Source organism: Urocampus carinirostris, chromosome 17 (assembly GCF_059441175.1).
Source record: "Urocampus carinirostris isolate Australia breed hairy pipefish chromosome 17, RoL_Ucar_1.0, whole genome shotgun sequence".
NCBI classification, from domain to species: domain Eukaryota; kingdom Metazoa; phylum Chordata; class Actinopteri; order Syngnathiformes; family Syngnathidae; genus Urocampus; species Urocampus carinirostris.
Genome location: NC_142365.1, coordinates 21,699,294 through 21,935,325, shown reverse-complemented (window position 1 = coordinate 21,935,325; position 236,032 = coordinate 21,699,294). Strand labels below are relative to the sequence as shown.

General features: G+C 39.9%; 8 protein-coding genes and 1 non-coding gene across 15 annotated transcripts; 3 read left to right on the top strand and 6 right to left on the bottom strand.

Annotated features, from left to right (window-relative positions):
* Positions 1-18,578: 18,578 nt before the first annotated feature.
* On the bottom strand, positions 18,579-44,139 carry cnih2 (cornichon family AMPA receptor auxiliary protein 2). Its single transcript, XM_088321470.1, has 7 exons — positions 43,838-44,139; positions 41,781-42,027; positions 28,647-28,715; positions 26,641-26,688; positions 24,008-24,120; positions 23,770-23,913; positions 18,579-21,494 (listed from the first exon to the last, which is right to left on the bottom strand). The coding sequence occupies exons 2-7, from the start codon at positions 41,859-41,861 to the stop codon at positions 21,467-21,469; spliced, it is 483 nt and encodes a 160-aa protein (XP_088177596.1). The 5' UTR covers positions 41,862-42,027; positions 43,838-44,139; the 3' UTR covers positions 18,579-21,466.
* Positions 35,745-219,893, bottom strand: esrra (estrogen-related receptor alpha). 4 transcript variants are annotated; one of them, XR_015847382.1, is made up of 8 exons: positions 212,209-212,363; positions 207,334-207,717; positions 203,973-204,089; positions 203,755-203,868; positions 202,512-202,679; positions 200,086-200,355; positions 192,039-197,554; positions 35,745-36,531 (listed from the first exon to the last, which is right to left on the bottom strand). XR_015847382.1 is itself a non-coding variant. In XM_088321469.1 (8 exons), the coding sequence occupies exons 3-8, from the start codon at positions 207,710-207,712 to the stop codon at positions 197,301-197,303; spliced, it is 1,302 nt and encodes a 433-aa protein (XP_088177595.1). In that variant the 5' UTR covers positions 207,713-207,717; positions 216,431-216,501; positions 219,681-219,893; the 3' UTR covers positions 189,658-197,300. The 4 variants fall into 4 exon arrangements, 3 of the variants coding, with proteins under 3 accessions (XP_088177595.1, XP_088177594.1, XP_088177593.1); XM_088321469.1 differs by lacking the exons at positions 35,745-36,531; positions 212,209-212,363 and adding exons at positions 216,431-216,501; positions 219,681-219,893 and having other exon boundaries at positions 189,658-197,554; XM_088321468.1 differs by lacking the exons at positions 35,745-36,531; positions 212,209-212,363 and adding an exon at positions 212,673-213,410 and having other exon boundaries at positions 189,658-197,554.
* On the top strand, positions 61,640-110,910 carry slc8a4a (solute carrier family 8 member 4a). 2 transcript variants are annotated; one of them, XM_088320965.1, is made up of 9 exons: positions 61,640-61,819; positions 62,591-62,648; positions 69,525-70,908; positions 73,179-73,696; positions 93,563-93,669; positions 95,179-95,297; positions 100,817-100,916; positions 106,000-106,272; positions 109,886-110,910. In XM_088320965.1, the coding sequence occupies exons 3-9, from the start codon at positions 69,589-69,591 to the stop codon at positions 110,263-110,265; spliced, it is 2,817 nt and encodes a 938-aa protein (XP_088177091.1). In that variant the 5' UTR covers positions 61,640-61,819; positions 62,591-62,648; positions 69,525-69,588; the 3' UTR covers positions 110,266-110,910. The 2 variants fall into 2 exon arrangements, with proteins under 2 accessions (XP_088177091.1, XP_088177092.1); XM_088320966.1 differs by having other exon boundaries at positions 61,642-61,819; positions 69,675-70,908.
* Positions 121,896-154,521, top strand: LOC148349509 (uncharacterized). 3 transcript variants are annotated; one of them, XM_088320967.1, is made up of 5 exons: positions 121,896-122,146; positions 134,708-134,784; positions 138,449-140,439; positions 141,487-141,789; positions 144,400-154,521. In XM_088320967.1, the coding sequence occupies exons 3-5, from the start codon at positions 138,465-138,467 to the stop codon at positions 144,663-144,665; spliced, it is 2,544 nt and encodes an 847-aa protein (XP_088177093.1). In that variant the 5' UTR covers positions 121,896-122,146; positions 134,708-134,784; positions 138,449-138,464; the 3' UTR covers positions 144,666-154,521. The 3 variants fall into 3 exon arrangements, with proteins under 3 accessions (XP_088177093.1, XP_088177094.1, XP_088177095.1); XM_088320968.1 differs by lacking the exon at positions 134,708-134,784; XM_088320969.1 differs by lacking the exon at positions 144,400-154,521 and having other exon boundaries at positions 141,487-142,825.
* Positions 124,163-124,245, bottom strand: trnal-cag (transfer RNA leucine (anticodon CAG)). The gene has a single exon. It is a non-coding gene; the product is annotated as a tRNA-Leu (tRNA).
* On the top strand, positions 163,682-169,975 carry gng3 (guanine nucleotide binding protein (G protein), gamma 3). The gene is made up of 3 exons (XM_088320971.1): positions 163,682-163,826; positions 165,178-165,277; positions 167,911-169,975. The coding sequence occupies exons 2-3, from the start codon at positions 165,179-165,181 to the stop codon at positions 168,037-168,039; spliced, it is 228 nt and encodes a 75-aa protein (XP_088177097.1). The 5' UTR covers positions 163,682-163,826; position 165,178; the 3' UTR covers positions 168,040-169,975.
* banf1 (barrier to autointegration nuclear assembly factor 1) lies at positions 171,469-182,744 on the bottom strand. Its single transcript, XM_088320970.1, has 3 exons — positions 182,590-182,744; positions 173,847-174,006; positions 171,469-171,853 (listed from the first exon to the last, which is right to left on the bottom strand). The coding sequence occupies exons 2-3, from the start codon at positions 173,970-173,972 to the stop codon at positions 171,707-171,709; spliced, it is 273 nt and encodes a 90-aa protein (XP_088177096.1). The 5' UTR covers positions 173,973-174,006; positions 182,590-182,744; the 3' UTR covers positions 171,469-171,706.
* Positions 174,653-178,672, bottom strand: LOC148349507 (uncharacterized). The gene is made up of 2 exons (XM_088321305.1): positions 177,979-178,672; positions 174,653-177,179 (listed from the first exon to the last, which is right to left on the bottom strand). The coding sequence occupies exons 1-2, from the start codon at positions 178,417-178,419 to the stop codon at positions 175,182-175,184; spliced, it is 2,439 nt and encodes an 812-aa protein (XP_088177431.1). The 5' UTR covers positions 178,420-178,672; the 3' UTR covers positions 174,653-175,181.
* On the bottom strand, positions 183,690-188,684 carry prdx5 (peroxiredoxin 5). Its single transcript, XM_088320846.1, has 6 exons — positions 188,425-188,684; positions 185,694-185,828; positions 185,475-185,606; positions 184,228-184,266; positions 184,086-184,150; positions 183,690-184,006 (listed from the first exon to the last, which is right to left on the bottom strand). The coding sequence occupies exons 1-6, from the start codon at positions 188,518-188,520 to the stop codon at positions 183,901-183,903; spliced, it is 573 nt and encodes a 190-aa protein (XP_088176972.1). The 5' UTR covers positions 188,521-188,684; the 3' UTR covers positions 183,690-183,900.
* Positions 219,894-236,032: the final 16,139 nt, after the last annotated feature.

Sequence of the window (236,032 nt, the reverse complement as noted above, 5' to 3'; positions counted from 1 at the left end):
TTTGTTCATCAAGGGTGTAGTTTTGTCATGAACGGAGCGGATGTTTCCAATATACCCACCGATGCCAAGACCAAACTTACAACCTTTGAGGTATAATACAAAATAATAAACCTTTTAAGTACAAAATGGTACCTAATACCAGTAGTACTTCCCAACAGGGATAGCTTAAAACCACATTTTTGAGTATGATATGGTTAGCAATACCGTGAATGTGTGAACATTCCATACCAATCGACTATTTTTGTCAGCTAAGAATAATAATATGTCTGTTATAGTTTTAGTATTGCCAAGTTAAACTGACAACTTGATTTGTAAGCCGTGCGGAGCTGCAGCATGCATATGAGCGTGGGCCCATATCTTCTTCCTGTCGCAGCAAGTGCGAGAAATGTCTCTAATCGCTACGTTGTAAATATGTCTTTCTGCCTTTTTTCCTGATGTCTCTTTCATGTCTTTATTACTTGTTTACCCTGGAGTGCCATGTCTGATCTCGTTGCATACAATGTTCACAACGTCGATATCAATGACAATAAAGACAATCGAATTCAATTCAATTTGAAACAAGACTGCAAAGTCTGGATAAGAATGAGTGAATGAATGTGAGTTTAAAGATTCAGTACTTGTCATGGTTAGGGTTAATGGATTGGATACGATTTTCTAAGTCTAATCCAGGTATTTTGGCTAGGATCTAATATAAACTAATCCCATGGATCAGATTGAGTGATCTCTACATTCTATTGAATTCCGTAAAAATATTTAAAAAATATATATATCAGAATTCCACAAAAAAATCAGTAATTCATAAAAAATATATACTTTGTATAGATCAAAAACATACAATAAAATGTGTTATAAAAGGATTGGCAGCTGTCCATCAGTCGTTGAATATATGATCAGAAATTTAGCAGTCGATATTAGTATTGGTACCCACCCCGTGTCAGGACCAGAACGGAAACAGGACCCAATTGCGTTACGTTTCTAACAAGTTTTATTGGAGGAAAGAGAAAGGGCTGCGCCCCCGATCCGTTGGACGCGGGAAGCAAGTCGCCCTTGTACTCGGATGGTGCTCCGAGAGCGGAAGTGGATCTTCCGTAGCGAGCGATGGTGGTGTCAGGGACGGAAAAAATGGGTCGGTAGCCGGGACTGGGAGAGCAAGGCGTGGTCGGGGTCGTAAGCGAGTCGTAAGCCAGATTGGGAGAGTAGACGTAGTCGGGGACAAATAGAGGTTCTAAGCCGGGACGGATGGAGCAAAAAACGGGACTGGTGGGAGTCAGCGTTGAAAAAGGCTTGCCTAGTGTTCAATGAGGTTCGCAGACAGACTGACAAAAGGGGACAGACAGGACTGGGTAAAAATACTGACAGAACCCGCGGTAGTTGGCGCCAAATAAGCGAGCACAGCTGAGTCACATCAGTAATAATGAAACCCTAAATACTTTATAGGGACTATGTGCATTATGTTGCGTCTCCTAGTAGTAGAACAACTCCATTCATTGTAAAAAAAAATATTGATTTAAATAAGAGAAAATACATGAATTATCAAACAAACGTCCATTTTTAAAAACACTCACAGGTCGAGATATTTGTATTCACATTACATAATATGAGCCTCACCTTAGGTAAGCTGACATAATTGTCCAGCATCTTGCTGCTAGGGCTACCCAAAAACTTAGGCCAAAAAAATGGTTCGGAATGCTCTCTTTGAATCTCTTAATGATTCGGGAGAAAGAAAAAACAGAACTTAAAAGGAGCCAAATTTGATATTCAGTTTTGCAGCATGGGTCTTTAAAGTAGTAATTTTGCAGGTTAAAGGTACAGTAATCCCTCGTTTTTTGCTAGTGTTTTGTTCCAAAAAAGGTCCTGCGATGGAAACAAGAAAACAACAGGTAGAACACAACGATGGATGAAAAGCGGTGTAGTATCAAAATTGCGAAAACTAAACCTCAATAGTGCAAGGGATTACAGTACCTTTTATCAAAGTCTGTTCTATAACCCGTTTGTTAAATGTCTCATTCCTGTTAGTAAGTGCCATTTGAGTGACATGAAATGGTATATTTTGTTTAAAAACAAAAGAACTGATACTGGACTTTAGAAGGAATGGCAGGAATCCAGCACCACTCATCATAAAAGGAGACTGTGTAGAGAGAGTCCACTCCTTCAAATTTCTGGGTGTGCACATCTCCGACGACCTCTCCTGGTCTGCAAACACCAGAGCGGTGGTAGGGAAGGCCCAGCAGCGACTGCATTTCCTGAGAGTGCTCAGGAAAAAACAGCTAAAACAGCAGCTGCAGGTGTCCTTTCACAAAACCACAGTGGAGAGCATTCTGACGTACTGCATTACGGTGTGGTATGCTGGGTGCACAGCAGCAGTCAGGAAAACGCTCCAGAGGGTCATCAAAACAGCCCAGAAAATCGTCGGTTCTTCTCTGCCCAGTCTGGAGGACATTGCCTGCTCTCGCTACCTCAGCAGAGCAGAAAACATCATCAAGGACTTTTCTCACCCCGGCCACCACCTCTTCGACCTGCTGCCTTCCGGCACAAACCCTACGATACCAAACTGTATGTAACATCCTATATGCCGACATTTCTTGGGTAAATTTTGTGTAAATTAGAACTATAACCTTATCCTCCTTGTTTAATAACCTTATCTTCTCTGTTCCTTTATCTTCTTGGGTTTTTTACCTCACTGTGAATATGTGAAACTGGAGTATCATGCCCAATTTCATTGTCACAATATGTTAACCCATTTTGTAACAATGACAATAAAGGTATATTCTATTCTATTCTAAAATTGGGCTTATACTTATTTTTAAAAGATTTTCTTGTATACTTAACTGCCCTCTATCATAGGATGCTAATATGTATGCAGGATGAATTATTTTTTGAATAAATTACTCTGATTGTTGTACAAGTACACTAAAATGCATTTTTCCCAGTCATGTTTGTTTGACTTCTGATAAAAATATAAGTAAGAAAAATCTTATAAATCAATGGTTTTTCAGTATTTCTGTATTGGCTCAATGATACAATTCTTCACTGAATACCGATTTCAGTTAATACTGAGTTTTTCATGTATAAAACCTATAAAATATGTTGTGTCCCAGTGTGAACTCACCCCGTCCCCCACGCCTGTTACTCTGATAAGTGTTCTATGGAAAACACTTGCATAACTGTAGTCACATGACTCTCTTGTAGCAATAGTTTTGGAGGAAAACCTTCAATGAGAAGTAGAGTAAGTACCACTCTTTAATTAACCTTTTAATATTTCATAATGGTTGACAGATGAGGAAAAGCATAACATGTCCACCCCGTTATATTTATCTATATTTGGAACCTGTCACGGTTGCCCATTGCCCTCACTTAGCCCTGCCTGTTTGGCGCCAGCTGCTGCTTGTTGCATGATTGGTTTCCCTCCTATTTAAGCTCAGTGCTCTCACTCACCCCTTGTCAGTCTGTCAGCGAACCTCTGCACCCGCAAGATGTGTGTTTTGACTCATTCCAGTATCCTGCTTATGTATCCTGTCCGGTATCGATCCCGTCTACCCCGTCCTGTTTGATATCGGACTCTAGTCTCCAGTGTCTGGTATTGATCCTGTCTGTCTCGTCCTGTCTGATATCGGACTCCAGTCTCCAGTATTGGGTATCGTTCCCGTCTATCTCGTCCTGTTTGATATTGGACTCCAGTCTCCAGTGTCTGGTATCGATCCTGTCTGTCTCGTCCTGTCTGATACCTTGCTACAATCTCTGGTGTCCGGTATCAATCCCGCCTGTCTCATCCTGTCCAATATTTTGCCCCAGTGTCCAGTTTCCGGTATCTATGCTGTCTGTCCCGTCCTATCGACCCCGCCCGTCCGATTTCTGCTCGTGTATATGGTATCGATCTGTCTGTCCTGTCCTGTCCGGTATCGATCCCGTCAGTCCAGTATCGGCTCGTGTATCTGTTATCGATCCTGTCTGTCCCGTCCTGTCCAGTACCGACCCCGTCTGTCGGGTATCTGCTTGTGTATCAGGTATCAATTTTGTCGGCCTCTGGCTTCCTGTTGTTCCACGCCCGGACTTCTGCCTTACTTCTTCCACCCAGCGGTCACCAAATCTCTAGCGTTTGTGTTAACATGAATGACTGCCCCATTCCCGTAAAATAAAGCTTGTGTGAAAAACGTTACGCATCTGGGTCCCCCTGTTCTGGTTCTGACAGGAACCAATATTTTTTTGTGTTTTTGATACTATAGTTGATAAACATGTTAAAAATATTTCACAGTAATTGTATACTAACTTCTTTTTCATAACATAGTAATGGATAACTTAAGCATAAAATCTCCAACTTATTACTGTCTGTCAGGAAACGGACCGGGAAGCAGGAAGTCGGAACTCATTTGCGTAGCCGATCTTTCACTTTAATTGAGAAATAAAAGTTGTCCAACACACAAACGGACCAAAGACAAAACAAGACAGGTTCAAAGGTAATCAAAATTACAAACTAGGCATTACATGGTTCAAACAGGCATGAACAGGTCTTCAACATCGTAAAGCAATGGTCTGGCCACGGGCAGTCCCAAAAGGAGCATTTAAGTACTCCACAAGCAATCAGTTTAATGCGTCTCAGCCGGTGTCAAGGGGCGGGGTTAGCTGGATGCTATGACAACCGTGCAGGACATGACACTGTCCCCCCCTGTCACTGCTTTGCACTGTAACAGGGAACACATTTGTCCTATGTCATGTGTGATGTAACTTGTTAAAAATGTTAAAAAATTAAAACCTGAGCTGGACAAACACATTTCTTTTATAGTTTGAAAGTCTCTCTTTTAGATGAAATGTTGAAAACATTAAATATTTTACCCTATGAGTGAAGGTTGCCATGCTGAAATGGCGCCGAATAGTAAGAATGACCCATACAGGTATAAGAGTTGAAGCCGAATCCTTCACACTGAAAACATTGATTTGACAGTTGCATGTGGATCTATTGTACTTGTCTATTTCATTGAAACACATTTGCATTTTAATGATCCATTTCAATTGCCGTTTGCTGATTGCAAACAGGATGAAAAGAGAAAATGTCATTCGTGTCAGACACGGAAAGTGTTGCGAAATGGAGGTGAGGGTGCATTCTGTTGATGGACGTCTTCATTTGCCACCTCCACGCAGTCACTTAAGCGCACTTTGCTCCTGGCTTCGCCCACAACATCACTCAAGGTATTTTTTCTACCTGTAGAGTGCTAATCACAAACATAGCCAGACATAATCACAGCCAATGAACAGTTGGATTGTATGTCAGATTTTTCGTTATTGTGAAAAGTGTGACGAAGGAATGCGTTCGTGTAACGCAATTGACGTTTTCGGTAATGAGTACAGTATGGTGTTATCAAAGAAAATTAGTAACTCAACTGTCGTTGTGCATTTTGTGATGTACTTTGTCCGTACAGTACTTTTTGCTCACTTGAGACATATTTTTTTTACATTTTGTCGTGCATTTAGTTTGTTGAGTATTTTTTCGTGTTTTTTTATTTCATTTTGTTGTGTGTTTTGTCATTTATTTTGTCCACTTCCTCCAGAACACAATGACCAACCCAGTGAGGGAAGAAGAGCTAGGTCCCAACAAAGCTCTTATCAGCCATGCCCCACTAATGGTTCAGTTCAAACTTTCAAAGCCGAAAAAGTTTGAGGAAGTCATCAAGGCAGCCTCTTCACAGGACCCCCTGCATTTTCTATATACTGTGACTCTTTGTCTCGTTTCATGTTTAGGTTTTTTTCCCCTCTTCAAACAAACTTGAATCCATCAGAGATCTCATCTCATCTCATTAGCTGCACCGCTTATCCTCAGTAGGGTCGCGGGGGTGCTGGAGCCCATCCCAGCAATCATTGGGCAGTGGGCAGGGGACACCCTGAACTGGTTGCCAGCCAATCTCAGGGCACACAGGGACAGACAACGCGCTCGCTCATTCACAACTAGGGACAATTTGGACCGGCCAATCCACCTGAAATGCATGTCTTTGGAATGTGGGAGGAGGTTCCCAAGACCTTAGAACTGTGCCGCACACGCGCTAACCATTGCGCCGCCGTGCTGCCCTCCATCAGAGATAATAACAAATAATTAATAATATTTTGAAATTAATTTGGCAGATTTGTTGTTTTTATGCTGCTCCGGACACAACTGACTGCCAATCATCTGCTTCGGTTACGTCTAATGCGGGTCAGTGCGTGTTGTGGCTCTTTGACTGTCACGGTTCAAAATTTTGGCTGTTTGTGTCAAACTTGTTTGCCACCCCTGCCCTATATCGTCTACAAGTGCTAGCCAGAGTTTCTCCGTGACCTGTGGAAGACAGTGAAGGTAATCTGGCGAAGAGGGGGAGTGGCCAATCTGTGGAGATGTTAGGAGAGATTCACAAGAAGAAGGACTCAAAAAGCATCAAGCAGTTCCGAACAATTTCACTATTGAGCATGGAAGGGAAGGTGTTCTTCAGCATCGTCTCCCGAGGACAGACTGAGTTTCTCCTAAAAAATAAATACATCAAAACTTTCGTCCAGAAGGGTAGGATTCCTGGCGCTCCTGGCTCCCTAGAGCACACTGATGTAATCAAACAGCTCATTAGAGAGGCCAATGAGAACAGAGGTGACATTGCTGGTTTGTTGTTGGACCTGACCAACACCTAAAGGTCCATCCCGCATAGGATAGTTGAGCTTGCACTACATTTTCACCACGTCCCCATCAAGATCAAGCACCTGAATCCAGATCAGGTGTTTGGCAGTGTCCCGTAAGAGCCTTCATCACCACAACATCTGTCCTGAGGAGCAGGTAGATCCTGCCGGGTTTAGAAAGTCTCACATGGGCTAGGATGTGCTTCAAGCCCTCCAAGTCAAGATCAATAGTTCTAAAGAGGGGGAAAGTGACGGACAGGTTCCAGTTTTTGATATTTGGAACTGAGATCCCACCAATCTTGCAACAACGAGTTAAAAGCTTGACTCTGCTTCCATCTATGAGTGTGGTGAACGACTCGGGGCATGGCTCATCAAAGAAGAGAAACTGGGCCTGTCTGGTAGATTTAAAGCCTGGATCTACCGGCCCTCATTTATTGTGGCCCCTCCTTGTCTATGCAGTCCCGCTAACAACCGTGGAGTCTCTCAGAAGTGGCTGAGACTTCCCCGCGGCCTCACTAGCAGAAAAAAGCTGTCCACACGTCTGCCTTTAAAGAGTGGTGAGAGTCTGGTCCCTGTGAATTGATTGTTTCGTGGGTAATGTCGGGTAGGGGCATCGTCCCTACACACACAAGCAAATCTCTACATATAAATTTACCCACCTGATTTCAGTATTTGTTGAGTTCTAGATTTGGCTTAGACGTGAGTATATACTGTAGGAAGTATATCTACATGGAGATGAATTCCGTACTTTGTCTTTAAGACGTTGCCAGCCAACAAAAAAGTATTTATTTGTATTTTGTAGGAAGACATAAACACCACCTTGTATGTGAGACCACAAGTGAAGTAAGATTACTCAACACTCAGAGGATACTCAACATTTATTTTCGGTCAAACGGTATTTCTTTGTTCCTGAATGACTCCGGTACAACATGTTCCTCCCATATTTGACATCTGCATGTAACACGTAGGGTCTTGTGTAATGATGAATTAGCGATTCAGTGCGTGCCTTGTTACCGTTTCGGACTGTGCAGTTGTAGCTAGTTTCTATGGCAACGTGTCTGTGAGAGCGTAGACGTAGGAAGAGAGAGGAAAGGCATTGAGACGCTTATGGAGGCGATGAAAAAGAAAAAAGGGCGGATGAATGTGAAAGACGACGAGTCGTGAAAGAAATAGACATACGCGCAAGCATCTTGTAATAATCGGTTATGTACTCCTCTTTAGGGATTGGTGAAATGTCGTTCACGAACGAAATGGATCAATTGAGTGAATGCTGAGATTTAGTACCCATATATATATATATATATATATATATATATATATATATATATATATATATATATATATATATATATGTATATATATTTCTGTGTGTGCGTGTGTCTTTGCACCAGAAAAAAACATTTTTGGTTTTAGTAATACAGCATTTTTTCCCAGAAAAACATTCCACTCTCCCAGCAATAATTACATTGAATAGCATACCATAAAAATTACAGACAGTCGATAAGGTTACCACAGATGTAAAAAAATGCCCCAAAAAGCTGACTAGGCACTTTTAGTTTTGCTGTCTCTGCCATGATTACTGATGCGAGGCACCTGTGCCCGTTCCTTGGCCCCAACAGGCCTGGGCGGTGATTGGCTCCCTGCCTTTTTTTAAACCTCCACCTTCCTGTCATCATTTGTTGGATCATCTGTGAACCTACGCTACACGCTAGGCAAGCTTTTGTGACTCCTGACTCTATCCTGCCCTGTTTTCCGTCTGATTCCTGTTACTGACCTTTATTTGCTCCTCCGTCCCAGCCATCGACCTGTTTTTTCCTTGCTCTCGACTTTGCCTTCGCTCGACACGGACGTGCCACTTCCGCGTTCCCAGCGATCTGCTACCTGTGACCGACGATCACCGGCTCGTGGATGCAAGCCCTTGTTTCATTCTAAATAAAGCTGAGTAAAACAAGCGCAATTGGCTGTGACGGTGTCTGCATTTTTCCCAGAAAACCTTCCATTATCCCAGGCCAGAACGACGTTGAAAATCAACACCGAGTTTACCAGGCAGTCAGGGAGGTTACTATAAATCTGAAAAGAGCTCAAAGAAATTCTGACTTTTTTGGGGTTTGCTGACTCAGCAGCTTTCCCAGAAAGATTGTTTTACTCTTACAGGTTATACCTAGTTTGGCCAGGCTTACAATCTTTTACAAGCAATCAGGTAGGTCACCCTAGAGGTGAAAATGCCCCACCAAAAACAGACTGAGCATTTTTTACCAAAAGATATTCCCCTTTTCTAGACTACAACAAAATTCATTTTTAACACAATGTCTTGCAAACAGTTAAAAGTGTTAACCTTTATGTAAAAACTGTTAAAAATAGTCAACACAGAACTTTTCTTTTCAACATAGACATTCCACTCTTCCAGACCAGAACAACATTGAATATCAACACCATCTTTTACAGGTTGTCAGGTAGGTTACCCCAGATTTGAAAACTGTCCAAAAGAGCTGACTTGGGATTTTTGGTTTTGCTGACTCAGCAGCTTTCTCAGAAAGACATTCTACTCTCTAAGATCAGAACAAGTTTGGCCAGGATCCCAATCTTTTAAAAGCAATCGGGTAGGTCATCCTAGAAGGGAATTAACCCGCCAAAATGGAAAACTACCCAAAAATGGGTACGGGTCTCAACGCAGCTTTAATGACGATATTTTGGTTTCTTTTGTGATTGGTCAATAAACATTTTTTTACAGGGATTCTGTGTTGTTGACTTTAAATTTGTTAGAATAAAAAAAGGTTACAATTCTTATGTATTTTGTCTTTTTATTTGTAGATCTGTAAATATTTTAAGTTATGTTTCCTGTGTTTTTTCAGGTAAAATGAGTTTCATGATTATTTTCTTTTTACATTAAAAAAATGTAAAGTTCATTCTTGTGTTTAGTAGTTTTATTGCTGTTGCACTAATAAGTCAACATTTTGTACTAACATTTTGTTGTGATGTGTGTTTTTCAGAGATTCTGAGTTGCTGCAGTTGCGGAATATAAAAGGTTCAAATAGAATTTACTATAATTGTAGATTTAAAAAAAATATAATAATTCATTTAAATAATTCATTTTATGCATAATGTTATGATTGGTGCTATACGAATCAAAGGGAACCCCTCAGAACTTTTGTTTTGTTTTTTGTTTTTGTTTTTTTATTTACTATATTTTTCCTTCATGTGTACGTATTTTTCATCTTCTTTCTTTTTTTGATTTATTATCACTTTTTTTTGTTTTGTTTTGTTTCCTTTTCCCCTCGCTGTCACGAGGCGTGGTGGAGGGAAGGGGTGACCGGACCAGAACGGAGGCAGGAGGCAGGAAGGGAGAACTCAATTGCGTGACGATCCATAAGTTTTATTTCACAAAATAAAAGTCGCCCATTACTCCGGGACAAAACAGAACAGTACAGAGTTCCTCCGGCACGAACTCAACAGGACAGGGCATAACAGACGGAAAATGTTTAAAACTAAAACAGGACAAGGCATAACAGACCGGGGAATGTGTAATGAGCCAGCCCCCGGCAAACCCAAAATCCAGCCTTAAATAGCAGACCAACAATCAGCTGATCTGCTGCAGCTGAGTTCGGGGGCGCGGCAGACTGGTAGCCATGGCGACCGTGACAGAGCCCCCCCTTTAAGGGACAGCTCCTGAGGTCCCCAAAAAAGGAAAAAAATAAAATAAAATACTACCTCACGCCCCGAGTTAATTCCAATGGTTCGACGCTCGGCAGGGTTGGGGGGGGCCGGCAGGCAAACTGGACCGGCAAACACGAGGACAGACAAAGAATCAGAACCGGCGAACACGAGGACAGACAGGGAATCAGAACCGGCAAACACGAGGACGGACAGGGAATCAGAACCGGCAAACACAGAAGACAGACAGGGAATCAGAACCGGCAAACACAGAGGACAGACAGGGAATCAGAACCGGCAAACACAGAGGACAGACAGGGAATCAGAACCGGCAAACACAGAGGACAGACAGGGAATCAGAACCGGCAAACACAGAGGACAGACAGGGAATCAGAACCGGCAAACACAGAGGAAAGACAGGGAATCAGAATCGGCAAACACAGAGGACAGACAGGGAATCAGAACCGGCAAACACAGAGGACAGACAGAGATTCAGAACCGGCAAACACAGAGGACAGTCAAAATTGGCAAAAACAGGCGAGAGTCAAAATCAGGACCGGCAAAACAGGAGAGAGTCAAAATCAGAACCGGCAAAACAGGAGAGAGTCAAAATCAGAACCGGCAAAACAGGAGCAGCGGAGTCGGACTGGCAGGCAGCGGAGTCGGACTGGCAGGCAGCGGAGTCGGACTGGCAGGCAGCGGAGTCAGAGTCGGCCCGGCAGGCAGCGGAGTCGGAGTCGGCCCGGCAGGCAGCGAAGTTGGAGTCGGCCCGGCAGGCAGCGGAGTCGGAGTCGGCCCGACAGGCAGCGGAGTCGGAGTCGGACTGGCACGCAGGGGAGACTGAATAGCAGGCAATCGGCACGGGAGTCGGGCAGGCAGGCATGAGAGTCGAACAGGCAGGCGTCAATTCCTCCCGGGACCCCATTCGAGGCACAGCAATGGCCACGACGGGCGGGGCCGTGGTTCGAACGGGCAGGGAGTCGAAGTCGGACTCAGTGGGCGCTTGCCAAGCTGCGTTCTCCAGGTCTCCCCAAATAGCGCTGGGATCGTTCGCTGAGTTCTTGTCGTGGCTGGCTCATTCTGTCACGAGGCGTGGTGGAGGGAAGGGGTGACCGGACCAGAACGGAGGCAGGAGGCAGGAAGGGAGAACTCAATTGCGTGACGATCCATAAGTTTTATTTCACAAAATAAAAGTCGCCCAATACTCCGGGACAAAACAGAACAGTACAGAGTTCCTCCGGCACGAACTCAACAGGACAGGGCATAACAGACAGAAAATGTTTAAAACTAAAACAGGACAAGGCATAACAGACCGGGGAATGTGTAATGAGCCAGCCCCCGGCAAACCCAAAATCCAGCCTTAAATAGCAGACCAGCAATCAGCTGATCTGCTGCAGCTGAGTTCGGGGGCGCGGCAGACTGGTAGCCATGGCGACCGTGACACTCGCTTTTTATTTTTCGTTTTTTCCTTTGTTTGATTTTTTCCCCTTTGGTTCTTTCCCTGGGTTTTTACTTATTTTTTTTTTCGCTTTTTTTTAACCTTTGTTTTATCTTTTTATCTTTTCCCTTCTATTTTCTCTCTTTTTTAATGTTTTTTATTCTTTATTTTATTTTTTTGCAGGGTTTTACTTTTTGAATTTTCCATTTTTCACCCACTTTTTTCCATTTTTTTTCTTTTATTCATTTCTTTTAGCTTTTTTTCTTGATTTTATCTTTGTTTTATCTTTATTTTCTTTCATTTATCTTCTGTTTTCCTTTCTCTATAGCGTTCGACTAATTTTTTTCTTGCATTTTTATTCATTTTCCAAATTTTTCCCCTTTATTTCATTTCTTTTTTTTTTTATTCATTTTTGTAATTTTTTTGTGCTTAATAATCCCCCCATCCCCTCCTATGTAAAGAGCCGTTTGGGAGCCAGCTCTTTTTCGTGAGCTGAGCTCAAATAGCCGCCTCTCTAAAAATTAGCCGAAATTCCCATCAGTATTTGCAATGCTTTCTCGACAGATTTCCGTTCCTAAACACAAAGCAATATGCAAAAGACACATCATCATGCAACAATAGCACAGGTGAACTTGCATTGTGTGTTTCTATTCGAAAGAAAGCCCCAGAGGGGGTTAACAGGAATGTCTAATACAATTTTGTTTCCATGGTGACAGCGCAGAATGGTTTGTCCTTTTCATTACAGGAGGGAAAAAAATCAGTTCAGCGCCTAGTTTCTGTTTTGATTTCTCTCTGCTGTTTGGGGTTGGGACTAATGTGTTACAGAGGGACGGGATTCTGGTACGCAATTACTTTTCTCAGTAACGAGTACTGTAACGCGTTATAAATACCATCTTGTAACCTTACTGTTGTTACTACTACACTACCCCCTTAATTTATGAATTAAAATCATTAGTTATACTGTCTTCTGATTCTTGACTACTCTTGCTTACATAGTCACATACATCCCTTAATGCAGAAAAGCCACCCTGTTGGTATTAATGCAACAAAATACAACTAAATACAGTTATGGTGGCCCCGTCTCAAGCGGAGCGAGTGCGAGGTCACTGAATTTATCCTTATGGAGATATTTTCCCTACCATATATACTCGCATCTAAGGCGAATTGACAACTTTTAAATAAAATACTAATATTGGGTAATTGGCGTGTATGCGCATATTTGGTGTCACAAGCCAGAAACGGAGACAGGACCCAATAGCGTTCGTTTTACTTAGTTTTTAGTGAGAAAGAGAGCAGTGCTTGCTTCCACGATCCGATGATCGTCGGTCACAGGTAGCTGATGGCAGGAAGGCGGAAGTGGCACTTCCGTGTCGAGCGAGGGTAGTCGTAGACAGCGAGAAAACAGGTCGATGGCCGGGACGGAGGAGCAAAGGCAGTAACGAGTCCAGAAAAGAGGTCGGCAACAGGTATCGGGCAGGAAACAGGGCAAAACAAGTCGATGGCCGGGAAGGAGGAGAAAAAGCAGAAACGGGTCCCGAAACAGGTCCACAACAGGTATCAGGCAGGAAAAAACAGGGCAGGATAATGTCGGATAGTACAAAGCTTGCCTAGCTGAGAGCATAGGTTCGCAGACGGTCTGACGGTTTCCTCTTGGAAGACGGGGGTTTAAAAAGAGTCAGAAAGCCAGTTTGTGACCAGGGCTGTTGGCGCCAATAGGGCAGTCGCAGGTGCCCCGAATCAGCAATCATGTCAATTTTTTTATGTGTCACACGTAGCAGCGTAGGGGGAGGGAGGCGTGGCCTATACAGGTACTGCAAACTAACTGGAAATCAATAGGGCAAACTTGAACATTCGAGTATTTACTGAAAAAATGTGCCAAATGTTGATCTTTTTATTTGTGAAATTATTTTTGCCATACACCGTGCTTGGAGAAGAAAATAAAACCTTGGACAGTACCCAGAATGGGAGAAGAAGATCTCGGGGTGATTGGAAGTCCGGAGACAACATGGATATGGAGTGTCTCGGCTAAGTGTTTGTGTCACAGTCTGGCTTTCCCTTTTCTTTTTTTGGTCATTTCCTCCTTGGCTCTAATTTCCACTCAGACCTGGTGTCACTTGCCCTGATCGAACCTAATCGCCTCTCCTGCTCACTGTTTAAACACTCCTGTTTTTAGGCGAGCCCTTCTTGTCTCGTTCCAGCGTTTTTTCAGCCTTGTCTTATTGTCAGTGTACCGAATCCTTGCCTCTTTTATCGACTCAACCTGTCGACCATTTGGACTTTCGCCAACGTGAGCTTTCCGGATCACCGACACCTTGCCTACCCCTTGACCTCGACAACTGCCTTTGGAGATCAAGCTACGGTTCCCTTGATTTTTCTGTTCCATTTGTGTACCCAACCTGGACCGAATAAACAACCCATTGTTGCTATTATCCTTGCTTCTGCATTTTGCTTCCACGCCACTCCGAAGGTGAGGTCCTTGACAGTTTGTTGGCAAGCTCCCAGGATTGCACATGTATAGAAATATGAAGGCTACTCGTTTTCCTCTGTTTCTTTTTTTGTGGATATTTAAAGCAGTTTTAAGAGGGTCGGCTTCTATGCGTGAATATGAGGTATTAGTTTTTTTTTGTTTGTTTTTGTTTTTTTGGTCACCAAGGACACAAAAAATACAAGATTTCAGTTCCTTTACAGTGATATGACATTACTAAGGGGACATCATATAATAAATAAAAAAAACCTTACCCAAAAAGGGTAAATACCTTAAATGGACACACTGTTGTGGATTGCTCCCCACATGAGAGACACCAGAACACCTTATTATAAGAATAGTTAAATAACATTGTTCAGGACATTATATATGGAACAATATGTATGCAGTATATGTTAATCTGGAAACTAAATAGTTACTTTCAGAGTAACGCGCAACATTTGGGTGTCAGTAATCTGGAGGGTAACTTAACATAACTAGTGACTGTAAAAAGTTCATTTTTTTCACTGTTGCTTTCTATTATTTATTATGATTAGGATAACAAAGCTGTTTGTCCCTGTTTTTGAGTTTTGAGTTATCTGCATTCGTTATTGTCTGTCTCCCTTCTGTATCACCTCTGCAAGATGAAAGCAAAGAATAAAAATGCACAGTTTTTCCAAGATGTTTTTCTTTTATTTGAATACATATTTGTTTATGAACTGTACATCAAATGATTCGTAGAATACATCAGAAATATATAAAAGACTGTTACAAACAGATAGATCTAGTAACCAAATGATGTTTCTATAATTGTCCTGGTGTGCTTAATGTACTCCTGGTAACTTTATACCTCCTTCATTGCCAACTTACATAAAAGGAAAGCGTGTTATATGTGTTTGTGTATTTTTGCTTATTATTCAAATCGATATTGTTTCTTTAATGATTTTTTTTTACAGCTAGGAGGTCCTAAATAATACAGGATGTCCCTTTGTTTTTATCAGTCTTTTTACTCTCAAATCAATTTCACAAATAAAAATTCAGTCACATTCTACCCGGACAGTCCGTGTGAAAGGCAAAAATTCAACCTGAAAATAAAATAACTACCATAAATTCCAGACTACAGAGGTCATCTGATTAAAATCTGCATGCACAAATTTAGGGAGAAACTCAACTTTGTTTTTATACAAACCCCACCGGATTCTAAGCCACAGGCTTAAAAAGCCATAACTCATTCACGTCAATTTCTTACATTTAAAAAGTAAAAAACAGAGGGGTAATGCCTAGTACAGAAAAGTAACAAAACTATGCTGTGTTAAGCCACTGGTTTCAGGACCCTGCCCACAGCTATCAATCATTATCAACTTGCGTAGGAGTCAATATTAATTCAATTGGCGATAATACATACAGTACATAGGAGTGTGACAAAAACATTCTCCAAGGAAAACTCAATGTACTGTACTGACTAAAATTTTAAAGCCCGTACAATCACAAAAGCCTGTACACAAGCATAGCCATGCGACTTAAGCTCTCCCATCCCTTGCGCACATTACTGTATAAAGTGATAGACAGCTGACCCAGTATTGCCACTACTTTATAAAAAAGAATATTATACATGCCAACACTAGTTACTAACATAGGAGGGGTACACAATATTTATCGGGCTTACAGTTATCGGAATGATAGCGACCTTAAATTACGTCAACGTTTTCGGCCTAATGGGAAAAATATACCCGATAATTCGGCACCTGCTGCCACACTAAATTATCCACTCAGTCTGCACTAATTGTAGACAGATTTGAAACTTGGAGGTATGACAATTTATTTTATGTAGTAATAGCAATACGTTGTCTTTTTCTTTCATTTTGACATGTGCAGAAGGAATGGGAGAGCTTAAGATCAGTTGTATGGCTCAACATGTTAAATACAGGCTGTTGTGATTGTACGGGCTTCTGAATTTCAGTTTGCACAGTCAATTGAGTTTTGTTTTGAGAATGTTTTTGCCGAACTCTTGCATATACGTTAATACCAATTTAATTAATATGACCGCTGCGGACACAGTCCACAAACGAGTGTCTTAATCGCAGAACAATGTGTTACTTTCCTGTACTAGACATTTCCCCGTTGATTTTTTAAAAAATGTAAGAATTGGACGTGAATGAGTTTATTTTATAGCTGTTTAACCCTGTGGCTGAAAACTGTATGCAGCTTGTTCATATGTTTCTTTCTTAAATTTGTGAGCAGGTGTTGTCCGGAATTCATGGTACGCATTGTACTAATATAAATACTTAGTAATATTCTATGATTGTAAACAGCTTGATTGCACAGGGATCTGCCAAAATGTTTGTAAGCAATTAATCACATGTACGACAGTGGCTTGGCATAATGTACTATTTTCCTCTACTTACTGTTTAACACTTTTAATATGAGATTGGTAAACCACCAAAACATTGAGATTTGTATTGCAGGACAAAATTGATTCGTTTTGTCAGTAATGTGTAAAGTAAGTCAACGCCATAATGTAAACAGTTAAGAAAAATACAGTGGTACCTCTACACACAAGCTTAACTTGTTTCAGGATCGTTTTCATAGCTGGAATTGCTTGTATAATGAGCAAATTTTCCCGAAAATCTTAAAAACTAATCGGTTCACTCTCAAGCAAGTTAACCCTAAATAGCTATAAAAAACATCCCAAAAAAATAAATAAAATAGCAATTGAACATAAAAAAAAGTCCAGTAATCGCCCGATATCCCCGGCGCCGCGTTCCAAAAACATCATGCGATACTCAAAACCCGTACTTGTACTGGCAAATTATATTCATAAAAATAAAATTATCCTGCCATTTTATTGCACAGTTGAATGGATTCCACTTCACTTTACATGATACTTTGCAGCCATCATGTGGATGCTATGGAAATGTGCATTTACTTTCCGGTTTGCTTTTACAGAAACCATCTATTTTTCCATTATCTAACTTCTAGAAAAAGCATCAGGGAGGCTCTAGGGAGCAACAAACACCCGCATGTGGCACCAGAGGAGGTTTAGCGGGTCGAGAAGTCCAAGTTTGTTGGCGATATAAAGCATCTTGATCTGTTTAGCCAATCAATGCGTGCTGAAAATCCCTGAAGTAGCAAAAATCACGATAAGTAAACGGCGATAAAGCAAAGAATTACTGTGATAAGATAAATAACAAGATATCAACAAGACAAAATGCGAGTTTATTATGAGCGCATGGAACTAATTGCAAGGATGTGTCACGGAGATCGCATACCTGTCAACTTAAATGTTTACGCCTTATTTTATGTTTTTTGTTCATTTCACATTGTGTACACCATATAACCTATTTCATATTAAATTAAATTAAATTTTGCTTTAAAACCGATCCTTGTCTTGGCCATTTTCAGCTCGAACCCGGATTCTTCTCTCACTGGTTGCAGACATCAACATCATCATAGATTGCTAATATTTTACATGATCTGCCTTGCTGTGAATAAATAGGCGCCATGATATGTTTGTAAGGTTTATAATCACTTAATAAGGAGGATTTGCAATCATTAAGTATAAGAAAAATTGGCAGAACTTAGTATTAGATCGGGAAACTGTTGATGACACGTAAATGAAAGTTACCGTAACTTTAAATGAACCGACACACCCCAAAACAATTACAGTACAATTTCTAATTTTTTTGCCTTTAATTTACCTGCGCAAGCTAGACGAGCTGAAGCTGACAAGGAGCAGTCTCTAGTGGTAGCTTTTGGGACTGCTCTTGCACTGGATTTTCCTAGGTATAACGAGCAACAAAAACAAACTCTCATACCAAAATGCAGAGGTGCTCGTTTAAAGAGGTACCACTGTATCATCACATTTTTTTGTTGTCCATGGTAACATACCCGAAGTTCATTTGCAAACAATGTAAATGATTCAAGCGATAGGCTTTAATCCTAGTATTGCTGTCTATTCAAAAATGTGTGTTCCATACACTCTAACGTACACAGAAAAGTACAAAAGTTTACTATGATTCTGAGAAATCTGCACTCTTCGTGACACTTTTCCCTAAGTAACAACAACAGAATGTCTCTACTACTGCCATTTGGGTCACAACGGAATCATCACTTCTCTACGACAGTGTTTGTCAACTGGTGGATCGAGACCCAAAAGTCGGTCTGGGACTCGTTTTCAGTGGGTCGCGGGCCTTTGTTTTGGCAAAATAGTGGTAGGAGGAAAAACTAGGGAGGGTCAATTACACTCCTTAACAGTAGACGGCAATAATCCTCAGCTAGATCTTCCTGTTCAGCCGATCAGCGCATTTGAGTGGGACCACATCTCATTTTATTGTGTTTTTGTTGGTTTTATTTCCTCTTTCTGCCCAGAATAATTGTTCCCAAGAAAGTCAATGATAATTCTACCAGTATAATAATCTTTATTATACACAATTAAATAATTATCAATGTTTAGGTACACACTTTATTATTATTTTGAATTTGTTTTAATATAATACTCTTTTAAAGCAGTTCCATGGTGTGCAAAGTAGGTTTATACGCAAGAATACACAGGACTTTGGGTTGTTTTGGTTTTGCTGGTCATTTTGTTTTAAGGTTAATATATTATACTATTCCTGCTTTAAACTGCACAAGACTTTCATTGTCTACATTTGAGATGTGGACATTTCTATTGTTTGGGTCACAGCATGGAATGGTGGATCTTCAAGTCAGACCAGTTGAGAACCACTGCTCTACAAAAACGCTCCAACTATTTGGCACATGAGAGCAAGAGCAGATGAGCAACGGCTCGATAATCTTCACGTGTCTGATTTCATTATCGCGATGAGTGAAAAAATTCTTTACACGTCTGAAACAATCGTTATCACAGAGTCATCGCGCACACACACACAACACTGTCATCAGATCTATCACTTTGCTTGTTTGGCGTAATTAATTGCTTGACTACACGAGATGCCACTGTTCTAAACTAGCTAGCATTGGCGCTAATGAGTAAATCCAAATGGAAATAAGGCGGTTTCTTCACACAAAATATATAAATGTATCTACTGTAGCTATTCTTCAGAACACCCTTGCTCCAAGATTAGGCTTTAACCCCAACACACAGCGTTTCAGTACGTAGCATTGACAGTAGGTGACGATGTATTTTGTCAGGCCTCATCAATGATTTTCACTTCACAAATTGCTCTTTGGCTCAATATCTTTCATATACAATCTGTTGGTGTTGGATGTGTGAGCAAAAATCTCTGTGGCTGGGGGATGATAAGGATGTGGGGTTATCTCATAGTAGAGGTGTCCTGATACAACTTTTTCAGTCCCGACACAATAATTATATTTGCCAACCAAACATCATCAGAAGTTTTCCACAATCCTGCACTCTGAGTTCTGTTCTCTGTATGTTTTCTCCCTCCCTCTCTTTCCTAATCTATGTCATTTGACCTACCTCATTTTGTCACTAACTTCTGGGTACAAATTTCCCTTCCTCACAGCTGCGATCACTCGTCTGTAATTCCCCATGTTTTTTTAATCCGATCACGAATTGTCCTCTTGTCTTTATTAATACTACATTCTCTGTGGTTCCTCGCTACTTTTCCTGTCATGTTTCAAGAACCATTAACGGCACTCAGGCAATGGCTCAGTGTCCTGAACCACTGCCTGACTACGAATACCACCTGATGAACTTTAGACCGTTGACTTGGCTGCTAGAACTCAATGGATCTCCAAACTTCTTGCCCGTCTATTTGGTCATGCCTCTGGTGTTCTGTACACTTCTGCCTCACTGCCAGCGTTTTCTGTCTCTATATAGGACTACAGTACTGTTAAACTACAGTTCATTGTACTAATTTGTGCTTCTGCATTGTGCCCCTGACAAAATTAAACATGATGAATTTATATGAATTTGGATGTTTCAGGTTCATTAAGTCAATTAAGGTTAGCATTTTAACCCTAATTCTAGACATGCTACTTTCAACTTCAAATTCCATGGCCAACACAAAAAGCAAAAGTCTTATGAATAATGTTTTAATCACGCTGTCTCTGCATGCTACATACAGATGCTGTCACAATCCTTAACTCAGGTTCCTGTTACTCCATAGGATTTCTCTCTTTCTCCTATCTATCTCGACCTTACATTTTTTGGCCACTCACTTCTGGTTTAAATTTTCCTCCTCACAGCTGTCGTCCCCTTTTTTCCCCTCCTATCACAACTCGTCCTCTTCCCTTTATTAGGACCCCGTCCCCTATGTTCATGGCTAGTTTGTTTGACTTCCTCTTCATGTCCCAAGTACCATTGTCTCAGATCCTTCTTCTTCCAGTGTACGTAATCCATGCCTGCCCTACTGGATCACGAGTGCTGTCTGATGAACATTAGTACTGTCGCCTTTGCTGATTGGGTTTATTGGCACACCGACTGCTTTCCTTTTTCTTGGATTACGATTGTTGCCTTGCTGCCTGACTTTTTGTGAACCGAACCCTGTCCGGATAAAAGACCATCATTTTCTGCACTAATCTGTGCTCTGCACTGTATTTCCGCACACATTTGACAAATGTTGCCGGATAGAAGAGCAGTAATGAATACTGGAATGGACTGTTTCTACATGACCACTAATATCTGAGATTTTGTATAAAATCTGCTATAATCCAATACTCAGTCCTGTTTTTAAAGAAGATTTTGGACCTGTAACCAATCATCAATATCTGATCAGGACACCTCTACTTTACAGCTTATGCAATTTAAGTTGATTTGCTGTTAAAAAAAGGATCCATAACCCTGGTAACCAAAGTTTTCACTCCCTTGTCCACGCACACGCCAATCTGCAATTTCCAGTAAACAGTAAACGTTGACTGATAGAAAACAGCTTGGTATGTGTACACTTCCCCTTTTGTTGATCACAGACAAATAATTTTGTGTTCCAGCCCACAGGAGTCACAGTGAGTTAAGAGACTGGATCAGTAAGAGCAACATGGGATAGCTCCAGCCCTTCAATGTCCTAATTCAAAATCGCAATGAAGCGTAAAAGGCAACAATAAACACTTTTTCATCAGTTTCACTTCTAACTTCCACCTATTCATTCCTTTGTCCATTTTACTCGCAGAGGTCCGTGTAATAAAATAATAAAAATGGATCGGAGGAAACACCGTTACATTCACAATGGCGCTCGGATCATGGTTGTTCGGTTTCGGAATCCGAGGTTGGGAGCTCGGGCGAGGACGTTACATGGACGGGAAGAGCCGACGGTGCCGTTGGTTCCTTTCCAATGCTTCTCTGTGGGTCTCAGGATGGGCATTTCTTAGAAGCTCACCAGGGCATAGACCATGCTTGATTGATAATTGGCAAAGAGGAACAAACACCAGGAGGTAAGTTAGTTTTGCGAGCCCAACATTATTGTAAGTGAACCTAAGGCTGCGTCGTATTGTTCAAGTGGCATAGTCTCTGTTTTGATTTTTTCCCATATTTTTCGCAGAATAATACACCGTCAATAGGCATGACAGCCTCCTCAGGATTCGTACACCTTTTTCTTGGCCAAATTCAAGCACTTTTTAAGGACTTTCAAAGCCAAATTTCAAATTTCTCCAGTACCATTAAAAGAAGAAATCCAGTGTGAATCATATATTTTGCAAAAACACAAATATATCTGCGATCTACGTACGTTATTTTCAATCATGCATTTGCATTTATCAAGACATGTGATATTTAGATATTGAGTAAATCACAAATATATTTTGAGACCAATCTCTCCCCATAAAGGTGTTGGGTAAAAAATACAGTAATATGTAGCTTTCATTTTCAGTTGCAGGAAGTTCTTTCCATTCCAATTTACCACTGGGAAACGCTACTTTATTTTTTGCATGGCCCGTAATAAATGTCCCTAATTGATACGTAATACTTGCACTAAAAATCATTTCATAGCGCCCTTTTGAGCTATAGCATGCACCCGTCCTCCTGAGTGCGACCTGTAAGGGGCGATGACGCTTAATAGGACAATGCCACACAAAACTAATCCAGATGCAATTAATCACGAGGGAAGAATAAATGCAATGGCAAAGTGAAGCCACTGGGGAGCAGTGTCAATGTCATTTTCAAGCAGACATGATGAAACACATGGCAACAATTTCAAACATTTACAAGCACTTCAACCAAAATGCAAGCACTTTTCAATCCTTGAAAACACAGCATCAATATTCAAGCATTTTCGAGGATTTCAAGAACCCGTACGAATGTTGTTAACACTTTTTTCTTTTTTTTGTACCTTAACACGTATTTTTCTTAAACAATAAAAATGTGGGGTACGTTTCATTATGGTTACAATAAGTGCATTTTTGTACAGCAGAGTGCTGTGAAATTAAGAATTTAAAGTTTTAAATTTGTTTTATTTTAAATTCATTCTTAAAAGCTGCTTTAACTGGGGTTAAAACGACTTAAACCTTTGCTGTGTCAAGGTTAACGCTTTATTGATTCTTTAACTCTAGAATCTAACATTTAAAGGTATCTTAGTGTGTGCTGTCACAGTTTTAACCATAGAGTTAATTGTAGATGCTAGATTAACCCCTGAGTTAATGCTTTCAAGCTGCTTTAACTGTTGTAAAAAATATTTCAATGTTGAAACTTTAACCTTAAATCATCATAGCTTTCAACCCAACTTTAAACTTTGACTTAAAGCTGCTAAAGCTGAATTGAAGCTGCCTCAACTCTTGAGTTAAAGCATGGTTTAAGCTTATACCTCAAGAGTTAAAGCTTTAACTTTATTCAACATTGATGTTTTTAACACATCTATTAACAGATCCAAGTCCAAGTTCAATCAATAGGTCTCAGGTTTGCACAAGTCACTAAGGCCACCTTCAAATTAGGTCTCAAACCATTGACCCAAATAAGAAAGTTAAGTCGAGTCTTTAAGTTTGAGTCTTTTTCTACAAAAAATGAAAATAAAAGCAAAACTTATTATAAACAGGACTGAATCCTATTCCTCTAAATTAGCAATTCTGGTGATTTTTTCCAATGCTATGGTTTGGATCATAAATGTTCAATGTTTTATTCTTTCATGAATTATTAGTTAGGTTTGACAAAAGTACAAAAAGAAAGCCCATTTACCTTAGTACTAAAAGATTGATCAGACATAAGGTATTATCCAGGTCTTTTAGGCATGTAAACAAATTACTGGGGGAAAGATTAGTACAACCAGGACTTAAATTGCTTTGCTTTTCATTGTCCATTCTAAATTCAGAGATAGCTAATATGTGAGCCGCTACTTAAGTAAGTGAACCAGTATTCGACTCTATGTTAATACCACTCATGCCTGGGAGCAGCATCTAAGAATAACCCAAGTTTGATCTTTAACCAGGACACTGCAAACCCAGAGAAGTGTTCTCCAGTCTCCAAATTGCGAGTATTAGTTGGGGATTGCAAAGTCAAGGTCAGTGCATCTCTGATAACTTGAATTGACTTAGAAAACACATAGAAGAACATACAAACTCCACACAGTAAAATCTGAATAGAGACCCAAACTCTAAACTCTCACCCTATGATAGAGTCTTCAAAAAATGAGTGATGTTTAAACGATGAATCAGAAATTTGCTTTAGAAGTGTTTCACACACCTGTACAGATAATAGAAGAAAGACACCAAATAAAAGCCCAGCTTGCACCAGGACTCCTTCTGACAGTAATTGAGGATGTCGGCATTCATCACACTCACAGGATCGTACATGACCTCTGAACCGTCAGCCGGCCTGTGGAAAAACCTGAAAGGATGTCATATCATGAGAAGTCATATCCGGTATACCAGTCATCAGAAGCACTTTCAAGACCAGCGTTAGGTAACCATGCAAGTCCTACCTCCACAGGTGGTAGAAAAGAAGTGGGATGTTAAGACCAAGTGTGACCCATTCTCCAGCACACATGAACATGAGGCAAAAGAGTCCATGGATGGAGTACTCTGGTACCACCAACTAAACACAAAACATGCTAAGAGTGAGTCCTAGGTATCTAGTAAGATTAGTCGACGTTGTTGACAAAAATAGTTCATAGAAATAGTTGACAATTTATTCCATCGCCAGACCAAGTACCGTATTTTCCGCACTATAGGGCGCACCGGGTTATAGGGCGCACCCCCAAAAAATGATTTTTGGTCCTATATCTTCCATAGATAAGGCGCACCGGATTATAAGCCGCTACAATGGGAAATTGATTACCCCCTTAACATTCCCAAAGCTTGCAAAGAAGCAAATACGTGTCGTAGACACGTGCGGATGCGGTGTCCGTACGATGTCACTCAAATGCATCGTTCCAAATATCATTCGGAAGGTTGAAGTCTTGGGATTCAAGAAATGCCAAACATTTCTATGTTTCTATTTTCTTTTTCGCTCACAACTTTACTGTGCATATGACAATAAACACTTGGAATTGAGTTGAATTCACTCAACTCATCACAGCAACATCAAGATCGTTCTAAAACAAGATACCGGGAAAATATAAAGCCGCATAACTCACCTAAGTTCTCACGTTCAATAATGATACGCAATCATGGTCTTCTTACAACCGTGAGTGAAGTAAATCCAGGAGAGTAGAATATTTACAAATACAGACTAATGAAACATGTTTCTTTATGGGGTACTTTAGCAAGCTTGCTACGCCATTGCTAAACTCGGCCGATTGCAGGTTTTGTTTTGGCCATCTAGCCAATCCGAGGCTCCGAATAACTTCAGCCAATAGTGATCGATTCAAATGATGATTGACACATTGGTTAGCCAATGAAACGCCGGTATATAAATCCCAGCATACACCGCGGACTACTCCACGTTCGGGGTAAAATCGAGTCGGCGGCTGTTGAGTAAGTTGCGAGACCTTGCGAATTTAATATTGAGCCATATACAAGGCGCACTGTGTTATAAGGCGCATGGTCAGCTTTTGAAAAAAATTAAGACTTTTAGGTGCGCCTTATAGTGCGAAAAATGCGGTAACTATTTTTTCATTATTGTAATCTCTGCTTAGAGTCACTAATGCGCAATCGCGTCTCTGTTTCAAGCAGTTACATACTGAAATGAGAGCATTTACATCAATTATGCACACCAAAACTTGTAAAGTTTGGGAGCATTTTAGCCTGGTTATGGTTAGTAAAAAGACTACTTGTAAAGTTTGCAAAGCAGACCTTGCGGATCATGGCAGTAGCTCTGTGACGCATTAACATTTGAAAAGCAATTCAGACAGTTGTCTGAATCGCACTCGCCTCGGTAAGATTCAAGTAGCATTCAAGCCTATACACTTTTGGAGACATTTAGAGTACATCTTATATACTACATGTCACAATATAAGAGCATCATGTGCCTGACAAACGGATTTGAGATCAAATGCACGTAGTCCGAAGAACAAGTGTCTGTTGTGAGAACGTTAAAAACGACAAACGTCAGTTCTTAAAATTTTTTGTTTTTTAATTGTTGAAAAGTGGAAAGTTCTTTCGTTTCAGACTTTTCAGTTGACCACATGATGTTCTATATATTTTAAACTGCAAGTCACTACTTTTTTTTCATTATAAACAGAGAGGCTTACAATACGATATATGATGTGGCTCATACTTTTTTTTTTTCGTTGCAAACCAGGTGCTAACAAGGTGTTGGTGTTTAATGGTATGCACCTTATAATCCAGTGCGCCTTATATATGATATATATATATATATTTCAAAATATTTTTGGGAGGGTGACCCTCATAATCCCGGTGCGCCTTATGGTGCGCAAAATGCAGTACTCCGTCATCAATATCTCTATACCCAAACAACAAAAGTGAGAACACTTCTACCCAAATTCTGTCTCATGTTCAGGGCATCACCTTTCAGTCTCTTTAAAGGACAGTGTGTATTTTTAGCGCCTCCAATTGGGAAAATGTTTTTAAATTAAAAAACGATATTGATTTAAATAATAAGCAAAAATACATAAACTATCCTATTAACATGCATTATTTGATAATCATAGGTGGAAAAATGTGTACCAATTTGACAGAATATTGAATATTGGTCACTTTGAGTCTCCATAGTATGTATTCTTTCTTTTGTTTCTTTCGATCGGGGTTGAACTACACAGTCCAGTGATACCTTGTGGTCAAATATTACACACTGTCCCTTTGGGAGATTTCTTCTGGAAATTGACTGACTGCTCAATTTGGACCTTTTCACATGGGGGTGAACTCGCTTTTGTCGTGAGGGGCTTCGCTTTTAGTATCTATGGTTTAGGTTATTTTCTCGAGAAATTTATGCTGCGTCAGATGTGAACAAAGGATGTAGAAAACTCCCCTTGTGAGCAATGAAGCGTTATGAATCTGTGCGTGGGTGTAGAGCGAAAGAGCGAAGGTTGCGCCACGTGAAACCAAGAGTGCGTCAAGGCACTCGCAATGGAGGAGGGAAGGGGCTGGGGGGCAAATGAAGCCCCCCTTTTAGGTGTCGCTATTGAACTATAAGTGAAAAGCTGAAATCACTCACTCTGCGGAGAAGGTTGCAGATTCGCTCAATATTGAGGATCCTTTCCCTCTACGGATGAAACACAAAGCAAAACACAGTGGTATTTTATACAAAATGTGCAAAAAAATATCACTTATGCCACTTGTGCACTTTTGAACTATTCATGCTTGCTTGGTAGATATAAATAAGTGGATTCATTTTCCTGTCTCGATCCTGCACTCTGAGTGCTCTCTCTCTTGCCCTTACCTTTCCTTTTTCAGTGCTCTAGCCCCTTGGTTCTTTGCTAGTTTGTTTCCCTCTCTAGTCACATTCCATGTACCTCTGTCACAAAGGTTGGGACTAATGAATTACAAAATAACATGCTACAAAGGACTCGTTTCTTTGTGAAGTATTCCGGGAACGCAAATCATTTTTCCTGGTAACGAGTACTGCAACGCAATATTAATACAATCTTGAAACTCTGATGTTGTATCTACTTGATGTTACTACATTAAACCGCTGTGAATGCAGTTCTTTAATTATAGTAACGTCTGATTGTTGAGTTTTCCTGTTTCATTTCACTGTCGTTACTACATGAAGTGCTACTGCATTACTCATTTAATGCAGACAATGAACTACGTTGTTCTCCGATTCCTGAACAAACCTGCATGACTCACAATTGTCCCTGACAACCATCGATCCATCAGCAACACAATAACAATATATTTATATTTACCTACAAAATACAATTTAGTGTAGTTACAGTGGTGTCTCGGTTACTAAAAGTACCTAAATCACAACACAATGAGAGGTGAGGCGATCATTACACTGGGTGGGAAAAACCCTTATAGTCTTAGCCTTTTTAATGTGTGTGAGAGACTATAGTAGTGTGCATGTGGGAATATAGTAGTATGTGTGTGAAAGTATAGTAGTATATGTGTGAGAGTATTGTAGGAGAGTATAATAGCATGTGTGAGAAAGTATAGTTGTGTGGATGATAGAGTACAGTCATGTTTGTGCATGGGTCTGGTTGGTTTAATGGTTGTTTGGATCCCTTAACCACTTGGGTTGTAGGGCGCACCATTTCCTGTGGTGTGTCTTAGGCAAGTACAGCCTGGTTGCACCCACCCCTCTCCAGGTCAACTAATGTTCCCACTCGGTCTCGAACCGGGGACCTTTCGCATGAAAGGCGACCACATCTGTGTATATATGAAGGTATAGTTGTCCATGTGTGAGAGTATGATGTTATATGTGAGAGCTAGTAAGATTTACTTCTTAAACAGCCTCTCATTTATTTGCGTGTGTATGTGTGTGCGACTGGCGTGCCTCCACACTCCCAAAGCCCGGTTTCACAGTTTTCTTCGCCCAGTCCTCATCGCTCTCACTTAGCCTCACTTTGCTGCCAGAACATTTGCTAAGAAATTAACGACCGACGCAAACATGCAAAAGTGTGTTGTTACAGTCTCGTTGTTTCACATTGTCAAATAACGCACGCCAGTTCGGTGTTTTAATTTTTCGCAGTGATAGGTTCCACCTCTGCCCCATTGTAGGCCAAATTCTACAAAGTTTGAAAATAAAAAGGCCACTAAGAAGGTTAAGCTTATTTGTGTTTTACTGATAATTTGTTCTGCTATATGTATACAATGTCAATTTTTTTTTTTTAATGTTCATCAAAATATTGCATGCATGATACAATAGCATGGTTACTGACAGATGTTGTTAGGAAAAAAATAAAAAATATATACCCTACAACTCACTGTTTGTTTACAGTATATGTCATTATCGGCTAATCATGTTGCTGTTCTTTGATTTCAGACCCTTTTGGGCAGATATGTTTGTAACCTGGAAGGTTTATTAAAAAGAACGGGGAAGGTCTTTAGAACCGGTTGGAAACTATTATCTGAGGTTTGGGCTCTCCCTTGTTTCCTTCTAAATCCATTGAAGTCTGCTCTCCTTTTTTTGAGGGTCTATTAAACTTCAAACATATAAACTAGGATACCTACAACAAATATTTGAAGAACCCTTACCCCGTAAGGAAATGTTCTTACCGCTCTGGTGGGATTGCTCTGGTCGATGGGATTTTTAAAGTCCGTGCGCAATTCATCAAACGCAATAATCTGGAAGAAAACATACATGTAAACTTGTGTCACAAGAGGACAGTTTAAGACAATATCAAAGGAACAAGCAAAAACAAAGTCTTATTATTTGTTGCAGGGATGTCCAACTTAAATGGTGCCGAAGGTCCGGATAAAAATAAGTAGGCGACAGAGGGCCGACTGGTCAAATGTACAAAAAATTTCAAATGACGCCCATAGCCTAGCGAATGTTATTCAACATAGAATTTAACAAATATATTCCAATATGATCTGATCATCAAATATCGAGCAATATTTTCTTATGGCTCTGTGAGTTATCTTCAATTTTCACAAAAGACAAATTTCCTTGATATAAAAATTCCTTTTATATGAACATTAAATTTAAAAAGCCAATCTTATTCAGGAGTGGGCAATCCAATCCAAGCAAATACATGGTAGTATCGATGAATACCGATCCAATACGGATACTTTTTGCTTGAATGTGTCTTTATCATTAAATAATTAAACCTTCCCCCTTGAGTTAGTTCATCCATCCATCCATTTTCTGCACCGCTTATCCTCAGTAGGGTCGCGGGGGTGCTGCAGCCTATCCCAGCTATCCTCTGGCAGTGGGCAGGGGACACCCTGAACAGGTTGCCAGCCAGTCGCAGGGCACACAGAGACAGACAACTTACTCGCTCATTCATACCTAGGGACAATTTGGACCGGCGAATTAACCTGACATGCATATTTTTAGAACGTGTGAGGAAAGTCTAGTGCCCAGGGGAAACCCGCGCAAGAACTTGCAAACTCCGCATAGGAGGATTCGATCCGATAACCTCAGAACTATGCCGCGGACACGCTAATGAGTTAGTTCATATTTACGATATAGCACAATCATTTAAGGCTTTAGAAATGTTTTATTTTTCAAATAAATAACTGCAATTCAAACAGTAATAATGTAAAAATATATATTGAAGCTGTGGGCAGCACGTGTGTGGCACAGTTCTGAGGTCATGAGATCGAACCTTCCAGTGTGGAGTTTGCATGTTCTCCCAATGCTTGCATGGGTTTCCTACGAGCATTCCGGTTTCCTCCCACATTCCAAAAGCATGTATGTTAGGTTAATTGGCCGGTCCAAATTGTCCCTAGGTGTGAATGAGTGAGTGAGTTGTCTGTCTCTGTGTGCCCTGCCACTGGCTGACAACCAGTTGAGGGTGTCCTCTGCCCACTGCTCCAGTGCCCCCGCGACCCTGCTGGTGATAAGCGGTGCAGATAATGGATGGATGGATGGATATCACAACTGTTTCGTAACAAAGACCAAAAGAGTTAAATGAAAAAGCAGCAATGTAACAAAAATACAAATATAACAATGTCAATATGTCAACTCTACCTTCCTTGCACAATATTTTTAAAATAAAGTTTGAAAGTACAATCAAGGTAAATAATACAATCTAGAAACCTTTAACTGTATAAAAAATATTTTTTGTACAACAACTGTTAAAGAGCAAAAGTCACGAGAGCCAAACCAAAAACATCAGCCCTTCATTAATGAACAAATGACAACGAATTTACATGTTTTTCTTCAGGAAGATTATTGCAGCGCGTTGGTCTCTGATTATGAACTTTTTCACTGGTTTACTTAAAATTGCCACAGTAGCGTCCCACTTCTGTTGTTCACACTGCATTGTGCTTCCTCTTTGCCTATGTCATATTTAGCTAGTGAAATGGGTGACAGCAAATATTTGTCTCTCTCTTCTGCTTGGCAGGCAAGATGCAGCAGCAGGCCAGGTAGAGAGACATGCAAAAAAGTCACTTAACAGGCCAAAACTTGCGGCTGCGGGTGCATGGTGAGAAGGACTGCGCTATTTACTTAAAGAAGCATAGCTTTGAGGAAATTGGTAGAGGGGTGAAGTATCAATCCCACGACAATAGAACTTGCTTATTATTGATAATATCAATATTTGCATTGATCCACCCCCCACCCCCACAAACGATTCGTCACTCTCAGTCTGCTATTTGCGAAGACAGTTTTGAAATTGATATGACGAGAAATGTTGCGACTTGTATGGAGTCTCCAGTGACGTTTGTGCAAATTTGACTGAAAATTGCTGCCCGAGTTATGAAACATGTGCTTTGCTGCCTGCCTGAATCTGTTGTGTGCACTGTGCAGAATTTTTGTTTGAGGAGCAGGTTTTTTGTCAACATGCAAGAATGGGGCCAAAGAAAATATCAAGCAGCCATCCAAAAGAGAGTTTTGTAGAATTCCAGCCTGCAAAAATATATATATTTCTACCTGATTAGATTGATTCATATCAAAGGTACAATGTGTAACATTTAGTGAACTGTGAGAGTTTTGATTTTAATGGTATTCAGAAAGTTTTTTCAATCAGGCACATAATGACAGACAGACAGACAGACAGACAGACAGACAGACAGACAGACAGACAGACAGATAGATAGATAGATAGATAGATAGATAGATAGATAGATAGATAGATAGATAGATAGATAGATAGATAGATAGATAGATAGATAGATAGATAGATAGATAGATAGATAGATAGATAGATAGATAGATAGATAGATAGATAGATAGATAGATAGATAGATAGATAGATAGATAGATAGATACTTTATTCATGCCTGTAAGGAAATTCACACTTCCAGCAGTATCCTTGTGTTAATAGATAAAATCAAAGATATACCTGTACAATACAAAATTACCCAATATAACGTGTTAATAAAGAGCATTTAAATAGTGTTACGAAAAATACAGAATGTAATAAAAATAGGGTAATATGCAAAAAAGACTGTGACAGCAGTCTGTCGCTGAAGCTGCTCTTCTGTCTGAAATGATGCTGTGTAGTATTCCTCCCCTGAATTATACAATTTTTTTGCAAAATATTCCACGCACCGGGGATTCGAGGACTTAGTCTCAAAGATGACTGATCTGGCTTTTTGATATGTAAAGATGTGACATAATTAAAGGAACACAACACTTTCAAAATGGCAAATACCACGAATACAACGTCTGAGGCAGCTCCAAAACAGCGATCTTAGTAAATAGCAATTGCATACAGCTAATTTCTGCTTGGAGGAAGCGATTGTGGCTTTTTGTTTCGCGCATGTGTCACTTATGTTATAATTTTGTCTGTCTAGCTCCTCGTTAGAGTCGGTGCGTTAGAGGGCTTTCCTGTTTTGTTTGCTCCTGGTTGGCGCTCGTAGGCTACCCAAAGTGTGTTGCGTGACCTGGCTAACATGGTGTTAGCGCTAATTTGGCCTTGTCCCTTGGTTAATTCCCGTCCAGCTTTACATTTATCGCTGTAGCTGTTGCCGCAGTTGTTATGGATTCCCACTTAGCCTAGCTGCTCCCCGTGTGTTTTTAGATTCACTAGCCTTATGTTAGTGCTGGTTTTGCCATGTTACTTGGTCTGTTTACTCCCTGCTGATTTTGTGTTTACTGCTTTTTGTTGTTTGTTCGCAGTTAGCCTGGCTGTGCAATGCGTGCTTTTGGTCGGCCAGCCTTGCATTTTTCCACCAAGGCTTTCTTTTGTTGATCGGACCTTGTTAGCCCCCCGGTGGCGGCTCTCCCTTTCTTTCTTTTTTTTGCCAGTTAGCCCCTTATTGACTGCTCGCCTTTTGTTGTACCATTACTTCCTGCACCTGTGATACAACACATAGCATATCTCAACAAAAAATACTTAAACTTTGCTTAAAACACTCGTAAACTCTTGATGAATTGACACGTAAAGCCTTATGGTAACTGTCTTACGAGGGTGCTTGTATTCCTCCAATGGCACTGCTCAGGATGACAAAATCAAAAGGAACTGTTTTTAAAATGCATTCCCTTGGAAAATAATTGGAATTTACCAATTTGGTGTATGGTGATATAATGGAAAAAAAACGTACTGTTTCCTCACATTTTGCATGTTAAGAAATTTGGGAATACCTTTAAGTTAGAAGGCTGACAATAATTACTGGTAGGAAAAGCTACTAAAACAAAAAATTATTATTTAAGCGCCAGTGTGTGTTATTTAACCACTATGTGCAAAAACCAGAGCAGTACGACAGGGCAGTGGTTAGCGCGTGTGCGGCACAGTTCGGAGGTCATGAGTTTGGACCTTCCTGTGTGGAGTTTGCATGATCTCCCCGTGCTTGCATGGGTTTCCCCAGAGCACTCCAGTTTCCTCCCACTTTCCAAAAATATAAGCGGTGCAGATAATGGATAATGGATGAATGGATTGATGTGCAAAAACCTGCGTCCATCTCATAAAATTGGCATGGAAATTTTGTAACGATACAGATAATTATCTTGGTATAATTTTTGCCACGATAAATAATGAAAACCTTCGTAAAGTTGCTAATCCAAACCATAATTACACCACCCGAAGACCGGAGAAAATACAGGTGCTAATACAATGACAACTCAAGTTCTAGACCAACATTCAGGAAACAAAGGAGGTGACTGTGACCAGACAATAATTTTGCAGGAATAGCTGAAGCGTGGATCAAAGAGTGAAAGCGAATGGATTTCAAACACCCCGCAGACCCACTTAAAACATGCTGAAAGAGTTGTAGACAGGAGAAGCCCCTCATCTTCAATTTTTTGGATGTATTTTTGTCATGATTACCCAAGTGGAGCCACCTGGGGTAATCATCTGACGCGCGGGAATGCGCTTCGTGATTGGTTTATGTTCCCTTTTTAAGCATGCTATGCCGAGACCTGGTTGTCTGAGGATTACTTCTGTACCCCGTAAGACTCTCCCGATTACATGTGCCTTCTTGTTTACCTGATTCTGCCTGCCTGCCTCCGATCCGACCTGCTTCCGTCCCACGCTACGATCTTCTCTTCAGTCCCGGTAAACTCGACCTGCTTCCGTCCCACGCTACGATCTTCTCTTCAGTCCCGGTGAACTCGACCTGCTTCCGTCCCACGCTACGATCTTCTCTCCAGTCCTGGTAAACTCGACCTGCCTCCGTCCCACGCTACGATTGGTTACGTCTTCCGAAGTTGTCTTCACGTCGTTGCTGCTGCTGACGTTCGACGGTCATCACGTCTCCCGCTAACCCTTACGCTTCCCCAAATAAAGAATTGTACGAACGCTCTGGGGTCTCCTGCTCTGTTCTGGTCTTCCCTGACAATTTTGGCTACTTGGAGCCTGATTAAAAAAAACATAGCGGTGATATGAATTGCAAACTTTGCCAACAAGTTCCAACCAAGACGGGCAACACCACATTCTTATACCACCATTTAAAAACGATATCACCAGCTAGAATACCATAAAACAAAAAAAAAATTCAGCCCCAAACGAGTGCTAACGAACGTTCAACAAGCACCAGGCCCCATGAAAATGACCCCTCACGAGTGAGCCAGCTGCTGTCCCTGCAACCAGCTATCCCTCTGAGAAGGTATTGACTGGTTTGATATTCCTCATTTCTGAAATGCTTTGTAATACTTTTTAACCATGCATGCGTCTTTGTTCTGACTTAAAGATTGGTTAAAGCAGCGTACAGTATGTATGATGGTTGAAAATAGAATGCTGCAGAGTTAGGTGGAATTGAAAAATACATTAGGGTTACAAGTGAATATTTTGTTACCTTCAATTAAAAGATAACAATCACAAATAAATAAAACTGGGGACTCATCAAGGTCATAAACATTTTTGAAAGAGCCTATAACGGTAAACCTTTTAAAGCAATTTCCAACATGTAGGAATGTTTGATGGTATGTAGTGGGCATTCATCATTCTATATTAAAAGAAAATTGGAGGACAAAAACAGAAGATGAGCGATGCAATATTTGTAAAACACAGTGCACATCCACTAGTTCCCGGAATCTGAGGGAATTCAAATGGAAGAATTTTGTGTGATTTTTTTATCACCCCCCCCAAAATTAGGAGAGGTTTTTCTGAGGTTCCACAACCTGGAGAGGTAGACGTTGACCACATGTATATATTTTGGCTTTGCCCAAGAATACAAGGTTACAAGTGAATATTTTGTTACCTTCAATTAAAAGATAACAATCACAAATAAATAAAACTGGGGACTCATCAAGGTCATAAACATTTTTGAAAGAGCATAGATGTGGGGCGAGTCAACCAGTTGAACAACTTTTTCAACAGGTTTGACCACTCCGCCTTATCCTCACCCCTGAGTTGTGCAGCTGTCCTTCCCCCTCCCCCTCTGGACACTAGCATGGAAGACATCCCCCCACTAAAAATAACTTCAGCCCAGGTGTGTGGGGAGCTGAGAAGGCTACGAACCAGCAAGGCAGCTGGTCCGGATGGAATATCCCCCCGACTGCTGAAAGCCTGTGCGTCTGAGCTGGGAGACCCTCTACAGCGCATCTTCAACCTGAGCCTTGAACAGGGGAGGGTCCCTCAGCTGTGGAAAACATCCTGCATCATCCCAGTCCCAAAGAAATCAAGACCAGAGGAACTCAACGACTTCAGGCCAGTCGCCCTGACATCACATGTGATGAAGACCATGGAGCGGCTGCTGCTGCACCACCTGAGGCTACAGGTCCGTCACGCCATCGACCCACTGCAATTTGCTTACCAGGAGAAGGTGGGAGTGGAGGATGCTATATTATACATGTTACACCGATCCCTCTCTCACCTGGATAGGGCGAAGGGGGCTGTGAGGATTACATTTTTGGACTTCTCTAGTGCCTTCAATACCATACAGCCTCTGCTACTGAGTAGGAAATTGACAGAGATGGGAGTTAGCTCACACCTTGTAGAATGGATTACTGACTACCTGACAGGCAGACCGCAGTATGTGAAACAGGGGGGCTGTACATCGGACACCGTGGTTAGCAGCACAGGATCTCCGCAGGGGACCGTTCTCTCTCCGTTCCTATTCATTCTATATACATCGGACTTTAAGTACAACTCTGAGTCCTGCCATGTGCAAAAGTTTGCCGATGACACTGCGATCGTGGGATGTATCAGAAACGGGCAGGATGAGGAGTACAGGAAATTGATTCAGGACTTTGTCCGATGGAGCGACGCAAACCACCTGCACCTAAACACCACCAAGACCAGAGAGATGGTGGTGGACTTCAGGAGAACCAGAACTCACCCGGTTCCTGTAACCATCAAGGGAGAATGTGTAGAATTTGTCCAGACTTACAAATACCTGGGTGTGCAGCTGGACAACAAACTGGACTGGACTGCCAACACAGAAGCTCTATGTAGGAAAGGGCAAAGCCGACTTTACTTCCTCAGAAGGCTGGCCTCCTTCAACATCTGCAAAAAGCTCCTGAAAATATTCTATGAGACAGTAGTGGCAAGCGCCCTCTTCTATGCGGCAGCGTGTTGGGGAGGCAGCGTCAAGAAGAAGGATGCCTCTCGTCTCAATAAACTGGCTAGGAAAGCGAGCTCTGTTGTGGGCAAAGAGCTGGACAGCCTAACAACAGTAGCTGAGAGACAGGCACTGAAAAAGCTGAGGTCAATCATGGACAATCCATCGCATCCGCTTCACAGCATTATCTCCGGACAGAAGAGCAGTTTCAGTGACAGACTGCTGTCACTGTCTTGTACTACGGACAGACTGAAGAGATCTTTTCTTCCTCATGCCATGAGGCTCTTTAACTCCACCCGGCAGAGTAAAGGCCCACATTAAACCACACCACCTACATTGGATATTACCGAATCTTACTGCATTATGTATTCTGTGTAGCACTATTTAGTTACTCTATATAACATGCTAAAGTGGGCATTTGCACGTCACACTGGGTATTTGTATATTGTATTCTTTTGGCTTTATTATTGTATTGTTCTCAGCTCAGGGATGCTGCTGGAAATGTGAATTTCCCTTAGGGGATGAATAAAGTATCTATCTATCTATCCATCTATCTATCTAAAACAGGCCATATAAAAACATGGTCGAGATCAGAAAATGGGTCGAAGCCGGGAAATGTAACAGAGAAAGGATAAATACTGTTAAATTGTTAAAAAGGGTCACTGAGTATATTGTCACCATGACATGAGTTTTCCAGCTATGGTAAGTATATTGTTTGATCATCACATCCTTGCTTTGATTATCACATTGCTAATTTGGTTGGTATAAATGCACTTATGTTCATCCACATATTTGAGTGTAGTATTTACTCATTATATCCTTTCTTATCAGTGCTTTTCTTATCATACAACCTTTGACGTCTTAGGGATGTGCAGTACTAAATCTTGTAGAGGGAGTTCTCCTTTCTTTTGCATTTTAATGCAAGATCCCAGATGTGCCTGTCAGGGTTTCATGTTCCATTCTGCAAATCCGCACCCCTTTCCTACTTAAACTGTGGTTAACAAATTTTGATGCCTTTTTGGTGGGAGACGCGCTTCCCATCGACTGCTCCAGAGTGCACTCTGATTTTAAATTTATTTTAAAAGTTTGTTATAAATGTCCTCAACTGCATTGCTTAACTCCGGCCTTATTATGATTCAAAGTCCGGTCTGGTCCCGGAAAAGAAAACGCGGCAAGACATCGGAAATATCCATTCGCCTTTAGTACCTGGTTAAAAATGTACTGGCAGCTAGGAAAAAAGTAATAAAAAGATGATGGCGCAAACAAAATCTCCCCACCGTGGCACAGTTTGTGTGCACTGTGGAGGAAATATTTGTCAGGAAGAGGAATACATTCTAAAAAAGAATACAGGAGACCCAACTCATGGATAAATGGGAATAATGGATAGACTATAGGGCAAATAAGGACAAGACTTACACACAATGAAAACTGGACTTTGAAGAATGATTTGAACATGGAAGATATTCCCCAACACTGCAATGTTGATTTGGATGTTTTTTTTTGTTTTCTGTTTTTGTTTTCTGTATCCGGGCCCCGGTGCTGTAGAATGCTTTGCCCACTGAAATTCGATCTTCAACCTCAGTGGGACTGTTTAAATCTAGCCTTAAAACGCACTTCTATTCTATAGCTTGAATGACCTATATTTCCTGTTGATGATATCTGTTATTTGTTGTTGCAACATCCATTGCAGCCTGGTCATTCTGGAAGGGGGATTACCTCATGTGCGGTCGCTTCTCAAGGTTTTTTCATTTTCTCCACGTTTTAATTTTTCCTTGCCCTCATGTAGATTTTAGATCAGCAGATGGTGTAATAATAGTCTGTAGTTTGCAATCGTCTGTGGTCTGTGCAGCCCTTTGAGACTCCTTGTGATAAATGGCTATACAAATAAACATGACTTGACTTGTTTTTTAACCCCTTTCCCCTATCTTTGTTCTCCCGTTGTTGTTTGTTCAAAAAAGAGAAAAAGCACAACCAAACTTAAGCAATACAAAAAGCAGCTTCGGATTTTGTCAACATTCACTCAGGTGTAAAAATTATACTTAAAAATGTGAAAGGAAAAAAAGACGTGATAATTTAGCGCGATAATTAACAACATCAACCGATATATAGCTTGGTCGTACCAAGCTATATATGATATTAAGGCGGGTGACAACCTAAGTGAAGCAAGAAAACTCAACAATCGAAGGTTACTATAATAATAATTATAATTAAAGATCATCATTCATAAAATAGCGGCCACAAACTATCACTGTGCAGGCCTCAAATGGCCTGCGGGCTGCAAGTTTGAAACCCCCGCTGTAAAGACAGATCCTGTGGGGTTCTTCTCGTGCACAACTGATTGCTTGAGCGTCTAGCAATTGAGTCAGTATGTCTTCCCACTCCACAGACAAGAACAACGTACCACGTGATGCTTCTTCCCACACGGGATTTCAAAGCATCTGACGGTGACATACGTGTGCAATTACTTTCAAAGAGCTTCGGCTCCAAAGTGACATCGTTACTTACATTTATCTGTGCTGTGACTTATAGACAGTGTTGGGCGCTTTACTGAAAGATAGTAGTTAGCTACAGTTACTAGTTACTTCATTTAAAAGTAACTCAGTTACCCACTAAATTTCTGACACCGAAAAGTATATATTTATATACTGTATATATAAATATATATATATATATATATATATTTATATACTGTATATATAAATATATATATATATATATATATATATATATATATATATATGTCCCTGTGTGCCCTGCAATTGGCTGGCAACCAGTTCAGGGTATCCCCTGCCCACTGCCCGGAGATGGCTGGGATGGGCTCCAGCCCCCCCGCGACCCTAATGAGGATAAGCGGTATGGCTAATGAGATGAGATGAGATATATATATATATTTCCAAAAAGGGCAATAATTAGGTCTGGGTCTATTGGGAATCTGAGGACTTAATGTACGAAAAATTGAAAACCAAAAGCCAAGTCAAGTCATGTTTATTGTATAGCCCTTAATCACAATGAGTCTCAAAGGGCTGCACAGACCACAGATGATAGCAAACTACAGACTATCATTACATCATCCCCAGATCTAAGACCTAAATGAGGGCAAGGAAAAATTTAAAACGCTCAGCATGAGGAAAAGGAAGAAACCTTGAGAATCGAGCGCATAGAATTTTCCTAGCACATAGTTTAAGGCATGGTCACACAGCCTTTCACGGGCGTATCGCAGCTGAATCACGGCCAGAAGTTTCTGCCCGTGAAGCAGACGCGGTGGAAAATGTGCAAAATTGGCTAAACCCGCTGTTTACCCGTGGTATGCCCGCGAAACAGACGCCGGCGACTGTTCCGCGTCCTTATCGCGGGTAACCGCGGCTGCATCGCGTTTGACCGTGCTTACACGCGTTACACACGCTAATGCACGTGATAGCACCGCGATACAGGCGCAGAACAAACGTGCTATGACCGTGCTCCACCCGCGATTACCCGCTAAAATTTCGCGTCCTACCAGCGTGTAACCACGTCCTGGCCGCGGCTGTAGCACGTCCTAGCATGTTCGTACCGCGTCTTTACCTCGTGTGTACCACGTGTGCCGCCCGCGGTTACCCGTGGTCTAAAGTTTTGAGCAGCGCAAAACTTTTTCGCGCGGCCAACCGCGTGTGAATTTCTTACCGCGTGTAAAGCACGGCTGTATCTCGTCTGTATCGCGATCTCAAAGCGTCCAACAGCGTCTGCTTCACGGGCAGAAATTTCTAGCCGTGATTCAGCCTCGATACGCCCGTGAAAGGCTATGTGACCATGCCTTTAGGGCCAGCCAATCCACTTGGGGTACAGATGGATTAAGTGTTACAAGCAAGTGTTTACAACTTAAAACTATTCAACTGTAGTAAGCTAGCTTGGTTTTGTTAGCATGTGAATATTAGCCAACATGCGGCTAGTAGCTAACGTCGTTTTGGTTAAAGCTTGGCAATGCCCGTTTTGCCCGCCCTCGGCCCGAATGAAAGCCAGCTTCGATTTTTTTCACCTCTCCTTAGAATTTATGTCATTATAACATAGTTATTTAAGAAGCCCTTTTTAAGAGTCATTAATTTTGGGACACTACCAAAACATATGTGTGTGATCGGCAGGTGATTGTTTATATCGGGCCTGTCCGGGAAATTTTGTACTATATAGATAAACCACTTAAAATTTGTTCTACCTCCCTCAGTTACTTAAGAGTATCAAGGCTGATTTTGACAGCATAAATAATGGTTTTAAAGCGCAAGCAAAATTTTGGGGAAAAATGTCTCAAAATTCTGCAAACGGGTACACCAATGTATATCCTTTCGGTGCAGAGTGTCCTGGGTGAGAGACAGAAGGGGAGTGCTTGTGCTCTGTGCATAGCTCCGCCCATCCCTATCGTTCACCCAATCAAATTGCTCTTGGTCAGGGGTGTCAAGATTTGGTAAGAGGAAAATGTTTGATCACACCCAATAACTGGCCCTGGGCTCAAGGGTGCTTTGCTGCCATTTTGGGGTGTTTACAGTTTCTCCATTGGGTTTTCATCGTAAAATTTCTCAACAGTGAATATCGGTTATTTCATGAGCTTCTATAAAAGGAATTCCTTAGCAATGTATGGCCAAAATGGGCATCGACTTGACTGTAAACTGCGGTTTAAAATGTGCCCTATTTATACTGGACTGTATATTCAGATATTTCAGTGTTGTTTTGTTTTCATGTCCACTACATTAGGCTCTGCTCTTGGCAAAAATGAAATGATATAGAGAAAATTTCCAAGTCTTCAGATATGTCTATGAGCCAGATGTACTGATCAGAAGAGCGATACAGTATGTCACAAAAGTGAGTACGCTCTTCACATTTCTGCAGAGATTTCCTCATAATGTTAAATCGAACAACACTGAAGAAACATCGCTTTGATGCAAAAAAGACAGTCTGTGTAAAGCTTATATAGAGGTGTAAATGTATTTTCTCCCTCCAGAAAAACTCAAAATACAGCCATGAGTAACTAAACCCCTGGTAACAAAAGTGAGTACACCCTAAAGTAAAACTTCCTGAAGTTCAATATTTTGTGTGGCCCCCATGATTTTGCATAACCACCTTAATCTTACTGGCCATAGATTTCACCAGAGCCTCCCAAATTGCCACTGGAATGCTCGGCCACTCCTCCATGACAACATGACTGAGCTTGGGGATATCCAAGATCTTGTGCTACTCCACCTTAAGGATCCCCCAAAGATGTTCCATTGGATTTTGATCTGGAGACATGCTTGGCCAGCCCATTCCTTTAGAAAAGCCTTGGTCGTCTTAGAAGTGTATCTGGGGTCATTGTCAGGCTGGAACATTGCCCTGCGGCCCAGTTTCTGGAGGGAGGGGATCATTCTTTGCTCCGGTTTTTCACAGTACCACCTTAAGTTTGTGTTTCCCTTAATGAAACTGAACTCCCCAATTCCAGTTGCATTCATGCAGCCCCAAACCATGACATTTGCAACACCATGCTTGAATTTGTGCACGACACAAACGTGTTCTGACTCCTTACCTGGTAGTCTCCACACATGCTTCACACCATCTGAGCCAGACAAATGTATCTTTGTCTCATCAGACCAGATGGTAACTCTCCAGTAAGTCATGGCCTTTTTTTTTACATATTTCTTTTTATTGGGTCAAAGTGATGTTTCTTCGTGATGTTCTATTTAACATTATCATGAAATCGCTGCAGAAATATAAGGGTGCTACTCACTTTTGAACTCTGATAGGTATGCGTAGGTGGGTATGTGGGCGCTCGCTGGGTATAACGGCCGACACCGATCTCACCTGCCAGATGACAAAGAAGATGAGGGCAGCGCACAGCACCAAGGTGAGCATGTAGCAGAAGGCCGCAAAGGTGAAGGCCATGGCGGAGTCAGCCAGCCTGACGGTCAGACGGGCCGAGAGAAAGGAAGGGAAACCCCCCTTTTTCTCTTACGGGTTTGTCTATCCCTGTGCCCGCCTCTTGGATGGAGGTTCCCTCTCTCAGTTGCGGCCTCTCAGGTGCAACTTTGGACCGGGCACTTGCTTTGAGCTGTCACCAAGAACAAGATCTTGTTTTAATGACGATGATGAAACTCGTTTAGTTGGGCTCAGGAGAAATTTAGAAATAGATATATAGATATACCGGTTTACACAAACACACATCTGTAGGTAAATAAAAATTGATTGAGCGGTTAGGCAGAACACTTTTGCTTCTTTTATTCATTATTTCAATTTGTTTCTTCATTATAATTAACGCAGCACGGCGGCGCAGTGGTTAGCGCGTATAAAGGCACAGTTCTAAAGTCTTGGGAACCTCCTGTGTGGGTTCAAATCCAGCTAGCGGACTTCCTGTGCGGAGTTTGTATGTTCTCCCAGTGCTTGCGTGGGTTTCCTCCGGGCACTCCGGTTTCCTCCCACATTCCAAAGACATGCATTTCAGGTGGATTGGCCGGTCCAAATTGTCCCTAGGTGTGAATGAGCGAGCGAGTTATTTGTCCCTGTGTGCCCTGCGATTGGCTGGCAACCAGGCAACCAGTTCAGGGTGTCCCCTGCCCACTGCCCGATGATTGCTGGGATGGGCTCCAGCACCCCCGCGACCCTACTGAGGATAAGCGGTGCAGCTAATGAGATGAGATGAGATTATAATTAACTGGTAAAATATAAAAAAATACTTCTAAACTCAGCAAAATGATCTAATATTGAAGATGCCTAATAGTTTTCCTCGTTTCTTTGGGATATTTTGGGGCAGAAATTGATAGGAAAAAATACTAAAATGATAATTTTCATTACATACATACACATGTGTATATTGCTTGTAAATATTGCTTGACCCAATTGTTTTTCATCATAGGGAAAAAAGTAATTAACCGAATTATCTAATATCAAAGATGCTTAAGAAATGTCCTTGTACTAAAAATATTATTTTGGTAATTGTCGAGGGGGAGGAAAAATCCCCAAATTGAAATTTTCATTACGTTGGCAGAACTCTTTTTGATTAAAAACACAGTGCCTCGCTCAATTTCCTGTCGTGTGTCTTGGGCAAGTACAGCCTGGTGGCGCCCATCCCTCTCCAGGCCAACATAACTTTTCACCCAGTCTTGAACCTTGGACATTTTGTGTGTTAGGTTAATGAGCTAACCACTGCGCTTTGGAAACATACAAGTAGATAAAAAAATACTCAAAATATATTCAAATAATCTACAACATGTGAGATGCAATCGTGAAAAGAAACCAAATGTATTCAATATTTTATATTCTCCTACCAAACAAAATACTTTGTGAGGCAATGGTAAAATAGGAAGAAATACAGTTGATATACTTAGCAAAAATGACTAATAATAAAGACGATAAATCATTTTCTTTATTTCAATTGTAATTCATTTTGATATTTTTTATTCCAGAAGTGAGAAAACAAATCAAAAAATGATCATTTCCTTTACCTACTGTACTTACATAAAAGAATGTGTGTAAATATTGCTTGATCACATTGGCAGAACACATTTTTTTCACAATATATACATACTGTATGTTAAAATAGGAATACGTAGTTAGAATACTCACTGAAATCATCTAATATTGAAGATGTTGGCCTGATAATATATTTTTTAGTGGGAAAATGAGAAACATACTTGTATTTAATGGAAATATAGGAATATAACTAAATCAAGTTCATGTATTTGAATCCTATTCTTGATAACATGCATCACTTTAGCTCAACTGTTACCCTTGTTAACAGAAGAACTTGCTAGATTTCTACCTAAAGTTTAAAAGCTCTATTGCGAAAGGAAACACATTTCAGAAGGACATAACAGAGTAGATCACATAAGTGACATTTTGGACTACCGCCGAGAGGCGAGTACCTGTTTCTTGCTGCTGACGTCTTTGCCACAGAACAAAACATTCCGCTCGGTCGGCGTTTGGATCAATCTGGGTCGACGACATGTCACAACTCTCTTCCCTCAACCGTCTCCATCCATCAACCTTAAAAAGAACCTCGGCCGCCTGCTTCAATTGTCAGGGAAACAAAGACTTGAAAAGATACCATTTTCCACATCAGGCGTTTCTGTTCATTTAGCTTTCCCTGCCTCCTTTGTTCTTTTTCTCATAAAAGATCTATAATCGAAAAGGGAAGCGCGGCATGTTTCTGTATAGTCTGACTCGACTGTCAGTCTGCTTCTTTTGCCATGGGGAGATGTATTTCTATCATGCTCAATATTGGAACAAGCAGCCAATCACATCATCTCATTTTATTCCTCTCTCTCTTCCTCCCCTTCTCTCTTTTTCAACCATTTCTACATCTCCATAGTCCCCAGAGACGGATGAGGGGGCAGGGCAGGCAAAAAAATGTTTACCTCTTTTGTCTGCATCTCTATTCTACCCATTGAGCCATTAATTGCTAGAATCCGCTTTGATCCCACTCAAGTTATCCCCCTCCTCTCCTGTCACCTCCAGCATCGCATACCGAAAGTGCTGGAGTTGTTTGTCATGAGCACCATCGAGACTAACACGTTACAAAGGAACGTGTTCCTGCAACTCAATTACTCAGTAACAAGTACTGTGACACGTAATCAATAACATTTCGGAACTCTACTGTGGTTACTACTTGATGCGTTTCTACGTTACGCCGCTATTTTATGAATGAAGATCTTTAATTATAGTAACCTCCGATTGTTGAGTTTTCTTGCTTCACTTAAGTTGTCACATACATCCCTCAATTATGGAAAGGCGACCACTTAGGGTGGCCAAGTTTACCTAAAAATGCAACTAACTACAGATATGGTGGCCCCGTCTCAAGCGCAGGGCACGAGAGAACTTAATTTCTCCTTATCAAGATATTCTCACTACCGAATTTAATGGCATTTGAGACGAATTACCAACTATAAAATCACCTCAAGCATCGCATTCCGGAAGTGCTGGAGTTGTCATAAGCACTCTCGAGACTAACACGTAACAAAGGAAGACAATTACTCGGTAACGAGTACTGTGACACTTAATTAATAACATTCGGAACTCTACTCTCAATACTACTTGCGTTGCTACGTTACTCCGCTCCTTTATGAATGAAGATCTTTAATTATAGTAACCTCCGATTGTTGAGTTTTCACACTTCACTTAGGTTGTCACATATGTCCCTCAAATCAGGAAAAGAGACCCCTTAAGATGGGCAAATTTATCTAAATAAATGAAACTAAATACAGATATGCTGGCCTCGTCTCAAGACAGGGTACGAGAGAACTTAATTTCTCCTTATGGAGATATTCTCTCTACCGTATTTAATGGCATTCAAGCCGAATTTACAACTATAAAATCACCTCCAGCATCGCATTCCGGAAGTGCTGGAGTTGTTGTCATAACACTCTCGAGACTAACACGTAACAAAGGAAGACAATTACTCTGTAACGAGTACTGTGTAATTATAGTAACCTCCGATTGTTGTGTTTTCTTGCTTCACTTAGGTTGTCACATACGTCCCTCAATTCTGGAAAACAGACCCCTTAAGGTGGGCAAATTTACCTAAAAAATGCAACTAAATACAGATATGGTGGCCCCGTCTCAAGCGCAGGGCACAAGAGAACTTAATTTCTCCTTATCTAGATATTCTCACTACAAAATTACATGGCATTTAAGACGAATTACCAACTATAAAATCACCTCCAGCATCTTATTCTAAACGTGCTGGAGTTGTTGTAATGAGCACTCTCGAGACTAACATGTAACAAAGGAAGGAAATTACTCAGTAACGAGTACTGTGACATGTAATTAATAACATTTCGGAACTCTACTGTCATTTCTACTTGCGTTGCTACGTTACTCTGCTCCTTTATGAATGAAGATCTTTAATTATAGTAACCTCCGATTGTTGAGCTTTCTTGGTTCACTTACGTTGTCATATACGTCCCTCAATTCTGGAAAGGCGATCCCATAAGGTGGGCAAATTTCCCTACAAAATGCAACTAAACACAGATATGGTGGGCTCGTCTCAAGCACAGGGTACGAGGAAACTTAATTTCTCCTGATGGAGATATTCTCACTACCGAATTTAATGGCATTTAAGACAAATTTACAACTATAAAATTACCTCCAGCATCGCATTCCGGAAGTGCTGGAGTTGTTGTCATAAGCACTCTCGAGACTAATACGTAACAAAGGAAGACAATTACTCGGTAACGAATACTGTGACACGTAATTAAAAACATTCGGAACTCTACTGTCGATAATACTTGATGCCTTGCTACGTTACACCGCCACTTTATGAATGAAGATCTTTAATTATAGTAACCTCCGACTGTTGAGTTTTTTTGCTTCACTTAGGTTGTCACATACGTCCCTCAATTCTGGAAAAGATACCCCTGAAAAGTGGGCAAATTAACCTACAAAATGCAACTAAATACATATATCGTGACCCCGTCTCAAGCACAAGGTACGACTTAATTTCTCCTCATCAAGATATTCTCGCTACCGAATTTAATGGCATTTAATCCAAATTTACAATTATGAAATCACCTCCAGCATCGCATTCCGAAAGTGCAGGAGTTGTTGTCTTGAGCACTATGAAGACTAGCACGTTACAAAGGAACGCATTCCTGGAATGCAATTACTCGGTAACAAGTACTTTGACAAGTAATTGATAAGATTTAGGAACTCAACTGTGGTAACTACTTGATGCATTACAAAGTTACACCACTACTTTTATAAATGAAGATCACACACATCCCTTAATTCTGGAAAAGCGACCCTTTATTTAGGCAAATTTACCTACAAAATGCAACTAAATACAAAAATGGTTGCCCGGTCTCAAGCACATGGTACAAGAGCACTGAATTTTTCCTTAATGAGATATTCTCCCTACCATATAAAATGGCATTTAAGCCGAAATTACACTGAATTTTTAGGAGTCAGCTGATATCTGAACATTTGGTTGTGTCTCTACAGTAGCAAACGGTAAACCGTGTGCGGGGTGGGGCGTGTGGCTGTTAGTGTCAAGACCAGAACTGAGACAGGACCCACTTGCACACGTTTTTCTCAGTTTTATTGTAAAGAAGGGAAAGGATTGTACACGCAATCCAGTGATCGCTGGTCGCGGGGAGCAGGTTGCTCTGAACGTGGAAGTGGTACTTAAGTGGCGAGCGATGGCGGTGTCGGGAGAGGAAAAAACAGGTCAGTAGCTGGGACAGGAGAGCAAAAAACATGGTCGAGCTCAGAAAATGGGTCGAAGCCAGGAAACAGACGGGGGCTAAAACAAGAGTGAGTCAGGGCCGAAAAGCTTGCCTAGCGGAAACTGAGGTTCACAGACGGACTGACAACAGGTGACAGAAAGACGGGGGTTTAAATAATCAGTTGGCGCCAAAGGAGCGGGCACACGTGCCTCGCATCAGTAATCATGACAGTTAGGTCTATTACCTTACATCTCCGAATAAAACACAAAATAAGCAAGACAAGCGACACCAATTCTCATGAGGAGATGCTTCACAGTCAAAGCCTGATTCACAACTGACCAGAACTGCAATAGCTTCCGTATTTTATTGCAAAGAGTTGAGTCACAGGGTCGATGTGGGAGTTTAACATATGACACCATAAAACAGCAAACAATATAGAGAAAAATAAAGATTACAATGCAACAGCCTCTCTTTTCAGGGAAATGGTTGAGTGATTCACTTGGTGATAAAACTCTTTGAAGCAAGGAAAACATTTTACTCAACTGTCGGAACCCCGTATAATTAGGAGAATTCTAATTTCAATTCTAATTCTAATATTGTAGTAAATGAATAATACATGTATTTACAATTATCCCATTAGTGGCTTATACAGGAGCCACACACTATTAATGGGGCAAACATGAGCTCAAAATAACAAAAAAAGTGTGCCGAATTTAGTTTTTTTTATCCGTAGAATTATTTTTGTAATACACAATGCCTGGAGAAAAAAAGTAAAAACCCTGAGCAGTAGAAATGGAGAACGGTATCTTGGATTGATTTTAAGCTCAGAGACAAAATGGATATGGAGTGTCTCAGCTAAGTGTTTGTTTGCAAGCTGTAATGATCGCACACTTTTAAAGCAGTTTAAGGGGTCAGTTAATATGCAGGCACACGTGGTAATTTGTAACCAGATAGTTACTTTAAGGGTACTGAATTACATTTTTAAATGATCTAACCGTTAACTAGTTACTTTTTTCCAATAACGCACCCAACACTGGTCACGAGATGTCCCTGCCAGCCTCGCCGTGACTGTTTCTTGGTGTTATCCGGTGAGGTACAAGATAAACCCGATTGAAAGCTGGGATTGCGCAGTTCAGCTTTCTGAGGACCAACATAACACAGTCATCAACCAGCTGCAGGCACTTCAAGTCTTCCAAAAGAGTGGCGTCTCATTCCATCTCACTTTTCTTAAGGCAAGACGTGTGTTTTGACTCTGTCCGGTTTCCTGCTTGTGTTCCCTGTCTGGTATCGTTCCCGTCTATTTTGTCCTGTTTAATATCGATCTACAGTTTCGTTCCCGGCTATTTTGTTCTGTTTGATATCGATATCCAGTGTTTGGTAACATTTCAGTCTAGTTTGTCCTGTTTAATTTCGTCTGGTATCCTTTCCGTCTATCTCGTCCTGCTTGTTATCGGACTCCAGTCCCCAGTGCCTGATATCAATCCTGTCTGTCCCGTCCTGTCCGGTATCGACCCCATCTGTCCGATATCTGCTCGTGCAATTGGTATTGATCTCTTCGGCCTACGGCTTCCTGTCATTCCACGCCAGACTGCCGCCTTACGTCTTCCGCCCAACAATCGCCGAATCACTGGCGTTTGGGTTAACGTGCATGACGGCCCCATTTCCCGTAAAATAAAGCTTGTGTGAAAAACGTCACGCATATGGGTCCTCCTCCTGTTCCGGTTCTTGACAAAACACATGTCAATGTCTTTAACTTTGAGTATTTAAAAATTCATATGAGAAGCAAAAATGCATGAACTATTATTTAAATACAAATTGATTTTTTTTTGTACATAAATGATATTTTTTACTCTAGGAGGCACTAAACAATATACACTGTCCCTTTAAGAGAGGTGTCAAAAATTAGGCCTTTATCTTTGGAGAGGTGGGGCGTTGGAATAGGGGGATAATAACCCCATAGGTATGTTGGGTGGTGGTTCGGTGCCTGGTCAGGTCATGGTCAACATCTCCCTACCCTTTTGATACGGTTTCTGCTACTCTACTCTTCCACCACACATGCACCTACCAAAATTTTAGAGCGTAATGAAGACCTTATATATGCCTGTCCCACCAATCAGCCCCACAAATGTTATTTTTGTGTGTTTTCCTACTCATTCCTAATTTCAGATGCTTAGTTTGATGGGGATGGAGTCTTGGAGTCCAAACTGCTACTTCTATCTTTCTCCATTGAGATTCCTGAAAGCGACAAGTGATGGTGGAGGTGAAAGTATGTGAGAATGGTCTAAGTCTGGTGCTTCTGTGGAGCTGTGGTTAGCACATTCGCCTATTATGGGAAATGATATTGGTTCGAGAGCAGGTAGAACTTTGTCACAGGGATGGGCGCCACCAGGCTGTGAGAACACAAGTGCACATGCTCACAAACAAACGATTCTATGAGAAATATTATTGATCAAAAACACTGAGCACCTGAAAACACATAAAAATACACTTTGATGTGTGTTAAAAAAAGAAAAAAACAGGTTTTCCACATTAAATGAAACTTATTCAGTGATGTCGAGGAGGTTAAACCTCAAAAAACTTGCTGGGTAGGTTTGATTTTTTTCTTTTTTTTTTTCTGTGATATTTTCAAATGCATTTTCCCCCAAACATTTATTCACAGGCAAATTATTCCTATTTTACGTTTGGCTGCTGAGAATAATCACAATCATATTTATTTTTAAAACACAATTCTATCAGATAATCCAATTTACGACTATAGCCTGCTCTCTAGTGGTAATAACTTGATATTGTTCTCTACTGTCAAGGGGGAAACTTTTCAATCATTGTTTCTTTTAAATTTTGAAAACTAAATTTAATGCTTGTTTTTATAATAAATAATCATATGGACTTAATTCATTCATCAATCAAATGTAAATTGTTGGAACCTGGACTGGAAAACGTAATTACTTTCAAGCATTGGAGTTATGTCACAACATATGGTTGTTTAAAACCGGAAGTAGCAAATACTCACTAAAACAAAAATCGAATGCGATCGTTGGAGCGGCTTATTCACGCAAAAATACTTAAATACTAGTCTTGAGTCAAGATTTTGTTCTTGTGAAAATCGGATATTGTGGGAGAATTATTTTATTAAAATCGGTAGGGTTTTTTTCGAGCGTAAAAAGGCGGGAGTGTAACGCATAAAATGGTCGTGTTGGTGAGCAGTGTTGGGTGTAATACTAAAAATGTAATCAGTTACAGTAACTAGTTACCTTCTTTAAAAGTAATTCAGTTACCAACTTAGAATACTGACACCAAAAAGTATTCAGTTACAAGGTACTGTAAATAATTGCTGACTACCTAAAATGCCTTTAAATTAGCCACAAAATAAGAGAAACCAGAAGAAATGACGGACATAAACGTGCGTAAGCCAACATGATGTTATTGTGTTATAACTCACATTAAAGCCGACCCTCTAAACGGCTTAATAATAATAATATAAGAAAATAAATTTTTTAAAAAGTACAGCAACCTGTACAATCTTGAGTTCTTGCAAGCAAACACAGCCAAGACACCCCATATCCATTTTGTCGCTGGGCTTCAAACTGTCATGGCCAGCATGGTCGCCGTGGCGACCGGTCTGCCCCGCCCCCTGGGCATCAGCTGAAGCAGATCAGCTAATTGCGTGTGTGCTACTTAAGGTTGGGTTGTGGGTATTGCAGGGGTTGGCTCATTCTGTCACGGGGCGGAGTGGAGTGGAGGGAGTGATCGGACCAGAACGGAGGCAGGAGGCAGGAAGGGAGAACTCAATTGCGTGACGATCCATAAGTTTTATTTAACAAAATAAAAGTTGTCCAAAAGTCAGGGACAAGACAAACAAAAACATTCTTACAATCAGAACAGAACAGTACAGAGTTCCTCCGGCACAAACTCAACAGGACAGGGCATAACAGACGGAAAATGTTTTTAAAAAAACTAAAACAGGACAAGGCATAGCAGACCGGGGAATGTGTATATAATGAGCCAGCACCCGCAAACCCCACGATCCAGCCTTAAATAGCAGACCAGCAATCAGCTGATCTGCTTCAGCTTGAGTTCGGGGGCGCGGCAGACTGGTCGCCATGGCGACCGTGACACAAACCACTCCAAGATATCTTTTCTTTAATGTCCAAGACATTTTCTTTTTCTCCTAGGGTATTACAAAAATTGTTTTACAATTATAAAGACCAAAATGCTGCACTTTTAGCTGTGAATTCTGTTATCAACGTTTGCCCCAGTTTGTTCAAGCCGCGCCCTCTCCCCATGCATTGCCTAATCAGCTACTGGTGACACAAGACCAAATATGTGCATATAAACTGACCCCTGATTTTAGTATTTGGCTGAAATGCAAGTATATACGGTAGGGAGTATATCAGAAAATAAGCATGGAGAAATTAAGCGTTCTCCCACTTTGTATTCAGTTATATTTTGTAGGTAGAACATGTCCACCCCTATTACCCAACAAGTTCAGTGTTGTGTTGCTGGCGGATTAATAGAATAGAATAGAATAGAATAGAATAGAATAGAATAGAATAGAATAGAATAGAATAGAATAGAATAGAATAGATGTTTATTGTCATTGTTACAAAATGGGCTAACATGTTGTGACAACGAAATTGGGCATGACACTCCAGGTTCACACATTCACAGTGAGGTAAAAAAAAACAAGAAAATAAAGGAACAGAGAAGATAAGGTTATAAAACAAGGAGTTATAATTTACACAAAATTTACACAAGAAATGTCGGCATGTAGGATGTTACATACAGTTTGGTATCATAAGGGTTTGTGCAATATGCATTTGGTGCAAAAATAGTCATCATAGTGCAACAAAAGATAGTCAACATTGTGCAAGGTGAGCAGTAAACATAGTGCAGTCAACATTGTGCAAGAAACATAGACATGAGTACCATTTACGTTCTTATGAGGTAGTGCAGGCAATGTCCTCCAGACTGGGCAGAGAGCAACCGACGATTTTCTGGGCTGTTTTGATGACCCTCTGGAGCGTTTTCCTGTCTGCTGCTGTGGACCCAGCATACCACACCATAATGCAGTACGTCAGAATGCTCTCCACTGTGGCTTTGTAAAAGGACACCTGCAGCTGCTGTTTTAGATGGTTTTTCCTGAGCACTCTCAGGAAATCCAGTCGCTGCTGGGCCTTCGAATGAAGTTTTAGTAATTTCAACCAAAATGTAACAACAGGTGACGCTCCACGGTACTTGTTCCTGAGTAAGAAGTTCGGTGTTCCTCTCCTCCTGCCCCCTCGGACTGTGATGTGGCAGTCCTGATGATCTTGCGACGTCAGTGGCGGTTTTAGGCTTTCGGGATACATGGGGGGCGGTTGCGTGGGCAGCACGGCAGCTGAGTGGTTAGCGTGTCCGTGGCACAGCTCTGATCATGGTTTCAAATCCAGCTACCAGCCTTCCTGTACAGAGTTTGCATGTTCTCCCCTTGCTTGCTTGGGTTTCCTCAGGGCATGCCAGTTTCCTCCCACATTCCAAAAAATATGCATGTTAGGTTAATTGGCCGGTCCAAATTGTCCCTAGGTGTGAATGAGCGAGCGCATTGTCTGTCTCTGTGTGCCCTGTGATTGTCTGGCAACCAGTTCAAGGTGTCCCCTGTCCGCTGCCCGAAGACAGCTGGGATAGGCTCCAGCACCCCCGTGACCCTACTGAGGATAAGCGGTGCAGAAAATGGATGGATAGATGGATGACTTTGTGTTTTGTCAAATGGGCTCCAGCTTTGAAATACAGGATACACATTTTTTGAACTGTGTGAAATAGAGGTGACTGGCCTTGCTGTAATCAGCATTAATCACGAAATGCAGGTGCGGATTGCTTATGATATTGTAATTTTATCCATGAATTTGCATTAAGGAAAGCCAGAAAAGTAAGGTTTTATTTTTTTCTCTTTTCATTATAACAACTATATTTTTAGTGTGCTTTCAAATGTGTGTGATTGTGTAATTTGCTGTAGAAGGATATAAGTCAATTTTATTATTTTATATTATTGTTCTCTTCACAATTTTCAAGAAACATTTGCCACATATATGTATATAGTTTATTTATATATTTTTATTTGAGTATTTGTGCAATTTACAAATATATCTACCTCTTTTATTCATGTTAAATATGTGTCTTGGAATTTTTTGGGTGGGGAAGGGGGTGGGTGGGTGCTTGGAAGTGGTCCTGCCCAGGGAGTAATTTAGTGTAGAACCGCCACTGTGTGACGTGATCATACCACTGAAGTTTCAGTCTGAGCACAGTTGACAACAGTTCATCGTTGAGTCCAATATGCCCTCTGGTGGACGGATTTTTAGAATAAAATAGAATAGAATAGAATATACCTTATTGTCATTGTTACAAAATGGGTTAACATATTGTGACAACGAAATTGGGCATGACACTCCAGTTTCATACATTCACAGTGAGGTAAAAACCCAAGAAGATAAAGGAACAGAGAAGATAAGATTATGAATCAAGGAGGATAAGGTTATAGTTATAATTTACACAAAAATTTACACAAGAAATGTCGGCATGTAAGATGTTACATACAGTTTGGTATCGTAAGGGTTTATGCAATATGCATTTGGTGCAAAAATAGTCATCATAGTGCAAAAAAAGATAGTCAACATTGTGCAAGGTGAGCAGTAAACATAGTGCAGCCAACATTGTGCAAGAAACATAGACATGAGTACCATTTACGTTCGTATGAGGTAGTGTTTTTTGCAAGAGTTTTTCAGTTTTTTGTGCGGTGTCTGTTTAGGGTGGTAATGGCTCTGGGGAAGAAACTGTCTCTGAGTCTGTTTGTTTTTGTTTTGTGTGACCTTTAGCGCTTGTCGGAAGGCAGCAGGTCAAAGAGGTGGTGGCCGGGTTGAGAAAAGTCCTTGATGATGTTTTCTGCTCTGCTGAGGTAGCTAGAGCTGGCACTTCATTTGTCACATGGGCTAAGTAGCTGGTGCCAAGAAGTTTATGGTAGCATCGCATCTCGAAGGCCTGAATTTTCCTTTCCAGTTTTGCTGAAAGAGTCCATGTCTCGCAAGCGTAGAGGAAGATGAAAGTAACCGGCGCTTGGATGAGTCTGATCTTTGTTTTCCCCACTGTGTTCTTGTCCCTCCAGATGGGTTAAAGTCTTGCAAGTGTGGTCGTGGTTTGAGCTATCCTGGCCATGATTTCTGGTTCTGACCCTTCTTCTAATATGACAGCTGCAAAATATTTACAATTGGTGACAGTATGTGAAGTAAATGATCCATTCTAGGTCAGCTTCACATCCTCCAAATATATCCATAGGTAACGAAAAACAATGCCCAATAATGTAAAACACAAAAAGAAACATTCACTCACACAGATCTCGTATTGCATTAAATTAACTTGTGCAATTCAAATTTTTGGGTAGTGCGATCCACACCCCAAAAGCCTACTATGGCCACAAAATGGGGGGAAAGTGTCCATCTGTGTTGACATCACATCATGTTAACAAACTCCCTGCTCTTTTTTCGTTTCACTGGCAGCATACGCTTGAAGCAACACAATAGACAATGAGAAGAATAGCGACTAGCATGTGCCAAGCAAACAATTGGACCACAGCAATAAAATTGTCCCGCATCAATGAATGTACTGCGGTGCTAGTATTACCATAGCAACGGTAACAAAGTGGGTAATATTCCTCGGAAGTCATTGGTGCAGAAAAGACATCATTTTTATTTCCAAACAAATAAACCTTCACAGGTCAAGTCAAGTGCAAATGTCTGACATATAATATCCTAGTTCAAAAGTGTACAATTTTATTACATGAATTGCTCTTTGGGCCTGTGATGTACAAAATGTCACAAGACCATACATGTTAGCCTTTTGAGATTAAAAAGCATTTTTACGTGCATAACACAATCCGACCCCAGAATATTTAAAGGGACAGCATGTTATATTTAGTGCCTTCTAGTGGTACAAAAATTTTCATTCAGTAAAAAAAAGAAAAAAAAACATTGAATTGGATGCTAAGAAAAAATACATGAACTCTCATACCAATGTTAATTTTCATACAAAATCCGAGGTCGAGAAATTTGTATTTCTTCCCTGTCTAGAAGTGGCCTCCATTTTTGTCTGCGGTCTCACTGCTTCGGGTACCTTTTGACTATGACAAGAACATTTGACCAATCCACCCCTATATTAGCAAACTTGCACTGGCTTCCAGTCCGCTTAAGATGTGACTTTAGTGTTCTCTTACTAGCATACAAATGTTTGCATGGACTTGGCCCCTCTTATCTCTCTGATTTGATTTCCCTTATGTTCCTGCATGGAGCCTCCGCTTGGACAATGTCGGTCTACATGTGACTCCAAGAGCCAAGAAGTCTGAAGGTTTGACAGCGTTCTCCATTTGGGCCCCCGCGCTGTGGAATGCTCTGCCTCCGGAGATAAGATCTGCAACCTCACTGGACGTTTCAAAATCTAGACTTAAGACACACTTCTATTCAATAGCTTATGATTAATGCCCACCTAATACTTTTCTTTTCCTGCCCTCATCCGACTGCCTGGCTGGTGGTGATACGAGGGAGAAGGACTATTCTTATTTCCATAACCATTTGTGAACAATTTATGTATTTATTTTTCCATATGAATCCAAATTACATCACCAACCTGAGCCTTGAAATCTACCATCGTATTGACAATTACCCATAATGCTTTACAAATAGATAGGGACACTGGATGACAATAAACAATGTAGTCAGTGCTAATAGGTAGCTAGCTAGCCTGAAGTCGGAGCATGACACTACTTTTGATTCTCTATTCTTGATGATAAATACTACTTGTCATTCACAGGATAAGCTAAACAGGCGTCTAAAATCATGGAGTCATCACCATCCTTTCCAAGACAAGCACGATAATAATCGCGGGTGGAGAGTGACATAACCATGCCATTCCGAACCGTAATGCATTCATAAAAACTGCTAAAAACTTGATGAGACAATGGAGTGGCTACATTTGTCTTGTCACGGAACTTCCGAAAAAAATTTTCTTGTTTTGCCTCCAAAATATTGAAGGGTGGGTGAACTGTGGAGTTGTGGGTCCCATATACAGAGTCCTTTAGCACAATGTACCATACAACTCCCACTGTGAATATACCCATGTTGTATATATATCATTAATATATTGCATTTTTAATGTTTTTTTTTATCCTTTTGCACATTTTTACTCTTTTAATTTGTTTGAATGGCAAGCCCACAAATTTTGTTTGATGACAATAAAGAGTATTCATTGATTCATTGATTCATATTGTTTGTTGAGGCAGTCTGTTGATATTGATATGTTGCTCTATTATATCTGTCAAGACCAGAACGGAGACAGGACCCACTTGCGTTGTGTTTCTCACAAGTTTTATTGGAAGAAAGAGAAAAGGTTGCGCCCGCGATCCGGTGATTACTGGACGCGGGAAGCAGGTCACTCTGATTCTCGGATTGCGCTCCGAACGCGGAAGTGGATCTTTCGTGGCGAGCGATGGCGGAGTCGGGGACGGAAAAAACGAGTCAGTAGCTTGGACAGGGGAGGATAAACTTGGTCAGGGTCGTAAGCGAGTCGTAGGCCAGAATAGGAGAGAAAACGTGGTCGGGGATAAAAAGAGGTCATAAGCCGGGACGGGAGAGTAGACGTGGACAGGATCAAAAACGGGTCGAAGCCGGGGAACAGACGGGAGCAACAAACGGGACAGGTAGGAGTCAGGGTCGAAAAAGCCTTGCCTAGTGTTAACTGAGGTTCGCCGATGGACTGACCAAAGGGGACAGACAGGACTGGGTACAAATACTGATCGGGAGCCAATCAGAGCCCGCGGCAGTTGGCGCCAAGGGAGTGGGCACAGCTGAGACACATTAGTAATCATGACGATATTTCTGGTCAAGTAAATTAGAGTTAGGGCATTGAATGACTCACTTGCATTTTGACTCAAACATAGCGTTAATTCTGAATACATAAAAATATGACTACGATACGTATTTACTTGTTCCTTTGGAATTAGATCCCAGTTAAACTCGAAACCGGGTGAGTGTTTATTTCTCCAATGCAGCAGCTTGGAATAAATCATAGGATCCCTGATCAGCCGGTCTTGTGTTCAATCGATGTAATTTCCACAGTGAGTCTGCCAGAAGGTAATTGTACAAAGATTTAGCTAACAAACCAAAGGCTATAACGAGGGGAAAAACAAAATATTCAAAAGCCATAGCTCAACACTATAAAATAAATCACGAATGAAGTTTTAGTAATTTCAACCAAAATGTAAGTTTGCCTCCAAATTTGATAACATTGTAAACTTGGTGTTATAATTTGGAGATCATTGAAAACCAAATTGTTCAATATGATGTCAAATAAAAATCTGCATCAGAATAAAGGCTTTAAAATGTGTTGATAGCCAAAAAACGATCATTTTGAGTGGTCTCTAACAACAATACCGTTTTTCTTTTAAAAAAATCAAACTGGTCTAAAAGTACATGACTCACTTTTTCTAGGATAAACCAGTACTGAATGTGTAACAAATATAACTTACTTCAATACATAAGGGAATACTGCAAATCGTGTGCAATGACATCTGGACATCCCGACAAGGCTAGGCTAACATGGCTAGCCTGGTAAATTAAAGGAAAAGGCTACTGTTTGGTCACCAGACTCTCCGTAGTGAGTTCTTCTTCTTTCTGCCATGTAGGACTCGTTTCCGGTCGCACTATATGATAGAGTGACATCTAGTTGTCAAATATTACACAGTGTACCTTTAACTTATAAATAAAGTCTATGTGCTGTTCCTTTTGAATAAAAGCCTCACTATACATAGGTAATCCTCCATTATGAAAAGCGACTTTTAAAAAATTACCGGATGGCATGACTTTGGTATGGTTTATTGTTCTATATTCTTTATCAATTATCCATTATTGGTCAAATCATAATACGCTACAAAGTCAAGGGGCCGAGACACTTGCTCTCAGCCAAGAGGCTGAGTCAAGGTCCTAGCCACAGAGCCAAGCAGCATTCATTGCAAACGCACCGTTCCCAGAGGCACCGCAATATCAGGCCGATGCGTGGAGTGGACAGAGCAAGCTCTTATTCCATCTCCCGATTGCAAAAATCAAACTTACTTCATAGATAGTACACAATTCCAGAACTACAGTTTTATAGATAGTGCACAAATTAAGCACACAGTTTAAAGATCACTGCCGCTGAACTATACATATACCCTAGATTACCAGGGTTTGAGGATGTACACCAAAGTGCGTTTGGTCTTATCTCATCATCACACTATTATTAGTCACGAGGCCAGACAAGGAAATGAGAAAAGTGATTAAAAATTCTTACAAAATTGTGTTTCACTTTTTCTCAGCTTAAACTAATCATTGTAGGTGACAAACGTTCGGAATATGTGTTGCCATGCTTTTATTTATATTATCAGGAGGACATAATTACTTCCCACAATGCCTTTCTCGGCATTCAGTTCAGAATGATGTTTGTTTCTTAAAGACTGTGTGTCCGCGACACAGTACACGACTGTATTTAAATGAGAACAGGGACCAATTCAATGTCTATCAATATTCCCGTAGCCTGGCCCAACAATATCATCAACAATTTGGTACATTGATTAAGAATAGTGTGATGAAGAGATGAAACTTAACACCTTTTGATAAACTGTCTGTATCACTAATGGTCTAGGACAGTGGTTTTCAACTGGTCTGACCTAAGGACCCACCATTCCACCCTAATGACAAATCAAGAAAACAATGTTCACAATTCTATCCAATAAAAGGAGTGTGCAGTTTGAAGCACAGACAGTATCATATGTTCAACTTTTTTCTCAAAAAAAAAAAAAAAAAATGAGGCTGTGCCTCACCTGCCTCTCCTAACTGCATGTCACTGGCCTGGACTGTTTTTTTTTCTAAGGTTTTTTCTCAGAGCCGCGACAGGCGTAATGCTAAGAGCGAAATCCTGTTAATACTTCAAAGTGTTGAGACAACATGCAATGGCATGCCGCTGCAACCATCAGCTTCGTTAGAATTTGCAGAAAATATTTTTGAGACATTACTGCACTTCAAGTGTGTATCTTTTCAGTGTTGGGAATAACGCCGTTATGAATGAGGTCACTGCATAATGACGCTATTATTCCAGTCACGGGGTAACCCAAAAAATTATTATATCCACTGTGGCAAAGGCGGCGTTCCCCCGCAAACATTGCTGCCGGTTTCAGCCTTCATCCAAGTTGTTTACTTCACATCTTTTCAGTTCATGTCACCATTCAAAATAGCAACTACCCTTATAGTTTAATAGTGATTTGAAAGAAAAGGCAAATGAGAGCTGAGTTACAAAAAAATGTGAGCCCTAGCAGGCTCTTGGAAGTGAACGAAGGGATCTGGCTTCTCACAAATCCACAGCTCGTTTCTTCCAAGACGCTATTTTCCCCCTGTGATTGGTCAATATGCATTTTGAGGGGATTATGTATAGTTGTCTTTGTTGAGCATAAAAAAGGTTGAAATCATTTAGAATTTCAGTTTTTTAAATATATTTAGAATTATTGTATTCATATTTCCTGTGTTTTTCAGTGTTAATATGTTTATGTTAAAATGTAAAGTTTGTTCTTTTTTCTTCTTTTATTTCTCCTTCTCCTTTTGTAATCATATTTTTTTTCTTTGGTTCCCTTTTACATTTTGGGCTTTTTTTCTTTATTTTTAAGTAATTCCGTGAATAATGTTACATAATAGAATAGAATAGAATAGAATAGAATAGAATAGAATAGAATATACCTTTATTGTCATTTTCACAGAATGGGTTAACATATTGTGACAACGAAATTGGGCATGTCACTCCTGTGTCTCACATTCACAGTGAAGTACAGAAACCAAGAAGATAAGGAACAGAGAAGATAAGGTTATAAAACAAGGAGGATAAGGTTATAGTTATAATTTACACAATATTTACACAAAGAATGAAATGAAATAAAATGATCTGCATTTATGTAGCGCTTTTCAAGTCAGTGAAGACTTCCCAAAGCGCTTTACAATGTGCTTCACATTTCCCAATAGCGGCCGTGTAGCCATGCAAGGCGCTAACCTGCTTATTGGGGGTATTTGGGGTTCAGTGTCTTACCCAAGGACACTTCGACATGTAACATGGAGGAGTCGGGATTCGAGCTGCGATCTCTTGATCCCAAGACGAGTGCACTACCTCCTGAGTTCCTGCCCGTGAGAGTCGGCTCTTCGTAGTGAGACGGTCTGAAAAAGCTAAAAAAATCGGAATTCTCATTTTTACAAGTAAACTCCGCTCAAAAATGTTACAATGGTGTTTTGTATTTGTTCAGAAAATTTCAAATCCTTTGACATACAATTTCTTTTTAAAAAAAGGGAAATTTTTACTTTCCCTGGTAACGAGTTACTTTTACGATAGAGCAGAGGTGGGTAGTAACGGAGTACATTTACTCCGTTACATTTACTTGAGTATATTTTGTGAGATTTTGTACTTCTAGGGGTATTTTTAAATCCCTATGATTTTACTTTTACTTGAGTAAGTTTGTGAAGACAAAAAACGGTACTTTTACTCTGCTACGCTAGGTAACATTAAAGTCGTTACTCCGTTACTTAATAAATGCCTTCCACGTAAGTATGCGTCTGTCTGTCTCCGCTAAGGCAAATTTATTTTGACGCAGAACTCCGCCTTTTCCATGCTTAACCAGTCAAACGTATCAGCCTCGTCACCTGACCATAATTAACTTCAGCCGGGGAAAATTTGTTTACGGATGAAACAGATGGAAAATGTCGCTTAGCAATACCGACTATCAAAACAGAGAAGAGGAGGAGAACCCCTGGCCTCACATCAAAAGCATGTTCCCCTTAAAAAGGGTGCAAAACACCAGCTACAAAGTGCATTGAGTCCTTTGTTCAAGGTCATGGGTTAGCTTGTTGTTCTGCTTGCAGAGCCTAAAATTAAAAAAGTACCGGGGCTTCAAATATGCTGCTTCGTGGTACATGTGCTTAATTTATTCACTTGAGTTATACTATTTATATTTTCTTGTTTAGCAAAGCACCTGAATTTACATTGATTATTATAATACACTGTTAAAATAAATGTATTTTTTTGTTGATTGGATGGACTTTGATCATTTGATGATGCAAATAGTTGTTTTTTAAAAAAATCAAGAACTACGACATTGCTAAAGTTAGTCAGTACTCGAGTATTTTTTTTCGCCAAGTACTTTTTTACTTTTACTCAAGTAAGTATTTGGATGACTACTTTTACTTCTACTTGATTGATATTGTTCTGAAGTAACAGTACTTTTACTTGACTAACAGTTTTGGCTACTTGCCCACCTCTGCTGTAAAGTAATCCGGTTACTAACTAGAATATAAGAACAAGAACAAGAAATATTGAGTTACTATACCTTGTATCGAATAAACTGGTCTTTTTCCGGTTTGCCTGGCAGGCGACAACAGGTGGCGGGGAGGTGCTGAGTGATGAGTCAAACAAACCGGAGTAAAAAAATAACAGAAAGAGAGGAAGGGAAAGAGAGAGAGAGGGGGAGAGAATCATCTTGTCGGCTGTGAGCTCCGGATGCGCAGTCTGAAGGTCCAAATCCAGTGTGCGGCGGTGGTGTCTCCTCCCTCGCCTCCACTGCAGTGTGTTGGCTCCTTTTCTCCTTCCTTCCCTGAAAGAGTAAGACTCCACGCTTGCGTGTATTTTTTTCTTTGTTTATATATTCACTGCACAGCAGCAGCAGCTCCATCTATCTCGAGATCCATCTCGCTTGCGGTCCACGCGATGTGCAGCATCCGCTCCATCAACGTGCTTCCATTCACGCCTTCATATGTGCGGCGCAGCCCGGCTCTTTTGCGTCTATCCTCCTTCCATAGTGGGCACTTTCCGGTTACATTGAAAACAATCCAGCAAGCCTTGGCAAAACAGCGCCTGAACGGGTTTTGTGACTCATTCCTCAGAGACCGAAGAGGGGAGAGCGGGTCCCATTTTACGCACCGGCAATCGAAGTGCGGATAAAAAAATGAAGCATTGGTGGTGCTTTTTTCCCGAGTAACATTTTGCACTGCAACGAGAAGTCATTCAGAGGTATAAAGTCTAGAAGAAATCCCGAAAGCGTTTTAGCTGCCACTCCTTCTGATCTCCTGCGCTCGTCTGCAGACGTGGTTCCGTTGTAATTCGGGGTTCTCTGTAAGCACATGTGGCACTGCTGTTTTGCACACATCAAGAAAATCTGTCAACTAGTCTTTCGCCTACAGCCTGCAGCTAAAAAATCAACTTTTTGGCTTCATGCATCTGTAATTTTTTTAGTTGAATTTTTTATTTTTTACCTAGGGTGTTCCAATTAAGATAAATCTGTTGACATTTTTCTCTTGATGTCTAACTCCTGTTATTTTTTGACTGAAGCTCGAGACATTTGATCTTAACGCTTTTTTTCTTTTCATTGGGCAGAAAAAAATGCAAAGGCAGTTCCAGTTGTGAAGCATTCAACTTCAAACAGCAAGCGCCGGTGAGTCGAAATGTCTCTTGGAATTTGAATAAACGTAGTCTATTACCGTATTTTCCGCACAAAAATGTGCTCCGGTTTATATGATGCACCCCTAAAAATAGTCTTTTGTCATATATTTTTTATACATAAGCACGCTGACTATTAGGTGAATGGAAATGAAACTACAATAAGAGCTTAGGTTGCATAATAAATAAATATATATATATATATATATATATATATATATATATATATATATATATATATATATATATATATATATATATATATATATATACTAAAATAAATTATTTCATGGAACATAAGTTAACATTGTGACCTCTGGTTTCACCACCGAAATTAATTTATTGATAAATGGTTACTTTTGTTTCCTCGCTCTGAAGTGGTCCCCTTTTCTACTATGTTTTCATGTAGAGAACGACGTCCTTAATAAGCATACTTTTTTTCTTTCGTTGCGTTTTTTTCGGACAATGGCATCAACCATTACCATAAAAAGGTCACTGTAAAACTAAAAACAGATAGCTAAGTATACAGTTCCATTTAATCTAAGAAAAAACAGTACCTAATTCTGTATAAAACTCTACAATGAACAAAAATCTTCATTCAAGTAATCACATTATGTTTCAGACTTATGGACAATTACTGTCCAAACCAACAACAAAAGATTTGCAATAAGCGCTCAGAATTTTGAGTCTGACCTGCCATTCTGGGCTTCTCTTTTGTTTTCTTTTAGCAACAAGCAATTAACATGTCAACCACAAGGGGGCACTTGAAGACCACACAAGATGTTTCGTAAAGGCAGAACAGATACCTCACGCAATATCATTTTATTAAAACTATGCATTGCCAATTTTACCCACCGGATTATAATGCACACTTTTAAATTTCTGGCCAATTAGAGGTTTATAGGTGCACCTTATAGTCCTGATAATATGGTACATAATTCTTCGGGGGGAGTCAAATAATTGGTATTGTTTGTAATGCACAACAACAATTCCTAAATATTGATTTTGTTCGCTTATGACTTTTTCGATTAGTTAGAGAAACAGATCATTAAAACTGGAAACTGTTACAAATTGAAGACTACCTACATGGACAATATACATTTAAAAAATGTACTTTTCGTGGACATTTTGGATAACTTCTGCCTGAACATTTTTCACATTTTCTAAGGCGAGCACTGAAGCTGTATTCTGATATAAAACTGCATTTTTATGGACCAATTCAGGACATTTTCACTACTCTCAGGAGTCAATATTAATGGATAGTCCATGAAATCTTGTTAGGTGACCGTGTGTAAAAGCCGACCGCCTAAATTCAGATTAGCAGATAATATTCCAGTTCAAATATAATTAAATAATGAAAGCTGGGAGACAGACATAAATTCATCAGCAAGTGATCTGGCGTTTTACTCACCAGGACGTGAATGAAACTGCAAATTACTCAAAGTATGAAATTAACCTAGCAGAAAGCAACATATAGACGGTAGCATAGAACCAAATGTTTTATTGTTTACATTAACATATAAATGAAATCTAGGTGCTGCTCCTTTTGAATAAAGCATGAATCGATAAGTCGTAGTCCATTATGAAAAAAAAGTCTATCTGACGGATGACTTCTGGATGACTTAACTTGCTGTTTGCTTGCTAGCACTATCATTAACTCTATTGTTTGGGGATGAGGTGTGCGCCAAAGCAGAATTCTAGGTCTCACTATGACCCTCTGCCATGAGGTTAGAGAATTTTGCACCTCACTCAACACCTGCAGACGCTTAGCACAGTAATGTTACCTACCTATTGCATGAATAATATTCATATTATAATGAGAAAATTCTGTTTCTTTAAAAAAAGAAAATCCCTCAATGGTGATGACAGAATGTAGGATGAGCTCCAACAACACCAGGACACTTTCACATTATGTCTAGAAGTCATCTTTCTCGCTCTGTACCTAACGTGACCATGCAGACCTTAACTGTACAGGAAATAATCTCAACTACATATACTGTTTTGGGAGTTAGGGTTTTGAACTGATAATAAAACGATGATGCACATTAAAAAAAAAAAAAAAAAAGAACTTGGCTGAATAAATGATACCATTTAGTATATATTATTAAGACACTGCCTCACATGCCTCCCTGACTGCACGTCAGTGCAATGTAACATGAAACAAACGTGGCGATGATCTTTTTATATTTGTGCACGAAATTATTTGGACAAATATCTGGTAAGACGCAAAAAAGAGAACACAAATGGTTTTATAATCCACCATTCTCAGCAAGTCCCATAAAATGTTGCTTCGAAGGCACTACTTATTTGAAGAATCGAAAACATAAATGTATGGTGAATTTTTTATCGGTTTGGTCTGTAAACAGAAAATAACCCAAAATGTTGAATGTTGGGTTAAAAGAAATAAAATGTATTGCAGAGACCCCAAAAAGTCTCTTCAATCGGTAACATTGCATTATGAGAGGGACATGGTGTATTATTCGGCACCTACCAGAGGTTAAAAAAACATTAACACTATTCATTTGAATAATACATGAACTACCATATAAATGTGATTCTTTTTAAATACTCAAAAGTCAAAAAATGTGTATGTATTTTACATAACATTTGGCTCACCAATAGAGAGCTGACATAATCGTCAGCTATCTTCTGCAAAGGGTATCCCCAAAAATCAAAAATCATGTGAAAGGCCTGCCAAAATAACAAGAAGGAAAATGGAATCTCCGTGGTTTGTCATATTTCTTGTGCTTTGTTGCACTCATTTTCTGTTGCACTGTACAATACAGCAACGTTTGGTGGACAAATATTACGCAGTGTCCCCATAACAAAAACATTTAATCAAAAGGACAAAGCTTTCAAAGCATTAAACATAATTAATTCAAGGCTTAAATTGGCGTTAATAATAGAAAAAAACCTGCTCTAACATTTAAAGCAGGTATATCAATCATAAAACCCGCGGGTCGCCATTAATTTCTAAATATGTCAAAAAAAGGAAGCGATTCTCTGGGTCATTTCTATCCAAAGATATCCATCCATCCATTATCTGCACCGCTTATCCTCAGTAGGATCGCGGGGGTGCTGGAGCCCATCCCAGCTATTTTCACAACACAGAGACAGACAACTTACTCACTCATTCACATCTAAGGACAATTTGAACCGGCCAATTGATATGACATACATGTTTTTGGGATATGGGAGGGAACTGGAGTGCCCGGAGAAAACCCACGCAGGCACGGGGAGAACATGCAAACTCCACACAAGAGGTTCATTCTCATGACCTCAGAACTGTGCCGCACACACGCCAACCACTGCGTCGCCGTGCTGCCCTATCCAAAGATATGATTTCTTTAAAATAAATAAAATCAAAATGCTCTCTCTGGATGCTAGAGAGCAGTAAAGGATATTCTCTCAGCTTCAACAGGCCCATTTTAGTAGTTCAAACTGATGTAGTTTCATCTTATTGCCCATGCACTCCTAACAATTTTGTATTTATTTTTTATTCTTTTCAAACCACTACAACAATAAATATTTTTGTTTCTTCACACCTGAGAAAAGAAAGTCTGAATCCAGCCACAGAGCAAAAATGAGTTTAGACCTTTGGTGTTAAATTCGGCTGCTTTAGTGTCTAAGTTAAACTCAGTTATAGCAGTCTTGAAATCTTAACTCCAGGGTTAACTCCCAGAGTTTTATTGCTAACGTTAAAAACATATTTACATAATTTTGGACATAACTCTTCTGTGTGGTCATTTGTCTTGCCGGACAAATAAATGAGAAATCCCGCGAATAACTACAGGATAAATTGCTGTGTTTTGGCGGTCTTCCAGTGCACTCTTAAGATTAATTGTAGCGTTCCAGAATTGCGTGCACAATTTATGGAAACGAGATAACAACTCAATTACCAAACCCCCCCTTAATCTGCTGGCTTGCGGCTACCTGTTTAGGGTGCTGAGGTTGTGCCACAGAGCACACGGCTAAAGAAAAACCACACACACCACTGCCTCCTTCATTCAATCCCCTTGCTTAGCGAACGTTTCTATTTCCATAGAAACGCCGCCCCCTCAACATTTGCGCACGAGAAATTGCATTACATTTTACAAGATTATATTTTGGGTAACCTGAGGAATCCATCATTGAAATTGGCAAGGTCCGCTAGTTCCTTCCGTAAAGGAGCATCCGCTCTTGTTTCTTCTTCAGGGCAGCAATTCATCTGAAAAGCCTTTGAAGCATTAAATCTTCTGCTCAGGATTTTTCTTAAAGTGGATATGAAACGCCGGGAGATGTCCTCGGGCGAGAGGGTCGAGCGTTTGTCAGAGCCGCTGTCCGTGGTGCTGATGTTGCCTTCCGAGTGACAGTGTGCCGTCTGTTTGGCGCCACAGGTCATAAAATAAAATAAAGAGTGTTTTTCTTGGATTTCTACAAGCCTTTTACCTTGAGATACGGCCATGAGCTCACAGGTCTGAGCAGCAGAGAAGACAAGCTTTGCTCCCCCCACTCCTCACACACACTGCATGCCAATGACAGCATTGTCACATCCCGGCTCCTGCTGTAAGAAGGCAGCCTATTTTCGAGGCAGTCTTAAAATTTTCATCAGGTGCTTTTTTAGATGACACCTTCCCTACCCCCAACTGTGCTGTTTTCTCTCTGCGTTCATCACGAAGCTTCTGGGCACGAACCGCGCCACAGTCTGAATTATTCACTCAAGAGGTTCAAATGGCCGTTCAGCCGAGAAAGACGGTGTGAAAAAGTTGTACCCCCGACTACGTTAAGGGGCTTGCGTGGAGACAAAAAGGGAAATGGTTTTCCAAACTTGTCATTTATTACAGGTGTGGGCAAACTACAGGCTGCAAGCCAGATGTGGCCCGTCAAGCATTTTAATCTGGCCCGCCTGACGAAAATATAATGATAATATATATCCGGGGTGTCAAATTCATTCAGGCTAGGAGACATTATAGTATGAAAAACATTCTTATAGGGGCCAGACTTGTAAATTAATAGCATAAAGAGTGTGCCTTAGCTGGAGACTCACAATTAAATTTTGATTCAGAGATGTAAGATTTTATGATAAAACAATTATTAAAAGGTTTTTCTTTTAAATATTTTCTTTAATTTAATGTTATTTTGATGTTTATTTTTTGTAGTGTTTATCAACTGAGCATTTGTAAAAAAATAAATAGAAAAAAAAGAGAGGAGCAACTATTGAATTCATTTCTACCACTTTATTTAACTTGGGAAAATTCACGCAGACTGTAAAGTGGCAAAAATAGCCTACAATCCTTCACACGATTGATGAAACAATTTCAAAGTGTGTTTGCTTTTTATTTATTTATCTTTTCATGATAATGTTCAGCTGAAAATTGGAACTTTGCTTATGGATTTCATGTCTATTGTAGAAAGGATATAAAGCTTCTTTAAACTTCTGCAAAGAAACCCAGGTCCAGGTTTTGAAAATGTTTAATATTTCATATTGCCTTAAGAGTTTTATTTTAAGTAAATTGACATCACGTCTATTATTTTAATGATTGTTTTGCTTCTTCTTTTCTCAAAAGCACGGTTGACAAGCACTACTAGAGAATAATACTTGTCAAAGGAAAAAAAAGACGAAAACAACCCCTTCAATAATCATTTTGTTTTAAAGTCTTACATCCCTAAATCATAATTCAATTTTGAGCTTCTGAAAAGGCCCCAAGCTAAAAGACACTTTTTTGCCATTAGTTTACTAGTCCGACCTCCCTGAGAATTTTTATTTTTACCAGGTGAGTTTGACACCCCACATGAAAGTTGTCGATCATTTTAAAATGGCACTACGTTTACAGACTTTTGTTCATGACCAATCACAGCTAAACAAGCGAATATTATAAGAGGAAACAAAAAAGCCATGATTGGTCATTGCCTGGGTCCTGAGATACTGTGATGTTGATGGAAGGTGGCAAAATGGGCATCATCTCAGTTTGATGTAAAGGAGAGTTTGTGTGTCTGTGACTTGTCAGCTTTGTTTTAATCGCCATAAATTCCTATCTCTAAGTACATTTTCCCAAATGATTGTGTGTCTTAAATATGCTTTTCCAAACTGTCAATGTGGCCCCATGCTACTCCGTTGTGGATAATAAAATCCGCAGTATTTCAATCCTTGTAAAAAAAAAACAGCCAAGACATGTTCAGCCTCACAGTTGCAGACAGTCTTTTTCCAAGTATTTTTACCGGGGTTTATATTTACGTCCCATTTAGCTCAACAATACTTTATAGCCTGAATGAATCACTTTTCCTCTTCGTACTGCAAGTGCAAAGGTTACCATTTCCACCGCTGCTTTTGCACAAAATGACCACATTACACAGCGTGTGTGGGAGTGGGGCAGGCCAACTCCAGTGACTCAACAATTAGTGGGAGCCAATATTTCTGGTTTGCAAACCTGCCAAGCAAACGGATCCCACATCATTTGCATACAAAAGAGCATGAGTGTCTGTTATAAGAAGCTCTTATTTCAGAGAAAGCGCTCAATGCTCCTATCCCAATTCACTTCTGATGAGTGTGCTGGGCCAAAAACCCAAAGACAGACATTAACAAGAAACTCAAATCTTTGCATATGTCACCCAATATCAGTTAAAGTGATACCGTGTAATATTTGGCCATTAGATGTTGCTTTATTGTGTATTACAGCTGAAGACACAGTCTGAAAACAAGTGTTTTTATCGAGGCACAATGTGTTACGCTTCTTTACTATTTCAGCGGTTTAAAATCCGGTGCCGCCTTGACGAAACAATGTTGAGTGTCTTAATTGAATTTGTGAATACGGCTCTTAAATTAGAAATGCTCTGTAGTCCGTAATTTATGGTAATCACCAACACTGCGCTTTCCCTCCTTTCTATCTTGCAGAGATTCATCTGATTCGAAACGAAGTGAATTACCTATCAAAGAACGTCAAAATTTTCCAAGCGCCATGTTTCTGCAAAAGCCGCTTCCATCACTTGGCCATTGCGCATTAGTCTCCGTCTTGTTGCTCCTTCTCTCTGTGTCCCAAGGCAGCGCGGGCCACCAAGATCCTGGCACCTCACCACGCAACTGCAGCAGTGAAGATAACTGCTCCGACGGGGTTGTGCTGCCCATGTGGAACCCGCAAAATCCGGTGGTGGGAGATAAGGTAGCTCGAGCCATTGTTTATTTTGCGGCGCTTATTTACATGTTCCTGGGCATGTCCATCATCGCCGACCGCTTCATGTCCTCCATCGAGGTCATCACCTCTCAGGAAAAGGAGATCACCATCAAGAAACCCAATGGTGAGACCACCACCACCACAGTACGTATTTGGAATGAGACTGTGTCCAACTTGACCTTAATGGCTTTAGGGTCATCAGCCCCAGAAATTCTGCTCTCAGTAATTGAAGTGGTAGGGCACAATTTTGAATCTGGTTCTTTAGGACCGAGCACCATTGTGGGCAGCGCTGCCTTCAACATGTTCATTATTATAGCCATATGCGTCTATGTGGTGCCAGAAAACGAAACCCGAAAGATCAAACACCCAAGGGTGTTTTTCGTCACCGGGGCTTGGAGCGTGTTTGCCTACATCTGGCTCTACCTCATATTGTCCGTCTTCTCCCCCGGTGTGGTGGAGGTTTGGGAGGCAGTCCTCACCTTTCTCTTCTTCCCGATTTGCGTGCTGCAAGCTTGGATCGCAGACCGACGCCTTCTCTTCTACAAGTACGTCAACAAGCGCTACCGCACTGATAAGAACCGAGGCATCATCATCGAGTCCGAAGGGGACGCCATGTTTACCAAAATGGATCTTGAGATGGACGGCCAAGGTGCCAATTCCCACGTTCATCCCAAAGAGGCTCTGGACGGGATGCTGGAGGGGGTGGAGGAAGGTGGAGGGTTGAGTGCCGAACAGGACCAAGAGGAGGAAGCGAGAAGGGAGATGGCTCGCACCCTGAAAGAACTGAAGCAGAGGCATCCAGAGAAAGATATGGAGCAGCTGATCGAAATGGCCAACTATCAAGTCTTGGTCCAGCAACAGAAGAGCCGCGCCTTCTACCGTATCCAAGCCACACGAATGATGATCGGTGCCGGAAACATTCTCAAAAAACATGCGGCCGACCAAGCAAGGAAGGTAGTGAGCTGCCATGAGGCCAGCGGACAGGAAGAGGACCCCAACACCATATACCTGCAGTTTGACCCCTCTCACTACCAGTGCTTTGAGAACTGCGGATCCTTAAAGCTTTCAGTCAGCCGACATGGAGGAGAAGCTGGTTGTACAGTGAAGGTAAAGAGCCAAAGACTCAATTAATGCATACATAGGGCTGCAACAGATGACTACTTTAAATGAATAAATAATAATAAATACAAAAATGGGTACAGTGAAAAATACATTTTTATTGAACATACTGTGAGAGAATTAAACAAATACCCTGTCTAAAACCGTTTAGGCATACTGCTCGGTCAGACCAAAATCCATGAATAAACCTCTTCTGTTTTTTAAGGACAGGTAAACAAGTAAACATTTTTAATCCCTGTAAAAAGAGAACAGACTCATTAGCAGCATTAGAACAGTAAACGAAACAAATATTATGTGCATTTCGTTAAGTAAATTCAGTGGTCAACTGCAAAGTCTGTAACAATATAACTCAACTGTTCTCAACAGTTTGAAATCAAATGGACTTCAGACTGCATGCAATTAATTTCAAATAAGTTTGTCAATCACAGTCTGGCACAGGATTCAGGAACATATGGCTGCCGAGCCAGGCGTGGCTCTTTTACTGAGTTAATCTGGCTCGTAGATAAAATTCACTAATATAACATGTTTAGGCCAGGAGTGCGACTCCGTGTTTCTATCACTGGCAGCCTTAACGCAGTAGCGCCTTTCTTATTTTAAGGCTGGTAAGTAGAAATATCACTACGATATTTTCTGTGTCTCCTAGCCAGAATACATATGTAGGTAGACGTCTGCCTTTGACCATTTCCTGGAAAGGTTTTCAAGCGAAGTTTACGCAAAGTATGAAAAAATAATGAATTAAAAAAACAAAAACCCAAGCCCAAGTCCGACTCAACAGAAATGTTGGCCCCGGTCTGTCATCATTATGTTTGGGCCTGGCTGGGCCAGGCTTCTCTCTCGCTGACTTTTTAAAAAAAATATAATTCACCCGTCATTCTTCTTCTTTGTGTCTTTGCCTTTCTCTCTCTTAAAGTGCCGCACAACATTCTTTAGGACATCCTGCTGCTGTGGTTTATGGCCCGATTTTCAACCCGTCAAAATGACAGACTGCCTTAAAATGTCCCCGTCAACTCTTACAAAAATCTGTCAATGATGGAAAATTGCTGCTTAATGTAACATCTGCAGACACAGATTTATAGACAGGCTTTAATTTTTTATCATAAATCACCTCTTCCCCTTCCAAGCCCTCACAAATAAAATGTGAAATTTCAGGTTTCCTTTGGGCTCAGTCTTGCAGATCAAGTTAATTGGTCAGGCTAGGTCATGCATTAATACCCGTGGGCCTCGGTCAGGTCGGATACAATTTTTAAGGCCCATTCTTACCTCAAATGTTTGTAGATTTAAAAAATGTTGAAGTTTTGCATCTATAAAACAAAATAAAGGACAAAAAAGGACCATTCGATTCCGACAGGTTAGCTGAGGGTAAATACATCAGTTCCTTCATGTTTGGCTTATTTAGTGACATCTTTACAAACAGTGTGCTCACACCTTGTTACAACAAAAATGACAGTCAAAATGAACCTCAATGATCTTAATTATTTTCGGAAGGAAAACAAATTTTAAGTGAGATATTTGTTGTTATTGGACACAGTCTCTAGCATTTTTATTATTTCATACATTTTATGAAAGACTAAAAAGTCACACAGTGAACTGAAATGAGCTGAAGAATAAGCTTTTGTCTCAAGAGCAGGTTTGGGTTTGGGTTTTTTTCTTTTTGTAAATTATTTTGAAAGATATGGTATAGCTCTTCCCCCCAAAAATCAATTTATTTTTCATGCATACAAAGGTTGTACAAAGGTTCCCGACCCCTGGTCTTGCATACCACCAAAGCGCCTTTTTATAGAGAAACATACGCGTAACTAATGTACAATAAATGTCATCAAAAGTGTATTGGCTTGAATGTTACTTCAAGTCAGACTCCGTTTCGTTCAATTGTCCAACGTGCTTTCGCTTTAAACATTTCTGCGTCACCGATGTACTACCATGACACAAAGTCTGCTTTTCTTTTTATTGGCCATGTCAAGGCTAAAATGCTCCCAAACTTTGGAAATTTTGGAGTTTGATGCCGTCATTTCACTATGTCACCGCTCGAAACAGAGATGCTATAGCACATGAGCAACTATCAGCAGAGATTACACTCATGCAAGATGTCCCACTCTGTTGGAAAGACGTGTCTGAAAATAATAGTTGACAATGGAGTTCATAGTCAAGTATTTTTATTATTGATTTTTGTTGACATCGTTAACTAATTGCTGCAGCCTTATTTATAAATAACTCCAGCCACAAAAATGCAACCATTGACTTTTTTTCCTCCCCAATAGGTTGATTACCGCACAGAGGATGCGACTGCCAATGCCGGGTCGGACTATGAGTTTGCCGAGGGCACTTTGGTCTTCAAACCCGGTGAGACCACAAAGGAGTTCACCGTCGGCGTTATTGATGATGATATTTTCGAAGAAGACGAACACTTTTACGTGCGCCTCAGCAACCCCCGCATAGTGCACCGGGCCGAGGTCTCCGTCTTGGAGCCGCGTTCCATCTCGACCGGCAACAGCATGGCGGGCATGTCCTCTCACATCCCACCCAAAGCTGCCTTGGGCGGCGCACACACCGCCACGGTGACCATTTATGACGATGACCACGCCGGCATCTTTACGTTCGAAAGCAAGTCGACAAGGGTTAGCGAGAGCGTCGGAAACATGCAGGTCAAGGTTCACAGAACGTCCGGAGCGAGAGGCAAGGTCGCCGTGCCGTACCACTCTGTGGAGGGCACAGCCAAGGCCGGCGAGGACTACGAAGAAGTGTCCGGCAAGCTGGAGTTCCAAAACGACGAGACCATGTGAGTAACAATTTCATTTTGTTTGGTTGTTTTTCTTAGCTAATGGTCGCTGATCAGTTCTTCTTCATTGATGAGGTATATGACTTCCTTGATCCCACACAGGAGAAATAATACTCCAAAACTGAACGTTTTGATAGTTTCCTCGTCTGTTCTTTTGCATATCATAATCAAACATTGACATGTTTGCACTGAGACGTTTGGCTCCTTCACAGAGATGATGTGGGAGGATAAGAAGTTATCACTGTGAGAAATATAACGGCTGACGTAAAGGCGGGGACAGACACATTTGACAAAAACTCCTCTGGGATGTTTGTGAAGGTCAACTTGAAGTTGTGTGATGAATTGGTTGTATCCACTAGTTTATTGTTCCATAGGATGGACAGAAGTCTCGAAATCATGTGGTTTGACTCTTGTGTAAGTCGAGCATAAAACCGGTTTGTCACTTGAACTAATTCAGTGCCTGCCGATTGCACTGAGGCTCGCAATTTTGAGATATGGTTTGTTTAGACTATTAATAATCATCAATAGAACATTGGGTATCTTCACATGCAGGCAATACTCCAATTGAAAACAGTATTCCAATGATGTAAAGCCATGTAAACAGGCACAGAATTACAATCGAGGTCTTAGTCTGACTGCAAATATTCCAATTGCAATAGTTGAGTTAGTCATTTCTTTTTCCGATCATCAATGCCTGTCTACACTATTGAGTTATGCGATTGCTCGTGCACACACAGTTTCCCTCATCTGGGATATTATTCTGCTGCAAAACACTCCACCAAGACGCTCAAACTGCAGCTAACTTGCCTAAAAAATTGTGTATTGGGTGTTTTATCAGATACATTTAAATTGTATTTTCTGCCCCCACAGAGGCAATTTCACATTTATATTCATCCATATATAGTGTAAGTCCATGCTTATGGCAAGCCAAATACCAACATATCTTCTATACACAAAGGACATCTTGTGAACACACTGGATTTAGTAACAGAGCTTACTTTAGGAGAGTGCAGGAAAAAAAAAAATCACTGCCTCCTATTAAAATGGATGAACGTTGCAGTTAATCTGCTGTTAACTGTAAGAAAGCAAAGCTACAACAAAGGTATGTTTGTATGCAGAGATAAAATTGGCCAATTTCTTTTGGGACACTAGAAAAGTACTTAAGGCACACTAGTGTGCCTTGGTAGGCTGGTTGAAAATCTCTGAATTATTCAACATAAACAGAGGGGACACCAAACAAAACAGACACTCGTGGTCCACGTTACAGTCACATTTTACTTTAAAAGCAAAAAAATGTCATCTATGTGGGAGTAGCTTGTCCCCAAAGACAATTCAAGTAATTGGGGGCTGCTGTAAAATATAGCTTGCCATTGTCAGTTTGTCTGACAATGACATACATAATTTCGTGTCGTCACGGTTGCCATGGCGCCCAAATGGCCCCGCCCGTGTGGCGCCAGCTGCGGCTCGTTGGCTTTCTTTCTATTTAAGTTCAGTGTTCTCACTCTCCATTTGTCAGTCCGTCAACGAACCTCGCACGACGTGGTATCTGACTCGGTCCTGTGTCCGGTTGGTATTTGCTGTCCGGTATCGTTCCCGTTTATTTTGTCCTGTTTAAATATCGGTTTCCAGTTATGTTCCCGTCTATTTTTGTCCTGTTCATTTCGATATCCTGTTTCAATATCAATCCTGTCCTGTCCGGTATCGACCCCACTTGTCCGATATCTGCTTGGGCAATTGGTGTCGATCTCGTCGGTCTCTGGCTTCCTTTCTTTCCATGCCAGACCGCTGCCTAACATGCATGACTCCCGTTTTCCCGTAAAATAAAAGGCTTGTGTGAGAACATCACGCATTTGGGTCCTGATACAGTTCCGGTTCTTGACAAAAACACGGTCCACGTTACAGTCACGTTTTACTTTAAAAGCAAAAAAAAAAAAGTGCACGTCTATTATGTGGGAGCAGCTTGTCCCCAAAGACAATTCAAGTAATTGGGGACTGCTTTAAAATAGCTTGCCATTGTCAGTTTCTTTGACAATGACATACATAATTTCATGTTTCTTACTATATATATATATATATATGTATATATATATATATATATATATATATATATATATATATATATATATATATATATATATATACATTATATATGTAATCCATTAATGCCTTCTTTCCTTATTTTAAATTAATTTTACTTTTTTTTTTTTTTTTATGAAATAGATTATCAGCATTGCCTTCTGTGGTTTGAAAGCCTGGGGGACCGAAAGGCTGATCTACTAGACAATTTAAATGCAAGTTATTACAAAATCAGAGGAAAAAGAAACTGGGTGAGGAACACGGAAAGGGACTGCGTCACAGCAATGAAAATGTGTTTGGGTGAACGTCGTATTATAGATGTGGAACCGGTGAAGAGCAGATGCGAACGATTACAACGATTTCCTGCTCCGTAAGCGGGGCTGGGCGTAGAACTTAGATACTGGGAAAAACACTGACTACAATGTGTCATATAAAAGTGTCTGTGCAAGCAGGAATGAAGGGTTAGTGAGTGGGAGTATTGTGTGGGTTGGCTGAGCGCACCGAGGGATGCGAGGAAAAAGGAAGAGGGAAAAAAGGACAGGTGAATGTGCATAGAATGCTCATCTTCCTGTTTTTTGTCTCCTCAGCTCGTGTCGTTGGTGGAGTTAGAATGTATCAAATCTCTTATGTTTTAGAGCAATTTCATATTAAATGATTGGAACTAGGAGGCCATAAAACCTGCATCGGAGCAAATGTTACTCCGAGGGGCATTTCCTTAGCACCCGGTGCAATTACAGGAAGTTGAGAGAGGTTCTTGCAGTCCTTAACGGTCTTCGTGTAACGCGGAAAACGACACGAGATGTAGTTAATGAGACAATTGTGTACTACAAAGAAAAATTGCAGGGTTGGAGGCGGTTTGCGTTTGCGTTGGTGGGTAGAGACAATGCTTACTGTTCATCAGATGATTCCTGGTAAACAGCACCAGCGCATTGTTTTCAGAGTCTTGCTTTCTTTATCAGTAAACCTGCAATCATACAACCAAGCAAGAACACACCAAGTCTTCTTTATCCTGTTTTGCACTTATATCGGTTGTTTAATTAAAATATGTAGGATTACAAAAACGGACTGTTGGTGTGGTGTGCTCAATTTGAGGTATTTTGTAGAGAATAATGATGTCATCCATGACTTAGCTCTTTGAATAACAAGACTGTGAAGTTGTAAAGCTGGCATTGTGTATTATTTAGCGCCCCTTGCGGTAAAAGCCTAATTATTAAAATGACAATTTTGATTTTTACCCATGTTTTATGCCTTTTGGGGGTGACACAGTGAATGTCAGTGTAGGTTATTTGGACGTGAACTTAAAGTGTGGTAACTCAGCCGTTTATGAATATCTTTTCGACTTCCAACCCAAATGTACAGTGCCATCAGACCTATTCATAAACATATAGTTTTTCATTTATTCATTCCTCCCTCTTACCCCTTAGGTCATGCTTACCGATCTGATTCAAATGTGCCCGCTCATTTGACGTCTGATTGGCTCCCTGTCACTATTTGAACCCAGTTCTGTCAATCTCCTATTGTCAGTCCGTCTGAGAATCTCCGTGTATACTAGGCAAGCCTTTTTCGACCCTGACTCCCGCCTGTCCCGTTTTCGCTCCCGTTTGTCTCCGGCTACGATCTGTTTGGATCCTGACCACGTCTGCTCTCCCGTGCGGGCTTACGGCCCCTTCTTGTTCCCGACTAGGTCTAATTTCCCGTTCTGGCTTACGACCCTTGACTGGCTTACCACGTCTTGCGGTCCCAGTCCCGGCTACCGACCAGTTTTTTGCCCCTGACACCGCCATTGCTCGCTACGGAAGATCCACTTCCGTGTTTGGATCACAAACCGAGTACGAGAGCGACTTGCTGCCCGTGCCCAGCAAACACCGGATTGTGGCACAGCCCTTCTGCTCTCTTTCAATAAAACTTGTGGCAAACGTCACGCAAATGGGTCCTGTTTACGTTCTGGTCCTGACACCTTAGGCCCGTACATATCCTAAAAGTGACTATAAAGAAAACTCTCGAAACTGTGTACATAAAATTTCTAGGTGAATATTTCATATGGCCTAAATAGAGCTTTGTATTGGTCAAAAAGGGGGAATTTTTTTTAATACATGCCATTGTTTTTAATACAAAAGCAGTTTTACCAGAAACCTCACCCAACACATGTCAGTGTACATTATTTGGCCTCGAAGTGTGATAACTATCTATTAATTCAGGTTTTAAAACAGCAGGGTAAAAAGCATGACAATGCTTTTGCATTGTTTTGCAGAAGTATTGTAGTGCACGTGATGCACTATGGCACAGGTGTCAGACAGGCGGCCCGCGGGCCAGATCAGGCCCACTAAGGGATTGAATCCGGCCCGCGAGACAACACTCAGAGAAGCGCAAGAGAAAAACAAGCTGCAGGTCGAAATATGACAACTTGATGTTGCCAAAGCCAGGTGCCTCTCAAAAAGACACTGTACTTGTATTTATTCCTCTCTCTCTCTCTCTCTCTCTCTCTCTCTCTCTCTCTCTCTCTCTCTCTCTCTCTCTCTCTCTCTCTCTCTCTCTCTCTCTCTCTCTCTCTTTTTCCACCCTTTTGTCTCACTCTGTCTCTTTCACTCTGTGTCTTTCTTTTTCTCTTCCTTTGTTGCTCTTAGTCTCTTTCTCTCTCTGTGTCTTTCAACCTCTTTTGCTCTAACTTCCTTTTTTCCTTTTCTCTTTCTCTCTTCATACCCTTCATGCTTTCTTTTCTCTTTTCTCTCCTTCTGTCTTTCTATTTCTCTTTGGATTTCTTTCTTCCTCTCCCTTTCTTTTCCCCCTCTCACGACTTTTTATCTCTTTTGTTTCTCACGCTCTCTCCCTCTCTTTTTTTTTCTTTGTCCCATCCTCTCTCCCTTTTCCTCCCTCTTTCTCTGATTTCTTTATCTCTTTTTCTTTCTCTTGAATCTACTAGTCCGGCCCCCGACAGAATGTTTGTTCTATCGTGTGGCCCCTAGTTAAAATGAGTTTGACACCCCTGCACTATGGTGTGCAATAGCAGCGTCACGGGGGCAGCAGTAAGTGGTTTGTTATTATTATCATTGTTATTATTATATTTGGACTTTGGCGCCACTCACCAAAATCTTAATACTGTACTTTGCATTCAATTGACTCGACGGCACTTAAGAGAAAAATACCTATCTCCCAGTATATGCATTGAAATACACCAGGTTTATAAAAAGTCAATCATTATAATTAGATTATAAGGAATGTCTATACGTCCCAAAAACGTACATAGCACGCTTTGAGTATATTCACATGTTGTCACAACCCATGTGATATTTAAGCTCCAAGTGTTTGCTAGTCAATGCTCTCACTGTGAATGTGTAAAACTGGAGTGTCATGCCCAATTTCGTTGTCACAATATGTTAACCCATTTTGTAACAATGACAATAAAGGTATATTCTATTCTATTCTATTCTATTCTAAATACCAAAACATAATAATGGACCTAATATCTACCTGCATGCCACGAACAAGCAATAATACATGAACTATCATATAGACGTGCATTTTAAAAAAAATACTCGTAGGTAAAGAAATGTGTATTTATCTTCCATAACATGAGGTTTACCTTGACAAAATTGTCTGCCATCTTGCTGCTACAGGTACCCCCCCAAAACCAGAAAACTTGTAAAAGGCTGCACAAAAATGGTGCTGTTCGGTCACTTTGAGTCTCGTTATTTTGTCCTTGTGCTTTGTACCACTCGTCTTCAGTTGCATTACACAACACAGCGACATCTAGTGTAAACTTGTTATGCTAAAGTATATATATATATATATCACACAAATAATAGTTAAAAAAAACATGTGTTGTGATTTATGTATTTTTCTTTTTAGTTTATCTCTCTCTGGGTGGGCATGCACCTACGATGAAAATTTGTGATTTCAAAGTGGGAGAAATAGCAAAATAACAGGGTGTTCAAACAATTGTTTTCTTCACAGTATATGAGTTAAAAGGGCTCAAAGTGGGGGTTTTAGATCAGGTTGGATTTTCTTATCTGAGATTTGGGTCCTTTCCTGTATTTCTTGTAATTTCAAAATCCATTGATGCCTTCTCTCCTTATTTTAAATGATTTTTACTTTCAAACGATGAACTTGTAAATGATGTAAAGTCTAGGGCAAACTATTTAAAATCTAAATTCTCAGCGAGTAGCTCAAGATGTACGGCGAGGGAAAAAAAACAAGCTGACAAGAGAAATGCTGTACACGCTTTGTTTATGGATTATTTGAAGCCCAGCGCACGCTCCGATATTTATGTACAGCTTTTGTTCGTGCATCGCTTTTCGTTCGAGCCTCAGTTTGTGTGCTGCGACACACAAGTTGAGGCTAAAGTGGATAACAGGGCCAGTTATGTAAGCTCAGATGAAAGCTCTGTGAGCGGACGGGGAACACTTTTGCAAAGGCGGATCGATAACCAGCGTTCTTAACTCCTCGTACTTAATGTTGTTTCCGATCAATGGGTTTGTCAACTTTCTGAAACACCTGGATGAATGCCGGACCATTTTAACATAAGGATATTGAGAGATGGAAATGTTTAATCGTGTCTTAGCTAGAAACGTGATACTCTGTTTTCCCCATATGTGCATGGTGTACAGGAGAAGTTTCACACTTTTAGGGCAAAGTGTGAAAGTCTTAGGGTGCCTTGGTCTTCAGAACCTGGATGAATTGCTGTCACGACCAGAACGGAATTAGGACCCAGATGCGTAACGTTAACTACAAGTTTATTGCGATAAAGAGGAAAGGCAGCGCCCGAGATCCGGTGCTCACTGGGCGCGGGAAGCGAGCCGCTCACAGAATCGGAACGTGTTCCGAATGCGGAAGTGGATATTCCGGAGCGGGAGATCGTGGTGTCGAGGACGGAAAAAACAGGTCGATAGCTGGGACAGGAGAGCAAAGCGAGATCGTAAGCCGGGTCGTAAGCCAGAGACAAACGGGGAAATCAGGAACGGACGGGTGGAAAACGGGCGCAAAAAGCAGTACCGACGGGAGTCAGAGTCAAAGTGCTAGCCTTGCAGAAACAGAGGTTCGCTGACGGACTGACAACAGGCGAGTGAAAGGACAGAGCCTAAATAGGACGGGGAGCCAATCAGGAAGCCTGCAGCGCCTGGCGCCAAACATGCGGGCACAGGTGAAGTTAATCAGTCATCATGACAATTGCAGTGATTGATGGTACAATTCTGCCTTCTACCTCAAAAAATTATGGGCATTGTCAAAATGCAGGGTAGCGAAATATTTTAGAAGAATTATGACTCGTTGAACGCGCAACTGTAAAATATTCATCAAACTGAAAGGTCCTCAGAAAAAGGTAGTAGTATTTGGTAGCATGGTGAAATTAAAAAGATATAAGATAATTAGGTGAAATGCTGTTCTAACTCAGTGAATGGTAGACAAGTGTTGCTAGCCTCAAAAAGGTAAATAATACTTTGAGAAATAAAATATTTCTATTAATCAAGCAACAGATGTACAGTTTATTAATCCAACAGAATACAAAACATATGACTTTGAAACTAAAACAAACTTAGCAGCTCTATTCCTTTACCACAATTTATACAGTAATTTGAATGAATTAATAAATTTAATTTTTATTCCGAACATGACAAAGGCAAAAACAAAACAACAAATCAGGGAAAAAAAACACAATGTTATCGTGCATGTTCGAAAGGGAGTGGGAAAAAGCATATGCTTCTTAAATCCTACACCCAGACTTCCTCAACAATTGCATCCCACATCTAGATCCTCTGTGTATTTACATGTAAACAATAACTCGGAAAATGTACATATTTACATTGGCTCTGTGGATACACAGTATCCTCATTATCATCATCATCACCATTGCAACCATAATCACTTTTTTTACCATTGTCAATATCATCATTGCTGTCTTCATACATTTTCAGTGTATTATATAATTAGAGTATCGATTATGATAACACGGTTCTCTTGGCTGCTCATGGTGAAACTGACTGCTTTGTGGTGTGTGTTGTCCGTCGTACAAGTATCTTTGGACATGCAACCTTTGGGAGGTCCGTGGCAGCAGGACCACTCTTTCTTGAGCGTCCTGATCCGTGCAATAAAAAGGGAAGGTACGGAAGGTTGAGCCAGATACCTCAAGCATCAAGCTCCCGATTGTCTGCTCTAACTATGAGATGTGTAGGATAGTTCTGTTTGTTTTATTTTTAAGATTAATTTCTACGTGATTGTATCCCCATTTATTCAGTTTTTGTTTGGTTTTCACCATCCTCACCCACATATTTTGTCACCTCTCAGTTTTTTGTTTATAAATATAGGTCCATATTGTGATGGATTTGCATAATATGATGGTGACAGTAATATAATAACAATGTATAACAATAAGAATAGACATGTGGTTGATAATGATAATAACAACAACAATAAACATGATAGTCATTATAGTCGTTGAAATAACATTGAACTTAATTTTTAGCTTGACCCATCCATTGACCGTAAAAGGCTTCTGCTCGCTTACATTATTTGGATACCAATAAGTCAAGTCAAGTCAAGTCATTTTTATTTGTATAGCCCTTAATCACAATTAGTCTCTAAGGGCTTCACAAGTTATTACATATAAGATTAGGTTACTCGTATGCTATAGAGTAGAAGTGAGTTTTAAGCCTAGATTTAAAAATTTCCACCGAGGTTGCAGATCGGATCTCAGGGGGAAGAGCATTCCACAACACCGGTGCCCGGATGGAGAACGCTCTCGAACCAGCGGAACACTTCTTGGCTCTTGGGATCACCAGGAGACCGGCGCTCTCAGAACGAAGGCTTCGGGCCGGGACATAGGGGGAGATCAGATCTGAAAGATATGAGGGGGAAAGTCCATGTATGATTTTGTATAGTAGTAGGAGAACCTTAAAATCGCATCTTAGGCTAACAGGGAGCCAATGCAGGTTAGCCAAAATTGGGGTGATGTGATCGTACTTTTTTGTCCTTGTTAAAAGCCTCGCTGCAGCATTTTGTACCAGCTGAAGACTCTTGAGTCTGGTCATCGGAAGACCGGAAAGTAGTGCATTACAGTAGTCGAGACGGGAGGTAACAAACGCATGAATTATGATTTCCGCATCCGACTGAGAAAGTATAGGACGAAGTATAGGACGAATTTTAGCAATAAAAATAACACTAAAAGTCACATGAATGTTATTATAATCATCATAATAACAGGAATGATGATACAAAACTATATCCAATCTAAGTACAGACGCTGCCCAATTGACAAATGAAGTTCCAGACGTTAGTTTGTGAATTCAATTTATTCGTAAGTTGCTTCAGTGCTAGATTTTGTATGTTTAATGTTTATATAAGTGTGTTTAAAGGCTTCTATAAGTAACCTGTATGGTTTTGTACTAAAAAATAAACATTTTACAAAATAATATGCTCTATAAAGATAAATAAAGTTAAGTTTAACTTACTTTTAAAAGATGAGCTTCAACAGTTAGGCGACTTCCTCCTCTGTGATAAAAAGAGGCCGAAAAAAAGCGATCCAACCCTTTTCTCAACCGCATCGATCTTTCTTATTCCACTTTCATTTCAAAAGAAATGGCTCGCCTCTTCTTTACACTTTAGACCAACCATATTGAATGGATGCACGAGATATTAAACAATAAAAATGTCGAAGTTCTTAGCGCGCTGGAGACTGTATAGAACGTTTACACACGAACTAGGAAGAGGAAGTGGATTTCTTCTTCGGTGTGGATGGTGGGTGACCTCTCACAGCGCCACATATCGGTAGCAGCAGAAAGAGGCACTACAGTACTGTCCTGTACTCAGATAAAGGTGAACGATACAAAATCTAACTTACAGCAATGTCCGGATATTTTTCAACATCATGAAAAAAATGTTTGTAAGACGAATGGTCGTAAGGGCCCGGTCACACAGCCGTTTGCGTCTGTATCGAGGCTGAATCACGGCCAGAAATTTCTGCCTGTGAAGCAGACGCTGTTGGACGCTTTGAGATCGCCATACAGACGAGATACAGCAGTGCTTCACACGCGGTCGGAAATTCACACGCGGAAAAAGTTTTGCGCTGCTCAAAACTTTAGACAACGTGTTAACCGCGGGCGGCACACGAGGTAATGACGCGGAAATGACGCGGAACGACGTGCTATGGCCGCGGCCATGGCGTGGTTACGCGTGGGTAGGACGGGAAATTTCAGCGGGTAATCGTGGGTGGAGCATGGTCATAGCATGTTCTGCGCCTGTATCGCGGTGTTATTACGTGAAATTAGCGTGTTACGCGTGTGACGGTCAAACGCCTTTCTCCGCGTATACACAGCGCGATTTGTCGAGCACACGTCAGTTGTGCTCGAGACGTCAAGGGCTGAACATGGATCCCCGTCACCGTAGTGACCTCGTCTTAATCCATTTTTATTTCTTGACATTTCTTTTCATTTCATAACAAGATAATAAAATAAAAATGAAAAACTTTTACAACAATAACATATTGGCTTCTTCGGTGCCAAAGCTTGAAATCTTGATCTTCACTGGACTGTGTCTTGAGCGGTTATGATTTCTACAGCCCGGTGTTACGCCGAGAAATGCATCCCTGCCGAGATTTGCATCCCCTCGCTACTAGAACCACTTTTACCTCGTTTTATCTCACTTTTAGGGAATGTAATGGCGAACATATAACCAAATCCACTTCGTCTTGCATTTGTTGGGAATGTAATACAACTTAAACCATTCCGTCTTTGTTTTTGTTGCGAACGTAATCGAACGGCAATGCACACTGTATATAAATCACTTTTGAGAACTGTTATGCACTTTACCGTAAAGCTTATTATGCAGAAATAAGCTTTATGGTAGAGTGCATAACAGTTTCAATACGAGCGATTTGAATAGAAAAAGGCAAAATAAACATGTTACCTGCTCAAAAGTGATTTGTATACGGCGTGCATTACCGTTCGATTACATTCACAACAAATACAAAGACGGAATGGTTTAAGTTGTATTACATTCCCAACAAATGCAAGACGAAGTGGTTTTGGTTATATGTTCGCCATTAAATTCCCTAAAAGTGATATAAAAGTTAGATAAAACGAGGTAAAAGCGGTTGTAGTAGCGGGGGGATGCAAATCTCGGAAAGGATGCATTTCTCGGCATAACGCAGGCTCCGCAGCTTTTATACCCGTGGTCCACACGAGAAAATGACGCGGAAATGACGCGATGAGGAAGTGGAACAGTCGCCGGCGTCTGTTTTGCGGGCATACCACCGATGAACAGTGGGTTGGCCAATTTTGCGCATTTTCCATCGCGGGCAACCATGGGCAAAAAAAAAAACGCAAAATTTTACCCGCGATACAGACGCACACGGCTGTGTGACCGGGCCCTAACAAGGGGAGCATCGGTATTCCTTTCGTCTTAGTTTACTTGTACTCTGAACAATTCCTGGCCCATAGATGACAAATCTAGTTCTTCAGAGTACTTGTGTGCCACTTTATTGTTCTTTCTCAGCACCAACGTGCTCTCCAGAAGCCGTGTTGCTTAACAAATAGAGGTTACCATTCGTAGTCACTTCCAAAAACAAAATCGCCTTTCTTTTCTGCTCTTATTTTAAAGTATTCATGAGCAAGAAAGATCTGAATAAAGTTTATATTCTGACCTGTAAGCACTGTGACAGAACTTCAGTCCCAGCATAATGTATTTGAAATTCTTATATTCCAGTTTTAAGCACAGTTCAGTAAGTTGGAACATAACAGTCCTGAGAAGTCTTTGTAAGGGAGTTCACTGTGACCTGCAGACAAATGGGAGTGAAATTGAATGGTGACATCCGGAGAGCTCACGTCAGTTTGCAGTGACGGGTTGAACGCTACTTGAATTTATGACCAATTTTAGTATTCAAGGAATGCTTGCAACATTTTTCTTGTTCCTTCTGGTTTGTATGCGCGTTTAAGATGCGAATACGCTGACCGGTGACAATTCAAGCGCATTTACTGCCAGTCCGTTTGGATTATTTCGATGTGCGTAGCATTAATGAAAGTGAATAATTTTTAGGGAAGTTTTAATTTTACATTGTAATTATTGGATCACACACAGATTATTTTCATTGTTTCACTGTTCCTTCGATTTTTACTTCAGGAATACTTACACATGAAATAATAATTATAGCATTTTTCTAATGTTTGAACAGTGTTTCTCAACTGGTGGTTCAGGACACGGAATGAGTTGTCGACCTATTTTCATTTCTAAAAAGAAGAAAAAACTAAAGGTCAATTCCACTCTTTAAAAGTAGATGGTGATGATTTCCTGCTCAATCTCCTCTTCCTGTTCAGTCATTAGGGTGGAATGGTGGGTCTTGAAGTCAGACCAGTGACATAGAGGGCTTTTCAACTCAAAAACCTTCCTTATTTATTAAGGATGATAAACCAATCAAATATTTTTAATTTCACTTTTCGGGGGAAAAACCTTTTTATTCTCCATGTTCAAATCAACATACAGGTCCCCTGCCCACTGCCCGAAGATAGCTGGGATGGGCTCCAACACCCCTGCGACCCTACTGAAAATAAGCGGTGCAGATAATGGATGGATGGATGAAATAACACAAGGTGGAAAGAGTTCAATTATTCAATGGCCATGACATTTCTGAGCAAAAATAATCGGTATCGGATCGTTGTCGAGCGATACTACTTGGATCAGATTGGGACCGAAATTCCCAGTATGGCCCACCCCTACTAAAAATATTGTTTTTTCTGACAATAGCATCACTTTTTTAAACCATATACTTCGTTACACTACATGAGGATTTTTTTAATTGCACTATTTTTTAAGGCACTACTACTTTTGTACAACAAAAGAAATTTGCACTCACAAGTTAGGCCAGACTTTAAGCACAAACCTGTAAATATTTTTACCCATTTATCCTGACATTCTTTCAACTTCTTTTTCTCTTTTAAGTATCCATTACCTGTTTATCCTGCTGTGCCATGTTACATCTTGTTGCAAACGATATCCACCACGTTGTTATCAATGATAATAAAGACAATTATCCTCTATTGTATTCCATTCTATGAGGGTTGACTACCATTTCCTACAATATTTGAAGCATAATTTTACCGGCGATTGCTAATTTTTTGTTCACTTTCCATCTTACATGAGTAGTTTTTCCAAAGCAACGTAGGTGAAATTACAAAATAATCTTGATTAGACTTCACTTTTTCGACAGTCATCTTTTGCATGCGATGCTTTGGTAGGGAAATTATAATCGAGAGTGATTTCCTGCTTGTACACAAGTGAATAGATCTTGTTCTTTAACGTTCTATGAAAGATGCTGCTAATGCGGAACCCATAACCACCGAATGCTTTCCCATCAACACAGCCTGGAAAAGCCTAACAGAAAATGTATCCTTTTCTTCCACATAATGCAGCTGAGTTTTTTCCGTTGCCTCCGGGCTCTTTACTCCCACTGGCATGACTTTTCCTTGACGTGTCATTCTTGTTTAAAATAAATCTGCGTTTCTTTTGTGAGAGAAAGGCGCTTCCTGCTTGTTGCTGCATACTGTGTGTTGACCGAAATAGACAACCGCCCACATATCATTAAGGAGAGATGGAGAGACGGGGAGAAGAGACAGAGAGAGAGGGAGCGAAGCAAGTGTTTTTCAATCCTAATTTAACTATGCAGTTTTACCAATGCACCTCGCATGGTGCATCAACAAACAATTAGGTTATTATTCTATTAAATAATCGGAGTCCTTTATTCAAAAACAGAACATTTTGAAATGCAGTCAACCTTTATTTTTTGCGGGGGTGACGTTCCGTAATAAGTCCCAGCAATAGTCGAAACCCATGAATTATTCATAAGTTCTCAGTAACATAAATTGCCACATTTCAGGCTTCAAACTTAAAGCTATAAAACTGAAAATTCTCTCTAAGAATCAACAAGTGAGACTCAATTTTATATCTACAGCGAAATGTTCCAAAAATATTGCCCCTCTGTCCTATTATCCCAGCCAACTGACTCCAAAAGTTCCCTGATTACTTCTGAATGATCCAATGTTGACCTAAATGACAAAAAAATGTGCTCGTGTGTCACTAAGTCTTAGTTCAAATGCACCTGCTCTGTGTATATACCAGTCTATCACAGACAGTCACGCCCAACACAGCCCAGAAGATCAGCGGCAGTTCTCTGCCCAGTCTAGAGGACATTACCAGCTTGTGATAATATAGCAGAGCCATAAACATTATATAAGCCTCTCTTACCCTGGCAGCCACCTCGTTAACCTTTTCCCCTTTTGGTATGTACTACAGGTCCCTTAAAACAAAGACTCTCAGGCTCAGAGAGAGTTTCTTCCCCAGGGCCATCACCACCCTAAACAAGGGCGCGAAACTGTGAAAATGCATATTTTGGGACTTATTTGGGGTTTTTCTTGTTGCTGCCTAATTCTATTGCACTACTTTTTATTGCACTAATGTTACGATGCACTATTCTTTCATTGCATTATCATTCTCACTTATTATATAACTTATTGTAACCAGTCTGCAAGCACTACTTTGTGAACATTTTGCCTATTTATCCTGAGTCCTGTTTTTAATTTTTCTCTTTAAAATCAAATGTTTACTCTGGCCTGGAATGACATGTCGAATCTTGTTGCATACAATGTCTTATAACGTTGATATCAATGACAATAAAGACAATTCAATTTAATTTAGAAATGTTGTTGCTGCAAAATTTTATTGCCCTATTAGTGGTTGCATCTTACAATGCACTAACCACCACCCAAGCCAGTCTCCATGAACTAGCTTGTAAATATGTTTGCCTATTATCCTGACTTTTTGTTTAAGTTGTTTTCCTGTTTTAAGTCTTTACTACGTGTTTTTCTTGGACTACCATGTCTTATTTCGTTGTAAACTATTTTCAGTACGTTGTTATCTATAACAATACAAACAATTGTAGGTCTCAGTCTAAAAGTGATGTTGATTTATCACATAACACCAACCTTTACTCCTGTGGCCAATGACTTCTATTTTTTTCGATGGAAAAAGTCTGCCCCCTGTTGGATGGTGGTGGAAAGTAATGATCATGACAATAAAATGAATTTAGTTGTCAATGGAATTATCTTTTACCTTAAATCTCGAGCTAGTGATGCTAAGATATTTTAGGAAAAATGTCTATTTTATACTGTGGGCAAACTGTTTGATTTGTAGACTTAATTGCTTTGAGAAAATTTGCAAAGGTGCTGGAGTAAAAAAATGGCTGATGATGTATTTTGTTTTTGTTTTTCCTGTCTTAAATCTTATAATTCTGCAAAACATGAAGAAAATAGATAAAAATAAGCCAATCCATGTTCTTTCATTTGCATTTATCTTTACAAATTATGTTTAATTGCCTATTTGTTTATAAAGAGAGCATTTCATCCAGTTAGTTTTGAAACACTAAAACTACACAAATAATTCAATTTAAGTAATAAAACCTTTAATTAAAAGCAGTAGCAAAGTAATATCTACCTTTTCAAGTCTAAATTTCATTATTTACATTGAAAACTTTAATGCAATATAACTACCAGCTCAGTAGCCTAGATGGTAGTGTGCCCGCTTTGAGACTGGGAGGTCGCTGGTTCGCGCCTCGGCCGGGACATACCTAATTGGTATAATGGTGGCGCCCTCTGTTGGCTGCGGCTGCATCGACTCGCTACAACGGGTCAGGTGTATCGACATTTCGTTCTGTGTACATTGTTACAAAGAATGACAATACAAAGGAAATTATTATTATTATTACTTCAGAAGCATTTTATATCGTGATATCCTGTCCTTGCCCAAGACACACAACAGTAAATAGTGCCTCCTAGTGGTTAATAAGGGAGCCAACCAACCAACAGATAATGTAGCCAGTTATTTGAATGTTGATATTAAGCGCAATTAAATATATTGTTATATGGGGGCACATGAAGGGACACAGGATAATTAAGACACCAAAATATAAACACATTTGTATTCGTAGTACATTTTAAACATATACAGTGAAGAAAATAGGTATCAGAACACCCTGTTATTTTGTTATTTCTCCCACTTAGAAATCACATAGGGGTCTGAAATTTTCAGCGTAAGTGCATGCCCACTGTGAAAGAGATAAACTAAAAAGAAAAATCCAGAAATTACGATGCATTATTTTTTTAACAATTTATTTGTGTGATAGAGCTGACAATAAGTATTTTAACACCAGTGTATCATCTAGAATTCTGACCCTGAAAGACCTGTTCGTCTGCCCATTAGAAGTCCACCTGTACTCTTTGTATCATCCTGAATCAGAGGCACCTTTTCTAGGTCCTTAGCTCCATAAAGACACTTGTCCACCCCATATAATCAGTAAGACTTTAACTTGTGGTGAAAACAAAAGAGCTGTCCAAAGACACCAGAGACAAAATTGTAAACCTCCACAAGGTTGGAAAGTGCTACGGAGCAATTGCCTAGCAACTTGGTGAAAAAAGGTCTACTGTTAGAGCAATCATTAGAAAATGGAAAAAGCTAAACATGACAGTCAATCTCAATCAGAGTGTAGCCCCATGCAAGATATTTTTTAATTGTATATTTATTTTAATACAGGTGAGTGCAATCGTGTTGTCTTAAACAGCGCTAGTGTGATTTCTATTTCAATTCAAATAAAAATGTGGTGATTTGTTTCATCAATTATTCTCTGGTTGCTAGATGGTTGTCAGCAAATAAAGCTTTGGGAGTTGTGCTTAGCTTTTGCCACATCCAGTGGACATATCTAAAACTGTACTTTATTGTTCGAGTATGCGGCTCATTTTTCTCCTGTGCTTCTTTATGTTTGCGGATAAAATCTGCCAGACCTGGCCCGCAGACCTTAGTTTGCCCGTCCTTGTTCTAGTGTCAGCGAATGGGTAAAAAGTAAAAGCGCATGCATGCTTTGACATAATCTGTCATTTCCAACAGTTGCTTTTTCTGTCTACTAGATTGAATGATCGTCATTGTGCTGGCGCTAAGCTTCGCTGATTTACGTTTTCCGTCCCGTTTTGTTCAGCTGCGATCTTCACACGATTTAAAACAGCTCTTCATGATTCACTGTGTGGGTTGTCGGCATCTCAGTTTTATCGCTTCTGACTACAAATGCTTGGATTTGGATTTGAAACTTAGACCTGGCGTCCGGCCAACAAGTGCATTTGTCTTCTTTTCAAACAGTCTCATTTCAGGAACCATATGTAGGAATCAGAGGCGGGTCATGCATTTTGCACCTAGGCCTTTGCCCTCATGTAGGTTTTAGATGGTGTTATAATAGTCTGTAGTTTGGAATAGTCTTTGATCCGTGCAGCCCTTTGAGACTCTTTGTGATTAAGGGCTATACAAATAAACATGACTTGACTTGACTTCAGTAGTGTGACGTCTGAATCGATCCAACCCTCAATAACTATGCTATGGCTATAAAACATTAACTCAACATTTACCTCATAAAATTGCAGGATAATTTAGGAATATAGCCACAATTTACTCACCAAAAATCCTTTATATTTGTGCACAAAATCATCCTCTTTTGTTTCCTCGAGATTTCAATTACTCTGTCCTACCTATTCCTTTTTCGTTTCAGTTCAATCAAAATTGTTTTTCTATCGCCATCAAAGCTAATTCTGAAAGTTGAGTCCGTCCTGTTGATTTCTGGCATCTGAAAATGTCCATCCAATGAAAGCAGTGGACGCGGGGAATTTCTTCAGGGATTTTCTTCACCTTATTGTTGTGATACTGCCGTTACCGTCCCCTAGCCAATCACAGTCTGTAATACTGCTGACATTTCCCTAGGCCCGCCAGAAGGCGCTAGCTCACAAATTTGGAATCTGACTGGCTACACCAACAGCTTTATCCACACTTGTGTTATGCCTCAGAGCCTGCAGAATTGATTGTGAAGGCTCTGTAGATTTCTGACCCTGGCAACAAGAAATGGCTCAAAAGTGATTTCTTTAACTGCTAAAATATGAAGGCACACATTTGGAAGCATGGCAACCTGGGGAAAGGCGATGAAAGGAAGCTTACAGACAATTTGGAATTATTTAACAAGTATTCATGGACAATAATAATAATAATAATTAACACCACGTGATTCAGATATGTTTTAGGCCTTGGTAGAAATAAATGTATAATTAAACGAATACTCCCAAACATATGCCATATAAATATATGAACACATGAAGTGATGTAAAACGCATTTTGTCATATTTTTGTCGTGCATTTTGTCTTGACAAAATTTTATTAAAACTAGGGTTAGGGGGTCAAACTGACTGAACGTTTCACCAATGGTTGATTGATGAGTGCGCCGATCATTCATCTCTTATTATTCATTAGGTGAAGAGCTCTGGCAACTCTGCCACCCCCTCAGTTGAAAAACATCATGTGTGACAGGATACAAAATACACACAAAAATAGGTGAGAAAACAAATACCAAAATAAATAAATGACATAATGCATTCGTATGTCAATATATGTAATTTATCATAATTTCTGGATTAAAAGATGCATCTTTTGTCACACAAGTTTAACCCTGCGGCTCAGGCAGGAATGCAGCTAATGTACTGTATGTATTTTTATTTTACTTTCTACATTTTTGTGTTGTCTTAGTGACCTTTTCCTTTCTGCTGTTTTTTGCTTTGTTACTTGTGTTGCTGTATCTGGGTGCCTTCATTCTTTGTGTGACCGTCTTTCTGTATAAATACTATATCTCAGTTTTTAACATGGTGTAGTGTAACTTGGGTCGTCAATAAATCATATCGACCAAAAGTTTATTGACAAATCAAATTAAAGAGCCGAGTTTCTTCTTTTCGAAACTTGTGTCACCTTTTTGGAGCACCACTTATGTTTTTAGATCATTATATTGGGAAGTGATGAAAACCTTTTTTTAGTTATTCTGCTGGGTTGGCAACACGCAACTTGTATCAACTTGATAGTCCGATATACATTAATCAAGACACGCACACTCTCGGATTTGTGGAGCTTTCTTTTACTAATTATCTACAGAAAAAAACTTGAATAAAACACAAAACAAAACAAGATTGGGAAAGTAAAACAAAGAAAGATCAAAGTTGGAATATTAACTGGCATCATTTAGATGGAAAACAAAGATGGCTTATCACGGTATTGTAATTTGATAGAATTATTTCTTAAAGTCACACCATTACCACTACTTAGCACCGTGAGATGGATGGTGATTCTGGTTAAATGAGGGGAAGGCCCAGTCTGGACGTCCTCGACGGTCGTCCGGTGAGTGACCCTCAAGGCTGCAGTCCTGGTCAGGACCGGGACCAAGAAATGCAAAGCCGTCGTTGGCTGTGGGTAGCTGGAGGCTTCTTTGAGGTCGCTTGCTGTGTCCCCCTGTGTGTCTGGATCAGGCTTGGGCACTGACCAGCAAAGTTCTCTGGTCGACTGTTAAGCTGGGACTGGGTCACAACCTTTTTGTTTGTGTGCGGGCTAGGATTTGGTCCTGTGGGGCTTGTTTGGACCTCTTCCCTGATTGGCTGGCGCAACGCTTTTGAGCCTCATGTACGCCAGACTTCTGGTCAGCTCGCTGGCTTCTATCAAACTAAATTGCGAGGTGTGAGGTGTGAGGTCTAAAAATATATACTAGGGGCAGCTCATACTCAGGTGTGGATTACAGTCCGGAAATTACGGTATGTTATATATTTAGGCATTGCATGATTTGCTTTTGTGTTTATTTATTTATACAGCTTATATTCATAGCTAATTATAAATTTATTTCTACATTTGGCAGGATTAGTTCTCCATATGATTGATCCATGACTCGGACGTTTTCTGACCTTGTCTTTTTAGGAAACTGCTGAACGTGAAGATCATCGATGATGAGGAGTATGAGAAGAACAAGACTTTCACCCTTATTTTGGAAGAACCCGTTCTGTTGGAAGTGGGACAAAGACACGGCGAGTTTTCTAGCGTCCGTCCTTCATCTCCATCATCCATTCATGATCCATCCATGTCTAACATCAACCACCTTTTACATATCTGCTAAAGTAGGGGTGATTCAAAGTTACAAGAAGTGACGTGCAGTGAGGTTTGTGTCTGGTGAGGCACAGTCAGATATTTTACTAAATTAACATTTTGTACCGGTTATTATTAATTTAATTGTCAACATTTAACGTGATGTTTAAATACCTGCATTTTTCCATATCAGTTTACAAATTGTAGCATAGAAAACGTAACTTTCAAAACGTTCCAAGGTTACGGATATTTTAACCACCTGTGTCGTCAGGTACAACTTCCTGTGTTGTGTCTTAGGCGCTCATTCCTCTCCAGTCCAGGTGGTTTTTGTTTGGGGGGGTATGCGCCGCCACAGAAAGGTCCTGGTTGCCATGGTAGAAACCTCCAGATCTGGATCATTTACAAGACTTTTATCATCTGGTCGCCAGTTTTTGCCGATAGTACTTACTCTATTGGTCTGGAGAGGGATTCGCGCAATCAGCCTGCACTTGCCCAAGACACACCACAGTGCTGCCCCAACGACTCTGGCGGTTAAGGGATCTGTGAACTTACTATATACAGTACAATTTTATTGTCTTAAGGTTTTTAGCTGATCTACTGCACTGCGGAATAATATAGTAAAACCGTGAAGATTATATTTACACATTTTACTGTATCTTATATATAAGCCAAATTAAAATACATTTGTATAGTGCTTATCAGCTGATCAGTGCTGTATAAAAAACATCTCAAGTACGTTACATAAATTCATTAATTAATGTGTATATCAAAAAACAAATACACATAAATGAAATAAAAAATGAAAACTCAAAAGTTTAAACAGTTAAACTAAATACATACATAAATTGATAATAACATACAAAAACATACGAAACGCAAATTTTACTTCTACTTATAAATTAAGTCCGTAAAATAATTCATATCTTGCTTGTTTAAGTCCTGCTTGTTAATCTTCGTCCTTTTATTAGCATCTCTTGCTCGGATTTAATGTCCAGTTTGCAAAACTCCTTCACTTTTAAGATGTAATCCTCCATTTTTTAGATAAAGGCCAAGCAACGTAACAAACATTTTCAGGATGGCTGCATTTGATTCGATTTAATTTTAATAGTAATTCTTCTAAGGATTGGTCCAGAGGGACAGCACCATATCACAATCAGTGGTCGTGGTCTCACTATCACCCCCTGGCGAACAGTTCTTCTATCGCCTCTCCCACTCTTTCAAAGGGCAACGGTGAAGATTTGACGATTTTGAAAAAGAAAATCTCAAAGTTGTAAAGTCAATTGAGAAAGAATTTTAATCCTGAATAAATATGACAATTTTATTTATTTGTAATATTATATGTCCAAGAAGACGGATGAGGCACAGACTCCTCTGCCTCCCCTGACTGCACGTGACTGGTTCTAGGCTTCATCACCAGGGCAACCAGAATGACGTTTGACCTTCCTGTGCAGGAGACACCAACGACAACAAGACGCCAGTCGGGCCAGAGGACGTGGCCAAGATGGGCTGCCCTTGTCTAGGAGAGCATACAAGCTTGGAGGTGGTCATTGAGGAGTCGTACGAATTTAAGGTAATTCCTACTTCTAAGTTGGTCTTTTGGGCAGTGTTGGGGAGGTTACTGATAAACAGTAATTAATACAGTTACGAGTTACTTTGATTAAAAAGTAACAAAGTAACTGACACCAAAAAGTAGAGCGTTACTCAAAAAGTTACAAATTACCGTGTATAAGAAGCTGACCCCCTAAAACTGCTATAAAATAGCCAGGTAATAAAAGAAATAGAAGTAAACATGTACACAAGGGGTAAGATTGGACCTAGAATATCCAGCCTGACTCAAACCGGCCTGCGGGTATTAAAGCTCGGCCAAGCCTGAGCCCGACATAATAACTTGATTTTGAATTTGTGAAGATTCGGTAAAAGGGTAATTTTGGCTGACTCCGCCCTTCTCCCCCATCACCCACCGATCTAAGAACTTTATTATATTTTTGGGCTTGTGCATTCTTGAAAGCTTGCAAACCAACCCTTAGCGGAGACTTGAGATAAGATACTGGCCCTGGGCCCAAACCTGGCCCGAAATTCCGGTCGAGCCTAAAATGTCAACCATTAGTTCGGGTTCGGACTAGGCTAGACTTCTCTCTCGCTGACTTTTTTTTAAACTATCTGCTTCTCATTTATCCTGTGCCTGTTTTTATTTGTGGAAGACTCGAGTTTGTCGGACACAGAGAATCACCCTTTCTTCCTCGCTCTGAGTCCTCACAAATAAAATATTAAAATTTGGGTTTGCTTTGGGCTGGGTCCCTCAAATCACATTAATTTGTCAGGCTCGGGCTGGGCCGGGCTTTAATACCCGTGGGCCAGGTCATGCTGGAATTTTTATGCCCGAGTTTTCCTCTAACCAAAACACCCCACATACATTTTGTCACTGGGCTTCAAACCAATCCAAGAGCCCCTTCTCCATATCTGAATACTGTCCAAGACAAAATTCAGCACACTTCTATTGTCAATTCTGTTCTTAATGTTTACCCCATTGATTTCCATTTGGTTAATTGCTCCTGTACAAACCATGCCCCCCTCCACTCGCGCTGCCAACCATGCGCCACTGGTGACACACAACCAAATATGCACCTATAAGATGACTCTCCAATTTAAGTATTTTATTTTGTAATTGTAAATTTAGCTTACATGTGAGTATATACACCATGGGGAATATCTTTATGACGAGAATCATTATACTGTCTGTTTTTAGATGGTGCCACCTTAACTTTATTTAGTTTTACTTTGAAAGTAAATGTAAACAGGACCACCCTTTAGAACGTATGTCAGAACCCGAACAGACGGTGGACCCAGATGTGCAACGTTTTCACACAAGTTTATTTTACGGGAAGGGGCAATCATGCGCGGGAACACAAACGCCAGCGATTCGGGGATCACTGGGCAGAAAAAGTGAGACAGAGAAGTCAGGCACGGGAAAACAGGAAGCCAGGGCCAGACAAGATCGTAACCATACAGGACAGACAGGATCGATACCAGATACAGGATACACGAGCAAATACGGGACAGGGCAGGACAGACGGAATGGATACCAGATAATGGAGACCGGAACAAGATACCGGACAGGACGAGACAGACGGGATCAATACCAGATACTGGAGACTGGCGCAAGATACCGGACAGGACACAGGCGGGATCGATACCGGATACTGGAGACTGGAGCAAGATACCGAACAGAACGAGATAGGCGGGATCGATACTGGATACTGGATACACGAGCAGGATACCGGACAGAGTCAAAATACAAGTCTTGCAAGTGCAGAGGTTCGTTGACGGACTGTCAAGGAGCGAATGAGAGCACTGAGTTTAAATAGGAGGGGAGCCAATCAGGCAATGAGCAACAGCTGGCGCCTAAAAAGCAGGCCCAAGTGAGGGCAATGGGCAATTGTGACAGTATAGCTGGCGGATCAAAGATAAATATGATACAGTCGTGATCAGGAGTTAGAGGAAATTATTATTTGTGGTTTGCCTTTAATGAGAAGTAGAACAACACAGTGACGGATAATGCAGTAACGACGACAGAGTTATAAATTTCTATCGATAAAGCGTTACAGTACCCGTTACCGGAAAAGTAATTGTGTTTCAGGAACACTTTTCCTTCTGAGCTGGGTCAAATCTTGTCTCTAAATATGGTGGGGGTTATTGAAAATCAGAATTGCTTGAACTTGACGTTATTTACATGCTCTGCAATTGTGTTGAGATCATGCCAAAGTCCACTCTTCCCTTTCGCCTGGCTCACTAATAATAAAATGTGCTATATAGAATCGTCAGGTGGCCTCCATTGAGAAGGTTTTGCTGAACTAGGCGTTTAGGCCTGATCCCCTTGCTGCATCTTCAGCACTAATAAAGTCAGAAGGCTTCATTTAGGATCCAACAAAAATGAGAACAGGTTTTCATGTGAAATGATGGTTACATTATAGAAAACAGATGGATAGTAAAGAGTGGTTTTGACTGAAGCTGCTTGGTTGATTTTTTTCTAACAAACCGGCACAATTTGGGAGTTTTGTACAATATAGAGGAAGATAAATACAAATGTTTTACACAAAATGCTGTAATTTTGTTTTTAATTCAGGAAAAAGGGTCATTCGATGATAACAAACACTCCCAAAAAACTTGTGTCGTATGAGTCATCCCGCTCACACAAACCTTAAATAGCGTAGTTTCTGACAGATTTGTTTAAAGGGACAGTGTGTATTGTTTGGTGCTTTCTAAAGGTAAAAAAAAACAATTCCTTAAAAAATATATGTGTTTAAAAAAACAAGTAAAAATACATGTACAGGCATAAAAATTGTTGATTTTTTTTTTTTAATACTCGTCCGTCAAGAAATTTGCATTTATTTGGCATCACATGAGCCTCACCTAGAGAGAGCAGAATCGTCTGCTCTCTTGTTTCTATGGGTAGCAGCTAAAGACAAAAACTTTGTGAAAGTTTTGGCAAAGAAATGAAAAAATGTTAAATTTGGTTTGAGTCTCCGTAGTTTGGATTCATCCTTGTGCTTTTTGGCGCTCGTTTTGGGTTGCACGACACAATCCAGCAATTGCTACTGGTCAAATGCACACTGTCTCTTTAAAACAATGAATAAAACCTAGGGTCATAATGTTTTAAAACCATAAATTATTGTATAAAACACGGGTTAACAACGTGGTGGCTAGAGGCTGAGGGTCCTGTGGACAACAGTGCTGGGTCATTGTAATTCCCTAAAAAAAATGTTTTTTGTGTGGTTTACTGAGTCTATTAAACCCTACTACCAATAGCTAATTTGATTATAACATAGTAACAGCTTAGTAATCACATAATAAATTGTTTTTTTAGAAATGCATATCATAATGGGTGCAATTTGGCTAACTAGTAACAAAAACTTGGGTTGTGTAATACAAAACAACCCTAAACTTTGTGTCATTCCATTAGCTAAGAGACATTTTTTTTTCCTTTTTCTTTTCTTTTTTCCCCAATTGTTCTGCATTGTGTTCAGTGGTTATTATTACCAATTACCAAATTTGAGGAATAAAATGATGCGATTTGCTTTGCAAACTGTGTGTTTGTTTTTGGTTGGGTTTGAATTTTTCTTTGAGATTCTATCTATCTATCTATCTATCTATCTATCTATATCCAACAGCAAGACAAACACGTACACAAAAACAAAGAAAAGAAAAAAGTAAAAAAGTAGCAAAAAAAAAACAAATAAATTGACCATTGCCAACCTAAATGCCTAAACACAGCATGATCCTCATTAAAGAACCGAAATTGGGTGAACCTAGCCTTGAAATTTTAATTGTACTCCAAAAGTTTATATTGTTTCGTCCTTTCCTTCATTTTCTCATTCATTTTCTCATTTGAATTCCTTACCCTCCCATCCTTCGTTCCGTTTCGTTCTTTGAACGGTGAGGCAGATGTGCCAACCACTTAACCATCACGCTCTTGTCATTTTATATGCTTTGCATGACTGATTCCATTTTTCATAACCTGTCCTGTTCCCGCTGCTTGTTTATGCAGGATGATGGAGCTGTCTAACTTTTGATGCAGAAAAAGTTTCCAGCGCAATGGGAAAATTTGAAATACTGTTCATGGTTTGTGGTTGTAGTTTTAATCTAAATTTATGGGACAGAAACCAGTGCACTGAATACACACAGCAAAATGTATTAGAGACTGATGCATTTCATTTGCTCCATTTTTCTAATTTTTCCAGGAATAATGTAGACAATCCAGTTAGATGCATGGTCTACCTAACAAACATATCTGATTGGAAAGAATAAAAACATTTAGTTATCCAATGTCCAAATGTATCATTTTTTAGGAGATTTGTACTTCCAACTCATCACCATACCCCTTTGACGTATATACCTGTATAGAGCTGAGACATTCAGTTTTTTCCAATGTTTTTGTCATGAACTCACTTGGGATGATCTGCAAGCACAATGCAACGGCGATGTGTTATTATAATAAAATTGTCGTCCTTTATTAGGGCACGGTTTGGTACACAGAAAAACAGGCAGCAAAGCAACAGTATCCAGAACACCAGAGGCAAAAAAGCTGATCTGCTAGACAGGCAAAAGGTTTGGTGATCCAGTAAATCAAAGCAGCAAAGTCGAAAGTCCATGGTTTATTAGACGATACGCATGATCTGGAAGGCCAAGCAGGGATTAATGCACTGAATAAACAAGAGAGCTTTATATAGACAGAAATCCAATCTCATTGAGAGATTGGATTTCTGTCTATATAAAGCTCAGCGCTCTCTTGCTTCAAACGAACTTCTGCCCCACAAGACGTGGTCCTGTTTTCCTGTGATATCTCCAGTCCGGTATTGTTCCCGTTTATTTTTGTCCTGTTCAATTTCAGGTTCCAGTTTTGTTTCCATCTATTTTGGTCCTGTTTATTATTTTCTCCAGTTTTCGGTCCTGTTTATTATTTTCTCCAGTTTTCGTTCCCGTCTAGTTTCTTCTGTTAGTTATTGATATCCTGATTATTTGTCAATCTTGTCTGTTCCTTCCTGTCCTTCCACGCCCGACCGGCTTCCTAACGTGCATGACTCCCCATTTACCGTAAAATAAAGGCTTGTGTGAGAACGTCACGCGATTGGGTCCTGTTTCTCTTCTGGTTCTTACAACTTTGACATTTCTGTCTAAATTGGGGTTTTTAGGTGCGCCGTATAGTCCGGAAAATACGATACATCAAGATGTGACTTCAATTCGTTTTGAAGGGCTCTGATGTTCTCTCCAAATTGATTCTTTCGAACAAGAATTTTCAATTAAATCCATGCGAACACGCACTTGAGATAAATAACAATCGTCCTCATGTTTTCCCTTTTCCCAGTGGACCCACTTTGTTTAGAAACTTGCATCAAACTTTACTGGGTGAATGTTTTATCGTATCTTAGGGAAGGAGATGCCCATGAGGACACAGACTGGAGGAGTTTTTATGTTTATGTCTAAAGCTAATCATCTTCCTATCTCAGTGCACACACCGAGAGATGTGATGAATGAAGATGGCATCTTGACTCTCAGTGGATGATTTTAACTTTTTTTTGTGCGTGTGTGCAGAGCACGGTGGATAAGCTGATTAAAAAGACCAACCTGGCCCTGGTGGTGGGGAGCAGCAGCTGGAGGGAACAGTTTGTTAGCGCCGTTACTGTCAGCGCAGGTGAGTTCCAAAAAAGAAGGTCATCACCTGGGGCAGCTCGATACTGATAGAAAAAAAGCATGAGAAGTATTGTTTTTGCTTTTATTCCACTTGTATTAAATCAGAGGTCACTAAGGTGGTGCCGACGGGCAACGCATAGCCCTCCAAGAACACCTGAGTAGCCTGCAGACCGGTCCTGAAAATAGCTCAGCAGTGATGGGTCATTGCGGTTCTCTTGCAAATATATGTTCTAACTGGCATGAAGAATCTTGTGTATTATTCAGTGGTTAAAAAAATGTAATCCCGGGTGGAGACATATATTTTATACACAGTGAAGAAGTATTTGAACACCCTGCTATTTTGCTATTTCTCCCACTTAGAAATCATGGAGGGGTCTGAAATGTTCATCGTAGGTGCATGTTCTCTCTGAGAGTGCTAAACTAAAAATAAAAATGCAAAAATCACAATCAAGCATGTCAAACATACGGACCACCACTGGCCGGATCTGGCCTGTTGGATTATTCAACCATTTGTCACAAACCAGGAACGGAGACAGGACCCAATAACGTTCGTTTTACTCAGTTTTTATTGAGGAAGAGAGCAGCGCTTGCTTCCACGATCCGATGATCGCCGGTCACAGGTAGCTGATGGCAGGAACGCGAAGTGGCACTTCCGTGTCGAGCAAGGGTAGTCGTTGACAGCGAGAAAACAGGTCGATGGCCAGGACAGGGGAGCAAAACAGAAACGGGTCCAGAAAAGATGTCGGCAACAGGTATCAGGCAGGAAACAGGGCAAAACGGGTCGGTGGCCGGGACGGAGGAGCAAAAGCAGAAACGTGTGCAGTATCAGGCAGGAAAACAGGGCAGGATAATGTCGGAGAGTACAGAAGCTTGCCTAGCTGAGAACATAGGTTCGCAGACGATCTGACAGGTTCCTTTCGGAAGACGGGAGTTTAAAAAGAGTCCAACAGCCAATCAGGTCCCGCGGCTGTTGGCGTCAACGGGGCAGCCACAGGTGCTCCGGATCAGTAATCATGACACCATGCCCGTGATCAATTTCTGAGTTTTTCGAGAAGTACTATGTCACTAGGTAATATTTATCAAAAGTTGTGATTTTTTTTAAATAGATACAAACCATATGCATCTTCCAGCCACTAGAGGGCAGTGTTGAGTTTGTATAGCGTGGTGAATTGGTTCAGGTGTAAAACTGAATTCACTCAACCGCTAAAAGAAACCAATTAACACATTTAAAGCCAAACATGAAAATACTTTTTCCCCATTGTTTGTGAATCAGCACCCTTCTTATCCGTGATTATTATATGTAGGGTAGGTTACACATGTATGTTAAATGATAAAGCGTAACACTAAAAAACTAAAATTTGGAGTTCTTTTTCTGATCCGTCCCACCTCAGAACATATAGTCTGGACCTGGCCCCAGATGTAAACTGAGTTGGACCCCCCTAATCTGAGTAAGAAGCAAACATAAATAAACTATAACTCAAACATCCTTTTTTTAAATACTCTTAAAAAAATTGCATTTATTTTACAAAATTTGAGCCTCTGACATTAACTGTTCGCATTCTTTCTGCTACGCAAAAACCTTAAGAAAGTTAGGCATAAAAATCAAGTAAAATAGTGCATTGTGGCCACTTTGGGTCTTCGTAGTTTATGTTCTTACTTCTGCTTTTCAGCACTCATTTAGGTTGCACTACACAGTACAGCGACATCCAGTGGTCAAATATAACACAACGTCCCTTGAATGATCTAGTCTCTAGTGTATAACAACCTAAAAAATTGGTGGTTGACTGACCCAAAAAAATCAATCACAATTAGGATCTATATTGTCTTAGGGTTGTGTAATTTTGTTGTATAACAATTATTTTTCCTTTTTTCCTTCCTTGTGCTATTTAGCACTCTATTTGTTTAAACTAAAGCAGGTGTCTTCAACGTGGTGCCCTCTAGCACAGGGTTTCTCCATAAAAACACCATAGTAGCTCATGGCCAGGTTCTAAAATAGCTCACCAGTGATGGGTCATTGTGATTTTCCAGTAAAATTGATAATTTAGAAATTGACTGAGGCTATTTTAACTCAACTTCTAATCATTACAATCTGGTAATAACATAGTAACAAGATAGTAAAACGTGATAAATTACATTTTAGAAATGCCCATAAAAGTGGTGGGCCTTCATGCCAATCTGTAACAGAGTAGCACTAAGCTTCAAAAACGTTAGCAACCCTTGTTTGAGTGGGTGACTTAGACTGTTTTACGCCTTGTTAGATTACCTGGTAATAGAATATTTGATAATATAGTAACAATATGGTAATAACATATTTTGTTTTGTAGCCAGAACGGGGGAGGAAGGGCAGCTACGAGTCCAGAAAAAAGGTCTGCAACAGGTATCAGGCAGGCAACAGGGCAACAGGTCGACGGCCAGGACGGAAAGCTGGGCAGAAACGGGTCCAGAAACAGGTCGGCAACAGGTATAAGGCAGGAGAAAACAAGGGCAGGAGATTGTCGGAAGGTACAGAGCTTGCCTAGCTGAAAGCGTAGGTTCGCAGGGCAGTCTGACAGCTTCCTCTTGGAAGCCGGGGGTTTAAAAAGGGTCAGGGAACCAATCAGCGACCAGGGCTGTTTGCGCCAACGGGGCATTCACAGGTGCTCAGAATCAGTAATCATGACATAATGATATTAATCATTTAAAAAAGAACAGATGAAACAATAAAATAAAGGTGAAAAGAGAGAAAAGACACAAAAAACCATGATAAAGGACGAAAAAAGAAGTAAAAGGGTTTAGAATCAAAATAGCTCAAGGGAAATAAGAAAAATAAATGAAAAAAGCAGGGAAATAATAGAAAAAGAGGGGAAATGCTGAAAAAAAAAGACAGAAGCTCTGGAAAAAAGAAAAGATAAAAAAAATAAATGAAAAAGAAGTAAAAAGCTGGTTTCTCACAATAAAAGCCCCTCACAGATACCTACCATGTCCTAGGGCTAGCATGTAAGTTCCTGTTAACCCTTTCCTGTACTCAGCTTCCATGTGAGCAGAGCTTCTATGCTTTAAAATGTGTGACAACTAGGCCAACAAGCTCACTGTCTCAGGATATTTTGGAGGCCTTCATGTTGAAAGATCTCACCTTCAAAACGTCTGGTGACCCCTGTATTACTTGCTTCTGACTTATAAATGCTTTTTGAATATTTTCGGTTAGTTTTTGCTCAAAATGTTTAACTCTGCCCTCATTTGTTTGCCTTTTCCATCCCAGACAGACATTTAATTAAAAATGCATGGGGCCTATCATTAAAATCTGAACAAGCTGGCTCTTCCCTGCCCGTACAATTAATGGTCATCAATTATTTATGGCAATGCTTGAGCAGTGGCAAACCTTCCTTTTTTTCTGTGTATGTATTTATAACTTCACCTTTTAGGACCTGCAGTATTCGGGTTCTGTGACCTTTTAGATCGGCACCGATCGTGACATTAGCCTGAAGAAAAATGACTTGCACGAACCACGTGTTACTTTTCCTTACCATGCTTATTTTCCTCTTTTTAAGCTTATCTATGTTCACAAGAAGAGTTCATAAATGGACACGTACACATTTGCTGTAGGCCCTCTCGCATACTCACCAGTACACCTGCAAAGACAAATGATAGAATATTATACGATACTCAAATACCTATTTAGTCAGCTACCTATGTTTCCTAGTTACTTACTTGTGTACCGGTACTTATTTACTCACTTTTATACTTCATTTCAGTCGGTGAGACCTGTTAACTTTACCCACCTACATTTTTACTAGATGTACCTACCAACCGACTTTACATACTGTATCTAATTTACCTGTATCAACCTTTATTCTCTACCTATACCTAATATGTACCAAATTCACAAACCTTCTTGCGTGACGTACCTAGTATTTTTGCCTTTGCCCATTTATTTCGTGAAATTGTTGGTTTGTTAAACATATAGTATGAAGACTGTAAAAAGAACACCAAATTAAAGGAAAGAAAGGCTATTTAGAAGTTGAAGGAGGGCTCAACATATCACACAGTTAACATGCTCAAATGAAGTAAAGAGAAGTGTGAATACCTATCAAGTCCTACCAAAGTATCACCATGTATCCCGATACAGTGATTTTTAGGTCAATAACATTGTAGTAGAAATAGCTCAAGCTAAAAAAATAATCACTTTTCACCATAATAATGATAATATTATGAATTATAGTGATAGGAATAATGATAATGAAGATACTGAGAATAATAAAGAAATAAACTAGATGTTGCCTGATATGTATACTTTTCTAAAAGTAAATATTTAAACGGAATTTCGCGGTTGGACCCAAGAATAGGGGATGAAGGCACTGATGCAGGTGTTCTCAAAATAAAGATGGTACCTAATAACACAACCAGGAACAAAATAACAAACGAACAACGGGTAGCAAAACAGATCAAATGTCCAAACAAAAGGTAACCTGACAATATCCAAACCGGAAAAAAGACTAGACCAAAGATGGAAAAATAAGGAACAAAGTAACAGACAAACAAGACGTCAAATTACATGTCCATACGTTTTGCTGATGGACCCAAGTGAAAGGGATGAAGGAACTTAAACAGATGTTCTCAAAATAAGGATACTGGCTAATAACATGACCAGGAACAAAGTAACAAACAAAAAAGGGGTCACAAAACATATAAAATTTCCAATTAACATGAAACCTGACAATGTGCAAACCAGAAACAAAGCTTGAAATGGAAAAGAAATGACCCAACGCAGTGTGCTGTCCAAGCAGTCAATATAAATTATTGGGATAATTATGGACGCGTAACTGAAGTTTGGGCTCAGGTGTGTCTTACTCCACACACAGTAGGTGCCCTCTGGTGGAAGTTGGCATACCAGATCCTAACGAATTTATTTTCTTATACTTTCTGACCGACTAACCTACCTACGTAATTTACACACATACTCATTTTTACTTAACATTAACCTTAACCATCCTTCATTCTTTCTTACTTACTTGACCTGTCTATTTTCTGACTCTCCTCAATCCTTAACCGCGCAGTGACACGAGTGTTGCAAGTATGAGATTTCAGGCCCCTTCGTATCGTTCCAGGCGACGACGACGAGGAAGAAAGCGGCGAAGAACGCTTGCCCTCCTGCTTCGATTACATTATGCATTTTCTGACGGTTTTCTGGAAAGTCCTCTTCGCTTTTGTACCGCCCACCGAGTACTGGAACGGCTGGGCCTGCTTTTTCGTGTCCATCTCGCTCATCGGCGTCCTGACGGCCGTGACGGGGGACCTGGCGTCTCATTTCGGGTGCACCGTGGGACTGAAGGACTCGGTCACCGCCGTGGTGTTCGTGGCCCTCGGCACGTCAGTCCCAGGTGAGTGTCGGCCGTTGTACTGCTGTACGTGTCCGCCGGGGGAACATCTGTTTGAAAACAACCGTGTGACCTTAGAATCCATTTTGGTTTCTAGCAGCGTTACTGAAAAACAGTCATTAGTTACGTTTTTTTTTACATTGTTTCAAAAGAGATTCAGTTACCACCCAGATTACTGACACCAAACAGTTATTCTGAAAGTAACTATCTAGTTACAAATGACCCTATACACTCACATAGAAGCTGACCCCCTAAAACTGCTTTAAAATACATATAATACAAGAAATAGAAGAAAACGTTTACGCCAACCTGAGGAAGCAATCTTGAGAGCTTGCAAACCAAACACTCCATATCCAGTTTGTCTCTGGACCACATTTGTTTTATTAAAAACTCTTGAGGTACACCATCTATTCAAAATGTTTAAAAATTAATCATAAATAATTCATTTTTTCCAACTTAATTAATGTTGTTGCTAAATTGATAAAGTTTTTTTTAACATACAATTTGTGGTCACCATGCCTCAGTTTATTCATTTTGGTTTATTATTGCTGTCATTTTTGATTTGACTATATTTTTAACCTGTTTTTTAAGTTTTACCAATTTTTTTGAATTAAAAAAAAACATATCATAATCACGGAAATTATATGTACATATTTATTCACAAAAATTTAGAAAAATAACCAAAAAAGACATAAAATAAGCACAACTCGTTCACAAATGAACATTTTCTTTACTATGTTCTAATTTTTTTTACAGTAAGAATAATCATTAAGATCTTTACTTTATTTTGTTACTTTTGCTGTGCGATCTTAAACAGCTTCATCCAAAAAAAAAAAAAAGTTATTGAATATACTGTACTATCTCATGAGCAGATCATTTGTACACAAAAACAAAAATATTATTCTGGTGCCACCTTTTGATATGGATGAATGCTACAGTTCCTCAGGTGATTATTGGATGAACGCAAAGATAGTGACCAATGGCATAGAATTGAGCAATTTCTTGCGCCACACTAGACAAGGTCTCAGGGCACACTAGAAAAACACCGGTGTATATAACGTGATAGGAGTGGAAAGACCTCGTGAAAGCCTTCTCTTAGTCTGAAAGCAAAATCGTAGAGTGTGTTCAGAAGCAGAAAGGGAAGAGGAAGAGGGACATCAATACTATTACGGGTCAGAACTCTTCTACTACCATTTATGCACATATTTTGTATAGATTGATTAGTTGTCTGTGTTTTCATTCCCTTTTACATTGAAAATCCATCATTTATTAACGGGACAGTATGTGATATTTAGTGCCCCCTGGTGGTCTTATGGCACTGCGTTGTCTGGTGCAAGCAAGGGGCAGTGCTGGCGCAACGGAAACTCCAGGTGGACAAACAGCACCGTGCTTTCCTCAAAGGCACCGGGGCATTGTTGTCAGCTTTCCAGCACGGGAGTAAGATGTCCTCTCGGACAACTTCTAGCATTCCCTTAAGTGATACCTAAGTCAGTGACATCTTTTTTTTTGTCGTTTTTTTCATGGAAAGTGCGACTGATATACTTTCAGACTTGTTAATAGATATTTGAGTTGAAGCGAAATGTCTCATGGCAGACAATACTGTAGTGCCACTGTCGATACTATTGGTGCTAATGGTAATAGCTACGTTCACATTCGTACATGCTACTTATCTACGCTAAAGAAAAAAACCCACTGTATCATTTTTGTAGACTTTTGAAACACTGAACCAAAGAGTGGAAGAGGCAGAGCGAGACGAAGGGGCGGTAGAGGGAGAGGAAGTGATCTTTTCTTCATAACACAAACGCAGAGTCCGCTTACCGGTCAAGTAAATAGCTGGCATCTGTAGTTTTCCACTGAAATCTCTCCATCTTGGAAATGCAGCCCCAAGATAAATATTTGTACTGTTGCGCTGTTTTTGATCCATACGCTTTCGTTTGGAGCGGTGTGGTCGTCCATTTGTGATTTTCTTTTTTAGAATTTCAGACTGAAATTCCAAGTCTAATACGGAGCGACTTCTCAAAGCTTTGAGTGAGAACCAAAATATTCCTTCAGCAGATGGGAAGAACGTCTATGTTGTCTTTGTCTTGCCGTTGGTAGGATTCGGCCAAACATAATGCGTAATATCTTACGTATGTCAAAGTCTCAGACGAATCATGAACTTCGAGTAAAATTTAAGACACATAGCATTTTTTTGCACATGGAATGCCGATTTTTAGAGGAAACTCAAGTTTCTCGACCTATACATTTTCTTATGAAAATAACATTGGTATGGTAGTCTATGTATTTTTGCTGAGTATTCAAATCAACGTTTTTCTTTTTACTGAAAGAAAGGTTTTATTTGACCACTAGGAGGCACTCAATATTACGTACTGTCCCTTTAAATGAAGACAGAACCGCCATGAAGCATTATTCAAAATTGACGGGGATGTTGCTAGTATGAAGTGTAAAGAGAGTAGTTTATGAAGCATCACAACTTTTGGTGACACTGAGCCCCTGATGGGAGTTCGACTACGCCAGGGCTGCCATTTGTCACCGATTCTGGCCATAACTTTTGGGGACAGAATTTCTAGACGCAGCCTTGGTGGGGAAGGGGTCTGATTTGGGGGCCTCAGCATTGCATCTATGCTTGTTGCGGCTCATGTGGTGCTGTTGGCTTCCTCAAGCCGTGATCTTCAGCTCTCACTGGAGCGATTTGCCGCCGAGTGTGAAGCGACCCGGATGAAGATCAGCACCTCTGAGTTTGAGACCATGGTACTCAGTCGAAAAAAGGTGGCATGCTCCTTCCGGATTGGGGATGAGATCTTGCCCCAAGTGGAGGAGTTCATGTATCTCAGGGTCTTGTTCACAAGTGAGTGTAGGATGGAGCGGGAGATCGATAAAAGGGTCGGTGCAGCGTCTGCCGTCATACGGACCCTGTACCGGTGCGTCGTGGTGAAGAGGGAGCTGAGCTGAAAGGCAAAGCTCTCGATTTACCAGTCGATCTACGTTCCTAGCCTCACCTATGGTCATGAACTGTGGGTTATGACCAAAAGAACATGATCCCAGATACAAGTGGCTGAAATGAGTTTCCTCTGCAGGGTGGCTGGGCCCTCCCTTAGAGATAAGGTAAGAAGCTCAGTCATCCGGGAGGTACTCTGTGTAGAGCCACTGCTCCTGCGCATTAAGAGGAGCCAGTTGAGGTGACTCAGGGATCTGATAAGGATGCTTCTCCTGTTCCGGGCATGTCCCACCGGCAGGAGGCCTAATGGACGACCCAAGACACACTGGAGAGTCTCTAGGCTGGCCTGCGAACGCATCGGGATCCCGTCCGATGAGATGGAGACTGGGGATAGGGGGGTCTGGGCTTTTCTGTTGAGGCTGCTGCCTCCGTGACACGACCGACCCCAAATAAGCGGAAGATAATGAATGGAAGGATGGATGAACCCCTAATGCCCTGTTAAGCAGGTTGCTGTTGCCTCTATCGGTGTGTGAGAGTGTGTGTGAACGGGTAAGTGTGAAGCACATTGTAAAGTGCTTCGGGAGTTCTTTAGTGACTTGAAAATCGCTATATAAATGCAGATCATTTACCATAGGAACTATCAATGCTCCCTTCCCGTTCTTGTCTTTTGCAACGTAGACACGTTCGCGAGTAAGGTGGCGGCCATCCAGGACCAATACGCCGACGCGTCCATCGGCAACGTGACGGGCAGCAACGCCGTCAACGTGTTCCTCGGCATCGGGGTGGCCTGGACCATCGCCTCCGTTTACTGGAAGAGCCGAGGGAAGAGTTTCAAAGTTGCGCCCGGCTCGCTCGCCTTCTCCGTTACACTCTTCACCATCATGGCGCTTGTTTGCGTGCTGGTGCTGCTCTACCGCCGCCGTCCCGGAGTGTCGGGCGGCGAATTGGGAGGACCACGGACAGCCAAGCTCCTCACCTTCTTCCTCTTCCTGTCTCTGTGGTTCATCTATATCTTGCTGTCCTCCTTGGAGGCCTACTGCCACGTGAATGGCTTCTGATTGGCTTTTTGTTGTTGTTTTTTTACACAGGAAATGTGTTTTTTGTGTTATTTGGGGGGATTTCCTTTTGATCTTGGTACAAAGGTCATGCTGCGGACTGAATACAGTGGTACCTCTATATACGAGCATCTCTAACACGAGAATTTCGATATACGCGATTTATTTGGAACAAAGATCTTGCTCGTCATACCACGGAAAATCCAAGTTATGAGCATTCCCAGAGGCTACCACTAGAGACACAGCTCTTTTTAATGACAATTGCCTCTCACATTTCCGTTAAATTCCGATCCTTGGATACGTTTTTATTCAAAAGACAGTGTAACTGTTGCGAGTCCAACTAAAATGACACAAACAATTAAAGCCAGGAACAAATTACCCTGTTTGTTTGTGTCTAACGAGCACCCCTAATTTTTGATTAAAACCTTTTGTTTCAATTTTTCTCAGCTCAAACAAAACATTGTAAGAGACATTTGTTGTTAAATAGACCTGGCCATGATTCAAATCATTTATTGACAACGTAAACTATGAACCCAATCCCAACTTAAAATTGACAATGTATTCATTTAATGTCCTTCAAAATCTGATTGTTTATCAGATACACCAAAGAGTTGTTTTCCTCGTCATGCTTTTTTCGTTTATTCATAACTTTTATGACGACTTTCTTTCTTCTCAATTATCTAACATTTGTCTCTGGCACAGTGAATATAAATAGAGTGATAATTAGATCAAATTTACTACCTTTTTATGTGTCATCTATATCACTGGGGATTTACTGGTTAGGATTCGACATGCTCCGTTCTCACTCGTCCTGCCACACATCCCGGTTACGCCGACTTCCTCTGTAGTTATTTCTTATAATAAACTCGCATTTTATTTCGTAAATATTATCTTATTTCTGTATTTTTTTCTGTTAAATCACTATTTGAATGTGTTTTCATTGATCGGGAAGATGTGTTTTAAGATTAGCTTGGATGCTTTTATGAGGTCGGGAACTGACCAATTTGTTTTAATTTATTTATTTTATATCGGGAAAATTTTGTCAAATGTTTGTCTAGCAATTCGAGCTACGAGCGCGGTCGTGGACCGAATTAAGCTTGTAAGTAGAGGTACCATTGTACACTTTTTTGACTTTTAATCAAATCGACCATACTTAGCCAGGATGGCCAATCATTAACGATACATCAACATTGACGGATGGAACATCAAAGGTCAATTGGTATGTGTTAAAGCTTACAGTCATGTTTTTTAATGGACAATTCCTTGAATATTTACGTTTTTCTAAAAAAAACCTTCATTTGAAAAATAATTGGGTCAAAAATAAAACAATTTGGGTCAGTTGAGGAATAATTTGATCAAACTCTCTAGTTTGTTATGAAAAAAACATGTTTTTTTTCAATAGCTAAGATAGATTGGTCAAAAATGGTTAGTTTTCTTAAAAGGACAGTGTGTATTATTAAGCACTTCCAAGTAGTGACAAAAAAATTACCTTAAGAAAACGATTGATTTGAATAATAAGGAAAGATATAATAACTATCATATGAACATGCGCTATTAAGAATAATCATGGGTTAAAATATTAGCATTTATTTTACTGAACATGAGCCTTTTTTGCACAACACAATGACATCAAGTGATCTAATAGTACAGAGTGTTTTAGAATTAAACTACAAAAAATATTATCTAATAAGTAACATTTTATTGTTTTTGTCGTATAAGCCGGCAGCATGGCAGCGCAGTGGTTAGCGCTTGTGTGGCAGAGTTCTGAGGTCATGGGATCAAACCTTCCTATGTGGAGTTTGCATGTTCTCCCCATGCTAGCGTGGGTTTCCTCCGGGCACTCCGGTTTCCTCCCACATTCCAAAAACATGCATGTCAGGTTAGTTGGCGGGTCCAAATTGTCCCTAGGTGTGTATGAGTTGTCTGTCTCTGTGTGCCCTGCGAATGGCTAGCAATCAGTTCAGGGTGTCCACTGCCCACTGCCCGAAGATAGCTGGGATGGGCTCCAGCACCCCCGTGACCCTACTGAGGATAAGCGGTGCAGGTGATAGATGGATGGATGGATGGATGGATGGATGGATGGATGGATAGATGGATGGATGGATGGATGGATGGATGGATGGATGGATGGATGGATGGATAGTTGTATAAGCCACATGCAGTTGTTTGGTGCTCCATAGTGGCTCCTTGGCGCTTTTTCCAAAATGTTTGATAATGGAAAAATAGATGACTTCTGTAGGACAGAACTAATAGGCAAATAAAGTTTTCCATAAAGTCCGCATGATCCCGGCAAAGCATCATGTAAAGTGGATCTTAATCAATTGTGCAATAAAACGGCAAGATTATTTTTCTTCTAAGTATGATTTGACAGTAGAGAAATTATTAGTTGAACAAATATTTATTACTGTAAATTGGGTTTCTTTTTGAGTCACAAATAAGTCATTCCAAAAATAAATAAAGGACCCTTTTTGGAACGCAACCCCTGCAAAAAAACGAAAGATTACTGTATATAATAGATTTGCTCATTTTAAGTTTTTCATCTCGTTAACAATACAGTAACATTTCGTTGTCAAGTTGTTCTCACTGTCCCTTTGAGTTGCCCCTCCAAAATGTTGACAACTTGTATAAAATGACTCAAAAAAAGTTTGTGTTGAAAAAAAGCAACAACGTTTTGTCAAGAAAGAAATCAAAATAATGTGTCGTTTTCTTACAAAATAATCCGAAAATGTGTGGATATAATGGACGAGTCGATTTCTTTACCCTGTTTTGGTTTATTTTTGACCTAACTCATTCTGTGTATACAATTTACATCGAATTTCTACTATCACATGCGCTGTCAGCTTATTTCATAATAAAAGTCATCCCGGAGGGAATTGATATTTATTGTTCAAGCTTGAAATTCTAGATTCGGTGTATATCATGTGAACAGATGAACATCAAGTTTTTGTGAAAGACTATTTTTCTTCCTGCACGCGTCGGATAAAATCTCTTGGAAACGTATTTTAAGTGCGTTGTGTGACGTTTGAACAAAAATGTGTTGCCGTGCTGCTGTAATGTAAATTTTGCCGTAAATTCTCGGTGCTCTTCATCCGTGTCATGCTTTTCAGTAGGCTGGTTTCAAAACAGTGGCGGGCCGTTCATTTCACACCTAGGCCTTCAGCACTGCTACGTCTGAATCAACCCAACCCTCAGAAACTCTTTTATGGCTATAAAGTTACTGCAGCTGTAACCCCTTTCTTTTCTTTAAGTTATTTTCTATCACCATCAAAGATATTGTTAATAAGGTCGAGCCTGTCCTATCCTATCTAGGGCTGAAAATGTCCATATTACAGAAGCAGTGAACATGGGAATTTTTTTTCTTCACTTTTTCGTTGTAATACTTCCATTACCACCCCCTAGCCGATCATAGATTGTGATACAGCGGATGTTTTCCTTGGCCTTCTAGAAGGTCCTGGCTCCTCCAACTCAAAATCTGATTGGCTAAACTAACAGATATATCGACACTTAATTTATGCCCCATGGCCTGCAAAACTGATTATGAAGGCCTCCTGGTAGATATCTCAGCTTGGCAACAAGTAATGGCCAAAATGTGGTTGTTTAAATGCTTAAATATGAATGCATACATCTAGAAGTGGGGCAACCAGGGAAAAAAATAATGAAAGGAAGCTGGAAATATTTAGTAAGTATTCATGGACAAAATCTAATTATTTCAAGGCCAGCCCTGACAGCCCACCACTGGTTTAAAACCCTTTTGAGGGGGGGGGGGGACTAATGTAAAAATGTTTCCGGGAGCGACGCGCTGGCTTGAAATTGTGATGACAATTTGAGCGTGTTTACATTTGTGCGTACAAACTGGTGGACAGTATCTTTCTTATTGGTTCCACGAACGTTCGGTGACCCGTCATGTTTCTCATCTCCGACACTGTGACCGTTGGCGAAGATCATTTTTAGAAAAAGCACAGGAAAAAGCAAAAGTTGAATTTTGCATTGAATATAAGCACAATCACTGAAATGGTTTGATGTTTGAGATGACGTGCCATATCAAAAGATGCCTGTTTATTTCATGATTTAGGTATATAACATTTTATTTAGTGAAGCCATACTTGCAGAACAATTTCAGTAGACGTGTCGGACTTCAATATACTGAAATGCATGTTTAATGTATAAAAAAATTGAAATAAATGGTGGTAGTTTATGATAATGTAAAGCGCCTTACTGTCTTGATTTCCAAAGTCGATTTGATCCTTAAATGTATTCACAAATTCGTAAACATGCAAACTGTGAGGAAATAGTAAATGATTTTTTTGCAGAAAATCTAGGTATTTAATCGGTACACAGTATTCTGATTATTTTCCGAGATAATGCATTTTGAAGACCGCATCTCCTCTATGTCATCCTGAGCTGTGACATCATTAGAGAAACACCAGCACCTTAGCAAGCCAGTCGCCATATTGTTTGATATGTTAATCAGTCGGAGAGTGTTTTAAGCGAAGTTTTGGTGGTTGTTGGGGAGAATGCCTGGGTGTTGTGTCGCAATTGGATTCAGTAATGGTACAAGAGAGAGCAAGCGTCCAAAAAGGGGATAGCAGAGATAACACGCTAGGAGCTGCCAACGTAGGGCTAACTGGTACCGATCAACAAAAGGCGACCCTAGCCTCAGCGGAAAAACGCCAGGCTGGCTAGGCAAAAAACACGTAGTGAGCAGCCAGGCTAACGGGGAACCAACACGAAGAGCGGTTATAGATAGATAGATAGATAGATAGATAGATAGATAGATAGATAGATAGATAGATAGATAGATAGATAGATAGATAGATAGATAGATAGATAGATAGATAGATAGATAGATAGATAGATAGATAGATAGATAGATAGATAGATAGATAGATAGATAGATAGATAGATAGATAGATAGATAGATAGATAGATAGATAGATAGATAGATAGATAGATAGATAGATAGATAGATAGATAGATAGATAGATAGATAGATAGATAGATACTTTATTCATCCCCTAAGGGAAATTCACATTTCCAGCAGCATCCCTGAGCTGAGAACAATACAATAATAAAGCCAAAAGAATACAATATACAAATACCCAGTGTGACGTGCAAATGCCCACTGTAGCGTGTTATATAGAGTAACTAAATAGTGCTTCACAGAATACATATTGCAGTAAGATTCGGTAATATCCAATGTAGGTGGTGTGGTTTAATGTGGGCCTTTACTCTGCCGGGTGGAGTTAAAGAGCCTCATGGCATGAGGAAGAAAAGATCTCTTCAGTCTGTCCGTAGTACAAGACAGTGACAGCAGTCTGTCGCTGAAACTGCTCTTCTGTCTGGAGATAATGCTGTGTAGTGGATGCGATGGATTGTCCATGATTGACCTCAGCTTTTTCAGTGCTCGTCTCTCAGCTACTGTTGTTAGGCTGTCCAGCTCTTTGCCCACAACAGAGCTCGCTTTCCTAGCCAGTTTATTGAGACGAGAGGCATCCTTCTTCTTGACGCTCCCTCCCCAACACGCTGCCGCATAGAAGAGGGCTATAGTGACAAATGCAAAGCTGGCTAGGAATAAACAAACCAAGAAATACAATAAAAGCGTTAGTGCCAGGCTAACAGGCCAAATAACTCCTAGGGGCCAATCATCGAGTGCTAACCAGGAAAAAACAAAACAGGAAAGCCATCGGCAGTCCCGACGCAAGCTGGACAAAATAAAACTGGCTAGTGAAAGTATGAACTCTTTATATTTTTGCCACATTTCAGGCATCAAGTTTAAGCTAAAAAATTGAAAATGTTTCCTGAGAATCAACAACTTTTGACTCACAATAATAAAGTGAAACCAAATGATTCAAACATTGCATATTATATTTACAACAACCAAAACTAAAAAGTAGATGTGGCAGAAATATTGCCCATTTGTTCTCTCAACTCAGCAAATGAACTGCAGAAGTTCCCTGATGACTTCGGCATGATGAAATGTCAACCTACATAACTAAAAATAAAAAACAGAGTGCATCTGTGCGTCATTAAATCTCACTTTAAACGCATCTGAACAGACGGCAGTATGCAGCATACTGACAGCATTATGAAGACTAAACAACACACTAGCAGGTCCGGGATAAAGTTGTTAAAATTCAAAGCAGAAATGAGATACAAGAAGACTTTGCCAAATGTATACAGTACATCATTCGGAGTACTGTGAGAGCAATCATTCAAAATTGAAAGAAAAAAAAAAACGAGGCAAGCCTAACAAAACCTGGTCGGCACCTCTAAAGCCCAAACAAGAAGAAAAACTAATCAGAGAAGCAACGAAGAGGCCCATAATTACATTGAATGACCTGCAGGTATACACAGAGGCGGAACGTTCTGTGCATAGGACAACTATTAGTCATACCCTGGATAAATCTACCCTTTTGGAAAAGTGGCGAGAAGAAAGCCCATCCTGAAAAAATACCATAAAAAGACCAGTTTGGTGTTTGCAAGAAGCCACATGGGAGACACGAATAACATGTGGAACAAATGAAACCAAAATTGAACTTTTTTATTTTTTAACTGCAAAGTATTACATCTGACTTAACAGTAACACTGCACATAACCCTGAACGCACAACTGTCAAACATAGTGTTGGCAGCATCATGCTCTGGAATTGCTTTTCTTCAGCAGGTTCTGAATCCCATGTCCTCTCTTGTGTCTTCCTTAACAAAATGTGAAATTTTGGGTTTGCTTCGGGCTCGGCCCCTCAAATCAAGTTAATTGGTTGTGCTCGACCGTATCGTTCTTTAATAACAGTGGGCTCGGGTCGGGTCGGGCTGGATTTTTTTAGGCCCCGATTCTTATTTCTCCAGGCAGAAATGTTCATTGCAATTGCTCGTAGCTTGCCTCATATGTTATCATCCTTTGCATGTGAAAGCCTATAAAGTTGACTACATAATTGAGGGCCTAATGTACCCATGATTATGTATGCACAATTAGTGTGTGCCTGTGTCTTAGCGTGCTTCTTTTTGTATGTGGCATAGAAAATGTAAATTTCATTTTCCAGTCAGGGTCAAACAGCTCAAAAGGCTTGCTGTGTCCAACTAGCTGACTGTATCTGGCAAGATGGACTGGTGTCAGTTTAGTTAGCTGACTATTTAGCGAGCTTTCTATCAAACTAGTTTTCTGGCCGTCTGTGTGGCTAGCCCTATCTAGTTACTTGAATTAAGCTGGCTAGCTATCTTTGTCTGGTGTTGGCGTAGACAATCGGTGTCACCTGCGAGTTCAATTCTGGGATTCCGTCAGAGTATTTGGACAAAGAAACTAGAGCTGAAGAGAGCAGTTCTTTTGAGGAGTTTCAATACACTGAAACAAAAAAAAATAAACAGAATATTCTGGGCTCGTGATCAGGACTAAGTTCTCCCTCAAACAAGCAAAATGGCTGACCACTGTTTTTATAGGAATGGGTGCACGGATTGACCAAAATTCAATTCAGCTGGAAAACGAAACGTAACAAAGATGGATTTTTTCAGTTGAACAAAGTGAGTGACATTTTTACAAGAAACCTTCGTTAATACAGGCTCTAACAGGATTTTGCACGTGGTATGATAAGATTTCGGTAGGCTCAAGACCAGACTTATCAGAACACCACTCAATAGGGATACATTGAAACAGCAGACAAATACTGCAAGAAAATACTTCATTCACATATGTGGATAAACGTAAGTGCATTTAAAACAACTAAATAAATAATAGGATTACCAAAGTTGTTGATGTGTTGATTATTTCATAAAACTAGTATAAAAGGAAAGTCATGCAATTACGACTACATATTCAGTGGCACATTTTAGTCATCTAACACTAGCTAATGAAATGTCTCCGCAGCACAGTAGAATGCTTTCAATAGGTCAGGCTAGTTAATTTAATTAGCTAGATAAGGAGTTTCATCGAGGTATTTATTACAGAATATTCTGGGCAAAAATGAGCAATAGAAAAATGGCCGTAGGAATTCACAAGTGCAAAGTCAAAATGACTGATGATCACTTTTATACTAAAAGGGCAGTCCATGAGTCAATATGAAATTCTGAATAATATAGTATTTGTTTTATATTTTTTTCTGTGTATTTGGTGTTTTGTGTTGCTGTGTAGGGATAAAGGAAGTGATTTTATGTCCTTATTGGGCACTGAAAGATTTTATACAGCATTTTGAGTGTCAAATCATGGACTGAAAGGTTTTTTAAAAATACATATTGATTTGGGTTGTGTTGATGGGATTGGCCATTTTGAAATTGTAGTGTTCTCAATTACATCACACTTCTACAGCAAGCCAGATGTATCAACTATAAGACTAAATTCCCGGCGTGGTGAATCTTTTTTTTGTAAAATTGTTGCCTGAATGAAAAACGAAATTCTGTTTGGGAATACCTTTAAACTGAACCACAAATGAATGCTTTTCAAGATCATAGTCACCAACGTCGTTTCTGCAGGTGGTACTGAGTACTGTTATAAAAAACAATACCTAGGTACCGGTACTGTTATTTGACACTCTCTTGGAGAGAGGAGCACACCCATTATGAGCAAATATCTCTTAATAACTATTTGATGACGAACCTGCAATTATATGTAAAATTAAATCAAATTTCTGAAAATAAATAATAAAATAATAATAATAATAATAATAATAATAATAATAATAATAATAATAATAATAATAATAAAGCAATGTTCATTTACAATGTTCATTCCACGATTAAATCTACTTGTGTCTTTCTGTTTTATCAACAGAATATTTCAGCACTGAAATTGATCAATATTTAGGTTGCCTGATAATATTTCTGAACATAGGTCCGTTCCTTTGTGAAGTTCCGAAAAGGACTTACTCTTTCGCCCTCTTGTGGTTAGCCAACAAATTACTGCCTAACCCGGTTCAATATTGAGTATGTGTTTTAAAACATCGTAGTGGTAAAAAACATTGACAATTATTAATTTAAAAAGCCAAATTGATTCAAATGATGAGGAAAATTAAATAAACTATCGTATGATTATATATTGTTTAAATATATATTTATAAATATTTGTTTCCCATAAATATATGTTTCCCCTTTATAGGAAGAACCTGGCGGGACGCCAGGGTTTAATTGGTGCCGCCAGAGTCTGAGAGAGACAGAGTTAGAGAGAGAGAGAGAGAGAGAGAGAGAGAGAGAGAGAGAGAGAGAGAGAGAGAGAGAGAGAGAGAGAGAGAGGGAGAGAGAGGGAGAGGGGGAGAGGGAGAGAGGGAGACAGAGAGAAAGGGAGAGAGAGACAGGAGAGAGAGAGAGAGAGAGAGAGAGAGAGAGAGAGAGAGAGAGAAAGAGGGGGAAAGGGAGAGAGGGAGAGAGAGAGAAAGGGAGAGAGAAAGGGAGAGAGAGAGAGAGAGAGAGAGAGAGAGAGAGAGAGAGAGAGAGAGGGACAGAGGGACGGAGGGGGAGAGAGAGAGAGAGAGAAAGAGAGAGAGAGAGAGAGAGAGAGAGAGAGAGAGAGAGAGAGAGAGATAGAAAGAGAGGGAAAGGGAGAGATGGAGAGAGAGAGAAAGGGAGAGAGAAAGGGAGAGAGAGAGAGAGAGACAGAGGGACAGAGGGATGGAGAGAGAGAGAGAGTGAGAGAAAGGGAGAGAGAGAGAGAGACAGAGGGACAGAGGGACGGAGAGAGAGAGAGAGTGAGAGAGAGAGAGAGAGAGAGAGAGAGAGAGAGAGAGCGAGAGAGAGAGAGAAGGAGAGGGAGAAAGAGAGCGAGAGAGAGAGAGAGAGAGGGAGACAGAGACAGAGAGAGAGAGAGAGAGAGAGAGAGAGAGAGAGAGAGAGAGAGAGAGAGAGATCCCCAAAATATGGCGGTTGTTGCAGTGTTTGTCCTGCCCCACCTGCACTGTGATTAGACGGCCGGGTAAAAACTGACATTAATGAGCATTGCGTTTTCCTCAAATTAAACATTTTTCAACACCCACGACCAGGAAAAATAAAAAAATGCGCAGAAACCCTGCCGGCATTTTCCGCTGCTATTGGAAGCAATAGGAAAAGAATTGCTCATACCAGAAGAACGCTTTAGTGGACGTGTCCATGATACAATAACCTCCTGTAAACCATCGTAGAAGAACTGGCATCCTGTCATAGCAGCAATCTCAAAAGGAGCAGTACTCATATCGGATACTGTAATTTACCAAAACACTAGGATTTATAGTCTACCTTGTGATTTGTTCGGTTGCACTACACAATACAGTGACATCTAACATGCAAACATTAAGTACTGTCCCTTTAATAATATAGCTAATAGAGCTTTTCTTCTGATTCCCGAGAAATATGCTTTCGTTTTGGTCGGATTTCCTATTTTTAGCTTAACATATTAAGGGGGCAGCCGTTGTGTTATCAGCAGTTATCGCAACGGGCTGAGTATCGTCCTGATATCATTACTTAGTATCATAATCTCGATTTGGTATCATCAACGGTAGTTTGGCGTGTCTTACTGATCAGAGGTTTCCAGTTGATTTGCACGTGCACGCCGGCGGCTTTTCACGCGCTAGCTTGCTATTGGTCATAGATGATGTCATCCACAGCAGAGACAATAGAGCCCACCTCCCAGCGCGCGCGCCTGCGTGCACGCGCCTCAGATCACTAGTGATGGGAATTGCGGTTCATTTTAGAGAACCGGCTATTTCGGCTCGGCTCATTAAAAAGAGCCGGTTGTTTGTAGATGTTTGTTGTTGTTGTTGCTTTAAAACATAGGTTAACAATTGTCTCATTAAATAGAGGGGAAGAATGAAGCAAAAAGACAACAGAAAATTAGACAAACATGGAAAATAGCAAACAGAAAAAGAAAAAGCTATGGAAATAAGAAACAAAAGAAGAAAATAAAAAGAAAAATATAAAACGGAACGGAAGAGAAGAAGAAAAGAAAAAAAGGAAAAAAGAAGAATAAGAAAAAAAGAAAAAAAGAAAAAAGCAAGCTAACAGAAGTAAAAACCTAAGGGGGAAAGAAAAAGAAGCAGGAAAAAATTACAAGTGTAAAAATAGGGAAAAAAAACTAAAAAGCAAGTAAAATGGGGTTAAAATTTGGAAAAAAAAACGGGGAAAATGATTTTAAAAAGAGATAAATGAAAGAAAAAGCAACAAAAAAGAAAGAAAGCAAAAAAAGAAGTAAAAGGTTAGGTGGGAAAATACGCAAAAAAAAAAAACAAAAGAATGACAAGAGCAAGAAAAAAATGAGTAAACACCTAGGTAAGAAAGAAACAAAAGAAGAATAAAGAGGAGGAAAGGGAAAAATCAAGAAAAAAAGAAGAAAAAGGCTAGGAAAAAACAAACAGAAAGAGAAAATTGGGGGAAAAAGGAGGGGAAAAGAAAAAAAAAACAACCAGAAAGAAGTAAGGACTCAGACAAAAATGAAACAAAGGAAGAAGAAAATAAAAGAAAAAGATTGAATCCCTGATTTTACCAATTCATATTCACCAATCAGAAGAGATGAAACCGGCTCTTGATCGGTCGGGAGCCGACTCTTGTGGCTCACTTCTAAGAGCCGGCTTACAGCGCCATAATGTTCGCAAACGACACATCACAACGGCACACTGACACAAGCTCACTTGGCCAGGCAAGCGCTCCACATGCCGATTTTGCATGAATGCTATTTTTTTTACGCTTTTCTGTATATTGCATCTGTTGTCGGTATATTTTGGGGGTGGGGGTGGGGCTCCCTTTTCTCAATGACGATGCAAGTGCGCAGACTTTTCGGGTGCCGTGCACATCTGGATCAGAACCGATCCGTTGGTACCTGCAAGGGAATGAAGCAAAACGGTGACGCCGCGTGGAAATGACGAGCAGAGTCCAAGACAACAAAGTCCGGGACTACAAAATCCACGACTGCAGAGTCCAAGACTACCACTCTTGATGTAAGTCGTTCCCGTTTTTGATCCTAGGTCCGCTTCGGCCGAGTGCCGGTCAGATTTGCGACATCTAGGTCCATTTCACCGCGTATAGAATTGATAGAGTTTAAATCGTAGATGTGCTGTGTTTCATAAAACCTGATTCTATCGTTCTTTATTACTGTAAAAACAGTGGTCCCCAAACTAAGGCCTGCCACATTTGGTCCGGCCCACTAAACAATACCAAAGAGCATTTCGACACGCAATTCTTTGACGTTAAAAAACCTAAAGTCCATAGTGCCGTGTAACAGTATTTTCCCCCCTTCTGATTTCTGTTTATTTTTATTTGCATATTTATCACTCACAAAGGTCATCAAACCAATTTTAATATCACAGACTCAGAAAAAGAAATGCAGTTATAAATGTTAATTCATTTTATTAAGGAACAAGATAAATCAGATCTGTTCCTAAGCGAAAAATTAAGTATCCCTTGAACCTAATACCGATTTAGGTTACCTTTGGCAGTAATAACAGAAATCAAACGTTTACCATAATTGATCTTTCACAACGCCATTGAGATATTTTGGCCCACTCTTCTTTGCAAAATTGTTTCAAGTCAGCCATATTAGAGGGTTTTCCAGCATGAACTGCCCGTTTAAGGACACACCAAAGCTTCTCAATTGGAATTCATCCCAACTTTGACTTGGCCTCTCCAGAAGTTTCTTGTTGGGTTTTTGAGCCAATCAGAGATGGACTTGCTGGTGTGTTTCAAATCATTGTCCTGCTGCCTGATCCAAGATTGCTTGAGTTTGAGGGCACGAACTGACAGCCGGACATTCTTCTTCAGGATCTTCTGGTAAACTCCAGAATTAATATTCTGTCAACCACAGCAAGTTGTCCTGGTCCTGAGGCAGCATATTGATTTTAACCCAGGTCAAAATGGTGGAAGCGCCAAACTCTTGCCACTGGACTACCAGTGGTCTGCAAACACTGGGCTGCGGACCGGTACTGGGTCATGGGTTGGATGGTACAGGCCGCAAAGAAAAATAAATAAATTGACCTTGCTTATTACACCCAATTTCATTATTACCAATAATAACTTCACAAATGGTCTTATCGTATAGTATAGTATAGTATAGTATAGTATAGTATAGTATAGTATAGTATAGTATAGTATAGTATAGTATAGTATAGTATATTACAGTACAGTACAGTAGCAATCTATCTATCTATCTACCTTGGTCATATCCCTCAAGAGGGGTGACCGACAGCAAGACAAACACAAACAATAACAAAGAAAATAAAAAAGGGAAAAAATAGCAAAAAACAAATGTCACTCGGGTCAGGGTGACACAACACACTCTTTTGTTCAACAGCAGGTCCCGACAGCTTTCACTGGTTTACCCCTGCCGCATCATACCGGTGCCCTGCCCATCCCTTAGAACGCGTCCAAACATCCCACTATCCTTTTACAACACCTCTCCACTCATTCCTATCACCAACAATAGCTCTAGCTTCCACTACTTTGAGATCTCTTTCCTCCAGTGCACTCATAACACCATCCACCCACGTCAATCGCGGCCTTCCTCTTGGTCTCCTTCCATTTACTTCTGCTCTGTAGATCCTCTTCAACATTCGCTCATCATTCATCCTCTCCATGTGTCCAAACAAACTGAGTACTCTCTTATCCACACGCTTGCTCAGTAATTCGCCCTTTCCTTTCATCTTTATTTCACTCAAGGCTAACACCTCAACCTACCTTTTAGTCATCCTTCTGATCTCCTCTTTCTTCCACTCAGTCGCTTTACTTCCACATCCTCTCCAATTTAGTGACCCTAAAACTAGGGTTTGCGAGACCTTTCGGTCTCCCGCCCCCTTTTTTTGCCTTGCTGTCTCTTAGGGAGTAGAGATAGAGAGGAGAGGATCCCCAGTCCCCTCACTCCCTCCACTTTAGTCGCCTCTTACGACACGCAGCGGACCACGGTGGGAGAATTCTCTTACCTCTCATGAAGAGAGGGCCCCTCACCACAGGGCAAAATGTTATATCAGAAGTGGGATTCGAACCCACGCCTCCAGGGGAGACTGCGACCTGAACACAGCGCCTTAGACCGCTCGGCCATCCTGACTTAATAGTATAGTACAGTAAAGTTAATCAATCGATGCATTCCGCCAAACACATTTGCTCAACATTGGATGCAACAGGAATAAAGCCCGGATCGCGGCAATGAGCGTTCCACTGATGACAAAGGAAAAGGCATTATTTTATAGCTCATCATCAAACTATTACTCACAGTCATGTTGCCTCGCCTTTTATGTCTTGAACGCGCACATGATTGGTCCATCAATGTACAACGATGTTGTGGCTGAATTAATTCCCATACATTCCCATACCATCCTGTTGAAATGTTTTTACAAATTTATTGTAATTGTAACATCTGAAATGCACAACTATATTAACAATTAACTCTGGTACCATGACTAAAATAGTGTGATAATAGGATCAAATCTACTGCCTTTTCGCAAGTCATCTGTACCAATTGTGGTTTAGTGGTCTGACAACTATGTTGGAATTGGACCTGTTAAGAAGATTTATCCATAGAGTGTTATTTGGTTATTATTTTTTTCATGAAGTGTCATATTTATTGCCCTGCGATTGGCTGGCAACCAGTTCAGGGTGTCCCCTGCCCACTGCCCGAAGATAGCTGGGATGGGCTCCAGCACCCCCGCGACCCTACTGAGGATAAGCGGTGCAGGTAATGGATGAATGGATGTCATATTTATAGTTAGACTTTTGTTCTGTGAAGTATCCAGAGGAGATATTTGATTGTGGCTTTCTGGAAAACAATACTTTTCTACACTTGGGCGCTCCTGCAATCGTAAATCTTTTTCTCTCAGAAATTGACCCCTGCCCTTCTTTAGAGAAGGGAAAAGTTTTGTGGCCCTCAAAAGAAAAAGTTTGGGGACCACAGCTGTAAAAGGTTTCGAACATGCAGAAATCATGGAATTTCGCCCCCTAGCGCTGGAGTCAGCAACCCAAAATATTGAAAGAGCCATAAAAGACCCCCCAATTTTTTTTCTTAAATGTCTGCAGCAACAAAAAATGAAAATCCTCATAGAAACCCATCTTTGAATACAAAAAAATAAGGGCATTCATGCTGTTTTTGTAAATTGCAACTCCAAAAACTTGACTCAACATACCAATCTTCTCTCGCTCTATTCAAACTCATACTCCTACCTAAGCTGTTTTGGGTCAACAGTGCGCGCACATCCAATGCTATTCCGAGCAACCCGAAAAATGCTTGGAGAATTAAAAGTCACAGGTGTTCACCTTCGTTTTAGTGTCTTCTCCTGATTTTCAGAGTCCCACTCTACAACTAGCCATGACAGCAGCGCTTTAGAAGCACATCCAGAGAGGAGATTAGTTTTTTTCCTCCCCTTTTATCTGTCAGAGGGCTCAAATTCCAACATTTCTTTTCTAAGGCGCTTGTCTTCTGTTGCTATTCTTGGCTGTCTATTTCAAGGCACTCTTTTCGGTGCTTCTTACGAATATGCCCATGGATTAGAAACATCTGTGGGAATCAAATATTTTACATGATACATGCGTTTTATGTAACTCATCAATTTATCCGTGCTACATGAAGTTGAAACACCGACTGGATCGAAAGGAACAAATTATGAAAGAAGGAAGTCAGAGGATGCGGTAGAATACCAACTCGTTCTTATGTAACAAAACATGAAAGAACACAAATGCAGGGAGTATATGCGTGCGTGAACAGAACAACTACATGATGTTCAGATTCCACCCAGCTCTAACAAAACATGAAAGAAGTACAACGCAGTATAAGTTGGAATGGAAGTACGATCCGAAATGTCAATCATTAAGATGGGCCAGTCGGGCTTCTTTCTGGCCGTATTTTTTGTTATTTTTTGTATTTTGTATTATATTTTTCTCCCCTTCGTGGAGTATTTACACAGCATGCCCTGACTTTTACTCAAGTAATTATAAAGAAAATACGTATCAAACTATCAGTTTAACTCAAAATCACTAAATCTAAAGGAAATTTCCTCCTCGTGTTGGGGTAAAAGATGCGCGTCTTCCTCCCTCCACTTCCCTCAGGTCAGACGTCATTTCTGCTTCTTGCTAATAGCCTAAAAGCTTCATACCTGTCAAGCTGTACGTTTTTGCCATACAATGTACATTTATTATGCATTTTAAGACGTGTACGACATACAAGAAAATCTGTCCGGAAAAACGCAAATTTGTCAATTATGGGTACTGTCTTTTTCTCTTTCTTTGTCCCTTTTTGTCTCTTTCTTTCTTTGTGTCTTTTTACCTTCTTTTCCTTTCTCCTCCTTTTTTCCCTTTCTTTCTCTTTTCTCTCTTTCTCTCTCTCTCTCTTGCTTTACCCTCTTCTCTTTCTACCCTTGTCTCTTTCTCTCCTCTCTTTCTCTCTTTAAATTTCAGTTTGGATTTTTTCCTTTCGCTCTCTTTCTTTTTCCCTCTCTCACTATTTCTCTTTTTATCTCTTTTGTTTCTCACATTCTCTCTCTCTCTCTCTCTCTTTCTCTCTCTCTCTCTCTCTCTCTCTCTCTCTCTCTCTCTCTCTCTCTCTCTCTCTCTCTCTCTCTCTCTTTCTTCCTTTCTCTCATTCCTTGTCCTACACTCTCTCTTTTTCTCTCCCTCTCTTTCCCTTATTTCTTTCTCTCTATTTGCTTTCTCCTCAATCTACTAGTCCGGCCCCAGAGAGAATGTTGGTTCTATCGTGTGGCCCCCGAGTTGAAATTAGTTTGACACGCTTGCTCTAGTTGGAACAGTAACAATACAGAACTTACCAGGAGAAAGGCATGATGGGAGTAATCAGGAGAGACACGGCGACCACTAGATGTCATTGTATCGTGGAGTGGAACTGAAAAAAAGAAAGTTCCAAAAAGAAAGGAAAAAAGTTCCAAAAAGCACAAAAGTGTACAAATTACTAGATTAGACTACATATGAAAAAGGATACAAACTACTGAGACTCAATGTGATCAAACCACTAGCTAAGGTTGCAAGTTTTTGTCTTTTGGGTACCCGAATTAGCAAGATGCTGGACAATTATGTCAGCTCCCTTTACGTGAGCCTTTTGGGATGTAAATAAATGCAAATAAAACATTTCCTGTATTTTTGCTTATTTTTCCAGCTAAAAAAAACTCATGATCACATTGACATTAATATTACTTTACCTACTTAAACTTGTACAGATTTCACAAATTATCATAATTTACGCACTTTAAGACACACCGGCTTAAAAAAGACGTTGGTGATATATTTTTAATCTATAACATGCATTGGTCTATAAGGCGTATGGAATTAAAACTAGAGTAAAAGCTAGGGTTGCATAAAAATAAACAAAGACATTTGAATTAATTTAAGTTATTTCATAGAACATACATTAAGATTACTACATCTGGTTTCACCACTTAAATGAATTGATTTCTTTTTTGCCAACTGAACAGCTAGCGAACAAAGAAAGACTCCTCAAAATACACAATAAAATACTTTAAAAGATACATGACAAGATACATTAGAAATTATCTGACAAAATACCCGACAAAATACACAACAAAGTAAACGACAACATAAATGACAAAATATACGACAAAATTATGACAAAAAACACGACAAAAAATTACAAAATACATAACAAAATGAAACACAAAAATCCCCCGACAAAATAAATTTTGAAAATAAATGAGAAAATACTTGACAAGAAAAAAGACAAAAATATACGACAATATAGAAAGCAGAAAATATAGATGACAAATTACACAACAAATTACACAACAAAAAACACAACAAAATACGCTGAAAATACGTGACAAAATTGTCATGAACCAGAACAGGATCAGGACCCAAACGCGTGACGTTACTCACAGAAGCCTTTTATTTTACGGGAAATGGGGAGTCATGCGCGTTAGGCAGCAGTCTGGCGTGAAATGATAGGAAGCCAGAGGCCGACAAGATTGCTGCCAATTGCCCGAGTTGATATCGGATAGATGGGGTCGATACCGGACAAGGCGGGACAGACAGGATAGATAATGAAACAGGATATCGAAAAAAAACAGGACAAACTAGACGGGAACGTATACTGGAGAAAATAATAAACTGGACAAAAATAGACAGAAACAAAACTGGAAATCGAAATTAAACAGGACAAAATAAACGGGAACAATATTGGGCAGGAAATACCAACAGGAACAGGACCGAGTCGAAACCCACGTCTTGCGGAGCAGAAGTTCGTTGACGGACAAAGGAAAAATGAGAGCACTGAACTTAAAGAGACAGAAAGCCAATCTGTCAATGAGACAAAGCTGGTGCCACACGGGCGGGGCCAATTGAGCGCCATGGCAACCGTGACAAAAATTCATGACAAAATACACAAAAAAAGTTGTAAAATAAATAAATAAACACATCACAAAATGACCAAGTACACGACAAAATATTGAAATAAATTATTGACAAAATACACAACAAAATATATAGCAGACAAAATACCGAAATATATGTCCAAATAAACGACAAAATGCAGAAATACACAACTAAATTGCGTTTAAGTCATATATTAAGTATTAACTATTTGTTTATGTGTTTATTTTCTATATGACATATATTTGTAGGTGTTTATTCATACCTTTATTTCTACATATTCCAGGATCAGTCCTCCATAGGTTTTGGGATCATCCCTAAAAAAATCCATGCTGATCCTTACCTTATCAATATCATTTTAAATTGATATTAAAGATTAAAAAAAAAAAACGTCTTATTTCCTTGTATTTTTGCATCCAGGATGAACTTGCAGCCGATACGAGAACAAGATTTGCCTATTTTGTTTTGTCGCCATCCATCACATTGACTGCTGAGCGTTGCGTTCGAGTGATGGAATTATTCTGACTGCCTGTCGCCTAGCACTCACGGAGCCGCCGAACAAGGTTGATTAGCATAGCGCCACATTTACAAACTAATTCCCATACATAGCAAGGCTCGGGCCGGCTGCCAGGGTTTATTTGGTCCTGCCAGAGTCTCATTAACGTGTATGTATTAAAAACATACACCATATATATTCGTGTAAAACACGCTTTTTTTTTAACCTAAGAATAACTCAAATTTTGGGGGCGCGTCATACAAGAGGTTTACGGTATTACTGTATTGTGCAATAATCAGTCGAAAAATACTGCTGACCACCATCGCAAAACATTGGATGCAACAGGAATCAAACCTAGATTGCGGTGGTGAGAGTGACGAATCCTAACCATTAGGCCACCGGTGATATAGATTAGTGGTTGGAAACCACCGGGCCACAGACCAGTATCGGGCCACAAGTCGCTTAGTAGGCTACCAGACCGCACAGAAAGAAAATAATTTCTTATTTTGCTTATACTGTACTCATTCAAGTACACACTTTTTTTAGCCCAAGAAAATCTCAAAGGTTAGGCGCTTGTTACCCTTAGATTCTACGATAGTATATTACCGAAATTTAGAGGTGTACAGTATAGTAACGAGTACATTTACTTCGTTTTAGGACATTTTGTACTTCTGTGAGCATTTTTATTTTACTTTTAACTGAGTGGATTTGTGAAGAACAAACTGTATTCGTACTCCGCTATATTAGGCTACAATGAACCCGTTAATTAAATCCCCTCTCCTTGTAAGTAGGCGCTTTTCCCCTTGCTTGTTCTTGTCTCTCCCGTGTCCCCTGTGTGAGAGACGCTCTGTGGCCCTTTCCACACCCCTTTTAAAGGGGCAGTGTCATATGCCCATCAGGTGGCTGGGAAAAATAACTGCACAAAAATTAAAACCTAAACTGTATTATTGTGGTTTTTTTCTTACTTCACTTCTTTAAAATGTTGCTGTTTTATTTTTATAAATGCATGCTGGGTTTCTCCCTGGGCTAGCTTGTTGTTCTTCCTGCGGAGCATGTTGAAAAAAAAGTACTGTGGCGTTAAATACTCTACTTATGATGAATTTATTTCTTTGATTTATATTGTACTTGTACCGCATAAAGTACTTGAATCTACCTTGATTATGTGAATCTACTTTTTAAATTGAATGTAATTTATGGTTGATTGGGTGGAATTTGATTATTTATTGATCTAATTGATTGGTTGTTTAAGAAAAAAAGGGAGTAAAATAATAAAAATGCTCCTAAGAATTATTTTTGAGGAGGGTGGCAACAAAAAAAGCCTCCTTGACATTTCCTCTTTACAGTCTCACCATGTGTTCCTGCTGTTCTGCACTCGGTGCATTCAGGTGCCCGTGACAGAAAAAAGACCGTCTTTAATCTTTTCACAGCCGGATAAGCACCAAAAAGGCTTCCTGAATAGCTTCCAAATATTGAAATGTTACTGTCATCGACAGTGGTGGCTGCATAATGAAAAACTGTAATTGATTACAGTTACTAATTATTTCTTTAAAAATCTAACATTCTCACCAACACTATTCTTTCGTGCGTTAGACCAGGGGTGTGCAAACTTTTCAGATTTGGTAAGCTGTAAATGGGTGGGGGCTGACTATTCAGCCTGATATTCTTTGAACAGTCTTAAATAAATTCGCCCTCCGTAAAAGATTTGCAGTGCTTGGCAATCAGCGTCACGGCCTCGTAGCTCGCCTTTGTAACATTTTCATTTGACTTGCAGGGTCTTGAGAAAAAGCACTGCTGTGCCATTGAAACAGCTTCCAGTTGCCTCACCTTTTCACAGTGTTCTTTTCCAGTTAGCTTTTTGTAGTCAGCATGTTTTGTCTGGCAGTGCCTATTGATGTTATATTCTTTGAAAACAAACACAGTCTCTTGGCAAATTAGGCAGGTGGCGGGCCTCACAGTCAACTTTCTTTTTTTTTTAATTTACAGTCGCCATGTCGGAAATGGGGTGGGCTAAAAATCTCAAAGAAAGCCAAGGGCAAGGTGGCCAAAGGGCTACTGCCATCATCTGGTGAAATGGGTTTTTATTTATTATTTGTACAAATTTATTTTTTACTGTGGTGGGTCACATATTATTAAATTTATGACAGAGGCCATGGACCTGTAAAAATTGGACCCTGGGCTGGACATACCAGCATTGGATTAATGCTTTTATCCCCTCAAAAACGCTTATTGGTTTATTTATTTTTTCCTGATTGTTTTTTTTTTACATTTTTTTTTAATTGAACATCAAGTTTTTATAACAAGGCATTTTATGGAGCATAAATCACATCTCATCATCACACGAGAGAAATAATCATGAAAGCCTTATAAAAGAAGAGAAAAATACTATCCATGCATCCGTTTATCATATGCACCACTTATCCTTAGTAGGGTCGCAGGGGTGCTGGAGCCCATCCCAGTGAACTTCAGGCAGTGGGTAGGGGACAACCTGAACTGGTTGCCAGCCAGTCACTGGGAACACAGAGACAGACAACTCACTCCCTCATTCACACCTAGGGGCAATTTGGACCCGCCAATTAACCTGACATGTATGTTTTTGGGAGGCACCAGTAGCTAGACTTGAACCCTGAACGTCTGCACTGTGGGGCTACATGCTAACCACCCATCTTCCGTGCCGAGAAAAACACCAAATCAGTATAACCATATGTAGTACAATATATAGATGTCATTAAATGGGTATATATATATATATATATATATATGTATATATATATATATATATATATACTGTATATATTCATTTATGTAGTTTTCATTGACTCTTAGTCTTTTCGCCTTGACATCTCTCAATCTAGTGTTCACTTAGTTTCTACCCGGAGAGACAAAAGTCAATCCTGATTGATGTGGAATTTGTTTTAGAGGTCCGCTTTCAGATTGGCGTGGTTGTCGTCCGGCAAGGCTGTTAGCCAGGATAGCATCACGGAAGTTGAAGTGAGACCTCTTACACGTTTGTCTGACATTTTCCTCAGCCGATTAGAAAACTACACACAAAAACGCTAACGAAAATTGCTCAGATGAGCATGAAAAGCAGCAAATGAACGTCATCAGCATCCTCAATGTTTAGTTGTGTTAAACACAGTCCTTTCCACCTTTCCGCAAAATTTGTTGTGTACCCAGATGGGTACATTCCCTTTGGGCAAGGTTCATTATCTTCAGCTCTTCTGACTATATCCCATCAATTGCACTGAATGCCTAATATAAGATTTCCATTTTGGCAACAGTGAACTTGTCGTTAGGAGCGGGAGAATAGAAAACAACCTAAACATCTGAACTCAAGACTAGTATTTCAGTTTACGGCTGCAATATTTTGAAGCGAGAATAAGTCTCTGCGAGAATAAACGCTCCAACAATCGCATTAAATTTTTATTTTGAGAAAAGTTGGCCACACATGTTGCTTTGTTTTGTTTTTTTGTTTAGTACTCTGAAGATTGATTATGTTTCACACGTGAAAATAGATTGTGCAATATGATATACTGATTTTTAATGTCAAAAGTTTGGCAAGTATGATGTAACTCAGTTACCCCGTAGATTATTGACACCGAAAAGTAACACGTCACTCCAAAAATAACACGTCACTCCAAAAATAACGCGTCACTCCAAAAGTAGCCAACCCCCTAAAAATGCTTAGAAATAGAAAAATAAATAAAATAAAATGTGTACACCAACCTGTGGAAGTAGTAAAGCCGTCATATTCTTTGGCTTGTGCAATCATGAGAGCTTGAAAACAACACTTACCACTCCATATCCATTTTGTCCCAAGGCATCAAACAACCCTCTAAGAACTCATTCCCTAGGTACTGTTTAACACATTTTCTTTCTTTCTCTAAGCATGTTGAAAAAATAGATTTTAAAAATAAAAACACCCAAAATTCAGTACAATTTTACAGTACATTCTGTGCTTACGTTTGCTCCATTGATTTCCCATTGGTTTAATGTACCGGTATAAACTGCCCATAACTCTAACATGACTTCCAAGCCGTTATTACTGGCGGATCGAGGGTTGAATGTGAAAATAGGAGTGATGCAGAATTATTCAGCAGTGGAAAGACTTTGCAACTCACCGCCTGCATTTAAAAGTATTCCCAAACGATTTTCTTTAATTAGGCACAAAACACGTAGTGTTCCTCCACACAACTATGCAAATATGTTGCATAATATTCCACTTGCCATGGAACTTGAGATATTGTCTGAAAGTTGTTTCCTGTAGAACTATGGTGTCATTGAAGGAACTCAACACTTTCAAAATGTCGAATCCCATTAACACAACATGTGAGGCCAGCTCAGAAACACACAGCAATTATTATGAATTTCTCAGGAGGTAGAGCGCTCGTCTTGGGATCAAGGGATCCCAGTTCGAATCCCGGCTTGTCCGTGTTACACGTCGAAGTGTCCTTGGGTAAGACACTGAACCCCTAATACCCCCAATAAGCAGGTTAGCGTCTTACATGGCTGCAATAAGGGGCCGCTATTGGGAAATGTGAAGCACACTGTAAAGCGCTTTGGGAAGTCATTGACTTGAAAAGCGCTATATAAATGCAGATCATTTCATTTCATATGTCTTATTTCTGGTTGAAGTACACGATTGCAGATTTTCGTTTGTGTTTTTTGCTGAGTGCGTCGTGATTGGTATGATTTTGTCAGGATAGCTCCCCGTTAGTTTTGGGGGTGCTGAAAGCTTTTTTGTTTTGTTTGCTACCAGTTAGCACTCGTGTCTATTGCTTTATTCTTGGTCGGCTTCGCTTTTACCGCCGTAGCAGTTGCTGCTTTTCGTTGTCTGTTCCCGGTTAGCCTGGCTGCTAACTGGATGTTTTTTGATTGGCTAAGCTGGCGCTAGCAGCGATTTTGCCGTGTTCCTTGGTGTGTTTATTCCTGGCCAGCTTTGGTTTGTCGCCATAGCCGTTAGCACTTTTCATCGTTGGTTCCTTTTGTTGATCAGTCTCAGTTAGCTCCCACCCTCTGTTGATGAATCTCCATGTGTGTTTTTTTACTAGTTATCCGCTTTTTGGCTGCTCGCCCTTTGTTGTACCATTACTGCATCGACCTGCAACAGAGCGCCGAGGCTTTATCCACAAAAACTACTAAAATTTCACTTAAAACACTCGTAACCTTTTTAACTAATTAACACGCAATACAATATGGCGACTGACTTGCTAGGGTGATGGTGTTTCTCCAGGGTGACATAGACAAGACAGGCTCTCTTCAAAATGCATTATCTGGGAAAATATTCGGACTATACCAATAAAAATCTATAGATTTTATGCAAAAGAACATGTACTATTGCTTACATTTTGCATGTTTAAGAATTTGGGATTACCTTTAATGAGTAATGCTCCATGTTTTAATGACAGTTGAGTTACAAAATTGAATTAACAACGCGTTACAATACTCATGACTGAGAAATGTATTTGGTTCCTTAGTCCCAACACTGGGTTATGAAAACGTCCCTTCAAGAAATCTGCTTTAGGTTCAATTTTCTCCAATTTGGGTGCTTTTTCCACGTCTCGATTACAAGAAGGTCTGCTATTGTCACGAGGAGTGTAAAGGCCGCTTTGGTGACAGGGCGATCACAGAGATAGAGGCTTCCGCCGTGACAAATCTGGGTCAATGTAACCCCCGCCCCCCTCTACCACAGGCTAAGCTGGAAAAAGAGAGAAAAAACAAAGACGACACACTCACAAAAGATGAGGACACCGTCGGCAGACTGCAAACGTAAGCACGAGGAGACCAAAGATCGGGTCGTTCCCTCTTTGGGTCCGTATCTGCTCGGTGTGGGGATTGAAGGCAATCCCGAAAATAATTTTGATTAAATCTGTTTCCTTTGTTCTGTGTTACGCAGTCTATGTGTCCCGCCCCCATCCCCTCCCTATCTTGTTTATTTTCTACCACTTTTCCCCGGGCCGTCCACATCATGAGAGATTCAGTGTGAATCTTGCCCAAGGGGGGGAAAATTCAATTGAAAATGACCCTGTGTGCACAAAAATGTCAAAAGAATGATTGCTGCAATTGATGGTACATGGAAGTTTGGGCTAAAAAATACCGTGCCATGCATATTGGTTGGGTTTTAAATGAAGACAGAAAACTGATTACATATGATGCAAATGGGGGCGTCATACTCGTTTTGACTGAGGGCCACACCATGACTGTCCTCAAAGGGCTTGATGTAACTCATAAATGTAACTAAATTATTGGTTGGTTGGTTGTTTGGACCCCTTAACCACTTGTCTCGTAGGGGCACCATTTCCTGTGATGTGTCTTGGGCATGTACAGCCTGGTGGTGCCCATCCCTCTCCATGCCAACGTATGTTTCCACCCAGTCTCGAGCCAGGGAGCTTTCGCGTGTTAGGCGAACGGGATTATGTAAAATAAATGTAACTACTTCTACATGTAAAGTAACTCTGAATGGATCAATTATTCAAGACATTACAGTTGTATTGCTTAACAATGAGAGGCCCCTTGAGAAGCAACTCATACTTGCTCTCACGTATAACGTCATAGTCTCACACAACTGTACTCCCATACAAAAAACAGTCATGCAAAAACACTACCTATCTATCTATCTACCTTGGTCATATCCCTCAAGAGGGGTGACTGACAACAAGACAAACACATACAATAACAAAGAAAATAAAAGGGAAAAAAAAAAACACGAAATTCTTTGGACCATGGCCAACCCAAATGCCCAAACACCCAGACAAGTTAGGCACCTCGGCACCTAAGTTAGTCATGGTTTCAGCCTTCCAGATGAAACCGGACACAAGAAAGCGGCCATGTAACTCGGTTCAGGGTGACACAACACACTCTTGTTCAACAATAGGGCCCGACAGCTTTCACTGGTTTACCCCTGCCGCATCATACAGGTGCCCTGTCCACCTGTATGATGCAGACATAATAGAGTAGGAGTGGCTGTGCTTGTGAGTGAGAAAGCAAAGGAAAAAATGGTAGAGTATGAATAGATATCTTCCAGATTGATGTGGGTGAGGTTGAAATGGGGTGTAGAAATATGGAAAAACACTACCACTGTCTTTAAAATCTTTATTGCATGTTTACTCTGGAGTGCCATGTGCAATCTCGTTGCATACAACGTTTGTTCAGGTTGAGATCGAATGCAATAAAGACAATTCGATTCAATTCAAAACAAAGGAAGATGAAAACCAGTGGAATCAGTGGGAACCCCCTGCTATTTTAAAGCACTTTGCAAGAACCTACCAGAACAGGTATTGGGAGAAGCTAACAAAAGCTAGCACCCGATATAACAACTACTACTCTGGAGAAAGTGAAAAAGCCTTTTGTATGATTTGCACCCCAACCAACATGCATGGCCAAGTGTCTCACTTCCTACGTAATTAAAAGTGGATCAACTATTAATTCAGGAAACGAACAAGTTCTGGAGTCATTAGCTGTTACAGATGAGACTCATTTATCAGTGAGCGGGGTGTTTTCGGTTGCGGTGTAATGTACTAAAAAGTCATTAGATGTTAATGATGGTGATTGTGGTTGTTAAATGGCTCAAATAAATACAAAGTTACCTTTTAATGAGGTGCAATCTATTGCTTCTCTGTGCTGTGTCGTGTTGACGTGAAAAAAATGGTTATTCGTGCAGTGGCCTGTTTATTGTCAACAAAACAATCGCACATCTCTGATTGATGCTTAGTTTTACATATTATGGGCTTACATTTTCAGGGGTGGACCCAAGTAAAAGGGAAACAGGAACCGAGGTGCTCAAAATAAGGACGGTATTTGATAACAAAACCAGGAACAAAGTAACAAAAAGGGGTTTAAAAAACCAATAACATCAAAAAACAAACTTGACAATATAAATATCATAACAAGAAAACAAAAACAAAAACAAAACTAATGTGGTTTTGGAAATACAATAAAGTAACAAATAAAAAAAAGTGTGCGAAAACAACTAAATAAAGGTCTGAACCAGAAACAGGAACAAAAACCAAATCTCATGTAGCAATGACAGTGGAAATGAAATGACCCGACCCCGTGTGTAGTCCAAACAGTCATTAAAATGGGTCAGCATAGTTAGGGACCAATGTGTGGTAATACGACAAGCCTATGGTCAGATCTAACCCAGTTGGCGCTCTCTGGGGGAAGGTGGCATACCAGATCCCAACAAACAGCATCCATTTTCAGTAGTTCATAAGGCAGCTATATTGTGGATGGCATGTCTTAACCTCCTTTTTACCACTACCATTGCCGAATTTACCCGTGGAGCAACCGAAGAACCAGACTTCATGGTGAAATGGTATGGATTATGTTAACCACGGCCTTGTACAAAAATGACATTAAAGCTAGCATCCCTTGAACTGATTGAAAACATACTGTTTTTCCAGATTTAGCTTCAAAGATGACAAAAAAAAGCTACAAACTTACTTATGGTGCTAAAAAAGATGTTTACCTCACAGTCATAACGTTGTTGGACAGATCTCAAGTATTGAACCAAACTTGGAAAAGGTACTTCCTTGGGTCCAAACGTAGTCGACATCTTTTAGTTGGCGATATGAAGAGGAAAATGGCGGTTACTGTCCTCCCTTTGAATATGTATAAAAACTGAAAAAAAAACAATGCAAGAGGATCCAACCGTGACCCACCCATCACTGCGTACAAAAAAGACATTTGTACAACCAACAACTGCCATTCTAAAAAAAATGTCTTTCAAATGTCCTACCTTGTTAAAGGGCTTGAAGGCTTCTGTGAAGTGTCTTGAATTTGAAAGCACCTACCTTGACATATCCGTGTGGCACAAGAACATTAAAAGTACGTACGCTAGTCTTTAGATCAGCAAATTTCTTCAGAGTCTTGATGAGTCCTCTGAGGGATAAAGGTTGTTGCAAGTTCATCACTATTTTTGCAAATAAGGTTTTGAAAAAGCCAGAAGCAATCTCGGTCATTTTGTTATGACAACAGCCTCTGCGCTGGGATGTCAAACTCCTAACATTTATGGACCAGCATTCAATTTCTGGCAGACTAGTCAAGTAGAACATGAGATCAGCATTTTTGAATTGATTTGCCAAAGAGAGGCCATTACAGTCAAACGTGGTGAGGCGGTGTCGTTTTTGTATCCAGTTTGCCAATCAGAGATGTGACTTTGTTGACAAAACGTGTAAAAAAAAACTGAATGCATTTCCTGTTCTGTGTTGTCCGAGTTGCTTTGGGGTTTACTTTACATTTCATAAATAATTAAAAAGCCACGCTTACAATAAAATACTAAAATCGGCTCTCCAAGTATGAAAAGCAAAAATTAATGATTATAGTTCGGCATAAATATGAAATTTAAAGTCTGACCCATGTTTTCAGATTTTTAAAGTATAGTTAAGTTGGCACTAACATCTCCTTTTCTCTGTCTTTTCCCTATACGGCACAGCTTCCCATGAACCCAGATGCCTCCTCTTCCCCTTGACGAGCGCATAGTGGTCATCCAGCGACCTAAAAACATCGCCGTGTGCGAAGCTTCCCCTCAAGCAGTACCGCACTACTCGTCCCAGATAGCCGGCCCTTCCAACGGACAAATCGTCCGCGCTCCCCATCCTCACTTCTACTCGCCCACCTGCAAATCTCTGACTTTGGAATGCAAGCGCAGAGCTCCGCGTGGACAGAACCCCCCAGGCGACTATTCTGCCGTGCCGCCTGGTTACAGGAACGTCCCGAGCCACTGCCACAGCAACGGGACCGTAACTCTAAGCCCACGACTGCCGTCCCACACGCATACTATTGATATCAGGTTGACTTTGGACAAAGGTGGAAGGGCAGGAACTGGCAACTATCTCGAGGGTAGTCGTGCGAAATGTGTCCCGTCGCGCCCAGAACCAACTGAACGAAGGACCGGCGGTGGAGGCGAGCGCAAACTGCAGCGGAATCGGCCCGGCCCGCCACCGCCGTCCGTCCTGCAATTCGTCCCTGCACAGGGCCACCTCAGGGATGTGAAAGAGAAAGAAAAGTCATTCTTTTCAAAAAGACCTGACCGCGATTTCCCCTCGCTGGATCACAAGTCTTCCAAGCTGGGCTCCACGCAGCACCACCTCCCCCACCACCACAATTCCATTCCTGTCCCTCGCGCAGCTGTCCTGAATTCTGACCATCTCTCCTCCTCCCCACCTCGGCCTGCACATGTCCCATCTGCTTTCAAACAATTTAGCCAGCCTCACCCATCCAGGCACAAAGACCACCGTCCTCATATCCTTCATGGTCTTCCCCTATCTCCCTGTGCTTCTCACACAGTAGCGTTCCCCAGTCCTGACCACACCTGCACCGTTGACTGTGCCCACCCCTTCGGATGTGGTTGCTGGAGACTGCTGCGATGCAGAGGGTCTAAAGGACACGCCTCTGGTTTCAGAGGAGGAGGGGACAACTCCTCTACATCGTGCGGTCATAGTGTCGGCCCCATGAAAAAGGCCAACAAAGAAATGGTCCTTAAAAACTTGGGGGGATGTATCTCCACTGATTCCACCTCCAACACGTCTTCAACCAACAGCACTGTGTCTGACCACCAACCAAGCCTGTTCAAACCTCTCCACTGTGCCTCTTGCTCCAGCGAGGCCGCAAACTTTGAGAGCCCTGCGATACTCAGAAAGAAAATGGTCGGGGGATGCTTGCCTTGTACCCCAATATCCTCTTCTGCCCCTCTGCGGGCAATACAAAGCTGTGTCACGGGCTGCCATCCCAAAGCCTCCCACACCGGAAGCTCCACCTGCAGCTATTGCAGCAGCGACCCCATTGTGGTTACATTCAACCCCCGCAGATCTAAACCGCCGTGTAGAACCATCGGAGCGCCACACCCAGCTAGCACTTTCCAAGCTGATAATGATGACTACGGCGTTCGAACTATCTGGCCCGAAGAACTAGCAAGAAAGTTCACCTATTCCGCAGTCCAAGAAAATCACCGTACTGGGTTAGGAATAGGAATCGGTAAGACAACACAGAGGCAGATTCAAAACGAAAGCAAGAGACCCGGGCTCGTCCGTTTAGATTGCAAAAACCTGCAGGATTACTCATGCCCTCAGTTTACGGACCATGCCGGCCGGCGGCGGCTACAGCAGGACAAGATGGCAGCCATGGATTTCAGCAGGTCCGCACCAGGATATGATGAACAACAGGGCTCGCTCTGGAGGGTCCGCGATAAAGCGGGAAACGTAGAGCACTGTCCAGATATACCGTGTCCTTCTTCGCCATCACCCCGCCTCCCTTCTCCGCCGTCACCAGTTTCCTTTTCGCCTCCGCCCTCCGCTCCGGCCACACTCATCAAACCCAAACCTTGGCAGAGGGACAGGAACGGGGGCCACTCTCTCCCGTCGGCTCAGTCACTTCACTTGGCTCTCAACTCACTCAACAGAGATCTAAATGAGGAGAAGAGCAGAAGTAAGACTCTTTGCCTCATTCTGTGTTCAGGGTCAACCCAAGCAAACCATAGCTAGAAATTTCCACTTTAAAAAACGTTTACATCATTTGTAACAATGAGCCCCCACGAATCCAAACACATCATTCAGATGGATGCTGTGTTTTGGGAAAATAAATTGGTTATAAATATATGTGTGTTTTTGCCCATCACATGGCTGCTCAGTTTGTCTTCTTTTTGCTAAAAAAGACATCACAGTGATTAAACGTGAAGTCAACCTAAAGATATCTTTAAAATTGGTTTATTTGAAGTCCCCCATTTAAGCCAAAAGAGCATTTTGATGAATATTGCATGGAATGTGAATGAAGCAGCCATCAGGCGGGCACCCTTTTTGATTCTTGCTGTCAACTGAATGCAGCGTAACGATCAGTTTCTCACCATTAATTACAAAACACAAACAAGTGTCGTATCCTCAGTCCTTGAATTGTATAAGAGGCGACTTTTTTGCTCTTCTGCCATAGTTTCTCTCTTAAAACGATAAGATCATAGTTCAGTAGACACTGAAAATAAAGATAGAATCCATCAATGAATTTAAAGCTTGCAAGGAGAATAGGAGAGGGCTGTACAAAATCCTCGAGATGCAAAAATTCCAAACTGTTTTAAAAGTCCGCTTCTGAGCTCTCTTTCTTTTTATTAAATCAGCTAAACCAGATCAGCTTTAAGGAAGTGAAAATCAAGGAACAGCAACATAACTGGCCTACAGAGAGTACGATGTAAACGGCGCATTATAGTCGAAATAACAAACAACTAAGCAATCTACTTTGCAGGTGATCGATCGTAAAAAAAGGACTACAAATTCGAACAAACATTTAATTATTCATCAAAAAATAAACATAAAAAGCACAAAAATTAGGCATAAACCACCTACAGAACCTGAGAATCACATGTGCTTGCTTCCATAATGGGCCATTTAAATGGCAGTCACCCAATTGAACCGCCTTCAATTATTAAACAACTTACATTTAGAAGCCAATAACTAGAATAACTTGAGTTTCCCTGTCCTGTTACAGTGCACCTCTCCCTGCCACTGTCCTCTTCCTTGCCCGCCTCATTGTCCGACGAATCGGCGATGACACCTGACGTGGAGAACGCGGCCATCAGCGCCATCTTGCCCTTCTTGTTCCTGGGAAACGAAAGGGACGCTCAAGACCTGGACCTGCTCCTGCACTTCAACATCGGCTATGTGGTCAACGTGACCACGCATCTCCCCCTCTACCACCTCAAATCGGGACTGCACTACAAAAGGCTGCCGGCCACGGATAACAGCAAACAGAACCTTCGGCAGTACTTTGAGGAGGTTTTTGAGTTTATTGGTAAGCATTTTAAACGTACAGTATTTATTCCTGTACGACGCATACTCATGTATAACTCGATTATCTACTTAGAAATCAGTATAAATTGTATTATATATATTGTTAGGAAATTAATATTATAATGTACCGTTTACCAAATTGTTCGAATTAGTTATCTGACTCCATTAACCAAACACAACCTGCATTCTCCTAACAATGCACGCTCGTTTCTTGATGGGAAAAGATGGACAAGAATAGCTGACATTTTCACACGGGGGCAGATTTAATTTCTTAAATAATTAAGCAAAGTGAACTCCATCGAATATATGGCCGAATTAGCCGAATTAGTGTCACTCGAGTCTCCGTCAAGCCTTCTCCCTTGATCTTCTTGCTTCCTTCTCCCGGCCCACGTTTTTTTTCAGCAAGCTGGTGTGCCGGCTCCTCCCAAGGGCGTGCCAGGAAAGCCCCCTCGCCTCGATGTCTGGATAAACTCAAAACAGCAGAGCGTTTGTACGTCATCAGGGCCCCTCTTGCGTCGGGAAGCGCTGATTATCATATCAGCCCTTCGTCCCAGTTCCCGCTGTTTCTGTAAACATCATTCTTCACTAGGTTGCAATGCCCTGCCCCACTTTTAGGCTAATGTTGTTGTGTCCTGGGAGAGTGGTATGCCCTTTTGGGAAAAATGCTGAGTCAACAAAACCAAAAGACCTTAGTCAGCTTTGTAGGGGCATCTTTCACATCTGGGGTAACCTACCTGACCGCCTGTGAAAGATAATGGTAAAATCATATACAGATTTGTGAAAAAAACGGTACCCTTACTCACATAGGCTTCATTGAACCTGTTACTTAAGTAAGTACGCACATTCCTCCTTCGTTTGTTTTGTTCTGGGTCCCTTATGTAAGAGCCAGCTTTGCGACCTGCGCAAACAGTCAGTAAGTAGCTATGTATGTGATTCGCCAAGGACCCCAAAGGCAAAAAGAGAAAGATAACTGCACAGAAATAAAACTTAAACTGTCTTTTTACGGTTTTATTTACTTTACCTTTTTTAAAGGTTGCTATTTTGCCGGGTTTTATTGCATTGTTTTTGTTTCCCAAATAAGGGGCACATTTTTTTCCAATCTCAAATAAAAATGACCTCAATGGTTGATTGCATTTCTTTCATTAAATCTAATTAATTGAATATTCCGGAATTAATTTATATCGTAACAAAGTTAAACTTAAGACGGTATCCAACAACAGAGTAGTCACAGGCGGCATCATTCTCAACAGGATGTGCTGCATCCAACTTAGTCATTTTTAGGCTAATATAGATACATAAAGCATGTATAGTGTTCATTATAAGGCTTGGGATTTTTGGTCCAATATGGCTCTTTTAACATTTTGGGCTAGCTTCATGTTCTGCCTGCAGAGCTTGTTAAAAAAAAAGTACTGAGGCTTTAAATGTGTTACTTGTGCTTATTTTTTATGTGTGTGTTCTTACTATTATTTCATTGTTTATTAATGTACTTTAATTTACCTTGAATATTTTAATCTTTTCCTAAATTAAATGTAATTGATGGTTAATTGGATCAACTTTGAATAGTTTGATCATGAGATTTAGTGGTTGCTAAAAAATAAGACGTTGCTACAGTTACTTAGTACTTAAATCATTATTTCACCGAGTACTTTTTTGATTTTACTCAAGTAATTATTTGGATGAGTACTGAAATGTGAATTTCCCTTCGGGGATGAATAAAGTATCTATCTATCTATCTACTTTTTACTTCTACTTGAGTCACATTTTTAGCTTCTCTACCCAACGCAATCGTGGTAGATATTCCCCAACACTGTGATGTTTTCGTCTTTGTTGTCTTTTGAGTGTTAAAAAAAAAGAAAAAAAAGCACAAAAAACATTATTTTTTTTTATTGAAATGAAAAATCCAGCTGTACACCACCAGCCAGAAATGTGGGGAAAAAAGGCTTGTATACAAAAAGAAAGTGTTTTTATCATAGAAGAATGACGTTATATTATAATGTCTCTAGTAGGAATCAAATAAACACAAAGAATAAAGTATTCTATAATATTTCATATTGATACTCACTCAGTGGGAAACCTGGGGCTGTTTGGATGAAGACAGAACAAATATCCTGGTAGGAATCGCTGAAAAACACACAAGAAGCTCTTTCTCCACAGTTATGGCCTTCTCTCACTCCTTTGCTTGTCTCAGAGCACAAGACAATTAGCTTCCTGCTGCTGCTGCTGCTGAGTACTACATGATTACTCTTTCAGGCGCTAGACTGCACAGGCGCACAAATTGGATAATTTCCCAAGGCACACCTGACAATATCTCACACAGTAGTTGAAAAACACTGGTCTAATGGTTAGGGATTGGCGATCTCACTGCCGCAACTAGAGTTCGATTCCCATTGAATCCAATGTTTTGCAGTCGTGATCAGCGACATTTTTTGACTAATCAATCTTAGCAGAAATATGGGGATATGTTACCATAAAACTTCATGTATAACACGCACCCAATCATTTGGTTCTTTTTTAGGTAAAAAAAGGTGTGTTCAACAAGAATAAATATGAATAGTTGATGATACAACCTAGAGAACTTGTGTCTTGACCTGTTTTTACCCTGCTTCCACAGAGGAAGCATATCAGAGCGGTCATGGTGTGTTGGTGCATTGCCAGGCTGGCGTTTCCCGTTCAGCGACCATCGTCATCGCCTACCTAATGAAGCACACCCTCATGACCATGACGGACGCCTACAAATACGTGCGCAGCCGTCGTCCGGTTGTGTCTCCGAATTTGAACTTCATGGGGCAGCTTTTGGAGTTTGAGAGGGACCTCAATTCCGGAGTGACTCCTCGCATCCTCATGCCTAAGCTTGATGGTGTCGAGACCCAGGTGTGAGGGCGGGGCGTGCACGGTGGCTTATATGGGGGAAACGGAGGTACGTTTGGCATTGAGTGCACTTTTATACTGTGAAACATGAGAAAAACTGATACATGACCTCATGTAAGTAGCTATTACACTTGATCATTATCCGGTGCGCTGTTTATATATGACGTATTGTGCCAATATAAGTGGAACGTTGTGTTGATTTTTTTTTCCCCTGGATGCCTCTTACTATTTATCCCTATGATTTACATGAAAAACCATACCAAAAAGGCTACATTTATATGACATTCCAACTGACTACAGATTTCGGCCATCGTGAACAAAACAAAACGGGTGGGACATGTTGAGAGGACAGGAAAAGCCAAACGTCCAAATTGTCAGAATTAGAAATGTTCTACAGTAGCCCCTCTATATACGAGATTAAACCGTTCCTGCATCGGACTTGTACCCAGAATATCTCGTATCTTGAACAAATTTCCTCCATAAGAAATAACTGAAATTCTATTAATCCGTTTCAGGTCTCCAAAAATCAGGTTAACCTTAAAAAGCTATAAAACACATCTTCCTGATCACTAAAAACACATTTAAATACATGGTTTCTTAGGGGTCCTTGCAAATACTTGAATTTTAATTCTCGTTTGAAAAGTGCCTTGAATTTTGGCAGAAGTGCTTGTAACTACTTGAAATTGTTGCCATGTTTCTCAACAAGTATGCTCAAAAATGACGCTGACACTGCTCCCCAGTTGCTTTGCTTTGCCATTGCATTTCTTCTTCCCTCGTGCAGCTGGTATTAGTTTGTACGACAATGTCCCATGAAGCTTCATCGCCCCCTAATGGTCACGCCCAAGAGGACAAGCACCATGCGACACCTAAGCAAGGCATTATGAAATGTGTATTAATGGAATGGTTACGGATAAATTAGAGAGTTTATCATGGACAGATTTTCTCTTTTAATTATACTCGAGAAATTAGAAGAAATAGCTTTGAAGTCCTTAAAACCGGCTTATATTTGGCAATAAAAAAGATACACGAACCCTGTAAAATAGTAATTGAAAATAGAAATCCAGTCATGAGATATAAAGAAGATATTAACTCAATAAAATGTGAGTTTGTTATTAGCACTTATCATGGAGACTGTTGATTATAAGTAAGCAACGAGAATAAAAACATAAGAACGCAGGATCAGGTCTTTAAGGCAGGAAAAACCCGTGCTGAGACAAGCGCTCTGCCCTCTAGTGGTAGCGTGTAGAAATTCCTAATACTTAATAATTTTCTCTCGTATGTCAGGCAAGATTTTGGCTCGAAAAGACATATTGTATCTCAAATTTCTCGTGACAAAAGTGTTCGAATGTAGAATGGCCATTGTAGTTATTTTTAAAGGAATCTAAACAATATAATTCTATTTGTCTTAGTTTCCCGTTTGTCCACATTTTAAGTACAAAATAATAGCCCAACTTAGGGCAAAAACGGACCAATCTGCTACTTGAACGGATTATATCCAGTTTTCAGTGTTTTTATTTTACGTTTATATTAAACGACATTATTTGAGAAGTTTCACAGATAACAATCTGATTTTCATGAATTTATTCAATATTTTAAAGAAATCAACACCATTATTTGTGCCATTGTTTAAAGAACGATGAACCTGTTATTTTTTGTATTTGAAACAGATCAACCAGTTTTGGGAGTTAAAGCAAAAAAATAAGACTCCCAAACTGACCCATTTTGAAACAATAAATCCATGTTCTCACAAATAAAATAAAAATAAAAATGTAGGTTTGTTTTACACAGACTAAACAAATGTGGGGCTCGTTCTAAAAAACACACCCAGATTTTGATGGTTAGTTGTGAAATAGAACAACCCAGGAAGTAGTAGTCCAATCTTTACCCCCATTGTGTTATTTTGCTCCCTGAGACATCAATATCAGGTCGATACCAATTTCTGGTATCGGACCTCTTGCCCGCCTGCCCATGGTTAAAACAATTTAAAGGGACAGTGTGTATTATTTGAACACTAAATGTCACTGTATTGTGTAGCGCAACAGAAAACGAGTGGTAGAAAGAACCTACGGAGACTCATATGTCATCATCAATCTAGCTTCTTGATTTTGCTCTAAAATTGCACCTGATCGATGCATTTTAACTTAAAATGTACAAAATGTAAAACATTTCCCTCTTGGGGGAGCATGCCCCTGGTCTTCGCTGGACCAGGGACCCACAAAATTCTATGGGAAACACTTCAACCTTTTTGAGGTCTTTGGGTACCCGTAGCAACAAGATGGCGGAGTATTATCTCTACTCCTTTTAGTTGAGTCTCGTTTTCTGTACAATACTGTATATGCTATTTTTACAACCTACGAGTATTTAAAAAATGCATGTTTACTTGATCTTTCGTGTATTGCCGGTTATTATTTAAATCAATATCGTTTTTTATTTAAAGAGTTACAGTTTTCCAACCACTTGGAGGCTCTAAATAATACACACTGTTCCTTCAACAGTACAATCACAGGCAAATGTGAAACACTGATCTTTGGCCAGAACGTAGTCATCAGGAATGTCAATTAAATGTAGCCTAGCATAAGCCATATTTGCATGCCACTTACTGTATATCCAAACGTTTCTAACACGTAGCATCATACACTTTGCGATGCACTTTACTAAGTCCATGTCTCACGTCATAATGAAAACCAAGCCTCAAGGACCTGGCGCATGCTAGAGGTAAGATCGGGCCTAAAAAAATCGGACCCCACGAGTATTAAAGCCCGAACGATCTCTAACCTGGCCAATTAACTTGATTTGAGGAATAGAGCCAGAAGAAAGCCCTATTTTTGTATTTTATTTGTAAGGGCGAAGTCTGGCTTCTCTTTCACTGCCTTTTTTTTTTTAAGTATCCACTCATCAAGACCCACAGAAAAAGAAATAAAGACAATGACGGGTGGATCGTTTTTTTTTAAAAAGGTCAGCGAGCGAGAAGCCCTGCTCGAACCCGGACATATTGATTGACTTTTAAGGCCTAAGATCTTACCTCTAAAACACATATAAGTAGCATACCTTTTTCGCTTTTAACAAAAACATGATCGAACTGTGAAAAACATCAGTTAGACTGTCAATATTGGAATTCCGTTCTGTGAAGCGACCAAGTGACCTAATACTTAAGACGGGTAACGAGTATTGCATCAACGGCCTTTGTTGTTGTTTTGTTTAAGTGCTACTCCATGGTTGAGTATCGCGAAGGGCTGAGTAGTTTTGACTTGAAAACTTATATGAAATTTGAGGGTTTGTTTGTTGTGGTCTGTCCTCATATAAGGTGGTGGAACAGTCCTATAAGATGTTTACAACATACTGAAAAGGGAACTTTGACACTCCTCAATGGTCGCTGTCAAACTCTTCCATTTCTTTCTGATTTTTATGTCTTCATTTACAGTGGCCCCTCCACATACGGGATTTTCCCTATAAGCGATAACTGAACACCGATCAATCCGTTACCAGGATACTGAAATCCTCCCAGTTAACACTCAATCGCTATCAAACACATCTCAAAATCAGTGGCATTTCAGTTGTGCTACGCCTGAATCAATCCAACGCTCAATAACTATTTTATGGTTATAAAAAAATGCAGATAAAACAAACATCAATCATAAAATTGCACGATTATTTAGGAGTATAGCCACATTCGACTCACCAAAAATCAATTTGCGCAATTACTGTTTAATTACTCTGTTGTACAGATTCTCAGTGCATTTAAGTTCCATGAAGTTCTTTTTTATCGCCATCGAAGCTGTAGCTGAAAGACGAGCATGTCCTGTCGTATTTCTTACATGCATTTTTTTTTTTTCGATTTAGAGCTTCGTTATGCCTTCTAGAAGGCCATGTTGTCGCCAATTTAAAATCCGATTGGCTAAACCAACAGCATTATCGGCACTTATTTCATGCCAGAAATGATTATCAAAGTCACCGGATAGATTTCTGAAACTGGCAACAAATAATGGCTGAAATGTGACTGGCTAAATGCCTAAATGTAAAAGCAATCATCTGGAAGCAGCACAAGCAGGGGAAAAGCAAGTAAGCAGACAAACAATTTTGTAACATTTAATAAGTATTCATGGAGAAAATATAATCGATAATCACATGATTCAGATATTTTAAGTCCAGCAGAGAAGGCCTTGCAGGCACGGATGGTCCACCACTACAGAAAATACATTTGAATATCAATTGGACATAAAAATACAATAATTAGTAAAAAAAAAAAATTTGAATGCGTGTTTATTATGACAACATGCCATGGAAGAAGTTGTCGGTTGCTAACTGAATTGTAGACGTGGTGGTGGAGGAGTAAGGGAATACAGGAGATTGTTGATACCAATGGACATCATCCTCTTTTTTTCTCAAATAACTAAAAGTCACCAAAAATCTACAAAAAAGAGATTCAATGCCATTAAAACATACAGAGCATGTGTTAACTGGGAAGAGCTGATGCTGGTGGTAAGCAGTCTTAAATGGGATTATCGAAATGATCTCGTATGTCGGGCAAGATCTTTGCTCAGAAGACATTTTGTATCTCAAATTTCTTGTATCTTGAGTAGCTTGTATGTAGAGGGGCTACTGTATTTAATCTGCGGCTAAACGGTCAGTCCAAATCCTTGATTTCAACTGAAGAAATAACCAAGATTCACTGTGATGCTTCATCTACAGTGATAATGAAGCAGTAATCAGCTCCATTCAGCATCTATTGTAATAGAACGTACACTCAAAAACTATTATATCATATTAACATTTTTACAGGTGCGCCTTATAGCCCAGAAAATACGGTACTTTGTATGCAAACGGCGGATGTTCAAAGTTATCTAATTTCACGCTTTATAACCCTGCCTCAGCTATATCTGGCATGAACGCCAGGTCTGCATTTGGGAGAGCCGTCGGTGATTTTCTAATCCCCCGTTTCGAGAACGTTGTGAACCTGTAATCCCGTCTTTCATGTATTTCTCCTGTCTTGAATCAATGTTTTTTCGGCTTGATTTTGTTTCCAAAGAAGTTGAAACTGAAGACGAAAATAGAATTCCTCTTGGATATACTCCTCACGATCAGGTCCGATTTTACTGCTTTACCTTCAGCGGCTACAAATTATGAGCTGTTAAATACCTGTGATCGCCCCTCTCTCGTTTTTCATACTGTACTAATGATTCCTTGTATTCAGGCAACTTTAAGCTAATTATTCGACATGCACTGTGACAAATGCAATGCTGCTATATCATTAAGACTTTTTCTACGGTTTCGATTTATCACGGCGTGAGTTTGAAAAGGACGCCCATTTGTAGCATCTTCCTGAAGAAGAGAAACGTTTTGACATTTGATTCAAAATCATTTCTACACTTATAAATGTGGGAAACAAATTAGGGATGATAAACGATGCTTCCTAGCATTACGTAGCGCAGTGTTTCTCAACCAGTGCACCCTGGCACACTTGTCTGCTGTGACTCCTTTGTTTGCCACAGGATAGAATAGAATAGAATATACCTTTATTGTCATTGTTACAAAATGGGTTGAACATATTGTGACAACGAAATTGAACGTGGCACTCCAGAGTCACATTTTAGAGTGAGGTTAAGAGAAAACAAAACAAGTCAAGTCAAGTCACATTTATTTGTATAGCCCTTAATCACAAAAATGTCTCAAAGGACTGCACAGGATTACAATGACACAATTACCTGATCTTAAACCAACATGCGGGCAAGGAACAACTCAAAACCTCAGCGTGAGGAAAAAGAGAAACCTTGAGAAGGGACCTCACAAACATAGAAGATAAAGGAACAAAGATATTGGCCAATTTACTTTCATTGGCAAAAATAAAACGATAACTGTTCACAAAACAGCATTTAGTCAGGATATGGCACACATGCCTCCCCTAGAGGGCGCCAACCAGGTGTGGAACTGGACAAACCTTTGCTCAATCGCCCCACACCTCTTCCTAATTACCCCAAGACTTTACATTGACTGCTCAGACAGCACACTGCGTCGGGTCATTGCCATTGTTATCCTGGTTGCCGTATCCATGTCATTCCTGCTGTCTTCCACTATCACGTCAGTTTTGGTCTTGTTTGGACTTTTTGTTGTTTTGTTACTTTGTACCTCCTTCTGTTATTAAATACCATCCCTCGTTTTGATCACACCCGCAAATGTTACAGAATGAACCGACCACCAAAGAACCCGACAGGAAGTACCCACCTGTGTCCCTTTTTGGTGTCAAAGGACTGTCTTCCGCACCCGTTCCCTGGTCAGGCAGCGAGAAAAAGCTCCCTCAGCCGCTTGTTTCCAGTCCCTGCGCAAGGAGAAGGTCCCTCGGCCGCATCTGTTTCCTCTCCCGGTGGCGAAGAGAGGTCCCTTGGTTGCTTGTAGCCACTGTCCAGGCGGCGAGAGGGCTCCTGTCGTGGCAACAAGGTGAAGGTCACCCCGGCCACTTCTGGTCCGTGCTTCAGCAGCGAAGGACAAGGATCCTCAACCGGCCAAGTTTTAGTGGCGAGAAGAATCTTTGGCTGCTTCTGGCCGTGTAAACATCTGTTTGTTGGACCCCCTGTCATTTTCGGTTTGCTTGGGATCGTCGGCCCTTGAGAGGAGGCAACATCAGGATCTGGCACACCACCTTTCCCTAGAGGGCGCCAACTGGGTGTGGAACTGGACACATCTCGGCCCTATCTTCCAACACCTGTTCCTAATGATCCTAAGACTTTATATTGACTGCTCGGACAGCACTCTGGGTTGGGTCATTGCCATTGTCATACTGGTTGTCATATCCATGTCATTTCTGCTGTCTTCCAGTATCATGTCAGGTTTGGTTTTGCTAGAACATTTCGTTGTTTTGTGACCCCTCTTTTTGTTAATTTGTACCTCCTTTTGTCATTGAATACCATCCCTCTTGTTGAGCACGCCTTCCTTCCCTGCATTTGGGCCCACCTTTGCAAAAGCGACAATTATCGTATGTGTGTCATCTACTAGGGATAAGCAGAGTAACTTTAATATTTTTCTGTAACCGCAGATAGCTATTTTTTTTCAATTATCTGATCCTAGGTAGTACATATAAATAATTTTGCTAAAAACTGAATTCAAAATCACGTTTAAAGCAACACTTAGAGCTTTTAAACTTTATTTCCTATTTTCCAAACGTTGTTAATTAAAAAAATCGACTTACAACTAGTTCAACGGTGCCTTTGTCATGACATGGCAGGTTTGTATCGTTTTTATTGGCACAAAGAAACTTTAAAGAGACACTAATATTTGACCACAAAATGTCGCTGTATTGTGTGGTATACCGAAAAAGAGTGCTACAAAGCACAAGAAAGAATACCATCCATTGAAACTCAAATGAACAAAACACAATATTGTACATCCCTTTCTTTTACCCGGCCTATTTGAGGCTGTAGGGTAAAAAATGCAGATATGCATCCAAAAGGTTGATTTAAGGCCTTTCCTGAGAAATATTGATTTGAATAGTAAGCAAAAATACATAAAAGTATCATCATAGAGGGTACCAAAATAATTGTCCGGCATTTTACTGCTAAGGGTACCCCACTTGCGCTACACATATAGCGGTCGATTATTACACAGTGTCCCTTTAAGCCCATTTGGACAAAACATAAAATGTAAAAAGAAAACATGAAATCGGAGTCGAGAATGACCTTTTTCCCAACATATTCCACAGAGGTGGTACCCTGGAGATGTTTAAATTCTGCCTAGGCTCAAAAAGGTTGAGAAACACTGATGTAGCAAATGTGCAAATCTACAAACGTCTTTCATGTAGCTCGTGGAACTCACATCTCTTCAATTTTCTATGCATCCAAGAATTCGAAATAGGTGAAAAGGTTTGTTTGTGTATGTGTGTTTTTAGCATTGACAGTATGTTTTGCCCTTCAAACACAACTGTGACTTTTCGATGCAACTAGGATTAAAACTGGCACCGTTTTTGTAGGTGCCACTATGGGGTAACGATCCCTCCCTGTGTAGAAATGAACGTATACATGAAAAAATAGCTACAAATACGTGCCATATAAATCAATTAATTCATGAATAAACCGTGGCATACCAGAATATATGACATAAATGCTATTTATTCGTTTATTTATGCATTTTGACATTTAATTGGTCATTTATTTATTGCTGTATTAATTTTATCAAGTATTTTGTTGTGTATTTTGACAAAATAATATTTTGTCGTGACAAAATAAATGTCAAAATACACAACATACATGACAAATGGAATACACAAGTAAATACATAAGAAATACACAATAAAATAAATTTTAAAAAAAATGTGTTGACCTAAGTATTAAATTAATTCGCTATTGTATTAATGGATTTCTTTTGGTGTCAGGCTCAAACAGTATGACCTGCCCCTTCGTTGAAATAACATTTTGTTGGGACAAATTATACGAAAGAATACATAATAAAATCCATGACTGAATACACAACAAAATACACAACAGTAGGAATACCAATATATATGAGTTGACCAACATATTAATTTATGAAGTGTCTAATTTGTTAGTTTATTTATTTTGGTATTTGTTTTGCTGTGTATTATTTTGTGTAAAGCTCTGCCATTGCAACCTGACCCTTCGTTGAAATAACATTTTATTGTGACATAATCCACGAAAGAATACATGACAAAATCCACAAAGAAATACTTAACATAATAAACACCTAAAGAAATTAAATTAATACCTTTACGGTATTTAATTTTTTGTTTTCTCATGTATTTTGACATTTATTTCGCCCTGTGTTCTGTCGTGTATTTTGTCACAACAAAATCTTATTTAAACATGGGGCGGGTCAAACTTGCAGAGCTGTTCACTTATTGGTGCATCGAAAAACATTAACAACAGCTAACTCACTGCTCAACCAATAGATGAAAAGATCAGCCATTTTGAACTGCCCCCTCATTTGAATAATTTTTTGGTGAAAAATACTCAACAAAATAAAAACAGAATCGATGATGAAAAATACAACAAAATAAAGGCAGGAATAAATAAATTGCTGAATTAATTCATTTGTTGTAAGAATTTTTTTTGGGGGTGGGTATTTTTACGTGTGTTTTTTGTGTATTCTATCGCTGACACATGACAGTATACACGACAAAATTCATGACAAAATAAACGACACAATAGATAACAAGAATACATCAAAAAATCAAAACCATAAATAAATACAGGACAAAATATGCGACAAAATAAAAGACAAAATCGATGACAAAATCTATGACAAAATCAAGACAAACATTTTAAAAAATGGTTAATTTATTTATAATAATAATCTATTTCTGTATTTTTTGGGGTGTGTGTTTTTTCGTGTATATTTTGTGTATTTTATCGCTGACACATGACAAAATACATGACTAAATACGGGACAAAAATAATAATAAAATAGATGAAAATCAAATAACACAAAATACATGAAAAAAAGAATCTCAAATGAATACATGACAATGTACAGCACAAAATAAGCAACAAAATTACAAATTAATTACCAAATTAATGACAAAAATGCATAAATATGTGAATAAATTGTATGTCATATATTTTAGTTTCACGTTAATTTTCCATGAGTTAATTTATTTACCTGGCATATATTTGTAGCTACTTATGTTTTTATAATTTTATTTCTACAAATTTTAGGATCGGTTCTCCATTTGCCACTGCCAATTTGTTTGTCATGACTTCCTTTTCGTTATGTTGAAAAAAAAAAAAAAGAAAATCCTGTCACCCGATTATCGAGTCCAAAATTTGACGCCGGGATGTTGACGTGTCTCATGTTTGTTTCTGGTGAACATATTGGAACGCTTTCTTTTAACGACAAAATAAAAGAAATGAATGCATTGGTCCCCATTGGTATTTGTATGTTTTTTTTTTCAAGTTTGTATCATATTTGAAATTGATACAAGCGTGCTAAACGGGACCCGGAACCGACATTCCCGGGCCCGTCAATACAGACAGCCGATTGCAATTGACCCTTTTTCACGGTGCCACTCACATCTGCTCGCTTTAGGGATTGCGTAACCTCACAACTGTGCAATCAAACCCCCGCAGGCATGTCAATATGGGGACATAGTCGCTATCTGGCTGAAATTAACTCTCCCCAATGGATGGGGTTAAGTTAGGGGTGGGCAAACTAAAGCCTGCGGTCCCTTCAGAGTTTTTAACTGGCCCGCCAATTGTCGAAAATAATAAGAATACATATAAAGTGGTTTGCAGTGGTGTGTGTTGTTTTTAGGTTTCTTCAAAGAGCTTGGTGGCCTTGGGGTAGGGCGCCCGCCTCGAGACTGGGAGGTTGCTGGTTCAAGCCTCGGCCGAGTCATACCTAAGACTTAAACATTGGTACCTGTTGCCTCCCTGCTTGGCATTCAGCATTAGGGGTTGGAATTGGGGGGTTTGGTCACCTAATGACTCGCAACACCTCAGTTGGGTTGGGGCTGGGAATCCCCTCCTCTGAATCAATCTCCCATAAAGAGTCAGAAATGACTTTAGCCACCTCCCACTAGGGGGATATGGCTGTGGTAGATATATGTATAATATATGTATATAATTAAAGAGTTGAAAGTTAAATATTTTCTCTATTACAGATTTTGTCGATTGCTTTACTACGTTTCTCAGATCAGACTTGAAATTATCAGAACACTAGTAAAACACAAGTAGCAAAACACTATGGATTACCTGCAAAAGCCTGTTTGGGGGCAAAATTAAATTCTAGATTTTAGTGATGAACATGTCAGTGCGGTCAGAATGAAAAAGGGGAAATAAACTGCATATGTAAATCCCTTTACCCAACACTGAGGACCTCCAAAGCGATCTACAATGAACTTCAACCTTTACCCATTCACACACCGATAGCGAGTCAGCCATGCAAGGCACCTACCTGCTTATCGGGGCCATTAGCGGTTCAGCATTTTCACCAAGGACGTTTCAACATTTAACTCGGGTGATCCAAAAAGGGAGCCTGCGACCTCTTTGGTCCCAAAATGACCACCCTTCCTCCTGGGCTAAAAATGTCTTTCCCTATGGCTAATCCCGCCCCGTTTACTCACTCAGACAAACATTCAACATTCTGTGAAGAGTGCTATGCCAAGTGTCACAGTAGTAGGAATTAGGCAATTAATGCAATTTGGGCCCAAAAAGATCACACATCTTCTCAAAGTCACCAAAATAATAATAATAATAATAATTTCCTTTGTATTGTCATTCTTTGTAACAATGTACACAGAACGAAATGTCGATACACCTGACCCGTTGTAGCGAGCCGATGCAGCCGCAGCCAACAGAGGGCGCCGCCATTTTAAGGGCCAGAACTTTGCATTGGAGGGTTATATTAATAATATCATTGTTGAGAAGGTCAATGAAAAGTTAACTGCCAATGTTAAAACTTGAGAAAGAAACACACTCTGTGTTGGAGATTAAGTTGGGTAGTCCTTTCATCGGAGGCGCATCCCACCTGAGCTGTCCCTCAGATCTGCCTCCAAGATCATCTCATTGAGGAATCATACACATCTGATAACTACTGGCCCGTTTATTTAAAACACGGGCGTGAAACAACACATCTGATTGGCTTAAAGAAGATCACATTAAACAACATAATGCTGGTCGCCAGGTGTCACACTATCATAATAAATGAGAAACTAATGTTAAACTGACCTTGGAAGATAAAGATTAGCCCTCCTGAAGAGAGGGAAGCTAATTATTTACGGTAAGCTGAAACATTGATGAAGTGTATTTCTAAGGAACCATAGATAGGGAGGAGAGGCACATTACAGGGAAGTAAGACAGCCAGGCGCCATCTCTGAAGGACTTCTTTTGATGAAAGACTGTGAGGCGAAGGGGCAAATTAACTACCTAAGCTGATACAATTGTAACAAAAGACAAACAACACTTGGATATAATCTTTGGCTTCGTTAAGGTACTTTTGACATTTGAATCATACAAAGGTATATTAAAACTATAATCAAACTATAATTTTCTCACATTAACGTTACTATGACTAGAGCCCTTTAGACCACAGCTAACAATCACATATGATTACCAAACAGGGTTGGGTAGGGTTACTTTAACTTGATTACTATCAATTACTTTTGGATTACTCCAATACCAGATATGCTAATTAAAGACAAAAGAAACTAAATATGAATAAAATTACTAAATTTTGTGCTGGCTTGGGGAGTAACGGAATACATGGAACGGCAAAAATGATGTTGGCATTTTGTTTCTGTCGCATTTTATGTTAGTTTTGCCGGAGATCAAAGAGATCAAAGCCAGGAGAGAAAGCTTACCACGTGTTGTGAGTCATAATATTATTCATATTTAGTTTCTTTTGTCTTTTATTAGCATATTTGGTATTGGAGTAATCCCAAAGTAATTGAAAGTAATCCAGTCAAAGTAACCCTACCCAACCCTGTTACCAAAGTACAAAACTAGCACATAACAGGCCCAGTAAACAATGTGACGTGATGTACCACGCAGTCAAGAGCCAACGTAAGCTAACGTCAGCCTAAGATTGGAGATGCTAACGTTCCAAAAAACTTTAGATTTCTCTCCTGCAATATGTTGCCTCAAATACTATCTTGACTTACCTTAGATAAGATGCAGACATCCTTATTACCTTTATCCACGTTAAGTTGGTGCAGTGGTCAATGCATAACTTTATCCAAAAATGACAATTGTCTTGATTTAGAAGTGGCTAAAAAAATTAAACAATAAATCCCATCGCCCAGAATCTCAGGTTACCCCGTATCAGATGTGCGAGGACCCTATGCATAACGTTTGACCATTTTAAAGTTTAAAATGTACAGGAAAAAAAAAAAAAATCAAACGAAAACCGGCAACCTGTAATGTATTTTAATGGAAGTGGTAGCTGAGATTGTCTGACTGAATTGATTTTGCTATGCGCATTGTGATTGTCTCATTGCGTTTGAGGGCGGGACTTAACCATAGGTCAGTTCCAAATAACGCCTTTGCGTGTGGGAGATTGATTGCAAGAGACCGGACAATACTCAGTTAAAACTTTACAATTTGTTGACATTGCAAAACAGAGGTCAAAACAAAATATTAAACAGAAAAACATGAACATAAGACAATTGACACAACTTGTAGAGTTGTCAGGATATCCCCCATTTTACAAATATTGACGTTCCTCTCTGATCAGCCAGAAATTTGTATCCATGTTACATTAGATATCCTCTCGTGCTATACAACTTAAAAAATCTTGTTGAATACCTTCTCCAGCCTTGAATTGAGTCATAACCAAGCAGTCCGAGCAAGTGAAAGTGTTTCCCGTTCATTTTAGTGTTGCTGACCTGTCTGGGATGTCGGTCCAGCAGTCATCGGAGAATCAATGTCCCAAATGGGCTGAAATGAAAATCTTTCAATAATACGCTTTAATCTTTATTGACGTCAACCTCTATCGACGGCAACTCCCAACCCGGCAGACGAGTCCACCGTCTGCATGGCTTTACAATGTGAACCATATGGCGAACTCTGGGAATTTCACAATTCAGCTGTTTTTTTTTCTGTGAACTGTGCTTAATTCATCCCAGGATTGTGTTCAAATTGCTCATGTAACGAGTGAACTTTCCACATATTCAGTGGTGGGTAGTAACGGAGTAGATGTACTCCGTTATATTTACTTGACTACATTTTGGGAAATTTCGTACTTTTAGGAGTATTTTTTTATACTTTTACTTACGTGAATTTATGAAGAAAAAACGGAACTAGAACCCTTAAACAAGAATGCAGGAAATTGGAAAGAAAATGGCGCACTACCAAGCTTGAGGTTTTCCATCAAACATGGTGTGACAGCTTGTTAAAGTATAAAGCGGCCCTTGCCTCTGCAAAATCGGCCTATCTTTCGAAGGTGATTGCGTCTCAAAAGAACAATCCCAAAGCCCTTTTTGACACTGTAGCATCGCTTACAAGGCAACAGACTACTGCAGATAGTTCGACGCACTCTGCTCATGACTTAATGGTCTTCTTTACTAAGAAGATTCAATGCATACAGGAAGAAATTGCTAAAGAAATTATTAATACCACACATACTAAAGGGCTGAAATCTACAGATGCACGACAGGGTGGCTGTCCTGGGAAATTGTCCCGTTTTAGTGAACTGTCACTTGATGATCTCAAACAGGTGGTGAATGCGGCCAAACCGACAACTTGCCAATTCGACCCGCTCCCAGGTTCACTTATTAAAAGTCTTTTTGGCGTCCTTGGACCTTCAGTTCTAAATATTATAAACATATCACTCTCCTCAGGTGTAGTTCCAGCAGCTTTTAAGTCCGCCGTTATTAAACCCACACTGAAACGACCCAACCTTGATCCAGAAATCTTAAGTAATTATAGACCTGTGTCAAACCTACCTTTCCTCTCTAAAGTACTTGAAAAAGTAGTGGCACAGCAGCTAAATGTTTTCATATCCGAGAATAACCTTTTTGAATCCATGCAATCAGGATTCAGGGCTAACCACTCTACTGAGACAGCTCTGATCAAGGTAACAAATGATCTCCTACTGGCAATGGATTCTGGCGCTTCATCACTTTTGCTGCTGCTGGATCTTAGTGCTGCTTTTGACACAGTGCGCCACAATTTCCTACTAGAACGGTTAGAAAAATGGATTGGTCTCTCAGGAACCGTCCTCTCGTGGTTCAGATCCTACCTCTCAGATAGGACGCACTGTGTTAAATATGGTGAAATGACATCTGAGCCCTTTAATGTTACCTGCGGTGTTCCGCAGGGTTCAGTGCTTGGCCCCCTTCTTTTCAGTATTTACATGCTTCCATTAGGTGATATTATTCGCAAGTACAATATCAGCTTCCACTGCTACGCAGACGACACTCAACTATATCTTCCGTTGGAGGAATCTTCCACACTAAACTGTGGAAATTTGGAGGCCTGCCTCATTGAGATAAAAGAGTGGATGTCACTCAATTTCTTGCGTCTTAACTCTGAAAAGACCGAAATGTTAGTCATTGGTCCATCTAAATGCCGTGATATATTCTCAAAAACTACTGTGAACATTGACAAATGTCACATCACACAGAGTGACTCAGTTAAAAATTTAGGTGTCATATTTGACCCTGATCTATCCTTTGAAATGCATGTAAAGAAAATTACTAGAACCGCTTTCTTCCATCTTCGTAACATTGCTAAAATCCGTTCAATACTGTCTCAGTCTGATGCGGAAATTATAATTCATGCGTTTGTCACCTCCCGTCTCGATTACTGTAATGCACTACTCTCTGGTCTCCCGAAGTCTAGAATCAAGTCACTTCAGCTGGTACAAAATGCCGCAGCAAGGCTTTTAACTAGGACAAAAAAGTACGATCACATAACACCGATTTTGGCTAACCTGCATTGGCTCCCAGTTAGCCATAGATGTGATTTCAAGGTTCTCTTAGTATTGTACAAAATCATACATGGACTTGCTCCCTCTTATCTTTCAGATCTGATTTGCCCCTACGTCCCGGTCCGAAGCCTACGATCTGAGAGTGCCGGTCTTCTGGTGATCCCAAGAGCAAAGAAGTGTTCTGCTGGTTCGAGAGCGTTCTCCATCCGGGCACCGGTGCTGTGGAATGCTCTTCCCCCTGAGATCCGATCTGCAACCTCAGTGGAAATGTTTAAATCTAAACTTAAAACTCACTTCTACTCCATAGCATATGAATAACCTACTCTTCTCGTCGGCTGAAAAATAGTTTGTGTAATATAGTGTAATAATCTGTGAAGCCCTTTGAGACTCTTCGTGATTTAGGGCTATACAAATAAAAATGACTTGACTTGACTTGACTACTTTTACTCCACTACATGAGGCAACATTGAAGTCGTTACTTCGTTACTTAATAAATCCCCTCCACGTAAGTATGCGTCTGTCTGTCTCCGCTAAGGCGCATTTATTTTGATGCAGAACTCCAGCAGGCTCTTCCATGTTTAACCAATCAAACGTAGCAGCCTTGTCACATGACCAGCGGAGGAAAATTTGTTTCCGGATGAAACTGATGGAAAATATCGCTTAGCAATACCGACTATGAAAACACAGAAGAGGAGGAGCACCCTGGCCTCACATCAAAAGCATGTTCCCCCTTAAAAAGGGTGCGAAACACCAGCTACAATATGCAATGTCTCCTTTGTTTGCCTAAACAAATGGAGATTTCTGTATTCAAGAATTCAACAAAGAACTTAAGGAAACATGTAGCAGTAAGTTTCCCAAAAAAATATTTTAACTTTAATTGTTTTTGGGGGGTTTTTGTGGCCTAAGCCTTACCCGGAGGGTTTCTGTAAAATAAAGAGATTTTGTGTCGGAAGGAAGCGGTGTGGACTACACTTCTTGAATCCATCTATTCATTCATTCATTATCTGCACCGCTTATCCTCAGTAGGGTCGCGGGGGTGCTGGAGCCCATCCCAGCTGTCTTCGGGCAGTGGGCAGGGGACACCCTGAACCGGTTGCCAGGGCAAACGGGGACAGACAACTCACTCGCTCATTTACACCTAGGGACAATTTGAACCGGCCAATTAACCTGACATGCTTGTTTTTGGAATGTGGGAGGAAACAGGAGTGCCGGAGGAAACCCACGCAAGCACGGGGAACATGCAAGCTCCACACAGGAAGGTTTGATCTCGTGACCTCAGAACTGTGCCGCACACGCGCTAACCACTGCGCCGCCTCTTATTTACAATAATCAATAAAGAAAAATCTCCATAGACAAGTCGAAATCCATAAACAAAATAAACAATTTCCCTTTGTAAAGTTCCACATGTGTTTATATTGCATTTTGAATCCTGTTGCAAATACTCATCCACAATTACTCGTTTACTCTCAACTTCAAAGTAACACATATGGATAAAAGAACACACTGCGTATCAAAGAGGTGAAACTGAAGTGGCTACTTAGTAAACTCTCTTTTATCAATAAACCCATCAAGGTCTTTTAAACCTCTAAAACTCAAAATAAAGCTCTCATTCTCGACACTTAAAGGTTCAGAAATATTCCAATACTTATGGTGTACATCATTTGTGGATACAAAAACAGAATAATCTCTAAAATAAGGGGCTTGTGTCTTGGTATAAAGCTGTGTAAACCACTCTTCCTGAATCCATTCTATTTTCCATTCACTGATATAATTTGGGCGGAAGTGAGTCACGCTGTAAAGCACACCGGTGAACACATGCTACACAAAGGTTCCTACCCCAAGACAACACACTGTAGCAATACTGTAAATTCTCCTTGGTTTTCAACCATGTAGATAGAGAAATAATAGAAATTGTGTTGAATACTTTTCAAAATAAAGTGTTGACCTTTCTCCCACTTATTTATGAGGGTATCACATTGGCACCGAAAAAAAAAACTTGTTTTATTAGTAGTTGTTTTTTTATTATCATACATATTGTCATGTTACACGTTTGTTCTTACTAAATTTGGTGTAAACAATGTTTTGTAACGATAAAGACTATTCAATTATCTTGCCACATTCAAGATGGCAGAAACACTAACTTTTTTCCTCTCGACACACCCTTCCAAACGTTAATCTACATTTAATGCAAGGGTCTTAAACTTGTGGCCCGGGGGCCAATTACAGCCCCCAAGATGCTAGTTTGAGGCCGCTGCCTTATAATGAAAGTTAAAAGGGGCAGTGTGTATTATTTCCCTACTAGATGTCGCAGTATCCTGTTGTGCCACTGAAAACGAGTGCTAAAAGTACAACGAAGACTCAAGGTGACCAAAACGCACCTTATTGCTTTTGAAAAGAAAAATATGAAAATAAAAAAGACAAGAATAAGAAATAAAAAGGAAAAGAAAAAAAGGATGAAAGAGAAAATTAGTAAAAATAAATAAGAAAAAAAGAAAAGGAAGGTAAGGAAAATTAGATAAAAAGATAAAACAGAGAAAAATAAAACGACGAATTGGAGAGAAAATTGCATTTTTTCCCATTTTTGTCTTTTCTCTGTTTATTAATTTTATTTCCTTTTTCTTTTTTTTTCTCCACTTTTATTTTTTGCTTTTGTTTCCCATTCTTTCTTTCCCATTTTCATTGTTTGCCTATTTTTCTCATTTATTCTTCCCCATTTTTTTATTTCTTTAAAAAAAATACTTTTCCTTTCTTTTTGAAAGCCTGGGTATATTAATGGAAAAATTGTGCTTTTTGCTCACTTTATGTCGCCATAGTCTGTAGTCTTCCTTGGACTCATCTTTGTTTGCACTACATATGACAGCGACATCTAGTGGACAGATCTAAAACACTGATCTTCTAAGAGCAGATGAATATTTTTGTGGAAAACCCTATTTGGCCCAACCTCACCCGGACCCGAGCATCAGCGGCCCCTGATTTAATTGAGTTTGAGACCCCTTTGATTCTTCTTTTTTACCTTTTCCTTTTTCTTTTCTATTTTGCTTTTTCTTGTCATTTTCTTCTTTCATCCATTTTTCTACTTTTATTTTTCCAGCCTTTTGTCTTCTTTTTCTCTCCATTTTCTGTATTTTTCTTCTTCAATTGTGTCTTTTTCTTGCTTTTTGCTTCTCTTCATCTTGATTATTTTTTCTTCATTATTTTTATGATTTTGTCCCTTTTTTCAAAGCAAAAAAAAAATCTTTTTTGTCTTCTCACGCTTAATTTAATTCCACCCCCCCCCCCCTTTTTTAAAGTAATTTTGTGCATATTGTTACCTAATAATGGATGATATATGAATAAAAGCAGCAAAAATAATCCAAAGAGTTGAAAGCCGGCTCGTTTCAGTGAGCCGAGCCAAAACAGCCAGTTCTTGAATAAAGCCCGAAGTCTCATCACTAGACTGCAGCAGTCCCCATAGCAACAGAGGGAGCAAAAAGAGAGAGGGGGGGAAGGGGATGTTGATAATTTAACCTCTGGAAATAACATGCGCATCTTCTTTGAATTTAAACACATAATAATCAATTCTAAATTGAGTATTATACTGCAAAACATGAGGGCAATTGTCACCAATTTGCCCCCCTCCTCCACAAATATGGTCAGTCCCACCCCACTCAACCCCCACCCACCTCTTTTTCTCTTCTCCTCCATCTGGCAGATACCATTCACTGCAGAGGGGATGATCCTCCAGATTTGATACTGGCAAGATTCTGCAAGTCCGGACCGCCGAGAGAAGGGGGAGCATCTACAGCTGGCCACTTTTGAGGGGTGAGCTCCAGATACATTGACACTGGGAACACTGGGAAAACTGGTAGGGGGGATGGGCGACACTGCTTCTAAAGAGCACTACCGTACGGGGAAGAGGGCAAATGGGTGGCAAATACATGGGAGGAGGGAGATCCACAAAGGTTGAGGTCTGCTGATTCACAATCCAGGTCTTGTTTTCAAGCAGAGGGTTGTGGGGGGTTAATCTAGTTAGCATAACATGCTATATTTATTTGATTTAAATCAAGGGATGTGAAACTCAGTTTGGCTCTGAGGCCGGATCCAGACTTTCTATTCTCAGGCGGGCCAGATCTGTAAAAGTGTGTGTATGAGAGTATACTAATATATATGAGAAAGAATAGTAGTGTGTATTTCAGTATAGTAGTATGTGAGAGAGTGCAGTATAGCATATGGGTCAGCATAGTAGTGTGACTAAGAGAGTATAGGAGGATGTGTGAGAGCTTAGTATTGTGAAAGAGTACAGTAGTATGTATGAGAGTATAGGAGTGTTTGTGAATGGGTATGACTGGGTTTGCATGAGAGTATAGCTGTGCATCTGTGAGAGTATGTTACATACCTGTCAACCTCCAGGGCTCCATGCCCTTACAAAATGTCGTATTTTCCCTTACAAAATGCAAAATAATCTTACACCATATTTTTTTTTCCAAACGTGTTTATTTATGTAGTTTAACATGTTATATTGTACTTGTGTTTGGTTGTATCATTTATATTGTTAATGAACATTCTGTTGTGAGACACTGAGTTGCTCGACATGAATGAGGTTTATTATAAAAAAAGTTAAAAAATGAAGTAGCTTGGACGTTCAATGTAGAAGGAAAAAATACAAGCAAATATAATGAAGGTAATACATTTTTTTATTCAAATTATTAATTAATTTTCTGCATTAAATTATTGCTGGTAATATACTGATTAAAGGGATAACCATAAACCTGTCTTTTTTCATTTTCTCCTTTTATACTTCCTTTTTTTCTTAACTTCTTTATACAATAATAATGATTCGTAATATAATGCATCAAAGCAAGTGAGCCGTTTGAGAGCCGGCTCTCTAATGAGTTGAGCCGAAAAAGCCGGTTCTCTAAAAAGAAACGGACTTCCTTTCACTACACAAATCAAATTTGCCGTTTCGTGATAGTCGGTGTATACCGGATGGTACCCATAATTGACAAATTTGGGTTTTTCCGTACAGATTTTTTTGTACGTCTTAAAATGCATAATAAACGTCCTTTGTACAGCAAAAACGTACAGGTTGACAGGTCTGATGTTATATGTGTGAGGCAAGTGTGATTTACCTCTCAAACGGCCTCTCACAGTTCAACACTTTGTTGTGATGCAGAATGAAAGGAGACACCCCGGTGAACAGCACAATGAGTGTGGGCCAGGCAAGAAAGCTGGTTGAGCAACTGAAGATCGAGGCGAGTTTCTGCAGGATAAAGGTGAAGACGACGCGGGTTCTCACATTCCTGGGATTCAACTTGACCCGGCATATAATGTGAAACACCATAGCCTCAAAACCTAACCATTAGCATCTATGTAGCATTGTTAACACCCTTTTAAGCTAGTGTGCCAGGACCAGTTTTGGGCGCTCTCCTGGGAAACAGTACTGTAGTCACAAGTTACTTTATTTGAAATTCCCCTTCCAGATTACTAATACCCCAAAGCTTGTTACTCTGAAAGTAACTATCGAGGTACTGTTGGAAATAAATATCAAAATGTACCGTTTACCAAATTGTTCGGATTAGTTATCTGACGATGGGCTCAAGCACCCTTGCGACCATACTAAGGATAACCAGTGCAGATAATGGATGGATGGATGGATGGATAGTTATCCGACTCCATTAACCAAACACAACCTAAATTCGCCCAACAATTGATGCACGCTCGTTTCTTGAGGGAAAAATGAACAGGATAAGCAAAATTTTCACACGGGGGCAGATTTATTTTCCCTAACAGTTTAACTAAGTGTACTCCATCTAAAACGGACGAAGTGACATTGAAGTCTGTGGGAAGCCTTCTTCTCAAGTCCTTTAGCTTTTTCTTCTTGGCCCACGTCTCCCCGCAAGATGGCGTCTCGGCTCCTCCCATGGGCGTGCCATGGAATTGTTTGCGCTCCTTGATGTCTCGTTTTCCAAAACAACGCCTGCGTCAACAACGTCTGAAAGTGCTGATGTGCTATTAGCAGTACGTCCCATTCCTGCTGTTCTTGTAAACATCTTCCACCAGCCTGCCCTGACCTTGTACATTGAACTAAAGCACAGTATTGCATTACACTGAATAATTTGTAGATAGATAGATAGATAGATAGATAGATAGATAGATAGATAGATAGATAGATAGATAGATAGATAGATAGATAGATAGATAGATAGGGGATGAATAAAGTATCTATCTAAGGGAAATTCACATTTCCAGCAGCATCCCTGAGCTGAGAACAGTACAATAATAAAGCCAAAAGAACACAATATACAAATACCCAGTGTGACGTGCAAATGCCCACTGTAGCGTAGTCAATCATATAAAATCCTTTATAGTCAAATGTATAAAATCCTTCAATTTAAATTACCGTGTATACTCGTATAGAATCAATTTTCCTAAAACTGCTTCATAATAGCCACAACATAACAGATATAGGAGAAAATGTGTATACCAACCTATGGAAGCAGCAAAAACTTGCGCAATCTTGACAGCTTGCAAACCAACACTGAGCCGAGACGCTTCATATCAGTTTTGTCTCAGGGCTTTAAACGACTCCAATATCTCCTTCATTTCTAGGTACTGTTCGAAACGTTTTCTCCAGGCATGGTGTATTGAAAAAGTAATTTAACAAATAAATAATCAAAATCCGCAGATTAACCGTAAATTCTGTGTTTACATCTGCCCTATTGATAAAATTGGGTTATAGTAGGTCTGTGCTAGTTTTGCCATGCCCCATGGTTCAGCCGGTTTCGCATTTATCGCCCTTGACGTTTTTTGTCTTTAGTTTCTGGTTAGCCTGATTGTACACTGCATGTGGTTTGATCGGCTAGCCTAGCGTTAACGCCCGTTTTGCAGTCTTTTGTTTATTCCAGCTGGCTTCACATATATCGCCGAAGCGGTTTCAGCTTTGGGTCGTCATTTCCTGATTTGCCTGGCTGCCCACAGCATGTTTTTCAGTCGGCTAGCCTAGAGAGTAGAGCACCCCTTTTTACTGTGACCCTTGGTTTGTTCCTGGACAGCTTTTCATTTACTGCCGTAGCCGTCGATGCTTTTCATTGTTGGTTCCCCAGCTAGCTTGGCGTCAGGTGGCGGTTTTGCTGTGTTTCTTGTTTTTCATTTTCAGCCGGCTTCGCGTTCGACATAGTCGTTGATGGTTTCCGTCGTTGGATTCCAGTTAGCCTGATTGCTCACTGCGTGTCTTGTGGTCGGCCAGCCTCACGTTTTTCCGCTGAGCCTACGGCCACCATTTCTAGATTCAGTTAGACCCCTGTTAGCTCACCTTGTGTTTTTTTTGTCAATTAGCCCTTTGTTGTACCATTACTACTTCTACCTGGGACACAACGCCCAAGCATTTTCCACAAAAACTACCAAAACTTTACTTAGAACACTCGTAACTTCTTTAACAAATGGACACATAAAACAATATGGCGACTGGCTAGCCAAGGTGCTGGTGTTCCTCCAATGACGTTAGAGCTCAGGAGGTCAAAGACAAGACAGGCGGTCTTCAAAATCCATCTCGGAAAATGATTGGAATATAGCAATCCCTTGTTTTTCTCGGGGCTGCGTTCCAAAAAGGTCTCGCAGTAGTTAAAACCCGTGAAGTAGAAACATTTATTTATAAGATATTAGTAACATATAGCATGTATGGCTGTAATGTATTAACAACTATAGATCTACACATAATAGCAGTTGAATGAACGGTCCCACATGTTGTAGCTCCTGGTCATTCGTTCCCTGAGTAATGGTTCTAGGGTATACAATTGCCTACCCTTTTTGTAAGGGCTATACCAATGACTATGACTTGCCATGGTCTTTATCTTCTGCACAGAATGAGATATTGCTAAACTGACGGCCCTCTTTGTCCTCGCCGCAGGTTTCGAAGGCGGCCGCAGACCTGATGGCGTACTGCGACGCCCACGCTTGCAACGATCCCCTGATCACACCCGTGCCCACTTCGGAAAACCCTTTCAGGGAGAAGAAGTTCTTTTGCGCTCTGCTTTGAGCACAATCAGGGATTCTTGACATCTTTCCAAAAAGAATAAAGTAAAGAAAAGAAGGTTATCGCGCATGTATACAACCAATCGCGGTATTGGCTTTAAGTTGCCTGTGCGGAGAATAGGAATTAGATAATAAAAGATCAGGAGTTGGAGCCATCGCAGGAAGATGCCAGATTGTAAGGAAAACAAATGCATATGTAAGAAAACATGTTCAAATAAGTCAAACTCACGCTAAGAATATGTTGCATTCATGAGGAAGCTTTCTGGATGTTGATCTGGGATTTTTGTCTGATATTCGATGTTTAATATTAATTCTTAAAGGCCATTCGTGAATTGTCAGTCGAACAAAAAATGTGGAGATTGTGTGTCGTCTGATATCAGACCTAGCCCTTAAGAAACAGTGTCAAACTCATAGCCCGTGGGCCAGATGTGGCCCGCAAGAACTAAAAATGTCTGAGCGTTAAGAGTGCTTTGATCAAAAACTACATTTCCCACCATTCCTGTCGACTACAATGTTCAAAGTGATGACTCTGCATCACTACACGCTAGTATTACCATATCAATGCTAATGAGTGAAAAAGAGAAATAGATGATCCTTAATACTGTATGCCCAAGATTTGTTAAAGTTTCTAACAAATATGCATTACTGTTCAAAATTTTGGGTCGCTTCAGAAATGTCTTTTTTTTTTAAAGGAAAAGTACTGGGGTGTTTTTTAATTAAAGATCCTGTGAAAAATAATCTGAAAAACACCCCATACAGTGTTAACCTGTTAAACGACTAATTTAGCTGCAAATGTCTGGTTTTAATGAAATATCTGCATAGGTGTATAGTACACTGTGTAAAAGGCTAATAAGTGATTAGAAACCCTTGTGTAATGACGCTAGCAGAGCTGAAAACAGTTTAACTGGCTAGAAAAGCTATAAACCTTTTTAGTGAGGCTATAGACCTTCCTGAGATTGTCCAGTAACTGGAGCATCACATTTGTGGGTGTGATTTACATTTATAATGAAACAGAAAAAGAACTTTTATGTGAAACATGACCGTCTATAAAGGTTATTCTACATAAGATATTGCCAAGAAACTGAAGATCTCCCACAAAGGTGTGTAGGCTACTATACCCTTTAAAAAAGGACAGAGTACAAAGAGAGGACCCAATGCACCAAGCAAAAGGACAAGTACATTAGTCTCTAGTTCGACAAATAGATGCCTTACAGGTCATCAAGTAGCAGCCTTTGTTAAATAGTAGCTTCCGAAAACAGTGTCCACATCTAAAGTCAAGAGGTGACTGAGAGATGCTTGTGTTTAAGGCAGAGAGTCAAAGAAAAAACACATCCGAGAGTGAGCAACAAAAGAGATTAATATGGGTAAAAGAACACAGACATTGGACAACTCATTTGATCAATTAAAGTCCATTTTTCATGGAAAACACAAAATTGCCTGAAAGACCCCAATTCTTTAAACAGTAGTGTATGTGTAGTGACATTTTAGCAATGTAACTGTAATGTTTGTGACTAATCAATTCATAGTTACTCAACAAGGACTATGTTGATTTGACATATCGAATAAGATTTACATTTATAAGTTAGTCAGGCCCTTTGAGGACAGAAATTACACTAATGTGGCCCTCAGTGAAAATGAGTTTGACACCCCTGGCTTAAGTCAACAAGTGTATAAACACATGAATCTACACATTTTAACACGCATTTATTCACTTTGTTATTAGTTGTTACTTTCATTCATCATCGTTCATACGGATGTTTGAAAAGTGTTCCCCTTTGGTTATTTTATTTACCGCGGCTCCCGCTTATGGGAGTAAATAGGGTCACTCGGGTGGATCTGTGCCAATTTGAGTGATATGTCATTAAATTGTTGTTTTGGGGGTGACATCACATGACAAGGAAATATCACAACACTGAAATAAAACCTGTGATTAAAAGGTTTTGGTTCATTTGTGAATATGTCTAGTTGCTTTCAAAAAATGTAGAAAAGCATTGTTTTTGTTTCTTGCCATAGATGACATCACAGCTAGCTAGACAGATAAAAGCTAAGCACATTTGTTAGTTTGTCACGGATATTTAAGAATGGAATGTCATGTTTCATAGATGCACCAAATCAATCCCTCGAAAGAGGTTTGACATTTAATGTGCAACCAGGGTTTGTACACCTTTCTCATGGCCAAATTCAAGCACTTTCAAATTTTCCAATTCCTCCATTACACCGAAAGGGAAAAAATACAGTGTGAATCATGTATTTTGCAAGAGCAAAAATATATCACTTTTAAATCTCGGGTGCGCCCTCATCAAGACATTTGATTTAGGAATCTTGAGTAAATTGTGAATGTAATTGTTTTTGGAGACAAATCTCCCCCCATACAAGTGTTGGATAAACATTTTGCGCTGCTGGGGGTTCCTCCCATTATAATTTATCAGTGGGAAACGGCCCGTGGTAAATGTCCATAATCAATGCGTAATTGCTGCACTAATAAACATTTTATAGTGCCCCGTTTAGGTGTAAGATGCACTAGTCCTCTTGGGCGTAACCCTACAAACTAATGCCAGAAATGCAATAGCAAAGCATAGCCAACAAAAAGCAGTGTCAGCTTCATTTATAAACAGACTTGTTTTGAAACATAACAAATTCAATCATTGAAAACATTAAAATTCAACCAATTTTAAGGAGGCCTGGGAGATATGACAACTATTATCACAATAAACTTTTACCAGTCGATATTGATAAGTATCACGATACTTGTCTTGTTCCTTGCACATAGTCAAATTTTTGCCCGAGTGAAAGTTGACAAAATTCGACAAAGATGCATGGTGACAAACTTGTACAGCATTTTAACCGGAGTGTCTGGAGAAAACCCACGCAAGCATGGGGAGAACATGCAAACTTTGCGAAGGAAGAACTGAGCCGCAGAAGCGCTAACCATACAATCCAACTGTCAAATATTGACTAAAACACACGATAATGCCAATAGATGAAATAGGAATCCACTCTAAATATTTCTTCTTTGTTGGACGTTGTATCTTGTGATCCATTCGTTTCGCCACATTACTTCAGTTTACAAATGGACTCGTAAAATTATTCCCAATATGGTAGTTAGCGCCCTCCTTTCAATTGACACCTTTTCCATGAGGGTGGGTTCATGCTAGTTTTTTTCCATGCGCAAAGTTACATTAAACTTGAGTCTTCCTTGACACATATTCCACGTGTCTCACTCTTACCTGCTATAACGTGCATAAATTGGCCGCATTGTTGCATAAGCCACATGGTTGAAAGCTTGGGAAAAATGTTGCGGCTTATAGTCCGGAATTTACATAACATGACTCATCTACAGGTAGTCGACATAATTGTTCCGTCATCTTGCTGCTTGCTATTTATTTGAACACAACCGACATGCAACATTTTTCAAGGAAGACAACCTGACCAATGAGTTGACTTTCAATTTTATTTATGTAGTTTGTAAAAATCAATTTTAATATGCAATACATACTTCAGATTAAAAAGCCATCAACAGTGTGAAGAGCTTAGAGTGGGTCTTCAATAAACCTTATACAGTAGGTGTGTTGCAGTGTTCATATACATATTTGTACCTCTGGATTTAAACGTGTTGAAGTGATGAGAAGTTCGGACTACAACATAAAAAAAAAAAAGACACGTGCAAAACTTTATAGGAAGGAGTCGCACCATTCTTTTAGGCAGTTGAAGCAGTCGCCTTGTTGTTTGGAGTTTGCGCCGCAAGTGTCTTTAAGCCATTCCCGGAAAAGTTCCTCATCTTTTTTTAGCAGCAGAAATTGTCCGAGGACGACGTATGCCTGCAAAATACAAAAAAATAGAAAAATAATATGAGTTAAGGGGCCACAGATCCGGCTCATCTCTCAGTTGCCTTCAACTTGTGCAAAACGCTGCTGCCCGTCTTCTAACAAATACCAGCAGACGTGCGAATATCTCTCCTGTTCTCAACTCCCTTCATTGGCTCCCTGTTCTTTGTAGAACTGATTTCAAAATACAAACGCTGGGGTAACAAAGCCTTTAAGGTTGCCCCCCCGCCTCTAGAATCTGCTCCCAGTCAAGATGAGTTTTATTTCTACCCTGGGCCTCTTTAAATCCAGGCTTTAAAAAAAAACACACTTCTACAGGATGGCTTTTAATACTCAGTACTACGACTGCACTTTTATTTTATTCAATACCCCATTCATCCATCCATATTCTGCTTATCCGGGGTTGGGTCGCTGGAGTAGCAGCTTCAGCACGGAAGCCCACACCTCCCCATCTCCAGCCAGGCCAGTCTAGAGACAGTCACCACAGGTTGTCCTGAGGCGTCTGGGGCCTCCTACCAGTGGGACATGCCCGGGACACCTCCCGTGCGAAGCGTTCAGGAAGCATCCTAATCAGATGCCCAAGCCACCTTAACTGACTCCACTCAATGCAGAGGAGCAGCAGCTCTACACAGAGTCCCTCCCGGATGACCAAGCTCCTCCCCTTATATCTAAGGGAGAGCCCAGCCACCCTGCAGAGGAAACTCATTTCCGGGATTTTGTTTTTCGGTACCAACAGAAGGTAGGAACGTAGATCGCTCAGTAAATCGAGAGCTTTGCCTTGGGCTCAGCAACTTCACCACAACGGACAGGGCTGATCCTTATTCAATACAGTTGTATTCCCATGTTTTTATTGCCTTTTATTTTTGTTTTGTTTTTACTTATTGCTTCTCTTTTTATTGTGGTAACGCACTTCGGTACAGCGTAAGGATTTTTGATACGGGCTGTATAAACAAGTACCTTTTCATTTTCTTTTTCTTAGTGTCAGAGAGGTTAACAGCCAGTTGCTCTTTTCCATAACGCATGTGTTTGAAATAAAGGGATCGTACAGCTTTTTTCATGGCCAAATTCAAGCACTTTTTAAAGGACTTTCAAAGACGATATTTCAAAGTATCCAATACCTTTTAAAGAAACAATCAGGTATGACTCGTGTATTTTGCAGAGCCACGAATATATCTGCAAATTACAAATGCGATTTTTAATCTTGCGAGTGCATTTATAAAAACATACGATTGTTAGGTCTTGAGTAAATCATGAATATACCGTATTTTGAGATAAACCTCTCTCCACACTAGTGTTGGGTAAAAATAGCTTACATTGTCAGTAGGTCGCAGGAAGGTCTTTCAATTACAATTGACCACTGGAAAAAAAAAACTTTTTTTGCATGGCCTGTAATAAATGTCCATAATTTATTTGTTATTCACTAATAGTTCATTTTATTGTGCCTTGTTTGGGTGTAGCGAGTAACTAATGCAGGCTGCAGTTAATCATGAGGGAAGAAATGCAATGGCAGAGAGAGACCACCATAGAGCAGTGATAGCGTCATTTTTAAGCAGACTTGTTGAGAAACGTGGCAACAGTTTCAAATATTTACAAGCACTTCACTAAAATTGAAGCACTTTTCAATGCTTAAAAAACAAAACACTGAAACAAAAGCATTTTCAAAGCATCCCTAACAAACCTTGACTATTACTACAAATTATGCACTTCCTTGTAAATATATTTGCCCTTAATTCAGACATTCTATTTATCCTGCAATTCTGTCATCTTATTTCTCTCTTTTAAGTCTTTGTTACATGTTTATTCTGGAGTGCCTTGTCTAATCTTGGTAAAAAACAATGTTTTACCTTGTTATCAATGACAATAAAGATTATTTAATTCAATTATTTTAATAATGATGCTTCTTTGCAATAATCTTTTTTTTAATCTCACATATCCTTTGGAGTGCCTTCATGTACCCGTACTTAAAAATATATGATCAGTGCATTACCTTGTCAAAGCCCTTCTCCTGCAGCCTATTGCCAAGGACCTCACCGATTCCTCCAAGAGCAGAAACGGGTTTTTCTCCTATTGGCTCAGTCACAAAGTCCCGATGTTTCTGTGATGTTGAAGACATGGCTGCTTTGATGAAGGCCACAGATCAAAACAAACTACAAACAAAGAGACAAAAAAACTTTGATGACTGTCAAGCGCTTAATTTGTTTTCATTGTGTTGTGAGGATGCTACATCCTCATGTGCGGTCCCTTCATTTTCCTTATGCGGAGGTTTTTCCTTGCCCTCATGTAGGTTTCAAATCAGGGGATGGTGAAATAATAGTCTGTAGTTTGCAATAATTTGTGATTTGTGCAGCCCTTTAGGACTTCTTGTGATTAAGGGCTTTACAAATACAAATGACCTGACTTGGATTAGACATGAGGACAGCTACAATTAGTCAACATAGTCGACAAAATTCGATAATAGGAGTAGTCGACGATGAATTGCATTGTCTACTATTGAAGACGGATAGCGTCTAAGATATAGCAACGACTGTTACTAGATAGATGGATAGATACTTTATTCATCCCCGCAGGGAAATTCACATTTCCAGCAGCATCCTTTCGCTGAGAACAATACAATAATAAAGCAAAAGGAATACAATATACAAATACCCAATGTGACGTGCTAATACCCACTGTAGCGTGTTGTGTAGAGTATTTAAATACAGGGATGTGATTTGACCAAAGTGAAATTATCTGAAAATTAGCGGGGGGGGGGGGGGGGGGGTGATTGCTAGCTGGGGGGGGGGGGGGAAACCAGGTAGGACCAGGGCAGTGCCCTGGTGGGGGGAAAAGTGGGGCGAAGCCCCCCCCCGGAGCTCATGGGTTTTTTTAAGTACTTTCAATGCACTCAGATGACAAAGAAATAGACAAGACAACAGCATAAATTTTCAATGTATATTGAACTATCCCATATAAAATTACAGTTTAAGTCAACTCAAAATCAGTCACATTAAAAAACATTTCCCCAACGCCACTATCTTAATTGTAAAGAAGATGGTTCCAGTGGCAAGGGAGACCCTAGACGACCGGCATCTTTCTACAACTGCAGGCGGCTAACGGGATCCAGGTCTGTAGGAAACCGCCTCAAAGCGTGCCGCCACCAGCTTTTGGGATCACTCTTAGTCTGGACTCTACCCTTCGACCTGTTCGGCTTGGGTAACCCTACCAGGAGTACGAGACTCCCGCCGACATAGCTCTGGGGGTCATGGAGACGCGCAAAGTGCCCCACCACGATAAGGTGGTGATCCGTCGGGACACAGCTAAATCCATTCACATGACCCAAACACTACTTCCTCCTAGACTTCATTGCTTTGGAATGGGTCTTTCTAGCCTGCTTCTGTGCAGCTTTGATGGTTCTTCTTGAGGCAGCCTTGCTCATTTGGGTGTCCTGTTTCACAGCAAGTTCTGTTCGTTTTGCAGACAACATAGCTGCTTCTGCATCCTTCTCCTCCCTGTACCTTTTGGAGGATGTCCTCAGATTTAGGCACAGTATGGACTGCACAGGATCCATCAGAATGTCTTTCCTTCCAAAATGGCTGACAGAGGTGGTATTTCTTGCTCTTAGGGCATATTTTACAGTCTGGATAGAACTGTATGTGGCTATGTCCATTCTGCATGCTTTGGGGTTCAGGACATCACCCATGACACTAAAAGCCCCCTCTACTTGCGGCCCATGGAAGCAACTCATGAGAGCCTTCACCATCTTGGCCAGGGTTGGGTATCTTCCAACAGCAAAGACTTGGGCCCACCAACGATCCAGTGCAATTGCCTTCCCCTCTGAGTCCAAAGGTGTTGGCAACTCACTGTCCAACTGGTATTCTCTCACCTCGAGATCATAGTTCCCCAGCTCTGACTCATCAAGGACATTGGTGACCAACGACGACAGCTTCTTCAGTTGGTTTAAAGTTGAGCTGTGTCCTCTGGCAAGTGGGTCAATGGCAGAGGCTGCTCTCAGAAGCTTGCTGTTCATGGGCAACTTTTTCTGAAGGTACAGACCACATGCCAGATATGCTGCCTTGGCTTTGGCTTTGAACTTGAACACAACTGACGACTTGTTAGAAGAATCCATCAGTTTGCTGGTGACACCACCATAGAAAATATCATTTTCTCGGAGTTGGTTGGCTTTGTTGTTCAGTTCAATTTCTGTCAGTTTACAGCCTTGAAGGGACTCTGGCTTTAGGAAACAGGACAAGAACTTCTTGAAGAAGGACACTTGCTTGTCGTTCAGCTTGTGGATCATTGGCGTTTTCGTCTCAAAGGTGATCACATAGTTCTTCAGCAAGGGCAGAACTGCTGTGTACAGGTTGAGGGTGAGAAGCGTATCCAATCTTGTGAAGAATATCTTCTCATAGATCCTCTGCTTCCTCTTCCTTCCTTCCTCAGTCATGTTCTTTTGGCCTAAAGCTGATTGTATGTCTTTGAGTTTGGCTTTGACTTCTCTTGAAAGATCCTTCTTGTGGTAGATGGCCATGATGGTGGGAAGATAGAGTTCTTTATCTCCTCTGCCAAGAAATGCATAGTAGAAGATGGTAAAGACATCCATGAGGCGTAAGGTGGACATTGAAACATTATAGTTTGAAAGCCATCGATGGCTGACAAATCTCTCTGGCATGGTGAAGGTGATGCCTGTCAGAAAGCAAATTTCTTGAAGAGCTTCCTTCAGATCGGTTGACCACTTGAAATCGTTGAAGAGATCATTATGGAGTCCTTCAATCTTGTACTCAAATGGCTTGCAAAAATGCTTAGAGGCGTTGTGGATGTGGTGGCAGGTATCCCCATCTATGTCAAGGAGATGTGGTGCTGGTCCCTCTCGCAAACGCGTCTCAACTCCAGATTTGGAACCCCGCATCACTGCACATGAGTCCATCAACACAGACACCAAATTGCTCCAGGGAATATTGTTCTTGGTCATGAGGGCTGAGAGTTCATCAAAGAGAGATTTGCCGTCAACTTTAACAACACTCAAAGATGCTAAATGTTCCACCACAACAGACTTTGTCGACGGGGAGAAATAGCTGACGAGAACACACAGGACACGGTGTAGATTGTTGCTGGTGGACTCATCAATGTTCATTGAAAAGTGGGAGGATCTTAAGTTTGTTAAAGTCTCATCAAGCATAGTATGGGCAAGGCCATACTTTGTTTTGTAGGATGCACTGGTTCTATCCATGGACAGTCCATTCAGAGCTTTTGGATCCCTTGCCAGTTCCTTTGACAGTGTGATGAGCTTTGGGGCCATGGTGAACGGAAGAGAATTTTCGGCCAGCACTCCCAACAGCATTGCCTGAAGAATAAAAGAAATTTAACAATAATCAGTAAACAATTAAATAATTTAAATAATTATTTGAATTATAATCCAAAATGTCATGCGACCAAAGTAAATAAAAAAGGATTTAGTCTAAACTTTCATGCACATTCACATGTCAGAGTATTTATTATGGTGACAAAAAAATGTTGAAAATTAGCTACAAACCATTGGAAATAATATTTACCATGCAATAAATCATTTAATCAATCATTCTTAATACATAATGGATAACAAAAACATAAAATACCTCATGCAGCAAGCTCTGATAAAAACACAATCATGCATTCGACTAAGATCATCTCTGTAACTGCATACATCAAGACACTCAACATCTTGAAACCTAAAAAGTGCAAACATGCAGCATTCATTTGAGTTTGTGTCAATGATTAACCATGTTATTAATATTAAGTAAATTATGTACCATAATAATATCGTGGCCATTAAGAAAATCAATGGTAGAATATCATACAAGTACTTAATTTAAAAAATATAAATACTGACAATAGTTTTGATTACTATTAGGCTTAATAATATTTTTAAATTTCCTAAATCATATTTTAAATGTAATAATTTATTTCTTTAATAGCAGCGTATCCAAGTATTTGATAAATGAAAGTACAATAAGTATAGGCCCTACAGTAAAGTGTTGGTGTAATGTACACATGAAAATCTATTATTGTAATTGTTAAATATTTATGGCCATTTTTATTACGTTATAATATTTTCGAAAAAAATGGGAAAACTGTCAAATAAATTTGAAAAGTTTACCACCTACCTCAAAATTCACGACTCTATCAGCAACTGGTACAGGTTGTTGGGGTGGATCACGTCTCTTTATTACCGCTTCCGATTGTGATGTCAATAAGGGATGGAGGCCGTAAAGTTTTGGAGTTTTCGTTTGGGCACCGAAACTTCCAGCGATGGAATAATTTGTCGTTCTTGACTGGAGTTCTTTCACGTGTTTTTTGCTCTTTGCGTGACTTTCAAGAGCTTTGAAACCTCTCCCACCATAGTCGATGGTATCATGACACCAAATGCAAAGTGCTTTCCCGGCACGATCGATCTTCCGAATAAAGTCATTGAACAAATTCGTCACAGTCTTCTTTCCAACATTCGTAGATAATTCCTTCTCCAACCAGTCCCATCGAAACTTGTTTTTTACAATCTTATCAATTTCTTTAGCTCGCGGAGCATCTTTGCGTTCGATCACGGACATCTTTCTTTAAACACCCGGCAAAAACGTGTGAGAAATGAACAATGGCACACTCCTATAACAAGCGCGTTTATTGGTCAACACGAGACTTCAACCAATCGCAAGTACGTTTCATTTCAGTTACGGAAACACTCAAATGGCATGCTGTCGAGACGAAATCGTTTTTTTTTACCAATTAAAACACCGGAAATTTTAAAATTTTATTTTTGGAGATAAAAAAAGCGGAATTCCGCGAATTAGCGGAAAAATCACATCCCTGTTAAATAGTGCTACATAAAATACACACTGCATTAAGTTTGGGAGAGTTTTAGTCTAGACCAGGGGTCGGGAACCTTTTTGACTCAAAGAGCCATAAAAGCAAAATATATCAATTTTATTTTGGGAAAGAGCCACACCATATATTATGAGACAAATTTACTAAATTGCTAAACCCGCGCCCCAGACAAAAGCTTAGTCTTCAGCACATTTATTTTTGATGATTTGATAAAAATGTTAAAAAGAGAATAATGCCAGAGCCCCTGTCCCAAATTCAACAAACAGACCACTTTAAACTTGTCTCTTTCTTGCAATTACTCAAGATCGGTTAAACTCCTTTTGACCCTTTTTTTCATACATATTGGTTTCAAAACCAGATGCAAGTTGTTATTGTGTAAAAACGTCACAACATTCTGCAAATAGGGAGCCTGATGAGCTCACTTTTGGCGCAGATGGCGTAGGGCGAGAGATGGGAGGGAGTGCTTGCGCTTTTTGCATGGCTCCACCCATCCCTCCCACTCACCCAATCAAAAAACTTTAAATTCTCTTCCGGTGTTTTGGCGTATTTACAGTTTGTTCTGTGGATTCATCATAAGGTATCTGAACACTGAAGACGGATAATATAGTGATGTTTTATATAACGGATTATTTAGCGTTGTACAGCCAGAACGAGTTTTTTTTTTTTTGTGACACCTTGACTGTAAATTGTAGTGAAAAACGTGCCCTATATATACTGCGAAGTACTATTGCACTGTTAGCTTTGGTTTGGCTCTGCGTGTATCTGAACAGAATAGAATATACCTTTATTGTCATTGTTACAAATGGGCTAACATATTGTGACAACGAAATTGGGCATGACACTCCAGTTTTACACATTCATAGTGAGGTATGAGCAAGAAGATAAAGGAACAGAGAAGTTAATGTTATAAGACAAGGGGGATAAGGCTATAGTTATAATTTACATGGTATTTACACAAGAAATGTCGGCATGTGGGATGTTACATACAGGGTTGTCGTGATAACGTCGGTATCGTAACGATTGTGCAATATTGCATTTGGTGCAAAGTCATCATAGTGCAAAAATAGTCAGCATGAAACAGGAAATGGTCAGACATTGTGCAATTTGAGCATTAAGCGTAGTGCAGTCGACATGTGCAAGAACAAGACATGAGTAACATTATATTCGTATGAGGTAGTGTTGGCAAGAGTTTTCAGTTTTTTGTGCGGTGTCTGTTTGAGCAGTGAACAAACATAAGCTTGTGTTTTGGACGAGATGGAGAAAATTTGCATGCAATCAAATTTGTCTCTGAGCCACAGGTACTCATAGAAAGAGCCATATATGGCTCGCGAGCCATAGGTTCCCGACCCCTGGTCTAGACTATGGTCTACGGATCCCTTAACCACTTGGGTCATAGAGGCACCGCTTTCTGTGGTGTGTCTTACCCATCCCTCTCCAGGCTGTTTTTTGGGGGTAAAGATTTGCTCCCCTACATGATACGGCCAGTAAAAAGACTACCTGCAAAGTTTACAAAGCAGACCTTGCGTATCATGGCAGAACCTCGGTGATGCACTGACATTTAAAGAGTGAAGCACGTTAGACAGTCAGGCAAAACAGAATCTGACTCGCCTCGCGTGTATTTTGCTACAAAAGGGCCTGAGCGCTATGCCAAGGTGCGCCTGACAAACACATTTGAAATTAAATGTATGCCGTCCATAGAACTAATAAAGTGTTAAACTATAATCCAGTGAATAAAAGGTGTGCATGCAGTGTGTAAATATAGCATGTTCCAGTCTTCTCGTTTGCCCGCGTCACCGCATCCCAGACGCATAATTTTTGCTGGGGACGCATAGTCTCAAATCAACGTGCGTCCCCGGGACGCAACCTTTTTGCCACAAAATTGTCATTATTACCCGATTACTTTTTCTAAACAAAGATTTACTGCACTCCAAACTTTTCTTCAGGCAGATCCGCCATTGTTGTTTTGGTCTCACGGTTTGAGTTTTCGTCTGCACGCCGATCTCGGCCAACGAGATCTCGTTGTGTAGTGAAAGGGAGTCAGTCTTTTTTGGAGAACCGGCTTTTTTGGCTCAACTCATTAAAAAGAGCCACCTCTCAAACGGCTCACTTGCTTTGATGATTGATATTACGAGTTATGTTGTATAAAGAAGTTAAGAAAAAAAGCAAATATAAAAGGAGAACATTTTTAAAAAGACAGGTTTGTGGTTATCTCTTTAATCGGTATATTACCAACAATAATTTGATGCAGAAAATTAATTAATAATTTGATGATTAAAACTGAATGAATATATAGATTTATATTATATATATTTGTCGCCGATTTACGATTTCAACCTAGATAACACTAAATTTTGGGGACCCATAGATCTCTGTTGGGACCCATAGATTTTTGAGCATGCAAGTCCCCGGGACCCATCACTTTTCAGGGGAAAAACGAACACTGATGTTCGCAAGTAGTGTTGTGTCCGAGAACAAAACAGCTCCATCTTCTTATTTGAGGTATTGTTTTATTTTTTGTCGTCGCTAGACATTATTGCAAAAAAACTGAAAATACAAGTTACATTACATTGTAACTTATTTAGTTTTTTATTGCCACCAAATGTTATAGCACAATTGTTACGATGCACTATTCTTTTGCATTTGCAAACATAGACCTATTATGACATCAGGTCTCTAATCACCAAGTTGAAAATACATTTGATTGCCTTTTATCCTGATAGTCTTATCTTATTTTCATTTTACAACATTTGCCCTATAGTGCATTGTCCAGTCTCGTTGCATACAATAATTCACAACGTTGATAATCATGGACAATTCATCACATCCACTACACAGCATTATCTCAAGACAGAAGAGCAGCTTCAGCGACAGACTCCTGTCATTGTCTTGTACCACGGACAGACTGAAGAGATCTTTTCTTCCTCATGCCACGAGGCTCTTTAACTCCACCCGGCGGAGTAAAGGCCCACATTAAACCACACCCCCTACATTGCATATTACCGTACTTTTATTGCAATGTGTATTTTATGTAGCACTATTTAAATACTCTATACAACACGCTACAGTGGGTATTTGTATATTGTATTCCTTTATTATTGTATTGTTCTCAGCGAAGGGATGCTTCTGGAAATGTGAATTTCCCTGCGGGGATGAATAAAGTATCTATCTATCTATCTATCTATAATGAAAGAGCTGACTCTTTTAAGTGAGCATAGCAGAAAGAGATCTGATGACGTTTGAGGGCTTTTGCATCAGACCGCCAAAATTCAGTTAACGCCCCCAACTTTTTCCTGACATGAACTTCAGAATAAATTACTTCTAAAGCGCTGAGGTCCATAGAGCTTTTAATTTGAAATTGCCGTTGCGGCGCGAAGCGCGACATCAAGTTCAATTTAACTCACATACGAAATAGAACATTGAATAAACGCAGAAGGGATTAACATAAAGCTCCCTTTGTATTTAAAATAAAAAGTTAACTCGTAGGACGAGTTTGTAGGAATGTAGTCATGTTTGTTTCGGTATGTTATTTTAACTCTAGTTGTGTGGAAACTAACAATGACCATAGAGCCGTCATCTTGAAATGCGCGCGCGCTGATTTCCCAAGCAAACTTATAGCCCCGCTAACTAAATCCTATAATGACATGAAATCCCTGCTTGGAAAACAATAAACTCTATTGTATTTTATGCGCACAAACGATGCATGCTCCATGTTGTGTGTCTTTACAAGATTAATATTGAACAAGAGTGGACCACTTATAAGACGCCACAAAGTATTCTCTAAGTACACTCACCGCGCTAGCCTGACTGAATTAAAATAAACATGCGTATTTTAATATTACAGTTAACCCCGAACGTCCAGTAGGGATATTAGAAAATAATGTTATATGGATATATTTTACCTCCTGGCCCGAAGTGTGAGGCCGAGTCGATGTCTTTTATTAGCTGAGTTGTGCTAAAGTTGCAACGCGGGTCTTTTTTTGCTGCTTCTTTCTTCTTCGTTGGTTTTATTGCAGATCAATGTCACAGTACCGTCACTGTTTGGACTGGAGGAAAACCTGCTGTGTGTTATTTGGAAATTGAACGAACAATCATTGACAAATAAATGTAGTGGTCGAATGTGAAAATAAAAAATGAATTAAATATGAAAACACATAAGTATTTTTCAAGACGAAAACCTAACATCTCACCCTCGCGAGAAGTGAAGACTCGGTGGCCATTTTACGTTGCCACACATTCAAGTGCAATAACGAGGGATGGGTGATAGAGAATTTTATGGTAGGTTTGTGTCAAAAGTTGTTTCAATCAAACTACACATTTTCAAACAAAAACAATCTTCACGTCAATTAAAAAAAGGAGTCAAAGAAAAAAATGTTTGAATGCAAAAACAATATTTGACACTCAAAAAAATGCATTTGAACACTTCATTTTTTGATCGAAAATGTTTTCTTTGATTGAACTTATCTTTTCCGTGTTTGGATCATGTTTTGGGTATGACATTTGTGTCTTTACTACTCAATCCGAACAAAAGTCGTTTCTATCAAAATATTCACTTTCAATAAAAGAAAAGTTTAAATGCAAAAATAGAATACAAAAATAAAGTAATTTGAAGTGTTTTTTTATTGAACTTTTTTTGAACGATGTGAAAAGTTTTAAAGTCGTTATTTTTAATTGATTAATTTCGACACAAATATCCCACAGTGGGCGGGTGCTTCCCCATTTGTCAGACATGTTTGAGTGACAAGTGTCTTCACCAATGACGTCTTTCTGACAAGTAAATCACCTGTCAGTACGGCACTTTGCACACACACTTTTTCGTTTTATATATGTTAAAAAAGTTCAAATAAAGTGTGTTCCACTTCATGATTGTGTCCCATTTATTTTTGATGCTTCACAAGAAATTAGTTTTATATCTTGATGTTTGAAGTCTGAAATGTGGCAAAAGATCATACAAATCCAGGGGGCCAAATAGTTTCGCAAGCCACTGTACAAACGACACAGATTCCAGCTAGGGAATTCATTTTATTCGTGATCCAAGACCAAAACACAGCATACATTTTGCATTATTTTTTCTGTTGTATTTGTGCGCATCAACAACGTTCCGCCTTTGTTTGTACACCCACACTCAGGTAACATTTGTATGAGGAAGAAGCAATGTAACATATTAGGACTAGTTAGTGCAACTCTTAGTTTTTAAACAAGTGATAAAGAATCTAAAGTTCTGACAGAATACTGGGCGCCAGGCTGCAGGTAAGCCCGGTGCCGTCTGGTTCCACGTTGAGCTTCTTCACGACTCCATCTTCCACCAGCATGGCATACCTGCGGAACGTTAAAAACACACATGGAGTTTAATCTAAAGCCACGATCTTATTTATTATAACGTTGTAGCAAACTTCACCTTTTTGATCGCTTGTTGCCAAGCGCCTGCAGAATCTTCTCACCGTCAAGTAACAAGTCGATAGCCTACAAGACGGACAGACCTCTTTCAACCACGGTTCCACAAAATCTTAATAACCGAAATGTTACATTGTTTGGCCTACCTTTGTAAATTCCCCACTAGGATCAGCCAGCATTCGAATCTGACAATGAAAAATAAGAATCAAGACGAGGGCTGCGACAAAAATGGATAACAGAAATAAATAGTTGACAACGAATTCAATTTCGATTATTGTCACCAATCAAGAATATAATCTCTGCTGCGAGTTGCTCATGTGCAATAGCGTCTTTGTCTTGAGCGGTAACATACAGAAATGACGACGTCAACATCAACTATGCGTACCAAAACTTCTGAAGTTTTAGAGTATTTTACAGCATGCTAAAAGATTATTAGCCAAGTTTGCAAAGGAGACCTTGCTTATCATGGCAGTACCTCGGTGATGCGCGAACATTTGAAGAGAACAGTCGGACAGTTGAAACAAACCGGAGTCTGACTCGCCTCGGTAAGATTCAAGTCATCAATCAAGCCAATATGGTTTTGATGAAATGCATTGTACATTATATATATGTATATTTTGCTATAAAAGAGAGCTTGAGCTGTGCCAGTCTGTGCCTGATGAACATATTTGAAATTTAATGCGTGTAGTCCATAGAACACACGTCAGTTTTTAAAACTTAAAACGGTTTGATTTCAAACTGTTGAGAATTGTCTAGTACTTTTGTTCAAGATTTTGCAGTTGACTACTGAATGTACTCCACGAACAGGCATGGGAAGTAACAGAATACAAGTAACAGCATTGCATAATTGGGATACAAAAAATGTAATTGTATTCCGTTACAGAAAAAAAAGACATAACCAAATTACAGGTATATTTTGTAAAAATAAGGATCGCTTTGCAGGGTTTCAATTTTATTTAAAAAAATTACATAAACGTAATGCGCCGATAAATGAATTGTGTCTATCATATTTTCCATCACTGTACAAATCCACAGTATGTTCAATAATTGATTTTTCATTGAACCATTCTTTGTTTACTGTCATTTGCCATATCATGGAATCAACGTCATGTTAAATTAAGAAAACATTCATAGGTATCCTATTATACTTAATAATTTCAATAGTCCATCCCTCCATTATCTGCAACGCTAATCCTCAGTAGGGTGACGAGGGTGCTGGAGCCCATCCCAGCTATCTACGGGCAGTGGGCAGGGGACACCCTCAACTGGTTGCCAGCCATTCGCAAGGCAAATTTCACTGTTGGACTATTAAAACAGTCGTTAGTTGCAGCTCTAACGGAGACACAGAATACCAAAGGGAGAGTAAAAGCACATTTCCTTGGACGGCGCCTACCTTGCCATCTGTTCCATGCTCCTTCCCCCAGGCAGCCATGACAAATGCGTCATTGACAGACACACAGGCCACTTCCTCTATGCCTTTACTTTTCAATTCTGCCGCCTGCTGCACAAAGCCCGGGAGGTGAGTCTGAAAGCAAATGCAGAGAAGAGTCAGTCTAAGTGCAAAGATCGGGTCGGCCGAGACTCAAGAATTGACGCGGGGGGGACAATTTGCCTTGGAACAACCGGGGGTGAACGCTCCCGGTACGGCAAAGAGGATGCCTTTCTTCCCCTTGAAGAGTTGATTCATGGCCACCTTCTTTCCAGGCTCACCCTCGTGGACTTCCACTGCAGGAAGGGAGTCTCCCACCTAAGCGAGGGATTACAGTATCAATTAGATGGGTCGAAGAAAACGAGTCGGAGTACGTTTGATCAGTATCAATCAGGGGTGTCAAATATAGGGCCCGCAAAAAATGCACACAAGAAAAATGAGCCACATCACATCAAACAATATCCTGCAGTTTTAAATATGTCCACTGTATGTCGCCAAAGGCAGGCAACACTCCCAAAGGAAACCACAAACTAGGCCAGGGCAGAAATCATCTCAGCCTCCCCAGACTGATACCCAACCCACCGAAAATAATTTGTCTATGAAACTGTTTTACGTACACTGCTGTCGGCTGCATAACTCTGTATTCTGAGTAATAGTGGTGTCCGTCACTTCAAAATATTCTACTTGCAGATGCCATCTTCTGGCTGAAATCCCCATTCCTGCCTCTGTCAAGTTCCTGTGTTGCGCGTGCCTGTATGTGAAATTCTTAGGCTCGCTCGGATAACTCTTCCTGATTAATGTTTTTGGGGGTTAGGGTGGGCACTTGGACTGTATTTGAAACAGTCCGCTTCTTACTTTCACCATTTTCAATCTAGAATAAATGAAAACCATGACCACGCATATGATATCACTTTAGATAGTCTTAAATCCAATACCGTACCAATACGCAAGGAAAAAAGATAACATAAGCAAATTCATTTTTCTTGTTTGCATTTACCTGCACAAGTTTTGTTTCATTGTCTGTTAATGAAGGGACAATTTTATCTTGTTGGCTTGGAACACTCAAAAGAATACAATATATTTATTCATAAATAAAAACATTACTTAAAAGTAATGGCAAAGTAATCCTTTGCTCTATCACGGTTTACTTATGGCGGTTTCACTACTTTGCGGATTTTCATCGAGCATTGTGTTCTTCATGGCAGTTAGAATGCCAGTTAAAGATAATCTAGGAAATTGGCACCCTGTGCTAGATTAGCACTACTGAGTGGGAGGCACCTGAAAGTGTTCTGTAATTGTATTCAGTTCATTTATGTCAAAATACCATTTTTGTTGAAATCCCTTCTCCATTTTGTGAAAAAGTAGTGCATAGTACATTACATATTTATGTAAAGCCAATTTAATTGATATTGACTCCTGCGCTGGTTGATTAAGATTTAGAACTGCGGACACAGCCTTTAGGCGAGTGATTTAATCGTGGCACAATGTGTTACTACTGTACCGGACATTTCCCCGCTGGTTTTTATTTAAATGTGAGAATTGGGCGTGAATGGGGAGACTTTTTGTGATTAAGGGCAATACAAATAAACATGACTTGACTTCATTGTGATCGGCTAAACTATTCATTTTCTGCCTGTGTCTGCCTTTGTGCCAACCATCATGTCGGCCAAACACTGAAACAACAAAGGCATCAAACACCAAGGGAAGAGGATATCTATCCCCAGCGAAGTTGGACTCCTGACACACTAAACTTGGTCTGGAGCCGCATGCGGCTCTTTAGCACTCCCTATTGGCTCTGTGGCAATTTTTCAAAAATGTTTGATAATTGAAAAATATATTTCTACCAAAGGGTTCTAGCCAATAATACACAAAAATTTCTGATTCATGTCATAGCCAGAAAATGTCCTGTACTTAGGGGAGGATTAATAACCGAAATAAAAAGGTACAGGTCCCAACTTCACCTGAAATGTAACTTGAGCATGATAAGTTATCTATCTTGGTCTGCATTTATATAGCTTTTCAAGTCAATGAAGACCTCCCAACGCGCTTTACAATGTGCTTCACACTTACCCATTCACACACACACACACACACACACACACACACACACACACACACACACACACACACACACACACACACCAATAGCAGTCATGCAGCCATGTAAAACATTTGATGTTTAATGTTCAGGAATAATCATGTTACAATTTAATTTGATAACAGTGAAATGTATTTTATTTCATATAATATTCAGGTACTGTTCTATAGTTTTTCCATTCCTTTGTAGTTACAGATTGCAGTCGCTAGAGAGCGACAGAACTCCAAACAAAAGATTCAACTGCGGGTAAAATGACCGAAATACAACAAACTGATAACATTTTAGTGTGGCAAATGATGCATAATGACTATTGTAAACCTAAGTGTAAACCTGCAGTACTCGATTTAGCAGCAGCCGCATGAGAGTACATTGTTCAATATGAGAGGACAATTCAAGTTCATAGTTGGATAACAAAATGCCGCAAAGCCACGTTAAGATTAAATGAATCGTATCTTCTGCAACTGTTTATTATCGTGTTTTTGTTCTTACGTATGACCCATAACTAAGCAACCGTTTTAACAATAGGCCTTGCGTGTCATTCGATGTCTGTTCGTGAAACGATTCTTAAAAAGTAGACAAAATGTGTGCAAACTAAATATTTGGTTTTAATTTGTGCAGAACAGTTTGCATGAGACGCTACAGGGCTAAAATCCACCATGATCATAATTTTTAGTTATAAAAACATTGCTAGCTAACCGCATGGCGACGCGGTTAGCACAAAATGCCAAAACAATGCGAATAATGTCAACGCTTGCTTGTTAATTTGCTAAAGGAGACATTCGCAAAGTGTTGAGGATTAAATGATTAATTCCTTACCTTAATCGGCATTTTGATCGCACAAGAAGAATGTAGCAAGCTCGCGCAATATTGGAAGCGGGTGCGTTTAAGGACTGTGGTAGCAGTGTGGAGCATTTTAAGATAGCTTTTGTTAAATAAATCTTATGTGACGTTCAAGTTGTGAAAGTAAACTGGAGGCGTGCCTGAATTCTCCACCCAAATTAGTTTAGAGCTGACACGCCTCCAACCTGGATTTACGGAGCTATCGGTGACTGTTTTTACGTTTTAGTCGTGTGGGTGACGGCAAAATGTGCGGTATTTGAACGCACCGCGTTGCTCTTTCAAGGTTAAAGGGACAGTGTGAAATATTTAGCGCCTCCCAGTGACAAAATCCGAAATACGTCATTCATGGATTTAAACTAGAAGTAAAAAGACATTAACTATGATGCAAACATGCTTTGTAATAATACAAATGTGTATTTATTTGACATAAGATGAGGCTCATTGAGTGGGAGCTGACATCTTTGTCAGCCATCTTGTTTCTATAGGTGCCCCACAAAACACTCTTTTTCCAGCCCCTTTTCCTTTCTTTTCTTCTCTCCCTTTTCCTTTATTAGTTTCTTACATTTTTCTTTTATTTTCCTTCAAAGTTCTATCACACTTCCCCGATTTTAGCTAACCTGCATTGGCTCCCTGCTAGCTTAAGATGTGATTTTAAGGTTCTGTTGGTAGTATACTAAATCATGCATGGACTTGCTCCCTCAAATCTTTCAGATTTAGTTTCCCCCTATGTTCCAGTCTGGAGCCTCCGCTCTGAAAATGCTGGTCTACTAGTGATCCCAAGAGCCAAGAAGACATCCGCAGGTTTGAAAGAGTTCTCCCTTTGGGTCATGGTGTTGTGGAATACTTTGCCCCTCGAGATTCGGTCTGCGACCTCAATGGAATTATTTAAATCTAGGGTTAAAACATACTTCTATTCTATAGCTTACGAAGGACCCAAAGTTCACGTTGGCAATATCTGTGTATTGGTTTCTTCATTTTCCTCATGTTGAGGTTTTTGAGTTTTTCCTTGTCCTCATTAAGGTTCTAGATCTGGGAATGGTGTAATAATAGTCTGTAGTTTGCAATCATCTGTGCAAATAAACATGACTTGACTTCAATGTTTATTAGAAATACTACAGAAACGAGACCATTTGATATGAGGCGAGTAGTGCGTCCGTTTATTTCACAGCACAAAGCATCTCCCAAAAAAGCCACTCCCTGATTTCCTCAAACAGTGGAATATATCACTTTTATTCACAGTGATTTTAACGTGGACACATTTAGACGAGGACATCCGAACTACGTATGATCTCAACTAGAAAACGAAAAAAAGCCTACACGCAAATTCACAGCCGGCAACACACAGTGAAATAAAGCGAGTGTCAAACGGTAAATTGAGTAAAAAATAGAATTTCATCTTTTAAATAAGTGTCGAAATACAAACAGTGATTTGAACTCCTAAAATCATGTTAAGTGGCTATTTCCTAGGACTGTTCAATGTACACAGCAGCTATAAAAGGAAACATGTTTTGGCAACTTATTGTATTGCTAATTTATATTCAAATGTACACAGAACCCAAACCACCGAGGATATTAGAATTGCCGTTGCAACGCTGCAAAGGACTCCCATTCCATTGTCATTCCTATGATCATTTTAACATGTACCTCAAATACACAGAAAGAAAAAAACAAGCACGTTCTATTTTTTTTATGTGTGAAACTGTCGTTTACGCACCTCCAAATTTGATCAGAAGGCAAACTATTAGGCAGTCGTCGTTGATCGACACAAAATACATGCCAAACTTTCAAAAATGTATCTCATTCACTGTCTTTGACAATATCAATGTGGAATATCTTAACACACTCATGTTTTTGATGGATATACACCAATGTTTCTCAACTGGTGGGTCGCGACCCACTTTTGGGAGCTTCTCTAAGAAGATAAAAACGACAAGGGGTTCAATTTCACTCAATTACACTGCTTTATCGCTTCTTGTTAGGTCAATGGGCACTGTTGCAATTGTGTTCGAGAGGGACCACATCTCATTTGATTTTGTTGGTTTTCTTTCCTTTTTCTTTCCATGAAAACGTGCTTCAAGATCGAACAGAAGGAGGAAATGATAGCAAAACACGAAAACACTGTATGAGTGATAGCCTTTGAAGCACTGCTTGAAAGTAGAGTAAATGGTTTAAAAATGTTATAGTTGGAGCTTTTCTTTTACCAGTATACCAATCTCTAATATATACATTAATAACACATTCACTACCATTAGCTAAAAACGTGGGAAGTCAGTTCTGAATTTAGTGCCATTGACAGATTTAGACATCAAACCTCCACTTAAGTATGCTGGCTAAGAAGGAACTGGGCATGAAGTCAATGAGTTAACAGAGGTAGAATTCAACAAATGTTTTCGATTTGGACACATTCGATACCAATGACGACTAAAAACGTCAATAATCTGTTCTTAATTTGGAGCCAATGAGGTTGGACTAAGGCTTTCGTGCCAATTATAAATCACAGATTTTCCCTTTTACTAATGAGGGAAAAAATGTGATTAACAATATTTTTAAATGGAAGCATTGACATCCTAAGCCGTTAATGGCACCAGATTTTTGACGTCTTTAGTTATCAATGAGTTAAAGTCAAAAACATTTGATGAATTTTCGACATAACGAAAACTTGTTTAACTATTGACTTCGTGCAGTTTCTTCGTAGGCAGCCTAGTTAAGAGGAAGATTGAGGTCCAAATCAGTCAATGGCACTAAATTAAGAACTTTTTTTCCCCGTCTTTAGTAGACATTGGTTTATTGTTGTTTAGGTACGAATTTCTTTTAGTATTTTGCTGTTTTGAAGCAGTTTTAGGGGGTCGTTTGTGTTCAATGCCTTATATCAGAGTATATATGAAGTTGTTTTCATGTTGCTGGTCATTTTGTTTTTTTTTTACTATAGGTGATTACAGTATATTCTTCTATCTCTGTTTTAAACTGCAAAATCCTTTCATTCAATACATTTGATAAAATTGAACTTCTTTTCTTGATATAGGTTGAACATCTTGATTCGGGTGGATTGGTGGGTGTTCAAGTCAGACCAGTTGAGAACCACTGCTATAAACGACAATTTTCTATTCAAGTATGCGGACAGTGAAAGAGTATTACGAGAGCTCCATTTAGTCTCCACAATGAATTGTCAGTTTCATAAAAATAGTTTCAATACCAACAAGTTGTGTTACTAAATGTCCTGGAAGAACAGCTTCGTTCCATCCCGAATCCCATCCTTGTGTATAAGAGGCCGTTTGAGAAGGGAATCATACTTGCACTGACATAGAACATCATACTCTCACACATGCACAGCTATACTCTCATGCAGACAGTCATACCAATACCCTAACACAACTATACTCTCTCAAACATAGTAATATACTCTCATACATAAACTAACACATGTACTTTCACAGTATACGCTCTCACACAAATACTCACACAAACCCACTACTTTACTCTCACACATACACACACTTTCACTCAATTACTATATTCTTATACACACATTTCTGTACTCTCTCACACATATTAATCTTCTCTAATACACACTATACTACGCTGTCACACACATACTACTATACGCTCTCACATATACTTCTATACTCTCTAACACATACTACTAGGTAGCGAACTACTGCAGTTTGAAGACAAATAGTACAACATATACACACAGATCAGTGTGTGTGGCCTTGGTTACCAAAAGAAACGAAACGCAACACTGAGGGGTGAGGTATACATTACACTAGTTGTGAAAAAAACTCTATTGAAATAGCAACTTAAATGGCGTGTGAGAACGTACTGTGTGTGAGAGGGCACAATAGTGTATGTTTGAGTATAGTAGCATGAGTGTTTGGGGTACTATGTGTGTGAGAGAGTAATAGTATGTGCGTGAAAACATAGTAGTGTGTGTATGACAGTATCGTAGTATATGCGAGTCTGTGAGAGTAGTGTGTGTATGAGAGAATAATAGTGTTTGTGCATGGGTTTGACTATGTCTGTATGGCAGTACAGTAGTGCATGTGCGAGTGTATGATATTATATACGAGAGCAAGTACGATTTACTTCTCAAACGGCCTCTCACACATGCTCAAACACACATCTCAAAAACCTTACAGAGCAACATGAATGGGAAAAAAAATCTCTTCGATACATCTGAAGCAGCACAACTACTGTACATTTGTAAAGAAGACTTGTCACATTTGCTGGCATGGTCGTAGCCCACCATAAATTGCATGTTGCTAGTTAGTTATATTACTGTAACTGTACATGGCTGAAGATTAACGGCACTTGGGCCAATATACACACACAGGGGATTGAGGAGAATTAGCGCCGTGAAAAAAAAAACAAAAAACTAGCATATCAAAATACAAGCAGGGTTGGGCTTAGGGTGTGTTTTCAAGACGAGTTCCAAAAAGTTATGTTGCATATGTTGCATTTCTAGTTGCCCTGAGCCCGAAACGGGCACTTGAAAGTTCCAAGACACGAACAAACACAAAGTATCACACAAGAAAACCACGGATTTCTCAGCGATGCGTCAAATCTTAAAACGGGGCACGATGGATCAATTCGGATCGTTTTTCCGCCGTGCCTTAATGGTCACTCAAATACGTGGTTTCATTAGTTTCAATTGAAAGTTTGTTTTGTTTGCCACAAGGGTTACAAAGACAATTTTTAATAGTCATTGTTCAATTGGATAAAGGGTTACACCTATCCTTTAAGTAATACAGTTACGGATTGTAGAACGTTTTGTCAAATTGCCAGATTTCAGGCTTCATATGTACAGCTAAAAAAACTCAAAATATTTTCCAAGAATCAACATGTGACACACAATCGTGAAGTGGAACCAAAGTATTTCAACATTTTATATCCTATTTACAACAACAAAACTGAAAGGCGGGTGTTGCAAAAATATTAGCACCCTGTTCTCTCAGGTAAGTCCACTGACTCCAGGAGTTCCCTGGCGACTTTTAAATGATCCAATGCCAACCTAAATGACCAATAATAGCAGAGTGAAACTTTGCGTCATTAAGTCTCAGTTAAAAAGCACCTGCTCTGTGATGGGCTCAGAGATCTGTGAAAGCGGACGCTGGAGAAAAGAAAGCATTACGAAGACCAAAGAACACACCAGGCAGGTCCGGAATGAAGCGTTGGAAAAGTTCAAATCAGGTATGGTATACAATAAGATTTACACAAGCAATAATATAAGAACAGAGAGAGCATAAAACCAGTGCAAACCTATCAAGACCTGGCCATCCCTCTACACTTTCGGCCCAAAAAAGGAAAGGACTAAGCATCCAAGAGGCCCATGATCATATTGGATAACATGCAGGCAAACACAGCTGAGGTGGAAGAATCTGTGCAAAAGACAACTATGAGTCGTACTCTGCATAAATCTGCCCTTTATGGAAGAGTGGCAAGAAGAAAGCCCTTTCTGGAAGATTACCATCAAAAGGCCCATATGGCGTTTGCAAGAAGCCGCATAGGTGTCACAAATAACATGGAATAAAGTGCTCTGGTCGGATTAGACCAAAAGTAAACTTTTTTTTCAGCTGAATGCAAAGTGTTGCTTTTAGCGTTAGGGTAACATTGCAGCCTCTAAAACACCATCTCCATTGTCAAACATAGTGGTGGCAGTATCGTGCTCTGTGGTTGCTTTTTTTCAGCAGAGTTGATGGGAAGTCATATAGAGCAAAATACAGGGCAATTCTGACAGAAAGTCTGTTGGAGTCTGCAGGAGACCTGAGAGTAAGGCGTAGGTTCAACTTCCAACAGGACAATACCCTAAACATAAAGCAAAATCTACAATGCGATGGTTTAAAACAATGATATAAAGGTGTTCGAATGACCAAGCCAATATTCAGACTTCAAACCTATAGAGCAGGGGTCAGGAACCTATCTGGCTCATTTTATGAGTACATATAACTCTGAGATAATGTTTTCTGCTGTACATTCCTCTGTTTCTTTCCAAAGACATATAGATAGACATCGACTTTGGTACATGAGAAGCCGAAAAACACTACCGTGGTGCATGGTTCAGTCCACTATCTACAGGCCACATTTTGAACTACAGTTTGCAGTCAGAGTGTCACACTAACACAGCCCGTTTTAACAGTGGGTCGATAAGAAATTCTTCAAATGGAAAAGCCCATTAAACCCTGTATGTCCACTGTTGAGAGACTTTATGATGAAAACCCACAAACGAACTGTAAACAGGTGAAAACGCTAGCAAACCACTTAGAGCAATTTGATTGGGTGAGCGTTAGAGGTGGGCGAATCTCTGCACACAGCGCAAGGTACTCACTTCCCTGTCTCGCTCAGTGCACTGCATAGGTGAATACAACGCTATCCTTTGCAGTATTTTGTGACATTTTTACAAAAGAACTTTGCTCGCACCCTGTTTGAAAACCATTAATTAGGACGAAAATGAGCCTCAACACTCTGAAGTAACCGAGGGAGGAAGACAAATTTAAGGGGTATATATAATGATATGGGACACAGGCTGTGGCATTATTATTAGTGTTTCATAGATTCATCAAGTGAAACACAGTGAAATAAAATGTGCTGAATAATTACTTTTTGTCTGAAGAGCGGGTTTAGAGGTTTTGTTGAATTTTGACTTAAAATATATGATGTGGCTATCTTTTTAAAATATTTTTAATTTTATGGCTCCTTTGGTCAAAAAGGTTCTCGACCCCTGCAATGGAGTATTTGTGGAAAGATCTGAAAAAGGCTGTGCACAAACGATCATCATCAAATTTTAAGGGAATTGAGCTGTTTTGTAAAGAAGAATGGGCAAATATTTCTGTTTCAAGATGTGCAAAACATATACAGACATACAAAAAAAGGACATGTGACCGTGATCGCAGCAAAAGGAGGTATTAACTTAAAGCGGCAAATATTTTTGCTACAGCAACATTTGACATTTATGTTTCCGAGCACAATATAAAATGTTGAATGAATTTGGTTGATTTTCACGATTGTGTTGCACATGTTGTTGATTCTTAGAAGATATTTTTAGTTTTGTATATACGAATATATGAAGCTTGAAATATGGTAATACACCATGTCAAAACGTTCGTTTAGGGATGAATACTTTTGCAAATCACTGTATCCTGTCATACAGTTAAAAATAATGCTGCAGGTGTAAAACACTTCTCTGCCATTTTCATCCAGCCCTTGCAAAATTGGACTTTTAACAGCATTCCTTTAAAATACTTTAATGCTGATATTTGTTTCTACTAAAAAAAAACACTTATCAATTAGCATAATAATCAACTATTTATAAGCAAAATTAACCGGAAATGTAGAAATCTTAAAAATTCTCAGAATTCCAGCTTCTCAATAATAAATAACAGGTTTTTTTATGCCTCGAGAGAAATTATCAGTGGTAAATCAAGTCCCCTGTTCAACTGCTTTTAGAACTTAACTTCATAGGGCATAATGTAGTAAAATTACTTGAATCCATAGATAATTAGTGTGTTTTTCCAATTAACTACAAATTAGAGCTTAGGGTTTCTTTAAGAATGGTTATTATGGAGGTAGATGGTTTTGGCCTGGTACCAGCATTTTAGAATTGTCTTGTCATCGTAAACAACCTAGAGAACATCATTTACAATGAGTTTAAATGTGTTTTAGAAAACAATAACCATGTTTGGATATCTTCTGATATAATATGGCTCAAACTAGGAAGTAAATGATCATCTGTTTTCCACAATTGTAATTTGAATGTATTCACTGGTATAATATACAGGGATTTAAGTTTTAAAAATCTTTTTTTTTCATCACTTACCTAACAAAAATAATTGAGATTATTGAATTAAAAGAAAAAGCATGTTTCCCCTACCACAGTGAATAATACCCAGAATTATGAAACTACTGTGACCATTTTGGCCATGAAAATGCAGCCCAAAAACTTATATTAGGCTGAAACAAAACAAGTACTTGGGGTCCTGAGAGTGGGAAACTACCAGACAATAATCAATTCAATATATTGCTTTTAACGTATTGCGAGAAAGTCCTACAACATCCCAACAAAATGACTGTCCGCGGCGCCCCTATGCTATTGTAAATGAACACACCCTGTGTACTCAAAATGGACCCTCGAGCCTTTTCCAGATATGTTATGGCTTTCGCGAGTCACTGTTGCATTGGTTACAAAGTTCAAAATCCACACGATTTGAGTCTGTTTCTCGTCGACCTTCTCCAGTGGTTATGCAATTGCAGTGTGATGCTGCAATGACGCGTCATAGAGGCCGCAGCAAATTTAACTTGGCGTTCAGGTTGATTCGGTTCTCCAGTCTCCGTCCCCGCAAATGCGGGACGTGTTCTCTGAAGCTTGACAGTTACCGTATTTTCCGTATAATAAGGCGCACCAAAATTCCCAAATTTGGCCCGAAATTCTTATTTGGGCCTTATGAGCTGGTGTGACCTATATACACTGCAGAATCTGGCGGAAAAGATTGGAAATGCTTACAGTCCTTACTAGGATGCCTTATCATAAAAAGTTTTACGGTAATACCGTTATGGTTGACCTAAATTGCAGAACATTCAGTGTTGTCAACATACAATGTTCTGAAATTTAGGCGCCTTGTAATCTGGTCCACCTTAACGGTGCGGAAAATACAGTATAGCCTTAGCGTTCGCTCCGTCTTCATTTCCAATCTGCCTTACTTCCCTCATGTCGGCTACAATGGACAACAAGAATCCTTTTTTTCTCCTGAAAAAATTCTCTAATAAAACCTCTTTTGTCATAAAACAATTCCCCCCGCTCGTAAGATGAAATCACCATGGAGTCTCTGCGTCATCCTACGTCTGCCGCGGCGGCTTTCCCTCTAGGGAGAGTCCATCATGGCTTCCAGCATCTCCAAGAATAGTTTGTGCATCGGGATTCCGCCGCGAGTCTTGATGCTGTAGAAAGTGGTGAGAGCTCGGCCGGCGGTCTGTCGGAGCAGCGGCAGCGTTAAAAGCAGACGGCCGGCGCGTTGCGGATCGTCCGGGCGGCGCGTACACGCTAGCTCGAGTAGGGCCTGGTGGAGGAGGTCCCGCAGCTTCTGCACAGCCTCCATGTCCTCGATGTAAACGGAGTCTGGCGAAGCGAAAGAATGCATGAGACACTTTATTTTCCCTCTACCGAATCTAGCGCTGCAACTATGAATCAACGTTTTCGATAAAAATCGATAATAGAAATAGAGTGGTACATCTTCATACGAGCTTAATTTGTGCCAGGATCGTGCTTGTAACTCGAAATGCTCGTGTAACGAACACATTTTCCTGATATGAAATGATTAAAAATGAATTGGCTCCTTTCCTGAATTCCCAAGAGGAAATGACCCCCAAATAGCCATAAAACACATTAACCTGATTACTAAAAACACATTTAAACAATAATTAAAAAATACAGTACTGTTTAGGTGAAATTAATGAAATAAAATGCGAATTTATTATGAAGGAGTTGCATAACGAAAATGCGTGGTGGGGAGGGATAATGCGGGAAGAGTGACATTGCAGGACTTTTGATGATTCTAAGCACTTACTGCGCACTTAATTAAAGTAACTGTAAGTTTCAGTTTTCATTCATCACTTTATGTTGCCCTTTCAGCTGGACTTGCAACGTAATCCCTTTCTACATGTCTTTCGAGAATAATCTTACCGTAGGATATTTGTATCTGCCTCCCCTTTAAAATGTTACAGAAATGCGCAAGGCAAGTGTCATTAAAAAGAGCTGTCGCATGACCAGTTGCCACTTTTATTTGCTTGTTTTTTTTACAACAAAAGCAGCAACTTTCTCCCACTTAGCAAGCACCTCTCTTTTATAGACGCCAACTTCTTTGGTTTGTCCTCCTCTCTTTATTTTTGCAACAGGTAATTGAATTCCCTCGCAAATTACTGCCAGCAAAGCACTGCGGAAATCCCTCCGCGGCTTTGTGTTCAGTACTCGCTTTACTGCTTCCTGATTGTACTCTTTAACTTTGGTCACTCACATGACCACCGCTTGTGTTTTTCTATTATTTCTTGCTTCGATTCAATTATCTTTTTTTTTTTACCACAGACACCTTACAAAAAGTAACAAAAAGGACTTGCTTCAAAATACGAGTAGAGATGTGATCAAAATGAACTTCCCCAAGAATAAAGGTACTCTTACAGGTATAACCAAGGGCTCTGAATCAGGAGCCCGACGGCGGGAAGCACATGCACAAAATGGACCAGGCTGATGGCAGTGAGCGGTCACAAGCATTGAGTGGTCGAAAGCAGTCTCTACTGGTAGCCTGCTTGGGGGACTGGTTTTTCCATTGAAAATCGAGGTAATTTTTTGTTAAAAAAATCGTGTGTAGAAATTCTTCTGTGTAGAGGTGCTTGTAAAAAAAGGTACCACTGTAATAGAAAATAAGAACTATATTTTCAAAAAAGGCTTGACTGTCGTAAATGTAATGAAATGCAATCAATTCAGATTTTGTAAAAAAAAAAAAATTTGTTGAGCGGCTGTTTGCATTTTATGCTATTTAGTGGAATTATGCCTACATGTAGGAATGCATTAAAAAAAATGGGGAACATTTTTGTAATCCACATACCCATTTTGGATTTATCTGGTACAACAAATCTAACCTATGATTGTCACGTTAAATGGTGTCTTTGAGAAATTTGAGAGCAGTTGGGAGTCACGCGTTACAAAGGAACGCCTACCTGGAACCCAATTACTTTTACCAGTTATTAATAAAACTTTGTAACTCATCAGTCGTTACATGATGCATTACTCTGATATTTTTTGTAAATGGATCATACAGCACAATGTCTTCTGCTCATTGAGGGTTCCTCCTTCGCTCATAAGGAAATATACCATCCTCATGCGCCAGCACACAACGCTGACTACAACATTTAAATGGGTGGGCGTGTTTATGTATATCTATAAAATACAACTGAATTAAGTTACAGTGACGCTTTCACAAGTACAAGGGAGATCACATCATTTCTCCCTACTGATATTCTGATATTCACCCTACTGTGTATACTCGCATCCAACCCGTATTTACAACTATATAATAAAGAACTGAAATCAGGGGGTCAGTGTATCATTCTTAGTTGTGTATCACCAGTAGCGAAGGGTAAGCAGTGCGTGGGGACGGGGCTTGACCTAAACAGGAACAACAAAATCAACGGGACGAAGGAGAGCTCATAGCATACTGAGAAAAAGGGATGAATTAAGGTATTTTTATTTCTAAAATTAGTTTTGCAATACACCATGTCTGAAAATGCCACATTACCCAGGAATGGAAATGGAAATCTTCAAGTTGTTTGAAGACAAAGGGGATACGGAGTGTCTCAGCTAAGTGTTCCTTTGCAAGCCAAGAAATATGATGGCTTTACCACTTCCACAGGTTGGTCCACACACTTCATCTATTTATTTTATTAAGAGGCTAATTTTAAGCAGTTTTCAGGGGTTGGTATCAATGTGAGTATATATGGTAATTTGTAATTAGTTATTTTTAGAATAGCGTGTTACTTTTGGGAGTCAGTAATCTGGGGAGGAACACAATTACTTTTTAAAAACAGTAACCAGTAATTGTAACTAATTAGCCTTTTCAGTAACGCACCCAACACTGGTTAAGACATATCTTGTACCTGAGTTAGTGAGAGCAATGGCTTTTAGCATGACAAACTCTTCTCTGTCCACATTGAGGGCGCGGAAACGTCTGGCCAGTTGGCTGATTGCCGCATTAAGCTCCGTGAGACCGGCCACGCGGGACATTTCCTCGTCCAGGACGAAATCTTCGGCAAAGACAACCTCGTCTTCGCAGCCAAGCGAGCGGTAGGCAACACCCAGAACCAGCACTTCTAGCCAAACCGACTGCAGCACAGACATCTGGTCTGCTAGCGACAGAGTCAAGAAGCCTGCAGGGAGAATAGACAAAAAGTCAGAGTCAAGATTCTGAATGTAAAGGAGCAAAACTGGCAACAGACTACAAATTTAACAAGAGCTGGCAGCAGGGCATTGGACCTCCACATACTGAGATCTACTGAATGTGAAATAATTCCCCGTATCCAGAAAAGCAAACTTTTCAGAATATTTACTGAGTTTCAGCTATCGTTTGGATTTTAGGAAGATGGGTGAGATAGACCCAGTCATGAAAATGGGTCAGAGGTTAAAAGATGAGAAGGATGTTGAGGGAATATCTGCCTGTACACTGTACAACCCAACAAAATTTTGACCTTTGTGGATCCACACTATGTTTCATTGATCTGCAGGAGGCACCACACACACACACCTTCGGGGTTTTGGACAAACCCAATATAATGGATTAAGTCTGCATAGGTTTGTTGTTTTGGCTGAATCTAGTCTCAAGTCGGTTGCATTACAGGTTACATTTGAGTTACTGTGGTGATTTATTCGAGACAGCTAGCATGGTCCTGACCAGGCTAATTACCAGGCTAAGATTAATCCCAGAGATACATCTGGCACTTCTACTGTATATGGTGTGAAAAATTAATTGGTTTCAGGGAATTTCTTGATCTGTTGCATTATTTTAATTATCCTGCATTATAATTTCACAGTCTATATTGTCATTTCATCAACCTCCGTTGAATATATAATTGCAAGAGTCACTTTATAACAATTAATGCAGTAAACGTGTTGCTGCTATACCATGTATTTTATTGCTATGCTGATTAAGAATGCTTGTCAAATGTCCATCAGAGCTTTGATGAATACGTATGTTATTGCTGTTTTTGAGATTCTGATGCTGCGTTTCAGAAAAGTGAGTCCTCGGACCTCCGACCCAGAAAACATCACTAAAATGACACTCGAGTTGGGAAGTCCTAGTCGCAAAGTCATAGAAAAAATATGTATCCTGACTACATTAAGTTCTTCAATCTGACGTCACTCGACAAAATGGCGATGCCCATGGACATACACACGGTGAATGGTAAAACAAAATTTACACAACTGCAGTGTGCGCTATTGACCTCAGCTGCCGTTTTCCCTAGATGATTTGAGCTCTTGCGAGAAGGCAGGTATGCTGGAAGTCCAAATGTCTTTTAATGAGCAAAATAAAAACAAACTTGTTGCGATCAACAATCTTTGCTGTTTACGTTCACTTGGAACGCTGAGGTCCGATCTGGTACCATCCGAGTGGGAGAAATCCGACTTCTCACTATATTTGCAAAGATGTTATCAATTAAGTATTTGACCTGCATCGTATAGTGTATATAGGTCAAATTCCCATTTATCTTGTCAAAGAGACTTTTGTACGTAGGACAAATTAAAATGAGTTATTTTCCCACTGGCAGTAAATTATACATAGGAGTGCGGGATTTTACAGACTTTGTCATCTTTTGCAATCCATAATGACGTTGTCGTGTGCTATCAGTGACCGAGAAGATCCGATTTAGAACCAGATGGAAAAGACAGCAAATAAAATTCCGTACAAAAATTGTTATGCAGTGCACACAATTCAAAATGGAAAAAAAAAAAGAGAGAGAAAACAGTGACAAATATGACTAGTTCGAGTGGCACTGAATCAGTCAGCCTGGATTTCTATGATCCACTTTCGTGCCAATGCACCACAACACGCACTACAAACTCACCAAATGAACCAAGTAAGTGATTTGATGTTGTAGTTCTCGATGTTGGCATTCTATGAACAGCAATCATCGATCTTAGCAATTAGCGTCCTTTGAGGTTACCTTTTAATCTGGACGTATGGGCTGCAGTTGACATTTCCACCCCTGATTGGCTAAAAACGCAGAAGTTAGGTTTGATTCAGCCTTTGCACTGGCGGTGATCCTCGCTTTTAACTTAAGAGATGCATGGCCCAACAGGCAAATGGGTCCACTCGCACAAACTGCAATGGTTATAATTCAAAAGCATCGGCTCGAACGCAATATTCACAGTCTGCGAAATCAACAACCCCCTCCCCCCTACAAACAGTTTCTCCTTGGCTCTACACAACTCAAGTTGGTCACCATTTTTCACATCAAAGCGCGAATTTCACCGAAAGGAAAGATTTTTCTGTCTGACATAATGTAGGTTTCCCCTCCACCTCTCTTACCCGGAATGTGTTTGGCCCAACCAATGATGACAACCAGCTCGCGATCAGCGAGGTCACACAGGGTTGTGAGGGTGCGCTGGGCCGTGTCAGGTTGTAGGGGGTCGGGCATTGCAAATAACTTTTCTGGCTCAGCAACCAGCAGGTGGGACACGATGATGTTTGAGGAACCTGAGTAACAAAACAAAAAAACAGTAGGAGAAATGAATATTTAGTTTGTTGCTACAAAGTGAGTGCATTCAAATTTGTAAATCAATGCTAACGGCACAGATATTTATAAAATATCTTAAACTGTGTGCATCACAAAGGTCAAAAATAACTATTTGTGTCAGTTTGACCCAACTTGCATGAATATTTTCACAAACTAGCCTTAGGTAGAGAGATTTATATTTATTTATTTTTCATTACATGAGGCTCACCTAGAGGGAGTTGACAGGATTGTCTGCCATCTTACTGCTATGGATTTCCCAAAAAAACCTTGTGAATTGTTTGGCATAAAATCAGAAGGAAATGGGTGCAGTTTGTTTATTCTTGAGTCTCCATAGTTGGCAGTCTTCAGCGACATCTCGTGGTCACATGTCTTGACTTGACATGTTACACAGTGTCTCTTTAAGAACTGGTTCACATTATCTAAGAGACCAAAAATTAAATAACTTTGTTTTAAACATCCCAGATATTATGTAGATTATTTTAAACTCTGATATTCTTTTAAAGCTCCCAAAATGACATTAGTTGTTCTCAAAACAATGGTTCTCATTATACCAACCCCGCCACAGAAAACTGTCATTTGGTTTAGAACCAACCAAAATTGTGTTATTTGTGCAAATCCATCACAAATGTTGGGTGTGTCCTATTTTTGTGGATGCAGTTTGGGTTTTACTCAACCCGAGTGTTGGTAGATTGGGAATTATTTTAAATATCGAGAATATTACATGGTGACTGGACCCAAAACATATTATAATAAGAAAACAATGAATTAATCCCGAGATAAATTGAGTCTACCCCTAGGTGAAATTGTGGGCTTTGCTCAACGTGAGACATAATCGAGTTCATATGATGTAATATATCCCTTAACCACAAGGGTCGTAGGGGCACCAATTCCTGAGGTGTATCTTGGGCAAGTACAGCCTGGTGACGCCCATCCCTCCCCAGTCCAACAAGAACATAGTATTAGAAAACATACTAATGAGTTAGTCCCTGTGTACATCTTACTTTGTTTTAATTCAATATACATAAAATTGCAAACCCTTTTCATTGTCTTTAGTCAGTGAAAGGGGAACACTCTGGTATGTTGCATTTTCCACTTCTGGCCGTCTTTTGTACTTTTGCCTTCCTCCCCGGACCCTATCGAGACGAACTCCTGTAGCAAGACACAGACAAAACGTTTTAATGCTGAGGAAACACATACCCAAAACAACAAAACCTGGGGAAAATGCTGACTGGATTGGTGGGAGTGTGGCTCACCTTCTTTCAGCATGCCCACTTTGAGGCACTTGGTGAAGCGGCATGCCTGGCACGCCTTTCTGCGCCTTTTTGTGATCTCGCATTCGTTTGAAGCCGGACAGCTGTATTCAATGTTGCCTGCGTGCAAGGACCCAAATGATAAGATGTTTAAGTAGTCAATCATTAATAAAGTGATAACAAATGAATAAAAATGACCTTCAAACCATCACCAGTATGCAAAACACAAACAGGAGAGCCGATTGATAATTGAAATGCGTTGTGGCGCCCATCATGTGACAGTTGAATTCTGACTTGCGGATACTGTGTCCTAATCTAAAGACCGAATAAAACTAAAAAAAAAGTCATCTTTGCCATGGACTGAAAGAAGTCAGGCCACCTAAAAATTACGCAAAGGCACTCTGATGGTTTGACTAAATTATGTGGTCTGCTGAGACAAAAAGTGAGCTCCTTAAAACCAGGCAGAACTCAATACAAAACCTTTTCTTAAGTGGATCACAGTCTATAATCATACTCAGAAATGAGGGAAATGGAAACAGAATAACATAGCATGCTCCTACATATTAAACTACCATCAACAATATCAAAAAAGCCATTATGTCTACGTGGAGTTGAGCGCTTGGAATCCAACTTATCATTTCGGGAGGGATGTCAAAATAGCTGCACATTAAAATTCCACAAACTATGCAAAAGTATGCCACAATCAAAACTCGAACTATTCCAACTAAATATCAGGGAGAAGTGCTTATGTACATGTGAGTTGATAGTTGTAAAAAATCAGTTGATCTCCTTGTAGTGTAGTATAAAGACTTAATGGTGAGGAAAAATAAATAAATTAAAACTGGAATATGGATTTTTTTTTCCCCATTCCTCAGAAAATTCCAAAACATCATAATTGCATTCAATAATAATAATAATAAACTGATGATTAAGGTTTTATCACAAACTGCTGTAAGTTTTAACCAACGTATGATTAGGTGGAAATCTTCTGTAGTTATTAGAGCACCACTGCAAAAAGATAATGAATATTATGTCAACTAATAAATAAAATACCTGTACTCTAAGGAGAACATAATTTCAAAATAATCTCATCTCATCAGCCGTACCGCTTATCCTCATTAGGGTCGCGGGGGGGCTGGAGCCCATCCCAGCCATCTCCGGGCAGTGGGCAGGGGACACCCTGAACTGGTTGCCAGCCAATCGCAGGGCACACAGGGACAGACAACTCATTCGCTCATTCACACCTAGGGACAATTTGGACCGGCCTATTCACCTGAAATGCATGTTTTTGGAACGTGGGAGGAAACCGGAGTGCCCGGAGGAAACCCACGCAAACACGGGGAGAACATACAAACTCCGCACAGGAAGTCTGGAGCTGGATTTGAACCCACGACAGGTTCCCATGACATGAACTGTGCCGCACAAGCGCTAACCACTGCGCTGCCGTGCTGCCCCAATTTCAAAATAATATGGCTCCCAAAAAGATATGCGAAAATGTTGATCTTTAGTTACAAGTGCAAGGAGGAAGTCCAACTGAGGGCCTAGGTTCCAAAAAATAAAATGAATCTCTGTACCCCAAGTAAAAAGCAGCAATAACCTAAAATGGAGAGGCTGAAATATTTAGGTTCAAAAATCTAAATGATTAATCAACTATATACTAATTTAGTTGTTATTTGATCATTGCCAAGTTGTCATTTGTCAGTTTTTCGCCCCTGTGATGGTTAATGATGCAAAGGTTGATGTGGCTACTTATTTTTAAAAAAATAATAATAAATCAGTCTTGTGTTTATGCAATGCGAAAACTATAAAGATTCAGACTTTGTGCAGGCTACTGCTCAACTGATTAACCACGCAAGAGAGCAGTCCACTACTGTATTCTCCAGACTAAAGGCGCAGCTAAAAACCCCAATCACAACATGGTGTGCCTTATACACCACAGAATACCACAGACAAGATTGAAAATGCATACAGTAATTCTAGCTATGCGTTACCATACAAGGTTTTATGGTAACACCGTATTTGGGCAACGATTATGCTATGATTGATCCAATCGAAATACATCTCTGACAGCCCTTTACCATTAGACCACCGACAAATGATACAAATGACACATGAAAAGGTAATTACCATATCTCATTATCCCACTATTTTTACTCATGGTGCATGGAACAGTCATTTGCATAGTGCATTCTGAGGGGTTAAACAGTCCGTTCCATTCTTCACCAACAAATGTTAGAGAATAGAGAAAACAGAAAAGTCAACAAAATACTTTACAAGCGCTTTTATGTACGCATAAATATGAATCTGAGAGGTTATTGGGGCACAGCTAAAGAAGTGAAGGGACAGTTTCTTTAACCAGTTTAGAATGCACAATGCAAAACCGTGTTGTGGCATGGAGAGTAAAAATGGTATAAGATGGGATAAGCTCTAATGCAAGGGTCTCCAACGTGGTGCCAGTGCTGGGTCATCATTATTTTATCGTAAAATTATGTTTTATTGGTTTACTGAGTCTATTAAACTGTACTTTTAACTATAATCCTGGTAATAAAGTAACAACAAGATACATTGTTATTTTAGAAATACATATCAAACAAGGGCCAACACGGCAGCGCAGTGGTTAGCGTGTGTGCGGCACAGTTCTGAGGTCATGGGATCAAACCTTCCTGTGTGGAGTTTGCATATTCTCCCTTTGCCTGCGTGAGTTTCCTCCCACATTCCAAAAAAACTTGCATGTCAGGTTAATTGGCCGGTACAAATTGTCCCTAGGTGTGTATGAGTGAATGAGTTGTCTGTCTCTGTGTGCCCTGCGACTGGCTGACAACCAGTTCAGGGTGTCCCCAGCCCACTGCCCGAAGATAGCTGGCACGGGTTGCAGGACCCCCGCGACCCTACTGAGGATAAGCGGTGCAGATAATGGATGGATATCAAACAAGGTGCACTTTGTACTAATTAGTAACAAAAAGTAACTCTCAGCTTGAAAAAGGTTGGAGACCCCTGCTCTAATACCATTTCTTATGTCATTTGAACCACTCGTGGTCTTGTGATTATGTATCAGTGCTCTCACGGACACTACTCGGATTCAATTCCTATTGCATACATTGTTTTACAATATAGGTCAGCGGCACATTTTAGTGCATTGAATAATATGTACCAGTACACACGAAAGTCCTTACTGTTGTCTCAATTCCGGTGTGCCTTATGTGAGAAAAATATAAAAGAATATGACGTTTTTGGGGAGTGCCTTTTAGTCTGGTGGGCCTTATAGTACGGAAAATATGCCAACTTCCTATTTAGCAAAAACATTCTTTATACACAGAGATTTGGAGGAACATTGAGAAAACACACTTAATAGCTAAAGCCATACCTTGGATGGTTCTCTTGAAGAAAGCTTTGCACGCTTCGCAGGAAGCCACACCGTAGTGGTAGCCCGAAGCCACATCCCCACAGACCAAACACAACCTTTTAGGTAACGTGCTGAGGCCGTACTTGCAGCGTCCGGGCCCGTTTCCGGCGGATCCCTCGTCCGCTCCGTCTCCGCTCTCGTCTTTGAAATGGCAACGAAGGGCTGGCGTGTAAAGCGGTGGCGAGTAGCGTTTAGTGCCGTCCCCTCTGGTTTCCCCGCCTGCGCTTTGAGAGGAGTCTGAGGAGGCCCCGCCAGGACTGTTACGGCCTCCACCGCCTCCCTCCGGACTGCTAGGTTCCGCCTTGATGTAGACATCGGAACGGCGGTCCCTGGAAGACATGATGTCTAGGGGACCAGAAAAAGAAAACAGGCTCAATAATAAGGCTACAAAGATTAGTCCATGTTGTTGAAAATGATAATAGAAAGAGTCGACAATAAATTTCATTGTTGACTAAGGTCACCAGGGGCTTTTTTCTGACAGACTGAGGCATATCTACCTGAATACGCATGCGCAATAACCAATAGCGTCTTGGCCTGGAGCGGTAAAATAAACATACAAAAATGGCGACGTGAACCTGAACTACGCGTACCAAAACTGCTAAGGTATTGGGAGAATTTTGGGACGATACAGCTAATAAAAATAATTCATGCAAAGTTTGCAAAGCAGACCTTGCGTATCATGGCAGTAGATTGGTGACGCACGAACATTCAAAGATAACACAGGACAGTTGAACGAAACCATTGACTCGCCTCAGTAGGATTTAAGTAACGTTCAAGCTAATACGGTTTTGACGACATGCATTATACATTTCATACGCGAATATTTCGCTTTAAAACAGAGCTTGAGCGTTATGCAGGACTGCGCCTGACAAACTTATTTGAAATTAAATGCATGCAGTCCGAAGAACAAACGTAAGTTGTTGAAACCATTTAATCTTAAACTGTTGAGAATCGTCAAGTTCTTGTTACAGACTTTGCTGTTGACCACTGAAAGTACTTCACAAAATACACATAAATTTGTTTTATTTACTGTTCTACTGCTGCTTATGAGCCTGTTCTTTGTTTAAATGGATTAAAAAATGATTACTTGATTTGAATTATTTATTTACCTTCCCCTAAAAGATGCACAGAAGTTTTTTCCATGTCCCTACTGACAGAGCACCGTGCCTAATTGGTTTAAGAATGGGCAGTTTATTTTTTTGGAGGAATCTGTGGTATGTTCAATAAAAGATTTTTTATTGCACTATTTTTTTCTTGTGTCTATTACCATTTGCCACATACCCGGTAATTAAATCAATGTTTTGATAACATTTTTTTTTGTTACCACTAAAAAGTGCTAAATAATACACACTGTTCCTTTAAATAAATCGTATTTTGATTTATTGGAGTATAATTCTAAAAGTACCATTCAACAAAATACAACTAAATAATTAGATCACTTCCTTCACTGAATTTGTAATTTAATACTGTTTTATCATGCCTTTTGTATTAAACTGTTGATTTTCCATTTAATTTTTGTATTAATCCAGAGTATGTTCAGTGAAAGATGTTTTCTTCATTGTACCTGTTTTTGTTGTATTTTATTACCATTTGCGACACTGCTAAATAAACTTCATGCTGAATTAAAAGAAAAAAATTATATATATATATATATATATATATGATTATTTGACTAATCTGCGACTAGTCAACTACTAAAATAGTTGTTGGTTGCAGCCCTACTCAATAACAGTTTTAGTATTTGGGGGCTCACTCTGGCATCACTCGTTATGTGCTTGTGTAAATTGAATTAGCCGCTCACTCATTTATAAAAGAGGATGATACAGTTCCATCATTGTTATTGCACTGTAGTCCAATAGGTTAACTTTAAAGTGACATTTTCATCATCATAAATATGACCGTCTCCGTGGTCACAGTGGAAATGCTTCCCAACCAGCGCGTTAGGACTATGCCAATAACACAGCACCACATGAAGTTGTTCAAAATGTCCCCATCGAGGAACTAATTAAATCCCTCTGCAAGAATCCTGATTACGACCCGATTAACTAGCATAGTGTTCATCAAGTGCTTTCCCCAAAGTAAAAACTAAACAGAAAAAAAGCTTGGGTTGTATACATACATTTTGCCATCTTTCATCTCAAAAAGATGGAAACCTGACAAAACCAGACCCGTCCCCACCCATTAAAAAAGATCAGTCTTTTGAGTACGGAAGTAAGAATAGAAGTCTTTGCAGCGGGCTTCTCCGCAAATTAAAATAACCAAGGTGAGCGGATGAAGGTCACGCTGCTCATAAAGGCGGCTCGCGCCTCACTTTGCAGACGCATAACTAATGTTATAATGTGTAAGGCTGTAAGAGCCCTGCAGTAATAATGTTCCCCCCCTGTCATAGTCCATCACCTCTTTATCCTATGAGTGGAAAAGTCTAATTACAACGAGCATGCTACAACATACACAGAAACTTATTAGAGTGCACGTGCTAAATTATTGATGGATTTTATTCTTAAAAATATTGTCAAAAATAACAGTCAGTCTTCAAAGCGGTGGTCGGATCACAAAGACTGAGCAAAGGACAAAACTGTATTTGGCACTTGATGTAATAAAATGTAATGGGCGTTTGATGGGGGTCGCCAGGTGGGTCCCTTTTTGCGTCGTAATGTTAATACTCTGCTCAAAATGGCTACAATCCAGAAAAATGTTGCAAATTGCAACAAAAATTCTAAGTAGTTCTGCACTCATAAAACACTTTTATGTATTATGTACAGTAAATTAATGCTGAATAAATGTGGCCGTATCTAACCAAATATCCTTATTATTGATACGGAGGGAGTACTTGAATCGGATCAAAACAATTGCCATAGATTCAATACTGTCTTCTCATTTTAACAATCACTATACTAATTTTGTTACTAGGTCAAAGGATTATACATACATTAGAACTTTTGAATTTGATCCAATTGTGTTTACATCTTTTTTGCACCACTGACCTTATTTTTATAATAATGTGCATTGGAAGGTATTTTACTTTTCTTGTTGACATAATTATACAGTATTCATATTTTTGTTAGTTTTACCTCCGTACGTTTTGTTCTGAAACCTATTTAATGGTAGATGTATTTTATTTTGTATACAGGTAAAAGTTTTTATCTTGTAGTGATTGCACCAGGGGAATCCAACATGGTGCCTGAGCCATCTTAAAACAACTGAGGTGCCCGCAAGCCTGTTCAGAAAGTAGCTCACCAGTGCTGGGTACTTGTGATTTTCTAGTCAAATTATTTTTTTGGGTGACTCACTGAGTGTATTTTACCGTACTTTCAATAATTAACCTGGTCATGACATAGTATTAACATGAGTTGTTATTTGTTGTTAACTGGATGCCCTTTTGCGCTAATTAGCAATAAAATGTAGCTCTCAGATTGAAAAAGGTTGGAGACCCCTGGTTTACACCATTTGCACTTTGACTTCCATCCATCCATTATCTGCACTGCTTATCCTCACCAGAGTCAAAGGGGGCAGCGGGAGCCCATCCCAAATATCTTCGGACAGTGGGCAGGGGACAGGGGACACCCCGAACTGGTTGCCAACCAGTCGCAGGGCACACAGGGACAGACAACTCACTTGATCATTCACATCTAGGGACAATTTCGACCGGCTAGTTAACCTCACACACATGTTTTGGGGAATGTGGGAGGAAACTGGAGGGCCCGGAGGAAACCCAAACAAGCACGGAGAGAACAGGTAAACTGCACAGGAATGCTGGTAGCTATATTTGAACCTATGACCTCAGAACGGTGCCCCTAACCACTCTGTTGACCAGACAGTTGGAATTGTAATGTTCATATCCATATCTTAAACCGTTAAAGTTTGCATTGTGGTTACTTAATAAAAAATATGATATTTCAGTGCGTAAGATCTTTGGGCTGTGTGTATTGAAATAAACGAATTTATGAAGGTAGGGGTTCAATTATTCAATGATCAAGACATTCACAAGAAAATCATATCGATACTATTCGTATTTGCTTGGATTGGACAGAAAATTCCAAATGTGCTTTAACACTTTGCAGAAGACAATAACCAAAAAAAATCATTTATTAATATAGAATACAGATTTAGCTGTAACGGGGAAATGTCCGTCTCTGTGTGCCCTGCGACTGGCTGGCAACCAGTTTAGGGTGTCCCCTGCCCACTGCCCGAAGAGAGCTGGGATGGGCTCCAGCACCCCCGCAACCCTACTGAGGATAAGCGGTGCAGATAATGGATGGATGGATGGATGGAGTGCCATGACATTCATAAGAAATCACAATACCATAATATCACTCATTTGCGCATATAATTCACTTAACTTTGTTTGCTTTGCATTGATCACCCCAGCAATAAATCCCGTTCAATAACAGTTACTAACTTTATTTGGAGTTTGCTCCAATCAAAACGTGACAGCCACAGCAAACTCGCCCATTTAAAAACCTCTGTGTCGCCCAACCAAAATGCAATTATTACAAATCACAACATATCTGTTGCAGATACTTGCTTGGCCAAGCATGTGCATTCTGATGAGAGAAGAACGAGCATTTCTTACAGAATGTCAAGTTGAGCCTTCGTCGTGAAGCACGTTAAACTGCATCGAAACCAATGTGATTAAGGTTGGGTTTCCCAAGTCAGCCATTGAAACTACATTATAACGCAACCGACACGTTAGCATCGACTAGCTAGCCTGCTACATTAGCAAAACATTTCAACCAAGTTAGCTTCCTTCGGGTAACTAGCTAGCATTTGCTAAACCACAACCCCCGCAGTTCGGGGTTTCTTTTATTCACAAACCAGAGACATTTTTTAATTTACCTGGTAGGGGAAACGTAGGTGGCACTGAAGTCCCCCGCCTAGTTACAATTGTGCAACTTAAACGCATCGGCCCGGTATTGCAGTACCTCCGGGAACGGTGCATTCGCAATGGTCGCGGCAAGGCTTTAGGGCTAGGACCTTAGCTTGGCCTTTTGGCTGAGAGTAAGTGTCCCGGCTCCCAGGCTTTGTAGCGTATTATGAACTGACCGATAATGGATAATGAATAACGAAGATAGAACAATAACCCTTAAAAAAACCCTCATATTCCCCCGCCTGCGAGACTATTTGGTGCGCGTAAAGCCGCAAAAGAAGCTCAGCTGGCTGCTGCTAGCTCCAATGCTGCTATGTGCCAAATTACTAGCTTGCTACGTCTCCCTGCCAAACAGCTGCTTAGTCAACCTCTTCCAGACATCATCGTCTTAATTTTTCAACACCGCGAAATACATTTATTTAATAATACTCACAGTTTATATTAATCATGAAATCGTGTCATGGACTCCCATAATTAGAATTGTTACTAACTTGAAGAGATAACTAAATGTAAATTTACATTTTCCCCCTAACATTCCTGTACAATACGTCTAAAATCCAAAATCCGAGAACTACCCAAAGTAAATTGAAAGCTCTTCTTGAACTGTTTGGAGAATATGGACGGTTTTGGTCTCTTTTGTAAGGTAAGACTATGAAGTTTTGTCCCAAACTGAAAAAAATCACTGTTTGTGCTATTAAGATTGAGTAATCTAAATTGGCTTTTGCTCTCGCTTAAGAAAAACTTGTAAAATCGTATAGCATGGGCATCTTAGCTAGTAAACAACTGGGTCAAGTCTTACCTGGTCCCAGGTCAAAGATGATCAAAATCTGAAAAACTAAACATTGTTTTCTGCCCATTTTTCTCAAGACATGTCAAAGGTTTACCAAAAGTGGCCATTTGGAGACGACCAGTTTACAGCCCTAAAGACTTTGCAATCGTGCATTTTACTTTGGTCAATTTTAAGACGTTGTGAAAGGGTTGTAAATGTTTGACTTCTTCCAGAAGACATTCTATGATTGTGCACTCTTGCGGGTGATAATCGCGCATACAAATGGATTCCGGGTTGCATTTATGCACATTTAGTTTCGGCTCTGATTTCAATATAGGCCGTAAAATTGAATACAATTACGTAGGGAATTTCATTTGCTAACCAATGTGACAATCAACATATGAATCGGTCACTATTGGCTAAATTTTTTTAAGCCTAAGTAATTTGACGTTTTTTTTTAAATACAGGCCTCAATACCTTATAGATTGTCACAGGCTGAGGACTATATAAAAAAAAAAGCTTGCGATTGGCTGAGAGTGGTGTCAATCAAAAGGTCAGAGGTTAATGGCTATTTTGGAAACGATCTGACAAGTCTGTTATTTTTTAATGGGAGTTATGGAAAAAAAGAACCTATCACAACTAAGATCATCGAACGATGCAGGAATGCTTTCAGGCGATTTTATTTTTTTTAAATCTGTCGGCATTATCGTGTGCTTTAAAACAAATATTTTACACGGTTGGATTCACTGGACTTTTGTGACTGTAACAACACCATCTTTGCGGGGAATCATATCATGAGTGGAACGTCACAGCACTTCTGGGTGAATTACACCGGCTTTATAGTTTTCGGATATCTTGTTTCAGACTGTTCGGGATGTTTATTTGACGAGTACATTTTAAAATGGCCATCGTATCTTCAGTCCCAAGTGTTTAGCTTTCCAATAATATGTGGCATGACATATTTCAGTGACTGGTCACATCGTGAAGACACAACTTTGTTTAGCAACAGTCCGACGGCCCGGGTTAAAGGAACAATGTATAATTTAGCGTATTCTAGTATTGAGAAAAAACTAAATAATTTGTTAAAACATATATCTTTATTCAGGTAATAAGAAAAAGTACACGAACTATCGTATTGATGTGCATTTTCTTAAATAGAGAAATTTGGTTTTATTTTACAAAACGTTAAGCTCACCCAAAGGGAGCTGTCATATTTGTCCACCATCTTGCTGCTAAGAGTACCCTTTAAAAGACAAAAACCTTTTCTATTTTTTCCCCTTGCTTTTTTCCTCTTTTATTAACTTCCCCCCTCTTTTTCTTGTCTCCTTTTCCTTTATTTTCCCTTCTAATTTTTCTATTTCCCTTGTCTTTTCTTTTCCCTCCTTTTATTACTTCTTTTTCTGCTTCTCTTTTTTCTTAACTTTCCCATTTGCCATCTGGGTGCTGTCTATCAGTCCATTTTTTTCTTCCCATTTTGTAGTTCAACTTTTGAAATCCTTCTTTTATTTCACTCCTCGTTTCTTTCGTTTCATCTAGTAACACTCCACTTATTGAAACATGAATATTTTGTTTGTTTGTTTGTACATGATTCAATTGTTTGTTTGTTTGTACATGATTCAAATTGAATCTTTTCTTCCGGCGCCGTCACGAATGGCAGCCACTCCAGCAGCTCCCGTGTTTTTTTCGATTGTTCTCGATTGTTCTCATCTCAGGGATGCTGCTGGAAATGTGAATTTCCCTTCGGGGATGAACAAAGTATCTATCTATCTATCTATCTATTTCCTTATTTGTTTCTTGTTTTTCCCCTTTTAATTATTTTCTTTGTTTTTCCTTTTCTTTCTTTTTTCATTGTTTTAATTCTTTAACTATGTTCGCTTACGTTTAGTGACCTTTTTTCATAAATGGACTTTGGCTCATTGTGGAGGTGCAAGCATTGAGGAGATAAGAAAAAGAATAGAAATTGTTAAATAAGATAAATTCTTAAAATTAGAAAAAATATCTCTCAACAGAATTATTATATTTATAAAGAATTCCTTATTTTAGTTTTACTGTATTTGTATATGTTTTGCTTAAAGGGACAATATGTAATATTTTGACCTACCGTATTGCAAAGTGCAAATGAAAACAAGTGTAACAAAAAAGGAAAATGACAAATTACAAAGATCCAAAGTTACCAAAACGCAACACTTTCTTTGCACAGCCTTTCGTGAAGAAGAAAAAGAGGGAAAGAGTGGGAATAAATGTTAAAAAAAAGAATGAGAAAGAGAAAAAATATATAAAAATAAAAAGGAAGAAAATGACCAGAAAAAGGGGTAAAAAAATGTAAAGTGAAAAATAAATAAGGAAAAAGCAACAAAACAAGAAAAAGGCAAGGACAAGAAAAAAAGAAGGAACAAAATAATTTAAAAAAAAGAAAAAACTGAAACGGGAAAAGGGAATATACGAAAGCGAAAAAGGTTAAAAGAAGAATAAAAGAATTATAAGGGAAAAAAAGAAGAAATAGACAAGAAATACATGCCAAAATAAGGAAAAAAAGGGGGAGGGAAGAGATAAGGAAAAAAGCAAGAAAACAAGAAAAGAAGGTATAAAGAGAACTAAAATAATAATGAAAAGAAAGAATAAAGAATTGGGAAGAACAAAAAAAGAAAAACGGAAAAGATAGAAAGTAACAGAAAAAGGACAAGAGAGGGAAAAAAAAGAAAGAGAAAAATAAGTAACTCAAATAATACTAGTATCATCACCTTTAACGCATAGGCTCCTACATAGCAATTAAAAAAAAATAATGTAAAAATAAAAGTTTTCCTTTTGCAGGTAAAGATGTGAGGGTTTTAATTAGTGAGATAAAGCTTGAATTATTCTTGGTTAAAGCAGGTTTAAAGAGGTAACCCAGAGATTAACCATGGACCTTTGCAAGCACTAGAATGTCTTCATCAATTCTTTACAGTGTTTATAAATCAGTCATTGTTTGTCAGATCATGAATTCCTATTACAATTCCGAGTACATAACCCGGAAATCAATTATATAAATTTCGTGCCTTGGTTGTTTTTACTTGGGTGCAATTCGTTTTGAAATCCGGCTCACGTTTGCCTGCATGTCACGACAATGAAACACACCCAAAAAATGCAATAACATTGCAACACGGGCCATCTTTCAATTGGGTCTTCATGGTAAAGAAATGCGGGGAGAGGACTGTTTGGACCACAAACAATGCGGCCGACAACCTAAAACAAATACCTTGCGCAATCATTTGCCAACAAACAATCTTAAAAGGGTGCAATATAACATCACAATGGGAACAACTATAGGAACCACTCGACTGCAAATGATGTGAACGCCCCTGCTTTACTAGAGGAATGGGCTGTAAATGAGTTATCAGGTTTAAAAAGAGGGAATTACTATCAGCAGTTATGACAGCACTCACCTCTTTTACTGGATTGGAAGCCGATACGCAGGACGTGACCTGCAGCGTCTGCTGTAGGTCGACAGCCGCTCCTGCGAAAGGAAATCCAGATTTGTATTGGACTAGCCACGTCAAACGTACGGCCCAGGGGGCAGACCTGGCCCCTCGGGTGATTTAATTGTATGTCTAAAAAGAAGCGAGTCTCCGGGGCATTTCTATTAAAAGTTATGACTTTTTAAAATACATCCAAACAGCTGGCCGCTCGAAGTTCAGAAATATTTACTGTCACTGTCAAAGAACAACGAAACTTCGTTCAGAGCATCCGGTCATCCATTCACAGTTTAAAGAAAATGCAAACATCCATAAATATTCAGAATAAATATAGCTTAAGAACCCAATATACACATTCGAAGTAAATATATGAAAGTATAATCCAGTAAATGATATACTCTCGGCTTTATTAGTACAATAATCCCTTGCCGTATCGCGGTTTTCTTTTCACGGTTTCCATACTTTGCGGATTTCGAATTCAATCGTCTTTACCGTCATCTATATCATCTACATATGTGTTCTACAGCAGACAACACGCAGCAAATGCTATCACAAAGGGCATGTTGGAGAGGGCTTTGTGTGTGCGTATGGGTGGGCATGACTGTGTGCTCGACTGTGATAAGCGTCTGTATGCTGTGAGTCAAACAGCAAGTCAACGTGGCAGCCAAAACAAACTGCAGAAGTACAGAAGCAGCTAGTATTTTAGCGGCTCGATACATTGAAAAGAATTTCATCATTTAAAATAGACTTTGAGGAAAGTCAGAAGAGTGCAAAGAAATTCTGATCACCACTGGGTGCTCCGTAAATTGTTATCGGTACGGGGAAAAACTGAGGCGGCGTTTTGAGAGAAAGCAAAATCTGGCCTGTGGCCTCCTGGAACTAGGCTACGTAAAAACTCTAACAAGCTACCCCTGCCAAGCCTGTATCTCGCTCACGCCAGATCCATTACCCATGAAACAGATGACCTGGAGCTACAACTCGTGGGAAACCACTACTTTTGTGACTGTTGTATTTTAATCATCCCCGGGACCTGGCCCAACCCATGGATCACCAATGCTAGTATGCAGGTAGCCGGCCGCTTTTTCACTGAAGGAGAGGCCTTCCAATCTCGTTGTGCTATTGTATAATGACAATAAAGAAGATTCATTCAACTGCAATTAGATGTTCTGTGTTTTTATTTGTATTTCTAGTTATTTTGTTACAGTCGTATTGTTATTATTATTATTATTATATGTTACTAATGTCTAATGAGTAAATGTTTGTACCTCGTGGGTTTTGACTATCCCGATACCTTTATGGAATGGAATCTCTGTGAAAAAACAGGGATTACTGTAGTTTGATCTAAATGCCCATGCCCTGCTAAAACTTCTACTTTGTATTTATTTTGTATTAATTTCAAACCACGCCGACAATGAAAGCAAAAATCATATTTTCTTCCTAGCTCACACTTGAGTTTGTTTTGCGTGGCGAGTTGGTGCAAGTCTAAAAGTGCATCCACTCAACTGTTAAAATAATCTAGTTAACGCATTTGTGTTATGCTTAGAAAAGATCCTTTGTCATTCGTGACTACAATATGTATGGTAGGACACTAAAGTAGGCTGAAAGATGAAGCATAATACTGAAAAACTACATTAAGCTATAAGTTTTAGGTTGACATTCTTTTACTGTTCTGGCTCGCCCGAGAACAGAAAATCTAGATCCAGCCCCAGATTCAAACTGAATTTCACATCCCTGTACTAGACAATATGTATGATTTTATGCTTTTTTGTGAGTGTTTTTAAAGAAACCATGAAACTCTCTCAAGCTTTATAAAGAACACCACTCCAAACATGTCTCAACTGTGGCCATAGGCTCCTGGAACATCGATGAAAACAAAAGAACGCCACTTCATCGCTGAAACGTATAACAGCAATGCTGTATTCTGATTTATGGACAAGACTCAAAAGCCGCCCCTCCTCAGCCAGCCCCCCTTTGCTGCGTGATACACTCCAAAGGTCAAAGTCACAGGAATGCTTCAAGGACAGACAGTAAAGCCAACACCTTGTCTCTCACTCATACTAAGTTGGGAGCTGAAGTTGGTGCATAGCTTTGTCAATCACAACAGTACCAAATACTCCGAGTATATCATTTATTCAAAACTCGTGTATAATAAGACTCAATTGGAAAGCTGATGCCATCACTTGAAGTACTTAAACCTCACTCGTTTAAAGTATAATAACCTTGAGGTGAGACGTTTGTAGTTGGAAGCTGAAGTTGGTGCATAGCTTTGTCAATCACAACAACACAGTACCAAATACTCCGAGTATATCGTTTATTCAAAACTCGTGTATAATAAGACTCAATTGGAAAGCTGGTGCCATCACTTCACGTACTAAAACCTCACAGGTGTAAAGTATCGTAACCTTGAGGTAAAACGTTTGCAGTTGGGAGCTGAAGTTTGGTGCATAGCTTTGTCAATCCGAACAGAACAGTACCAAATACTCCATTTATTCAAATCTCATGTACAATAGACTCAATTGGAAAGCCGACGCTGTCACTGGACATACTTAAACCTCACACGTGTAAAGTATCATAACCTTGAGGTGAGACCTTTGCATCTTCAAACGAACGCACTCCCAAACCAAATCCAGGTTCGCAGTGACCGCCAGGACCGAGCACCCAGGGTGACCTTGCCTACTGATCTCGAACCGGTGAAAGGTTAATTTGACAAAGTGGATTACGCCTTCAGATCAGTGATCTCAATCCGAGCAGCCTCGGTTCCATTCAGAGGTCAGCGTGCTGTGACAGGAAGTACAGTAACTCGGAAAATGTTGACAGTCGGGGAAGTTTAAGACCTCAGCTGTGGTCTGCAAGTGCATGAGGAACATGACACTCTATTTTATTCCCCTTAATCTTGGATTCAATCAAACGTCTGCACATGTTAGTCCAGGAACAGAACACCCTGTTGGGAAAAGTGCATCGAAGAAGGAGGGGGTCTTGATTGTGAACTTAAAGGTCTTTGATGGCGTCTTGGACTGCACTGGCTCAAAAGGTGTGTGCAGTCAATTATAAACGAAAAGACAACTAAATGATCGATTCCCCAGAGGATAGTGCCCCCTACCCCCGATGACGTGACCGCAACTTCACTCAGCCCGGTGTGCATACAAATGAGGCTACCGATGAATTCTGATAAATACCGTATATTATATAGAACGTACAGTTACATTATTTTAATACTCACCTTAAAAAAACTCAAACCAGGTTCTTGATGTTCAGGCAGGTGTTCGGGACGATCAAGTCCAGTTTCCGTGTAAGACACCCTTCAAGAAATTTGGCGTTTGACGAGGACTCGGGCAGGGAATTGGTGACGGGTGACCCGGTGTCCTCAGCCCGCTTAGGCACCAGACAACTGATATTAAAATCCAAGTCTTTCGACTCCTTCATCTGAAGCCGTTTTTGCACAGTCCGTTTTGGAATTGGGAAATACTGCATCCTGTTCTGGTCATTTCAAAATAAAATAATGTTAACGCTTTTTGGGTAAAGATTTGGTCTGCTTGGTTTGAGAGGACCTGAATTGGGGTTTGTATCAAATATATATTTTCTGTTCATATTTATCTAAGTATTAATTGGGGGGTCTTAAAACGACAAATGCATCATGGTCGACTTTTATGTTGATGTTTGGTGCACCTACTTCTGGTCTTACTATTTCTCTTTCATGAACTCCGTTCCAGGCCATGACGTCAGAGATTGTCCCGTGCTTCGGCTCGAGTGGTGGCAATTCCAGCTCTTTTGAGAAAAATCGTTTCTTTCGGCTCCACTCACGAAAAAGAGTCGACTCTTTTGGCCCCAAATGGCACCCCAGATTCATGTTGATGTTTCAATCCTTATATTAACAATTATTATGTAATTTTTTTACTTTAAAAAATGAAGGTGGGGGGTGGCTTGGTAAAGCAAAAAAAAAATTTAATAAACGGGGGAAAAAAATCTAAAGAATAAAACTACAAAAGGAAGTCAAGTCATTTTTATTTGTATAGCCCTAAATCACGAAGAGTCTCAAAGGGCTTCACAGATTATTACACTATATTACACAGACTATTTTTCAGAATATTATTATACATTCCCCTGCTCTGGAGTCGACGAGAAGAGTAGGTAGGAAAACAAAGGAAAAACAAAAAAAGAATAATAAAAAGCTTCAAAATGTTAAAAAAACAGAAGAAAAGAATAAGGAAGAAAAATTTATGAAAAAAGAAAGAAAAAATAAGTAAAACTCTAGGAAAAAAAGTACAACTCTAGAAAGAATAAAGAGAGAACAAATAGAGATAAAATAAATAATACAAGTGCAATAAAAAAGGGCAAGGGCGAATGAAAAAATAAGGAACAAATAAATAAAGTGAAAAATAGAAGAAAAGAAGCAAGAGAAAAGCAAGAAAATGGGAAAAAAGAAAACAAAGAAGAGTAAATAATGAAGAAAAGGCTATGTGAAAGAGGGAAAGGGAAAAAATAAGAAGAAAAGAGGAAACAGAGGCAAGTGAAAAGCTAGGAACAATTTAACAAAAGAAGGAAATGACAAAAGAGAAAAAGGGGGTGAAGCAAGAATAAAGACGTGAAAATCTTGGCAATAAAGACGAAAGAAAACAAAAAATAGGGAAAAATATACTGAGGGAAAAGTTAGGGGAAGCAAGAAAGAAGAAACAAAGGGAGAGAGAAAAAACAAAAATAAAGGAAATAGGAAAAATGTGAGGAGGGAAAGTATATAAAAGAAACAAAAAATTTAAAAGCTAGAGGACGGAATAAACTAAAGAATAAGAGAAAAAAAAACAGAAATGTGAAAAAAATCATACTGACCGGCCACAAGAAGGAATCCGACCCCTGGTTGGCGGTGAGCCGGCTCCCGTCGTTTCTTGCAAGAGCCGGCTCATAAAGCCGTTTCATTCACGAACGAAACCCTCCCCCTATGGCTCCTCCCACCGAACAATTTGCGTCTGCTTTCCCTGTTACGTTCTTCTTCCTAACGAGGGCAGGCAACTCCTGCAGGGATTTTTTTTGAAATAGCAAGTCAAAAAAAAAGAAACTGAAGTCATTTTAAAATGACGTATCTCTAAACTTTGATTTACCAATAAAATAAAGCAAAATAGACAATGAACGTTTTATTTTTTTAAACTTGTTCTCAAAGTGTCACAATCTATGCGAAGAGTGCAAAGGGAAACTATGCAGTTGGTCTCGTGACGTGTTTCATAAGCCCCAAAGCATTTTTTTCCATTTCAGGGCCAGTGTTCTCGAACTAGAACATGATTAAAAGTAGAGTATGTGATGTGGCAAGACGTGATAACTATATGGCCTTTTTTTTCAACTAATCAGCTGATCAAATCGTTTTGTGCGTCAAAAGTGCGCCTCTTTGTGGTCAGGCGTGAAATGGGCTTCTGATGGTCGGAAGGGAAAAACTGACGCTGGTGTCATTGCGACCTTGAAGCAAGGTCATCGAGTCTCTACTGCAGACACTGCAATTCTGCGGGACTGCATCGTTTTGCTGCAGTGTGCATTCGGAAACAAAAACCGGCCCGGCGTTCACATGCGTGCCGCGGGTCTTATAAAATAACACAAAATGTCACCATTTAAAGGTTTTTCCCAAACTGTAGTATCATCCTTTTTTCAATTAGGCACAGAACGTGTAGTGTTCTTCCCCACAATTATGTAAATAGATTGCGTGCACTCGAGAAATTTAGTCCCAAAGTTGACCCATTTGGCTTGTTTGCTATAGATCTGTGACACCATTGACACAACACTTTTAAAATGGCAAATCCCATTAACACAACATGTGAGGCCGGCTCCAAAATAGACAGTGATTGTAGTGAACAGCGATCGTTTACCACTCTTTACTGTTCGGAGGTAGGTGATTGTTGCTTTTTCGTTTTAGTTTTTCGCAGTCTGTGTCGCGGTTAGTATCATTTTATAGGGTTGGGGCTGGCGAGGACTTTCATGTTTTGTTTGCTCCTGGTTGGTGGTGGTTAGCCGTCGTGTGCTGTTTTTGTGTTAGCCTGGCGTTAGCGTCGGTTATGGCTGTATCCCCTGTTTTTTTCCAGGTTGGCTTTGCATGTATTGCCGCATTGTTAGTTCCTGGTTAGCCCACTGTGTGTTTTCAAATCTGCTAGCCTGGTCTTAGCTCCAGTTTTGCGGTGTTCTTTGATTTGTTCATTCCGTCGGGAATCAATATCAAAATGTACCGTTTACCAAATTGTTCGAATTAGTTATCTGACTCCATTTAACAAACACAACCTACATTCACCCAACAATTTATGCACGCTCGTTTCTTGAGGGAAAAGATGAACAAAAAAGCCGACATTTTCACACAGGGGCCGATTCAATTTCATTAACAATTTAACTAAGTGTACTCCATCGAAAACGGCCGAATTAGTGTAGTTGGCTTCTGTGGGAAGCCTTTTTCTCAAGTCCGTCAGCTCTCTCCTATTGGCCATCTTTTCCCCGCACAATGGCGTGCCGACTCCTTCCATGGGCGTTCCAAGGAAGCCCCCCCCCTGGGCTTCACCATATTGTGGAAGAGCGTCACAATGTCTGGAATACTCAAAACAACACCGAGCGTTTCTACATCATCAGGGCCTTTCTGCGTCTGGATGTGCTGATTATCTTATCAGCCTTACGTCCCGTTCCTGCTGTTCCTGTAAACAACATTTTCCACTAGGGTGCCCTGACATCGGACCACAGCCCAGCCAGTGAATATCTTTTGCATTAAATGTAATTTGTATTCGATCGTATAAAATCCTTTATAGTAAAATGTATAAAATCCTTCAATTCCTAGCTCAGCTTTGTGCTTTTCGCTGTTGCTGCTTTTCGTTTAGGGTTCCCGGTTAACCCGGCTACTTCGCGTTTTTCTCTCTTGGCAACAGCCCTGTTTTGTTCTCTGTGTGTTGTTTGCCAGTTAGTTAGAACGCTCGTCTTGGGATCAAGAGATCGCAGGTTCGAATCCCAGCGCCTCCATGTTAAATGTCGAAGTGTCCTTGGGTAAGACACCGAACCCCTAATGCCCCCAATAAGCAGGTTGGCGCCTTGCATGGCTGTACGGCTGCTATTGGTGTGTGAGTTTGTGTGAATGGGTAAATGTGAAGCACATTGTAAAGCGCTTTTTGGGAAGTCTTCATTGACTTGAAAAGAGCTATATAAATGCAGATCATTTCATTTAATTTCCCTTTTTTTCCGTACGACACAGCACCTAGACATTCTCCACAAAAAAGTACCAAAAATGTAAACCAATATTGTGACAGGCTTGCTGGGGTGCTGGTTTTTCCCCGTTGACGTCAAAGCCGAAACATGCCTTCTCCAAAATTCATTATTTCAGAAAATAATCGGAAAATACCATTGAAATGTATTCATTTAATGCAAAAAACATTTCCAATCTCTTGACATTTTGCATGTTTAAAATTTTGGGAATACCTTAAATGGCGGGTAGTGTACAGTTTAGTCACAAGTCCTTCTTTCCACTGCATTGTAAACGCCAGGCGGGGACCCTGCGGTGCCTCTTACAGAAGGCCCTGACCTTAAACAGGTGCCAGCTGGTCGATGGAGGTGCCTATGCACTGGGAAATAACGTTACCGCATCAATGAGTCACGCCAGGCAGACAGAGGACATACATGACATTAGATTTGGGCCTATGCAAGTTGCAGCTTCCTCAGTGAAGCTTTAGGAAACAAGCACGAGATGTTATTCAATTATTAAATCCTGGCCTCGGACTGTGCAAGTTGACTGCACCTTTGCTGGAATGGGAGATGAGGGTGCCGTATTTTTGCAAGGATCCCTCTAGTGACAGATTTAGGGAGAGCACAGTGCTCGTGATCCTTTTTTCTGTTTTTGTTTTTTTGGGCGCTTGTCCTCCAGTGAAAGGTCACCCACTGCCGGCGCGCATCATCACAGACTGCTGACTTCCTGATCGCCGTGCCAGAAGGCTCTTTGTCATCTTTAGACATGCTACACTAAACTGCATCGCTTAAATTTTGGGTTCTCAACGGTGGCGTTACCAGACATTAGTCGCAGGGGGGTGGGGTATAAAATGCATGGGGGGGACACAGGTATTATTACCGGTACCCCAAAATATAACACAGCATTACTGCACGTTAAACATAAGCAACAGCAGTTTGCATCAGGTTTTATTATTTAGAACAATAGACAGCCAGGTCCCTACTCGACGCTCTTTTCCCTTTGCCATTGGTTAATTTTTTTCTATGCATTCTGTGTTGACTTTATATTTGTTGAGTATTCAAAGTATATAAGTATAACAAGCATATACGTTTTAAAGGTTCAAGGTTTAAATGAGTTAAAAGTTGACAGGAGAGTGAAACAAATAAATGCTATTATCCATCCATCCATCCATCCATTATCTGCACCGCTTATCCTCAGTAGGGTGGCGGGGGATGCTGGAGCCCATACCAGCCTTCTCCGGGCAGTGGGCAGGGGACACCCTCAACTGGTTGCCAGCCAGTCGCAGGGCACACAGAGACGGACAACTCACTTGCTCATTCACACCTAGGGACAATTGGGCAGTGCTCCCCCCATCCCCCCACCCCCAATGGCCCTCTGGTAACGCCCCTGGTTCTCATACTTATTTTTTCGCCGGCATCGAAGAGAATGCTGAGATTCAATTGCGTCAAACACAAGTGGTAAAGATTTATGGGTAGACTGTTGACAAAATAAAACTGTAACTGATACCAGGTGTCCTGCCAGTTTAAAGGGACAGTGAAAATGTAGTAAAAATGTTGTTCAGATAGATGGACGGACGGACAGGCGGACGGACAGACAGACAGGCAGATCCGTGCTTCTTAAATTAAGTTCCATTGAACACTAGAGATTCGGGGAGTCAGTCTTAGGTGGAGCCTTTGGTGGGGTTGGGTAGCTCAATCAAGGTTAAGAACCAATTAGATATATAGATGGACGGACAGATGGATAGATAGATAAATAAATCGATAGATAGAAATAGATCGATATACAGAATGATAGGTAGACATAGACAGATAGAAATAGATAGATAGAGGGATTGATGGATAGATAGATAGATAGATAGATAGATAGATAGATAGATAGATAGATAGATAGATAGGGTAGATGAGTAGGTAAGATTAGATTGGTAGTTAGGTATGTAGGTATGTATGAAAGTATGTAGCTATTTACAGTGAAGAAAATAAGTATTTGAACACCCTGCTTTTTTGCTATTTCTCCTACTTAGAAATCATGGAGGGTTCTGTAGGTAGGTAGATTGCTTGATATGTTAATATTGATTGATATAAATGTGTGTGTTGAGACTCCATGTATTTCATCTATTATCAATGAAACAGGAGACACTTATTATTCTTAACATAGATTATATTAAATACCGGGCAGCACGGCGGCGTAGTGGTTAGCGCGTGTGCAGGCACAGTTCTAAGGTCTTAGGAACCTCCTGTGTGGGTTCAAATCCAGCTACCGGACTTCCTGTGCGGAGTTTGTATGTTCTCCCCGTGCTTACATGGGTTTCCTCCGGGCACTCCGGTTTCCTCCCACATTCCAAAGACATGCATTTCAGGTGGATTGGCCGGTCCAAATTGTCCCTAGGTGTGAATGAGCGAGCGAGTTGTCTGTCCCTGTGTGCCCTGCGATTGGCTGGCAACCAGTTCAGGGTGTCCCCTGCCCACTGCCCGATGATTGATGGGATGGGCTCCAGCACCCCCGCGACCCTACTGAGGATATGCGGTGCAGCTAATGAGATGAGATATTGAATACCACTTTTACGATTGTATAAATGAAAAGAATAGTTATCATTTTTAAACATTATCATTCTCCCAAAGAGACACTGTGTAATATTTGACCATTAGATGTTGATGTGCTGCGGAGTGCAACTGAAGACGAGCGCTCCGGAGCACAAGGAAGACTACAAATTATAGAGACTGAAAGTGATTAAAATGCACCATTTTTTTCTTAATTTTTTTTCCCAGCCTTTCGTAAGATTTTAAGGTGTACCCTCTGCAGCAAAATGGCAACCAATCAGGCCAGCTTCCTCTAAGTGAGCCTCAATCTATGTAAAATGAATACAAACTTTACGATCTGCGAGTATTTAAAAACATGTATGTGTATATGATAGCTTATGTCTTTTTACTTATTACAGTATTCAAATCAGTATTGTTTTTTCTTTTTTTTGATGAATGAGGTTTTTCCACCACTAGGAGGCGCTCAATACACAATTTCCCATATCAACAAAACAACAGAATCGCGTCATTTTCAAAATAAATGATGTTAAATTCTACTCTTACAATTGTGAATGAATACCTAGAATCATTATCATTTTTCTATAAGAAGAAAATCATTGTGTTAAATATCCAAACGGAAATTTCCATGAAGAGTACTTATTAAAGAGAACAGCAAACTCAAAGGAGAAAACGTTTGATTGCTTTTTAATGTTGTTGCATGATATAAGGACAGTATATTTTATATGAAAGTGGTGTCTCTTTTATTTTCATCCCCATTTTTTCTTTCTTTTAGTTCCTTCTTTTTTTCTTTTTTCTTCCCACTCTATCTTTGTTGTTCTTTCTGTCGATTTTTTCTTACCTCTCTTCTTTTTCTGACTATTTTTTTCTCTCTCTTTCTTCTGTTACTCCCTTTTCTCTCTTTCTTTTTCCCTTCTGTGATTCTTTTTCCTCTATTTCTTTAGCTTTCTTTTTCTTCTTTTCCTTTCCATTTTTTTTTCTTTTTCTTTTTTCTTTCTTTTTTTGTATTGTTTACAGCCCCTCGAGACTTATTGAAATTAAGGGCTATACATTTTTTTACATATTTTTGGGGGTATAGGGTTTGCTCCCCTACATGAAATAAATAGTACTGGTTTAATTGGTTACCAGTGGAAGAGGCCTCCTGATCTGACTCAGATACTGGTTGCGTTGCCAAATACGATTATATCAATGAAAATAATATTGTAATGAAAAGTTCATATTCAGGTAAAAAAAAACTACAAGGGAGCCAGACCAAAACTAGATGGCTAGCTAGAAAGTAGGCCAGAATTTAGCTCGATGACTATCAGAAAAACATCAAATATTAGCTCAATTGCTTGCAGACAAATGTAAAAAGACAGGTATCTAGCTTGCTAAATACAAAAAAAAAAAGTTGGATGATAGCTCGCTACAAAGCTAACGAGTAGCCAAATAGCTAGCTAAAAAAAAATCTGCACATTTTTTGCTTATTCGCTTTATAAATCCCATAAAATAGAATGTAGTTTGTTGTGTTTGACCAAGGTAGATAGTATTTCCTGTAAAATATGTCAAATAATAACATATGATATGAATGTTAGATATTTATTTTTTCAAAACATTGTTAGAGCTCATGAAACTTTTATTTATTTCGGTATTCGTTTTGGCTGTGTATTTTGTTGTCATGATTACTCATTAGTATCACCTTTGCCCGCTCTTTGGCGCCAGCCGCTGCGGGCTACCTGATTGGTTCCCTGTATTTTTTTAAGCCCCGTCCTGTCACTCTCCGGTTGTCAGTCCGTCAGCAAACCTCTGTTGTTACAAGGCAGGCATTTTGACCCTGACTCCCGCCTGTTTCGTTTTTGCACCCGTTTTCCACCTGTCTGTTCCTGACGCTACGCATTTGGGTCCTGATTCCATTCTGGTCGTGACATGTGTTGTGTATATTGTCATTTATTTTGTCATTTATTTATTTCATGATGTATTTTGGGGGGTATTTTGTCTGGTAGTTTGTTGTGTATTTGGTCTTGCATATTTTTATGTATTTTGTTGTGTATTTTGTTACCTACTTCGTCATTTATTTTTTTATTTTTTTATTTATGTATTTATTTGTCATGTACTTTGTAATGTATTTTATTGTATATTTCGCCGTGTATGTTTTTTTCGTTTATTTTGTTATTTATTTATTTCTGTATTTTTTTATCATGTATTTTGTCAGTCATTTTAATCATTCCTATCAGTATTCATCTTGTCTTTTATTTATTTTGGTATTTGTTTTGGGTGTGTATTTTGCTGTGTATACAGTATTCTTTATGTATTTTGTTGAGTATTTTGTTGAGTATTTTATCTCGTAGTTTGCGGTTTATTTGCTTTTGCTTTTTTTTGCGTATTTGCTCATTTATCTTCGTGCAACAAAAGGTTATTCAAATGAGGAGGCGGCCCAGTTGCCTGAGCTTTTCACCTATTGGTTGATCAGCGATTCACTAGCAACAATCAACCAATAGGTGAAGAGCCCAGCCAGTTTGACTTTCCTACTCATTTCTTGTGACGAGATAAACGACAAAGTACATGACAAAATACACGAATATACATTTACAAAATATACATTTATGTCAGATTTATAGGTATAAAGTGATTTATTGCTATGGTATTTATTTTAAACGACATATATCTGTAAGATTTTATTTCCTTCATTTTTTAAATTTGAACATGTATTTCTACTTAAGGGCAGTATTCGTTTTTCACCCCCCCTCTATTCCCTCACTTCCTGTCATTGTGTGTTTCACCTGTCTTTAATCATCAGCGCACGCGCACCTCTCGATTATATTTAGCTGGCGTGCCACTCGTGACTTGTCAACCACCACGCACGACTTTCAGACATTTATTCTTGGATAGTGTTCTCGCCAGGCTCCCCCGGAGACGTCTTTTCATTCCTAAATGTCGCACTGTCACTTTTTTCTAATGGGGATTTTGATGGACACTGTTAACGGTATTTCTAAACTGAATTTTATTCCCAACTAGCCACAGAACGTGTAGTGTTCGACCCTATGACTATGCGAATTTGTTGCAAAGTATTGCTGGAGAAAATTGGTCTTAAAGTTGAGTGATCTGGCTTGTTTCCTGGAGAGCTGTGATGTCATCGAAGGAACACACCACTTTCAAAACGGGGAATCCCGTTAACACAACATGTGCGGCAAGCTCCGAAACAGACAGCTATCGCAGTGTACAAAGTTTCTCTAACACGATTTTATGGTCGATTATGACAAAATAATGCCCCTTTTTAGAGAAAATACAGGTGCAGTGCCAGAGAATTAGAAACACAGCTTTATTATTTCGAAACAGGCGAGTGACGAGGGCGAACTTGACATTCTTGAGAGGAGTGATCTTTTCCTGATCACATATTGGTAGTGTTTGGAAGTTTGAAGGATATATATATATACATATATATATATATATATATATATATATATATATATATATATATATATATATATATATATTGTAAGAAAATAAATATCAATATGCACCGTTTACCAAAATGTTCAAATTAGTTATCTGACTCCATTAACCAAACACAACCTACTTTAGCCTAACAATGCGTGCTCATTTCTTGAAGGAAAAGATGGACAAGAGACCGGCATTTCCACACGGGGGGAGATTTGATTTCTTAAACAATTTAACTAAGTGAACTCCATCGTATTAGCCCAATTAGTGTCGCTCGAGTCTTTGTCAAGCCTCCTCTCTCAATCTTCTGCTTCCTCTTCTCGGCCCACGTTTTTTTCCGCAAGCCGGTGTGCCGGCTCCTCCCATGGGCGTGCCAGGAAAGTCCCCCACGTGGCTCCAAACACCTCGCCTCAATGTCTGAAATGGTCAAAACATCCCTGAACGTTTCTACGTCACCAGGGCCCCTCTGCGTCGAGAAGTGGTAATTATCTTATCAGCCCTTTGTCCCAGTTCCCAGCTGTTCCTGTAAGCATCATTCTCCACTAGGTTGCACTGACCTGCCCCACAGCCCAGCCAGTGAATATCTTTTGCATTAAATGTAATTTGTATTTGATCGTACAAAATCCTTTATACTCAAATGTATAAAATCCTTCAATATAATATATATATGTATATATATATATGTTTCTAATAAAAACCTTTCACATTTCTATCTTTCTCAATGTGTCGATTATTTTCTATTTATTTTGCAACTCATATGTAACATAATGGACTTTAAACTTTTGGAGAATAGTGTGTAGAGGACTAGACTGCCTCAAGTGCATTTCCCCTAACCTTTTCCAACCACCGACTTTGCCAACACAACGAAAGACCCACCATTCGTCGACGAAACCTTTACTTTTTCCTAAAGTGCACACAAGAGCACGCACACCAGGGCCCTTCAGATACATGAATTGACCTGTAACAAAGATTTGAAGCCCCAAAGTGTTTATTTGTAGTCAAAAAGATGAATGCATACGTGTTTCATGTTTCCTGCCAGAGCGGACAGTCGTTCAGAGGAGGGGCCTGGGTGGCCCTTGCCCCTCTGGACCATGGGGACAGAGAAGGACCCTTAGTGAGAAAGCCTGGCGCATGCCAACCATGAGGCTTGGATGGCCCAGTGGATCGGTTACTCCCAGTTGATCAGCTGAGAAGTCCGCAAGACCAGTCTCCAAAAAGGCAGAAAGATACGGCTTTCTCCATGGACCATGAGGCTTTGTCCGACCCAAAGGTAACAAGACAAAAGATAAGGCAACAAACGTTATTGGTGCAGGGCATAAATATTTTATTCTGACACACTATGATGTAACTCCTGATCCTTCATTATCCTAAAATTGGGCCTATTGATTAATACTTCGAATCGCAACAGAATCCCCCCCCCCCTTTTCCTTCATGGTTTCTCTCCGTTCGTTGTTAGAAATGGGAATTTCTCCTGTCAACAATGTCCTTTGTTCTTTTTTTTTTTTAATTTAATTTTCCTTGCCATGTAAATAAATCGTAGTTTGTTAGGATCAAACCACGTTACATTTTTTATTTGTGTATCTTTATTTTTCCTTTTGGGCTGATCGATCATTATCAATATTAATGAACTACAAAAATCAATAATTTAAATCTAAAATACAATATGTTTGGAGGATTGCTTCATTTTTGATACTACAGTGACAAAAATAGACTATTTTTGGAATGTTTCTGGTGGTGGATCCTCAGCGCCATCTAGTGTCTGACTCTGGGACCACCGAATTCAATTCTAAACTCAATAAATATCAGCTCAGATGACAAAGACAAGACATGATGTCTTCAAAATGCATCATTCGGAAAAAAATTGAATATACCGATGAAATGTTTTGAGATTTTTTGCAAAAAAACATGTACTGTTTCCCCACATGTTGCATTTGGGATTACCTTTGATTCAAACTAGGGCACTGTTATTCTTGGTACGTGCGCTATTCCAGTCTCGCAGCTCGGGTTTAATTTGTCCTTAGCTGCAAAAACACAATATTTTTACAGGAAGTTGTAGATCAGGGGTCCTGGACTCGCGGCTCGGGGGCCAGTTGCGGCCCCCGCCTCTATATAATTGTTAAGGGGACAGTGTGCATTATTTTCCCACTAGATGTGGCTGCATTCTTTCGTGCCGCCTAAAAACGAGTGCTAGAAACACAACGGAAGGGGAGAAAATTCAAAGGGACTAAAAACCAGCTTAATAGTTTTGGAAATAAGAGAAATAAGATTTTAAAAAAAGAGAAGGGGTTCGACATAAAAAAAGAAAATAAAAATGGGAAAAAGAAGAAGTAGGACAATAAGGGCTGCTAATGTCCTGAAGTCATTTATTACATGCTCACCCAGGAGTGCCGCGTCTCATAAGCAATGTTCACTGCTATCAAGAACATTAAATAGGAGTAATTGCCCTGAGGAAGACAAAAAGTAAAACTCGAGAAAAAAGAGAAAGGAAAAAAAAAATTAAAAAAGGAAAAATATACATTGTTTTTGTCTTTTTTCTCTTTTATTCCTTTCTTTTTTATTTCTCTTTCTCCATTTTCATTTCTTTGCTTTCTCTTCCCCTACTTATCTTTTTATTCCCTTTTTTTGCCTCTTTTTCTTATTTCTGCTTCCCGATTTAATATTCCTTTTTTAAAAAAACGTTTTCCTTCTTTTTATCCTTCTTTAAGAAGGTCTGGGTACAAATTGGAGGAAAAATTGAGCTTTTTGCTCACTTTGGGCCTCCGTAGTTTGTAGTCTTCCTTGGACTCATTTTTGTTTGCACTCCACGTAACAGCGACATCCAGTGGACAAATATAAAACACTGTCCGTTTAAGAACAGCGGAATGTTTTTTATCAGCGCTGTTTTCGTGGAAAACCCCATTTGACACGACCTCACCTGGACCCTAGCTTCGGCGGCCCCCAACTCAATTAAATTGGAGACCCCTTGCTGTAAATCATGTTATGAGCACGACTAATAAGTGAAGTGACGTGGTTTTGGACGGAGAAAGAGAAATAGTCACAGTCCACCAGATGACATTCATCACAAATGTCACCCTGAACCGTTTGTTTTCATAGCAAACAGTACAAAACAGAGCGGAAGTCTTTTATTCTGAAAGGACGTACAGTATACAGAGCACAGTCAATTTTTTTTTTTTTTTGCATAAAAGGAAACATTTTGAAAAAGCTCTTGGGTCAAAAGAAAGCCAAATTAGGTTTCAATAAAGTTGTCTTAAAGGGACACTGTGTAATATTTGACCACTAGATGTCACTGTATTCTGCAGCACGACCGAAAGTGAGTGCTGAAAAGCACAACGGAGAATCAATCTACGGAGACCCAAAGTAACCAAACTACACTGTAGTTATTTATTTTTTTCCAATTATTTTCCCAGCCTTTCGTGGGGGAAAAAAAGAAAAGAAAAAAGGAAGAAAGAAAGAAGAAATAAAGGAAAAAGTAAAAGAAAAGTGAGGGGGAAAGAAAGGTGGAAAAGAAAGGGAAAAATCGAAAAGAGAAAAAAAAGAAAAAGAAAAAACACTGACAAAAAAGGAAAATGAAAAAAACAGAAAAATAAAGTAAAAAAGCAGCAAAAAGAAGTATAGGAAAATAAAAAAGGAGAAAAATATAAAGCAAAAAGAAAAAAATGAAATAGAGAAAAAGATAAAAGGAAGGAAAATCAAAAAGTGAAAATAAAGAATATGTAAAGAGAGGAAAAAAAGGAAAAGAAGAAGAAAGAAAGGGAAAAAGAGAAAGAAAAAAGAGGGAAAAAGAAAAGGAAAAATAAGAAAGAGAAAAAAACTGACAAAGGAAAGAGGATGGAAATAAAACAGAAAAATAAAGATTCAAAAAGCAGAAAAACGAAGTAAAGAAAAACGAAAAAAGGGGATTTTTTTAAAAAAGTGAAAGGAAATTGAAAGCAAAAGAAAAAAGGAAATAGATAAAAAGATAAAAGAAAGGGAAATCAAAAAGTGATAAGATAAAATATGAGAAGCGAGGAAGAAAAAAGGAAAAAAAGGATAAAGAAAGAGATAAAAAAGACAGGTTTTTGGTTTGGGGTGTACCCTTAGCAGCAAGATGAAGTACAACTCTCTCAACTCCGCTGAGCCTCATGTGATGTCAAAAAACACAAGTTTTTCGAGTATTTCATAAAAAAATGCATGTTTACATGATAGTTCGTGTATTTTTGGGTTATATTTGAAATAATGTTTTTTTTTTTTAACGAATAACGTTTTTCCACTATCAGGAGGGACTAAATAATACACACTGTCCCTTTAAATCTAACGAACCAGTTTTCGTTTATTCACGTGGCTTAAATCTGGTCTCTTTTGAAACAAAAACTGCCAAAAATAACCCAGGGATGTTGGGTCAAATAAATCAACCCTTATTTCAGTTTCCGTTTGACCCATTTGTTTTATTTTGTAGTGCATGGAGATACAATTTTTGTTCCCCCAAATATTTTCAAAATAAAAAACAACGACAACAACCGTGGCACTTAAAAACACTGGCAGGCATTAGGAGGTCAGCACCAAAATACATAGTTCCTGATTCTTTTTTTAATTTTTTGCATTTTTTTTTCATGTAGCTCGAAATATAAAAGAAGAAGAAACGTGGTTTATTATTTTCTTTTTCATTCTTTTTTTATGATTTGTGTTTATTTATTATTATTATTTCACTATTTTTTTTGCAATAAGAAGCTATGTAAACATATTTATATTTGTGAGGTGTTTTTTCGATTCGTTTTTGTTTTTCTCGTTTTCAAAATAAAGTTTCTTTCATTCATTCATCGTTGGAACAGAAATTTCAGGATTAAAATACGAAGCGGCCAGTAGGTGGCAGCAGTTATTGATAAAGAGAAAGGCATCTCGGGAGTCATTTCAAGGCAAACAGATATGCAGGAACGATCACATTTCTCCAATTCCCAGAATGTCAACATCGACTCGTTTGTCTATACTGTGGCCCCTCTACATACGAGATTAATTTGTTTTAGAATCGAGCTTGTATCTCAAATTTCTGTCTTTCTGTTTCTTTTACCTTTTTTCTTTGCCTCTATTTCTCTCCCTCTTTCTTTCCTATTAGTGTAGCAATATTTCTTTTGTCACTTTTCTCTGATTTCCTCTCTTTTTCTTTCTATTTCTTTTTTTTCTATCCCTTTCTCTTTCTTTTAATGACTAGCAATGTTTTTTCTTTCTTCCCTTTCTCCTTTTTCTTTCTTTCTTTCTTTCTCTCTCTATTATTCTCGATATATTTTTATCTCTTTGTCATTCTTTCTCTCTTTCTTTCTTTCTTTCTTTCTCTCTCTTTCTCTTTTTCTCTATATCTTTTTTTATCTCTGTCTTCCTTTATTTCTCTCTCTCTGTCTTTCTCTCTCTCTCTTTTTCTTTCTTTCTTTCTTTCTCTCTCTATTCTCGATATCTTTTTATCTCTTTCTCTGTATCTTTTTTATCCCTCTTTATTTCTTTCTCTCTGTCTTTCTCTCTTTCTTTCTCTCTCTGTTTTTCTTTCTTTCTTTCTTTCTTTTTCTCTCTCTCTTATTCTCCACATCTTATTATCTCTTTGTCATTCTTTCTTTCTCTTTTTCTTTCTTTCTTTCTCTATTTCTTTCTCTCTTTCTTTATTTCTTGTTTGCTTGCTTCATTTCTTTCTTTCTTTTGTTCTTTTTCACTTTCTCTCTCTCGTTCTACCTCTTTCTTTCTCCATCTTTTTTCTTTCTTTCTTTCATCCCTGTTTTAGGTTAAAAAAGGAGGTAAATTGAAGAACATTCATTCATTCATTATCTGCACCGCTTATCCTCAGTAGGGTTGCGGGGGTGCTGGAGCCCATCCCAGCTCTCTTCGGGCAGTGGGCAGGGGACACCCTGAACGGTTGCCAGCAAGTTTTTGGAATGTGGGAGGAAACCGGAGTTCCCGGAGAAACCCTACCCAAGCACGGGGAGAACATGCAAACTCCACACAGGGGTTTGATCTCATGACCTCAGAACTATGCCGCACACGCGCTAACCACTGCGCCGCCGTGCTGCCCCCTAAATTGAAGAACATTGTTTTTCAAAAATGTTGAAAACAATCGACTTCATTTTTTTCCCGTTTTCCACAATGTTGTTGTGCAGCCTTTTGAGACTCCTCTGTGATTAAAGGCGATACAAATAAATAGCATTCGACCGAGGAAACAACATACAATTTCCATTTCAGTGATGTCAATGAAATTGTGTATCCAATTAATCAACAAAATAGTCATCATTGAATATTAAAACAATCACTTTAGCAGCCAACTAAAACCTTGAGTCAAGCGCATCAAATTCAAACCGCATGCGTCAAAAGGCTTCACGTTCACGAAAAAAGAAAGAAAGAAAGAAAGTTAGAAATATAAAAAGAAAGAACAACAAAGAGATAAAAAGATATAGAGGAAAAGAGACAGAAAGAAAG

Coding starts and splice junctions, on each gene's coding strand:
- cnih2 (XM_088321470.1), bottom strand. CDS start 41,861: ATGGCCTTCACCTTTGCGGCCTTCTGCTACATGCTCACCTTGGTGCTG. Junction 28,716..41,780: donor TCTTCTTTGTCATCTGGCAG/GTGAGATCGGTG, acceptor GTTTTCTTCCAG/ATTATTGCGTTTGATGAATT. Junction 26,689..28,646: donor AGAGCAATCCCACCAGAGCG/GTAAGAACATTT, acceptor TTTCATCCGTAG/AGGGAAAGGATCCTCAATAT.
- slc8a4a (XM_088320965.1), top strand. CDS start 69,589: ATGTTTCTGCAAAAGCCGCTTCCATCACTTGGCCATTGCGCATTAGTC. Junction 73,697..93,562: donor TTCCAAAACGACGAGACCAT/GTGAGTAACAAT, acceptor TTGTCTTTTTAG/GAAACTGCTGAACGTGAAGA. Junction 95,298..100,816: donor AGGAGTCGTACGAATTTAAG/GTAATTCCTACT, acceptor GCGTGTGTGCAG/AGCACGGTGGATAAGCTGAT.
- LOC148349509 (XM_088320968.1), top strand. CDS start 138,465: ATGCCTCCTCTTCCCCTTGACGAGCGCATAGTGGTCATCCAGCGACCT. Junction 140,440..141,486: donor AAATGAGGAGAAGAGCAGAA/GTAAGACTCTTT, acceptor GTCCTGTTACAG/TGCACCTCTCCCTGCCACTG. Junction 141,790..144,399: donor GGAGGTTTTTGAGTTTATTG/GTAAGCATTTTA, acceptor CTGCTTCCACAG/AGGAAGCATATCAGAGCGGT.
- gng3 (XM_088320971.1), top strand. CDS start 165,179: ATGAAAGGAGACACCCCGGTGAACAGCACAATGAGTGTGGGCCAGGCA. Junction 165,278..167,910: donor CGAGTTTCTGCAGGATAAAG/GTGAAGACGACG, acceptor TCCTCGCCGCAG/GTTTCGAAGGCGGCCGCAGA.
- banf1 (XM_088320970.1), bottom strand. CDS start 173,972: ATGTCTTCAACATCACAGAAACATCGGGACTTTGTGACTGAGCCAATA. Junction 171,854..173,846: donor AGGAGAAGGGCTTTGACAAG/GTAATGCACTGA, acceptor TGTATTTTGCAG/GCATACGTCGTCCTCGGACA.
- LOC148349507 (XM_088321305.1), bottom strand. CDS start 178,419: ATGTCCGTGATCGAACGCAAAGATGCTCCGCGAGCTAAAGAAATTGAT. Junction 177,180..177,978: donor ATAGAGTCGTGAATTTTGAG/GTAGGTGGTAAA, acceptor TTTATTCTTCAG/GCAATGCTGTTGGGAGTGCT.
- prdx5 (XM_088320846.1), bottom strand. CDS start 188,520: ATGCTCCACACTGCTACCACAGTCCTTAAACGCACCCGCTTCCAATAT. Junction 185,829..188,424: donor CGATCAAAATGCCGATTAAG/GTAAGGAATTAA, acceptor TCCCTCGCTTAG/GTGGGAGACTCCCTTCCTGC. Junction 184,007..184,085: donor GGCAACAAGCGATCAAAAAG/GTGAAGTTTGCT, acceptor AACGTTCCGCAG/GTATGCCATGCTGGTGGAAG.
- esrra (XM_088321467.1), bottom strand. CDS start 212,311: ATGCACCGTTCCCGGAGGTACTGCAATACCGGGCCGATGCGTTTAAGT. Junction 207,718..212,208: donor ACCTACGTTTCCCCTACCAG/GTAAATTAAAAA, acceptor CTGGTCCCCTAG/ACATCATGTCTTCCAGGGAC. Junction 197,555..200,085: donor CATTGCTCTCACTAACTCAG/GTACAAGATATG, acceptor TCGCTTCGCCAG/ACTCCGTTTACATCGAGGAC.